Source organism: Lipophrys pholis, assembly GCF_963383615.2.
Source record: "Lipophrys pholis genome assembly, chromosome: 11".
In the NCBI taxonomy this organism is placed as follows: Eukaryota; Metazoa; Chordata; class Actinopteri; order Blenniiformes; family Blenniidae; genus Lipophrys; species Lipophrys pholis.
The window spans coordinates 21,683,036-21,937,333 of record NC_137631.1 but is presented as its reverse complement, the minus strand read 5'-3'; the positions used below and the strand labels follow the sequence as shown (position 1 = coordinate 21,937,333).

The window sequence follows — 254,298 nt, the reverse complement described above, 5'->3', positions numbered from 1 at the left end:
TTGTTTACTTTCAGGGTCTGTTTGCGGAATACATTGAGTTGCTGGTGCAGTTTGGGTACTTGAGTCTTTTCTCTTGCGTCTTCCCTCTGACGGCCGTGCTGCTGCTCCTCAACAACCTGACGGAGATCCGATCGGACGCATACAAGATCTGCAAACTCTTCCGCAAACCTTTCTGTCCTCCTGTTGCGAACATGGGCGTGTGGCAGGTCAGCGGAGGACACTCTGGGACTGAGATGCACCCGGTTCATTGTGCTCGGCCTCTTGCAGGTGAACAGTTTGAGCCATTGTGCTGTGTTTCAGATCGCCTTCGAGGTCCTTAGTTTCGTCTCTGTTGTGTCGAACTGCTGGCTGCTGCTGCTGTCGCCACAGCTCCAGAAGATGGGTGAGGAGGGCGGGCTGAGCAGCACAAACCTGCTTCTGGCAGCGGTCCTCATGGAGGTAAGAGTGAGGAAATGTTTGCCATCATGAACATGGAAAGTTCTTCCTCCAGATTACACAAAATATCAGGAGTTTATGTCAATAGATGAATGTACAAAGTGCTTTGAAAACAGTCTTCAGGCGTTATCAAGGAGATTCATGAGATGGAAAGACTGACCTTCGTATTACGCCTGCAAAAGGCTCCCCACGGCTTCTGTTCGTGGACTTTAATATGAGATATCTTTTGTGATCTGTACCTTAAATTTCAATTTTGTAAGAGATCAGAGAATCATCACCAGCACTCTTTACATTTTCACACTGATTATTGTTGCTTTTCGTGTGTTTGCAGCATGTGCTCATTTTCATCAAGATCATCATGTCGGTCCTGATCCCCGATGAACCGGACTGGATCCGGAAAAAGAGAGAGCACATCGAGTACTCGTCCATGCAGGCCCTGAGACAGCAGGTTCACCTCACTTCCACCATCTTTTTTTAATTTACATCCTGCTTCTTTCTTTGTGTGATGACTCCTCTTTCTTTTATCCAGAAGCTGCACACAGAAGAATCCTAATTTCAAGGTGTTGAGCTGCTGCTTTGTGTCACCATACAAACCTGAAAGGAGAAAAGGCTCCGTGCTGCTCAGCGCTCTGCATCTGTAAACCTTTAAAGTGTTTTTGCTGCTGCTCTCACTATTTAACTCAGCGCTTCTGCGGTGCAACCACATGCCACACCAACACTGCAAGTGCAACTTACGCAGCAGCTAACAAGTGTTGATGCTTTCAGGGAATGTATGAAGACCTTTAAAACACTGTTTGATGATCAAGGAAGACTTCCTGTAGTGTACAACCAGTATGTAGTCAGGGATGAAAATGACAGTAATTTATGTAAGTGGGAAGGCCAAAGAATAACTGTAATAATTATCATATTATCAGATGATAAGCAGAATGAGACAAAAAGAGGCATGATGTCACATTAAAGACAACTTTGTCATGTGCCGCTAATTATTACCTAAATTAGCACGTTTTCTCGCTATCCTCAGACCATGTTGTCTTGCAATACCAGTTTGCACCACAAGGTGGTGCGTTGAGTCACTCCAAGGGGTGGCAGGAGGACAAGTTAACTAAATGGTGGCTGCTGGCTTTCACACTGTAGTTTGGTTTACCTGACCAACAAGTATAACCCAAAAAGAGTCGAAACTCACTCAAGTGACTCAACAGTGCCACCCAGAGGCATTACTCAAACTTCACATTGGGCACCTTTAAAATTGTTTGTAGTACATGTAAATACATGGTGGATATAATGTAGAGGGTGATTTTAGAATAAAAATTATAATTTGCATAATGCGTTTACCAAGATCAGAATCACAATATTCAAAACAAACTTAAATAAGAAGCTTTTACATTAAAAAAAAAAAAAAAAACTACGGGGCAAATAAAGGAACAATAGGTAGACATAGGGTTATTCTTTTTATTAATACATAAACAGTTTATTTTAAAAAATATAGCAAAGTTGCAATGCTGAAAAAAAGATAATCAATAGTATGATAATTGTTGCTGAAAAAGACCGAAAGTAAAAGCTTCTGCCTGTCAACAACTGCTGAGGCTCATTGTAAAGTGACTCAACAGTGCCACCCAGTGCACAAAAAAAAAACATTAGTTGTATTTTACAGTGGCCCTTAAAAGCTGTTTGAATCAGAATTTGTCGTACATGCAAAGTTCAATGCATGGTGTATATTATTTAGGATAGGAAGCACCAACACAGGACTAATTTATTCAGTGCTTTTCCTGAGAAAAGATTCACAAAATACTTTATACAACATCCAAAACAAAATAAGAAAAGAGGCACTGAATAGACATTAAGATGAAACACAAGAAAAAAAAAAGTAGGACATGACAACCGATTGTAAATATTTAAGAAAGTCTGTTTTTTCCTTCAAAGACACCGATCAGTTCATCATTCTTAGAGTTTTGCTGCCTCCTAGGGGACAAACTGATCACTGAAGCTTCAGGAGCTTTGTGTCTGGCCAAATAAGAAAACAAAACAAAACAGGATGTACACATTTGTGATGTGGTGCCAGCTGACTTGTGTTCAGTCAGTATTGAGTAGATAAGTATTATACACACGTAAATATATATTTGTAATTTATTTCCAAGCTGTTTCGTGACGAAATCACCTTGTTGCCAAGAGAAATGCTGTATAGAAACACAGAAAGTAAGAAAGTCAGTCGATCATTTTTTTCATCTTAACAATGCTTTTATGCATTTTATGTTGTACCCGTGGAAACAGCTGATAATAAATATTTTGATTATTTATGTTTTGATTCACATCGGAAGTTTTAAAGTAATCTGAACTATTTAAGATGTGGCACACAAGAAGTGAATCAGGGCCCAAAACTCAATACAAACAAGCTTTTATCGAAAAAATAGAAAGTACAAAACAAATACAGATAACTTAACATGAACACTTAACATTTGGTATCATTCTGCACATTTAGAGGGAAATAGTTTCCAATAATATCAGATCCCCAAGAAGAAAATAATCTCTCAAAGATGAAATTCCTTACATTCTGTGTTTAGTTTTTCTTCCTCCTTTGTTGAGACTCTTTTCTCCTGATATGAACGTGTGGGAGGAACATTTTGTTGCAGATGTCAGTTTGTATTGGAAACAGTGTGAATGGGACCATGGGAATAAGGGAGGATCGGGCCCTTCTGGTGTGGAGCTGGTTTTTTACCTGCTGATAGAAGAAACCAAAGAATGTACTTTATGGTTTGAAGTTTGCCTTCTTTTTTATTATAATGTGTGAGTTTCCACCAGTTTAAACCACCACTTCTCCTTCACCTGTGATGTAGTAATTCTTACATAAGTTATTATTTTTAAAGAAGTAGTAAGTCTTTCCAGCCACCAGGAGGCGTCACACACAGCTATTACGTGCTGTCGGCTGGATGCAGGAGAGCTGAGTCAGCAAAATGGTGCCGATTGATGGGGAAGCTTCCTCCACTGACCTATGACCTCTGACTGTGTGTGTGTGTGTGTGTGTGTGTGTGTGTGTGTGTGTGTGTGTGTGTGTGGTAGTAATGAAGCTGCTTTGTCAACAATCTTTTCCTGCAGACTCATAAATAAACTCACAGACTTAAACTGGTTGCTGCTTATTCTTTCTTAAAACGGTGGTTAGTGCAAAAAAAATATTCAACTGCATTAGTTGCAATTGTGCCCATCAGCCCAAGAGGCTTGTTGTGAACCCAGACTGTGTTGTCTGGGAAATAAACACACCACACACGTGTTCAGTTTAATCCATTTTTAATAAATAAATACAGAAAAATAAGTGGATGGCTCCAGAGTGGTGGTCCTGGTTACAATGCAGGTCAGTAGACAGTGAGGACAGACAGGCTGCAGATTCACACCGGGAACAAATCATTTCATCCCTCTTTTACACAGAGTTTACGCTCCCGTGAGCTGATAAAATGTGATCAGTTTACACGTGACAGACGTTCCTCATTTGGGGTGAAGGAACAAACAGGTCACGAGACCCCGGGCTCAGCTCCGCTTTCTCCAAACGGGGACAAATATTAATTCAGAAGAGGAGGATTTAGTCGACAGGACAGGAAGCAGCATCATGTGACCGACTGCTCAACAGGGAAAACTTCACTAAAAGGCTCAAAAAGATCGGCTTTTTGGATGATTTGTAATTAAACTTGTGTTTTTTTATGTTGTTGGTTGCAAGTTCAAGGCAACGGGAATCTTTGAAGCACATAAAATAAACAAGTAAAAGCTTATTTCTTTAAAGACCTGAAGCCTCCAAAAACCTCTCGGATACGAACAGAAACTGTTCCCGGTGTCTCGTAGAACGGCGCGAGGAAGATTTAGCTCATCTTCTTGCCTCAAACAAAACTTTAGTTTTTTTTCTCTCGGCCGCAAAAGAGAAAAAGATACTGAGCGGCCTGAACACGGAGGGACTGCTAAAGTCCATCACACCAGGTCACTGCCGGCCGGTGCAATTCACCATCATCAGCCCCCCGACGGAGCGGCGACGACGCTGAGCAGCTGCAGCAGTTCACACTGTGTGCAAGTCACCAATCAATGGGATACCTCAGGGTAGTTTACAGGTGCACCAGAACAATGAGCATCCCATCAGATCCAAGACACGTGGAGGTATACGGTGATAAATAACAGCAATAGCATGCACAAAGTCACACCTCTCTGCAGAGAATATCTTTGTCAGAAAAAAAAATTATATATATATATATATATATATATATATATATATATCCAAAACTAAAAAAAAATTTAAAACAACATGGAAGACCTGCATCCCAATCAATGAGCCCATAAACAAGTGTTCATACAGTGTGTTAATACAGAACAATCTACTTATAAGACTTCAGGAGTAAGACAACAATAAATCATCTCAGTCTTCTTAGGCGTATTTACTTTATACAGCGTGGTATCAGCGCATGTCATATATAACAGTCTCAGTCTCTTTACAAGAGCGAATATATAGATTTATATGAAGAGCTTTCAAACCAGCGTGACAAGCAGGCTGATGTGCAAAAGCAAAAGGAAACAACTTCCTGTAGCAGAAGCTGCTTCGGAAACGGAGTAAAGTTATGAAGACGTGACATTGGAAACAAACGAGCAGCAAAGTTTCTCATTTCAACCAAAAGAAACAAACGTCATGACAATTTTCTGCTTTTCTTAGTCTTAGATTACACAGTCCTTCACATTCTGTGAATAAATACAGATGTTTACCCTGTTTTCATAATTGTATTTTCATATTGCAGGTCAAGACTTTAAATCATCAGAAAAATAAAAGTGTTTTTAAGGTAAGTTAGTAAAACCCTTTCAGAATACGTGACAACAACAATTTGTTGATTTCACATTGTGTTTTTCAAATTTTAAATAATTACATTAAAAAGAAGACGTGGAGGTTTTGATCACACACACAATCATTTTTTCTTTAAGAATAAAAAAAAAAACCAACACATTTTTAGAGTTTTTCTCTTGCTTTGTTCCAAAAATAACTTACAAAATGAATAATCTCTAAATCTATGACAATTTAGAATTTTCCGAATTTATACATGCACTTTATTTGTGATAAAATGAGGATATTTTGTAGACATAGATATGATTCTCTTACAACAATTTTAAATACTTTCTTGAAAAAGAGAATAGAGAAACTTGTCCCATATTATCTGACCTCTTGTTATTATTTCAACTAAAGCTGTATTTTACATCAGTAGAAAAGAAAATCACCATGAGTGATGTTTAAAAAAAAATCTATTTTTCCTAAAATACTCTACTCATTCTAAACCATTCAAATCTTTTCAATTTAATGTAACAACATTTAAAAAAAAAAAAAAATGGTAATAAAGTATATTTAAAATTATAGTTAAAAAAAATGTGGACAATTATTTTCCAGTGTTCAGAAAGAAAGAACTATTGGAAAAAAATAAACTTATGATAATTTGATATTTTCTATTATTATTGAATGAAAATGTATAAATAAAACAAGAAAAAAAGAAAAATATTTTTACAGTGGAAAACAGAAAAACTAAGCTTGTTGTAATTTCAGTCTTTTTATACCTTCTAGGAGAGTTTTACTACATCTACTTTCAGGAACTTTGAAAAACTTTCCCTTTATATTCTAACTAATTTAAAAACCTTTATTTCAAGAGTTCAACTCTAGATTTAAAAAGTTTTGGTGACACATATAACTTATATAATTTACGCAAACAAATAATTAGGAACTCGTCAAATTTGCATTTCTTTTCTGCAGTTTTCAAATGTTTAACGTATCTCTGTCGTTTATAGACTCAAATGGCAAAAAGACCCTAAAATTGATTACATTCGCAACCTCATTTCTTCTCAACTTCCTTCTTTAATTTCCTTTTTACTGTTCAAGTCACTGTATTTCAGGAGTTAAGATTTTAAAGACATGATTTTCAAGTTTTTGTTGTCATAAAAAACAAACAAAAAAAAAACTACAACTATTTTGCAAACAATTCTTCAGATTTGAGCAACTTTAACTGAGATTTCACAAACAGGAACTTTATTTATAGAAAACTGAAAATGTATGGCTTTTTGTCACAAAAAAATAATGTGTTGTGTATTAATAACTTAAGAAGTATTCAGTTTTTTTTAAAAGTAAAAAATAAAAAAAATGTCCTTTCCATGACATTTCAGGTTAATAACTGTATTTCAGGAGCGAAGCTGTCCATGGAAAAAAATACTATTATGATAAACGATTAAAAGTGTAATCTATATCAATCTTAAACTTTCATGAGCTGAGGAATCTGTAAATAAAGCAAATCAAAGATTCTGGTGGTTTGGTCACGTAAAAAAACAAACATGTTTTCTGGGTTGAAATGAAACTTTCTCAGAATGATTTTGCAAAGGAATCCTTACTTACAGCTGCAGCTTAAAGTTTATTGTGATCCAGGAGTAAATGCTGGATGGTGCCGGCGTTCAGAGCTTTTTACAGTTTTACAGTAAGTCTTCATGCTCATGGCAGGAGGCACCATCAGACAAACAGACTCCAGCTTATTGAGAAAATCTGCTGCCGTCCCTAAATCGACCTCCGGTCTCCGTCCTCACGTGGACTCGGGCAGGTCCGGTCAGTTCGAAGGAGGGAAGCGGGAGTTCTCTGTCCTCGGTCACCAGAGACGAGCCGCCTGAGGCGAGGCCTGAGGCGAGGCCGGACGCTCGGCGGGAGGAGGCGGCGCCGGTCACCACTTGTCGAGCGGTGGCGGGTCCTGCTTTGTGGCTCACAGCACGTGGCAGCAGTTGTACTGTGCCAGCGGCAGGATTTTGGGCTTGTTGTGAGCCGGGATGTTGAAGGCCAGAGCTTTCTCGCACAGAGGGAACTGAAAGAGTCTCTCACGTAGTTTGATGCTGTGCCGCTTCCCCTGCTCGGCTCTCGGGGCCGGCTCCTCCCGGACCCCCGGTGCATTGTGGGGCTGGGACCTCTCGCCGGACACCTCGTCTTTCCCGCTGTCTGTTCGCTCGTCCTGGTCAGTTTCAGTCCTTTGGTCCTCAGAGGCAGAGGAGGGAGGAGGCTCCGAGAGGACGTGAGCAGGAGGTTTGTTGGTGTTGTTGTTGGGCTCCGTCTCCTCCACTTCCTCCTCTTCCTCCTCTGTCACTTCCTGTGTGGCGGTGATCTCCATCTGCCCCTGGCAGCACGGGACCCCGATCCCGGGCAGGGAGGAGGGCAGGACCTCAGGAGGACTGAGCAGCTCGTCTCCACTACTGAGCGGCTGATCTGAAATCACACAGCCGGTGTCTCCTGTCATCTCCTCGGGTTCTTTCCAAGGAGGTAAATTGTCCTTGTCCTCCTCCTCCTCTTCCTCCTCCATCGCACCTCCAAACTTTTCCTCTCTCTCCTCTTCCCTGCACTCTTGAGTGTCACCTTCCTCCATCAAGCTTCCCTCCTCCTCCGTCATCTTTCCCAACTCTTCCCCCACCTCCTCTTCTTTCATGCACTCTTGTTTGTCAGCTCCTTCCTCCTCCTCCTCCTTCTCCTCCTCCTCCTCCTCTTCTTCCTCCTCCTCACAGATCTGCTGCAGTGCGGGGAGGTTCTTGGTTGCAGGTGGCTCTTCAGCTGGAGGTGGACGGAGGGTGATGCTCGGGCCGGGCTGCCACGGTGCAGGAGCAGCCTGCTGCGGCCTCACAGCCAGCAGATCTCCACACTCTGGTGCCCCCGAGCGGGGGGAACTGGGAGAGAGCGCCCCCGAGAGCCAGTGGGGCGGGGCCTCGGGGCTGAGGAGGGCGCTGTCCAGCCCCTGCAGCCACTCGTGAGCCTCGATCTCCTCCAGCGAGGCTCGGCGAGACGGATCCTTCTGCAGCATCCTGGAGATCAGACTGAAGAGGAAACACAACGTTGGATTGTTTTTCACAAAAAGACATGTTTCAATCTTTTATTGTTTTAAAAAATCAGCTGTTCTCTTTTAATATGGAACTTATGTTGGTACATTTTAATGTTTCTTTTTCTCCTTTTTAAATTGTGAAAGACTTTGAACTTTATTTCATGTATGAAAGGTGCAGAGACGTTTTTTTTTTTACGGTGCTGAGACTCCTTTCCTCTTCTGGCGCGCCTCAACTTTTATTTATGGACTTTATTCAAACATATTTTTAGTGTCAAATTTAATCAAGTGGCAGAATACCTCCCACTATGCTTTTTTTGTTTTGTTTTCCTTCCAATATGTTTGATAAACTTCCTCCACTGACACGTTGGTGGCTCATCTCTCCATTTAATCAATACATGCTGATCACAAGCAAATAAACTCCTACATGACACAACATCATTCTAGTGCCTAAAGCACACAAAGTCCCAGGGTGTTTTTATTGGTTAATAATCTGTACAACACAGAAACTGAAAGCACAATCTATGGACCTGAGGATGTAAATCAGGCCCGATGTGTCATGTTGTTTTAGTTTGGTGCTGATCAATAAATTAATAATCCATTTCATTTATAGTGTTCGCAGCTTCTTTGGCTGCATGTCCAGGAGGTTGTTCTGTCCTGCTCAGCGTCGTTTTCTGAGCTGATCCACCATCATGTGAGCGAGGGCCGAGTCATAAGAGGAGCGTTGGATCAGATGTTCCAGACTGAGGATCGCAGCGTAAACTCAGCTGAGACGAAAAGAGTTCAATTCTACGAACAAAGACGTTTATTCAGGGAGCAGAAAGAGGAAGAGAGGCTGTGGTGTCACATTAAATAAAGAAACGGTGTTTCTATTGGCAGGATGAAGAATTATGAGATAAGCTGTGTGTGTGTGTGTGTGTGTGTGTGTGTGTGTGTGTGTGTGTGTGTGTGTGTGTGTGTGTGTGTGTGTGTGTGTGTAAGGAACGGTTAATGGGAAGACGGAGAAAGTACAAATCTTATTTTGTTGTTTCTTTGTGTCTAACAGGACTGAAATAAGTCTCATAGGTTCATTACTCAGACTTTCGCTCATCACAGCGAAACAACTGCCGATATTTCAGATAACTTCACATTTTTATAAAGTATCTGACTGGTTCTAAAGCCTTCCAGCACCGCCAGGACGCTGAACTCCTCCACTGAAACAGACACTAATGAAATGAATTTACGGTCAGCAGCTACTTAAGAGCCATCACATCGACTCTACAGCAGAGAGACGAGCGCCTCCTTTAAATAAAACAAACAAAAAAATCTAATTAAAGACAATAAATCTAAAGTACAAAGAGAATAAAATTCCTTTGCATCTTAAAAATAACTTCCTGGTGCAGCTACGGGTCGACAGAAACCTTCACTTTGGATTTATGTGTGATTCAGCAGCAGATTCAGCAGAGAGACGTCCTGATTGGACCATGAGAGGACGTCCGTTAGGAGCAGATTTTAGTGGTTTTAATTGATTCAATTGCTGGAAATGGGTGATCTATAGCAACGATAGCAGTATAGCCTGTCTAGTTAACGATTCAGGTCAATTTAGCAATTTTGACACAGATATAAATAATTTTATTGGAATCATACAGAAATAATCTAGATATATATATTTCAAGTTTCAATGGTAGTCAACCTGTTGGGAAATGTTATTGAAATCATTGAGACGTGACTTTATAAGCCTTTAAACGACAGGATGATTTAATTATTCTGGTAGCAGGTCCCCGGGTGTGATCGTCTCCCTGTACTCACTCTCTGCAGCCGTCAGACACATGCTCGGGGACGGAGTAACGACAGTCCAGGATCATCACCAGGGTCTCACTGTCATTGGTTTCCTGGAAGGGAGGGACGCCGCACACCAGCATGTACAGGATCACCCCAAGAGACCATATATCTGGAACACACACAGACACACACACGAAAAAAACACTGTCACAAAATCATCCTTAAATAGCAAATCCTCTCAGGACCTAAAATAGCCTGCAGTCCTCCTGCTCCTCTGATCATACTCAGACTGATGTGATGGTTCAAATTAAGAGACTCAAAATCTGGTTCCATCCTGTATCTGCACACACAAAATTTCGAACAGGGTCAAGGGTGATTTTTATTGAATCTCAGTCCAGAAAATCTGTTTTCTCCTGCTTCATCTTCCAGCAGTATCAAAGGTCAGAGAGCCCTCCTGCTGGATCCCGGGTCAGGTTACATCAGGACGGTGATTCCTAAAGTGTGGCCCTTGGCCCCCTGGTGGGGCCTGAAGGTGGGCCGTGAGATGTCAATTACAATTAATTTTATAAATATTTTTTTCAATATTGCATTTTATCATTGAGTTTTTAAGTACTAAAACCAATAAGGAGATTAAAAGGCTAGAATTATACTTAATTTTCTTGAAGTTGGTTTCCTGTTGGTAGTTGTGACACCCAATGAACTTAAACTACAGCTTGTGTATGAGTGGGATAATATATACATTAGGCTTTGGTGTAATTTGAATCCTTTAGCTGACTACAGTGTAGTACCAAATGTGACAAGCTTGGTGGGAACACAGTAACGTCTTCCTCAATAAAACTTTGAGGGAAGCGTGTAGCAGATGGATGTCCTGTTTCAAAGTGTTAATGTGGAAAAGCCTGAGCCAGAGATGGCCGGGGTTAGTGCTCTTGACCCGTCTCTCTCTCTCACACACACACACACACACACACACACACACACACACACACACACACACACACACACACACACACACACACACACACACACACACACACACACACACACACACACACACACACACACACACACACACACACACACACACACACACACACACACACACACACACACACACACACACACACACACACACACACACACACACACACACACACACACACACACACACACACACACACACACACACACACACACACACACAGGTTTCCTCGTACTGACCGACAGCCCTGCTGACAGTGTGTTCTTTTACCATCCCCTCCCTTTCCTTCCCTTCTTGGACCTCCTCCCCTCCCTCCCTTGTTCTGGTGCAGTGTGAGGAGGCCCATACACACTTAGAACAGCCAGTTCACACAAACACAGACAAATGCAGGGTAGAGGGAGCTGAGGGCTCAAGGCCGTAACAAACACAGGGTTTGTTGCAGTGTTGTGCTATTCTGAGAAGGATCCTCCTCCTCTCTTTTCCATCTCTTCTTCTCTTTCTCCAAATTGCTGGAAATAGGAAACACAGCACAGAGTTCACCCAGACAGCAGAAATATCACAGATTGTGTATCTCCACCAATATAAATGCTGCCTCTGCAAATATCCCACGGGTTTCTTGTGAGTTGAAGGGTAGATCCAGTCGTCTGACCTTGCAGAGGAGCGCACGCTACCCACACCAACCGTATAGGCAGTTATAACTGAACAGTAGTTAATGATAAATTACTCTCCTTTCACATCATCTGGATCCTTTCTGTTTCACATCAAAGAAGAAACATTCACTTTTTTGTCGACTAATTAAAATTGTTTATAAAAACTAACTGACTCATGGAGAAAAAAGAAAATTCTCAGAAAACTGTTGAAATTTAACAACATTTATGGTCAAGTTAATCACATTTATGATGTTGTTTTTATGATTATTTTTAGGGCCACTAATGCAAGGCACTTTATTATCAGCTGCGGTTATTTCTGAAGAGCTATAAGAAAAATATATACCGTGTGTATATCAAGAGGCTTTTTAAGCCTTTAATCACAAGCTTAAAAAAACGACGGTGTTTTCAGAACACTAAGTCACACTTTTATGCGGCTGGTCATGCAACTTATAAGTGACTAACATATTAATAGATATACCGATACACACCATCTGGGAGCTGAATAAACTATTTTGAAACAGATCTTGCAGGATATTGACGTAACGATCAGTATTATCTTTTCAGTGAGATAAGAGTTTGAAACTAGCCCGAGTGCGGCCTGATAGCTCTGCTCGCAGCAGCTGTCATTCGGTGCAGGTTTGTATGCAGATGCGTTGTGCATTGCTCCAGTGGAGTGACTATATATGTTTTAATTTCTTGACACAGCTGATTAGCGTGTTGATGGTTAGCTTTGGGTTTCATTCGATAATAAAAAGTTTATGCACCGCTGCATGGTCACTGAACCTCAATATGAACTGGAACAGAAGGGATGATAACAGAAAAAAAATAAGAAATTAGATCCCATCAGCGGATTTCTTGCATAACGAGTGTAAAAAGATAAACGCAATGGGCAGAATTAAAGGGAAAGAACCGACCACAGATAAAAAAGCGCCTTTTCTTTGTGAGGCGCAGCAGCTGCTTGGCTGAAAGTGAATCAGATAACATGAGGACAGAGCAGCAACACATTCCTCACTTATGGCCTTTTTTTAGAAGAAATGTCAGACTCTAAAAACAGAAACAGTTCCTTGAAAAATGTTATGCAGGCTCTGATCTTGTCCCTCGACTTCTTAATGTCACTTTTTACACCTCTTCTCTGCCATTTCATACAATAAAAGTTAAATGATGTTTAATCATCGAGTCCTTAAACAGACTTATCCAAAACAAAACAGAACTGAAAATGCACATAATAGTGTGTAATCTATCAACCATATTTTAAGGTATTGATCACCAAATAACTGTAGAAGAGAGAGTAATAGAGTAAGTAAACAAAAAACCTCCAGATAGAAATAAACTACAAGTATAATCATAATATACAAAATAAAGTTGAGAATTTAAGAAACAGTATCAGGCCAGAACCACTTGTAGAAGTCGCTGGTATCAGAGAGCACTCTATGGTGCCACAATGTGACAATGACTTCCTGTATAATTCATGTTTTAATTTGCCTGTGCACCCTGCTGAAATGTTGGCAATGTATTATTTAAAGCACAAACCATGATGCTAATTTGTAAACGTGAGCACACTGCCATGCCAAACTGAGACAGCGAACGTGGAATACGTACACGCTGAATCAGAATACTTTTGAGGGCTTTGGGGACTTGGCGGGTTCAAACTGCTGAGTTTTAAATATAAATAAGATGTAATAATAATATCAATTAATAAAACTCAAGTCTTTTTATTTTTCTGTGATAGGAGTGAAATTATTATTATTTTAAACGATAAACACTTGATATTTTCCTTACTTTTTGACAAAGGCTGCCATTCTTTTATACCAGGCTGCCGTATTTGTTATTCACAGCGACAGAACAAGATCACACCTGCAGCACTGAAGACATATAAGAATTCAAAAAGCTCATTTTTAAAAGAAATGACAATAGAACAGTGCCGTTGATTCAGATCCTCCTCCATGCGGTCCCTAGTGTGATGAAACATTCAGCCAATGACCCACATCAGCCCCATGATGTTTCAGACAACAGTCCTCAGTTCTCATAATACAATGTACCCTCACGTGCACGCTCACGAGTACGCTCACGAGCACGCTGGACTCGATCTGGAGACCTGTTACGCAACTGGGAGTAGCAGCCAGTGAGTGCTGGGAATGTACTCTTCTCTGCTCACAGGGGAATATCACACATTCCCACCACACATTAGAGGCCTGCTGATAGTACAAACATCACGTCCCAATAAGCACACACACCCGCGCACGCACGCACACACACACACACACACACACACACACACACACACACACACACACACACACACACACACACACACACACACACACACACACACACACACACACACACACACACACACACACACACACACACACACACACACACACACACACACACACACACACACACACACACACACACACACACACACACACACACACACACGACTAAACATGCAAACCAGATGTAGATAGAGTGAAACTAATCTGGATTAAAACATTAAGAGACACAATAAAAGGATAACGAATGACTCTGACCCTGTTTAGAAGCTCCTTCCTTGGAAGTGCATATTTCAAGACAAAGTACGTCATAAAGGGTCGACATAACCGACTTCTTTCCAAAGGGTCCTCAAAGTTCACGCTCACTCACACACGACCCTCTTTCTTTGTTTTCTTTACCCACATTTGAAAACTAAAACCAGAGTATGATTATAAAATCCACTGCAAGCTTCATTCATGTCATCAGTCAGTGATTAATTCAGTATATCACCAATTACAGACCAATCATGAAGCCATACACCTCATGATGCTGACAAATCTCATTATTCTGATGTGATTATCCTCCAACGCTGCTGTAATGTTCCCGATAAGCCTGGAGAGCAGATGAGGATGATGTTATGTACATGTATGAAGCATGCCGGGCTGCGTTTCCCTTTAGGCAGCGTTTTAATGACTCTGTGTGGAGACTTCAACCTGACTCTGCATTACTTCTGCAAAAGTGATATAATTTAACGGATTTAGGGAGAATGTTTCTCTAAAGATGTTTTGTTTTTTTTAATTTTGCCTGCACATGCAACTTAAAAAAATACCACTCATTTAAAAGCCAGTTCCCTTTAGCAGTACTGATATCTAAAAGGATGTAATGAAAATTCAGGTCCATTGCTTCTCATTCATGGGGAATCGTGTTTAGATTTAGGTCATTCAAAGCAGATCCAGGCTCATTTTCTGACTTTCTTCTCTTGTTATATGTCTTTTCCTCTCAATGCATGTGATGTTATTGGCCACTACTCCAGAGAAACTCAAATTTTCAATCTGGTTTTATTTTGTTTCAGAAGAAAAAAAACTGGGAAATTTGACTAAAGATCACATTTAAAGGGATTTTAACATGTTTTCTTGAATATTTTTGTAATCTTCATGATGTATTTTTTTGAGAGGTGCGACTTATACTCGGGTGTGACTTATAGTCTGGAAAATACGGTAAGTACTTTCAGGAAGTTCAACTTGAATTTTATTTTGCAGTTTAAAAGTGCAGTACAATGTGTGTTGCAGAGTATTAAATGTGTTTAACTAGTAAGTATTTGCGGAACACAGGAAATCATTATTCTGCTGCCCACACCTTCCTAACATAAAGCAAATATTTCATGTTGCTGCGTTGTAGTCAAATGTTTGCACTGGCTACATAATAAAGTTTAGTGCCTCCAAACAATGCATGAAACAGTCAGCCTGCCACGGAGGAGGCGTTAAAGTGTTAAACAAACAAGCACAAACTTCAGATTGTCCACTTCCTGAGCGTAACGAGTCTCACATTATGCATCAGGACACACTGTGCCTGGACAGACTCATTTGTTCACTGTGTTGCGCAACATCCCCCCAAAATATGTTGTGTCTGTTTTGGGATTTTTTGTTGCTAAGAGAGATGCATTGTTCGGCTTGCGGTGATGGGCTGCTTCTGTGAAAGTCAGGGGGCTTTAAAAAAAAAAATTGAAGAAAAAAAGCGGTTGATATAAACAGTCCTGCGGCCTTCAGGTTGATACAAAAAACACTGACAGAGAGGTTTTGTCTGGAAAACAGTCGGAGGTTATACTGCTGATCTAAAATGGGATGTTTATAGGGGCCTTTCCATGTGGTTCAATCACCCTCAGTGGTGTTTGGTTGCAGAAGAGGAGGAGGCATAAAAAGCCATTAATCACAACAAACAGCAAATCAATGATCTGTCACGGATTTATTTTGGACTGAATGTCCTCTGCATCAAAGACACACCTCAAAAGGATGTAAAAAATTGTGCCAACTTTAGCTGGCATCAGGACTTTAATCCATGTCCCAAAAACTGATGCTTCGGCATTAAAAAAGGATGTTTCAGACTACGCGTTAGCACTGACAACCTGCTGATTTTCGGGGGACTGTGCCGATAAGCACCAGTGATCATTTTCTGTGCTTCAACAGTAATCCTGACAAATACATTTTTTTGTATAACGTGCCCAACTGTGGATAATGTGTCTCATTTGGATAAGCACATATAGATCCTGCTGTCATCTGATGCTGCAGATAACCAACTATCAATCATCATTGTGCTGATCATGATGCGTTTTTCCAGCAGCTCAATACACCATCTTGTGGTGCAAACTTGTACTGCAAGACAAACAGGCTAGCGTGAGTTAAATATTGACATATTGCACCTTTAAAATACAAAAAATTACATCAAAATTTTAAATTACCTGTATGTCATTTAAAGTATTGGATACAAAAAACAGCAATTGTTTTTAACCTAAATTAATTTTTCATCATTACAATACTTTTAAACCACCAGAAATTATCTTAAAGACCATTATAATAATTTTCCTGATAAATATTTATATTGCAAACAAATACACCCATAAACAATGCTATTCACACCTCATGTGTGAATTTCATCACGTCGCTGAAGTTGTGAGAGGCTGAAACTAATCTGTCAAATGCAGAAGTTCCTCCTGCACACAACATACACCACCCATCGAGCTTCCTTTCCACTTATCTGTGACTTTTTTTTTTTTTGATAATTTATTGCCAAACATGCAAAGCTCATTCGCACGACCTGATAAACCTTTTTATTTAGGGTTTCAATTATTTATGACAAGCCTCTTCTGTTCAGTGAACACTTCTTACCTAACAACGACAGTATAAATATTTGGAATTGAAATAACAGCATGTGAGACGGCAGAGGCGTCTTCAGATTAAGAAACAGGACATGTCATGTAGGAAGTAAAGTTAATGAGCAAGGACGCAATTTAAATAATGTAAAGAGCACAATACGATGCTTTTTGTTAAACTGCATGGGTGCAGCGATGGGAATATTTCAATTCGTAGTTTAATATGTAGTTTTAGTGAATGGTGGATAATCTGCATGCAAATTACAGAAAATAAGTTGAGTGTAAACATAGGCATTAGCACAGGTTTAAGTAGAGATTCAAGTATTAGCATAAGCAAAAGTAATTGTGAACCTAATAGATAGATGCCTATCCAAAAATGAGCTTACATCAAAACATACAATATACACTGGACATACAAAGACAAAAAGCTGTGATAATCCAATAAAAGCAATAATGTATACTATAAAAAACAAAACATGGAATATCTATAACAATAGGCAAATATATAAGTATGAGCATAGATATAAGCAGAAATCTCACCATAAGTATACATATCAGTGTCTATATTATATTTAGGTAATCCAAGTAAATAATAAATTGATATGATGTCCTGCTCTGAATAAGCATACGTAGAACCTGCAGATATAAAAGTATAAGCCTTATTATAAGCAAAAGTATATTTATAGGCATAGGCATATTTCTAAGTAGAAGAGTTGTCTGACGCTGCAGAAATTTAATAAACTCGAAGAACTTAAACTTCAGGCAAAGCTTTAATAGAATATTTGTGTATAAAAAAATGGCAAATTCCATTTATGTTGATACAAGAAAACAAGAAACAAGAAGACACAATGTGCTATGAACAGTCTCTGGCACAGTCACATTGAAAAAGCACACCCTGACACATCCAGTGCAGAAACTAGACAGAATAATCATGTTGGACTGAAATGAGCAAAGATACTTTGAACTGTACAAAAGACCCTTAAAGTCAGAATTCTGTGCACAAATGCTCACACAAAGCAACAAGCAGACATTATGTAACTCCAGGCAGTGTTTATATTTTTTTCGAAAGCCAAGAGGCCCCGCAGTCATTCCTGTCTTTTCTCCGCATCATATGATGATAATCAAACACACAAACCCACACACATCGCAAACCCTAACCAAACACACCCATTAGAGGAACCATGGTGAACTGAACGGACGTCGCCCGTTTGTATGAAACATAATTATCAACGAGACCCGTAGAGCTCTGTGTGTGTGTGTGTGTGTGTGTGTGTGTGTGTGTGTGTGTGTGTGTGTGTGTGTGTGTGCAGAGACGGGTTTATGAGTCACCTTACTAAGCTGAGATCACTAAGGGACATCTCTTCTCTTCCTCTGTGCAAGCACGGGATTACCACACACACCAACACACACAAACATATGTATGTATTTATAGAGATATGAGAGTGTGTGTGTGTGTGTGTGTGTGTGTGTGTGTGTGTGTGTGTGTGTGTGTGTGTGTGTGTGTGTGTGTGTGTGTGTGTGTGTGTGTGTGTGTGTGTGTGTGTGTGTGTGTGTGTGTGTGTGTGTGTGTGTGTGTGTGTGGTGGAAGTGTACATTTCTATCAAACCGGTGACATAATCATGATGGGTGCAAACAGAAAAGTGCACTTCGGCTTCATTGGAGCAGAAAGCAGTCTTAAAGGACGTGATGATAAATGTATTTAAATGGACGCCCTTCGTGTGGACGCTTTCAGAAACAGGAACAAGCACGAGAATAAAGGGAACTTATGTCATGCTGAAGTTATGGATGCATGTGAGCAATGTTTCTTCATCACCACCCCTCTTTTTTGCAAACCAACAAACTATTATAAATCCACAACATGGCAAAAGCATCTTCTTCTTATACTCTCCATCTCCTGGACCCTTCTTCCTCACAACAACCAGCATGCAATCATGTCTCCTGAATACATTACTAAAACCATCTTACATCCCCAACAAACTGTCCAACATGTTTCTCTAATAAAGAAACACTGTTACTCTTTAAACTACACCTTGAGTCAACGTTTCCTCTGGTTGTACTGGTCCCTGATATGGACCGTCCATGCATTCATCCATGCAGCTTCTGTAACTGTTATCATAGGACTGTTTTGTCCATGTTCGGCTCGTAAGGAGCAGAAGTCTCTCATAGCATGGTCCAAAAGAAGAGGTCACCAGTACCTGCACAAGGCTAACTATCACAGAGTTTATCAATCATTTATGGAAAAAAAAAAACATATGGCGATAATTGACTAATTAACATTTTGTATGTCAGTAGGAGGATGGACGACTTGGAGAAAACTCAGAATTGCAGGAAAACATAAAAACTTCAAAAGGCAGACTGTGAGGCAACGGCACCACTGTTCCCAAGACCAATAATAGACGACACATTTAATTCTATAGATTTCAGTGGAAGACAGTTCAGAAACATTAGAAAAATGTACTTTCAAAGTAAGATAATTTGTCCAATTCATATATAATTCCTGTTTATTATCACAATGATGACGTTTTACTTTATCAAACCCTCAAGACAGAAGCAGCAATTCATCAGTTTGCCCCATCAACAGGGCTGATGCTGGTTATGAGGATGTGTCACAAGCTGTTTGCTTATTCAGAATTTGTTTGGAAGCAAAAGAAAATTAATCCTTCAGGGTTCTCGGTCTATTTGATCAGTGCATACCAGAGTTCAAATGGTTTGTAGTGTAAAACACCAGACCAGACAAACCAAACTGTTTCATAATATCCATATACCTGAAGAATAGGCCCAGGGAGGAAATGTAAAACTCCCAAGCTCTGATTCAAAACAATAAGAAGTGAGAGGGCTTTCCACTTCAGTAATATGCTGCCTGGGCTGACACAATTACAAAGCAGTTTAAAAAGCAACAATTTAATCTTTCCTAACTAAAGCTGCACAATATTCGATAAACACGCAATATTTATTAAAGATTTTGTGCCCTTTCTCCTCTTGGACCCAATTCTAACCACATGCAGACCGGACTGTGTTTGTTTTGCTTCTTTAACCTCATGAGCATCTGCAGTTTCCAGCCAGAGCATTTCAGTTCACTTTGCTATTTCTAGTAATATTTATATCAGATTTTTGTCCCATTGCTGCCGGGTTTGAAGCAAAGTTGAAATAATTATGTGAAATAAAATCTGTGGAACACAATCATGCTTAGTATTGTTTTATCAGATTGGTCAAATGTGTGAACATCGGTGCACAATGCATGGCAGCATAATTCAGCCCAGTTCCATCAGTCTTTTGTAATTTGTAAATTGCAAATGCTGATATACCGATGCATTTGTGCAGCACTAACCCTAAATAAAATCTGAGAGAAATCAAACCGGGGTCCTGCAGCGAGGTGAGGACATCACTGTTAGAACACAGAAAGTTTTATTTGGACCAAACGAGTGACAGTCGGTTTGACCCATTTGCCACTCGTGCTTGCTTACATAAATAAAAGAAATGTAAATAACTTCAACAACAGCGAGCCCTAATTGCAGTCGGATGTATTTGTATTCAGTGCGACTGCTTCTGTATAGTGACTGGAATAAACAATACCCAGACCCTGCCAAAATCCAGCTTAGCAGATAAGACCACCGACCTCCCTGAAGCGGTCAAGCTGTGCCCCCCCTCGAGGGGGACTCATACGACCAAATCCCTCAGTTCCCCGTCTGTTTCTACCCGTCAAATCCCACAATCCATCTATATTCCTCTCCTCTACCATCACACGGGTCCTGGAAGTACAGACCAGGCTTTATTTGTACAGTTACGCATGACACTTTCTCTTTCTGCTGCATGTCGTCGTCTCACGAACCACAAGAGCTGGCAGTGCAGTGAGCGGGCACAGTGGAGAAAGCTGCAGTGGTCAGATCCACTGCAGAACGTGCCCACCGGGCTCACGTCTGGCTGGCTTGCTTAGACTGACCCAAATACACACACTAATCCTCAACGGGCAAAAACAAACTCTCTCACACACACACACACACACACACACACACACACACACACACACACACACACACACACACACACACACACACACACACACACACACACACACACACACACACACACACACACACACACACACACACACACACACACACACACACACACACACACACACACACACACACACACACACACACACACACACACACACACACACACACACACAGATCCATACATAGACACAACTGAATCGTAACATGGCAGAGAGCCGGGTCAAGGGGACAGACGTAGCCACGGCAACACGTATGAAGGGAAAGTGATGAGCACGCCGTGACATCACTGCCTCTGAGCTGAATTCAGCACGCAGCACGGCGTGTTCACCGTTTGTAAAAGCGGTGCCAAAAAAACAATCAGGGTAATTTACTTTCAAAGCCTTGTCTCATATTTTGGAACAGAACACCTTCTTCTCATCTGTTCTGCTGACTAAACAACACCATCACAAGCTGCAGCTGTTAACCGACTTTCAGGTTAGACTACATCGTCAGCTCTTCTATCTGAGGTGGGCGGGTCCACAGACAGCCCAGGTTAGTCTCAGGTGGGCGGGACCAGCAACAAGATAGCTTAATAACTCGTGAGTTACAATACCTCTTTGTTGATTTCAGTGCAAACAAACCTAAAACACGTTCCTAAAATGTTTTATTATGTATTAAGAACTCACCGGGATGACATCAGGTGAACATTTGATGAGCAATAACCTCGTCTAGTATCATGATAACAATGTGATTATGATCAATACGAGCAGCAGTTTATTTGTTTGTCCTTCTAGAAACTAATGCCCTTTGTCTTGTTCCTAATTTACAGAAAAAAGGAAGTTAAGGAAGTTATTGGAAGACAATGAGACTGAATACACTGTGCTGGAAAGCAAGATGTTAACCTGCAGAGCGAAAAGCCTCGTGCTTCACCAGCTTTTAATGCTTCAAAGGGCTTCTGATGCACATCATATGTTCAGGAACCATCTTATAGATTCAAATTCTACTTTAATTATAAATCTGATTACAGCTTAGTGACATTTTTCCTTTGGCAAACTTTAGTCGACAGGATAATTTGTATCGAGGATCATGAATAAGAAGACCTCACGTGAGACTGATTTCTGTGAGTGAAATAATTTAATTTAATCAATTCAGCAGATTTTAGCTATTTTTCTCTCTAAAAAATGCTTAAAATGACAAAAATATTGCGTGTCACCACTGGCCATGGTTGAAGATAATCCATCAGTTGGAAACACATTTTGGCTTTAAGTTTCTTTTTATTAGAAGTTGAATGTTCGTGATCTTTTCTCAGTCTAATAAATTTTTTAAACTATGTTATGTGTCAATGAGTCGTCAGTAATTCCTGATGAAAATCATTCAAATGTTTTGATTCAACACACTTTTGTAAAGCCAGTATTAAGTTTTTGATCATTTGTTTGAAATAGACTGAAAATGTGCAGAAGAATTATGATTTTGCAATTTGATGCCTCTAAAAAAATGTTTCTCATGATTGCCATGATTTAGTGTTGTTCCAACTGCAACTCTAGACTTTTCCCTGGTGTTACATAAAAGCACCCACCAAAAAACAAAACTGTCTGGTACTGCAGAGGAAAAGCAAAGTGATGTAACGTGAGTAAGTGCATCCTACCGTCCCACTGTGATGGTTGTTTTTCGATCCTATGCAGGGACCCTGACCCTCGCATTAGGAAGCAACACTTTAAACCACCCTGCAGGGAAAACATTTGTTTTTACGTTGCTCACCCACAGCCGGAGCGTCGTACTCCTCTCCCAGCAGAATCTCCGGGGCAGAATACGCCAGCGACCCACAGCTGGTGGCCAACATCGTCCCGGGCTGGAACAAGTTGCTGAACCCAAAGTCCGTCAGCTTCACCGCTCCCTGCTGCGGGAAGAACACTACATTCTCGGGCTTCAAGTCCCGGTGCACCACGTGGAGCCGGTGGCAGTACGCCACCGCGCGCACGATCTGGGTGAAGTGGCGCTTGGCGGTCCCCTCGGCCACGCCGCCCTCGTGGCGGAGGATGTAGTCGTAGAGGTCACCCCCTTCGGCCAGCTCCATGACAAGGTAGAGGGTGGTGGGCGTGTCGATGACCTCGTACAGACGGACCACGTTGGGGTGTTGCACCAGCCTCATGCACCTAAATATAATCAGAAACAAGATTAATCCAAAAAAACTTTACTCGTGAGGAGTCAACAACAATGAATGTCTTGCTGTGTAAAAAACATTCCATACCTTACTTCTTGTAACAAGTGGCTTGTCGCCATTACATCAAGTTTGGTCTTGTCAATCATCTTGACAGCCACCAGCTGCCCAGTGTTGACCTGACGGGCCAGTTTGACCACCGCATAGTGGCCCCGGCCAAGTGTCCGACCCAGGTGGTACAGTCCAGTGAGGTCAGAGCGACCCGGGCTGCTCCTGGGCTCCACGTGTCCATCCGGGGCAGAGGTGGTATCTCCAGAGGAGTCCATGTTTGAGAGAATGAGGTGGAGCGTAGAGGAGGGGGCAGAGCAGTCGACGGGAAATAGCTACGAGAAGGAAGGTGTCAAGGACCGGGGGGGGGGAAGAGGAGGGGGGGGGGGAGGTATGAGGGGCAGTCAAGGTCCTCAGTGCTGGAGAGCAGCCTGGCAGGACAAAGAGAAGACAACACGATGAAAGGGAATGGCAGCGCTGATCATTTTGGCCTTTGGCCTGAAGTTCGACGGGTTTCAGAGGTCAGCTGCTGCATCATGGCTCCAGGCAGTGGGACACAAACAGGCTGATATTACACCCCGATCGGACAAAGAAGACAGAACATGTTTGGATTCAATTTTGGGAGCAGATCATAATGAATTATGGCACGACGACAGCGGGATAGGGTGAAATATTCTTCTATCGTCTGTGCTGTTGAATAGGAGCGTTTGGCTCTATCTCAAATAACAGCATCTTGCACAAATGGCACACAGGATCAATACGGTAACACGAAACCATAATGTATGTCAGTGTGCGTGTGCACGTGGAGAGTGTGTTTGTGTGTCATTAGTTTGGTTGAGAGGGTCAGCGCTGTGGCATTAGATCTGATGATGTCACCCTCAAAGGTTCCCCCGGGGTAATAAGTTCTGCTACCATCATCATCTTCATTACCACCATCGTCATCATCACTACCACCACTACCACTACCTGTTTATTCCATGTGTTTATTCAACAATAATACACATACACACATATATGCCTTTTTCCAGCATAATTTTTTGGGGGGAGGGGAAATCATGATAGAAATAAAGAATTTAAATGTATTTTATTTAAAAAAAACAACAACAACATTTTAGAATCCTCCCACACTTTGAAAACATTTAGCCTCGATCATAGAAAGTGTTATACAGTGTCAGAGTATGTTTAAGAATATTTGGCAAGCGGTTGTACTTGTTTTATATTTGTCTCTTTACAGTCATTTGGTGACCTTTTGTGCTCTTTATTACTTTCTTTGCTTTTGGTACACCCCCAGACACATTCCCTCAGAGTTGCCTTCCACACTTCCACCCTAACAGAATTAGACACTGCGTCAGGTGTTTGGGGTTGAACCTATTTCTTCTCTTTGTGGTTGTTTCTGCAACTCCTGTGACTGCAATTGGAGGTTTTATTTTTTTCACCTTTTATGTTGTGATAGATGTTTGGTGTCTGTTCAGTTTCTCTTTCTAAATCTTTCATATCTTTTATGGCCAATGTGTGACTTCACAGGAGCAGTTCAGAACTTCAGACTGCTTCTATCAATTGTTTACACCAATTTTAACCACCATCTTGATGTGTCTTCAACCTTTTAGGTTGTTTTGTCTTTCTTATTGTTTCCTGTTTAACATCTCTGTGTCTTGTGTCTTTTCACTATTGTAGTTTTTACTCTTCACAGTACCAGAAATCTGGTAACCGTGTGTGTAGTAGTTTACCACCTCTTTGTGATCATTTTTGCAAGTGTTTCTGTGACATTTGAGCAATTTCTTTTCACTTTTTTTAAATAATGTTTTTCCTCATCTTCTGTATATTTATTGTATTTAGTAGCTCTCTGAAAATGTCCATGCATATCTATTTTATCATTGTGTGCGTCTCAGCAGAAGTTTATCATCGATATGTGGTTATGTTTGCATGGTTGCATCTTTGTTGTTGGTGTACATTTTCTTTGCGGTATTTTGCATATTTTGTGGTTGTTTTGCAGCAAGTTGCAGTTGTCATAAGGTATTTGGCGATTTTAGAGGATTTTAAAGACTGGAGTTCTTTTTGATCACTTTCGCACCTTTATTATTCTGCTAATTGTGATTTCCATGAAAAATGTTGCTCATGCACAGACCCTGTCTGCTGCTTTGATACGTGCATCATCGGAATATTTCCATCCCTTTCATAACCTGCACAGTCAACACTTCACAAATAGCATCATCATCGTCTTCATCACTTATTTAGTGCAGCATCACTATCGCAAACAAGCTCTGTCCAGCATGTTTAAACTCCCTCTCACAGCTTCAGTGGGCCAAGTGGGCAGAAGCAGGCCTCTCTGTGTTAAACATGTACTAAAATCCTCTTTCTGCAGAGTTTTGTCGGATCTAAGACGCTGCAGAGTCTCGCCTGGGGGACGGAGGCTGCTTCACTTGTGTTGCGGCCAGCTGTTCTCTCCACTTGGCCTCAACTGCAGTCCGGACTTGGCACATACGCATGTAGTCCTCCTGCTGGCTGCCGCTCGACGCCTCCGAACAGCCGCTACCAGCAGCGGTGACCGGCTGCAAGGCTCCGCGGGACCATAACAGACACACACGCGCACCGACACGGCCGCCGCGGCGCTGCTAACTTACCATTGTTGTGAACATTATCCCGGCTCAGGCGGCCGCTCGCTCGGTGTCCAGGCTTCAGACGCTGTGCTGGACGGCACCGTGTCGCTGTCTTTCGCGGAGCTCCATGTTGTCGGTTACGGGGGAGCGGAGCGGAGTGGACGGACGCACTTTCCTCCGAGCGGAGCCCTCCTCCTCCTCCTCCTCCTCCTCCTCCTCCTCCTGGAGCCGCGTGTGCGCGCGCGCGTGTGTGCCACAGCGAACCGAACGTTCAAAGTGTGCGCGCGCACACCCAAGCGCGTGAGCGTGCAGCTTCCTCGTGACGTCAGTACATTCCAAAACCAGCTCGCGAGCAGCGGCCGCGAGCCCAGCTCCTTACGCAGTGGCGGGAAAAAAAAAAAAGTGAATGAAATTATATAACTGACTCATGTGTGTTTTTAACAGCAACAATGAGCCTCAACACAGCGTGTCATGAGACTTTGAGCCGCTGGACACAAAGGCCCCTCACACTGTGCCTACTGAAATGAAGAAAACAATTAATGTATTTAAGTGAATTGTTTAAGTTTTCCAAGAAATTGAATCAAGTGAATTAGACTGGGATTCATGTTTTGGACGGAGGGTTTCTAAGGCCAATAGGTGTGTGAAGTCAGGTTGTATCACTTACCATCAAATTGTGTGTATTTGTAGCTTTTTCCTCCACTGGCTTTATGATATTTGTCTCTTAACCACAATGTCTATCTATCTATCTATCTATCTATCTATCTATCTATCTATCTATCTATCTATCTATCTATCTATCTATCTATCTATCTATCTATCTATCTATCTATCTATCTATCTATCTATCTATCTATCTATCTATCTATCCATCCATCCATCCATCCATCCATCCATCCATCCATCTAATCATCTATCTATCTATCCATCTATCATCTATCTATCCATCTATCAATCTATCTATCTATCTATCTATCTATCTATCTATCTATCTATCTATCTATCTATCTATCTATCTATCTATCTATCTATCTATCTATCTATCTATCTATCTATCTATCTATCCATCCATCCATCCATCCATCCATCCATCCATCCATCCAATCGTCTATCTATCTATCCATCTATCATCTATCATCTATCTATCCATCTATCTATCTATCTATCTATCTATCTATCTATCTATCTATCTATCTATCTATCTATCTATCTATCTATCTATCTATCTATCTATCTATCCATCCATCCATCCATCCATCCATCCATCCATCCATCCATCCATCCATCCATCCATCCATCCATCCATCCATCCATCCATCCATCCATCCATCTATCTATCTATCTATCTATCTATCTATCTATCTATCTATCTATCTATCTATCTATCTATCTATCTATCAATGGATGGATGGATGGATAGTTCTGATAGTTTTTTTTTTAGTTTTGTCTCTTTACTTCCATAGTCATTGTGCATATTTTATTTCTCATTTTGTGCATCTTAATTGTAGTTTGAGTCTTTTTCCTGTATATGTTGTTTTGTTTATTTGTTGTGCTTTTTTCAGTCATTTGATGAGTGGCTTCCATCATATTGTGAATTCTGTTGTTGTTCTGTGGCTCCATATGATATTCTGTGCATGTCTGAAGCCCTGCCGTGTCTCTTTGTAATGATATTGCTTTATTTCTTGCCACATCAGATCTCTTTGTAGTTCTATAGTGTTTCTTTGTTAATCACTTTGTAATCGTTTAGTGTCTTTTGTCTTTTTGTGATGCTTCTTTAGTTTTCTTATGGAGTTTGTTGCATTTTGTGGATTCATTACATGTTTTTATATCACTTTGTCGTTTTTTGGTGTTGTGTGTATGTTGCAGGCTTACCATACATTATAATGTGTTGCTTAGAGGTCGTTTTTAGGACTTTTTGATTCAGATTGTGTCTCTTGAAATCGCATTGTGTTTCATTCTCTTTAAGACAGTTTGTATCCATCTGCAGTCATTGTGTCCCTTTTCACAGTCATCTGATGGTTAAACAGGGCTATTTCATTTGAATCACACTCTTTCCATCCAACTCTGTTGTTGTTATTCTGAGTCTCTTCATGATCATTAGATTTCTTTCAGCAGGTTCATTTACAATCTGTTTTGACAAGTTCTCATTACCCAGGGTCCCCTTTACCTCAGATGTCCTTTCATGACTTTACAGCTTCATTAATTGTCCTTGAAATCACCCAGACTGAATCTAAGGACATTGATTTTCAAACGACATGTTTACAGTCACACTCCCTCTGTCCTTTCAATGATTTACATAAGAAGACTTTTTTTTTTAGATGGTTTGAATACTGTTTTCTGGTGTCGTGGTGTGAATTTGTCCTTGTGTGTCTGCTCAGTTTCATAAGATGTGTTGATATTTTAGGTTTCTTGTATTGTTTCAGTGTGAAGCAGCATCGATCTGCAGGATGATCTCATCTCATCTCATCTCATCCTGCTGCTCTTTGTTTCATCATTCAGCCAATAAGAGAGAGAGAGGAGGCCATCTAGTGGTTTACTCTGTCCTTCTCCTCTTTATTTATACCTCATCTCTCTATCGTTACTGTATTTCCTTTCTTTTTTCTTTCTTTCTTAATTATCCACCCTTCTTTCCCTTCCCATCACCGATCTTTTTCCTTACACCTCCCTCCCTCTTTCTTTCTTTCTTTCTTTCTTTCTTTCTTTCTTTCTTTCTTTCTTATTACATTTGGAGATATACTCGCCGCTCTCTTTCTCTCTACCTCCACCTGTCTTATCACTCCATCGTACGGTCTGTTTTTCTTTAACACCACATTATAATTCGTCTCATTCTTGTTCGTAATTGGTTTGATCCACTTCAGTGTTCCTCGTTCTTCCTGTCACTTGGTGAGATTTCTGTTGAATTTCAGTACACAAACCATGTTCAGTGCAAGAGTGATGCTGCTCTGCTTTATTATGAAAGTAAAAGTTGCATTGGTGAAATCTCCTGGTTATCCTGCGACAGAGAGAATGATCTTGTGGGGCATCATAAGGCTCGGGGACCATGTGTGGCCCTTTGGCTGTGCCTGAGCGCCCATCAAAGTTTTGATGAGAAATTATGAATGAAAAAATTGAAGTGTCCAATGTGCATGCGGCACAACTCTGCTTTATTTCAAAGATGTCTGATTTATTGAGGGTTAAAAAATGCTGCTTGAAGGTCCTTTGGTTAGCGCAGCTAACAACTGTCATGCAGCCACCGTGTGACTCATCCAAGTTTAATGAAGAATATCAACTTTGAAATAATTTATTCTGTGAACTCAAATGACATGTAGGTCATTCTAATTTTGGATCAAACTGCTTTCTATTAAGATAAAAAATATATATATAATTATTTGGCAAAACTGAAGTCAACTTGCGGTTCTGATCTCTGATCTGTAGTTCTGAAATCCTAGTTTTTAATGTGGCGCCTTGATAACATAAATGACAGAATCTTGTTGTATGTGACACAAAATGTGATTAACTTTAAATACTGTCAAAGAGGTGCTATGAATCAAACCAAAGTGCAAAATTTAGACTTTATTCATCTTTTCTTTAACATGCAGAAACTGGGTGCTTGTGAAAAACAAAACCTCAACTGGAAGGAATAAATAAGTATCATTCACAAAAATTGCAGAACAAGTAAACTCCACACAGAAAGGCCCGGCTAGTATTTCAACCACTGAGATTCTTCTTGGAAAGAGCGTTAAACACTGATTCACCATGTTGCATAGCAATTCTTTTTTTTTTTTTTTTAATTTTATAATAATTAATACATCTGTAACACTAATGTAATGCTAAAACTTAGGGCCTGTTTACGCGTAGCAAAAACTTTGTGACTGTGATCTTTAAAGACGCTCTGATATCCTGTTTAGATGCATTGATTTAAACGGAGACATATCCAGTTTAACTGCATCAATAGATATAGCTTTATTGTCATTCAATACATACACCCGTAGGTGCATACAGGAACAAAATTTATCTGCCCATGGCTCAAAAAAGACTTTTTAAAATGTGTCTAAAAAGACAAGAACAGTAAAAGTATAAAACACACAGTAGAAGGTATAAATAACACACATTGAAAGCAGTGATGAAATGCAAAATGACAATTTAGTGAATAGAATTGTAGAGTGACTACATTAAGTTCCCAAAAAAACATTCTTTTTTTTTTAAATTATGTTCTTAGTTATGTTATGATGAACATGTGCAGCGAGTTGACATGTTGATTCCCCAACATGGATCTTTGGCGCCCCCTGTCGGGGCCGGACGTCCCTGTTTAAGAATCACTGCATTAATTGAGTTTGCGTATCTTTCTTTTATTAGAACAAGTTGCTCCCGATAATAATATCAAATATTGTTCGCACACTATTGTTTCTTTTTCTTTCAATTTTTTCAATTTTTTTTTCAATTTTCGAGAAGAATCTTAACTTTCGAGGAAACAGGTTTTCTTTACAATATGGACCGTAATTTTAAGAGCAGAGTGAAAAGATATTAAATAAGATATTATTCGTGAACACGTGCTACAACTGAACACCATGCATGCAAACACACAGAACGTGTCATCGTGAAATCAGTCAGCAAAACAGAAAAACATCCGATGTGTCAGGTTGTATTGTTCGTCCGGAATGAAGGAGGGGTGAGCGGACTCGCGCCGAGCGCCGCCCCGGGGTGGGCGGTGAACTTTGTGACAAATTTCTCTGAACTGCAATAACACTTTCTCTCGCTTCTTCAGAATCGGACAGAGACCGGCCAGCCTGCAGCCCTGCGACATGATGGTGTGGTTGACGGTCGCGGTCGGATTGGCGGTGATCCTCGCGGTGTTCCTCAGGGAGCGCTACCCGTACTTCTCCCAGGACTGCGCCTACATGCTGCGGAACCTCACGCTCGCCTTCAGGCTGCTGTCATACAAGAAGTCCAAGCCGTTCTACAGCATCGTGGACCGTTTCTCGGATGCGGCGAGGAGGCATCCCTCCAAGGTCTTCATACACTTCGAAGGTCGAGCGTACTCCTACGGAGAGGTGGACCGGCAGAGCAACAGGGTGGGCCGGACCCTGCAGGCGGAGGTCGGGCTGAAGGAGGGGGACCCGGTGGCCCTCTTCCTGGCCAACGAGCCCAGCTTCGTGTGGACCTGGCTCGGTTTGGCCAAGCTGGGCTGCAGGGCGGCTCTCCTCAACTTCAACATCAGGTCCAAGTCTCTGCTGCACTGTTTCTCCTGCTGCGGGGCCAAAGTGCTCCTCACCTGTCCAGGTAACGCACGTGCTCACACGCACACGCACACGCACACACACACACACACACACACACACACACACACACACACACACACACACACACACACACACACGGGGTGTTATTGTTGAAAATGGTGATAAACAACAACAATCTACAGAATCCCCCCCCAAGAATTACAAGAGTTAATACAAAGTATGAATAAGTATATGACATTAGTATAGTTGTAACCCTGGCTTTGTTACTCCAAACACCAGTGAAAACTCTACAGGTGGTTTCCTTCTCGGACGATCTTATCTGATCGCTCAGATTAGTCCCGCACAGGGGAAGTTCTGCCAGATATAACTTGGGGAAAACGTGAAATTTAGTTCACCTTGAACATATATTGTTAAATTCTCTTGTTGTAGTGTAAAGAATAGACCATTGTCTTTGCATGCATTCTTGTTATATTGAAGGAGGGATCTCTATATGTACGTGCAACAAAAACAAGAACCAAACAAACCATTTTTCTTGACGAAACGACAGTTACAGTGGTTCACTGGTTGCTCACAAAAGCACCAAGTCCACAGTACAGAGAGGCTCTGGCAGGTGGTGTTTAACTCTCAGTGGTCCATGTGGTTGGAGATTTCATAAAGTTTTATCCAAGTCCAGAGGTTGACTTCACTCACTGGTTACGTTAATATATTCCACAGCAGCACATGGCCTGCTCCATAAACAGGGTGTAAACAGAAACTGCTTCCAGGAATTTTTCACGAGGCCTCGCACAGAAAAAATGCAGCACCCACATGGGGCGCCTCTCTGACATAGTTCAGACTCCTCAGCTGTTTCTCATCCATAGAAAACATCTCAGATCAGAGCACATCTGTTGAGTTAATGTTTCTTCTTCTGGACTATAAAACCTCGAAAAACACTTCCGATTTGTCGTGTAACACCTTAAAGAGTCTCAACCTGAGACTGAACATGCGCTTTGCTGTAAAACGTCTATCAAATGGCTTGTTGACTCATAATACTGTAGTTTTAGTCAACGCTGCAGGTCATGAATTACAAATGCCCACAGCACTGTAATCAAGCACTTTTTTGAACACTTGTATTTCATTCAAGGTTATTTCACTCATAATCAAGTGTAATTTACAGTAATTTACTACTTTTGAAAATCACAAGTGGCTTGTGTGTACCATCCACAATTTAAATTGTTGTTAAAACTTGTTTATCTGCATTTTTGTCAGAGACACATACGTTGAATATAAATGTAGATGGAGTGGAGTGCCTGTGAGTTACAAAACTTAAAAAGAAAAAAAAAAAAAAGTGTTTAAAACTGCAGTACTTTAATTGAGTACTGTTTAGGCAATTTAGTTCAAATTGTCTGCACCCTCCCCATCTTTGGTTTCAGCACTGGTCACGTTTAAAAGACACATTTACTGTCATTATTTTTTAAGTTATGTACCCAAATCTCACCTCTTCTCCAGTATGAGATCTAGATATTTTACTATTTAGTAACTAAACGTCACATTGCATTCCAGATGGACTGATCATCATTGTTGGTGTTTGTCATTTATACACTTGTGACGGCCTTCTTCATCACAGTAGAGGTCAAAAGGGAGATTTTCTATGTCAGTGCTGAGCTGCACACGTGACTTTGTCCTCTGACCTCAGATGACTAGAATAGGCGATTGCACTTTTGCGATCAATCATTAATAACTTGAACGTCTGATGAAACAGCTCAGAGTTTCAGTCGTACTGGAGCCGGTCCAAAAGATTTAGTGTGTTGTCGTGATTGAAGCAGTCGTTGTGCGTTTTCTGCCCGGAGGATGCCTTTTCTATGGTTTTTGTTTCTTTAAGCTCTAGATGAGGAGCAGTTGCGACAAGATGATATGAAAGCAAATATCATCTGACAGGTCGCCACAACTTTAACCTATCAAAGTCTGCGATGGATGTTTGTCTTTTGTTCTGTCGACTTAAAACTAAATATGTCAAGGCTGTGCAGTAAATGTACATTAACAATGACATGAGAGAGAACTTCAGGATTCCGGGGCAAATACTGTAATGGTATTCCACCACGTGTGCTCCTCGGTCAATGAAGTACCTCGTCACTGAATACTGGTTTTCTTTTAGCCCCGTCATGGCGCTCCAGTGTCCCCCACAGAGAAATACATACATTCGAGCAATGCGCTCCTCGACATGTGCTGTTGTCCCAGAGGGTCTCGTAACTTGATCTGGGGCAATGTGCAGAGTTGCGCAACAGAGCGCTCTTTACATAGTGTGGTACTGAAAGGCCTCCCTGTGTTTGCAGAGCTGCAGGATGCTGTGGAGGAGATTCTGCCCACGCTGAAGGAGCAGGGAATCAGAGTGTACGTCCTCTCGGACAGCAGCGGCGTGCCGGACATCGTCGCTCTGTCCGACAAGATCTCCAAGGCCTCCGATGAGCCACTGTCCCCGGACCTCAGGTCCAACATCCACATCAGGACCACCGCTCTGTACATCTACACATCCGGCACCACAGGTACTCCAGAAAACGTCCTCTGCTGTAGAAAATGAGCTCAGTGATGGAACTTTAAACAGGCAACACCGCCATGCGCTCATCATGGAAGCTGCTCAGCGGACAGAGGCGCTGGGTATTGGCTCACAGTAAGAAGGTTTCTGGTTAGAATCTCCTGGTCAACTACTTTGAGGTAGTCAATACATGATGTTTACTTTGCGGAGTGTAAATTTCCTGTCGGTGTGATTGCATGCGTGGTTCTTCCTGTGTTGGTCTCTGATCAAATAGCGACTTGTCTATACACTGTGTGCACAAATGATAGGCAAGTTGGTAGAGTAAGTAGAAGTCAGTGTTTGTCTTTCTGAAGAAAACATCTCATTATGAACAATTATTTGGCAAATTTCGGTGGGCAGGATTAATAGGCAATTGCATTAAATACTAATATTTTCCCATCTCACTTGTTTCGAGTCCAAATAATGAACAAAACACTGAGAATTTACAAAGAAACATTCTAACATTTCCACAAAAACAATCAAGAGATCTTTTCCACCAAAACGAACCAGCTGCTAGTTCAGAACCGGTTGTTTTAACGTAAACAACAACAACTTTACTTCTCTTTCACATGAAGCCATCAAAAGGCTCATTTTATGGCAAAAAAAAATCCAAGCTTTCATTTACAGTAGTATGTAGTTTGTTTTGTAGTTGCTGATGAACCAAACGTCTGGCTTCATTAGAAAGAAGGTGTGGGTAGAAGATGATAGTGGAGCGTCTCATGGTACAACGCAGCCTCGTGCAGACCTCAGACTGCGGTCATAACCTGATACAAGACCTGGCAGTGGTTAGTCACAATGATGTCGCCATGAAAAGTGTGAAAAAATGACAACTGAAAACTGCTTCTAAATTCTATATCCGACGCAGCCGCCAGGACAGCGCAGGACCTCTGCAGCACGACGGTTCGAGAGCCGCGGCTCCGTGATCGCAGAATAGTTTATCTCGTTCCAAGGGAGAGACTGATTACATCGTTTCCACGTGTTATTATTTTTTTCTCTATAGCCATATAACTCCGCCCCCAGCTGATGACGTATCAGACCCCGCTCTGGTCCAGCAACGATGTGGGGCCAGCTTAGACCCCGTTTAGCCCTTGATAGGCCGGCGCTTTGGCGGTGGAACAACAAAGAACTGGTGCTAAGTCTGGCCCTGGCGCCGGACCAGCACCTGGTTCTTTCAAAATGGTTCATTACTGGATTCCCTTGTTCCTAATAACTGTTCTTCTCTGATCCCTGTGACTTCATGAGACTTCTAGTGCAGTGAGCTGCAGTTCGAGCTCCAGGACTGGACCTCACTGACTGCAATGTGCAGTTTTAGTGGCAGATGCTTTAACTCAAAGTGACATTTCAGATTACGTGGTGCACAAAGTGTGTTAAAGATGTGCCTTGCTCAACAGCACGGTTCAGAGTTTAAATCTGTGACCTACTGGTGACCAAAATAAAATGTTTTTTGTTTTTTTTTGCTTTAATTTCCAGTTAAAACTTTGCAAGTTTCCAAATAAAACTTGAAACTAAAAGGTCAAACTTAATCCGGATTAATTCCTTGTCACTCTCTTTATGCCTCTGCCTGGCCACAGCTGCAAGCCGGAGGAGTTATGTCTTCGGTTTGTTTATTTGCACTTCCCGTTCTTATTAATGCTTCATGTCCTTGATGTCTCAAGGGGCTTTCTTACTAATGAGGCAGTAAAGTTCATTCTCACTCAAAGAGAAACTGATGTGAATCTGGTGGACAAAGGTCAAGGTGACAGACCTCCAACATCCTCACAAACATAGAATATTCTGCAGTTGTGAGATTCTGGTAGCAAAGATACAAATCATCCCCATTGGTTCCACTTTTGTTATTGTAAAAGCTTTTAAAAGTCGGGGTCACCAGTTCTAAAGTCGAACAGACTTTTCAGCCGCGGCATTACACAGCGTTCACGTCCCGGACGTTTTGTTGGTACACTACAGAGAGTTTGGACTCTTTTTCTCTGTTTACTTCAAACCGAAGAGGACAATTGTTATTTATTCATCTTTAAATTTGAAAGGTTTACCCAAAGCTGCCATTGTCACCCACGAGAGGGTGTGGGCCGCATCCTTCTTGCTGTATGCATGCGGCGCCACCTCAGACGACATCATCTACGTGAACCTGCCCCTCTACCACAGTGCGGGCTTCCTAATCGGAACCGTGGGAGCCATGGAGAGAGGTAACAACCTTCGTGGTTGAAGAAACGAATGCATCCACACACCAGCTCCGGGAGCGTCAGTGAGAGTGAGCTTGTGTGATTTGCTGTTTTTGCAGGTATGACTGTGGTTCTGAAGAGAAAGTTTTCAGCCTCTCAGTTTTGGGACGACTGCAGGAAGTATAATGTGACAGTGATGCAGTACATCGGTGAAACTCTGCGGTATCTCTGCAACTCACCCAAAGTACGAACAAGTTGTGACTGTACCAGGCAGACGCCGTCTCACTGCTTGATATATGTGAGAGTTAAACCTTTTTTTTTTTTTTGCTGTTGATTTTTGTAGAAAGACAACGAGAAGAACCACAAAGTGAGAATTGCCATCGGCAACGGAGTCCGAAGTGAGGTTTGGTCTGAGTTTCTGAACCGCTTCGGGGATATTAAAGTCAGAGAGTTATACGCAGCCACTGAAGGAAACATTGGATTCGTCAACTACACTTCCAAGGTCGGCGCTGTGGGACGAAGGAACGTTCTGCAGCAGGTATGAAGGAAAGCTTATCGGGTCCTCAGGAGATCAACACCTTACATCAAAGTGTGCCAGACGATTCGGGAACATGGGCCGAAGAAGTGATTGGACCGACTCTGAAAAGTCAAATAATGAAATAATCTTTCAGAGTAATGCAGGACGCTTGAATTCACAAAGACACTGGGTCGTCATCACAGGACTACCAAAGGTTCATTATTTTGACTCAAAACAAGCGAAATGGGAAAATATTAGTATTTAATGCCTCATAATTCTGCCCACCAACATAATTGATCATAATGAGATGTTTTCTTCAGAAAGACAAAACCTGACTTCTACCTACTTAAAGCTCAAACCTGATTATTTATTAGGCAGTTGTTAAGAAATAATATTTGTGAGAAACACAATTTGCCTAATAATTGTACACACAGTTGAATTGAACCACATTTGTTCGGTGTCCACACAAAATGAGAAAGATGTCCACCTGTTTCGAGAAAGTTCAGCTTACGGAGTCAAAGAATGAACCTTTAACCTGGATAAACATAGTTCCTCTTTATTAACTCGGCCTCTCTAGAGAGCCAGCCCCAAAACAAAATATGATCAGGTTGTTTGTTTGTTTGTTTCCCGTCATGTCGATGCTCTCAAACTCAGAAGTGGGAACTTTTCAAGCTCTCAGCCGCAAAATCTTCAGTTCCAAGAAATCCAGTTTAATCCCGGCGCCCCTTTCTGTAAAACGTTAATCTGGACGTTTAAGCCTGCTCATGCTCGGATCCAGAAACGACATATTAAAGCCGGTGATCCTGGATGTTGTCAACAAACGTTCTCCGTTCAGATGGTTCCTTTCCAGCGGCCATCAGAACCGTAAAGAAATGAAAGTAAAACTTTGCACCGTCAGCATCTGTACTGCAGCGTTGCATTCGCAACTTTTACATGGATGTAGACACTTTTTCTAATGGTGACTTGTGTTTCATACGTAATGCAGCGTTTTATTGTGCCCCTCTCAGTTCATCTTCCCTCACACGTTGATCAAGTTTGATGTTGAGAAGGAGGAACCCGTCAGAAACTCTGAGGGTCTGTGTATCAAAGCAGCCAAAGGTGAGGCACTAAAACCGGTTCTTCTCTCTTTTATAGATTTTTAGCCTTAAAAAAAAAAAGGAATTTCAATCGTCAAAGAATAAAATAAAGTGTGCTTTGTTTTCAGAATAGTTGGTGTGTAAACTTCAGGTTTGGGGCTTTGACGTCTTTCACCCCTTTGTTGATCAGGAGAGACGGGACTGTTAGTGGGGAGGATAACCCAGAGGACTCCGTTCATCGGGTACGCAGGCAGCAACAATCAGACGGAGAAGAAGCGCCTCCGAGACGTCTTGAAAAAAGGAGATCTGTACTTCAACACGGGCGACCTGCTGCGGTTCGATCAGGAGAACTTCGTGTACTTTCAGGACCGAGTTGGGGACACTTTCAGGTGTGGCCACTCGTTTTCCACGGGACTGTTTCTCACTCCGTCGGTTGAACCATTTCCCTCTCGACTTATTCTCACTAATCTGTCCATCTCAGGTGGAAGGGAGAAAACGTGGCCACGTCGGAGGTCGCAGATATTCTCACATTGGCCAGTTGTGTTTTTGAGGCAAACGTTTACGGCGTCAAAGTTGAAGGTAAAAATACTCTGCCCCTCTGAACTTTGAATACGGGCCGTCGACTTTTCATTTCATCTCATCTTCCTGTGCATTAAACCATCGTGAAAAGGTCACGAGGGGCGGATCGGCATGGCAGCCATCACTCTGAAAGAAGGGGAGGAGTTTGATTGTTTGGACATTTACAAGCAGGTTTCTAATTACCTCCCGGCTTACGCCAGACCCAGATTCATCAGGATTCAGGTAAAGACGAGACGTCATCTCCTGTGGATTGACCAGATTACAGACTGGGTTTTCCTCTGTGTTGATCTAAATCTTCGCCGTCAAACTGTTTTGTAGCCGACCCTGGAGATGACTGGAACGTTCAAGATGAAGAAAGTGAAGCTGGTGGAGGAAGGATTCAACCCTGCTCACATTGAGGATCAGTTATTCTTCCTGGACACCGACAAAAGGACTTACGTTCCTCTGACCGAGGAGATCTATAGAGCCATCACTTCCAGGCAGATTAAACTTTAAGTCAGACGCTCCAGGAGTCGCTGTGGGGACCAGTGTGAAGGCGAATCAGCTCAATCATGGATCTAAACTCGACTAATCTCAGGGACAGGTGCTGAAATGTCAACATATGAAAATGTTTTGTTTTATTAAATAACACAACTGCTTTGAACCTCAACCATTTCCGAATACCGACTAGATGTGAAACGCAGGTTTGTCTCACTGCTACTGAGTAGAATAATTCATCTTTTGAATAAAAACTTGTGATTAACCTTTTTTTTCATTGGGAAACTTTTATGTTTTTCCAGGATTCATTCAGGTGAACAGTGACTTTGGAGTTTGACCCTCTGAAAGCAAATTGCATCACCACCAAGGGTTTAACTGAACTTTTGCCCAGAAGAGCTTTTACAACCACGTCTGTCAGCAACAATTGCACAACCTTTTTTTTTTTCCTTTTGAAAATCCTATTTAAATGTCTTCTACCTGGAAGTGAGGCACCGGTACAATATGAAAGATCAAGCAGAAATTTAAGCTTAAAACGATTCCGATGTAAAATTTCCGGCCCAGTTTAATAGAATTGTGTAATTACTGTCCTTAAACGGGGAGATACAATTCTGCAGCTGCAGGGATTCCTGCTGATTGTGCTTAGATTGCGGTGCAGCAAAGAAAAAAGAAAAAACAAGTTCTAGGTGAGATTTGTTCCGATGTCGGTTGGAGATAAGAGGCTCTTTACCCGATACGGCCTTGTAAATAAATGCAAGCCAGTGCTGTCGTGCTCTTATCCTTAAGCCAAGGTCACGAGAAAAGAGCAGAAAGTTACGGGCAGTTTGTTGAACCACAGACTTTGAAACTTACTGACACACGTGAAAAGATGAAATGACGAAATCAAATCTGCCTTCCCATTGAACCGGCTGAAGAGTTTTCCTCTTCCTCTGCTCAACATGCAGCATTTCACCCAGAGCGGGAGCCCAGGAAGAAGTTTTTGAACAACCTTTTCCTCACCTCATTGATACTGAATTATTCATCACCAGTGATTTTTGTTTTCAAGACCCCCCCCCCGCCCAGAACATTTGATTGACCTTGTGGAGCCGATCCTGGATGACTGAGTGAAGACAGGGTTCACCGTCTCACGTCACCGGTCTATCACAGGACGGATAAAAGGGAATTAAAATTTAAGGAAACACGATGTGCAGATGTAAGCAGAACCGCAGGAGGATGTAAGCCTCGGAGACTTTCACAATCACTTTGTTGTGGCCCATGTTTTGTTATTGATCAAAACTAAATAATGATTCTTGGTGGAGATTTGATTGTTTCTGTGCTTCAGGTAAACACCCACATCAGCGAAAACATTCAAAACTTGGAATTTGCCATAACCTGGATAACGTTCGCCCTCTTCAGATGAGTTGCTGAAACATTTTTGCTCAGATACACTTTGAAGCTTTAATCAACAGTTAAAACTTACCGTTGATACAACATCACACTAAATATGTGGACAAACTAAAAAGCGGCTTGTCGTCGTGGCGAGACGTCAACCGGAGGAATACAAATATTCCTCCCGAGCAGTAATCTGTGCATCGTGGACTCTGAAGTGAAAATGAAGTATTGATACAAATGAGCTATGAACTTAGGAGTAGAGCAGTAAGTCTCGGTATTGTTGGGTAGTTGTTTTCAATCGTGCCGCTGCTGCTGTAATTACAGGCTCATGGCTGTCCCACAGTGACAGAACTTTTGAACAATGAAGGTGAAGGAGACGGGTCAAACCCCAGAGAAGAATTACTGCACAGACAATACACAAGTCCTTGAAGCGCCACGACCCGCGAGTGACTTACTGAGTCACTTTAATGACAAACTGAAAACGGGACAGCGCCGGAGTCGCCTCAGGACACTCCCCCAGGGTCCCCAGCTGGAATCCAACTTTAGACGCCAGCGACAAAGCCTGAAGTCGGTTTAAGGCAAATTCATTACAAAATGAATGCTTGAAAACGGCTTAAAAACTGATCCGTTCTTGTGATTTCTTATTTTTATTTGATCCTTGTGAAAATGACGTGTGGATTATTCAATTGAAGAGCTGGAGGTTAGCAGCTTCACCTCAATCTGCAGAATGACGGCTACTTATGAATAATCCCTGTGTGATAAACTGGACAGACTCTGCAGTCAGACTAACATCGGGCACCGATAACTATGTGACCATGAAGGTGTGCTGTGCATTAGAGAACCACTTTGAACACGTTTGCCGGTAGTTGTCGATATTTTAAAGCATCTCAGCATTTTCTCCTTGAGGAAACAGACCGGGGCTACGAGCTGCTCGATACTGAGAGTGAGACCAGGCTGAGCTGGTAGAGCAGGTCGCTCCCAGTCGGGACGTTGCAGAATGGGTGAATGTGACTAACAGGGAAGCTGAAAAGCAGGAACCCCTCCGAGTTCAGTGAAACAAGCTCTACCAGCACGTTTCCACCAACTCCTCCCTGCTCCCACTATTTGTTCATATGACTAATACAATTCCATTTAAGTTAGAGAAAATGTCAGAAACAGCTGTGAGTGTAAATCTTGTTACACATGTGGTCAGTGGAAAACTTCCGGAGCCTCACAAGAATCTTTGGCAGGCGAATGTTTGGGTGTATCGAGACATTAAAAGAAAAAAACAAAAAAAACACCCAAAAAAACATTTGGAAACTTGAAGCAACAACACAAACTCCAAAATTCAAAAGGAGCACTTACTTTATAAATGAATTTATTTAGTAATACAGTGGTATACTTAGAAATGTGTTGCAAAGGAAAAACAAAAAAACAAAATCAAACCAAAGAAAAATCGAAATAAATAAAAAACAATGTCAGCCACACGGGAAACAAAACTAGTGTTGGGTTGAAGCAGTGTTATCATATCAAAAGAAAAATAGTACTGATGTGCCATAATAAATTGTCTATTAGTACAAAAATACATTTCAGGGCACACAATACAGCATCCAGTATCACAAATAAAGGAAGGGACCACTCTTCACAGCAGCCCCCCTCAAGTACATCTTTTAAAATCATTTAAACCAAGCACTTCTCTATTTTGTAAATAAGAATAAAAAGTTTTCTGACAGTTAAAAATGCCTTAAGTAGTGTGTATATGTTGGTAGAAAAGTCGGACTTATTACTGCTTATGTCAGTTCCAAGGCTCAGGGGTATAACCAGAATACAAACATAACCAATGTAACCGCTTTCTCTTTTTTAAACAAACTTTTTCTCTTTTATACAAAATAACAAAGATGTACAAAAGTTCATTTACAGAGAACCAAGGCCATATGCTAGCAATATGTACAGCCACAATTTAAACATCTTCTAGCTTTTTGTATTTCCTCAGACTTCATATGCATAGCAGTAAAAGAAAGCATACCTTTTCATCAGCCTCAATTTATTCTCGTGTGCTAAAATCTGAGTTCTCCGTTTATGAGAAAAATGCAGAGACGACGTTTTTTCTTCCGTAGTGATTGTTAGAACTGAAGGATCCGATGTTTTTAAAGTTTCACTGAAAAGTTAATATGCAGATAAGGCATCACTGCTTGCAGTGTACGATGGGGTTTCCATGTGTTGAACTTAGTAGTAGCAGGCTTCTGGACCTGAGTCATAGCACATGCATAGATTTCTAGACAGCAGGAGTTTGTAAAATCAAGTCAGTATTATTTATCTACGGTAAAACATTTCTACAAAACATCAGTTTTCAACAGAGAGAGCCCCGCTGCAACAAACGGGCGTTTTCCTACTAATACTTCATTCTTTTTTTTTTTTTTTTTAAGTGTTCTTTAAAATGTCTACGTCTTCCTCCATGAGTCAGCCTCATCTTTTCTGGAGTCCTTCATCAGATACTTCATGAGTGAAACGCATGACCAAGGAACTCACAAACAAAAGTTTTGCATATACCAACTTTACTGTTTGTGAGTGTTTTTCTTTTTTTTTCTTCTTTTTTACAGTACGCAAAAAAATTCCATTACACTATTAAACAAGTTTTCCAAAATTCGCCCTTTTTTTTTTTTCCCCCTCCCTCCTTGCACTGCTTTGTGACCTTTTACAAAATTAGATAAAAATGTCAAAATGGGATATTTCAGTCTGTGGCACTGGTCATGCATTCCAACTCCAGTTCCTTTTGTTTAGATAATGTGTTTTAAATCTTTTATTTTTTGCAAGCCTTGAAAGCACCGAAAAAAAAAAAAGAAAGAAAAATGAAAGAAAAGAACAAGAGTACAGCCTTGAGGATGCTGGACTACTCCGACTCTCCTTTGTGTAAATGTGTTTGTGAAACAATTATTATTATTTTTTTTTTTTTAAACCTTTTTTTTGTTTTGTTTTCATTTCCTGTTTTAATTTGGGGCACAGTAAACAACGTGAGGGTGCGGAGTTCATACTTGGGAGAGTTGTGCGTCCGGCCTCGGTGGAGGGAGCACAGCGGAGGCGACCCCCTGTTCATCACATTCGGTAACAGGCCAGCTGTTGCCCTCTTCAAAAGTGGTCAATGAGCACAGACACACAGTTTGCACCCACCAGGTAGTTTGGGTCTCCGGGGAGAGATTTGTTCTGCCATGTCTTGGGATCACCTGCGGGGAGGGGGAAAAACAAATCAAGAGACGCCACGTCAGCGGCCGCAGAGCCTCGCTTTGACTTTCAAACACGGCACTCGCATGCTCAAAGTAAAAGACTTTCGGATGGTATCATAAGCGGATGCCTCAACACGTGCAGTCAACATTCAGTGAATCATTCGATCGGTCGGTTAAATGCCAACGAATAATCCAGGATATGTTTTTGTTTTTTTAAAAAGAGAAAAGGAGCTCTTTTCTTTTTTTTTTTATCTCAAAAGTCCTAAATCTTAACATATAGTACAGATTCATTAACAGCTTAACTTCTTTCCATGTTTTATAATCAATTTCAGAGCAGCCATTCATATTGAAGATCGGGGCATTGTAGGGCTCAGCGGCCATACGCAGCTCTTTGGCGAGGGGTCAAAGAGAACGTGTGAATTAAATAGAAATGAGTGTTCATGACGCATGCACTATAACTGCTTTTCTTTTTCCTTTTCAAAGTCGCAGAAATGTCTATGCTTATGAGTGCACCACTAACTTTACCCCGTTTCTTTACCCATGTGATGCTCTAAATCACCATGATCAGGCAAAACAACACAAAGAAACAGAGGAACTTGACCGATGCAGAAGAGGAAGAGAGTCGATTTTTATACTTTGCAAAACTGAAGTGAGCAAAACAAAGTACATGATAATAATTTATTCAAATGATTGACAATCAGTTTTTATCTTTAGTTGTTTTCTTGAAAGGAAGTCATGTTTGTATCAAAAACGGGATCTTGACTTAATCATAATATGACAAATTTCCCCTGAGGTTTTTTTTTTATTTGCAGGATTATCATATCGGCACTATCGTGATGTTTTTCATCCGTTTGTTCTCTTTGATAACTGTTAAGATCTGTGACTCACCTCATTTATCTGTCCCGCTGCGCACGGTTCCTATTCCAATCACTGTTTTATCTGGGACATTTGTTTTGTTCTGGCATAAGATTGAAAAAACCAACAAAAAAACTCAAAGTAATTGGAAGTGTTTGATCAGTGTCGGCGAAAGTCCAGCGATGCCTGTATTTATCAAATCCCACATTAACGTCTCGCTGACACTGCTTAATGCTCAGCTGACGATAAAGTGAGCAGAGAAATCTGAATACATTTGTCAAGTTCTGCTGCATCAGTGAAATATTATAAACATGGTAAAAAAAAAAAAAGTCTAACTTGACAAACCAATGTTTCTCCAGGAAACTGGGATACACAAAAAAAAGGGTGACATTTAAAAGAAAAGAAGTTATCCGGCCTCTGAAGCTGATACACCATGTGCAGCTAGAAAAACACAAATCTCAGAAGCTGCATTGCGGGTGAAATAGGTCTCGGCCTTTTGACGCAGATTTTGAGAGGAATGTATGAAATAGAAAAGATAATATCGGTGTTGCTGCTCCACCGTGGGTCCACTGTGAGTCTGAAAGCTGTGAATTATTCTCCTCACAGTCTTTCACAGAAAAGGCAAATCCCATCAGATGATTAGTCTGCACTGCCTACAGAGCAGTATATGAGCAGTACAGAACAAACAGTACTGGGCTTTCAGAGTCTGATGTGCGTTTCACACACATCAACAACTCATCAACTCGTTCTCAAGATACACTCTATATTCATACACACATTGTGTTGTTCTCAGCCAACTGAGGGGAAGGGAAACGCTGGACAGAGAGACACACTCGCATTCACACTTATGGACAAGTAAACTTCACTGCATGTTTGTGGACTGTGAGAGGAAACTGGAAGACACTCACACACGAGCAGGTGGGAAATTCAAACCCCACAGAAATGCCCCAAAAACCCCCATAGTCCAACCGGGGATGAGCTTGCTGTGAGGCAGTAGTGCCAATAGTTACCCCACGGTGTGGCCCTTAATCAATACTACAGCTTTACCTGAAAAAGACTTTTATTCGTGCACAGATAAACACAAAGTGGGTTATTCATAGAAGGTGTTTTATGTTTTCAGCAATTTCCCGGTTGCCAAAGTTTCTCTTCCAGATTTTAAAGAGGAAAATAAGTAGAGGGATGACTTTTTCCTACATCCCATTTCAGATGTTAGTTCTACATAAAGTCAGATAAAAGGAGTTAATGTGGATTTTGCTGTTAATTGGTGCATTGCTGAAGTTTATCATATGAGACAAGCAGTAAACTCTCACAACGGGCCGAGCTAGAAAATCTCCCCGCATCACTACCATAGGTATCAGTCAATTTTTGTCACCAACCTCAAAGTATTGATCGTATGTTGATTCGGCCTGTTTGGTACCACAGGACTTTATACAAATCAAATGATAAAATGAAAGCACCTTGGATCTCTACAGAGCACATGCATGGAGAAAAAGTGAGGGAAACGAGGGAGACAGATGAAAGCGAATGAAATGATTCCAATACACTCTCCTCTTTAATCAATAAAGCCGGCCCACAGACCCCCAAAGGACAGAGAGAGGACAGCGTACCCGACGAGGAGTCGGAGGATTTTAGAGCAAAAGACCAACCATCAGGGGTCATAGACGCACAGTGAGGTAAGCGCAGCTCCACTGGCTTCAGGAACTTCAGTCCATGAGGGCCGCACATCACCAGCGGACTGAGTAGCGTTTCTCCTGCACGGATACGTGACATTTCAAAATCCACCAATTAAACACACAGGAATTAATCAGTACAGAGGATTATCCATTACCCAATCAAGAGGAAAAGCACTGTGTGCTGCCAGAGTCTCGGCGTGAATGAGAATAAACCGTTAACTGATCTGGCAGGTTAATTAAGTAAGTGCACTCCACCAGTGATGACAGTTAATTAAAAATCATCTCCATGTCACTGCTGACACACGTGTGACGTTGTCAAGGTTGATGATAACTGTCATCACTCTTCAGTCTATAAAACAGGTCTTTACCAAACTTGTTGTATACATATAACCTGTAATTAGTCACAAATGTCTAAATATATATGCATTTACAAATATATTTTAATTCAATGTTGTTTATTTGGGCTATTTTCTTACATATTTATCGTCCCGATTAGAAAAGCTACAAGAGGCGAGCAAAGTCACTGATGGTTGGTGAGATGTCAAAAAGCACAAACTGAAAAATCTACACTTTTGTTATTTTCAATCATTTCAATTCAATGCTCCAATTTTTCGAAACACTTCTGTAGTTTTGTTATTTCACAACAAAAATTAAAAGCAGCGCAAAAACTCTTTCCTGATGTCGTCATTAAATTTTTTTTTTTTAAAAACTACTGTCTGACGTGCATCCCACGCAGCTTTTTTATCACCAATATGAAAAAATGTGTTGTTGGGAGGATGTGTGTACAGCACGGACTGACCTTTCTCCTTGTCGAGGGGGGGCAGGATGCTGTTGTCCCGGCACACCTTGAAGTAAATCTCCTGTTCCACGCTCTCGGGGATGGCACCTTGGGGGATGATGATGCTGACGCCTGTCTCAATAGAGCTCAGGACCCCTCCGTTACAGTTGAAGATGCCGCGGGCTGTGGCCACCACCGTGTGCCCTTCGTCCTCGTCGTCATCGTCCAGTGCGCTGGGGCTGAGGGACGGAGGCAGTGAACTCGGCATCATCAGTCAAATCAGAGTGGGGAGAGAGCAATGCCCCACAGAGGACACAAGCGCAAACCTCCAGTGAGAAAAAAACCTGTCTGCTGCAGGAGGGGAACGTTTATGAGCGTCTTACCTCACAGGGATGGCCTTGGGGAGGGCATTGATGTTATTGTGCTGGTATTTGGGCCTGTTGTCCATAGTGCGAGTGAAGGTGTCCAGGCCGCTGTCGTGGTCAAGGGGCTGCGGCGACAGCTGAGGTTTCCCGCTGCTGTTGCTCACCATGCTGGGTTTACTGAGGAGCTCTGTTTTCACCTGCGTGTCGTTGGGGAGAAGATTATGATTGAACTTGGGACTCTCAAACTTGCGCTCAAAGGGCCGGGCCGCGCTGGTGTAAGGCTTGGGGACATAGCGGTTATAGCTCATTGGAGCGGGAACGCCCATTGTCTTTGTGGGTGCTGGATCGGTGCCATTGACAGGGGACTTATCGGGGAGGCCCCTCGGGGGCAGGTAACCACCCGGTGTGGGTTCGTCCCTGCTGGCCGGCCTGAGAGCTGCCAGCTCAGGTTTAGGATTGGGCGAACTCAGAGGTTCAGGGATAGTGTTGGCTGGAAGCAGATGAAGAGAAGAGAGTGCAGCCAGTTACAAAACAATCTCAATTTGATGAATATTGACAAAACTGTATTAAATGTTGTGATTCCAATCTTGGATTCTGATTGGTGTGGGACCTAAAATTAGCTCTGCTATAGTCTTACATGATTACACGTGTTCTTTAACGTGCACTGTCCTTTTTATAAATCAAGAAATCTGACATTACATGCTGGGGAGAAAATCTAATGCTGTGTTTATATTTGTTTTATTATGTTTATTTGCGCTCATCAAATCTAAAAGAAAAAATTATTTCGATAAAATTTTTGTTAACTGAACAGAATGCGTGCGCACAGCTGTTTGAATTGATCAAGAAAAGAAAAGAAAGAATAAGGAGGATAATGAAAATTTTCTGGTCAGTGACAAGGTCTATTTCTGTTTCTGAAGCATTCCGGTGCAGAGTAGAATCTGAGAAACCAGCAGAACGAGTTTGGGGACTCACCATCGTTGGGGCTGAGTTTAGGCAGCGTGTTGGGAGGAACTGCAGATGGCGGGGGCCCATACTGTGAGGAGGGACTGATTTGAGGCAGAGGTTCGTATCTCTTCTCCACCGGGCTCACCTTCTCTACAGACTCAACTCTGCAGTTATTGGAAACATAAGTAAAAAAAATAAAGGCACGCTTAGCCGTTGCTGAGATCAAAAGAGCTCAGAAATCTTCTGCACCAGCCAACAGTTTGGCGCAAGGTGTGTGCTGCTTTACCTGTTGTACGGGTAAGATAGCTGAGCTGGTTTGGGCAGATCATGGAAGCGGTTAATGCCTGGACTGGGTTGGCCCATAGCTTTGCTGTCAAAGCTACGGCGATCAAAGTAGGACAACTGCTTCCTGTAGTACTCCTCATCCTCATCTGGGTCATAGTGGTTTGAACGGACCACATCATCCAGAGGTTTAGTGTGAGGCTTCTGTGGCTCTGGAGCCCTGCACAGGAAACCAGAAAAAAAAAAAACAACTGTTGAGATTGTTGCTCAAAACGTAACAACACAAGTAAATACAGATATTTAGAAACATGATATGAGAGTGTTAATCACGAAATGAAGCAATGCAGACATTCGACCGGATGAGACAAAGGTACGCATAAGCTGCATTGCAGATTTTCTCCACTAGGTGGAGCTCGAATCACAATGAAGACATTCAAAGAGTTTCTTGAGGATCAAGTGAGTTGTCCTTCAGTCACCTCCTCTGCAGCCTTGGGTTCTGTGAGGATGACTACTAACCTATAGGCAGATTTCTCCTGCTCCAAGTTGCTGAGGGAATTGGCTTTTAGCACTGGGCCAGGTGCACTCACAGGTTTAGGAACATCTGCAGGCTGAAAAACAAACACAGAGCACATCTTCAGAACATCTTTCATTTGAATTTTGTTCACATGAACAGAAAGTGTGCACGCACACATATAGTGCTGCGTCGAGCATTTGTCGGGCAAAATACGCACACACATGCAGATTTTAACAGGTCCATCAGCTATTTGAAGCAAATGGTTTATCCTCTTAGAAGCTGTGGAAGTGTTCTACTAGAAAATAATAAAGCTGGTGAAGCTTTTGTTCGCTTAATTATTTGAACGCTTGCATGTCCGCGCTTGTCCTACTTGTGATTTAATGTAAAGCTTCTCTCAACCATTTTGGGTCACCAGACATTATTATTGTTGTACATATTAGAACTGCAATCTCAATTACTTTTTCCTTCTAATAACAGTTTATTTACCACAATACAGTAGAGTATCAAACTACCTAATTGTTTAATATGGAGACTTATAAAGTGTTGAGATCAGACTAGTGGTGTCAAATACTGCAACTCTCCCAAGACAAGGACTCAACCACACTGCATTATAGCAGCAACAATTACACAGTGCTTCAACTCTAATTCTTATGGTTTGTTGGAGCAAAACTAGGAGCGGTTCCAATTGGGTTGGAATTTTCCCATTTTAAAGTATTTTTATGACTGAGAAAGTCAAAAATCTAAAAAATATCTATAACTTCGAGCTCTAGTTGATTCCATTTTGGCAGTCGCCTCACTAATGGTCTCACTGTAATTGGAAACAGCAATTTGACCAATGGACGTTACATCTGTACGTACCCTGAGCACTGACGACTCTCCCTCTTTCGCTCTGTCCATAGAAACTGACCGTTTATTCTCAAACATCTTGACTCTATTGAGCACCGACTGTGGCTTCATGGCCGGGTCCTCGTCCAGGTCTTCCCGTGGAGGTGGAGGGAGGGGTTTGGAGCCCGGAGTGAGCGCTGGTTCAACCGGGGAGGGCAGGGTCTCTAGTTTAGGTGGGGGAATAGCAGGTTCAGAGTTCATGGCAGGCTCATGCATTCCTGGCTTATAACCCCGGTTTGGAGGCCCAGGCATGTAGGTGGGCCGCAGACCAGAGTCGCCGTAATACTGCTTTGGAGGCTCTGGTGATCGAGGTGAGTTGATGGGGAAGCTGTGTGATTCTGCCTCGTATGGAGAGCGGGCATCGTAACCGGTCGGAGGTGGAGGGGGTTCATCGTAACGGATCGGTCCAGGTTTACTGTGACGTGGTCTGCCATCGTAGCCCACGGGTGGAGCTTCGTCGTAACGCGGCTGAGGGGGGCTGTAGTCCCTCCCTGGTCCTTCGTCATAGGGGGACCTGGGGTTGTAGCCCATGGGTTGCTGGTGGCCTGGCTGGAAGCCTGCGGGCTGGGAGGACGAGGTCTGCTGGTCGTAGGGGGGCCATTGTTCGCTGTAATGAGGCACTCTGTTGTCGTAGTGCAGGTGAGAATCAGTGTTGTGAGGCTTTGGTTCAGAGTAGCCGCCTCCATCATAACCGTAAGGCGGGTGGTCATATTCGCGGTATGGCTGTTTGTCCTGGTACGGTGGCTGGTGACAATAGCTCAAAGACTGCTTCAGGCCATGGTTGATTCGCACCGGGTCCTCCATATTGTACAGATCCTTCTTGTACATCTGTGAAGAAATAGCACGAAATTAACCAAATTCATCTATCACATGATCACTTGCTTATGCTATGAATAAACCAACAAGATTAAGGAAAGAAAGCAGCCAGTATTATATTCAGAATAAGACTAAATTTATTACAACAAAAGAAACGGAAACCTGGACGACCTTAACATATGTAGCATGAACCAAACATTTCTAGAAGGTTCCTCAATCAATCATGTAAACAAACATCAAGTCAAAGTGCAAGTACACAAGCAAACTTCTGTTCATTATTCAAAAACAGTCCTGAATGCCTGTTTGACACGATGCCTTTCAAGAATGATGCTAATCCAAGTCTTTAATCCAAGTGGATTTTACATGTTACTGTGTTTTTTAGTTATTGTGTTATCATGTCATTTGTACATTTCTGAAAGGCCTCATTTCAAACATATGATGTGTAGCCTGTAGACAGCAAATCTAGTTAAAGTACTTCCTATGGAAGGTTTGTTTGCCGGCATTTTCTCAGGACAAAACTACTTCATAAAAGACATAATGCAGTGTGGTGGTGTTATATTTGTACTTTCCATAGGGAGAATTGCTTGATAGATGTTACTACTAAGAGTACTGTCTGCAGGTTAGCTTTCATCATGCAACAAACATTCAGTTTGCATCTAATGCAACGTCAAACTACTGGCACTACAACCGATGACACATCTACCCACTACAATGCCACTGTAAGTGCTACTATCGTTCATCTACACAAGAGATTTAAAGCTGAAAGGAACCCAAAAACATTAGGAGCCATGCAAAGGAAGTAAGAGGCAACAGTTAGGGCTGGTTGTGGATGTCTTCACCCTGGTCAAAGACTCAGATGTACCAGTTCTTCTGGTCTCCCAGCCCACTGTGGTGCATGTGGACCAGCCAGTCACACATTTTCTCTGGGAGCCAGAGGCACACAGTGGGCTCAGTGAGTCACACAGTGTGGGCATGTCATGCAGAGAGCGAGTGGAAAGCATGTGTGAGAAGACAGGCAATTAAAAGAGCAGGCTGGGGCCCAGGCCCGGTCCGAGTTGCTGGTGAAACAACGGGTACCTTTGGTTCTGGACCAGGCGGTCCAGACGGGTGGGGTTCAAGTGGAGGTGGTGGGGGCGGATTAAGCTCAGGGGCAGGACTGGGGCTGTTAAGTGAGTCAGCCTGAGGAGCTGCGGCTGCAGCAGGCGGCTCCTCTAGGTGCACACCCTCTAGCTGTACAGGCTGCTCAGCAGCAGGGGTTGCTACCGCCGCTGGAGGCAACGAGGGTGTGGGCAGAGCAGCCTCACCTTGCTGTGAAGTATCGTTAAGAGACATTTATAACACAGCCAGCCAAGGGCACACAAAGTACAGCATACCCAACACCATGATCTTCTTCCTTACGCTTTATCAACTTTTACACCCGCCAGACAATGTGCTTCCAGAAATGTGGTTGACATAAAAGAAAACATACCAGTAGCTTCTAAAAATCTCAAGTTATTGGCTAAGGACATTTAATCTTAACACAGATTGGGACACAACATTCAAGACTAACAAACTACTCCTCTGCTTTGCACTTGCAAACATTAAGCCATACATCCATCTCTGACAGGCACGGCCTGCAATGCTCCGGGTGAACTTTACCTGCTGTGGAGCGGCCATCTTGAAGCCAGCGGGATCTATGCGACTGGCTGGGTCAGGCTGCACAGGGTGCTGGTATCCAGGGTAACCGGGCGTGTCCTGAATTACAGGGGGGTCTTCTCTCACAGGCTCTGAAGAGCGAGTGATCGCAGGCTCCGTGGGCAGACCGACCTCATCATTCAAAGTCTCATCTAACTCCTGGTCTGTGTATGCCCCACCCTCTGTGTCCGTGTCCTCATAGTCAGAAGTGTGGCGGCTGTCTGTGCTATACATGGAGTATTCACTGCCTGGCGCCGATAGGTAGGACAGACGGTCATCGTGGATATCCAAGTCGTCCTCTGTGGTGCCATCCGCCTGGGCAGAGCAGCGAAACAGTCACCAATGGTCCAGTCAGTAAAACTAACAGCACTCTGTATCGTGCAACTGAACAGAAGTAGTAAGTCTCACCTTGCCCTCTGACACCCACACCAACTGGTTCTGCTGCTGCTGAATGGTTTCCTTCAAAGCGCCATACCAACCGTCATTCATATTGTTCAAGTTGATGGTTGCTGAGAGGGAGACGTGAACAAAGTTATTAATTCATGAAGATTAAAATAAAATAAAATTTAAAAAAAAGACAATTACCATTTGAATTTGTTTTAACATGCCCTGGCCACTTACTGGTGAACAGGTGGTGATTATTCTTCCTCAGTTTAATGGCTCGCTCATAGAGCTTCCTGGCGCTCTTCCTGGACTCAGGACACAGTCTGGTCCTCATGTTCTTCACACCCTGTTTATTATCAGGATTTAGAAAAACTACAATCGGGTACCACTGAGCATAGTTCAGCCTATCCACAGCATTAGGGGTGATGTCCAGCACAGCGTGTTTGTCCTACATTAAACGGGAGAAGAAAAAGGAATGATTAAGAAAAGAATATCTACATGTATATGCGTACATATCGATGGTAGAGGAAAGCATGCTGACTCTGTCAATGATCTGCTTGATGGTGTGAAGACGAATGATTCCTGAACTACGCTGGTCTGTCCCTGCGTCTCTCGGTTCACTCTCTGGAAAAGAGAAAAGAAGAACTTTTTGAAAAAAAGAAAAGCATCTATTGAGTACAGGTGTGTTTTTAAACAATATGTGGAGAGACATACTTGCAAGCTCGAAAAGATCTGGCTCTTCTCTTGAAAGCTTTTCTCGAGCAACGTCAGCAATTGGTCCAAATATCACAACTGGTCTCAGGAAACCAGCTGCACAAAAACAAACAAACAAACAAAAAAAACAATCACATGAAATTAACAGACTGGCCAACCTGGAATGAGAATTATGCCGTTACATGAAGGAGAGCAGTTTTATCTGTTTTACCTTCTCTAAGAACAACTCGTTCATAGGCCGGGAACTTTGTTTGGACTGGTTGGGAAGAGAGGTCCTCTCTGCTTTTTCTCAGGTTCCTCTTTGAACTGCGAAGACCTCGAAACCTCCAGAAGTCGGCCCTGTCCCCTCCTGCAGTTTTAGGTAGAGTATATTGCACACTGGAGAGCTGCTCCGCTCTGTTGACAGATAACAGGAAGACAGAGACCGTTATGACTGTAGTAGAAGATATCGGATGAGTCATAAACTTGGCACAGCTCATTGCAATATTTCCTGTACTTAGGGATTGTGTTTATAGAAAAATAACACATTTAGTTCAGGCGTTGTATTGACTGCAATTGAGAGCAGAACAGGCCTGTCATCATGTTGTCACCTGTTCTTGTTTGGGATGATGCCCCTCTCCACCTCCTGATGGTTCTTGCCAATGCGGATAGCCAGCCAGGAGCCCAGCTTGCCGTTGTAGAGGGTGTCCACCACACGGAACACCTCGCCCTTGTTAAAGCTGAGCCCATATGGAGATTCCTTCTCGTACTCAAAGTGTGTCCGGATGTAAAAGGAGTCACCAACATCTGACTCCACAATCCGTCGATACACTGAATGCAACAGAATCCCAATCTCAGGATTAACAGGGCCAATATAAAACAGTACTATGTTTTTATTTACTTCACTTACCATCTTTTTTCTTCTGGGCCAGGATAGTCACCTCCTCACCCTTTGGAAGGTCGAGAAGGAATAGCACCGCCTCCTCTCGAATTATGTTTGCAAAGTCTACATTATTTACCTGGAAATACAAAAAAAGTTAATTGTATTCAAAGCTTTCAAAACCTCAAGTTTGCTGCACTTTTAAAGTTAATTATCATTTATGTTAAGGACTACCATTTATTTTTTTAAGTGTGAATCTCCATTCATTTATCTTGGTAACTGCAATTTTTCATTTTCCCACAAGAACGCAAAGCATTCGTCAATATGCTCCGTGAAAATAAAGAGGAGAGAGTGGAGGTACAAACAGTGAAATATATAACTGGGAGCATTATGGGACAAACACAGTGAAAGGAAACAGTGTTTAACTGTGTGCTCCCTTGGGGCCATTGCTAAGAGACCCATATGAACATTGAGGAATTTTGGAGCAGTCAGTGTGTAAAACTCCCAAATAAAAAAAAGAGAATCTTGAGGACACATTCACTACAAGACTCTATCAGATATCCTACATTCGAAATCTATAAAACATCTGTAAAACTTGCAGCTCTAAACTTTCAATACAATGCTTTACAATATCAGTTTTGTAAAAAGCAAACCCTGCTCAAAATCAAGTAACTCACCCTGAGAATTTGGTCGCCCTCCTCCAAGCCCTCCTTGGCAGCTGGGCTGTCCTCCAGTACGCCAGCTACGAAGATGCCCACGTCATTACCCCCAGCAAGGCGCAGACCCACGCTCTCTCCTTTCTTAAACTTAACCAACTTCATGCTTGGCCTGAGGATGAAGACAATTGATCCAGTGATTATGTTTGACAGATCACTTTCAGCGTGTGAGAAAAACACTTCACAAATAACTAAATGACACAAACTAGTATAAATAAACATTTCAAAACAGCAGTGAAATCCGGGTATAGATCTTGTGCTTTATATATCGGGTAACCTGTAGTTATATTCTGCGGTTGCATTATAAAGCACTCAATATTACCGTAGGATACTGTCATCATGGGCAGCGCTTGGCACAGGGGCATCAGAGGGACTGACCGGCAGGTCTACATCTGGTTGTCCGGGCTGAGCGTACACTGGCTTGGGCTCTAAAGAAACCCACAAACACACTTTAAAAAACAAAGAAGTTTACTTCCCAACTTAGCACTGCAGAAGAAACATTCTTTAGAGTGAATTCAAGTACATTTATCAAAAAACATAATTGTGAAGAATAACACATAGTAAAAATGCAAACTCGCGCGCACACACACACACACACACACACACACACACACACACACACACACACACACACACACACACACACACACACACACACACACACACACACACACACACACACACACACACACACACACACACACACACACACACACACACACACACACACACACACACACACACACACACACACACACACACACACACACACACACACACACACACACTGTCCTGAGTAGGGAGGTCAAACAGAAAGGCAGCAGAGTGCTGCAGGCTGGGGAGGAATGTCAGACTCAATCAACTCATATGGTTTATTTTCACTTGGCTCCAGGCAAATGTAGCCAGGCTCAGCAGGCATCTGAATCTAACTTTTTGGATGGTTTAGCTTTAAAAAGAAAAAAAGAGGCGGGGGGGGGGGGGGGGGGGGGGGGTTAAAGCAGGAATTAACTTGACAATCGTAAAACCAGTTGATTGTTTTCCGCTGCATAAGACTGGTAGGGAATACCACATTGGTTTATTCCCACAAATAATACATTTGTAAAACTGATTCACTTCTTCTGATTAAATTACAAATGAGTTTTCCTCACGCATGCACACATGCGGTCCAGCGCATAATTGTTACACCTCTGACCTGGTAGAGGGGGGAGCTGTTTGTCCTCTCTCGCAACGGCTGGCTCCTTCGGTTTGGGCAGAGGAATTTCCTCCGCCAGCTTTGCCGGGGTTGAAGACGGCTTCGAGAGCCGATCGTCATCACGACTTCTGTGACTGCAGATGCAAAGAGATGCTTTTTTGTGCAATTTTTCTCAAAACAATGAAGACACGGCATCATAAATACTGCAGTCTGCAGGTGTAGAGCCGGAAGGCAACACAACATTTTCTCCTGAGTAGACATGCACTGGCAGGGAATAAGTGAGTGAAAACAGCTTGACAGAGTCTTGGGCTGCATCACGGTCTTGAAGGTCATCACTTTGTCTTTCCACTCTTTTGTGCTCCTATTTTTGGAGCAGCTTATCTAAGGTGTCGGAGTGGATTTTGTCCTCCAGGTGGATTTCACTATGTGGCTCTGGCTCCAGACCAGCTTTGTTTGACCACCGTGCCAGTTTTAAAACATTACGGCTGTGTACACAGCAAGAGCGGCAACCCAGCAGCCATTTATAAGCCAGATAGTAGTAAACGGTGTCAAAATCTCGGTGTTTTGATATATAATGATATTTTTTGTTAGAAAGGTTGCTCCCCAGTGGTCTGGCTCCATAGCTGTCTAAAAGTCACACAGTAATTCAATGTCATAACTTTATAGTGAAAGTTTCATTTACAGATTGAGTAACAACATGACCACAAAAGATCGTGTCCAAACAAGGAAGCAGTCTCTTCCTTTTAATTCCATCCTGGAGGTGGACCTGCTCATGAGTGTAACTCAGAGAAAAGGTCACAGATCAGACCTCGGATTCAGGATGACCAAAAACTTCCCGGCCAAACTATTTCTTTATGTTAAGGGAAAGACCGACAACTCAAGTGTCTACACATGTCACTAGTAAAATAAGCAAAAAAGGAAAAAAAGGTGAACATTTTGATCAGAATAAAATTGTTTCATTAACGCCAATGGGAAATCTTATAACAGATGATCATGTTTAAAATTTGTCCTGTTAACCATCAGTACATCTGTGCAGCAAAGGCTGAATCACATGCTGACACCGATAGTTTGTGATGATCTTTTGTTTACTTCCTTGTTAGACTCATTCTGTCATTGTGTCAGGCATGTGGTTTTAGTCATCTAAAGATTCAACAGTCACAAGGATCCAGTGACACATCATCTCAAGGAGAGGCATCACTGAATAATTGATGACTTATCACTTCAGCAACAATCATCATGTAATAATTTGCTGTAACATCACAACGCTACTACATAGTCATCATTTCTCTATGAGAAAAAGTTTATCATAACAGCTAAAGCAATTTTACTACACTGTACTATATCTATTTGGGATTTACAGTCAATGCTACTGACATTTACAGAGGGGAATTCTTGCCAAACTTACAGTATTCGACAGCTGTTGAAGGGTAAAAAATAGTCAAATGAAAAAGAGAGGGGGAAAAAAGTGAAAAATATGACAATGCTGGCATATGGCATTAATGTTTAAGACATAAAAGCTCTGAACTCCAAAACAGTTTTGACCTGGCTCTCAACCCCAATTTTAACCAAGACCGACTCATTTGCAGCTTAACAGCTGAATTCTTTTTTTCCCCCCAACGGGTCAATGAGCACAGTGAAAGGGCAACAACTCCGCTACTCTATTGAGTTTAAATTAGGAATTAATGAGGTACTTTCAAACAAGGTTACAGTCAAAGAAGTGCTGAATGGTGTAATGGGCAGTATTAAGACAAACATAAAGTCGAAAGTCCTTCACAACCATAAAACACAGAAATAAAGGTTGTTTGAACAAGTGGGAGCAAAAGACAATTACAGCTATGTGCGTTTGTTTTCTAACTTATAAGCAGTTGAAAATTACATTTATTTCAAATCCCATCAGTTTTCTCAATTAATTAAATATACAGTTATTCTTTCTGAATCTCCATTGGTAATTCCTCTATTCCTGCAGCAGTAAACAAGAAAAGAGAAATATCTAAAAAAGAAAAAAAAGCTAAGAAAAGGCATCAGAATAATATGATCAAGGTACAAACCACAGCCTTCAGCAGTGAGTCCCTGGCTTGATCTTGAATGTTAATCCCCTGAATTATTTACATACAAAAATGTAATGCAACTAGGCAACAGTGTCCATAGCAATCAAGGGATCTCTAGCATGTAAGTTGAAAAAAATTATATTAAATAGAATATTTCAGTGAAAGTGATTGTTTGAACTCGTACAAACCAGAATGAATGCTCTATAGTGGATAAAGAGCGTCTGTGAACAGCAATTTTAGTCATATCAAATATTTTGAATTAGATTTTGTTCTGGACTTTAACTTGGCTATGCGAACACATGAATGTTCATTGAGCCAACACTTTCTATTGTGTCTTTTGCTGGATGTGTAGAGTCGTCGTCCCGCTAGAAGGTGAACTGCCATCCAGTCTCGAGTCTTTTGCAGACTTTAACAGGTTTTAATCCCAGATTGTGTTTGGGTCCATCCATTGTCCCTTCAACTCTGATCAACCTCCCTGTCCCTCCTGAAGAAAAGCATCTCAACAGCATGATGCTGCCACCACCATGTTTCACTGTGGGGATGGTATGTTCAGGACGATGTGCAGCGCTAGTTTTCTGCCAAACTTAGCGTTTTGTCTAAAAAGTACAATTTTGGTCTCATGTGACACACAGCAGCTTCCTCCACATGTTTGTGTCTCCACCGTGGCTTGTGTCAAACTGCAAACAGAGCTTGGTACAGCTTTGTTTCAAAAATGGCTTTCTTCTTGCCACTCTTCTGTTCTTCTGATAGTTGTCCCACCTGAGCTGTGGATCTCTGCTGCTCCTCCAGAGTTACCATGAGTCTCTCGGCTGCTTCTCTGATCATCGCTCTCCGCGCAGTGCTCCATGAGACGTTCAAAGCCTGAGACATTGTTTTTTTTTAATATAACTTAACCCTCCTTTAAACTTCCCCACAACTACATCCCTGACCTGCCTGGGGTGTTCCTTGTTCTTAATGATGCCGTTTGTTCACAAATGTTCTCCAAAGAACGTCGGAGGCCTTCACAGAGCAGCTGGATTTATATTGAGATTAGATTGGATGCAGGTCGACTTAATTTACTAATTGAGGGACTTATGAAGGCTCTGGATTTTATTTAGAGGGTCAGAGTAAAGGGGTATGAATACTCTTCTCAGCCACAGTGTTTGTATAAGTAAGACTATGAAGTGCATTAATTTCTTGATAGCCACCTAAAATACAGAAGTGTGATTAGATCTTTACCTTCCATTGCTGATTTGTGGAGGCGAATGTCTGGAGTGGTCTGAGGGTTCCGATCGTCTATCTGGGGAGCGGGAGCGGCTGCTACGATGTCTTTCATGTGATCGATTGGAATGGTCAGATCCCAGCGAATGGATATCTGAAATGTCTGATCAAACAAGAGCCACCGTTCAGCGACTGCAGTCTGAAACAGGCATCGACAAGCCCAGCTTTTAATCTGCACCAAATTCAGCTGAATCCACACTGCTCTCACCGTCTCTGTCAGAGGCGTTGGCTGAAGGAATGCTGTCATCAAGGTCAGGGATGTTCAGCAGGGTTGCCCTCTCGTCTCTTTGAACAACCATTTTTAGCTTGCCCTTTGACCTTTCTATCAGCTTCTTGGCGTCTATCAAGGAGAGGTTCTCTGTCACTGTGCCATTAATCTGAGACAATAAGAAAACAAGGATGTTAGCTTAGACATGACAAACATTTTTGTAACGTATATGAATTGAAACTCTGGAATAAAACGATGCCATGTTTCACATTTTAATCCTAGAAAACATCCAAAATTGGTTAAGAGATGCAATATCCTGAAGGCATGCAATAAAATGCAACTAAGTCTAACAATGATCTGCATTTACTGATTCATCAAAAAAGTACAAAGAGGTGAATGATTGAACTAGAGCGTGAGCTGTTAATGCTGAGGTTTACAGTGGGGGGAAAAACCCTGAAACCACATCTTTATTCAATGTTTTACCAAAAGTAGAAAACTCAGAGCAACATGAGATTTGACTTCCTGTTCTGCGACACTGGCCCAACAAAAACACGACAATAAATACAAACCACAGACCAGCTGCATGAATATAGTAAAAAAAAACAACAAACAAGTAAAAAAAAATGATTTCAATGATCTTCATAGTTCTTTATGATTCTCCCCTGCACTTACCTTCAGTACCACGTCCCCCTCCTGGATGTTGCCATCCCGGGCAGCCAGGCTCTCGGGGGAGATGTCCTTGACAAAGATGTGGCTGGCCAGGCGCAGGCCATATTCTGCTTATGAAGTGAACGACAGCAACAAAGATAATGTTAGCACACAGTTCACGTGACAACGCCACACTGACCGCACTCTGCTGACAGCTGTTCCTCCCACCGGGATTAACACAACTGATTAAAGAAGATTAATTGCTCTTTTACTAAGATTTACTTGAGTTAACTTGGATTTTGCTGCAGTTGGCAGGTTTTGTTTACTCTGGCAGTTAACCAATGCTGATTTGAATGTTTTATTCTCTTCCAAAAAAAGAATGAGGCTGCCTGGTAATAATCAAGTGAATTAAAAAGAGGAGTTTCCTCATCTTCCAGACATGCTACCGTTATTGTAACATTTTGCATCCCCGACTTTGTGAGCCTCACCTTCATTTTTGCGGGATTTGACGAGTGTGACCTTGGCAGGGCGTGGAGGCAGGTTGTGTGAGCGGCGGTCTGAGCGTGGGGAGAGACTCCTCTCCCGCGAGCCGCTGCGTTCACGTTCCCTGTCCCTTCGGCCACTGCTCCGCCCACTGCGCCTGCCCATAGCTCCGCCCACACCGCTGTAAGCACCACTGCGTCCACTCCGCGTCTCGTATATCTCTTCATCGTAGCTGTCCTCTTCTTCGTCGTGCTCTGACATAGTTTCCCTCTCCCCGAGGCGACCCATGGGGACATGCACCTTCCTCTTCCGTCTAATTGTCTGACACAGGAAAAAAAAAAAAAACTCGCCATTAGCTTGTCCATCAGTCAATTTAAGAGGAAGTGATTTCAGTTTTGTGTTAACAGCCAAACTTGACAAGACTTTTAAATTCCAAAATGTTGCCAGTATGCCCTGTAACCTCTAAGTGAAAGTACATATCACACAACATTACATAGCACTCAGTCACATTGATTTGCCATCAGCCTGGCAGGTGGCTGATATGTTTGATGAATAATTAAAAGGAAGCTATGGGAATCCAATTGTAGTGTCAAGTCGAACTATTTTAATGACACTGTCTGAAAGACACACTTAGTGGCCACGGGGGTAAGGGGGTAGGGGCGTGGGGGAGCCTGACAAAAGCATGTGTTTGTATATCTGTATTGTTCCATACTTTTTGTTTTCGTCACTTCTCCTCCAGACTACACCAGTCCTTCCTTTGATTTGGACCCAGGATCTCACCTGTGGTCCTGTTGAAACGTTCCCAGTGTGGTATGGAAAAGATCTTCATGAACTTGCTAAAGACAAGGTCTCCTTTGAATAATTCAAAACAATATTTCTTTGTTATGCAGGCATGGACCCTTGTTTACTTACTACTGTTATCTGATTGAGATTTGTTTCCAATGAGGAGATAAGCACTTATATAGGGTTATTAACATTTATTGAGTAGTTGATTGTCTTCTCCTACAGTGGGACTGGTTTCTACACGCTCCCGGGAGGTGAGTTGAGTAGAGTGAAGTCTGTGCAAGTTAACAGGCAGAAGACTATTAAAAAAATGGAGAAAGGGCATCAAAAGCCATCAGGTGTGTTACCTAGAGTCGTGTTGTCATTTTTTAGTTTTTAAATAGTGTTTTGTTTTGTTCCATGGTAGTTTTGGGCACACTCACAATAGAGTCAGGGTTAACAGTATATATGACATTCCTGTTTTAAACAGTCTGAAAGGTTTCGGGCACTTCTCTTTAAAATAGCTTTAAAAAAAAAAAAAAAGAAAAAAGGATTGCTGACACTCACAATTTTGGCAATTTTCCCACTTTTACGAAGTTGCTGGACAGCGTATGCATGCTCCACGTTGTCCATGGAGACCGCATTAACCATAACAACTCTGTCATTTTCCCTAGAAAAAAAAGACACATAATAGCTTTAATGGAGTCTTTCAACAGCAGGATGATTCTCAAAACCAGGAATAAATTCCATGCATTAATCTGACTTGGCTGCCAATAACAAATCTTACTGCAGTAGGCCTTCTGCTGGGCCTCCCTTCAGCACATCTGAAATGACAATGGAGGTCTCGCCACTCTGAAAATGAGGGTTATCCCGACCTCCTGATATGGCTATCCCGAAGCCAAACCCTGGTGCCTGCACAGTCGAACACAAAAAGAGTGTGCAGTTAGCTTTATTGTTGAAGCAAAGGTGGTACTAATGTGTATTACACATGTGAACAGAAAGAACAACACTATCAATGAACCAGGTAATTTAGAACATTACACAACCTTTAGACATCACACACTGCTGTGTGTGATTTCAGCAGACTCTAGAACTGAATAGGTATTTCTTTTTCTTTTTTTTGCAGACAGCAGGTATATACAGTAACTGCTTAGTGGATGTGCAGCCTGTGTGCAAAAATATGCTGATGCTGCATTTGGAGCTCGTTATTTAGGATCTGCAGCCCAAAAAACTTGGGAATGAATCACGGAGAGGAAGAGCTCTGTTATAACTTTGTTGTTTTGCATCGTCCACCTGCAGCCATGTACACATCCAGCAAACATTCAGACAGAAGAACTTGAAAATAGCAGAAAAGAAAAGTGCATGCATGGGGAGGGAAAAAAAGGCAAAACAGGCAGAGGAAAGAGATTTTTGGAGAGAAACAGATAACAGCTACCTACCCTGTGCAGTGTTACTGTGTGCTGTTCCCAAATGACTGTCTCCTCCATTGCTGCACTCTGAAAAGCAGAAACGCATATCGTTCACCAAAAAGCACAGAAATAGATCATCAAAGACAAAATAATGCAAGAGAAAACACAATTGTCCTTTTCTTGGACACGCAACACATGGAAAGGGTTTCCTTTCAAAATACCACATTGATTTCAGTCAGATTCATTAATTCAACACTTCATTTGTGCTACAAAACAAGTGTAAATTGTTTTACAAACTGCAAACTAATAATTATTTGAAGTCCAAACTATTAAATGTTCAGGCAATTTATCTCCACTTAGCAACTTGAATAGAACAAAAGTTTATAAAACTGTTCATAAAATAGTGTTAATGTTGTCTCAATGATGAAACTTAACCTATAATGTGTCAACTGTTGCTTACGAGCACAAATGTACATTTTCACAGCAGAAAAATAATTATGCTGACTTGGTAAAACAGTGCAAAAATTTTAGCTTGCTCCTGTTCTAAATAACAGTTCCCTTTGGGTGTTTAGTTTTTTTATTTGCCGTGCGAAGCTCAAAGACCGACAAGTGGTTTTTAAAGTGTGGGGCCGGCCTCCACTTGGGGGCACCAGAGAGCTCCAACAGGGCACAGCACCAGGGAAAAGCCATGGGTTTGGGGGATGCCTTTTCCTTTGAGTGATTGAGAATAAATAATGACAAAAATAAGTAGAGGGTGAAACTATTCTAATGATTTTATGAAAATACAAGTCACAATGCCTTAAAGGAGGTGCAGCAAGAAGTGCCAGGGTTTCATAGAAGAACACTTTAAGACACAATGAAACCAGGCCTATAATGAGCCTTTAGAATGAATTCCAACCTCAGTACCATTAATCACAGAAGGTAAGATGAAGGTCGGTCCTCCAGCTGTAGGTTAACACGGTCCCCTGCACCCTACAGAGAACTTCTTATCTCATCTTTGCTTCTGTATCATTTCACCTGCACTATCACGACACATTAGATATTTAAAGGCTGTATCTAAAATACTATCAGATCCATTCCTTTGGAGGAAAATCACTACTCACATCGGGGCACCTAAGGCAATAACTGCCATTTGTCATGTAAATTGATCCTAGTTGTTGACCTTAATGGGCGAGACTATCACACATTTCTCCTCCCGCTCTGCTTGTAATTTCTTTGACACCTGGAACACATTAAGTCTGACCACCTATGCAGAAATCGCAGATCTCGCGTTGTGGCACATTAAAGTGTGACAAAAGATGAGCGAAGGGAGGTTAATATCACTGTGAAAGCAGCTGCAGATCTTCTGCTTGGACCCTCCGCTGACATCACTGCTGCTGTGTTGGCAGCTTCAAACATAAAACATCCAGCAAGTGTCATTGCAGCTTCAAGCTGAAGACGAATATGCAGCACAACGGCATGACAACCTGCTAATGGTATGGCTATCAAGTCCAACAGAGTGAGACCAATGGATTAAATGTGCTTGAGCCAAAGGCAGAATATGGAAAAAATTAAATGTTAGCAAACATGATAGTATAAAGAAAACAATGTGCAGCTGAGTTATTGAGTACTGGTTATTGTATTTACCAAAACACCAGAGGCAGCTGGCTAGAAAACGAACTCTGCTTATTGTTTTACCGCCCGGTTTTCATTCGGCACACTGTCCTTATGTGCGTCGTGACCTGTCGGCCAAGTGCCAAACATTAGCTGGCGTCTGGGAATACAAGCAGCTGAATAAATCGCCACAAGTGGCCCCAGACTTTCTCAGCTTGGCAGCAACTGTCACAAACCCCACAAGCCGCTTATGGTGGGACTCACACGACGAGGCTGAACAAAAGTTTGAAGAAGGGAACTCCCACTGGCCTTTTACAATGAATATACTGCCCTTAAGCGGGAGGGGAAAAAAGGACATCTGAATATTAACAAGTCTGGTGGAAACAGAAGCAGTTCTCTCACTGGAAACTTTGGTCTTTGGGGGAATTTTCAAGGATGTTTGCCTCTGGGTCTGGACTCTTGATCAGCACTATGGAGGTGTAGAGGCAAAAAAGTGAAACATTTCGCTAAATTTTAAAATGTTTTGCACTCCTTTTCAGTTTATATTTGAAAGTATCTTTGACGGTATGTATACTCGATACCACTACCACAAACATATACTGTATAAATATGTTTGTTTTTTGTGCTTGAGATGCAGTATAATGCCACAAAAAGTGATTTTGTATTTTGGCAAAACATGACTGGGGAGTGCTTATTATGGTTAATCCGACTCTACAGTTTTAGATCACCACGAAATTACTCAAATAGAAAATGGGACAAAACAAGAGGAATCCAAAACTCAGTAAAACTTCAGTTCTGGAGGAAAACGCAACATAACCCATTTAGTTGGGTCCTGCAGTGCTCCTCTCTTCCTTTCTTTTTCTTTGTCTCTCTCTTGCACACCTTTCACTTTGAAGGGATGTAATTTTGCTTTCTCCTCCTGCAGCGCTTGTTGCTCTGGTAACAGAGAGGGAACAGTGTGGTGTTGTTCAAGTGGCCTGACATTTTCAGGACGTGTCTGACGGTTCTTCTCAGCTGTGGGAGGTTTAAATAAAGACACGGCTGAATTAATACTCAAACAAAAGCAGCAGGTTTTTTTTTTTTGGTACATTTCAGATGAATGCCACTTGCTTGTTGCGCCACGAGCATCTAAACAGAGGCTGCTGTAATGATCTGACATTTGTCAAAACTTAACAAGCTCTTCTTCTGTAGAAATGAAGCATACATAACAAAACTTCTCGCTTCACATTTGACTTTATCCCACAAGCCAACCACAGTCTCAATGGTCCATTCAGTGTAAATGATACTTATCTCGATGGGAAACTAAAAACAAGATGGACAAAAACAAAGTCGGTGTCCCATTGCTTCTACGATGCGCAAGGGTTCCATACTCTTCCTGTGTACAGTTTGCAGTGAAGCTGCATCCAGTGACTGATGAATTTTAGCCACGCTGTTGTGTGCGCCCTTTATGGCCACAATCAACTGGTGCCAAGAGAAGCTTCATGCTACAATCCAGAGCCAGGGCTGGCAGCCGCTCCACAGCAGAGACACAACATGTTGGTCGGGTCGCGCTTGGGGGAATTACAAGCCGGCAACTTGGGAGCCAGCACCACGACACAGATGGATTTGAACACAGACAGATAACGCACAGCTGAGAAGAGGAAAACGACCAGAAAGCGCCGATGAAAAGTGTCTGTGTCATTACATAAATGGTAAACAACAAAATCATGAATAAGCCCATTGTGATTTTGTTTTCCTGCAGAAAAAAAATGAAAGATAGCATGACTATCAAGTAATCCACAGCCAATCTTTAAAACCTTTCATTTCCACTTGTAAATCCATTAGGGAGTGAAAACTAATGATTAATGTTCACGGTAGTTTATAATTTTCCTTATCAACGTATCAAAAATGACCATTACCATTTCAAAAAAACTTTAGCCTGCTTGATTTTAGTCTGAGCAGTGATAGCTGTCAGCATGCATCATCAAACATGAAACAATACAAGTAAAAGTTATGATACCATGGTCTATACACGTATATAGACATTTGAAAAACACAACCAAAAGGAGCTACTTAATGCAATAGATAGTATAGTGAATCCATTCTTATGTCAGTTACATATACACTTGTATAAACATATAAAAAAAAAAGAGTTATAAGAAGTTAAAACAACCCAACTAAAAAGCAGTTTCTGGCAAAACGAGGCGAGGTGCAAAGATTACTTTCCTGGGCAGCTTGTTTATTTTTTTTTTTAAATATCTTTTTCTTCCGCTGGATTGTTGGGAGCACTTACACAAAAAGCACATCAAAACGTGTGGGAAAATTGCGAATAGTATTCTACGACTTTTGTTAAAGATTCAACAAACAGTTTCTGCTAAAATCGCAAGAAACTGTGACAACACTGATCAGCCGAGGCGGAGGGGATTTTGGTGAAATGCACAAAATAGAGGGGATACTCGGCAGGCACACACAAAATTTCATCAGAAATGTTCACGTTTTTCTTGCAATATGTACATCTTTATTTGTTCATGTTATATTTTAGAGCACATCACTAAAATTCGCCATGATTTATGTCTTAAGTTGTCTGGGTCTGCATATGGATCACAATCAGCAACTATTTCTATTCAAACTGATATATATTTCTATATGTATTGGTCAATATCAACTTAACTTTCGATCTCATTTGATATGCTCAAACCGAGCTATTGATATTAAACATAGTGGAAATCATTGTTGGTCAAATTTAAAGTGAGCTACTAATAGGCCAAGTGCTCATTTTTAAAATGTAAGCAAACCAACTCCTTTTCTGAAAGGCTCACCAAGTTCTAAAATGTTGTTACAATTCCAAAGAAAACTTCATAAAGGTGTGTGTGTGTGTGTGTGTGTGTGTGTGTGTGTGTGTGTGTGTGTGTGTGTGTGTGTGTGTGTGTGTGTGTGTGTGTGTGTGTGTGTGTGTGTGTGTGTGTGTGTGTGTGTGTGTGTGTGTGTGTGTATAAAATGGTGCAATGATCAACATGAATAGTCGGGCAACTCTGTGGTAAAACCTGGAGCTGGTTTTACTTTCAAAACCTATTTGGATAAAATGTAAGAATTTGACAGCAAATAAGCCTCATAAAAGCAGCTTTTGGGCTAAACTACAAATAGCAGTGTGTTAAGTCATACATGATGTAAATTATGAATTAAGTAATATAAAAGCTGAACATCAGTGCTTCCACTTGGAGGCAAACACTCTTGTATAAGTCATCACAATACTAACCTCACACAACCCAGGAAAAAGAAAGTCATTTTTTTTGCTTTACAGTAACATTCAAAATGAAGCAAGCAGGCCCCACTACTTTCTGTTCAGTAAAACAAACAAACTAAAATCCTATTTCATCCGAGAAAATAACAAGGCGACATGTTGGGCTGCTCAACGTTCTGACAAAGAGAATAGATTTTGTGCTGTAGTACGGTTTACGGATAAGGCAGTACCTTATTCAATTCAGACCGCTCCGGGACCAGAGGAGCTAAAAATAGTTCTCATTAATTCTGCCGTTGTGATGCTGCAACAGAGTGATTTAAGGGAAACTTGCAGCATGCACGCTGTGGAGCATTTAATAACCTCTTGTTATATTAAATGCCACAGATTGACTGAAACAAAACACTGCATCGCTGCAAAGAAAACACATTCACCTTCTCTCCTGTGTGTGTGTGATGCTGGACAAAATGAAGAGAGAAAAATCACTTTCACAAATCTGTCACAGTGCCAGGGAAGCAAAAATGCAGCTATTTAAATGTCAAAGCATTAAAACTGTTCATGATACTCAGGTTTCTTAGAGTGGTACTGAATTACGTATCTCACTCTAGATTTAGCTGATCCTCATCACTCAAGGAGAGCTGACAGCTGAACACGGACTTTGGGTAACGTACAGTAAGTATTGTCTACTGTAGAGTCCATATGAGACATCACAAGACTTTGTTCTTGAGTGTCCATATTTATGATCTAAACTATAATCCTCCTCCAGATGGACCCTCTCATGATCTGCAGCAATAAAACTGACTGAATCGGTCTCCTGCAGGAAATCAAACATTTGCTCAACAAAGTCTTACAAGCACTAGATCCTGGGAGGAATTACACCGACCAAGACGACCACACAAACAATGAATAAATTGCAATTCCTCCCACAACAATGTTAGAATTGCCTCGTGGCCAGAGACCAAAACCAACCACAGGATCACGGTCCAGTGTGGCTGCTGGCAGTGAAACAACAAAGAAGCAGAATAAGATGATTGATCACTTCAAAAATTGAAATCGATGTGCTGGAGAGTGCTGACAACTGCTGAAACTCCGCTGCTTCTGACGATACAGTCAAATGCTAATGAGGGCCTATGTTATGTTTTCACACCAGTCAGGGGATCCCTTGAGAGATAAGTGACACCCTGCACACACAATGTACTGCGGACTTCTAATGAAGGAGATGCAGCAATGCTCGAGAACCAGGAAGGTCAAGACATGAACCGGTAAAGTCGAGCTTTTAAAAAAGTTAATCACCAGCCTTCCCTGTCATGACAGACGTGCAAAATCAGAGCGACGTCACGTATTTTAACTTTTACTTCACATGTCTGGGTTGTCGTGACTATTCAGATGACGCGGGAATCACAGAATATCAGAAGTACTTACATCAGTTCATGCTGACCACTACAGAGGACACGGACAAAAGCTTCTCCAACCTCCAGCTAGTCCTCAGTAAATCCAGCAGGAGATTCCTGCAGACGCACATCAGCAGCCTCAGTGCATGACCGCACCAATCAGAGCTGGGAGGGACTTGCCCCCACCCTCCTCCTCCTCTTTTTTTTCTTCTTCTTTTTTTTTTTAAGCTCTCAAACAACAGAAATTACGACCACAGGTGAGAGATTTTAGGATACATCCGGCAACTACAACCTAACGCTTCTTCTGTCCCGCACGGGTCTGCGTCCGCTCTCAGCATCTTCCCTCCCTCCAACTCTCTCCGTACACGCTCACGGGATCGAAGCAAATCCCCTCCGGCTTGGCAGCGATCTGTGCGGGATCTGCAGTTCCGCTACAGCATGGGACTCCTCTGTACTAGCGAACATCCATCCGCAGTGTAAACTGCTGTATCGGACTTAACCCTCGAGCTGCCGCGTCGAACCAGAGCAGAATGAGCCACCAATCTGCTCAGCTTGGGGGACATTATCATAGCCCTTCCCCCAGGTGAGCTGCATTATATGCATTAATTATGTACATGGCGATGGTGACGTCCGCAGAAGATTAGCCGTCCATCGGTAAAGGTGCATCCCATCAGAACAACAAACTGAACTTTACAGCTAAAACCACAGCTACTATTCAATGTGATCTTTACACAAATGTCAGATAAAACTGTTGCATAAACAGGTGAAACTAAATGTCAAGCAACGTGAGAAATAAAGCGGTTATTAGTCATTTATTCCAAACTTCCTGATGCGGATTTTATGTGCACCTATAATTTAGGTAGGGTGTACAACCACTGTCACACAAGATAAGATTAAATGATTGCTTCTTATGTGCCTGTGTGTCATAAATTTCCATTTGTTTGCCATTTAAGATTTAAGAACGCATCCCAACAAGTTAATCAAGTCAACCAATCTACTTTGCAGGCTATGCTGACTGTGCAGTACTAATAATGAATACTGTAGCTACAATGTTGACCAGTACATAGCAAGCTATAAATCAAGGTCATTAGATTAAAAGACTGTACCAAAGCACAGCATTACAGTGATGATCTATTCTCTCTGGGTGGTCTATTATTATTCGGCACAGTTAACATCTGCTGATCATTCAAGTGTTCATAGTTTGTTTGCATTCATACAATCATGATGCGTTAATTGAAAAGAAAAATGTTTGTTTTATAGTTTGAGAATTTGTCATGACAAACAGAAAACTGAAAAGACTTTAAATATTTGAGTTTATGTGTAATGAATATACGTTTTTGGAAGTTTCCCTATTCCAATAAAATTATAGGAAAAGGGAATACAAGACAACTAAGATCTGAAAATGAACTATTTCCTCTGACACGCTTGAGTATTTAACTTTGAGTGTGAATCTGACAAATTATAGAAAAATTTGTTTCCGAAAATAATCTTCTAAAACCAACCATGTATCCATTTTCCTCACTGCAGTGCTATCACATTTACAAAACCATATTATGACTTTTTATCTGAAACGTGTGGTCACAGCATCTCATGCACAAGTTGAGATTTGGTGTGTGCTGATGAACACTTTCGAAATCTGTTCTGTAAGTTGAGACAATTCTAATGTTTTGAGGGCCATTTTGAATGTGGAAGAGATGTGCAGTTGAGGTAAAAAAACAAAGAAAAAAGAAAAAGGAGCAGGAGGCTGACTTACAGCCAATGTCTGGCCGGGTGGAAGACAAAGCAGGGACTTTGATAGCGACGCTAACCACCTGGCCACTGCAACGTTTGTCTATTGAGATTTCTCTGTGCATGTTTGGTGAAGCACAATTGCACATTTTTTTCCTCGCATACAATCCAGCAGATTTCAAGAGTCTGGTCGACAAGTGGTCAGTAGTGCCTATGTTTGTTGTAGTGGTTGAGTCACTTCAGGAGTTGCATGCCTCCTTTGTGTGTGGCTTACTGCACGGCTGCACAAACATGTGATTTTATCCTACAGCAACTTCTAACATCTGCACTTTGTGCCAACCGCATACACAGATAGACTGCTTGTTGACCTCAAGGAGGTGTATTCTCCCACATCACCAACAGGGAAACACAATAGTACAAGATGCTCTTTACAATGCACCATTTTTCTCAGCGAATATTAGGAAACCCAAGGAAACCAAAAGCAACATAATCTGTTGATCCAACATTTCATTGGACAACATGAAGTGAAGGTTACTTACAGAAAGCGAAGGGAGGCTCGTATTGACATTTGGCTATAAACCATCTCATCAGCCTCATGCACTTAAACCTCTTTTACTGTCCGTCACTGGCCACTTCTTCCATATCAAATATCTGACGTTTATGAGACAGTTATTAAAGACTGCTGTAAGGGCATCATTTGCATGCCTCCATCTCAGCCAGTGCTCTCTCTGAGCGTGTTCCGTATCAGTGGCAACCAGCGTCAATGCACTGTGCATTCAGACAAAGTAAACAGATGACTCAGCCGAGGACGGATTTACATGGTTTATATACAGATTTGTTTGTCAGAGTGAAAGACGAAAAGCATCACACTGAAAACATGAAACAAATGCACAAAATGCAATGACAGAAAATAAGGAAAAAAAAGAAAAGAAATTGCCTCAGAAATAATTTTTTTTATTTATTCTCTTGCGACTGAGGACTGCTGGGGTCTGCAACACAGGCCAAACATTGAATTCCTGAGTTCAATAAAACCTCAGTGATTTGAGACTCGGAATACTTCTGATTCGAGGCATCGGGGTTAGTACAAGAAAAGGTGCTGTGCAAGATGTGTTGTGCACTCATTGCCACAAGGAAACATGTAGAATCTCCATCAGTATTTAAAAGAACACCACCACAAGTGACTTCAGGAGGAATGTGTTGACAAAAAGTGAAGTAAAAAGTACAGCCAATGATGCTAGTTTATCCCACTTTGAGCTCAGCAAATGACAAATTACAGAATTGTATAAAAGGAGCTCACAAAGGCACCAATGTAAGATGTGGTCAGTTTCAAGATAGCCTCAATTAGGACATTCATTAATTTTCTTCCGCTTATCCGTTTCCGGGTCACGGGGGTGTCAGCCTGAGCACTGTCACCCAGATCACATCGCACAATTTAAGAACCTTCCTGCAGGTGGTGAGCCCACGGGAAGGTGGCACCCGGCGTGGGACACGAACCCACTACCCTGAGATTGTGAGTCTCATGCTCTACCAACTGAGCTAGCCGAGGGACCAATTAGGACATGTGTATCTAAATTTCACCGTGCAGCCAGTCAATAATGGCTTTGAGCAGAGGACACTGTTTGCAGACCAAACTATGCAGAACATTGGACAGAGAACTGATCAAGGCGGCATCCGAATGAAAAGGGACAAATCTGCATCACAACCGATAATAGAACAAACACAGCCAGTGTTGCTGCTTTATGTTGTTGTGAAGAGAGTTAAAGTTGAAGTATTCAACACAGAAAATGGTCTCATGCACACTGTTGTCGGTATAAGCACGCGCGCGCACACGCACACGCACACGCACACGCACACGCACACACACACAATATTATAGATAACATTCACCAGCACAGTGGGACAGTCACGATGGTCATGAAATCCATCAGGATAATGATCAGCTTGGACAAGCCTGACAAGACACTGAGACACCCATTGTGAAGGGGACAAGTTAAATTTACATCCTTCTCTGCAGCCTGAGAGCGGTGACAGATTCCATACATGCCCTGGTCTCTCCACTTTCTTCAGCCTCCCAGCCACCAAATTAATTATTTCCACATCAACGTAAGGAGACATGTAAAAAAACTACGTCACAAGTCGGAAGTTCTGCTGCTATTATGTCATCATTAATACTGCTTGTCACGACCGCAGACTGCAGGTGTGTGCGGCGACATTTTTCATTTCATACCGAAACAGTTTTACAACATAGAACATAGTTGCATTTGTAAATGTTACGTGAAAAGATCCTGAATATTTCAATGAGAGGTGTCCTGGATCTGAAGAATAATGCAGCAAAACTACCAATTTTCTAAAATCAGTGTCTATAACCCCACCAAAGGCTGCACCAGTGTTATTGTATAATTCATACCACCCCGACAGAAATACACAATATTTTTTCCAATCAATGTGTGCTTATGACAGCATCAAGATTTTGTAAAATTATTTACAATTGTGCCTTCTTGTGGATGAAATTACTTTCTTGTTAAGAGTCTTTTTCACGAAATGAAGAGAAACGTCACCTGCTGGGTGTATCTACCATGTTTTTACAGTTTTTGATGCGAGTCAATTGTTTAGCAACATCTAAAAAGCATTTAAAGAAAATCATTTGATTCGGGGTATCCACTGGGATAATTTTGACAGTTTCCAATTGGTTTGTCAAAACAGTTCAATCTTTCGAGGAAACAAGTATGTTCAACCACTTAAAAACCTGGTTTAGGTTGAGGCTTGAAATGCTACAAAATATAAGGACGTCAACATTTCCAGCAAATTCAGAGTGAAGGCAGGAAAAAATTAAAGCAAAACTATCTGGTTGAGGAAATCAAACTAAGTCACTGTGGACATAATGTCTTGATAATTACTAAACTAAATTAGTAATATATGATGATTATAATAACTGTTCAAATAAAATTCAATCAAGCACTCAAATCAATATTCTTTTAAATGATGAAACGTACTTACATTTTAAAACAAAAACACAACCAAGAGGAGTTAGTGCCAGTTTTTGCAACAACATTGCTGCATGGAGCGTTTCATTTCTTAATATTTAAGTGTATTATCAGTTCGCTTTAAATAGCACACTTTTATTTTCTTCAATAGGAATTCAAGTGTCTGGTTTTCAGTTTTGCATTTTAAACAAGTATTTCATGAGATTTTCTAACAGGCAAGCCAGCGGACACAAACTATTTAAAAAATGTTGAGTTGGTTTTAATATTCCCATCTGATAAAACATGCCAAGGATACCTTAGGGTTGAGACAAAATGCCAGTGTCAATGCTGCAGCAGCAGCAGCGGTTGGGTTTCACACTCCAAAATGGAAGCAGTCTGCAGGCCAATCTTATTTAATGTGCTAAACATTAAGGCTGACTGTTGACGCTGTAATTAACAACTTTCCAAATTACTGTTGGAGACAGCATGATAATTAGCTGTTATTACAGCATTAGCTTTCATAATATTGATGCCGTTATGAGCTGTGTACTTTCTGTCCAACACTGTGGTTCTGATGCAGTCTTCTGCTCTGTCAGATTAGTGTTTCGTTCTGCTTCCTGTTGTCTTGAGGGTTTTTATTTTTTTTTTACACAGTGTTGAAAATAGCATTAATTTATAACAGTGACAGGTGGAGAGACAGGCATCATTAGATACAATGACCATTTTGTATTGAGACTATTAAAGTACCTATACTTTATATTGTGGCTGTTCAATCAGCATATTTTCAACATGTCCCAGCTGAATTAGGAACATACCATCACCTTTTGAGCCTACTGTATCTGCCAACCCTGTTAGCAGGCTGGTGCTTTTTTTTTACCGACTCAGCAGTCACAAAGCGACACTGTCATTCATTTGGATGACTTTAAATACCAGTCCTGGGGAATTATCTGGCTATTTAGCTGCTTAATGCAGCACTATGTTCACCAGATGGATGATAACTGTACCTGTCAGTGATTTGGTGCTAAGCAGGTAGTTCTTGATCATTTATGGCAACTGCTTAGAGCATATTTATGCTCTAAGCAGTTGCATCCAAAAAGGATCCCTTGAGAGAAGCATGATAAATTTAAAGCATTGAATTCCCAGGACAAATGCAATACATTAAAAAAAAGTATAGTTTAAAATGATGTGTATGGTATGATGTGTATGGTAATGGTATGTTCCATAAAACATGGAAAAGCCACAAAAAGGAAAGAAAAAATCCCCAAAGGCTTAGATACTCACTGAAGGACGGTGATTCAGTGTGAGCTAAGTCTAAGTCCAGGCTCCACAGCTTGAGTCAGTGAATGGAACCAGAGCCTGAGAGTGTCCTGAACACACAGAGCAGGAAATCTGCTCCTGAACTCAATCAGCCCGTGGAAGTTATCAGTGCCCCACACAGAGCACACAAGAGGGCAGGAATGTGCTGATAAGCTGAGCCACTGACCTGCTCCCGCCTCCTCTTCATCACGGTGATTGAAATGAGGACAGCGGAGCCAAAGAAAAACAGTGGTGATAAGGGATGCTTCTGCATGTGAGAAATAAGGAGGTGCATACTGAAAATCCTGCAAGCACCCCCCCATCCTGACAATTCTACACCACGATCACACCGGGATTTATGATTGGTTTGATTTATACGGCCAGGCTTCTGTGCAAGAGGAGCATTAACCATAATGTAAACGACCGAGTTGTTCACAGAGGGACTTACTGTGCCACAGAAACATGGACTTTAATTTCCTATCTTTGGAAGAACTTGTGCAAAGCAGACTTTGCTTAGCTGTGTGACAAAGCAATAATATTTTAGTGTCCCAGCACCAATCAATCGACTAACCTGTGAGTCACGTTATCTCCAAAAATGACCCATGAAAACGTAGGCACCATAAAGTATTCAAGAAACAGATATTACCCATAAAGCCTGATCCACAATATGCAACAAATGAGGAATGTAATTAAATAGAATTTGGTCCCTATGTAAATCATTTTTCAACAAAAGCACAGCTGTATGAAAAAATAAAACACACGCTAAAAACACGAAAATAATTTAGTACATGCCAAGATAGACGTAAGCAGAGAGGATATATTATTTCAAGGTCATTATTTCAAGGCTATTTCAAGGAGCTAAACCTATTTATTCTTTACTAATGTGGTTGCACCCCAAGGCTATGATTGACACTAAAACACATCAACAGCAAACAAACATTTCCAGCTGAATTCCGACCAGAAGCTTTTCATTTTGATCCACATTATACTTACTGGTCCATTCCCTTTTTATCAACAGTATGAGCTTTTCAACCATCATTGCACTTATATTTTGTGTACTGCTAAGTAGCAGCAAAATAGTATACAAGAAGAATGTTGAATAAAAGTACTCTTAAGTTCATACTTGTCATTAATATGACTATTTAAAAAATGTGTATTTTCAAAAGGTCAGTTATCATTAGGGACCATGCTAAGGTTGCCATCCATTTCCCTTGCTGTATTGTGGAGCAGCTTTTTTAAAAGAGAAAGAGAAATACATGATATTAAATGCTAAAGTCTTAACGGTGGAGACATACATAAGGGCTTTAGTTGCAGGTTTTCGCTCATGTAAAAACACATGTGGGTCTTTTTGTTTTTTTTTGCTGCAGACATGTTGTTCAGTGTCCAGTGGTTAACGACAAAAACACAGAGCATGTACTTGTCACCCATGGGTGGAGATATTCGGTAGGATGGTGGATGCAATGCAAATTTAAATATCCTCAAAGTCTAAGCCAGGAGGTAAGCCAAACCCCATAATGTATATGTAATCTGTCAGAAATCTATTTCCTGTATGATACAAAAATACAAATTAATACACAACTCAAAGAAAGTGCAGTGCTTCATGTGGTAAAATGTCACACGAAATGATGCGTGCTGTGCCCGTTGTCATTAGCAAATGCTTGAGCTCCTAATTCCAGACTTTTTTCTATAAATACACAGCACCACAAAGCTCCAGTCAGTCAAATTTAACTTAAGCAGGCAAAATATCAGATCCGTTTGTCCTTCCAAAACCTCAGTGCCTCAGATAACTGCTTTTCCCATGACAGCTTAGGGCAGCATGATTTAAGGGGCAGCACATATGACTGCCCTTGAGCAGCTAGATATTTCCTTCTTTACAGGTGACATGTTTGCCAGACTCATTCCAAGCACAACTCTGTCAAATGACTCATTTGTGGAGCAAAAAAAGCCTGTTTAGTCATGCAAGGAAAACATTTAATGGCTTACAGGAGCATAATCTGTGATGTGCCACTCTGCCACTTCTTTTGAGGAATCTATTTTTCCAGCCCAGCAGTATTTTGTTTTCTTGTGACATTACTATCCTGACTACGAGGATGATACATTTTGGTCACAAACAGATGTATGAGAATCCAGCACTACAAATCCCGGCAATGAATCATCATGCCTCCACTGAAAGATACACCAGCTGTATACAGTACAGTAACTAAGCATCATTTCCATTATTGACTGATGTGTTGAAGAATTTATTGATTGCTAAATGAGCCATTTGTTTTTCAAAACATTGGAAACCAGTACATAATGCTAACTGATGTTTCAACCAACCGCTTACAAACAAAGGATATTTTGTTGATTTTTATAGAGAACCAAAAATAAGAGAGTATGTTTACATTCAAGGAGAAGAGGCTATTTGATCATTGTCACTAAGCAATATCACTGCAGTTCTTCAATATAGTTTCTTATGAGCTGCTTCCACATTCTAAACCTGAATAGCAAAACAAAAACAGTCAAATTAAAGACAAACTTAAGTGTATAACAAGACAAGACCACACCGGCCTCACACTACTACCATGTTACACGAATGCAACCTTTATGAAAAGGGAAGTGATGACAGAGCTTCCAACCTAGATACTTTATAATTATGTGATGAATGATTCATCCACACATGTGAACTGAGCTTGTGAGACCTTTCTTATATCCCCAAGCAGTGAGAGTTGTACAAAATAACTTCATTTATAAAGGCAGCTTTTAGAAAGTAAAGATCTCAAACAACATGACATTAACAAACAAAACCTCATGGTTTAGTGTGATACAATTTTCCAAATCAAATATAAATTGTTGGTCTGTCTGAAACCCACTTTCAAATCAGTGAAACATGTATTCTTACATTATCATTGGAGTCGCAGAATGTACATTTAGTTATCTATGGTACATGGTTTATTGGGTGTTACAAGTTGATTGGCAGGTGGACTATATATGGGGGAACTTTTTCTTGTTGGGCAGTTTGTGGTTGCTGAAGTGGGTACATGTCAGGATGTTTGGAGAGATGAGTGTGAGTGTACTGGACACACAGTTTTGAATGTTAATAAAAGAAAACAGTGTTTCATTGTAAATTAGGACTCTTGACTTTTATTTATTCAAAGACACCTGCAGGCAGAGCCTCAGTTAAGAAACCTGGTGTAGCATATCAGGGGCTTAAAGCATTGGCTTGGCCTCTACAATTATAAATGTGGAAATTAAACATTTACTTTTGGTGGATTTTTGTCACAAAAACAGATTAGTTGAATTTCGGCCTGTCAAACAGTTCCTGATTGTTGTGATTGTGATTATGACTAGGATGGTGTGTTCTGTTCACTTTTACTGTTGCCAAATTGCATGTTGGACATTCTTTCTGACCCAGCCTCAGTAGTCGGGTGTTAAGGTTCAGGAACACTAGTCACCTCTCAACTGGGATTCAAACCAGTTACAAGCACACTTGTGAGTAATCTAAAAATAGAATCCAAATCAGGTATCTCAGACAATTTCATTCAAAAATAAACAAATGTATTAAATCCTCTCTGGGTAGATGAGATGGTTTTGATTTGGTTTACATTGTGAAATGCACTGACACAAAAGGGATCAAGACTGATCAAAAGTGATAACAAAATAAAGACTGTCCTCTGTTATCAGAAGTCAACAGGTGGCTCCAGTTCACGTTAGCAGCAGCTCATCCTTTGGTATGGAAATGAACCCGGACAGGGAGAGAGAGAGAGAGATCGGTGAAGCCAACCCAAACAACCACAGAAGCACAGAAAAGCTTGGGCAAGCAGCTGACATGACCGTGTGTTGTTGAGAGACAGCTGGTCGAACCGTAAAAACACCGGAGCAGACACGCTGGTTATTCCCAGTCCAACCAAGAACCCGCTAACGAGCTAACATTAGCCAACTTCCAGTCTGCGTCCGCCGAGAGAACATCAAAACAAAGCCAGCCTTCTCTTGACCTTCGCCTCAGCTCAGAAAAACCGCTGTCATGTTTCCAGCCGCTGCCTTCACGCAACCACTCCCTGCTCGCCTCTATCAGTCTGACACTTAATAAATCTTGTGCCCCCCTTGATGCCCTCTTGGTCAAATCAAGCCCCTAGCTGGCCGACATTTTGTTCCAGCAGCTAGGCTAGCTCCCCTCAGCTAGCGTTCACCTGGACGCTGATAACAGCCCGTCAGTCCGGTGACAGCCCGGGCGCAGCACCTTCTCACACTTAAAACCACCGCCAACCGCAACCTCCGCGAAGAAACGGGCGACAGGCGTCGTAATTCGCGATGTCTGCTGGCAGATGACGTTAGCATGCTGGGCAACTAGCTCAGCACTTAGCGCAGATGCAGTCTGCTAGTAGCTCCGTTGCTTCGGCTCGCGCCGCTATCCGTTCCCCGCAGGGGGATACATCCACTCCCCCCCACCCCCACCCCTCCCCACTGCCGCTACACGGCTCCCGCATAAGAACGCGCTCGAACGGACCAATCGACACTACCCCCGTTCACCTTTTACGACCGAGCAGCGGTCCTCCTCACGACGTGCTTGTGAGAATCTTCCAGAGAAGGAGAGGTCCTCCCGGTGTGGCTCCAGAGCAGCAGCAGCCGCCGCACTGCAATGGCAGGCAGTGGATGAAGCCCGGTCCGTCTCTCTCTCTCTCTGTCTCTGTCTCTCTCTCTTCACCCCCCCACCCCCCGCGCGCTCACACTTCGGCTGCCTTCTCCACCGCGGTGACAGTGACAGGTTCGCCTGGAAGAAACCATTCCGGTGTGTCCGCGGGGGGGGGGAGAGCAGGAGAACGAGAGAGAGGCAGCGGGGATGCAGAGAGGCTGCCCACAGCCGCAGCAGCATCCAGCGCCATTCCAGCGTGAGAAAAAAAAAAAAAAAAAAAAACCGCCGTCGAGAAAATAAAAAACATCGGGCCGGCTTTCTCCGAGCCCGCTGCACGTATGAACGCCCGCTTCGTGATGGAGGAATGGATGCAGCAATAAATAAAATGTCTATAAATACTCATCTTTTAAAATAATTAAAGAAAATCCTACTCACAGTTCTGCAACACGAAGCCAAACAAACATATTGTTTGGATTTCTTTCATTAGTCTGCCATTTCAAGTGTGCAGAAATACACCAAGTTCACGAGGCTCTCTGGTGAGCTGCATCAGCCAATGGCTTTATACAAAGTCAAATATTGGTCGCATGGTCGAAGTGGCAACTATAATGGTTCTTTTTAATCATAAAATAGAAATAGGTAAACAATATGGCTGAACATCTGGTGTTAAGGAGCCAGCAACTTACATCACATCACATATTTGGCTCAGACCAAAACCAGAGCCGAAAATCACATTGGGCTGGAAATAAAGGCTGAGAGCAACATTAAGATTTATTTAAGTAACCTGTGTGGTCAATGCCAGAGTCACAGGGATGGTAAAGCAACAAAATGGCCTTTACTCTTCTGTCTCACTGCATTTGCAGTACATTAGATAAGGCCCACATACAAGCTGCAATATTGCAATTTTAAATGACTAAATGCAGGCTTACAGTGCTCATCCATATATGTTATACAAGTCTACTGCTCAGTTTCCTCTGCCAAATTAAATTATGTGTATATTCCTTATCTCACTAATAACAATATAAATAAGATATTTAATTTGTCCAAAATAACCTCATCAGAAACATATACATCACATACAGCAAACTCAGAGTTGTGACTGGTTGACTGATCTAAAAATAAAGCTAAATCTTGTCAATTGTCAAATCTCAAGATTGCATGAATATATTTGTTTTGGGCAATACATTTATTTGATATCATTTGGTTCTGCATTCAGGCCATATGCGGAAAGATTCACACAGCAACACCAGCCTCAAAATAATTAATACCACTGTTTGAACTTTGTATGGGCCACCAAAAATAACTTCTTTTTCCAAGTGATAAAGTTTTATCTCTTCCACAAGCTGTAAAGTAAGAACTACGCTGCAGGATTCCCAATGTTCTTGCACAGGAATGAATAAACATAGAACAATTTAGCTCCTTTTACTCAAATAGTTAGAGAGCTCATAAAAGACTGTTACAACGACAAAGCTGCTAACAGCAGCGTGGCCCCAACGCCACAAGGGTTGTTCAAAATTATTGTTTATTTTAAGATTATAGCTTGATTTTAGGATGTTGCCTTTCTGCAGTACTGTGTGTTTTAAATCACATTCATGAAGGAATGTAGAATACAATTGTTAAAACCTATGAGTCCTGAACCTCTCCTCTGCATTTGTCATGTACTGTATATTCCAATGTAAAAAAAGAAAAAAAAAGATAAATGACATAAAAACTTTCTCGTGTTATGCAGGCCTTAATATTGATGGTTTGTGGTTTGATTGATTACATGTCCTTTGAAACAAAGAACTAGTCAAGGACAAAGCACTTTCTTCCTTTTGCCTTTCTGCGTGTGTGCCTGTGCATAAATTGAAAAACTTCTTTAAAGTGATTGCTTTATGCAAAATACGTTTCCCTGGATTAAAAGCCCCGAGGCTTTTTCTGAATATCACATATCACATTGATGTTTTAACTGAAAAAAATGTTATTAAGAAATCTATTTCGATATCACGTTTAACAACAGCAAACATAAACTTTTTATAGGTAAAGCTGAGGTTGGATACCTAAGTAGTAATGACATGCTGCAGAAGGCCATTTAAAATGCAGAGGATAGAATTAAAATCCAGCCTACAGTCACGATGCTCAATACTCCTTCCCATGGGGCATACAGATTTAATCAATATACAGTAGAATGTAAATTGTGCACTGCACCAAACCCCACTCTTAAGACTTTATTGCATGCACTAGTTTTTGTGCAGGCTTCCCCAGAAGTACCTATTTCTCTGCAGCAGCTTCTGCGTCTGTTGTGTATTTTACCACTTTGAGATTGTGTGACCGTTCTTGTCACCACTACCTCTGGCAGTAATGAGCACAGGAGAAGATAGGGGTTGAATATAATGCTGGAGGAGCACAGAGGTCCTGCAATGTTGCTGACGTAGGGAGATTGCTGCAGATTCCATTGGAGGATCGGGGGAGAAGGGGGTGGGGGCATCTTGAATAGAAGAATGTGAGTTGGCCAAGGTCATAAGAAAATAGATAAACAGAGGCAGTAACACATCTCCTGTGGAAAAAAAGAAAATGATGAAGGGCACTCGTAAATGCCTCAAATATGTAAAGAAAGAACAGTAAATATGCATTAGTGACCTGCGCCTCTTTAGCTTTTTGGAGTATGGTAATGGTTGAACCTCTTGCAGCATGTCAGGACAGTGTATGTCACTGAGCATGAACGATGACAAGATGATGGCAACGGTCACTGGAAGTTTCCATCCTGCTTTACAATTTTTAAATGGTTCAAAGTATTCAAGCAGAAACAATATATCAATCCCCTCTGGAAATGAATAAATGTGAACTCTGGTTTACCATCCGCATCTGTGATTAGCGTGGTTTCATATGAGCTTAAGCCACTCAATCTACTTCTGCTGAAGCCCTTGAAATACCCTCTGCTATACGGCAGTTTTTGCATCACTAGCTCCAACTGCACAGAGGGAGATTCATATGCCATGCAACAGAATAATGCAGCTTCTTTCGCCCATCAGCACGTTTACAAATGGCAGGATCCAAAGCAGACTATGACTGCAGGAACAAATCACACGAGTGGAAAAGCAAATTAGAAATTCACAGCAGGTTGACTTTTAGAGAGCGCGGCCCCTGACGGTGAATGAGTCACCTCTCGGCTGTCCAGGTCAAGAAAACAGCCTCGTAAGCAAAGGTTGACGTGGCTATCTATGAGCTTTAATGACTGCAGCTATCGAGTGACATGACAGACGTTAAACATAGCACTGCAGCAGAGGAAAACAAATGCATCTGTCCAATAACAATGTCAGGCAAAATATGATATTTTGTGATACCGGCTTGCCAAGGCTGCAATATGATAGGTAAAACTTTGTGCTTCTTATCTTGTTACCCAGTTGTTGGTTTTACAAATTGGAGTACATCAGTGTAATCCTATAATGGAGTAAGCTGGCTACTGTACAGAGGCTTGTATTTTTGTGATTTCTGTGTTGTCCTCTGTCAGTATCACTGACCTCTAGCATGAGAAAGTAGCATACCGGCTTGACAGCCAACCTATTAATTCAGGTTTCATAATGCCTTATGATTAAGTAGGGCTACACAATCAGAGTAGAAGAGAAACACATGGGTTCATCGTCCAGAAAGTATGAGATATCATGTAAAGTCAGCAGTTAAACAAATACCTTTTAAAGGGTGCTTTACTGAGAACGCAGTGTGACCTCATTGAAGGAGAGCTGAGGATCAAGCTGGGACACAAAGAAGACACACTGCAGCATCTTGGTCTGTGTTCAGCCGGCAGACTGAATTAGCGGCAGAGCTTTTGATTAATCCCACTGTCCCATATAACAAGATATATTCCATATTTCATCAGAATATCACATTTAGATTCTCCATCCAAAGACAGATACTCGCTTTTGATGGTGATGATGCAGCCCGCCTGCTGTCTGGGCCTTTGTGTACTCAGCTTTTGTGTAAACAGCCTCTAAAGAAAGTAAACAATATGATTCACAGATCATTCATTACGGTATTTGTAGTTTCCTTCTTTGCTGATGATGTGCAATTGACAGTTAACACTATAAGCGTCAAACATGCGGCCCATGGGCCAAATTCACGGCATCATGAATGTCCACCCGGACCCACAGGACTGAAAATTCCCCTCTTTATTGAGGATTGTACTGTTTTAGTAAATGTAGTGGACTGGAGCAGAGAAAACTGTGAGACTGGAGCAGAGAAACTAATGATGTGGCAGTGAAAACAAACTACCTAATGAACAGTCCCCAGCACGCTCAGTGAGCAGTGAATGGCTTTTGTTGACATAAGTCTTAAAAACACTTCGGGATCTTTCAGTTGATTTTGCCAAATAAAGTACAAAGTCAGGTTATTTGTTGCATTTTTGAAAGCAGAAATCTGACTTCAGGAGACACCCTGACGTTGCATATGAAAAAGTTATTTGTTTAGATTTACACTTTTTGATAATATACTTGTCTTTGTACCAAAACAAAGAGAAACATTTAGAGTTGTGTAATTTTTGTGTTTTGGGCCTTTCAAAATCAATTTGGACAGTATGTGGTCCCTGAACTAAAAAATGATTTGGACAACCTTGGTTTACACAGTGTGATAACAACAATAATTACAGCTGACTTTGAGGAGATTTGTTTTTGTGATGCCCAGGCCAAACCTAACGGTTTAAAGTCAGAACCCAAGTCAATATAAACAATGACATGGAAAAAGAAAAACTTTACAGAGAGATGTCCACACTCATTTGATTTACACTGTACATTATTTGAAAAAATATCAAAACCACATTATAAGTGTTATTATTTTAAGTCTCACCTTAAATGTAGGTGATTCCCGACATAGTAATAGAAGTGACTTGTTGGCATTGAGCCGCAGGCAGTAAAAACATGTCCTCTGACAATGTGAACATACAAGACATGATTGAAAAATGCTCAAATCTGGATGTACTGATTCATAAATTTCAGATCTAAATTCATAACCCATGTCGAGGGAAGAAATACATTTTCCAAGATTTCCTCAAATGAACCTATAATCTCTGTCTCATTTTCCCACAAACAGCTGAGAGCTCAGACATATCAGGTGACATGAAGCGGCCTGACATCCACAGGCCTATGGATCATGTGACAACAGGATATCCCCATCCAAATCCTCTCTGGATCAAACTACAGCATCATGTCCAGTAGCAAAGAAGCAATCACCTAAGTATGTTTATCCCAGGAGGAGAGCGCAAATGCTAATAAAAGATGTACAATTCCAATCAGTTTAATGTGGATGCGTGTTATGATAAAGAGGTTTTCAGCATCATCTGGAGTTTCTCTGTGTTCCTGTGAAACTGTGAGTTAAAATATTTAGTCTTTGAGCACATGCCCAGGTCGTAGATTTCAGGGCAAATCAAGAAGGTTTCCAGAGCAGATGGTTCTTGATCATCTGCGATTTTACACAGCAATATGTTAATCCCCCCCAAAAATATTTTGAAAAAAAAAAAAAAAGTACTTTTCTCGCATGAGCAAGAGATATGTTTATGTTAGTCAAAAACAAATCATACAAAACATTACATTTTACACAGAACATTAACAATTGTCTAAATTAAAGAGGTGCAGTTTGTTATTTCCCATCATTGTTATGAATTCAAGTAAGGTAGTCTATTCATAGCTTGGTCCAGAGAGAGAAAATCTAACACAGGAAGATAGTAAAGCAATTAGAGGCCTTGGTGGTCTGGGTTCCTGCTTTCCCTTTGGATCAGGCTGAGGTGGTATTGTGGAGGGCAGTTAATATAGGGGCAAAATAGACGGGTGAGAAAAAGGGTGAAAAATCACCCTGGGGTAATTTACCGCAGTGCGGAAAGGAGCCAGACAATACAATAAATCTTCCCTCCTTTTCAATTCAACTGGAAATTAATGTTTATCACAACCACAGGTTGGCTCCTTGATAAATACTAGCAGAAAAAAAAAACACCCGATGATATTTTACGGGCTGGATAGTACAAGGTCGCCCCTTGTGTAAGACATCAAATGAGCATGAAAGATAATTGTATGCTTTTCCTTTTTGGCTTCTCCAACCTCTTGAGCATCAGCAGGCATTAAACTATCAACGCCTCCTATTCCTGTGGCTGCGCTGCCCTCTGTCTGTTCCATTAATCAGTGTCTTAGAATCTCTGCTTCAACATTTAAAAGCTCAGCATACATCTGAAATCAACATCCAAAGTGCACATCCCAGCTCTTGATCATGTCAGTCATGCAAAAAAAGCTTGTTTCTGTGTTCCTGTACATTTAGGTAGTAAAACTCTGCCCTCTGCAGGATTTCAGCAGAACATTATCTCGCTGTGGCTCTCCTGTCAAGCCTTGCAAGAGGGAGCCTATATGCAGAATTATTTATGATGGCGTGAATGTGAGCCTGAAGAGAGTGGGTCTGCGTGATTTCAGCGTTTGCTGAGTGAGGACGCTCACACGAACTGATGGCGGGAGAAACAAGAAGGAGTTGTGGTTATTCAGCCATGGCTCTGCCGTGATGGGATGCTCCTGAGTCTAAACAACATATGGTGCCTCCCTGGGCATCAGCACACATCCTACATGTCCGGCAACATGGCAGCATCTCTCTCTCTCTCTCTCTCTCTCTCTCTCTCTCTCTCTCCTACACACACATATACACACATGCATTACAGACACACTCACTATGAAGACACAAAATACACACATCGGGAATTGAATCCAGTTCATTCACCAACACAGGTATTTTAGCTGGAAAACATTTTCCACCAAAAGGAAAATGTGTTTTTGAAACTGTCCCGAACAAATAATTGCACTGACATTTTGAACCTCACAGTCATTTGATTAGTGTTGCATATTTTGACACAAGCAGTAGAATGTTATGTTGGAGAGCATGTTGCTTGATTTAAACTCATGGCATTTTGTTGCAGCCTGATTCTTCACAGTGAAATAAATTAGGCAGGAATGGCAATTAATCATTCTCTCCACTGAAGTTTAAACATGAAGTACTCCCAATAATAAAGATCTTTTACGAAGAACAAACCTTTTTTACTGGAACATCTGTTTTTTTAGTAAACTGAGGATTTTATATTTTTCTCATTTTTATGTGATTAGACAATGAATATGTGTGGTTGTCGGTCATGAGGTCAGCCAATAATGAATGTTTTATTTGCGCTTTTATTGAGCAAACAAATTATTCCTCTCTTCAAAAAAATACAAGTAGTTTAACAGATGAAGACTGCTGATAAGCATTATACATTCAGTCTTTAGAGCATCACCTAAAATATGTCCATAACTGGATATTACGTTATAATATGTACAGGCTATGAAATCTCATTTAATTTGTTTAAAAAAGAAAATGTGCCTCTTGACAAATGGTACGTGTTTGTCTGATGATAATCAATCAACAGACTACGTAATCTGCAGAGTCCACAACTGTGAGCCTCAAACCCTGTGATTGATTAAGTTGTCTTAGTACACCCATCCCAGTGCTTCACTCTTCACGCTTGACTTCCCCATCACGTCCTCCATCTTGATTCCTACAAACATTACATCATCCTGCTGGTTGCCCTTCACTTGACCCCACAGTCAAGTGCTTAAAAATCAAGGAGAGTAACGTCACTAAATTCAAACCCTCCTTGAAAAAATAAGCCCAAATTATGTTAAGCAGCTCTCGTTGTGTTTATACGCTGAGGCTGTGTTTTTAGGAGGGAAAATATTGCGTGAAGTGTTGTTGGGTACTACACTTCAGCTAATCCCCGGCTGCAGGATGGTGCTTACCATCCAGGTCTCTGTCCCTGTCATAAATCATGTGGGAAAGTCAATAGAGTTGTTGGGATTTATGTAGGTTTGAGTATTCCTTCTTGAAATGATTTGTCGTAGATGAGCAACACAAGCGGAACCATAAAAAACAATTAAGAAGCACTCGTCATTTTCTTCACATTGGCTGCTGACAACCAAGGACTCAGCTGTTTCACCCTTCATCCTTTAGGACAGAACAAGCGGATATTTGATTCAATATCTGATACACGACTGAAAACAACAACGACTTAATTAAAACTGCCAAAACACAATATGATAATTGGAAAAAATATGTGACTGAATATCAGAATTGTGTCATCATTTCTTTCCATGCTTCTCACAATTGTGCAAAAAGAAACGTGTTTAAATGTGACAATTATCCGCTGCAGAGTCAACATATTGCTACAAGATGTCTGACATGATGGCCAGAATGCACAAAGTGCAAAGGGTCTGCAATGACCCACCATATGTCCCATCAGAGGACACATGGGGGGGGGGGGGGGGGGGGGTTGCTCTTGAGTCACAGCCTCGAGAAATGTGCTCAACATCTGCCATGCCCTCCACGCAGCCTGTGGCCTGTGGGATCACACATGCAACCTTCACATGCATCACGCTTGGCCACCTCAGTTTCACATATAACCCCCCCAAATCACCTACAACAACCACCAACCACCCCCAGCATTTACTGCCTAAAGGGCAAAGGGATTTGGGGGGTGGGGGGTTGTGTGTGTGGGGGGGGGGGGGGGGGGGGGTGGCGGGTGGGGGGGGGGGGGGGGGGTTGAAGAATGTCAAATCATCAATTCCAATTTGCTCGTACGTAACAGGCGTGTCTCACTTGGAGGAACTCAGCCGATCACAGTGCCCCCCCCCCCCCCCCCCATCCTTCTCTCCTTCTTCCAATAAGACCTCCAAAGAAGCTAGTTGTGATAAATCTCTGACTACCGCCCCTTGAGCACTGCTCCCTCTGCCTCTCTTTCTTTCCACAGACCTCAGAGTGTGTGCCACTCAGGTGAAACCCTCCGCACCCACCCTTGTGCACCTCCATGCCTTCATCACATGGGAACAATCTAGCTCTAACAGGCCATGAATATGCAGATTGGTTAATTCAGCTGCAGTTGCTCTCTGTGTAAATGCATCTGCAGCACTTTCCTGAGACTGAGCAGCGAATAAATGCTTACGCTGTTTTTCTTTTGGTGGTGTTAAGGGGGAGTGCCTCTGTCCATAGCAGATTGCAGCCAAGGATGGGATTTTGAGAGTCGCGGAGCAAGCGGAACAAATAAGAGATTAAGACTTAGACCAATGCAAACCTTAGACCCAGCTGGTGACCGATCCCGCTCTGTTAAGCAGTAATTAATTTAATTGTGCTTTTCATCTTGGCTTATTTGCATCCTCCTGCTGATACAGTTTTAGCTTCTCCACAGCTCACCTGGTTATAGCCTCTGCAGCAAGCATTCCTGTAACATTTCCTGAAAGAGCTGAGAGTGCAGGAAAAACGCTGCATTAAAAACACATCTTTCGGAGGAATCGAGATACATGAAACAGCAATCGTAGTTTAGTACCTACACTGCACCAGCGTAGCTCTCTCTGTATAAAAAAAAAAAGAAGAAGACACAATTCTCCCCGCAAACATAAGCCACATAGAAACATCTTAAGATTGATCTATAGCAAACTTGTTTCAGACCATCTGCTCTGCAGGCTGAATAGTCTAGAAAACTGAAGAAACGTCAAAAAGATGTTGGATGCAAGAGATTTGCTGTCGGAAAATTATAAACAGAATAACAATTTGTGTGATAAAGGAACAGATGGACTTGTGTATCCCCCCCAAAGCAGTGAAAAATGTAAACGCTGCTGCTTTGAAACAGGGTGAAGTGTTGTTGATGAACACAGAAAAAAATAACTCCAGCTATACACAAAGGCATCGGGTGCATAAAAGACTGTAGTTAACCCCCCCCCCCCCCCCCCCCGCTCTATCTCTGTTGTGCTTTCTGCAGCCTTAGCACTAAAATCTGATTCAAGCTTTCTGTGAACAAGTGTGCAGCTTGCCAACACAAATGACAGCGGGAGTGGGCTGACCGCCAGAGTCCTCCCCTGACTATCAAGAGAGAAAAGCAATCAAAAAAAGCAATCGATATAAACAAAGTCTTAACTACTATTGATTATTTAGCTCTGCACTGATGGGCAATGATAGTTATGGACCTAAATTCATACACTCAGCTGATTAATATCTTTACTTGTCCATTGGAACAGCCAATCAGACAAGGTGATCATAATTTCTTTGCACTGGTAGGAGTGATTGTGGACAGTACAGAGGCTTGGTGGCTCAGTGACCGTGTGTGTTGTGTCTGTCGTGACAGTTTAGTGGGATGCAATGGAAGCTGCTGCTCAGCTCTGCATCCTGCAGTCTCATCACTCACTGTAAGGCGGACCGTTACTTCCATCAGCTGCATTTGAGTTTGGGCAAGTCAGCAAGTTTTCCTCTAGTGCACACACAGCCTGTACAAAAGAAATATATGGTGGAGAGGCCAGGAGCCCCTAGCCGAGCATTCATTCTCTGGTGAGATAGTGGCCTCTCGAGCTGTTTGAAGCACCCTCGCAGTGGCAGGCCCTAAAGACAAATGACCGCTTTGTGGTAAGTCACTCACTGAGGCTACATAGGAGCGGGAAAGAATATGAGAGTACAGTGACATCACGCCGCTTTTCCCATTCAGATGAAGGCTTAGGTTGCTTCTGTGTGGCTCAAAATCAAGGCCACCACTAATCTGTCAGTTACAGCCTAAAAGCCTCTGACATATCACAGCCAGGTTTACAGGAGGGAAACTGAACAATGAATTTGTAATTACTTTTAAAATGTAGGTCCTTTGTTTCATCAATCATGACTGAGACATGCCTGTGAACTCTCCCCACTGTGGTGTGTAAAGCCAAGCTCGTGATGTGTCCGTCTATCTGTCTGCTCTCCTGTCTCCCAGTAACACTAACACATTTCTGGATTATGTTGACGCTTTGTGCAGACCCAATGATCTCCAGAGGATGTATCCTGTAGTCTTACCTCTCAGGGAATCCAAATACATTTTATTTGTCACAAACACCAGGTTGACAAATTCACCTTATTGAAAGGTTTTATGGGATTTATTACAGATATCCTCTGATCCGCTGACTTTAACTTTAATGCCACCTTGAGGTTGGCATATACGATACTAAGTGAAATATCTGAATGATTATAGGACTGACTGCTGGGTAATTTGGTTGAGATGTTGCTTTCATCATAAAACAGTTTGTTCAGACTGAAGCATCTGATTGGATGAGAGGCAGTCAATAAGTGCTGATATTCATTATAAGAGGGCAGGATGCCTATGAAGGCCTGGTGATGTGTCCAGGATGTACCCGGCGTTGCCCATAGTCAGCTGGGATCGCCCACAACAGTCGATAAAGCAGGACAGAAGACGGTGGATGGGTGAACACTGGGATACTTCAATTGTGTTTCTAACGTCATTAATGGACACCAGTGATTCTGAATTGCCAGCATGAGACAAAGCGCATCAGTGCTTTCTCTTCTCTGGTTGCACAGGAAGTAGAACTGCACAAATGTACATGAGATAAAGAAACTGGCCGAAAAACATGTCTTGTGGAACAAAAATCCCTTTGTGGTTTTGTGACAGCACTATTTGTGCTGACAGAGACAAAACAAGTTAATAAAAGAAGAAATCCCATTTTCCCTAACTAACAAGTTATGTTTGTCATGGTTGAATTGTTTTCTGTTTCCTGTTTGTCTCTCCACATCCTGTCAAATTCTCTTTGTTCTGATTGTCTTCAACTTTGTCTCATTAGTTTTAATTTTTTTTAAATAAATATGTCATATATAATTCTGCCTGTTCCCATTAGTCAGCGTTTCGAGTGCAGTACTTGTATCTTACCTGCTAATCTAATAACCTCTCTTTGTAGTTAATAGAAAGTAACATGTTTAGGCACACTTGCAAAACATGGAGAGTAAACTTTGCAATTTAATATCTTAATGTTATAATGATGTCAATGTTGGCCACAGGCAGCATCATTTAATTCAGAAACTGTAACATTACTAGTATCGACTTTCTGTTGTGTGTAAGATGAGCTATAAAAACACTTGTATTAAAAAATTTATTTCTATTTCTCTGATGCATAACATCTTAGTTAATACGATTATAAAGGGCTCCAAGGCATCAAAAGCAGTATGTGTGGGAGGATTTCAAACATCGAATCCATGAAAGCCTCATGCTAATAAAAGCCCATTTGACTATTTCAAACCAATTCTTGTATCAACGATCCAACCAGGTCGTGTTTTTCTGATATCGTTTGATGAGATGGAGCGTTTGAACTGAAATCATAGCTGCGCTGTCAACACAAGGTAATTCTCCCGAGGCCGGGGCCTCCAGCAGTCTACCGTTATGTCTGGAAACAACAAGGCACAGTGTGTGTGTGTGTGTGTGTGTGTGTGTGTGTGTGTGTGTGTGTGTGTGTGTGTGTGTGTGTGTGTGTGTGTGTGTGTGTGTGTGTGTGTGTGTGCATGTGTTACAACCGTCTGTTGTGATTCAGAGTTGTCAACCTTTGCTTTCTGAAAATTAAGAAATAAAAGCTTACTAAAGCATTTTTCATGACAAATTAATGTCACTTTAAAGATTTACAGATGAACACCTTGCCACCTTCAGCATTTGAGCTATTTGGAGAAGAAGACACCAGCTTCATAAAAGTGACTGTGAACACGAGATATGAGTTTATGAATTGTGAAGTAATACTGACCCAATACACAATTGTTGTTCCTAATAATGAAAATGAATCAACAAAACATCAAAGACAAACCTGACACTTGTTCCTTTTTCACATTATGTTAACAAACAAACAAACAACTGACTGTGCTGTCAGTCGGTTTAGCTTCGTTTAGCTCAGACTCACCTTCAAGCAGGAATACAGTTTAACATGAACATGTTTGATTTTCTTTGTTAAAACTCAAACTCATAAATTGTAAAATCTCCTCATAAAACCACTGTATGTCATTTTTGAGAATCAATTTATGTCATCTATGACCACATAGTAGTTTACCTGTGTTTGCAAAGGTAATTAGCTTTAGGGCTTTTTTTTTTTTCCAATGAACTCCTGAACTGGTGAAGTACATGTCAAAATGTTTCTTCAATGAAGGGCCTGTGTTGACAAAAGTGCCTAAAAACAGCCTAAATACAAAAGCTCCTGAGCCTGCAAGTCTTGTTTTGTAAATGCCTTTGTTTGCATCACATGTCATCAGTTTCACAGACTGTGTGATTATGTCATATCACTGAGCAGAAATGTAAGATATCCGTCAAATCCCCATGTCTTCTGCAACAAAACGTTGAAAGATGGCTCCTTGTTTCATGACCTTGACAGTTTTGTTTCATGTATTTACGTTTGTTGGCTCCTTGACGTAAGGACCCGGGCACAATGAGATGCACACAGAATACAAGTATCAACGTCTGTGTACTTTCTGACACCAAATAAAGATGTGAGTACTTATTGATATCGTTACAATTCTTACAATTCCTTTTGAAATGGTTTCTTTTAATCTGATTAGTTCTTCATTTCCTTAACACAACAGCTCCGACAGTTGAACATTCACAGTGTCTTTCTCAAACATAACCACACCATCAAACATGACAGGAAATAAAACTCACATGTTAAACATTGCATTAGTTAAACATAGCATCACCACACACTTCAGTAAAATATGACCACACTAAAGATGTTGATCTTCTCAACATGTATTGTATTTACCTCAACACACAGCATTGTTGTGGAGGTTATGCATTCATATGGGTTTTATTCTTTCATGTTCAATTACCACCAGCAGCACCTGCTAAGCCAAGTATTTGTTGTTTTTTGACATTTTTCTTTACTTTTTGAGCTTCTAAGTGTAGCCAATGAGCATGCAATGTTTCATGGAGGGATAGATTCAAATATGGGCAATAATATTCTTTCAAAATATAGACAAACCGACTGTTTGTGGTCAGCCAACATCTGCACACATCAGAACTTTCTTGTGCTCCAACATGTGTGGGACATTTGTACAGTCGCATTAGCACGGCGGATCATGCTCACTGAAGAAATTTTACCAACCACCGGGAAATAGAACATGATTCATTTGAACTCAAAATAACTACAATGTAAATACAGTATGTCGCCATGTGAATCAATGTAAAAAGACATACATGGTATTAATCTGTCCATCACTTTTTTGGGCATTTGCTAGAATAGTCTTGAGTCACACCAGTGTGTGAATATGATGTAAAGCAGGATTTAACTGTGCATGTGCCCTAACCTCTGGTGGCTTCCTTAGAGTTGCTCTAAATCACCCATGATATGCGGTGTTCAGTACTCTCGCCTCACCTCAGCTAAAAGGGGTTTTGAATCTTGGCAGGGCCTTTGTCTTGTGGGGTTTGCATGTTCTCCCCATGCCTGCATGAGTTTTCTCCCACAGCACTAAAAACAAGTATTGCCATAAGTGTGTGATGTCTCTCTGTTTGCCCTGCAATGGACTGTTCAGGGTGTACCTGTGACCCCACCTCCCACCCCTTGTTAGCTTTAATCGGCTGCAGCACCCTGAACTGCATAAGGTGGATCAGAAGATGGGTGGACAATCATCAGTCAGCTATTACTTGTCAAGAGTCCCTATGAATTGCATTCACTGTCTTTATCAAGCTTTTTTTTTGTGATACACTAATCAAGGCACTGTATCTCTGATATCAGGACTGGCTTGTTGGGTATTTTTTAAATTACATTTGACTTTGGGGTGTCTGTTGTTACTTGATGCCGGTCAGTAATACACCATGTTTTCATCTCAGTCAGTTTACTTACATTGGAGTCCAAAAGGTCAATGCTGTCCAGACTCTTGCTCCTGTGAATGCGGCCCTTGATGCGGCGGAGTGATGGCTTGCCCTGATTGGTGCTTGCTGAGGAGGCTGCTGTGAGAGAGCCGGCAGTCGGGCTGGGGTGTATCCTGACGTCAGCGTGGAGAAAGCGGCAGGAGGAGAAGAAGGGGGACAAAGGAAGAACAGTACAAGATCAGAGCAAGTAAGTGCACATTCTGCCTGGCTGTAGCACAGCAGGGCAAAGTGCCACGGGCAGAACCGAGGACGATGAGGAGGAAGACTGTGGTCACGTTTCTGCTTCTATAAAGGCCACGATCCCCTGCTGGATAAAATGGCATTTAAAGAAAACTATAATTGGATATTATTTCAATCATGCCCTGTAGGGGAGCCAAATCAGGCTCAGGCTGCACTGCAGCTTCAAAGGCAGGAGGGCCTGTATGGATCTGAAGGCCAAAGCAGCCAAACTGTAGCTGGGTCAAGGGGGAGCTACACTTGGCTGACCTATCACCAATGCTCTGAGGAAATGTACCTGCACAAATGACACACTTAAATAGCTCTGCCGGACCCCTGCTGACCACATTAAGAGCCCCCTGCCCCTCGTTCCCTTTGTGTGTTCCATGTTTGCTTATTAATTGCCGTGTAATGAGCTGTGCCACAACAATAATCTATCTCATGGGAGCGGGTTGAACTGAGAGTTTAGTTTATCAAGCAATCTAAATCAGAGAAACTCACCAGCTACTTCTTACACTTATATTTATTTGACTGAATGGGCATAATAGCTTTACACTATGTTTTCAGTTATCATAAAATGCCTTTATTAGGTAAGAAATCAGTTTCAAATGCTGGTGTCTAGATCGTTTATAAGCTATTCACAAGACCGACTTTCAGGTTTCACATTTGAAATATTGGAGTTATAAATTCAGGTAATATATTAAAAACCCTTCAGGCTTTTTTCAGTGTCAACCCCCAAAGAGCTCTTTATTTCCTTGGTTTCGATGCCTTTAGATAACTATCTGCCTGTTTTACTGAAAAAATGTTTTTTTAAATAATCAGTGCCGAACAAGGGCCCAACTATGTGCCCCCCCCCCTTTTTTTTTATTTAATTATCAACTTTTAAATGATATATACATCAGAATAAATAGGTTATCAGTTATAATTTAAAACAGTAGTCATAACTCCAACATGATGATTACATTTTCAAGCTGTTATTTGGGACAGTACCTTGTGTGTTAGTTTGAATTATCTTTATTCTTTAAGACTCAATAATGTGCACACTTATGTTGCTGTGACAATCTACTGACTCATTCCCTCATTAAAGTTCTGCTGAAGCTTTGGCCGTTTGTTGGAAGTCAAATTATGGTGCACACACGCTATTTTGGTCTGTTTCATAACAATCAGTGGGCCGCACAGTCGTGTAGTGGTTGACACTCTTGCCTCATAGCCTGAAGGTCATGGGATCGATGATGGGCCCTTCTGTGTGGAGTTTGCCTGTTCTCCCTGTGCGGACTTGCATTTTCCCTGGGTACACAGAGAACACAGGTTATTTGGTGTGTGTGTGCATGTGTGCGTGTTTGCATGCATGCGTGTGTGCATGCATGCATGCATGCATGCTCACGTGCATGTACAAATGCGTTTGCCCGAGAGCGGGCTCGACAGCAAGAGGGATACATTTTTCAGTGAAGCACCTGCTCTTGGAAGAAATGGAGATATTGAAGAAATGATGAGAAGAAGCAGCAGCAGCGGCAAAAAGCTTGAGATAAATTAACTACATGCAGGTAACAAAGCGACAGCTCTTATAAAGGTAAGTTGATGATCATTTAAGGGCTGGGGGATACATCTCCAGCAGTATGGAGACAGCAAATAACCACAGCCAATGCTGCCTCAGAGAGTTGCACAAAGAGACCCAGCAGCTCTGCAACAGTTTTCACTGACAGCAAAACTAAGTCAAAGAAACATCAGTAATTAGGGTCCGAGCCCGAGCAGAGCTGAGCCAGATCCTCTTGTTATTATTTTACTTTCTTCTTCCGCTATGGCGCGAACTGCTGCATTTTTGACGCCTTAAACGTGCTGAAACCTTCTTGAAAATTAGCACGCAAGTCAGAAAGTCCGCCATTTTGCATTTCGCGTAAACGTATTGAAACAAGATGCTCTACTCAGCTTGGAACTTTTCATGTACTGTATAATCACATCTGTTGGCCGAAATACACTGTCAGTCACAGCGCCACCTGGAGGACATGCTTCCATTCGCTGACCAGCACGACGCGTTCAATACTGTTGTAAATTCTTTCATTTTAAAGTAGAAGAGCACCCCCCCCCCCAAAAAAAAACACATTTCAAAGAACAAAGCACTATCTGAAATTTGAAAGCTTCTCATGAATATACAGCGCTCACACAGCAGCTTGTTGGTGCCGTATCTCTTCTCTTAATAAGGGTTTAGCTGAAACAATATTCAATAAGGGAGACTTCTGTATGCACAGTGTGTCTCACAGGCAGTGGATATCCATTAGTTTGCTCCGTAGCAGGCCCGATAAGCTCCTGAGGTTTGGAGGCTCAGCGGGAAGAAAAAAGGGATGAACAAAGATGGGAGGAAACAGAACATCACCTTCCACTTTTTATCTGCATTTATTCAATAGTTGCCCGTGGCGGTGTGAGGCACTTACTGGTTGGAAATGTGAGGTAAACAATATGTGCAGTCAATTACAGTCAACCTCGGACTGTTCCTATAAACAACACGGCAAACATGTCTAATGAGAAACGCTGCTTGGACCGAATCACAGGCATGGTGCAGTCCTGCGCATTCGCAGCCCCATTTCTTGGATGTTGATTCTAAAATGGATTTCAGCCAAAACACTTCAAGCCACAAAGGCCCAGTGTAACATAGTGCCAGCAACTGTGCAGAGTCAGACATAATGTGCGGTGAGTTATTTCCTCTCCTCTGACAAATATGCAGGTATAATGTGTTCCACTTGAGATTTGAGACGATATGTAAAACAGTCAGATTTAGTGTTATCGTCTCCCTTTAATTTATCATGTTTATGGCAGCAGTTTAAACTCCACACGGATGAATGGCGCTTGGCATGTGGCTCCCACAAATAGCTGCCAAGGAACATTTCATGATTTTAAAACAAAGTGGTCATGAAATCACAGTTTTAGAGGAATAGTTTGATATTTTGAAGATTGTCTTTTTGCCCTCCTTTTAACTGGTTGCCATTTCAGAGCCAGTTTCACATCACAGGGCCTGCTGGAGGGCAAAGCGTAGTGTGCAGAAAGCCACTCTGATCTAGGATCAACTGAGAGTTGACAGATACGTTTCAATATTCATCCAGTCTGACAGTTGGTCAATTTAATAGTTGGAAAACCTCAGTGGCTTTTAAAAACTTAAAACTTTTTACATCTTACATGACTTAACCTCGCAGTGAGATTGTACTGTTCGATTCCTGACTTGAGGACCATTTAGTGTGGCGTTTGCATGATCATTCCTGTGTGCATGTGTGTTTTTTCTCCACGTACTCAGGTTTCTTCCCACAGTACAAAAACATGCTATTAATGTTAACTGGTGGCTCTAAATTGAATGTTGGTGTGAATGTAAGTGTGTGATTTTCTTCCTGTCTTCCCGGTAGTTAACTGGTGGCCTGTCTCCCAAAGTCAGTTGGGATTGACTCCAGCGCAGCCCAACCCCGAGTCGGAAGAAGCAGTACAGGAAAATTCAAAGATACATATCTAAATATATCTCTCATTTAAAAGTGGTATAATAGTTGATTTTGAAACGCTTGTTACTCCACTGCACCAGTCAAATGACTGATCATGATGATTGGTATGGTAAACGTCCGACACAGTGTTAAGCCTACACACAGTGACCTATGTACACTGTGGGGGGAAAATATGTCGCTATCAAAACAAAAAGGTAATCAGTTGTATTGCATTAAAAAAAAAACTTAGATTCTTTCATGGATCTCTTGCAGGCTGGTTGGAGCCATCCAAAGCACCAGATGTACGATGCCATGGTCTGCTGCATTTGGTTGTGTGTTTCTGTATTTGCTCTGTGATGGACTTGCGGCGTGTCCAGGCTGTACTCTGCTTTCATCTGTTATTGTCTGGAATCGGCTCCAGGCCCCCAACAACTCTAAATTTGAGAAAGCGCCAGTGTAGTGTACCTATAGCTTACTTGCAAACATTTAGTTGTCTGCAGTACTACCGCATTGTAGATTAATTGTGAAACAGCAGTGAAGAGATTAGCCTGGCATAAATACTGAAAGGAGAGAAACTATTAATTACCTGGATCTGTGGAGAAAAAGCCTTCAAACCTTGCTAATAAACATGTTGGGTCTTTGATTTGCACCAAAGTATAAAAATAGCAAGCTGAGTCCGCAATTGTTATTTCTTGCACTAACTTTCCTGAACATCTGCCGTCAGCAAGGAAATAGCTTCCAACTTCCTTTAGAAACACAACTTTACAATTTGCACCTCTCATTTTTACACAGATGAAATGAGATTCAAGGTCCTTTCAAGGTGCTTGTGGTTTCCCAGGTAGACTCGATAGTTCTATTTCCTGTATTCACCTCATGTTTAATCCACATTAAGCCCTTTTATTGTGAGTTCAGTGAGATAGCAGCTAAGTGTGTTTCGCAAAACATGAAATTATTCGTTGAAAGACTGCGGTGCATTGGGTTAAGTCTTGACCTTGAGTGTTTTGGCAGAAATGACATCCAATGTAAGAAATGACCAAGCCTCCAATGCATGTCCTTCCTGTGACAACCAGTGATCTGTGAAGTTAATCTGTGTAAAGGCTCAAATATATGGTAATTTCATGATTTGATCAAAATGATGAGAAAATTTAATTTTTAATGGTATTGCACCAAGAATAGCTTCTGACTAAAACTGTTTCCAGAGTATCTGTTGTAGAAAAAGACCATGTTGGATATGTTATTTGCTTCCTTGTTAGTAAAAAGGAATGTTAATGCAAATTAAATCTGGACGCCAGGAAGAATAGTTGTAACTCGTGTGGCAAATAATGGCGATCCTAAAAGAATAAAAGAAAATATCTTCTTCAATAGACACCTAAATAATACTTAATCCTTAACTTGCTGTTTGTTCATTAGGAAACGTTTTGTTTGCTTGCTCCTCATCATGAACTTGACCTAAGTGTCTGCTTGGCCCTGATTTGAGTCTGTTTGACTTTGGGGCCATTTGCAGTTACTGTACACAAAGAAGTTCTCCTCCAAAAGGTAATGAAACAAAATAAATGCCAGGAGCTCTTGTGGCCTGTTGACCATAACGGACTATAATAATGTAAGCTCACAGATAAGGTCAAGGAGAGGCTTGACGTTATTACAAAGAAAGGAGTGGGGAACGCACACACGTAAATCAGATGGAGGACTTTAGGCCGTCCCTCTGTTCTTTCTCCCTCAGTCTGCCTGGAGGAGCCATCAGGTACGATTAGTTCCAGCAATAACGGCTACTGCTTAATCAGCAGGTCAATAGGCAATGTTACGCTTCATTCCTCTCATCTTCGCCAGCGCTGATATAACATTTAACAAGGAGAGCAGTCCTGACCATTGTAGGCTCCTCACACACATAGACACACTAAATAAAACTTCACACACTGCGAGAGGAGCTTTCTTTATGCTGCAACCACACTATTTGTAACCTTCAGTTGGGCTCTTTTATAAATATGTGTGGGTAAAAACAAGATGAAGATTACATAAACATAATAGACTTGTTGTATTATCCCTACGGGCTTGCAACAGAGTGTAAAGTTCATTAAGTCAGGTTAATGCTAATCTTCGGCTGTGTGCAAGAAGGGAATGGTTTTTTAAGACTGCAGGCAAGAGGAACATCTGTTTGCAAAGACTAATCCTAATTTAGAAAGCTGCTGCTGCTATTCAGTCTTTATCAAAGCCAAGTGGAGCTGTGCCTCCTGTAGCTGAGCACCGAGCGCTGGCATGGCAACACACTCCCAGTGTGTGGATGGTGTGAAGGTTGAGGCGGAGCAGTGTGGGTAATCTGGCCACCACACGCTGTGGGATCAGCAGAACAGGAAGCTATGCTCTGACCATTTGACCACAAATGAGATAGAATTAACGCTGCAATTACAAGAAAAGCCTCTCAAAACATCCAAAACAGGATCTCGGGATGGATCGTTGAGCTATTCCATCATACAAATGCAAATGAAGCCTTTTTCTGTTCAAGCTGGAGTCACTTCCTGTCTATAAGTCTGCACACATGCATCCGCGTACAACACACACACTAGCGAGCCTGTCTTCCTGGTCCTTTTTCACTGACGGGAAGCAGATTTATCGCTTTAAGTCATCAATAACCTTCACATCACAATATCTGTCCTTAAAAACAACAGTGTAGGAAAATACATATTGGAGGCTGCATTAGGACACCATAAGTGCACCGTGTTCTTAGTGTTCGGATCCAACAAAGAGGAAGATAAAAGATCACACAACTCACACACAAAATGGTGTGACGGACTGGAAGGACAAAAATATATTTCAGACAAGGGAATGGGAGGCCGTGGGGCCTCATGCAACCCCTTCTTGCCATTCTTTGTACCCTTACCATTGAATTTACGAGAACCAATCAGGCTGTTTTAACCAGATATTAATTGTAATTACTGCATTAATTAATTAAATCTAAATCATTAAAAAAAAACCAATTAGAAGCACGTTAGTTTATTGAATCTAAAATTAGGATAAAATGAGTCAACCATAATTCAGCATAGCTTCTCTGATTATGCACACATGTTGATTAGTATAGAACCGTATCGATCTGAAAAGTCCCTCTAATCAACTCAGTATCATTTGTGGAAAAAGGTCAAACCAACAGACCGCTGCTCCTTCAACTGGTCAGGCTGAAGAGAGAGGCACATGGTACATAGTGATGTGTGGTGGGTTGCGACAAATCAAGAGTAGAGCTGATAAAATGCAAGGAATAAGATGTTTTAGTGTGTGCGTGTGTGTACACACACACACACACACAATCTGTAGACACCAATTCTATGTGTGGTTTCCTTGTTTTTGTACAATATGCACATTAAGGTAGTTTCTAAAGAGGAAAACGTCTTGCATATATTCATATGATCGATAAATGGCAGGGAACATTAAGTTTTACCACTATTTCCATCATAGTTATCACTTCTGCTATTTCAGCCATTATTTAAAAGCACAAAGCATTTTTTTCTAGTGCATGTTAACGATACTAACCACTAAAATTAAAAATCACGTGGAATACGACGATCTGGATGTCGATCACTGAAGATATTTTAAGAAATATAAAATGACTTCTTTGTATTACCTGTATTTGAAGCATATCACATTTTGATTACCGGTAAATGTTTTTGAGATTCTGATTTGTTAGTTTTTTCTTTTTTTCTGGCAATCTTATGGTTTGTTTGATTTAATTGGTGGATGAGACCAGAAAGAAATCAGCTGAATCTTAGAATCTTAGAAGCACAGAGATCAACTTTACAATCTTGTTTGTTAATGAGACTTTTTTTTTTCTTCTTAATTCCAACTGCAAATTACTCTATTAAAAATAGGAGTTTTAGGAGTAATGACTATCAATTTATTTACCAACTATATTGTGTTGGACTCAAAATCATTCTGTGTATTTTTACAGAGTCGTCTCATGTGCAGTAAAATACACTGCTGACACAATTTCAAGCACCAAGAAACAAAGGACATTTTCTCCTTGAAAGGAAGTCGTGAAACCAAACTGCACGTTCAAGAAAACCCCCATTCAGGAAATGTTTCCAGAGTGTGCATCTGGCATAGACAGTATCTGAGAACAGTTTGAGAAGTTTAAGTTTTGAAGAAAAACACCAGTGAATTTGTTTGGGAGGGCAAGAAGAGTTCAGTAACTTCATCTCATGCTGGCTGAGGTGACTGTTCTGCCTCCAATCTGTGAAAGAATATTCAATTTAACAAGGTCAGAGCTCGCGCTGAGACTTACATAACTACCCGAGCCTTTTGTATCGCCGCACTGCTGTAGATGAGACAAGAAGCTCCTTTCCAGATCTACTTAAGAATGGAGATCTGGGTACAAAAACAACTGTAAGAAAAGGAACATAAAAGGAGTCTTTAGTCTCACTGAACTCCCTTATCTTTTCCTAGGGGGGCAATTAGGCTAATAAGAGGATGACTAAGGAATATGATTAGCCGAAGAGACGGAGAGATAAAAAGCTGTGCATGTGATGAGCTTCTGACCCTTTGCTCAGGTCACAGCAGCACTGTGACTTCAGCGGCATCACTCCTCTCAGTGATTGCTGCTTCCGTGAGACTTTTACAGCATAAAGAGCCAAGAGCAGCACATTCATTGATCTGAGTTTCGGGGTTCGGTGGCGTGTGTAAATGTACTTTATTTTCCACGTATTTTGTGCACGCTTCAGTCACAGAAAAATGATTTCATTTGGCGATAAAGATTGTGGCTCGGAGTGGTCGCCTCTTGATCGGACGGTTGCAGATTTGATTCCCAATCTGCCCCTGTTCTCATGTCAAAGTGTCCTTGAGCAAGACACTGAACCCCAAACTGCTCCTTTTGCATGAAATGAGCGCCTTACATGGCAGCAACATCCATTGGTTCGGGGACAGTGGTGACCGAGAAGGTCAGAGGAGCGGACTTGGAATCGGCATTTTGGAGGTTCGAACCCCCGAACAAAACCCTTGAACCCCGCCAGCTCGCCGGAGCGCCATAATGTGGCTGCACTTCCGCATCCTAGAAATAGGACGGGTCAATGTGGGAAAAGGGATTTACCGAAGGGGATCAATAAAATATGATTAGATAGTTTGATATGATAATAGTTAAGCCTCTCACACACTGGCGCATTGCCAGTGTGTGATCCACACTGTGCGATACATTTTGAATTTGTGTAAGAAGCCATCTGAGAGCCATTGAGCCTATTGACTCCTAATTAACCATCTTCGCTTTCAAACAAGATGGTAATCCAGCCCTAATTAGAGATACTGTGTCTCACACGTTGCTGCAGCCCCGCCAGCAATCTGCTCACGGTGAAAGGAGGAAGAATGAAAGGGGGACTGCCTCCAAGTAAACAAATGAACAAGGCCGCAGGAGGACAAAGGAAGAGTGTGAGAGGTGGTCACTGCGATACACTTGCACACAGGCACGACGAGTAATGGGGACACTGAAGAGGTGGATGGACCAGACACAAACACATGCTGAGAGCAGAGTATGGATATCAGTGTTTAATAGACATGGGGATGAGAGGTGTACAGAGGCCTGGCTGCAGCACAGGAAATAAAAACAGGAGAGAAGCAGTATGTTTCATGCTTTAGATTTTATTAGTTACAACACAGAAGTGGAGGGGGGGGGGGGGGGGGGGGGTAGTCGAAGTGGGGCTGTCAAGGAGGAAAAAGGGGGGGTTGATGGTTCACCACATGGTTTAGCTTGATGATGATATTTCCAGTGACAACAGCAGTGCAGTGGAGCTAATAGTACACTCAAGCATATGAAGTTGGTGGCAAAAGAAACATGAGGCTATGACATCATCCTACGCATTCAACTTTACAAACTAATGGAGAGGAAGGACACAGCTATAGAGACACTTGTCTTCACATGCGCGCACGCACGCGCGCGCACGCACACGAACTCCCCAGCATGCGGAGTAGTTGCTTTAGCTCGTGTGCATTGACCACAGTGTGGTTGGGGATGATTGCAACATGGTGCAGACAGGCTGCAGTGGCAGACAGCAATATTATGTCATTTTTTTCCCCCTTCTTTTTTTTTTTTTTTTTTTGCTCCATCGTTACACAGGATGTATGTAAGAGAACACGGCCACCCCTCCCCTTTTCTTTCCCCCCATTTTCTTTTTCTTTTTTTTTCTTCTTTTTTTTTTGCCTCCCAACCTGCATCACATTACCATCATCATCACCATTATCCGTACCAAGATTGATACTCACCACATACGCTTCCTGGGTGGAAGACAATGTTCTTTGTTGGAGGCGGTCACCCCCAGAGCCAGCTGCATAACAGTAATGTATTTCTGGTAATTCACCATGGTACTGTCCACCGCTACTAAAAATCCAACCCAAAGAAAAGCACAGGTGATCATATATTTCTTTATTCCCTGGCATCCGCCTCCGCTGCGTCTTCCATGCTCAGCATCACAACGCCATTTCCAGCGCTGAAGGACTGACAGTGAAAACACTCCCCAAGGAGCTGAGCGAGAGGTGCCGAGCCGCTGCGACCCATGTCTGCAATCACTCTCACCGGGTTTAGCGCTCGCAGACTGATCGCCGATCCATCCGATTTGTAGATTTACAGTTTCTATTTTTTTTTTTTTTTTTTTATCCCTTGATTTTTTGTTGTTGTTTTTTTTCGCGGTCAGGATTTAGACATTATCTCCTTCCTCCTTGCCTCCTCCCTCCTTTTCCCCCGGTTGTTGGAAACACTCTCTTAAAAACGCTGCAGCGTCCAGGCGTCCGTGTGTGTGAGGTAGGGGCAGAGAGTGTGTGTAAGTGTGTGTGTGTGTGTGTACAGTGTAGTCAGAGGGGAGGAGGGAGAGGAGGAAGAGGAGGAAGAGGAGGAGGAGGAGGACCGACTCGTTTAGGTTGGAGATGCTCAGATGCAGCATCTGTTTAGAAAGAAATAAAGTTGGTGTTTAATTAGTTATCAGGGACTTTTTTTTTTCTTTCTTTTTCAAGCGTCTTACGCAATACTTCCGGAAAGCAGGAATGCCAGGGGCGTCTCTGAATATTCTCAGCACCTGGAGCCCCATGCCCTTTTCCACGCCCCCCCCCCCCCCCCCCCCCCCCAAACCCTACTGCAATACAAAAAAAATCATTGTCAAACCCAGACGACACACCGCAAAAAAAAGGTACGGTGCACAGTCCTCCAAACCGAAATAGATTTTATTCCAATCATATAGGATTACTATTGTAACAAAACACATACACGGAGACGTGAGGGATGAGTTATTGCAGGGGTGTCAAACAAGAGGCTCGTGGACCAAAACCGGCCAGCAACAGGCTCCAATCCGGCCAAACCAGCAAGAAAATTCCAAAAATTTCAAAAAAATTTCTTAAGAGTAGCTGACATAACACAACACCGAGACCTGAGCTGAGATATCGCTGATGCTGCCATGAGCTTGTAAATCCCCCATAATGTAGCAGCAACAGGAGAAGTTTTTGGGACATTTTGTCGCAGAAGGTTTTATTATATAAAATTGGCTTTATGTTGAGATTGTAGTCATTTTTGGTCGAACTGTTGGTTTTGTAAAAAAATAGACAATTTCATTACATAAAGTTTTAATTTAAAGGTTATTGTGACACTATTTTACTGGTCTGGCCAACTCAAAGTGATTGTTGTCCCTCAACTGAAATAAGTTTGACACCTCTGTGTTAATGGATGAAATAGGTTGACACATTGCCTTGGAGAAATGGGGCCAGACTGGGCATTTGAAAAATAATGTCATATTTCTGTCACATCTGAGCTCCACTCATTTTTTAGGAAAAAAATCATGTCCAGCAACACAATCCATCAGACCGAACTGAACTTTTGTACTGTAATGGGCCATCCTACTATTTATTTACAACACTGACAACTCTCTGAGAGGCGGCAGGTGTTTCGGGTCATCCTCATCATCCTCATGTCATTGGGTCATGCATGTGATGTGGTGAAAAAGTCTTGGTATGGTACTTAGAGGTGCCACGTCCCGGTCGTGCGTGTACGGGGCGTTTCCCAGATCCAACACTGACTGTAATGCAGGTGTGTAGAAAACAGCGATGTGGCCCTTTGGGGTCAGAATTTGACATCCCTCAAGAATTCAATTTTATTCCATAACACAGTTTCAATGTCTTTGAGCTATGTCTCTGTCTCTGTCTCTGTCTCTGTCTACAGGACCTCATATGTCTCTCTGCTTTGATCTCATCATGTTTTCTTTAATTGCTAGTGGCAGTGCAGTTTGCAGATCTGTTGGTTTAGTGTTAATGACGACTTACATATGAAAAACACAGGATGGTGACAGGATACAGTAGGAGTTTCCTTGTGCTTAGCAGTCCGTCACAAAGCTGACAAATACAACACAGACAGAACATGTTCATACTGAGCATCATACCTCATTACGTTTTTGTATGAAAACTGTTTTGCAAGCTGTACTTTTTTGTGGTGGTTGTTTTCTTCTGCTCTGGCCTACAACAACTTGCCTCTAGAGTGCTTTGGATGTATTTGCAAAACCTAAACAAATATTATGTTATTGTACATGCTGCTGTCCTCATGTTTGTAGTTTATTTGTTATTTTCTTGCAGCTTTTCCTTTCGAGAGTAGTGTTATGCCCAAGATCTAGATTACTGCAGTTGAGTGCTTGCATCTTGAGTATTGTATAACATTGTGTTACTGTATAATAATGTTGAATAATACGGATTGATTAGATTCACTCAAATAGACCAGAATAACATGTTTGCAATACCATTTCACATCCAACTAACTGATCCAGATGAATTTAATGAGCGAATCAATCATCAGTCAGACACTCACGGGGCTGACAGCTCTGCTAAAGTGCCACAGAAATACATCTACATGCACACTACTGAGACACCCAAAATTCAAGAGATGATTAAAATTAAGACACAATGTTAGTTTTCCAAGCTAGTCATTTTTAAACTCAAAAAGTAACATCAGTTTATGTATATATAAACATTTTTTACAGTTTTTATGACTGACTATTAATGTCCTGTAACCCCAACCCTGAATAATTATATTTTTACTCATTAAAACAGATTGATTCTCTTATTGTAGGTCTCTTTAGTGTTACAGTAGAATTGAAGCTTGGGTTTGGGATTTGCTGAAGTTGTGTTGTATTCAGAATGGTCCATTTTGTTATGGTAAAACAAATGTCTCCCTCTGGCAAAAAGACCAAACAATTCAACAAAAGAAAAATTCACCAGAATATTTACATCTATTCATCAATTTACTACTTGATCATTACATATCTGCCTTTAAATGGACACATTTGGACAACTGACACCAGAAAACTCACTTCTGCTGTTGATTACAGTGAGCGCACTCAGTTTGTTAGACTCGTGGAGGTGTGGTGCCAGTCCTCTCTGCCTCAGTGGACTGTGCCCACAACACCTGTCATCAGCAGCAAACAGAAGCTGGCGTGGGTTGTTTTTCAGTCAATAGACTGACACGATGGTGCCGTGCTAAGCTCCGCAGTAAGTCGATTAGTCTAGACTTTGAAGCCTTAAAGAAGAGCAACACTTTCCCACATTGAGTTTGAGACGTGTGTCTCTCACTCTCACTCGCAGGGACAGATGCTGTATCACAAAGTAAGATAACAGAGCGGTAATAACATGGGGTGATTTGTCTGGAGTGAGCTGGACGGGCCAAAAACCCACAGGAAATGCAGTAAATGATGGCGATGTTATCTGATTTATTAATTCTAAAATAATGAAAGTGAAACTCAACCTGAAAAATGGTGGTATCCCCCAAAATATTTCTACCACACAGCTAAACAGACAAAGCATGACACTGGCACTGTGGGTGTCAGGGGAGCAAATCCCTTTGTGGCTGACGCTGCTAAAAATGTGTACACCCATGATAGTGTAGCGCTCTGTGGATGCAAGTACCCGAACCTACACAACTGACTGTGTGAAACTCTCTTTAGCACGTACAGGATCCACATATAGATACAAAGTGAAGGAATTTCTGAAATGAAAAATGTTGATAACCTAGTTGAAATGTGACAGATCCTGTTTCTGAAGTAAATATCTATGTTTTTCTGGGTTGAGGCATTTGGGAAGTCATATAATTTAGCTCAAAGCTGAAATAACGCACTGAAAATGAACATCAGGCTTATTCTGAAATCTAAAACAGACCTTTCTGTGGTTGCCAGCGAGTTACTTCTGGGTGAGTGGAAGCATAAAAAAGCCTTCAGGGCATTAAAGAGCCAAAATTTTTATCAGTGCTCACATGTCCAAAAACTCATCCATCCACTACCTGCTGCTAAGAAGAGTCATAATTTTATCACTGTGAAGAAATAACATGTTATAGCCTGAACCAAAAAAGGAGAAATTATATAAATATGGACAATCAATACACTGGAAAAACCTGGTTTCTTTGGTCCAGTCCAGAACAACAACCAGTACACTGTGATAAACATTTAAATTCACATCCATCACTCATATTTGAAATATATTTGACTCTTAGGTAAATCTATACTCTGATTGCTTAGGACATCAAAATCAATGTGAGATGAAGTCATAAATCAGAAATATTACATGATTCATGTCACGATCAAACAGTACCTTTTTGTTTTTTGATGCTCCGGTTCCTAATAATTCCATGAAAAAAAATATTTCAATGTCCAGAGACTGCACCTGGACCATTTCAATCAGTTTTCATTTTCATTTGGATTCAAGACACTAAACTCTGATTAAAATGGGTTAAAAAACAATTGTATAATGGGTGGTTAGTGATCTGTGAGAATATCTCTGATTTGAATCCATGTTTGGCTCTCTTTCCAGATGGAGTTTGCATGTTCTCCGAGTGCGTTTTACTCCTGCAATCCCAACGACACGCACTTGATGATTATTATTAGACGAAATAGCCTGCTGGTGTAAATGTGTCTCTCTGTGTTTGCCCAGCAATGGACTGGCGGCCTGTCCAGGGTGTACCCTGCATACACAGTCAGCTGGGATCGGTTCCAGCACCCTGCAACCTCAACATTCGCATCCATTTCAATTTCATTTATACAGCGCCAAATACCACACACTCATCTCAAGCCACAAACATAAAGCAGAATATAAGACAGATTGAATTATGATGTTGCAAGATAACACAACTGTAAAGTTTGCAGTATAATATGATATTCCTCCCATATAAAGATACTCTGAATCCTGACAGGAATGTCCTGTTTGTGGCATTTTCAATGTTGTCAACAGTCAACTCATACGCCACTAATGAAATCATGAAAGCAGAGTTGTGCGCCGACAAACTGACCAGCATAGCAGTGTGTCACCTCCCATTAACTGGGACGCCACGGAGATAGCTCCCCTGATTAATCAGACACTACACATCATCATTATCAGGCATGTAAGACACAGCAGCCATTAGCAGATGAGGAAACTGCTATGTGTGTAGTGCTACACACACACACACACACACACACACACACACACACACACACACACACATGCTTCTGCCTCCTCTGCTCTCGTACATGCATACAGATCTCAGAGACAATGTGGAAGCTGGTGGTAGTGTGTCAGTGGGGAAGCACTGACACAGCAGTGGGTCAGTGGCTGTGCTGCAGTCTGAAGCCCACTGCATATCCATGCACACACACACCACTGCAGCACTTTGATTTCACATTGGCATCCCCCTACTGGATCTCCACAGTAACGGCTGAGAGCAGCCTGCCCCATCATTACCCTTCTCACATGAGAACCCACTGCTGACATCTTCCATTGTGCTCTGCGCGTGCGCATGCACACATGCTAATAACCCACTGGAGTACTTTTTTTTATTGCGAGTATATAGGACGTAGGGGGCTGCCCTTCTTTCTTGTGTCCTTAGACTTGCTTGTCCACTTTGTTCCGCACGGCGAAAATCAAAGCTGGTTTGTAGGACTCAGAGGCTGCTCCCAGAGGAGACAAACCTGGACGAGAGCCCCCAGAACCACTACCGCTGTAACACGGTGATTTATTACTTTTGCACCAAACAAAGAGGAGTTCACAGAGAAAGTCCTCTTCACATGAATGCACTGCACCAAGAAGACCAAGAGTAATGAAACGCGCACACGCACAGTCACACCTCAGCGCTGTCGCAGTGCTTTCTTTCAATGTGCCGTGAGGTGAGTCATCAGCACAGAGAAGCATAACCTCACAGCTCCAGCTAATCTCTCCTCTCCTCCTCCTCCTCCTCCTCCTCCTCCTCCTCCTCCACCTCCTCTTCAACCTGCCAGCATCTCATTTTCTCCACTTATGGATGAAGGCACAGTGACTTACATCATTGCTGCAGGCTCTCATATACATATAAGGCCGTAGATCCAAACACATGGCCAGCCTGCCCTGGTGAACCACGCACGCATCTTCTGTATAGGTGAACATTATGAAACCTACATAACAGAAGGGCCAGGACTGTTTTCTGTATGGAGCACATGTTCACGCTAAGATGTGTGCAACTGAAGAGGTTCTTAACACTCAGTCCCATGTAAACAATGTGGTAATCCTTTAACCAGGACTGAGTGAGCTTCACAACGGGTTTCTACTCTGCCTTTACAGAGATACACAAGTTCTTTGTGCCCTTTAAGAAAGAAGCCCGGAGATGTGATTAAATGCTGCATGTTCACTCTCAGTCAGCAGGATACTGACCAGGAGGCAGACACGAAAAGCCAAACTAATAAACACAGTGCCTCTTTGAACCCACACAGCTGACAATCAATCTGCTCTTCTGCTGCGGATCAAACAAAGTGTGCAGAAGGGTGTCAAACACACACACACACACACACACACACACACACACACGCACACACACACACACACACACACACACACACACACACACACGGTTTTGTGTGAAGGTGCAGTTCAAACAAACGACTCTCAGGTCGTCTCCTAACAAGCGCAGCAACAGACATGCTCCACTCTGTCATGCAGAGACACATGCAGGCGCACACTTTTTGAAACCAAGCATCCATTACTTGAGGCAGTTTCTGTCCTACTTCTCCTAAGAGTGCGTAAACAAAACATTACGCTGCTTTTATGTGGATAAACATGCTGTTAACGTTGCCCGACACTTGACTCGATCACTGTGTTTGAATCGCAGCGTGTTTGTAACGGGTCATATGCGAGTAGGATTTCAAGGATAGATTTCAAAAGACAACAGCAGCAGCGGCAAATACATTCACCCCAAGTTCCCCTTTGTGATATATGAGATACGTCACTGTCCATGGAGCATCACTGCACACAGCTACACCGAAGAGTCTTTGGCATATCTACAGGAAAACTCTGCAATAAAATGATAGGAGGACTTACATTTCCTTGTTGGCGTACTGCATCTCCTGTACAGGCTGTGTGACTATTCTGACTGTGTGTGCTGCTATGCTGTGTTATGTGTGTTGATTTGTTTCTGTCAGCCTGTCTGTGCCTGTCTGTGCCTGTGTGTGTATGTGTGTGTCAGTGCCCAGGGCCAGACCACTGGGATAGCTGTCTCCATGCTGACTTAGCTGTCACACATTAAAAAAAAGGCCTCCTTAACGGTCTGGGGAACATATCAGCTTCTCTGTCCCATCACTTGAGACATCGCATCCGAGCGACCCCGTCCACCACCCCACCGCCCCCCCTGCACCCACTCCACCTCTCACACAAACACACTACAGAACATATATACACACACACTATCAAATATATTGCGCCCCACCCCCACCCTCGCCACTGAGTGAGCTGGGCCAAGGGTACTCTCCAGAGGTACACACACACACACACACACACACACACACACACACACACACACACACACACACACACACACACACACACACACACACACACACACACACACACACACACACACACACACACACCAAGAAAGATGCCATCACTCAGTCATGACGCATTCACACTGACACAGTAACAAAATCAGCCCTGCAGAGCTTCGGTATGCAGGATCACTCACTTACATGCTAAAAGGAAGCAGCTCAGCAGATGTCATTTTATGTCCTTCTTTTCAGCTATTTCAGCTTATAGTGTTTGGCAGCGTTTTCGGCGCTCGGCGGCTCAATCATTCAAAAAGATATTCCCTCATTTGGTATAACGACATAACATAATGTAATCAACACAATGTAATGCATTTGGGCCAAACATCTACCTCAGAGGCTCTGGTTGATTTCAGATCAGATGGCTGCAGACGTCACAGCACATCATTTCATGCTCTGTCCAAAACAGCCAATGACCCCTCGTGCTGCACGGCGAGGCATCTGCTACCCTATTCCGCTGTATGTTTGAATCAGGGATCTCACAACTCCCCACACACAAATATCTGGTAAGTAAATGGTTTTCAGTTATATAACACATTTCCACCGCTTGAGAGGTCCCCAAAGCTCTTTTGAGTGTAAATGACATTCACCCATTCACACTCCAATGGAGGCGCTAGGTCCATTCAGTGGGAGCAGTTTGGGGTTCAGTGTCTCGCTCAAGGACACTTTGACATGTGGACAAAAAGGTTCTGAACCTGCAACCTCCAGACTGAGAGTACCCAATCTACCAACGGAGCCATTCGACACACAAGTATTTATGTACAGTCTCTGTCGCACTTTAAAATACATTTAGTTCTGAAAATATATGTTTCAAAAATAATAATTTTAACCTGCACTTCAGGCTGTAACTATGGTAAATGTTACAGTTTTGATTTTTCCACTAAAGTTTATTTTGTCATGATGATTTATCCCACTTACACTGACAAGTCCACTTCTAAAGTGTTTTAATGAAATATTTAATGGTTTCCCCATCCACACTTGTCTTCATAGCTGGATTTCATCTCAATATTACAAGAAAGGAAAATATTTTGGAAAAAGACATTTTCCTGAATTTCACTGATTCATCTCGGTGGGTTGAAACCAACAAAAACATCCCTGAGAGACTTGTCTGTGAGATCAGCACAAGAATAGAATACATATATATTTCTTCAGCATCTGTTTCAATCAAAGCAGGATTTTATATCGTTACTAATCTTTGCTGTGACCGTCTGTATACGGCTAATAAACATGAATATAAACACTCCTCAACATGTCATTAATCATCAAGCCAACATAAAAGCATGTTGTGGCTTTTCAAAGACCCCAGACTTTGCAAATTCAAAGATTTGATGTGAAGTCATTGGGGAGACACTGTCAGTCTTTCCCCTGATGTCAGCAACATGTAAAGAGGCTCTCACCTGGAGTCAAACACAGGGTCGGTGTACATGGGAGGTGAACACAGGGGTTGCTCTCCTGGGCTGTTGGGTGGCACAGAGAGCCCTCCTGTCCCGTTGCGTCCCCGGGCACCATCTGTGAGAGGAGATTAATAGTTTAGCCACTTTTTATGACGGTGAATATACACCCCTTCTTATTTTGTCTGGGTAAGTAAGCAGGAGGATTCACAAGTTCTCATTTGTGGAACATTAACCCCACACCAAGGGGACAATCACTCAGCTGTCAGTACGCGTCATTTTCTTTAGAGCACTCGGTTTTCTGCAAATGTGAGTCGAGCATATTGATGTGGGGTGGTACAGCAGGGACGGGACGGGGCGTTGCACACCGCCAGCATGTTGAGGCCACCAAGTTGTCAGAGGCTAGTTAGGAGCGCTGGTGGCTCAGTAATCTCCTCAGCCAGCCAGATTTAAGAAGCTATTTTTGCTGGCTCTTAGTCTGGGGCGCTGGCTTACTTGGGAAGTAGTTTCCTTTTTGTGAATTGTTTTTCTTTTGTCCCATTTCCAGTTTCTCACAGAAAATTAAATGCATCACAATATAAGTGGAAAATCTCGAACGTATAAGTGGAAAGTTGCTGTGGATCGATGAGAAGTATTTCTCTTAAATTACACCCTGTGTGTCTTTTTTTTTTGTTTTTTTTGTGGCGCACCAGGAATGTACAGCTCTTTGTAACCTTCAGTTTTCTTGTTGGTCATCAGTGTGATTGGTGGCTAAGTAATTACCAAGTAACCTACCTTCCTCATCCAACAGAAAGCAGGTTAGCAGGTGTGGGCACACTTCCTCCAAAACAGAGCAGAATGAGCAGAAAGCTGCAGGTCCCTTGGAGGACAGATGATCCAGGAAAATCTCGGTCCGTTTCTTGCTGGAGTCCTGTCCCAGTATTTCCTTGTACTCCCCCAGTGAGAAAACTTTATCGTACACCAGGTAGGGGAGCACAGTGTTGACATCCAGCTCACTCAGGATCTTTTGCCGGTGCTGTTTGAGGATCTGAGCCGCCCATCTCTTCTTCTTCCTGGTGCATGGCCTCCTGCCAGACCTCGGCTGCTGCCTCTTCTGCCTCTTCACAAACCACCTCTTGGTGCCGCTGCCAAACATTTTCAAGCTGAGGAAACACACCAAAACTTCTTCCACTGTTCTGTCAACACAGGTCCCAAAAGAGGGGAGGTGCATATTTCAAGCCAGGGAAGAGACCATGCCACATTGTTTCTTCGAGTCTCTCTTTGTTGTTGTCTGAGTCGTTTATCTGGGGCATGATGAGACAATCTGGACAGTAGCTGATTTCTAGCTGGGTACTTACCGACACTAAGAAGATTAACAGACTCTTAAGTACACCAATGCACTCTGCTCACCACTGCTCAGACGTCCACAACATATTTTACATAATTCAGCCTGTCAAACAGTGAGATTTACTAGGGTAGTCATTTAATCACCAAATTCCCCTTTAATTAAAAACATGTCCATCTGATTTTTACTTTTCTGTTACTGCTAAAAAGCTAACTTGGAAAAAAACAATATTCCAAAGACTCTGGGGTTATTGTAGGTAGTGCTGACTGGCCTACAAATTACACAGGGAGTGACAAAACAAGGATTCCTAGATTCACAACCTCTCCACATTCTGAGGTTTATCTTCCTGGTTACTGGCTTGAATGGGTCGACGGATCTGAAAACAATTCAAACATTTAATCATTGAATTGTAACATTTAGATGTCAGGGCTGCACTGAAGGGAAACACCTACATATTATAGCGGATGAGGACTAGGACATTTACAGGGGGGATCAATGCGGTGTACCGAGGATCAAGAAAGAAAGAAAAAAGCAGTAATGCAGCACAATCCACTGTGACCTTGAATGACATTTCATGAGCTGCTGCGTTTACTGCCCGTGTTTACCAGAAGAGGGAGCTATTTAAGAGTCTCACTGATACAGTAAATCATGCTGTGACAGGTTTTCATATATACCTGGACAACGAAGTTCAACCAGATTTCCCATGTTCATCACAAGAAAGCATAATAGTGCTTCATACAGTAAGAATCAATACATGACTTTTGATCACAAGTGCTGATATTCCCCATTACTGTTATTTCCTCATCCATATCCGTCTGCACGTATTGTCATTATGTCTGAATAATTAACAGGCGAGGACCTATAAAATATAGATTTTTAGGCAGCCTCTGTAATTTTCTATTAACAGAATGGCTTTGCTTCAGTGAAGCAACTCAAAGAGGAAATTCTGAATTAAAGTAAATATGGATTGATATTATAAGTAAATGGCTTAAAATTGATTACTTTACAGAAAAACACAAACGTTTTACACCAAAAAGTTAAATATCCCTTTTTGTGAATAGTGTACACAGATGACTCAGAGTCATAATTTAAGTGCAAATGCCTGTCTTTAGACGGCAAGATGAGACTCATAGTGGGGATATTCTCACTGTAAGGCAAGGGAACTGACCACTACACCACTCTGTGGCCTACTTATATGTGTGTATTATCTCCCCCTTATTATATTACAGAGAGAAATATTTTACTTTCTCTCCCTCTCAATTCATCTCTGCGGCCTTTATTGTCCTCCACAATGTAGATCTCACATTACATTCATTTCAGTAATAGTATAATACAGAAGACAAACTAATTATCTTAACCAGAGCTGGTTTTTTTTATTTCATCATATATTCTTAATATATGACAGCTGAGATGTAACAGTGCCAAATAACACAAATCTACTGGTAATGCCTGAAATACGCTGCTTCTGTTCTTTTACCAATGGAGGACTTTTATTATGTTGTACTGAAAAAAGTTGAGTGTGAAAATGGGTCTTTTACATTGCATCCTGTAATCTGCTTCATCACTGAATTTGATTTTGGTTATCAGACACATTTTGGGTTCTTGAAGACCAGTCTGCTCTTCCATTTCTGGTCTCCTCTTTTATATCAATGAGCCGATGTTTATTTGCTGGTGTTTTTCTTCAAATATTGAATTATCCTTCCAGACGACAGACACAGATTTCTCTTCCCACAAGAAGTGCAATAGATAGGTCAAGGTGAGTGGACTAAATAAAGACAGAGAAACGTGACTGAAGATTAGAACAGAGTTTGCAAGAAGACTCCCTCTGCTCCAAACGACCCCGTGTTTATTCTGTCCCATTTAATAAAAGATGCAATTGTGTTTTTTGAATACATACTTGGTTTGGTTTGTGATAAACAAACAAACAAAGGATCAACAACATACAGGGCCATTGCATCTTTGGCTCCCATATCTGTCAATGTGTGAGTCGCTGAAGCTCAATCTCTCCATGCATGAACGTCCGAACATGAAAGCACCTCGTACTCAGATTTGTCCACATTGGAGCGCGTCTGTGAGTGTGGTCGCAGAACCGGAGTCCATTTTTAGCAAACAGAGAAAGCAGTGTGACCCAGTTCAACTGCTATATTACCATGTTTAATATTTTAAAGCCATTACCTGTTTGTTTGCAGATTTAAGAAGGCGGCATTGTAAGTGCTGTATGCAGTGTGATTTGTGAGTGGGTGCGCATGGGATGTTTATTTTCCCAGCATGCCTTATTTCCAGTCATTTGTTTCTCCGGGAATGGTGATAAAAAAATAAAAAGGTATTGTGGATGTCATGAAAACAAATGAAAGTGTAAAAGAAACTCTTGTGAACAGCCATTAGTCCATAGTAACAGTTGACAACCCCAAATAAAATCTTGCAGTAAAGCTATTTTGATCAATCTCAGCTAAAAGCTCCCTGGCTGCATGTAAAAGTCCTTTATGTCTTCTGTGGAGTCCACCGCTGTGCTAAAGCTGGTAAACAACACCGAATGACAGCATTCAACCATTATCATTAGGGACAGGAAGAAGGTAGAAACTTAAGCATGTCCCAGACCTCGGCTGACTGGATCACAGCAGTCATTTAGTCAGTGAGAAGATGATTTACGTTTAATCCCTAAACTGCAGAGATAAATTGTTGTTGGCAAAATGTAACAGCAGAGACTTCCTCGCTGGTGCTGCAGAGGTACTCATGATCAAGGCATTTAACAACAGCTGCTCCAGTGAAGCTCAGAGATCAGACTGGTGGAACTGGACTGCTGCCAGCGGTGAATATGTGTCTGTGTTCGAAGAACAGGGTCATCTCAAGAAGAGACCGTTCCTCTCTAAGCTAAAACTTTGTGTGCGTCTGTCCAGTGCAGATGTTTTGGAATTGTTGAAGGATTAGCGCCCTTCAACAAAATCACACAACTATTATATTACAATTCCCCAAACTTGAATTGGATTAATAGACAATTACAATAAATTATGTATTTATTAAATGTGTGTATACACCCATCTCAGCTCAAACATATTTAACCAACCAAATAAATGTCTGCAGATAATTCTTTCATAGCAGTGAGTTAAAATCGTCCCCACATAAACACGAATCTTGTTGCATGAACAGTTCCCATGTTGAATAGTAATCCATATAATCGTGCAGAACTTTGTAATGAAATTAACATTAACCTCCAGCTGTCTGGCTTATCACTCAAGCGACAAATCAAAGTTATGAGTTTGGATTAATTTGAGTGTATTTATAGTCCCACAGCTTGCAGCACCGCAGGGAACCACAAGCAAAACTTCTTTTTTTTTTTTTTTTTACTGAACAAATCCTCACAGGCCCTTACATAATCTGATGTCCTTGACAAAGATGAAGCTTTTAAAGCCATTTATATTCATTTTACTGAAAATGTACAATTTATTTTTCACATATAGAATTCTACAAAAATCTGAATTTGATTTTATTAAAATAAATGGTACATAGTGATCTTGAAAGCATATCGTCATACATTTGGAAACTGTGACATCAAAATTCATTAACATGAGTAACAACGTCTTCCCGTCTTATTTTAGACATTCCAAGAGACAAAATGTTCAAGTGATTGGAATGAATGAAATGATTATAGAATCAATATGAATATGACCTTACTATGTAAAATTAAATCCTATTCAAGTTACTCTGATTGGTGTTTAGCAAATTTATATACTAAAAAAGGGTATTCCTGTTCATCCTTTGGACCAAAGCCAAAAGTGAGTTAGAAGTTCTCATAGTGATGTATGAAATGGGCCTGATCCCTCTTATTCATCTGCTGGCAGGCTTTCTCCACGTTCTTGGTGAGTCCAGGGGGTCCACAGCTGAACACGCCCATTTTGCTCACCTACAGGAAACAATGCAAATTTGAATGTTCATTCAAGTTGTTTCAGTTTCAGTGAGGTTTAGAAATACACGGACAAAGGTCTGACCTCAGGGTGAACCTCCTGCAGCGAGCTGAAGAACGACACAAAAGGCGGGCGGCCGAAGTGAGTGACGGATCGCAAGCCGGTAAACAAACTGCGGTTCCACACCTTCTGAAAGTGGCGCTCGCACACATACTGCAAACACAACCAAGAAAATATACACTCATATACTAGATATTAAAAGTAAGAATTTAACGTGTGGTGCCAGATTATTTATCCATCTTTAGATGCACTGTACTGATCAGTACAACACCACACAGTTCTTGCGGGTTGATTGTTTTTGTTTTCATTACTTACCCTCTCCTCCCAATGAACTCTTTTCCTCATGAGAGCAGACTGACCCTGAGTCTCCATAACGTGCTCTTTAATCCTGCTTTTAATTTATGATAAATGATGCTTTGTGATGTTCATCACCAGTTCTGGTCTTGTGTGCTTGCAGTTAATGTTATTTCTAAGCCTCAGTTTGTGACTTGGTTTGGATTTCTGTTTTTGGCATTTCCTGCTTCACTGGTATTTAATACTTTTCTGAAATTACATACTACTTTTCTGTTTTTGACTGTCATCACTTTAACACAGAGTCTGCACATCTCACCAGCATGGTTGTGCGAAGGTCAAACTTCTCAGCCACCTGGGTGATGTACGTGTGGACAGACACCAGCTCCTGTGTGTCCACTTCCTCCACCTCTCTGATGATGTCCGACATCCACTCAAACTGCCGCTGCGTTCGTGTGACCCAGATGAAATAAACCTTCAAATAACACAACTGTCAGAGACAATGCATGTAGAATCCAGATGTACTCGTTGTGGTATAATATTGACATGCACCTTTTTACACAGAATCTTGGACTTGATAGAGGACTTGAACACCAGGTCTTTCAGGATGGAAGCAAAAGGCGTGACACCAATTCCTCCTCCCACCAATACAGACACCTCAAAATCAATCCACTCCTGATGGCCTTCACCAAACGGGCCGTCCAAATAGAGCTTTTGTTAGAAGAGAATATGACCATCAGTTTCCTTAAATAGCAAATGATGCAGGGGTCAGATGCTGAGACACAGAAAACCCCCTGAAAGCTTGCCTTTGGGTAGGATCCCTGCTCGATAACATGTTCTTCTGTGTAAAGCTCTCGGAGCTGACTGGTCCAGGGCCCCACCGCTCGGATGTGCAGACTCAGGGTCTCTTCATGAGGTGCTGATGTCAGAGTGAATGGGTGGTACTCATCTGTGCCTAACTTTAGACACGCTATGCGAACCCACTGGCCTGAACGGTACACGAAGCCCTGCGGTCGTTTGAATTCCAGATGTGTCACACCTGCAGGTAGCATAGTCAAGGGAAGGTTGAGCCGGCAAGCAGGAAGCACACGTCAGTGTCACGATTCCAGTAAAGACGAGGTAACGTGAAACTAAACTGGCAAGGAATGGACCTGAAGGCAGCAGCTCAGCTCTGACCACAGGGATCTCCACCTTCTTTCTGCTCAGGCTGATGAGCTTGTCCAGCAGAAAGAGCAGCGCAGGCGGGATGAGGTAGATGTGGAAACGAGGCTCTTGAAACAGAGCATAAGTGCCGTGAATGACCGTCTGTTGGAAACAAAAAAAAAAAAAGAAGAAGAAGCTGGCATCCCACCACTTTAATACGGTCTCAGTACTGCATTTTAGAATAACACTCACCAGAATGTACACCACAATGTAGAGATAATGAGTGACCCAGAATCCTCGAAAGCTGATGTGACGGAAATAGCGTGAGGCAAAAATGTAAATGAATGCCAAGGCAAAAAGAAGTGACACACCAGTGACTCCTAAGAAAAAAACAAACAGTAAAAAAAATAATCACTGCATTAGTGGAGAAGTACTTCATGTACTGCTAGGAAACTAAAATTAGTATCATGATAAACCTGGAACAGTCTGAAAGAACCACCAGGACCACTTGAGGGGAAGTTCAGACCTAAAATGAAAATCATACGGCCAATTATGAAAAATAACTGTGCAGTGATGACAGATCGAGAAAAAAATAAATAAATTAAAAAAAAAGTCCTTACCCATTGTTGGAAAAGACTTTAGGAAACAAGCAGGACAGGATGCTGAGATCACTGATCGAGAAAATGTAGATATTGACCACATGTCCCAACGTATGAACGACTGTTGTGGGAACATGCACACGCACACAAAACAACGAGCAGCATGTGAATAAATCAAATTGATGAGAAAAACATCATCCTTACGAATTGCTATATCCACCTGAGAAGATGAGCGCAGTCATCGCCATGAAGCGATGGAAGTCAATGGCGGCATCAAAGGGGATGTATCGGTTGAGGAAGGTCTCTCGACACAGCGTGATGAGGTTGCGACACACAGTGAGAAGCATGTAGGGAAACAGGAAGGAGATGGTAGCTGCTGAGCCCCGGGACACGATGATGCCCACCACAGACGTCTCGGGAACACCAGTCGCTTCGGCCTGCAGACCAAAGTCTGAACACGGTATTTGTAATGTCGTCAGACCAAAGAAGTACGACGATGATCAGTCCAGCACGAGGAAGTGGAACAGACTTTCACTCACGGTAACATCTGTCAAGCGTCACGCCAGCCGCGATGCCGTAGACGACGGTGAAACACACAATGTGACGCCGATAATTCTCAATGAACCGTTTGAACTGCTGGATTTTCTGCTGGACTGGGTTCCTGATGTACTGCTCACGCTTCGGCTTCACATACACATTTGGAGTGTTGACATTTATCCTGGGAATATTTAGATGCGTCAGGAAATCATTTTCTGTTGTGCGGACTGTTTTTGTTTCATGTAAATTACTGCAGGGAGCATGAGACTTTGTAACCTCCCACTAAATATGGGAAATTCTTCAACAAATCATCAACCCATGCATCTGACATTTATATATACTCTGAGTGAAGGCATGATGCACCCTGATCCAGATCACACACACTCAAAATCACACCTATGAGCAATGTAGAGGCACCAGTTAACCTCAAATGCATGTTTTTGGACTGTAGGAGGAATACCTGGAGAAAGTACACATGTGTACAGTGAGAACATGAAAAACCCATTAAGGCTCTCAGCGCCAGACTCAAACTGGAAATCTTCTGACTGTGAGTGCAGCGTCTGTACAGCCAAACTCCAAGAAACTATGTTTTGTTGTGTATTTCTTTTTCATTTGGATTTGACACAACATCCCAGTGTGTATACAGAATGTCACAAATTGGGATTTAACGCTGCACCACTGAAAGACAACAGTATTTCTTTCAAGATCACACACTACTACAACAATAAAAAGCTCATCAGGCTGAACCCATCAAAGCATGCGCTCATTTTTCAATATTCTGCTCTCTTCATACAGAACTGCAAGCAAAATAAAAGCAATAATGCGAAAACTTTTTTCTTTTTTTTTTAAACATACTTTTTTCGTCTGCGTAGTTCTGGTCCCTCTATCTTGCTGCAACAGAAACATTTAAAAAAAGAGTGTGATTCATATAATATCTACAATCTGCTTAATAAGCAATGTGCAATGTCTGCAATGTGAGCGAGTTCATCCTGCCTGTCCTTTACCTGTTTGCAGGGATTATAAAGGACACCCTCTGGTCCCGGCTCAGCCGCTTCTTGCCTTGTTTCTCCATCCCTGCGCACACAGCAGGTACACACTAATGCATCTGACAAGGACAGAGAAATGAGGACATGACACTCTCTTGGAGAAAAAAACAACAACTTTTTCCAACCCTTGACATTGAGCTGAGCAAACTGGAGCTCCTTCTCATGGTCCCGCAAGAGGAAATGAAAGTCTTCCCATGAGATCCTCTCCTTGTTATCAAAGCCTGCAGCTTGAATCATGGCCTTGATCCCGTCCTCTGCCTGCCTCTTTGACAGAGCGCCGTTGGAGATTTCAATGAAGGACCTGCAATTCATCAAAAGGGTGAAGAAAACCCAACAACACACATTCAGGGACTAATTCAAAGCAAAGAGGAGCACTAATTAAACCTGAGCATCCGGACAAATTCTTCTTTAGATAAGTAACCTGTTCCTCCAATGTCGTTCATGGAGAACATGAGCTTGGATTTTTCCTCTGGAGACCCTGAACAGACACACACAACATCATCAATAAGATAAATAAGGACCAAACTGTGTTGTACTCATTCCTTGTTCATCACTCTTCACAGATTTAAAATGTGTAAACTTATTTACTCGCCATTCTCACATAAAGTCTTTGAATTCTTTTCACAGTTTGTCATCAACACAGGATTTTCCCTCCCAAAAAACTGGATGTGATCTCAAACAGAAACTTAATGTGATTGTCCAAATCATAGGTGCTGAACTTATTTTATTTGTTTAACTTACTCCAAATTTGATCAGACCAATAAATAAAATACTCACATAGTAAGAAATACCCAGAGGTCCAAAATGTTTACTTTGTTTTAGTGCAAACTAGTACTTTGTGAAAATGTTCACATTAATACACAATTTCCACCAATTACCATGTGAAGGTAAAATATATGTCATGTCATGAGACTCATTTGTCATTTCTCCAGCCTTCAGTGTATTTATTCTTTCCAACAGCCACTCTCTCAGTGTGAATCTGTATTTTGTTTTTTAGTTTTTCCAAAAAGTAATTAGGCCTCCACTGCAGCATATTGCTGCATCAGCTGTTCAGTACCAGTGTTGTTATGTTTGCTGATGTTACTAAAACAGAATGACCCACAGTGACCGCTTTAGTAATACCATTTACATTTATTGAAAATTTATTATTTAACAATTATTGTCTTTTTTTGTAATTTTAAAAACTTTGGTCATCAAGTGGGGAGGACGCTGGAGGAAAACCATCCTAGAGGATGAATGAATGAATGAACAGTTGAAATGGTCCATTCTGCAAACCTAACGCACTCATGTGTTTTCTAATGAAACCTTTGATAAATCAGCACCTATCATATAGCAACATAAATTGTATTTAAAAGTACTCTGTATGCAGTGGTCTTGTTTAAATCTAAGTAATTCAACAGAGACAATAAAATGGTCTGTGTGTCTGTGAAATAGTAGCACAGCATGAGATCAGATGAAGCAGAATATTTTAGGAGACTTAGTTTTACCTTTCATGAAGATAACTATCACATCAAGAAACTCTTGAAAGGACAGGTAACCGTTCCCGTCTTTATCTGCCAGTGTGAACATGGAGTCCATGAACAAGGAGTCGGATTTGAGACCGAGTGCGTCAGCAAACTCTGACGCCGTCAGCTCGCACTGCAGAACCTCTCTGGCTTTCTTGCGGGAAACGCCACTCATATCGCCAGCGTCACACTTCTCTATCTCCAATACCTGTGCGCCAGAGACAGTGAGGTCAGTGTCATTATGTGTTATTACTAATATCACCAACGTCAGCGGAGGATATCAGCAGGGTTGAAGTCACCGTGGAGACCAGCAATTAGTACTTCTGGTTTGAGGTCGGACCTGGTGTGACCTCGAACAAGAATTGACGATATTTTGTGGCCGAGCTGGGAGCCGTAGCACAGAACAGGATGAGGTAAACGTCCACAGGCTGACTGTACCTTAGAGAAAGCGTGCCGAATGAAAGTTTCCACAATCTGAGCCCTCTGCTCTCTGGTTAACGCCTCCTTCAGCAGTTCCTTCTCCCTCATCTCCTTCACTCTAATCTCCTGCCTGATGTCTGTCACCTCTTGGCACAGCCGCTTGACGAACTCTGTACGTTTGCTCTCATCATCAAAAAACAGCACCTGAGCGTGCAAACAGGGAGAGTCAGACAGAGATAAACAGGACGTGAGGAAGATAAAAATGATGGACATCAGCTCGATCTGCTGAATCTTACATGCATCAACAAAGCAATGATGGATGGGGTGAATATATCAGACAGGATATAAGTGTAGAAGTAAGTTCACTGTGTGAGAGAGAAATCTGGATGTGCAAAGACTGGTAATGATATTCAAATCTGATAAATCAATAAACTGCAAAATGCAACTGGACGATTTTGAAAACATCATTAGTTTCTTGGATATTTAATGTCCAAACTTATACAGATTAAAAGTCTGCACTCGGTCAAACTCACCAGGTCATACTCTTTAGATACTTTGAGCAGAAGAGCTCTGTGGTGTCGGTCGTTGGACAGAAGGACATCCAGGTAGCGCTGGCTTCCCAGACTGAGGCAGCGGTGAGCAGACCCGGCTCGATCAAAGACCTGCAGCCTCCCCTTCTCATTGACCCACACACTGACAGGGTGCAGCTGTCTTTTGGGGCCCTGCCACTCGTACGCTGGAGAGGAAGAACACCATCTTTTAAAAGCATTTAACAACCTTGCAGATGATGTTGAACCAACAGGCCAAGTGCCAATATTTGTTTTACTGGGAGCAGAAGAAAAGAAATTGTTGCGGTGAATTCACTTTTCTGTTATAACTGATAACATGTTTCCTGAAAATCCTTTCTGCAGTCAGTGACAGCTGCTGCCCATCTGCTGTTTGCCAACAAGTGACGCAGAATCGGCTATAAAAACAGACTTAGAAATGGCTTTTTATTAACACTGAGCCCAGCCAATCAAAGCATTAGAAGATATTTCCTTTTTTAACGATTCAGATTTCATACCAGTGATTCCCACAGCTGGCTCCTCTGTTCTGACGCCAGCTTTTCTTCTTCTCTGGAACTTCCTGTATCTGTATTTCCGAAGATATGCTACCATACAGGCCACGAGAAAACTCACTGTGAAAGTAAAATAATCAAATATTTCACACTTCAACTGCTGACGGGTGATGTCAGAGTTACTGACGTGCAAAAAGGAGAGAGTGTGTATGATACTGACCGACGGGAAAGAGCAGCAGAACAATGATAAATATCCCAAAGCCAGCTTGGCTCCCATCAAAGTAATTAAGTGTTGTAGCGTTAGTGCAGGGATGGAGCATTGACGCATTCAGCTGTGTGGGCTGAGGACAGGGGTCACCTGGGGACAGCGGAGAGAGCCTTTTCATCTCAAAAGAACATGTTCAGTCTAAACCCCACTTTGCATTAAACATCAGTTCTTTTTTTTCTTTTTTTTACCATTTCAATTGCTTTATATTTTACATACACCCAGAAATAAAAATTACTACAAATAAAACAAGAGTCAGTCAAGACACCTTGGAAAACAATAATGGGTTAAATAGGCAATCAAAGCAGCCTGAGATGTTCAGTCATTTATTTGTGGAGCAGTTTAAGAGCACTTGGAGAAAAAAGAGACCTCATGTCTTATAAACAATAATTAATAAATAATAAATGAGGCAGAGTTGACACAGAGGATGTGTGGTTTCTGAGATTACAGAGAGAAGGCTGTGTAAAGGCTTAGAGAAGTGTATTTTTACCATCCCTCCAAAAGAAGACATCCTCCTGTACATCGGTCGCCTCTGCATTTGTGACTGCGATCAGGACGTGATGATACGTCGTGTTGCGGACCGACTGGATCTCCTCTTCAGAAAACAAACTGGAGGATAAACGGTGTGGTGAGCTCAACAACTGAAATTATACAACTAGATGAGATTATTAGAGAAATCATAGATATTGAATCAGTTACTACAGTGTGTTATTAGTCCTAAGGATTACCCATTCTGCTTGTTCTCGAACCAGAAGCGGTCTCCGTTTCTGATCCGTTCAAACTGGTCTAAGATTATAGCTGAGAAAACTGGACCCGGACCACCACTCGATTCCAGCAATCCTCCAGGAAAGAGCTCCAGTTTCGAGATGTCTCCATCATACAGCTCTGCAACATCCCGAAGCAACTGTTGGAGAAGCACATAAGATTTAGGTTTAACTTGACCTCAGCCGAGTCAGAGTACACTCTAGACATTCTGTCATTTCATCATAAGGACAAACATAAACATTTGCACACTTTCACATTTGCATTCAATTTAGAGTGACCAGTTACCAAGCATGCATTATTTTTGTGTGCGATTGTGTTAAAAAAGCTAGACTATCCTGAAAACATCCATGTAGAAAACAGGGAGCACGTGCAAACTCTACACCAAAAGTCCTGGACCCAGAAACATCCTGCTGTGAGCCAACAGTGCAAACCACTACACCACCTTGTGGCACCACACAGGAAAGATAACAAAGCCTTCTTCAAGACAAGGATTCTCTGTGTAGACAATGTTTGCTCGCAGCTTTCACCTGTGGGTTGGTTCTGTTGAGCTCAGGACTCAAATCTTCAAACGTTGTAACTGGAGGCAGATCCAGAGCTTTTCTGATCTCAGTGTAACTTCGCAGACCAAAGTCTCGTCCTCGCTGGATGGTCAGTGCCACCAGATCTGTCCGGGTGAACCTTAGGGGTCCGTACATATAGTCTATTAAAACACCAATCAAATCACAACAAAATAGTAAATATTAGCCTATTACATATTACATATGATGAAATATACGAAAGGCGACTGGCAAAAGATGAAACACCTCTAAGGTCCTCCACGACTACATTGTCTTCTCTCTCTGCAATCTGGGAGACCATGCCCATGATGAGGTCATCCACATCCTCACTCGTCCTCAAATTAGGTTCCTACAGAAGAGAAAAATTGTGAAATTTGTTCAAATATATGTCTGCATAAGGACGGCAACACATTAGATGTGACACGTTTACAGGGAACTCATTTGTGTTAAAAGGCACAAACGTATCCAGAACTGGATAAATCTAAACAAAACAAATTCCTCTGTGATACATTTGTTATCAGTCTCCATGACGGGGTCTTAAGGAAGTAAACAGTAGAGTCAACTTCACACTGAAATTTAAAAAAAAATTTTTAAAGGATTATACAGCAAAAGTTATGAATGAACCTAATAAAATCTTATTTGAGTCTGTTTTCATGTGGTGAATCTGCCAAGAAAAATAATTGCACTAATGAAGATCTATGTAATGCAGTTATACTTAAAATACACTACATGTTATAGAATGGTCACATAATTCTGTGTGTTATCAACAAAACACCAAAAGTTTATTATAATTTACCACCTCGCGCTTCCAAAAATTGTTGCAAAGACGCATCGCTGGTGAAGTACTTCCATCAATATTATTAATCCTTCGAAAATGGCAAGTTCTGTTTCTGTAGGGATGAAAACGAAAGTGTCTCATAACACAGCTTCCTACAAACGTTCGTACAAAGAGTTAGATCCACCACACAGGTCACAATAGGAAGGCAGCAATGATGAAAGTGTATTGTTCACACTTTGAGGCTAAAGAAAAAAAGAATTACCTCATATAAACACCAGGGGGAGCCATAGTGATACCAAATCTTATAGCAGCAGCCTGAAACTCAGGAGAGATGCCCGGATCTACAAATTTCTGGTAACCTGTGTTAAGAAAAATGTGAAAAATGTATTTAAAATAACTTGAAGTGAGTGAAAACAAGAATCCAAATCTCCTTTGCTATCACCATGGCCACAGTGAGGCAACAAAAGCAATAAAGATATGAAAAGTGATTGATGTGACGAGACCATTCAACCGGCTGTGGGTGCTTATTCAGCAGCAGGGGCAGACTCAGGTTGATGCTTTGCTGACAGAGCAGATATCCACCAAGCCCCACCACCGACAGCTCACCTCACCACGGCTTGTGGTCACCGGTGCATTACCTGCTCACCTCCACTTGTACGCACACGCACTCTGGCTGCCTCTTACCTGGGTAAGGAGGAAGCCTTTTGTCTTTGAGGTATGCAGGCAGCCATTCATAAAGAGCAATATTCTGTGTGGGAACACAGCAGGGTTAAAATCAATAAGGATATTCTTCATTTTGCTTTTAAAACAAAGGATTTCAAGGATGAGACCACCAAGCCGGACTCATATTGCATCCTCCCGACTCTCATGCCACACATGCTTTGCATCTCCCCAAGTCATCATTTTTGCTGGAATGTTTGATGCTTCCTCATGGATTTCCACAAAAGCATATTTGATCATTTCAGCTTGTCTCTACTACACAATAATTGTGAAATTAAAAATTCAAAACCCTGAGACTTTTCCTTCTACCTGGAATGTGGCCACAACGATCTTCCTGGCGCTTTGAAACAGCTTCTCATCCGACCACGCCGGGTTTTCTCTGTGCAGTTTGGAGGCTACATAATTGTGGTAGCGAAACCAGATAATCCCCTCTGCTGCCGTGAACACGTTCTCATTGGCCCAGGCATTTCCCAACTCTGGACACATAAGAGGAAATACTGCCATTTCATCATGTCAATTAAACATTTTATTGCCAAATGGTAAACACAGTAAGCTGTTTATTTAGAAGATTAAAATGACTGCTGACCACTACCGGAAAGATTATTTCCATTTGTGGTCGGAGATGGCATTTTCCCCCGCTTGTTTTTTAAGAGGCGACAAGAGGGCAGTGGCAACAGAAGAGGATCCTCCCTTCTTTGACCCACATAATAACTACACACCTTTAACAACACAAGCAACAAAACACTGGTTGCATGACTCCAGGATGGCAGCTTCTCTGCTATACAGGAAGGGATTTAGTGTGGTGAGTGTGACAGGCCATTTACACAATAATTAAAGAGTCATAGCCAACGTCAGGCTGGGCCTCTCTTGACTCAGCCTGAAGGTGACCAAGGTGCGATGCTGTTTGCAAGAAATTTCATCTGTTTGTTTTGGACATTTTGGGGCTTTGAGTAGGTGGGTGTTGCAAAAGACAATTCTGGAAAGATCTGCAGTGAGAGGCCCGACCAACCTGTTTATTGTTTTTCAGATGTTTGTTCAGCTTTGTGGTTCTGGTATATGTCTGAAATTACTTAAGCTGTGACTTGGTGCTATTTAAATTCAAAAAAATGTATTGAATTAAAAAAATATGACAAAATAAACATAGCTCATTATAAGAGTAAACAGTGATTGACGCCCGCTAATGTCTCACCGTAAAGGCCTTCAGGGCCATGTTCTCCGGTGGAGGGGTCTGGAGCGCTCCACATGCGATTGTGTTCTCCTCTCTGACTTGGCATGTTCCACTCAGAACCTGAAGTCAAGAGCCCTCCAGAAAAACTTCTCAGGGAGTCAGACCAGGAAGTGGAAGGACCATATATGGAGCTGCCGTCTATCCATGACGTCACAAGGTTAACCTGACATAAAATAAGATTGTTGGTTATCCTCAGCAGCTCTTTATCTATTTCATTTACCACTTGTTCTAATTGACTTTATAGTAACGATCAAGACTGAGCACCGGCGTGCGAGGGTTACTGGGACTCTGTCCAGACTCTTTGTCCCACGGTCCTCTCTGGAAGGGCAGCAGAGCTTTTCCAGATGCAGAAGGGTCAAAGATCGGGTCACCTCTAGGGACCTTGATGTTCATGAACTCAGGAGGGCAACCAGGAGCTCTTGAGTTAAACATTTCAAAAGCAACATGATAACCTGCAAAATTTGAGCATAAGTAATTACATTAATATTTTTTAGCATTTGTTCGAATCATTATCACATTTGGATGAAACACTGGAACACAACAAGCAAGGCCTAGAGGGGAAGTGAGTTGGATCTCAGCTGTCTGATTAATAACATAATTTCTCCAAAATCTCACCTTCAAAATTCACTTAGTTCAGGCAGATTTAATTGTAATATTTGGTACAACTTACTGGAAATTTGTTAACTTTAGCAAAGAAATTTAATAAAAGGTGTAGCAACTGAATTCTATCTATCTATCTATCTATCTATCTATCTATCTATCTATCTATCTATCTATCTATCTATCTATGTGTAACATATCTAAATTTAAAACATTTATGTCAGACAAACAAGTATAATTAAACAAATATGGACTGAAACATAGGTTAAATCAGTGGTTTGGAAAATAGTGTACAAAGTACAGTAGTGTCATAAATGTGTGAATAAAATTAGATACTTGGACAAATGTCCTTAGAACAGTAATTCATTGATATTGGAGTAGTTGTAATCAGTTACCTTCACTTTTAAAGTGTGGTTGTTTGGGGGATAATATATGGCACAACTACTATACTGCAGCTAATTAGTGTATTCCTGTAACAGGGAACTCCTAGTTACTTGTAATAGTTCAATTTCCCAGTTTGGGAGCGTTTGCGTTACAAGAAACAAACAACAAGTTTGCGTCATAAAGTCTGCAGATACATGACAAATGATAAATAATATTGTCATTACCTGTGCACGCATTCAATATTCATTTTCCCCACTGGAAAATGGGAGTTTTCCCAGTTCCCAGTTCCCAGTTAACGCATCATAGGTCTCCCACCTTCACTCAACATGTAATTTCCCCTTTTTAAAGTCACACATGTGCAGGTCCTGCAGCTACATCGTGGTTTTGCTTCTGTGGAGGTTTGTTAGAGAAAGTTTGTCACGTTTACCGAAGAAGAGAGCGAGCACGGTCCGGTTGCTGGTGGAGGGCAGCCCGGGGGTCCCAGCGGTCAGCACGCGGCTCAGTGCGCGCGGGTTCGGGAGCAGAGGCTCGTGGACTGGCTGCAGGACTCCGTCCCAGTACTGCGCGGGCACGAGGCGCACGAGACGAGACCCTGCGTAAACACTGAGGTGAGCAAAGGTGCGTGTGCGTGTGCGTGTGCGTGTGCGTGTTGCAAACTCACCGACCACTCCGCGTCTGGGATGTCCCAGACTGTTGTACCAGCCGTCAAAGCGAGGAACCTCCCAGGACACTTCACACGCTGAATCTGAGCAACAAATCTGCACTTTAAATACATGTATGCCTAAAAACTTTAATTGTTTAATTTGCTAAAAAAAAAAAAAAAAAGCAAGAAAGAAAGAAAAGAAAAGAAAAGAAAAAGAAAAAAATGAAGAAAAGCTGCTGTTCACTCACGTTCACTGACAATGAGCACTGAGCCAAACACTGCACACACACTCCAAACCCACTGACGCAAATCCATTGATGCGAGAGATGCTTTTCAACTCAGTCTGCAGCCAAGAGGAGAGAACGACTTCTGAAAAGTTAAGATAAGGTGAAGGTAAGTGACATTTATATTTTTATTTTCTATACCATCATTTCGTCCCAGAAACATGTAGTTGTCAGAAATCAGTCTTAAAAAGCCGAGATGTGATGCCTTTTTAATGCATAAATAAATAGCAAGACCTTTAAAAACATGTTGCTTTTAGTCAATCAGTCTAAAACACTCAAAGATGTTCTGAAATTCCTAAATCAATTAAAATTTGATTTAAAGAAAGAGGAAATGTCTCACCTGCTGTAGTCGCTGAAGTGTGCCGAATTGCAGGAGCAGTATAGTGAAGGGTACACATGTGTCGCACAAAGTGAATGTGACCTCTCTTTCCCGGATGGGAAAGGCTATCACTCTTGGATCACACCTCTTTTCCACAGCGTCGCAATTAACACATCCTCCTCTTCGGTGACACAAGGAAGACCACTGGTATAAAAGAAGCACGCCTCAACATTCACATTTCACTCTCCTCTTCTGAACTCATCTTCTGACTCTCAGGTAAAACTAAGCTCTTATTCTTGCTTTTGTTTTTCAATTTAACCTTAAACTTTTAAGTAGAATGAAATTAGGTTGTGACGGAGCCAATTTAAGGAGATTTACTCTTGTCTGGTTGGCCTGCATGTATAGAATTGCATGCTTTTGTCCATTTTGCACATTTCTTGCTCAGGAGTAAAATCCTACACAGCCACACAACGTTGGCTGCTACTACAAAGAAAACAAATGTTATGCTTAATCTTGCCACGTTTCAAGATGGAGTAATAGGCCATCTCTTATCGGGTGTAGGTATCAGGAGCTGCTATCTCTGCATCTGGAGGAAACTGAGAACTCCGCCACTAACACTGTCTTCTCTGTTGCACCGTCTAGGTTCTGTGGTGTCCGTGAGCTCAGAAACCAAGATGACTTTCTACGATGACATTTACCCATTCTACCCTCTACAAAGGACTGCCTTCATCTTCAGTAGCCGCTTGCTCACCATTATCCTGGTCTTCCTTGTGCTCGCTGTCTGTCTTCTTCTCATTCTGCCAGGGATCCGCGGGAAGTCGGTGAGTGAGACCCATCAGTTTATCACTCACTGCAAACGTGCTGTATAGATACTCTGGACATTTTGTTTCCTCTGGGCTTAGTAGGATTGTTGTGAACGTGTGATTTGATGACATATTTAGCCGTGCTTGCCTTTTTATACCCGGTGCACTTCATGTGTTTTTGACCGGCTCCTTTCCCTTCATGTCAGCGGCTGTTCTGGATGTTCCGAATCCTCACCAGTCTGTTCATAGGTGTGGTAATAGTGGGTAAGCTCTATTTTCTAATTCCTTTTGAGGAATGAAAATTGAAGATTTTTCTTGTTCCCGCCATCATGACTTTCCTTGTGCGTCCTTTTATCTCCAGCGCTCAACTTCACTAACGACTGGGCCGAGGGCAGAGTGACCACAAACGCCACCTACAAGACTTTCAGCGACGCGGTGGTCGACGTTGACATCGGCTTGCACGTGGGGCTGTATGGCATTAATGTCACGCTCAGAGGTGAGTCACTGCTGCTGCCATTATGCCTCAATCTAACACTCAAAGTAGCTTAGAACAAGACTTAGGCATAGATCTTTGAGTATCATGTTCTCAGAAATGTTCTAAATTGTTTTTTAAAAAAAGTCCAATGTGCGTCTCAACACTTATTACATTTATCTTCTATTGTGCATTTAAGTTTGATTTTTTGCTTTATTTCTTTCTTTTTTTTTTTAGGGAATCCTGTTGTACAACTCAATGAAACTATTAACTATAATGAGATGTTCAGCTGGCAGGACACTATTGAGGAAGACTATGAGGAAGCTCTGGAGAGGGGATTACCTAACCCCATCCTGTATATCGCTGAGAAATTCACTATGCGGAGCCCGTGTGGGCTCATCTTTCAGTACAGATACTCCGGTCGATATGCTTCTGCGACTCTCTGGTTGGTACTAATTTGTCATTTTTTTCGAGCGATAAGCAGGTGCTCATGAAAACCACAGAAGTGAAAACATTTGTATCTTGCTTACAGGACAGCTTTTTGCTGCTGGATGCTCACAAACATCCTCTTCTCTATGCCAGTCATCTTGTACGCTGGATACATGATGCTGGCCACCGCCGCCTTCATCTTCTTCTCTATGGCCTCCTTCTCCACCACCATGAATGTGCCTCAGTGTGTCTTCTCAGTAGGATCGGACTCCTTTGTGACGGCATACAGCCATTCTTTCTGGCTGGCTCTGGCCACAGGTAAAGTGGTGAAGCTTGCGCCTACATTCCATCTGCGTCACAAAATAGTGCAGGAAGCCGTCAGGAGGGTCATGATTTCTTCTAACTGAGATGATTTGCAGGTCTGCTGTGTGCCATAATTGGGAGTCTTGTGGTGCTGTTGAACTTCCTGATACCAGAGAAGATGAAGGAGGCCTTTAGTGTCGGGGTAGACGGCGATGAAAATGAGAGATTTTCTTACGGAGACGGCTACGTGAATTCAGTCTTTATTGACGGAGTGATTATTTATCCTATGACATCAAAATGTTCTGCGGTGAGTTGATTGGATGCACTTTGTGTTAATACTGCATGTTGTCACAGAATACCAGCTGCCTGTAAATTGATGAGTCCTTTATTTACACAGTACATTTCCTGGTCTGTTTGCCACTTTGAAAGTACACTTACATAAACTTTAACTATTGTGACTCTTGTTTATTGAAAAGGCATGTTGTATTTTGTCATCACCACCGTCGTGTGCACATACTGCACACTGAAACTTCATGTCTCCATATTAGGACAATATTCCTTCATCTGCGGCGCACTAACAGTGATAATGGTTTTTTGTGTTTCAGGCTCATCTATGAAGACGTCCACATTTCCCTCAGGGAGCTTTCCCAATTTATACTTGAAGATGTTTCTTACTGAATGTGTTTCACTGTTTGATGTTTTATAAGTCAGTTGTACATAGTTAGATATGCAAGGTTCATGGTCGGATCCGTACAATGGATACATACAGTAATCACTATATGGTTACAAACAAAAGTACTCCACTTATATAAAGCACTCTCGGAGGTCTATAAGCACTTTACACTGATAGTCTCATACACCCATTTACAAACATTTATTGTTGGGAGCAACTTCGTGTTCAACGTTTTGCCTAAGAGCACAACCTGAGCCACAGTCACTCAAATATGGATGATAAATCTATGATGTGAATGAAATCTGTTAAATTATCATTTAGCAATTATATTCATGTTGGATAACCTCATGTCCGGATCTCTAGCATGGCTTTAAGAGTATTTTTTGGGGAATTTGCTGGAATTGGTGTAAGGTTTCTGAGATGTCTCGGTGGCTGTACAACTAAAGAGATCCAAATGTGAAAATGTGGGGAAAATAATAAAAAATTGCTCAGAAAGGTACAACCGACTGATCTGTAACCGAGCCAAATGTACTTATATTTTTATGCACCTTCTTTCTTGTAACCCTTAAATAAAATGAAGACAAACAAGTGTTCAGCTGAGAAATTGTATTTTTAGTGTTTTACCATTACATTTTTCCAGTAATGTATATTTGATACATTCTTGTACACTCCGGTAAAAGTAATGATCACCTATACTATGTGTCTTTTGAGTCGTAGGTGTGTCTTTGGCCTTCAGCGTCACCATAATACACAGAGTTTAGTGCTTTTGTACAGCATATTGTTTTCATGTTTTAATACTTACTGTCGTAGATTATCATGTCGGATTGAGAATGAATCCCTGGTCAGAATTTTGTTTTCATAATCTCATGCATATACTGTAGGAGTAATATGGCCTTTCCAACCAAATCCTTGAGTAATCCAAAGTATTTACATTAGAAGTACAAGTTGTAACTCCATACACATTATAAAAATGACTAAATAAAAAATAAATGTACTAATTTATCTCTTCATAAGAAAATAATCATGACCATAAAGCTACTTCTCTTCAACACCATAAACTCACGTACAGTACCACAGACAGAGTATTCACATTTTAAGGCCATTATGACAATGTAATTCAAGAGATAAAACCTGAAAATGAGAACTGGATGTTCTTTACAGCATCGCAACAGGAGGCCAAAAGTAAAATGATAGAAAAATAAATTCTCCTCATCCCACTGAGCCACCCGCCTCGCCATCTCCACTCAGCCAGACATGCAGAACGACAGCGGGCTGATCCATGCAGGGTCGCTAAATGTAGACAGGTGTCTCCTGTCCCGTCAGCAGTCTGAACATCACCGCCGGCATCGTCTTCATGTTGATCTGACAGAGAGGCAGAGATGAGAGGAGCGGGGCTATTACCTTGCCAACTTAAGAGCCCATTTATAGATGCAGAGTTGTTACATCACTTGAATCCTAATTTACTGCCACCAGAGTCTTTACAAAGGGGACAAACAATGTGCCACTATGGTTTAAATGATGACATATTTTTGGAGTCGTTAAAGATAACACCCCCCCGAAAAGGTAAAAAAAAAGAATAAAGGCTTGGCCTGGTGGTTCCTAACATGTGATCTGAGACCCCCGTGAGGATACGCCAGAGTTCCCAGAGTTCATTGCTTCCATTTTGAAGGTTCCTGCTTTTTCTAGTTCTTGCCAGTTTGGCTTCAGTGTGATGACCAATCAAAGATCAGATAGAGGGTCTACGGGCTTTCTTAAAAGCCATCTGGCGCTCTAAAACATTTAATTAAAAAATAATAAAGGCCGGAAACTACTCATTAAGACAATATGTAGTGTTAATGGTGGAAATCTTGGCTGCTTCCTTCCAGGGTTTCCTTGGTGGATCTTGTGATCTGCATGTTTGATTTTTCATACATTTTATAGCTTCTTATGAACATAAGATTATGAGTTTATAGAGTCAATTGTGCAAATTTTACTATCACGTTGGAAACTCTGCTACACTTAGAAGTTAAGAGTTGTTTTAATTGGACTGCTGTAGTCATCTGCTGTTTTAATCACAAAGAGGAGGAAACAGATTCTAACCTTCCCTGAAATAAAAGCCATTCAGCATGTGGTAAGCACCCTTAGATCAGAGTGCATATAGCACCCTGCTACTGGTGCACTTTATATATCTGTTGGGCAACAGTTTGCTTTTTACGATTAGTTTACGTACCTAGTGTTTGAAATTGATTGAAGTTCTGTCAGTGAAATATGTAACATGAGTGTATGTCATAGTGGAAATGCTTGAAAAATGTGTGACTTACTTTTTTAAATTTTTTTTTTATTCTGTATTCAAAACGTATAATTTTTCAAATGATATAACTAAAAACTAAATAAAATCATGTTTAATTAATCCCCTAGAGATCCCCTAGAGAATATTGTTTTCCACATTTTTCCATCCTATCCTAGGGACGTGGTGCGCAGCCACATTAGGGTGATCCAGTAGAGCTGATGGGAGCTGAAGGGTCATGCTCAGGGACCTACATTGGGTGATCTATCAGCTGTGGGAATCAAACCTGCAATCTCCCAATCCCAAGTTCACTTTACTAGATTCTAGGCCACAACTGCCCCCGAATATGATACAATAACCAAAAAGATTTTCCCATTGAAACACGATGGTGTGCACAACACAAAGCAACGCAGCCAAAAGCTGGTTACTTTAAGAAAAAGTACTGAAATACTTTATTACTAGTTATTAAATAAATATATTGCTCTTGCTATTGTTGTCAATAGAAGAATCCAAATGGGTAAATTTTCTTATGACATCAGACACCCCATGAAAACAAAATAAACAAGTTCCCTAGTGTTGATTCAATCACCATAAATGAAATCATGAATTCCTTCTTTTCTAGTGCGTTTCCTCAAACAAACACACATTCTGCTAAAGCATAGCCACCAGGATTTTATCAGGTTTTGAACTCAAATTGAAATATTAAATCAAACCATTTGTCTTTGCGTCCAACAAATGCATGTTGTGGCCCCGTATGTATCCAATAATCTCCGGCCTTGAAGCAGCCTCAAACTGATTTGGTCTGTGTAAATGGCACAGTGCTCGTGTGGTGCAGTAGTCAGGGAAAATTGCCATCTTGTGTCATGAGGAGTTCTTACCTCACCCACTGAGACAGACAGGGTTTGAACAATCTTCTCATGTGCCATGGCAACAACGCTCTGACCATTTATTTCAATGATTCTGTGTCCAACACGGACGCCGCCGCGCTCAGCAATGCCGCCGCGCATCAGACTGCAGATCTGCAGAGGCCAAACATGTGATAGCAGAGCGTACAGGAACACACTCGATCTTCAGAGAGCAGCAGCGCTCTTCAGAGGGCGCCAACAATGAGCTTCGACTTAAAGCTTGGCATCACGCTCACAAGGGCTTACTCACAATGCCATTCTGAACGCTGAAGCCGAGCTGAAACTTGAGATCGGGTCTCTTGATGAGGACGGTGGTGACAGGAGGACAGCTCACGATGCTCAGCTTCACCTTCAGCTGATTCTTTAAACCCTTCAATGACACAAAAAAAACGTATCTGCACTTCAGCGTTTTTAAGTGAGTTACAATCAATTAATCTTGTCCAAAAGGAAACAGGGACTCTGGTAAACCTCATTCTTTTGTTATGTAGATTCCACAATGTTGGATTCAAATGAAAAGTTTAACATCTGAAACTTTTCAGGAGAGACGTAAAATCTTTTTAAAACTTCAAGCATGTGCAGTTGCCTTTGAGACAAAAATATGATAGGATATGATCTGGAAGACTGAGAAGCTTCATGGACAATCGTGATCATCAACTGGCCGAGGTGCTTCATACCTTGATGATGCCCTGGCATGTGGCCAGCGGTAGTCCCACCAAGCTCGTATCATTGATGGACATAATCTGGTCCCCGACGCTGAGTTTTCCAGAGCGAGCTGCCGGACCGCTGTTCAGCATACTTGCTAAGATGACGGTGGGCAGAATGGAACCCCAGCCAGACTCCACTATCACCACACCCAGGTTCTCTCCTTTCTGCTTCTCCACATACAGCTGGAGCACACAGGGGAAAGCGTCTGGTAGAATCGAGAGTTTTTTAACTTTAACACGCATTGGTGTTCCAAACATTTCTCAAAGGAAATCCATCAGTCATCATCCACAATACGTCTGCAGGGAATTAAAAAAAAGAAAAGGGAAAAGTGTTGCACCTCTTTACAGTTGTCGGAGTTCGAGAAATGGACAAGGTCATCATGGTACATTTCCTGGGAGTTGATGATGTCACTGTATTGTTTCTGGCTCAGGTCTGTAGGGTTGATGCCGTTGGCTCGCAGGAATTCTCTGTAGGCCACACTAAAAGCCTGGCCGATGGACTGTGCAATTAACTGTGCCTATGGGAAGGGGAGTGTTTGGGGAAAACTACTCAGCAGAAAGGTTATCCCAGTTGACAACAGCAAGGAAGTGAAAAAGACCACAACAGAATAAAACTAAAGCTAAATTAAAACATAAACTAAATGAAGGATGCCGACTCAGGCAGCGAACACTTACGTCCTCAGATTCGAAGACATAGCAGATCATCCGGTATTGAGTCTTCCCTTCACCAGGAGAGTCAGGAGATTCATTAAAGTCCTCCGAAGGAGCCTGAGACATGCGCCTCCGTGCCATCAAGACCACAATGCTGCCAATGTCTGCAATATAGGATATAGTCCGCAAGGCACTGTCCATCATCGTCTCCTACAGATGGCGGAAACAGTGGAAATAATTATTAAGTCTGAAAAGAAGTTCAACAACCAGATGCAGGAGACAGGTTTCATAGAGCTACACAAATCAGCCTTAACATTATGAACACTGGTCACATATCATGACATCTTTCAGTAGATGGCAGCAAGGGAATATTTTGTTTTGATGATAGATAGAAACTGGAAACTGGACGCATCTAAGGATATCACAAGTGGGACCAAATTGCGATGGTGAGACAAATGACTCGTTTAATCTCTGAAACTGTAGCTCTTGTAGGGTGTTCCCTGGGCCGCAGTGGTCAGTATCTTTCAAAAACAATTTAAAGCCAGAAAATGGTGGCCATGGATGATTGATGCATGTGGTCGCATGGAAGCCCCGCCTCACAATTTAAAGGATCTGCTGCTAATATTTGTGTGCCAAACACCACAGCACACCTTCAGAGGTCTAGGAGGGTGCATGCATCGACAGGTCAGGGATGTTTTGTCAGCAAAAGGGAGAATCTAATGCTCATAATGTTACGGCTGAATGGTGTAAGTGTTACTCACCTGTGTGTCTGCGTTCAGCACTTTGACAGCTTTTGTTGAGATAAACAGGTCCACTTCTGTCATCATCTGAGAGTCCTCATCTTGGCTCTTGGAAGTAAAAACCTTTATCAGACACTTCAGTGATTTTGTGTCACTTATTCTCACAATCCAACTTTCAAGCTTCTCAATCAAAACGTTCCTGTGGGACAAGGTGAGTAAAACCTGATGCAACAGCGCCACTCTGTGGTTCATACTGACACTGCACAGACAAACTTTCACAAATGGGTCACCTGGCATTAATACTTCACATCCCATAGTACGAGGTACCCAGAGCAGAACTCTCCCCCAGAGCTGTGCAGGTAGTGGAGCAACACGCCAGATCTCCTTTGCTGTTCAAGTTTCATTTAAGCTTGTTCCAACATTTTGAGACAGGCTGTATGAAACATTTATAAACCAAACAAACAGACGTTAACAGCTCCAGATTTACCTTTATGCGGCTGACGGCTTCATGTGCCTGGGACATGCGGACAGACTTGGAAGGATTTTTATCAGACAACACCTGAGTGCATCCTAGGTAGTTTGCAGCAAAGATAATCCCATCAATGAGGTCCTCCGGCTCACAGGGGCCTGGGACTGCACAGCACAACAAAACACTGCTGTAAAACCGTAATCTGCTCACAGATTACAGATTGTGCTAAAAGATTTGCAAAAATGATAAAAGTCAAAGGATAGTTACCATCCTCAAAACTAGGGAAAGAAGCAGCTTCCTGTGTTTTCTGTAAAACATCCTCAGTTAGACAAACACTTTACAAAGGGGTTATAAGGGGCCGTACTAAGTCTCATTGTAGATATGTTGGTGTCATGGTCTAAATTAACATTTTAGCATGCATACATTAAAAAAGATCAAATACAATCTCTGATTAAAATCTTTAAATCTGGTGATGAAACTAATCTTGACCTGAGCGGGGTCACTCTCTTCTGCAGGGACGGGCTCCGGAAATTGAGGCCTCCTTGGCTGCTCTGGTGTGTCCTCAGGCATCATGGCTGTGCTCGGCTTTTCAACCTGCTGCTGCTGCTGCTGCTGCTGCTGCTGCTGCTGCTGCTGCTGCTGCTGCTACACACACAAGCACGTCCAGTCGTTCTAGTTTTCAGGTGCAAATGACTCAAGAAGGACAGATGTTATTATTTCATTGAATAACTGGTATTAATTTGGAACAAATGACAGAAGCTATAAGGCGCATATCATCTGAGAAAGATCTGCTTTGTATTCCGTTACCTGCTGGGGTTTCTCTGGCTGTTTCTGTCTCTCCTCGGGAGAGTCCCTCTGTTGTTCTGGAGTGTGATGAGCAGCCAGGGATTGTTTGATAACCCTGGGTTCAGTCTCTGGGCTCCTAGCAGTGGAGGGACTGGGTCTGGGAACCGGAGGTACCTCTCGGACCGGCGGGGCCTTTTGGGTGTCAGTGGGTGACTGAGGGTGGGAATGACGAGGTGGAGGAAGAGGATGCTGCTTCATAGCACCAGACCGAGCTTTGGTCCGCACGGCAGCCTTTTTGCAGTCCTTGGACAAAGCTTTTGGACGTGGCTCAGCGGTGTTGGACATACATCCTTTGACACCAGAGACAACATGCTCGATGTCCTCTCCAGTTCCTCTCCTTCCTCGTCCTTTACCTGGTCTCTCTTTATCTTTTGGGCCTATGTGAGAAGACTCACACTTCTTAATGGCTCCTGGGGCATTATGGTTTTTTGTGACTCGAGGGTCTTCTTCTCTCTCCCTATCATCACCTCCCTTTCTAATTCTTTCATTCTCATTTGAGAGATAAAGGCTCGTCTGCCTTTCAACACTATTCTCTGCCTCCTCTAAATCCTCTATAAATTTGGCCCCATCCAGCACCTCTTCTATCTCATCACCATCATTAAAGAAGAACCTGTCTTCCTGGCACATTTTCACTGCACCTTCTGCTTCATCCCCAGCAATCGGGGCAATCGGGGCAATCGGGGCGCAGTGCGACCTGAATCGATGGCCCATCTTATGCTGCTTAGTGTCTGATTGTGAACTCTCACATGTTTCCGTGCTAAGTCGAGGTCTGGGTGCAATCTGGTCAGCAGCGCTGGTGTTCTCATTAATATCATCACCAGCTGCGTGCTTTAAATAGCCTCCATCCTCAGGACGGTACTGTTTGTAATACCTCATGTCAACGATGCCCTCTCTGTTCAAATGCAGCACCTCATCATAGTCCTGCTCGACATCAGAGCCCACATTGTCGTACTCGGAGCAGGTGTCCTCCATGTCCTCAGGACTTGGGTCACAACTCATGTAATAGTGCTTCGAAAAAACCGCAGGAGTCAGCCGGTCATTGTTTGCATCCTTGAAGGTACAAGATGGTTTCTCAGTGGCCTCAGTCGCCGACTCTCTCCTGTCTTCTTGGCTCTGCTTCGAAGGTCCTGGACCTGGGCGCGATGGAGGGCTGTGAGCTAATATTTTGGAAATGGTTCCAGGTCTCTTCCCATGAGCCATAACTGGCCCCTTCAGACCTTTACCCTAAACCCTGTGAAGATCAATGGAAAACCACATTTACATTTTTGAGACACTTGAATTATAAGTATTGCAATTGTTCACATTATATTTTTCAAGCACATACATGTGTGTTTAACATCAATCACTCTTATCTTCATTAGAAGCAATGAGCAAATTGTATTTTGTAAACGATAGCAAGGAAACGGATGCATGTTTCTGCACACATGCAGTCTTCAGACCAAAGAACAACACTGATTGACTTCATCTTCATCCTCAGCAGATCTTCGTCAGGTCCAACATGCTTTCACCTCTTGAACAATATACATCTGTTTTTACTGCAGGTGCGAGGTTCTCCAGTCAGCTGCAAGATGTACTGATATGTGGAGTGGTTGTAAGTGACATTTTGTTTGTAAGCATTTCAAATACTGCAAGGGCGCAAGTTACATGTATAACCACACCATGGTCACAGATATAAGCAAAAATGGCTAATACAAAAGTAAAGATATACCCTCAAGTTGGTAAACATTTGTCATTTTTATTGACATTAACATGCAAATGTGGGCGTGGATTGTTCACCAGCTGCTAAACAGCACTGAAATTGTTTCTACATTTATCTCTTTGTGAGAATGTTTTCATGTTTTCTCTGCGAATGCGTTGGTTTTCTCTTCTCTGCTTTCCTCCAACAGTCTAAAAACATGCATTTGAGGTTAACTGGTCACTTCAAATTGCTCAGGTGTGAGTGTGAGATTGTCAACTACCCTGCACTGGAAAAAATGGTATAATAGATGTACGGATTGTTCAATAGATTCAAACAATGTTTGACGAAATAAAGATCCACGTATGATGAAAATGTAGTCATAGTTTGCGCGTGATGTTCTCAAAGAACAGAATTAGTATTTAAAATTCCAATTAAAATGTGTTCCTCACTCATAAGCAAAGAAATAATGTTGAATCTATTTCAGCCACAGAACAGGTTTTTCTCTGTCGTCATCGCTTCACAGCTACCGCATGATTAACCAACAACACCTTCTCAGAGCATGTTGGAGCACCAGATTTAAACAGCATATGTCAAAGATTCTTTATTTGCACTTAGAACTAAAAAGACAAATCTGGAAAGAGTTCACATAGAGTGCTCCACTGACTAGTTCCGTGTCACACTTTAAACTCACAATAACAATCTCTGAGAACAAAAGACACGTATTAAGGCCATTATACTGTAAGTCATTCTATTAATTCCACTCATCTTAACACCCACATGCACCAACTGAAGCCTGTTGTCTACAAGGCCTGCTGATGTGAATTGTTATCTTTCATCTTGCTTGGCTGTGTCAGCTCTAATTTTGTCTTGATGTCACACAGAAGAGGGAAAGCTGCAGCCTAAACTTAGGCAGGCCAGTAGCATGTGATGTTTTTCTTTTTCTCCTGTTATTTTGTTATCTTAAACAACAGCATTACAAATTCATCCCTGAAAAATGGAGACAGTCTGGGTAATGCAGTTGTCACACTCATGAGCCATGGCATGCATCCACTGGGAGGTTTGAAGGCACAACACAGCGTCTGATGACACAATAAATTGAGAATATATATGATGAAAATAGACTGCCTGAATTGAAATGCAAATGTGTTGATACTCTTTTATGAAGTGTCATTTCTTGTGGGAGCTAAACAACAAATAGAACCGTAGAACAAGACAGTAGTCTTAAAGCACATAGAGCTTAACTTACAAAATGTATCAAGTTTTTTTTAATTTTCCTTTCTATTGTTAGTCTGTAACATCACATGAGCTATAAAGCACATGTTGATGGACTACTGTGTCCAGGGTTTTTGGGTTGTTTTTTTTTTGCAGTATGATGTAAAACAGCCTAGATGGAATTGATCTAGAAATAAGGGCTGCATTACCTGTTTAATCCTGGGTATATTGGTGCCAGCACACACTAAGCAGTGGTGTGCAACACGCCCAGTTCTCAACATGTCACCATCAACACCGTCACTCTCATCTAAACAGGAGGCATTTTAGCTTCAGGCTGACAACACCACGATCACTGTTTGTTTTGGGCTCGGACTTTAGGATTACGCTGCACACAGACAAACATAATCAAAACCAGTCTAAATGGTGCTGATCGGATGATAATGCCGCTCGGATTATTGCACCGTCAGGACAGAAATGTGTAATCCCAGCTCACAGGACCGAAATCATGACCTCTCCATGGTGCTGATTAAAACAATTAGGGTCATCACAGTGTATGATGCTCGGCAGTTGTCTGGTATTTGCCCTGCCCTTGGTGTGCTTGCAGAGGTATTTAATAAGCCCATTATGCCGAACTTTTGCCGCAGCTGCAGGGGTGGTTGTTGTGGTCTCCTCACATTGCATCTGCCTACATGTCGATAAGATAATCCGATCTAAGGATGCTTTTTCCCCCTCCAGCGCAGTGAAGGAGCTCACTTATGCTTTAACCACCTTAAAACATAACGTTATTCTTTTTTTCCCCCCACACACCGCTGCAAATTCTCATCGACCTTGATTTGGAGCATGGAGACTGCACCACGCTGACATCCAGCTAATGGGCTGCTGATGTGCCACATCCAGATTGTTTTCTGGCTCCGATCGCAATGGGCCTACATGCAACCCGATAACACGCCGTCTTCTCCCTCCTTGCGAGCCACTTACCGACATCGGTCCCCGTGAAAAGCCCGTGTACGGCTGGTCGGATCAGATTGTTCTCCACGACCGGGATGATTTTTGAATAAAAGCCGCACAGCTGCCCGGGAACCTGTGTAACACATACGCCTCCCATCATGTGCGCACTGGTCTGTCCAACATAAAAACCCAAACACTGAGAGACACATACACGTAAATCACGTCAAATGTCATATTTATGTCTCTAATGATGCAGTTTTTAGGACCATGAGGCTCACATTTTTGTCACACTCTGCATTTCATTAAATGTCCTGCCTTCTACACTATAAAGAAATATAGAAACAGAATACCTAAATTTGTTGGTTTAATAGAGCATTATGGTTTGTATAAAACAGCTTTGACTTAAAACTGTTGAGAGTCGTCAAAATGTTTTATAAAAAAGGTTAGAACAACTTTTGACACTGTGAAACTCCTTTTAAGTATTATTATTTCCATTTAGAGATTGTTTCTGCTCTGCAAGGTTGTTGATGTCTATTACATTTAGTTGAATGTCTTTATTGTCATTGCTTTAAAACAATGAAACACAGTTTACTAGCTCTAGTTTTCCACAATATGCACATTTAACAAATAAGCACATTTAGGACAACATTGTCATACAAATCTACACACACACACGCCCAGTTGTATATAAATAAATATATATATATATATATATATATATATATATATATTCAAAAGTTACAAATCATTTTCTTTTACCCCAACATGTACAATTTTCCCTTCCTGTTATGATTGCATAAATTACTGAAAATGGCAAGTGTTCAAAGTATTTGATGTCATATCTAGCAATATCAACTTTTCATCAGATTCTGTGGGCCCCAACTTTGGAAGTCTCTTGACAAATCGTATAAATGTCTTCAAGCCTAATTGTTTAGTTATCTAGTCTCCTAATAGTATCCCACTGATTCTGAAATGTATGGTTTAGATGACTGTTTTTATTAACTTCATTGTTAGTTTTGTCTTCTTCTTGTCCTGTTCCTGGATTCTTTCTTTTGTTTTTTTTAATTCTCATCACGAGAATTATATATTGATGGGGAGGATTTTTTTTTTCACATAAGCTCTCCTGCACAGTTAGGTTTTATATATTACAGCTAATTGTGTATTTTTATATTGTTATTTGCTGCAATAATAGATTTTCTAACTACACACACACACACACACACACACACACACACACACACACACACACACACACACACACACACACACACACACACACACACACAATTGATCTAATAGAACATCGATGTGTCTGGGATCGATTTGGAGAACTCGAACTCGACATGTCGTTGCTCCACTAGTCAGGCCTGACAAGCGGGATCGTTGCTGTGTGTCTGGGTCCGTGCTTGCTGTCCACTCTGATGTGATTTCAGTCTTTCTCATAGTGTTATGAGGCACAGCTCCTAGGGAGTAAAAGCTTCAGAAGTGGGACTACTGAAGTATTGAAGTACTACTCTTTTTCTTCCCGACGCTTCGTTTCTCCGCCTGTTTTTCTCCCGCAGAGCATGCGGCAAAGCGAAGCTCCGGTCCTGCTACATCTCCTGAAATATGACCGACAGACAAAACAAAGACAAACCGAAGAAAAGATTATCGTTGTCCAAGAGTAAGAAAGGTGATGTTAAGCCGATCACGTCGTTTTTCCTCAGCCAGCCTCCCCCTCGGCTGGCCTGCCCCCTGTGCGGCGACTTCGTCCCAAGGTTCAAGATCAATGAGCACATTGATCTGCAGTGTCAGAAGTTTGAGCGAGGAAACATCTCTGCAGCCTCAGCAGGTAATAATGATGTGTCAAGCAGCCAGCTGTCACCCACAAGGAGTCCCCCTAAGTCCCCAGAGCTGGATGGAAAAGTGCAAGAAGAGGTCAGGGAGACCAAGACCAGTCCTTACTTTAAGAAGAAGAGCTTCCAGCGTCCGGATATACGCAGCAAGACCGTGGTCAGAACGGTTGATCTGGGAAGCCTTTCCTCCAAACTATCAAGACACGGTCAGAAAAAGAATCGGGCGGATGATAAAAGTGCAGCAACTTTTCCAGATGAGGAGACGAACCTATCAGGGACACTCGACAGCTCGCAGAAAGAAAATATGTCGATCCAGCCCTCAAAAGGCAAAAACGAAAATGTTCTGGTCAGTGCCTGCAGTGAAGACACTCCAACGTCGGTGGACGAGCCTTCAAGTTCAGGAAAAATACATGAGAGCAAAGTCAAAGCATCAAAATCAGACTTTCCTCCTAAACTGAACTCTGCTTCCTCCAAGCTTACGAAGAGAAAGAAGGAGACGTCTTCCACCGTTCTGTCTGCTTTCCCCAAGAAAGCAAAGTATGATGAGAACACTGAGGAACCAGAGGTTTTATCCTGCGACACCACAACTGACATAGACGAGTGTAATTCTGACCGACCTTCATCATCTACTTATGAGCCCCCTTTGAGCTCCGAGAAATTGCAAAAGAAAGATGCTGCGGCGATTAATAATGATCCAGAATTTGGTGGCGAGACCCCCACCAGTGACCAGAGCGCCCCCTCTCCATGGCTTCCCTACTACCTCCGTAACTTTCGGACCGTACTGCAGGCTGTGCTGGAGAACGAGGACGACCGGGAATTGTTCAACCAGGATGATATGGCATTCATAAAAGCGTTTGAGAAGTTGTCAGGTATTCTGTTTTATCACTCAGTAATTACCTTGACGCCAGTGAAGATGAGGCCTAATTGTTCGATGTGTTTCCTCTTTCAAAGTCATGGGGCAGAAGCTGTATGCCAGACTCTTCCAGAGGAAACTGAAATGGCTTCAAGTAAATAAGCTGGATTATGTGGAGATATGCAGTGATCTGGGACCTACGGCACAGGAGCTGGTTCAGGGCGGTTTTCTACAGACAGGTAAATCATCCCCAACTGTTTCTAACTGTTTTGAATTGACTTAACCTTTTTTTTTTTTTTTTTTTTTTTTAATAAAGATTCATTTTGTGTCAAAACTGTACACTATTCCAAACAAGTGTAATTTCTGTTGTTCTCTGTTCCGGCCCTCCTATTTTGTATTTGCACCTGACAGAGGCCGACCTGGAGGACCTCGGGGAGGCTCTGGATCTCCTGCCGGCTCCTGAACTTAAAGCTCTGGCTAAAACTTTCCATCTGGGAAACTCTGGGAGTCAAAAACAACAGCTGGTAGACGGGCTCCTCCGTCTCAGCAGGCAAAAGTCTCTCTTCTCTTGTGCTGCTGCTCAAAACAACATCGGACCCGTGATCCTGAAACGGTCAGAAAATCACTCACGTGTGTTTCCTTCATTCGTGCAGCGTACTCCAATTGTACTAATGATCTCAATGGCCTTTTCTTTAAAGGGCAAAGCAGCTGGCAGGTTCCTGTGTGCGTCTTTGTCGCGGTCCTCGGGCTGTCTTCTCGCGAGTCCTTCTGCTCTTCTCTCTGACGGACACCATGGACGAGGAGGAGACGGCCGCCGGAGGACAGAGTCAGCTCTACACCATCCTGTTGGTGAACTCGGGTCGTCTGGCCTTCCCAGACTACGCGGTGCAGCGTGGGGCCAAATTGTTCCAGGACAGAGAGGACCTTATCAGGTTTGGACTATGGAAAATATTATTAATGAGCTTTTTTGTGTTTTTATTCAAACATGCAGGGAACAATACCCGTGACCTTATTTTCATGGCATCAGGTATGAAGCTGCAATGCGAGCCCTGCAAGAGGTGACCTTAGCAATGCAAGGAGGTCAGTGGGAGGCGGCCCTGGAGCTTTACACTGCTGCCAAAAGGGACTGGCAGGAGCTGAGAACAAACCACGCCATTAGGTGATCTACCAATTTATGTTGGTTTCAGCCTCTCTATCTTTAAAAAGAAGATTTGATATACCTGATTTGTGATTTCATGTGTGCATTATATTTTCTTATATAGTCACCAGGAGGCGCTGCCTGTGTTCCTGCGCAGCTTCACTACCGGATGGGCTTACACTCGCATTTCATCTCGAGGGGTGGAGATTCTGCAGAGGTTACGTCGCTATGAGGTCTCAGAACTGACTTATCCACTGTTTCCGAACATTTTCAAGTTTTCATGAAGTTTGAGCATCACAAGTAGAGTTGTCACGGAGCAAGGTTTGTGTTGCAGGACGCAGTAGAGGAGCTGCGGTCTTTGCTGTTGCAGTCTGTTTACTGTATGGACAGTCGTGGGCGATGGTGGGACAGACTCGCGTTAAACCTTCACCAGCATCTCAAAAAACCAGAGCAAGTGAGTACCAGGATCTGTGTTTCTATTCGCCTCAAAAATGTTGTTATAACTTATTTCTATTCTCCACATTTGTCTCTGAACTGTCTGTTCATTACTTTTCACTCTGTGGTTCTTCTATTCCTTGTAGGCAATACAAGCAATCCGAGACGGACTGTTGGACCCCCTGGTCCGCACGGGACATAAACTTTCTCTCCATCAGCGAGCAGTTAGGATGAAGGAGTCTCCCAGCTGCAAGAAGTACCGCCTGCAACTCCGAGAGCTGCCTGCTCTTCAAGTCCAAGATGTCAAACATGTGACTTTTTTCCCGCTATGATTTCAATAAAATGTTGGACTTGTATGTTTGTGTCTATAAAACTAGACGTTTATGCTTTTGACTTCAGGTTACCATTCGAGGACAACTGTTTCCTCATGAAGGGGGCACGGGGAAATCCAGATTTCTGTTGCCATCACATGAAGAGGGAGAAGAGTGTGACCGCACCACTGTGATTTGCTCTGTGGAGGAGCTGTGTTTGGTGCATTACCGACAGCAAGGTTTCGACCAAGGTGACTTTCTCCGCTTCTCCCAGTAAATTATCTCAATATCCACCAATCACAAAATCAATAATGTTTTTGTTTGTTGCTGGGGTTTTATTTTTTTTATCAAACAGGGATCCATGGAGAGGGCTCAACATTCTCCACACTATTTGCTCTTCTGCTGTGGGACATCATTTTTATGGAGGGGATCCCAGATGTCTTCCGAAACCCATACCAGGTATCATGTCAGCTTGATGGAAGATTTGCTGTAATTTTGCAAAACTCTCTGAGATTAAGGTTTGTTTCTGCTCACAGACATGTCCACTGGATCTTCACACCGACCGCTTCTATGAGAACAGAAAGGAAGCCATTGTGTCTCGTGTGCGTTTACTCAGTGAGGCGTCTGGGGAAACGCTGAACAGCATGTTGGAAGAAGTTTGGAATTCCCAGGAGGGTAAAGTCTGTTCACTGGTCAACTGGGAGCGTTTTTCATCCCTCCAACAGGCACAGGTGTCTACTGTCACAAAGACGATATTGATATTCAGTGTTAACGTCATTGTCAAAATATGTGGCGCAGTTGTGGCACCAGCATGGCAACTAACCATCACATATGTACTTTGGTGTTTGCAGTCTCTGGTTGCTTGCCTTGGTGGAGAATTCTTAGGTGGAGTAATATCACGGATGGCTAAAGATTACAGACACTGTCGTGGAGGCTTGCCTGATCTTGTGGTGTGGAACACTTCAGACAACAGCTACAAGGTGCAATCATCTGCTCGCAAACCGTCCTGGCTCTTCAAAATGTTTGGATTTAGTCTGTTTTGTCTGACACATTCAGTTGTAGTGACATTTTGGAAAGTCTTTAGTTTTACGGATCTACATTCTTCTAACTTCAGGGTTTTAGACCAGAAAATGGGCACTTGTGGTCCTGCATAGATTTAATGTCTCCCTGCTTCAAGACGTCTTATTTTTATTAATGTGTCGTTGAAAAGTTTAGAAAAAGCCTGAGAAGAGCAACTTCTTACAAACAGATGTGTGGAATCAGAGACACGTTGAAACCTTACAAGACGTGGTCCCAAGTGCCCTCCTCTAGATAACTCCCGGAATGTCACGTTTAGGATTGTATCCAGTGTTTTTTTTGTGAATGTCTTTGTATCTGGAATATTTTAAGTGTGAAGCATTTCATGTGATTACAGCTGGTGGAGGTGAAGGGGCCTCGTGATCGCCTGTCCCAGAAACAGCAAATCTGGCTGGACGAGCTGCAGAAACTGGGCGCTGATGTGGAGGTGTGCCACGTGACGGACACTGGAGCCAGAGCAACTCGTCTGGAATGAACAGAATTGGACAAAATGATCATATGTTTCTGATCATTTGCCCGAGCTTGATCAAAATATTAATTTCAGCAGAGAGAGACTCTAGTTTCTCGAAACCAATATTCCTCCTCTTAATAAGCTGACATATCTCCCACATAATCTAAAACCCCGTTGCGTTCTGGTATAGGGAACATACTGTGCCGTGTGACTAGTGAAAGTCACTGCCTTCAACAAATAAAGGTGCATCTGGAGATTACCATCATCACAGAGACGTGTCAGGATCAGAAATAGCTTTCATGCAGATAATCACAGTTGATGCATGACAGGAAATGAATCCAACCACCACACACATTTGATGGTGTTTCCTTTTCTTTGGCAACACTGTATCTGAGGGATCTTGCGTTGCCAAGCAACCACAACTCTGATGTGGTTGGCTGCTTATAAATTGTGTGACACCTCTGTGAGGTTGTTATGCAATTAATGACTGTGATCATATACCGTACCTATAATTATACAGTTTTGCTGAAATATTCCACAGTGTGTGTGTGTGCTTGTGTGTGTGACTGAACGTTCAATTTAAAATTTCTCAACATGTAAGATAATTATTTCATTTTGACCATCAAATTTGGCAAAAGTAGAACAAAAATGTCTTAAGTGGTTTTTAGAGTTTTTGTATTACAGTACAGATTTCAATAAAAGTGATTTGTAAATGGAAGAGAAGTGATGGTGTTGAAATATTAGTGCCGATAGGTGTTTAGCGCGTGTCGCCTCATGGCGAGAATGTCTCAGGTTCCATGAGCTTTATTGTGTTGACTTAGTAGAGCTCACTCATGTCACCTCTCAAAGACAAGCACTCCAAGTAGAGTGGATACTCATGCAGAATGTAGAGTGGTGTCATGTTATTACTGATAACATGACGTGTACGTGTACTGACTGATGCTGAACGGAAACAGAAGCTTATCAAGGTCATGCAATGTACGGCTTTTTGTGTAAATTCTGAAGCACACCGTACTACTATTGGGTTATGTTTATCAGAATGAATTTTATGTAGCCAAGAATCAACAATTTGCAACATTCTTATAATGGTTTGAGTCCATATGACAAGATAGATTACAAGTACTTCAATAGGCCAACACACAGAAATTCACACTTCCACGAAGTTTCATAGTCACCGGTTAATACAAAACATGTGTTATAACTGGGAGAAAACTGGAATACACTCAGGAAAAATGTACACACCTATACGGGAAGCAGGCAAATCTACACAGAAAGCTTAAAGTCACTTTTTACAATATCGAGCCTTGTGCTTCAAATGCAACTTTTATTCTTGGTCATGTTTTCAAGGCAAGGCAAATTTAGTTTTACAGCACTATTAAGACAAGGCAATTTACCATGCTTTACAAGAAAATACAGGAAATATGTTAAAACAAAGAGATTAAGAAAGGCATGAAAAGGAGAATAAATAAAGTAAAAACTTTATAAGGACAAAGGTAAAATAATAAAAAATGAATAAGTCAAATGTATTATTTAATGGAAATAATGTTTTATGGCAGATTTAAAAGAAGTGCGTGTGTCAGGAGGTTTGTTCCACACAAGGAGCGTTAAGCCGCTTCACCTTGTTTTCTTCTGGCTCTAGTAAACTTCAGGATGACCTCAGGGGTCTTCGTGTTTTCATATTCTTTAACTAAACCTGAGATGTATTTTGGAGCAAGACCATTCAAAGTTTTATAGATCAGAATAAGAGGGTGTACTGGAGTGCATCAGGGAGAAGAAGTGATGTCTAAGGTGGGATGGGTCATTTCAGAACCGGCTGGTCTTCTTTTGCAGTTGGTCAGTGCAGATATGTTAAAAGCATGAGGCTGCTGCCACGTGATTGGCTGAATGGTGTAAGAACAGGTGAGTGAAATAGTATTAAAACCCTGCAGCTGACTGAACTGAAGTTTATTACTGACTTCTGTCCTGTTCTCTGGCGTGTCTCTGACGGGATCGACATGCCTCCATAGGTTTCCACCGGAGCCCAGCGCAGCGCTGTAATATATGCAGGCCGGGTCCATCATGGACGCGTCTGGGGGGGGGGGGGGGGGGGGGGGGGGGAATGCCAGGCGGCCGTGCGTCTGACGTCACGACGCAGGGGAGAGGAGGCGATGAGAGGAAGCTGCAATAAACACACAGGGCGTCTGCGCCTATCTAAGTAGGACAATAAAGTGAAAACGGCATCAATGCTCTAACAATGGATCTGTCACACCTGCTTCTCCTTAAAGTTTTCCTCTTCGCCTCCTTGCTGAACCCCACCCAAGGTGAGTGAGGCGTTTTGAGGGGAAACCCTCGGAGTTTGTGTTGAATCGGCGGAGCGGCGGCGGCTGGAGGAGCAGAAAGCCTGGTAGCCGCTAGCTAGCAGGAGGGATCAGCAGGGCCTGCTTGTTGTGAAGAGGACTGCACCCTTTTTGTCGGGTTACTTCAGACCGAGAAACGAACCCGGGCAGGAAAGCGGACGCGGATTGTCGCGCTGGGCTGAAATACGCCGACGTCGCTGCGTTATCCCCGCGTGTTGTCACCGTTTCATTGTCGCGGTTTGGCTCGGTTTTGTTGTTATCGTGCGAACAGCGCCGACAGCCATTGTTATGAGAAGATGGAGATGCCGACCGGGTAAACGGACCGTTAGCTCGCTGCTTAGCCGACACTTCCAGCCTCGAACGTCCGGTCGTGTGCGGGGGAAATAACGGAGATGAGTCGGTGGCATTTACAGTAGCCTGCGTGGAATCCCAAATGCTATACTGGGCAGATCTGCAGGCGTAATTTCGCTGGGTTGTTTTTTTTTTGTTTCTCTCCCTCACTGTCACTGATCAGCACTGTTTCCTCAAGATAAGATCCGATTTATCTAACACAAGTCTGGCTTGTTTATTGTGAAAACATCGCTTAAATCCCGCTATCATAGGGTGGGAATCCAAGTTGTTGTTTGCACATTGCAGTACTGACCTGTAATACACCTGTGAACCGATGCTTGGCTTTGACAACGAAACCAATCCGATTAAATCACCTATGTAAATAAATATACCCCAGTAAGTTCATATTTATATTTTACTTTTCTATTGAAATCATGCCAGCTTGTCAAAAGTGGCCATCACAACTTTTCCACAAATGGTTTAATTTGCGTGCTTCACCTGTATTTTTTTGTTTATCTCTTTCACAAAAATAGAATGACCACAAGTCATATCTTGTCTCACTTCTTTTTTTCTTTTCTTTTTTTTTTTACTGTGTGGTGAATATAAGATATTTCCGATGTACAGTCATGGCCTTCACTTCTCATAGTCACCTCAATGAAAAATTTAATGTCACAACCTAAATAATTTACGATGCACATGAACAGAGAAGTGGGTGAAGCCGGGGTTTACTTATCTGGCTTTGTTACACCGAATCCTGTAATTTCTGGCTCAGTACTCAGATATTACCTGTAACACAGCTCTAATTACATGTTTTACAAGAAAATGCTCTCTTTTGGTTTAAGGAAACGTGTGATGTTACAGTAGAGCCAATGTGCTCAGTGCACGTAGACAATCAAAGGAAATAAAGGTGGAGGTTGATGGTTTGAAGAGAGATAATATGTGGTCCAGAGATGGAGTTTGACAGATATGAAATGGGTAGAGATGCCGAAGAAATCTTTTTCCCTTCAAGCCCACCACCCACTCCTCTGGTGGTGCAGTAATTACACTGTGGTGGTGGGGGTTGTTGTGGTGCACGGCTCTAAAACTGGCACTTACTTGGCTTAAATAGATTTAATCGAATATTACAAACGCAGAACTCTGCTGACGGTTTCCATCCTCTTGCCAGTCAAATGTCTGCCAGATCGACAACTTTTTAGCACCTAGTTAAGTTTAACAAGAAAGAAGCCTCCGCTTTCATTACTAACTGTTGTTGTTTTTTTACACCTTGAAACTCAGGAAAAGTAGATGTTTTGGGGTTTTGGTTAACACAGCTGATGTAACGGACTCATTGTGATACCAAGGATGGAACTTTTCCCCATCATCTGACACTATCAATTGATCTTTTTTTTCTAATTAATAAGCTAATATCAATAATACGATTTGGTAAGCCAAATTACACACGACGCAGCCTAAAGCACACGGTTACTGTGTCTGTTTATCACTTATCAATTTTATTAGTACACCAATATTTCTTATCTTTGTGTCTGTCTATTTCTGGATGTGTCTAATTATTTACATTTGTGTGTGTTTTTTTTTTTTTTTTTTTAGTGTGTTTAACTTCATTAGTTTAAATGTTGCTTTCCGGGGGATTCTTTCCCATATATATCTTTTTTTTTCATTTTCATCTTTGAGAAAAAAAAGGACTATTGTTGGGTTGAAACTGTTAATTATTTAGTTAAGAGACACATTTTTATGACAGAATTTTTTGTGATTGTAATAGAGAGATGAATAGATCAGAACTATTAAACGGGCTTTTGCGCAAAAAACGTAAGTGTAACAACAGTTGCAGAACATATATGAAAACTAACTAACTTGGAAATCCAAAGCATCTAACTAGCAGCAGAGTTTTCATGTCTATGGATCTAACCAGCTGTTAATTACTATAACATGTGATAAATATAAGGGAATCTGGCAACTATACAATACTATCTGACTTAAGACTGAATGTGTGGCATGAGAGTTTTATCTGGATGGATGTTTAATTTCTTTTTCAAGTTCTATCCGTATGTTTGTCAATTTTCATTCTTTTCTGTTGTTTTGATTGTTGGAAGAAGAGCAGAGAATTTAAATCTACTTTCGGATCAATAAAGTCCAAAGCAAGGATGTTTTTGAAGGGCTTACAGTGATTGTGTTACACACGCACGCACACACACACACACACACCCTCAATCAAATGACAGAAATATTGGCTGCTCACACCTAATGTGACACCTTGGCATTGTCATTTAACAAGTGTTCCTCTGTTCTTGTCACGCAGGGCATTATCGGAATCCCCTGAACAAGTACATCCGTCACTATGAGGGCCTCTCGTACAGCACGGAGGTGGTGCACAGCAACCATCAGAGGGCCAAGAGGGCCCTTTCTCATGAAGACAATTTCCTTCATTTAGATTTTCATGCCCATGGAAGGTTTGTGCTCTTATTTTATTTGAACTGATATCAAGTGAAAGTCAAAATGTTTCCATGTGTCCTCATGCACATACCAGACTGTTTGGTGGTAATTGATGAGAAAAGGTGTTTGGTTTCATCATGTTAGAGCCACAGTGAAGAAGGATTAATCATTGGTTTCTCTCCAGTGGGTTTTCCAGCTGATTCATTGATGACATTTGAGCAATTGATTGTTTGAGCTGTTTTTCGGTGCACTGTAGATTGGTTTCTTTTCTTTTCCTTATGTCATTGTGTGCTGGGGCTTATTTCCTGGACAAAATGGTCTTTTCTAAGCCACAGTTTTGAGCGCGACGCCATTTCTTTGAGCTCTTTGGTTATATTTTCAATACTAGACAATCAATGCAAAATCAGTTAAATAATTGACACACTGGTGTGGGAGTTGTTTTGATTTCCTGCCACAATCTTATTGCAAGTGAAACGGAAAAGCGTGAATCTCTGTATATTGGTGAGTTCTGTGAGGGATCAGGTGTTTCAGTCCACATGCTACCTGAACTGACTGAGAACGTCCTCTGAGCACCGAAGATGGATGGGAACATGGAGTCCTTGTCAAGGCTCTTCAGCCAGTATTTTGAAGAGGTGGTGTTGTTTGATGGAAAGTGTCTCCGCTCTCAGTGACAAAGTCACGACCATCTGGCTGAGATCTTGGCAAAAGGCTGTTTATCGTCCTACTTGTCACGGGGCCCGCTGTTCCTAAACAGGGAAGAGAGTGATAAGAGCTCTGCAAGCAAACCCACGAGTGGAAGACGTCTTGTTCTCTGAAAAGCAGAAATGTGCCTGCTTCATTTCCTTATGAAGTCGGGACTGGGGTTGCCACTTCACTTCCTGGTCCACACGCCATCGAGCTTTTCTTCTTCTGATATCAGCAAAATGTCTCGGGTTTGTCAAGAGGTTTTTATGCACTGAAAACGTGAATAGTTTTCATTTACCATCAACATTAGTATTTTAAAGTGACCAGGCTTCCTTTTAAAACTGCGTGGGTTCTCTTTGGTTACTCTTCCACGCAGTAATTCAAGGTGTTGCAGACCTTTTGTTTACCCATCTTGGGGATCGATCCAGATTTCTCGTGGATTTAATCAGACTCATTTGCTTTCATCTCTTCATGCAGTCTCTGACTGACTCCATGATGCTGAGATCCGGGCTCGGTTGAGGCGAGGCCATCTGTTGCAGGACTTCGTCTTCAGTTTTTAGATAGTCTTTCATGACTGGTTGTATTTTTAAAGCTCATTGTCATCCAGCAGAATGGATTTGGCATCAATCAGACGCCTCTCTGATGGGTTTGCACGCTACATTTTCCTGAAACAGTTGATGTTTCACTGCTTGCTGGTGCTGGGTCTTAGCATGTTTTCAGATTGATTTTTTTTTAAAAAAAAAATTTTTTTTTTTTTTGACGTCTTGTGTTTTTTTCTGAAGGGATTATGTCTCAGAAAACAGCAGTGATTCAAAAAGCATTGACCGCTTGGATTGGGTTTTCCATCAAATCATCGTGCTTTTTTTTACAGACTTGAGTTTTCTAATAGTTAATCTTTCTGCCGTGCACAGAAATGAGAGAGAAGTAACTTACGCACAATAAAAGTATACAATAAGGACATTGTGTAGGTGTTAAATGAAACCCTAGGTGAACTGGAACATCTTTGTTTCCCTGCAGTTTGTTTGATGAACAAGAAACAGCATTGTTTCAGGCTGTCCTGATTCTCTGTTCACTCTCTTACAAAATAGCAGTAGTTCTTCCCTTTGCTACAGAAAACAGCTGAGAGGTTTTCTCTCTGCCGGTGCTCCTGCTTCATTCCCTTTCCCTTAATCATTTGCATTTTCCCTTCACTGCAGATGCAGGATGAATATTACTTACTTCCAAAAGTCTTGAATCTATAGACACCCACTTAAAATCCTGTGTCTGACAAGTTGCTGTGTGTGACTTTCCTTTCAGGCATTTTAATTTACGAATGAAGAGGGACACCACCTTGTTCACCCCAGATTTGAAGGTGGATGTTTCAGGAGAAGAGATTCCTTTTGATACCTCGCATATCTACACTGGAGAAATCTATGGTAACCCTTTATTTTAATTCTGCTCCTCCTAATGTGTGACTGCAGTGCTGCAGTCCAGGAGATTTCACGGGAAGCTTCTTTTTTCTTTTTTTTTTTGTGGGGTATGTGTGACTGCTCTAACAGACATATATGTGTGTAATTTGAATTTCCAGGTGAGAAGGGTACCCTGACTCACGGCTCCATCGTAGATGGTAGATTTGAAGGCTTCATTCAGAGCTACCATGGCAATTACTATGTGGAGCCTACCGAGAGATACCTGGAGGGCAAAAACGTGCCCTTCCACTCTGTCATCTACCACGAAGACGACATACGTGAGTCTCAAGCAACTTCAGCCTGATGGGTTTTGTTTGTTGTTTCTTTTCCTTGTAATCATCATGTATGAGTAATTGGATACACGCCTATGCAAATGCATGACTGGGAAAGTGTAAGGTGAGGGATGCTGAGCTGTTGGAGGCAGCCTGGTGTGATTCCCCCTCAGGAGCAGAGACACCCGGGGTGCTCATTAGCTGAGTAACCCAATCTTGCTCTTGGGCTGCCGGCTCATTTATGCAGTCTTTACAATGTTGGTACTATTAGTGAGCACAGAGTACACTTCGCTACTCCCAACACCCACAATTTCAAATCATCTGTGTACACATAGCATGAGGCTGAGGGGCAAATTAAACTGAATTGTGAGAGGAATCGCTAATGAGAGCGACGGAAAGGTAGCGGCTCACAGCAAAGCTAGGCTCAAGTGGCGTGTAAGTACATCCATTAGCTGATCATGAATAGTGCCACAAATAGAGTGACTCAGGGGGTTAAGTAGCTAACATTGTCTCCCATAATCCTAACAGTGTTGTGTCTGCCTCTCTCGCTCAGACTACCCGCACAAGTACGGCCCAGAGGGAGGCTGCGCCGACAGCTCCGTGTTTGAAAGGATGAAGAAGTATCAGGCTTCGGCTATGGAGGAGCCATCCAAGGTGAACTTCCCCTCACACCACCACAAACCTTAATCGGGATTAGCAAAGAGATCTAACTAATATCTTCAAATTTCTCCTTCTCAGTGAGGGTCAGACATTCCTGTGGGGTTCTCTGTATGATTTTTTTTGTCTGAAATTCCAAACCTAGAACGTCCAATAAATGGCAGCACATGACTAATTTAACCCTTTTATTCCATTCCTGTCGCTACTGACAGGATCTGGCATGAGTAATTCTGCCAGACGTTACTCCGAGACCAGTTGATATATCTAGAAACATAAAAAAAACCAGACCAGAAAGCTAAGACATGAAGCTGTGGGGACATATATACACACTCGTCATTACAGTACCCCACAGGACTTCTGCAGTACAATCAGATTACACATGAGATTTACCAGCAGGCCATACCATCAAAGATACACAGTATCCAGACTTTCCAGAACCGAATGTTGCAACTATCATGTTTTCAAACTGTATAATACTAAGAAAATAAAAAACAAATAATGTTTTTCTGGACAAATTCTTTAGTCGGGCTTCATACATTGTTTGTGTCTTTTCAATTTTTTACCCCAAAAGTAAATTTTTTAGTATTTTTGTTCTTTAAGAAAAAACTGTTTCTTTCTGGCACCAGTATATTTTGCTGGTGCGACATGCAGTGCTTTGCTAAAGTTTGAGGCTAGTGTGGAGGAGGAAGCTGCACGGGTTCTTTCCAAAAGGTTAATGGTTTATTTCTATCGCTTTATGCAAATCGCAGAGTGAATTAGCGAGAGAGAAATCAGTGTTTGGTGTGACCACCCTCTATCTCTTCTTTGCAGCACACAGTTTTTGAAGCAACTTGCATAGAGGTTATTTTAAAACATCTCGGGGAACTGAGCACAAATCTTCTGTGGATACAATCTGTTTCAGATCCTCTGGTTCAGATCCAGGCTTGATTATGTTGAGATCAGGGCTCTATGAGTGCCACATCATCATTTTTCGGACTGCTAGTTTCTTAACATATAGGAAATAGTTCTTAATAAACACTTGGGGTTTGTTTTTGGGTCCAATCAGAAAATGTGTGCACTACATTGATAGGGAGCATTGTATTACTGTATAAGCCTTAAACTTAGCAGAAAAACATTTGTTTAAGCAAAAATCTAACTCGGATTATCTTGATTCCATACATGATGTCAGCATTTAGCAGTTGTTTGGCTGAAATGAAGAAAAAAATAACCAAAACATTCCTGTATGATATTGAAAGTGTTAGTAGGTGTATCCCTCTGCAGAAATTCAATTCACAAACATACTGCTGCTAAAAACATTATTTATTTACTGGTCATTTCACTGGAAATGGTGGATGTGGTATATGTTTTATTTAACCGTCCATTGCCTGCTCTGCTCCACCAGGAGCTCCACACGGAGGCGGGCTTTAATGAGCCGGTGCTGCTGAGGAGGAAGAGGATGGCCCAGGTGGAGAAAAACACCTGTCAGCTTTTCATCCAGACGGACCACCTCTTCTACAAGTACTACAAGACGAGAGAGGCCGTCATCGCTCAGGTACACAATGGCGACTCGCTTGACACACGCTGTGCTAATGCTAAAATGTGCTGAAGAAAAGATTTTTTTATTTTTTTTAAACCCAAAGAAACGGTTAAGTGCAGTGTACACCGGCTAAAGACTGTTGGAGTCAAAACAGCGTTTATACAGTGGAAGCTGAGAGTCATAACACCTTCAGCAGAACAGTTTGAAATGGAAATCTCTGCAAATGCACACTCACTATAGAATTTCTATGAAAATATCATTTCCATGGAAGCGTGATATTTTTGGCACTCCCAATTTGGCTTTAAACAACAACATCAATGCCCTCCTGTCTGATCACTGCACTCCCCCGCGGTGGGATCAGCTCGGCCTGTGATGAACAGCAGTATTTATGGACCCGGCGCATATAGACGCTAGAAAGAGACGTCAGAAATAACCGCTTTGAATTTCCTTACTTATTGTTGTTCAGAGTTATTATAGCAGAGAGAATGAATATGTATTTTGTGATTGTTCTTCTGGGCCAGTGGTTCTGTGTAGCTGAAGGCGGTAATGTGAAGCAGTAGTGGCGAGAGTGAGCGCAGTCGTTCCTCATCATTTAACGTCAATATGCACCTATACTCAGGTTCAAGTCATAAAACGACTGCGTGGTTGTGCAACGACTACCTGTTTTTTCTTGTTTATATCGGTACTTGATTCAAATGTTTTGTTATTGTTATAAGCTCTTTTCATAAACTGGGTGTTTGAGTTATTCTCCAAAACCCAAACTGAGGCTTTATCCTATGTCTTACTTATTTAGATCTCAAGTCACGTCAAGGCTATCGATGCCATCTATCAGGGCACGGACTTCATGGGCATTCGCAACATCAGCTTCATGGTTAAGAGGATTCGGGTGAGTCATTGCTCATTATCCTGCTCGTAACTTTCTACATTTTAGAAATGCTTCCTTCCTTACTTTCCTCATCCTCATCCTCATCTTCATCCTCCTGCTCAGATCAACACCACCAATGATGAGAGGGACCGGTCCAACCCATTCCGCTTTGCCAACATCGGAGTGGAGAAGTTCCTGGAGCTGAACTCGGAGCAGAACCATGACGACTATTGCCTGGCCTACGTTTTCACAGACCGAGACTTTGATGATGGCGTGCTGGGCTTGGCCTGGGTGGGAGCCCCCTCAGGTACTCAAAGTTTCAAACTCTTTTCTGACTATATAGGCCACAACCTCAAACATTATTGTATTCAGACGTCATTATTCTCGAGGAATGACATTCAGCTTAAAAGTTCAATAAGATTTTGCATGTACAGATGTTTTGGTGTACGTTGGTGGAATTAGAAATGCTTTACACAAGTGATCTGATAAAACCAGGAGGGACAAGTGGACTATATAGGAATAAAGAAAATACATTTTTAACATGTAATGAGTGAATATAAAAATTTGAACAACAACAAAAAGAGAAATTTGGTCTGATAAAACTGAATATAAGAGAAAATATATATATTTTTTTTAATAAAGTTTTGCTGGGAGTAGTAACACAATAAAATAGCCTATACATTATGTCACAATTAGAAGAAACAAATTTATATACCTTTTTACAATAAAAGCCAAACTAAAGAGAGAAATGTTGTTGTTGTTTTTTTTTTATCATGCTGTTGTGTATGCCTTCTGCCAGCAATACCTAATAAGTTTTGAATTCAGCGTTGATAAATAGTCTTTTTCAGTTGGGCGTTAGGCCATCAATACACTGTTTGAGTAATTGTCATGAAATGAGTCATATTCACACTCGTTAATGAGCCAAATCCTTCAAGGGTCGTAGCCGTTCTTTGAAAGAAAACTCTTTCCAACTTGTGCTTTTGGTTCGCAGGGAGCTCTGGAGGCATCTGTGAAAAAAGCAAGCTGTACTCAGACGGAAAAAAGAAGTCTCTCAACACTGGTATAATCACTGTACAGAACTATGCCTCCCACGTACCTCCGAAAGTCTCCCATATCACTTTCGCACATGAAGTGGGACACAACTTTGGCTCCCCGGTGAGTGTCTTAGATGTTCCACATTTACGCTTGGTGAGAAGGAATTTATTAGACCCCGCGTGCTTTATCTTTTCCTCTTTTAACCCCTGATGTTTTGGTGGGTTTTTTTCTGTTTCTTTCTTGCTGCCAGCATGACTCTGGATCTGAATGCACCCCAGGAGAATCCAAAAGCCAAGACAAGAAGGAGAAGGGCAATTATATCATGTATGCAAGAGCCACATCGGGAGACAAGCTCAACAACAACAAGTTCTCCATCTGTAGCGTTCGCAACATCAGCCAAGTGCTGGAGAAGAAAAGGAGCAACTGTTTTGTTGGTGGGTTTTATTGTTTTTGTTGTGGATGGATCATTTTCATCCCAGGCTTAAGTTTGAAACATCTGCGTCAGCGTTTCCTGTGATATCAGGAGTGAAAATTTAAAAAATACTAAAGTCAGTGAACAGCTAGGAAGAGCTTTGAAAGCAGTTTTGACTTTACTTTGGCATTATAATACCTGATTATGTTTGACAGCTTGTAAATTCTTATTTTCAACATTGTTTTATTCCAATGCAAATCTGACACTTGACAAAACTTTTCAGTCAGTAGCTTTAGAGAAGCTATTCTTTTCTTCGACATATGTCTCACCATTAGAATCAGTTCTGTGCACAATGTTCTGTAATTCATCAGAAACCAGCATAGGTTTCCAAAATACATCCCACTGCCTGATATTTCTGCTTGTTCACAACAAACTTGACTGTTTTTGCATTAGGTTTTCAGTGAAATACTTTTCATAACAAATATTGGATTTCTTGTTGTTGAAGAACTAGAAAACTAAAGAAAAGTAGGACTAAAACTTCCAGTTTATTGGAACTAGACTCTTAAAGGTCTTATTTTTCAAGATCCAAAGTGCATGTCTTAATCTCATGGCTCATGTATTTAGACAAGTTTAATTCCCCTCTTGGTGCTGGATAATTTAAGGTCAAAGTACTGCAGATTGCCTCTTTCTTAGCTAGAAGTGTGTTTTTTATTCTCGTGTGAAGTTTATTTTATATTCCCTAAGAGGTAGAAGAGTTTTGATTAAGTTCTATTTCCCATCAAATTGTATCCATCATATCAGGATAGATAATGTAATGAATGTTGCACCATATGATTAACTTCAGACTATTGCAGTACAATCACTTTCTGTTGCTAAAGACAGCTGTGCTTCCCTCTTGCTCTGCATGTGGCACAATAGAGCCCCTAACTTTATTTTCCCATGAAACAGAATCTGGCCAGCCAATCTGTGGTAACGGCCTGGTGGAGCCTGGAGAGGAGTGTGACTGTGGCTACAGCGATCAATGCAGGGACCAGTGCTGCTACGACGCCAACCAGCCCGATAACAAGAAGTGCAAATTAAAGCCCAACAAAGTCTGCAGGTAGATGAAAATGTTGTTCTTCTGCTTGTGTCTCTTGTGGCGTTTGGAGGTTCCAGAATGTGGATTGGTGGAAGTCCTCGCCTCAACTCTTTCCTTTCTCCCTCTAGTCCCAGCCAGGGTCCGTGCTGCACCCCCGAGTGCTCCTACAAGGGGCGAAACGAGAAGTGCCGAGAGGAGTCGGAGTGCGCTCACCAGGGCATGTGTAACGGCGTCAGCCCGCAGTGCCCCACATCCGAACCCAAGGCCAACTTCACCGCCTGCCACGGAGAAACCCAAGTCTGCCTCAACGGGGTGAGTGTGTGAAGACGTCCACACCTGGTGGTCATAGCGGCTTCGTGTCCCCCCCCGGTCGGTGTCTGATCCGTCCCGTGCTCACGCCTCCTCCCCTGCAGGGCTGCTCCGGCTCCATCTGCGAGAAGTACGGGCTTGAGGCGTGTACCTGTGCCAGCCAAGACGGCAAGGATGAGACTGAGCTGTGCCACGTGTGCTGCATGGAGAAAAGTGAGTCATTCACCTCCCCTTTTTCAATTGAGTTTATTATTAACAGCGTGCACTGGAGACTCTGGCCTTTTTTTTATTGGAACTGTGTTGACTATTTGCCACGCTTTGTGTCTGCAGTGAATCCCAACACGTGCAGCAGCACCGGTTCAGAGCGCCTGGCTCGATTCTTCAATAAGAAAGTGACCACGCTGCCCGCCGGCTCACCTTGCAATGATTTTAAGGGCTACTGCGACGTGTTCATGAAGTGCAGACTCGTGGATGCAGACGGACCGCTCGCCAGGCTAAAGAAGGCCATCTTCAACCCAGAGCTCTATGAAAACATTGCGGAGTGGATCGTGGTACGTGTCGACTCCTTCAATGTGTTCAGCAAGTTTTTAATCTACTAGTTTTTGTCCAGACTGTTTGTTGACTTGTGCTTAATTTTCCGTCCAGGCACATTGGTGGGCAGTGCTATTGATGGGTATTGCCCTCATCATGCTCATGGCGGGTTTTATTAAGATTTGTAGCGTGCACACACCGAGCAGTAACCCCAAACTGCCCCCACCCAAACCCCTTCCAGGTGAGTCCAGGAACATTTAACTGGAAGTGACATCCTCATACAGAATGAAATGCATCAATGCACCTAATTGGCACATCGTTCCCTTTGAAACACAAACTCACTCACCAGTGTGTGTAATTAGGAACAATGTCCTTCAATGCAGGAGTTGTTGTTGTTTTTTTACATCTCATATGAAATTTATGGCTCCAGATGCTTTAAAAGAAATGTGGTACAGAGATTACCAAACTCAGGAATCATTATTTTTTTAATTATGATTTGACTGATTATGCTGCATGAAAATATTTGACCCACAACTGCATGAAAGCAGTAAATAGATTGCTGAAGAGTGTCTATAAAGAAGTAGGTACTTTATATGTTGGTGCTCTATTAGTTTTCCTACTTACTGCCCATGTAGGACAATACCTGATATCACATGACAGAAGGTCAGATATGGAGTTTCTCAGGGTTCACAAGTGGAGCGCTTTTGTCACAATATCAAACCTTGAAGGATCAAATCAACAAAACCAAAAAAGTTAGAACGAACATTCCTACCGTTGCCGCTCCAAGCCCCGTGCTCAGGTAACCCGTCTTTCCTCTTCCAGGTACTCTGAAGCGACGACGAGCACAGCAGCACGCCAACTCCCAGGTGCAGCACCAGTCCCAGCACCAGCACGGCCACGCCGGCCATGCCGGCCAGCGGCAAGCCCAGAGGCAGCCTCAGCGACAGGCGCAGCCCCAGAGGCACCACCGCCAGCCCAGAGAGAACTATCAGATGGGCCAGATGAGACGCTGAGCCCCTGCACCCACACCCCTCCCCCCCAATGCCTTGGCTCCTCCTTGTGCCTACAGTGGGAAACAAAAGCGTCACTCCATCCAAAGAAAAGCCTGACATGGTTGTTAGTCATCATCATATCCACCATCGACAGACAAAACAGACACGTGAACAAGAGAAAACACTAATCTAGCAACTCGATTGGCTCTTTGTGGAGTGGACTCGACCATCAGCCATTTCCAATGCAGTGCGATCAAGCATCTTTTTCCATCTTACTTTTTTTTTCTTCTTTCTTTCTTTCTTTCTTTCTTTCTTTTTTAAGGAGTGCCAAGGAGTTAAGGAACCATGTGTAGCTTTAGTACATTCTGTGATGTGTTTTTTTGTTTTATTGCAATGTCTTCTTGAGTGAAAAGCCCGTGGCTGCTGGTGAATTGTTCCGTGCTATTTTTTTTTTTTCTTTTCTCTTCTCTTTTTTTTCGCCATCCTAGCCAGGAATGAGAGACACTCGGTGGGGATTTGCGGCACTTTTGTGATTTACACATGTCAAACGGCAAAAGACACAGGCTCCGGTCTCTCATGCAGACAGTTCTCTGCATGTACCTGTAAATACTTAGTGTATCATAAGTGAAAACAAACTATTTCTTCTACTGTAAATGTGTAATTCTTCACTTTTTTTCCTTTTGATCTTTTCTTTTTTTTTTTTATTATTCTTTTTTTTTGGTTAGTGCTCTCAGGATTCTTAACACATAAATGAAGGAATGATGGTTGTGACGAGCTCCTTTGGACGATGCTGATGAGGATTCGACGCCATCGGGTTCTTCTGGCGGTCCAATCAGGTGGATCTCTCTCACTTTCGATAGATTGCTTGACTTTTGATTTTGAACTACAAGGTCGCCATATCCCACTTCTTAGGCCTTCTCGGTTCAAGCTCCCTTTTTCCATCTTTTTTTTTTTTTTTCCTTCGTCAATTTGCTTTGCTGTGTATCAACCTAGATGAGGTATTGTTGCAGGAACAGAAAAAGGGAGGATCACCTAGTTTGGTACAACATTTTCTGTCTTTTACTGATTTTCCTTTTTGATAATGAAGAATGAATAACCACTAACTGAAGCTGATGATGAGTCTACCTGTTAAGCTATGAAGACAAGGGAAAGTGTGGGCTGCGGTGGTTAAGTGTAGAAGTGAGAGTGTATCATGTTACAGAGTTAGTTTACATGAGTGTGGAAATACATTTTTAAAAATGACTAAAAAAAAGAAAATGTAAGATTAAATCATTCTATTATTCTTCAGATAGCAAAACTAAGAACTTTTCAATGTGGGCATGCAGACACATTTATTAAATGTGACTATTAATTGACCAAGGTCTGTAATATTTGTATGTCACTCAACACTTCTTTTACTTTGACAGCTATTAATGTTTGTCTTGAAGCGGCCGGAGAGAGCAGTATAACGCGGCAGTATAGTCACATTGGTCACTAACACGTTCCTCTGTGTGTGTTCACCACTTCCACAGGAGACAAGCAGCTGTTTGATTGGTTTTTGTTTCAACCATTTCAATAAACCAGCAGTTCTCTTCCTGGTCAGATCTCATCATGGACTTGAATCCCCTTAAGAGCTCATGAGCACAGGCCTCAGTCTGAGTTTACATCAGCGTGCCATAACACCCCCCAAATGCTGATCGTTGCGCGAGTTTTCATGAAACGCAGGAAGCACCTGGAGGGTTTCTGAAGCCACTTTAAATGAATGGAAGGAAGGAGATTGTGATTGTTTTGTTTGTGTTTGTTTTTCGTCTGTGGGATTGTTTGACCTCAGGTGTTCCTCCTTTGGCTACAAGAAACAAACAAAACAAAAAGGGCATTTTTTTTTTTAAAACACCACAACACTAACGGAGAGGTAATATGACCACGGCATATTGTGCAAAACCCTGTGAGTTATTTGCTGTGCAAACGTTTTTTTCACTACTTTTGCATGAGGGTGAAAAGTGTTGCACCAACATCGAGGCACAATCGGCGTCATTACGTGTTGTGCAAAGAGGTTTTTATCTGTGCTCTCACTTTATGTTCTCCTCGCATTGTTACTTTTAAATGCATGCAGTAATAATCACAGCTTGTATCTTAAACAACACTGTCCTGATGGTCGTAATAATCACATGTGCTCTGGAGGGGACGGGGAAGAAGAAGGAAAAGAAAAAAAATCACGCGTCACACTTTATTTCACACGGCGGATGAATCGGGCGGGTCGGCAGTCGATAGAACTTCTCATGTCTGTACAAAACGGAGCTCTTTTTAAAATTCATCTCCCGGGCCTGCGTCACACCCGCCAGGCTCGGAGAGTCTTACCTGTAAACTTGTACAGTACTTCGGAAAAAAAAACAAAAAAAAAAACAATTTGCATTTCATTTGAAAATGGAGAAATTACATTTTGATACATCTGTTTGATTTTTTTGTATTCTAATTCCAGAGTAAGTTGTTCAAAGATGTTCATATGTGACAAACTTTCCTCTCTTCTAAGTTATTTATGTTCTTATATGTGCTAGTTGAACTGGAGTTTGCTTCTGATACTTATTTTTTATTTTAATTTTTTTCCCACCAACATCAATGATTAAAAACAACTCGGTGTGATGGAGTCAATGTTACATTCTCATTTTTGTCTTTGTTCCCCTGTGGCATGGTTTGGGTAGACGAGCAGAAGAATAATGCCTGTAAATTTACTTTCTTTTTAATTTCGTAGTCAATGTAAAGTTTTTAGATAAACGTGCACTGAAAATGTCCAAATTGAGTTGAAATGTCGTAGGTGATGTAGGCCGAAAGAACACAAGATTAAAAAGTAATACTACTGTCTGATTTTAATGTTCACTGTGTTTTATACAGTATCGGAAATTTTTGTTCACTTTGAACATTTTTACTAAAAAAAAAAAAGGAAAAAAAAGATTTCAAATTGTATTGTGCAAAGAGATGTAATTTTTGGAGTACTTGAACTGCATTAATTAAAAGACTCGTTCAAAATAAAATAGCCCCCTGTTTACTGTCTGTAATGTGTGCGCTCTTTGGCTTTTTATGCTTACGTGGGTCACGTTTAGTGGCGTGCACACAGACGTTTAAATTCCCCCCCCCCGATTTGATTTAGGAGTCGAACAGAAAACCTGGCATTACCAACTGTTGTGGTGACGTTTGGAAAGATGTGAACACCAACGGGATGAGTCCTGCAATATACACCATCGCGGTGCATGATGGGAGATGTGGTGTTGTGCGGCTGCCTGTGCTACAGAGATTTCGAGGGCAATGCTTGTATGACTATTCACTGTGGTTTTCAAAGTGTGTGTGTGGGGGGGGGGCATAAGGGGTTAACAACAGGAACAATCGATTAATGGAGATTAAAAAAAACAGTTATGACAGACATATTAAGATTTACTTGAAACCTTTAAGACTTTACTGATTTGATGGGTTCTGACATGTCTCATAATGTGTGTGTGTGTGTGTGTTGGGGGGGGGGGGGGGGGGGGGTATATGCTCACACTTTGAAAACCTCTGTGTATATTGATCACTCAAACTCGAGCTTGTCGAACATGTTTTAGTTTGAGGAAACGTGTGTTTACTTCCATCTGTCAAACATTAATTTATTGATGCGAACGCTCTCAAGTGTCCACATGGTGTTTCTCCTGAGCTGCTGCTTTGGTGTTTTGAGGTAATTCATCAACCCTTGAGTGAATTTTGCTGTGATTGGATTGTGTTGATGTGCCTTCGTGTTGGCTGGACTGCAACAGAGAGGCAATTTCTGTGGAAATGAACTCCTTTCACACGGTTACGTCTTTATATTTGTTTAGAATGAAAAGCTCTCCTTTTAAATCAAGCTCAAACACAGTTCAGGTACATATGCATTTTAGTTTTTTTTTCATGATTTACATGCTGATCACTCGGGATTAGCCTGATTTCTGTGTTTTTGTTTGTTTTTGTTTCAATGTGAAGAGAAAAACTATGTGAAAGTAGGACTGTGGCCTGAGTAAATGAACTTCATCTGTATGATTAAGCAACTAAAATGATTGAAAGTTAATGTGCATAAAAAACGTTTGAGGCAGTTATACTTTTTGATGAGTTTTAAATACTGGGATGAGCTCTCTGTTCGACGTCTGAGACTCCAGCATTGTTCATTACTTTTTCTTGAAGTTGGTTGTAATGTTTGCTACAATAAATCATTAAGACTGTGTTGTGTATACCCTTTCTCTTTTTTTTTAATTTCTTTGCTTTCCTTGTCATTTTCTTCAACACTATGATTAAGGCAAAGTGTCAGAAAGTGTCCAGAACGAGCCTCAGATTTTTCTTGAAGCTGCTACTGATCCTCCAAACTCTACATTGTGACGACTTTCGAAAAGTCTCAGATTAAGTATAATATATTCAGCTAAACAAAAATGAGATGAAGAAATAAGAAAATGTCACGTCTTTGCTTGCGATCTGCTGGATTTCTCCTGCCCATCCTGGATTTGTTCCAAACTTTACACAAGAAATTTCAATCCAAGCCTTCCAGCTGGTGTCCTCTTCAGTTTTGAAGATATGGAGGTTTTTGTTTTTTTCTAAATGGGCCAAGTGATCCTCGGAAATAACAAGCACGAATTGTTCAAAAGTAATAACTTCTGGGATTATGTCATTTTTAAAGAACACTCATTTCCAACAGCTCAAGACCCCAATTCTAAAGGCTCCAAACATTCAAAGCTGAAGATAATACCAGTTGACACTCTTTACACTGTTAAATACTTGTGACTCTCCTAACATGTAGCTGCTTGTAACTGCTTTAAATCCAAACCTCCATTATGCCATGGGTATGTTGCAAGATAATCACAACTCATTTTGAGTTTTATGAAACTCGATTATTTCCACATGTAACCGTTTCAGATGATGATGGGTGTCAAGCGGTCTATTAACTGTCCCGCACTTGGTAGAACTAGAGACCCACTCAGAAAACGTTTGGCAGGAATTTACTCAAACTCCAGGATTCTTTGCAGAGTTTCTTTTATTTTGTTGTAGCAGGTCATAATATTATAATAATAATGCATTTTATCTATAAGGCACTTTTCATTTAAACCCTTGATACAGAGAAAAAATACAATAGAATCAAAGGTAGCAATGCCTTCAGCTTTTATTTAGTCTTTAGGTAATAAACTGGTGGGGTCTTCTCAGGCGAGCCAGTCAGTTTGTTGTGCTAAAGTCCTCCAACCATTGTCATGTCCTCATAGGAGGGTTATGGTGCTGCAGGTGGGTTTTTCCTCTCCTCTGCTGTGTCATTCAGGTGGGTATGTCAGGTGGTGTTGTGCAGAGAGGGGAGAGCCGGCTGAGTGTTTATCTGAATTGGGCACAGCTGCGGTTACCAGGTGGAGGTGGTTTCTGGATTAGAAGCTCAACTATTTAACTGTGCTCCTCACGCCACTCGTCGTGGGACTGTAAATCCACCTCACCCATGGCTCTCCGGACCTGTCCGTCCAGCTCTGCTCTGCTCTGCTCCGCTCCATCCAGCTCTGGTTTGCCCAGCTCTGCTCCGTCCAACTCCGCTCTGCTCCATCCAGCTCTGCTCCATCCCAACCTGTGAGTCCCCGCTCTCCAACTCGACCCCTCTTAAAGGATCACCTGGAAGAAAGACTCAATACTTGTTATTATTTCAGTTAAAATAAAATCCTTGAACGTTCACTTTGTTTCCTGGCTGCTTCCTGGCTTGAGCCTCCGACCACGCCCCCGTAACAATACCGTCCCTTCCAAGATGAGCTCAGCGGATCACCAGCCAGGATCGGATGTGGACCAGTCAGTCCAGCAGGTCCTTTCGAGCCAGGATACCAGACTGGGTCAGCACGACGCCCTACTACAGAGCCTCGTAGTTAACAATCAGGCCATTTTGGAACAGGTGTCACGGTTGATGTCCCAGTTGGCCAGCCTGCCCGCCCAACTGAACCAGACGGCCCAGGCTCCTGACCCCGCTGCCTCGGTCACAAACCAGGGTCCACCACCAGGAGGCCATCTCGGAGAACTCTCTGCTCCGACTCCAGAGAAGTACGCGAGTGACCTGGGATCATTCCAGGCCTTCCTAACCCAGGTCGGTCTGGTGTTTGAACTACAGCCCCAGTCCCACTCCTCCAATCAAATTCATACCTTATTAGACTCCTGTCCAGAGCCGCCAGAGCATGGGGAATGGCATTGTGGGAGAGCCAGGCTCCTGAGTGTCACTCATACCAGACGTTCAGCGATCAGATGAGGAGAATGTTTGACCATCCAGTACGGGGAAGGGAGGCCAGCAACTAAACTCACCCTCCTTTGCCAGGATACCCGCAGTGTGGCAGAGTTCGCCATTGAGTTCCGGACCCTGGCAGCTGGGAGCGGTTGGATTGACTGTTTGCTCCAGTCTGCGTTCTATCGTGGGCTGCAAGATCATCTCCAGTATGAGAAGGCCACCCAAGACCGAACTGCGAACCTCGACCAGCTCATTAATCTCAGCATCCAGATCGACAACCGTCTCCGTGAGCGCCTGCAGGAGCGATCTCTTCGTCTGGTTCCCTCTGCTTTCCCCAGACAGTCTTGGACAGATTCCTCAGTCCTTGCCCCTGAGCCTGAAGCTATGCAGATTGGACACGCCCAGCTCACCCTGCAGGAGAGGCAACTTCGTCTAGCCAAAGACGTGTGCCTCTACTGTGGAAAACCTGGACACTACATTGCCCACTGCCCTACGCGCCCGGGGAGAAGGACGGGCTCCCCAGAAGCAAGGGGGTTACTGGTGAGCCGAATCCTCTCTGATGCCCCCTTGCGACTCCAATTATCTGGAACTCTCTGTTTTCAGACCCAAACCCTTCCTGTTTCTGCTTTGGTGGATTCTGGAGCAGAGGAGAACTTCATGGACTACCAATTAGCCCAGCAACTGGACATACCATCTGTTCCGTTGGCATCCAAGTTAGAAGCCCGGTCTCTCAGCAGTCTCCATCTGGCTCGTGTCAGCCATGAGACTGTCCCTGTCACTCTGGTCCTTGCAGGTAACCACCAGGAAACCCTTTCCTTTCACCTCATTAAGCACTCGCGCCCCCCGCTAGTTCTGGGATATACCCTTGGCTATGCAATCACAATCCTTGGATCGACTGGGTGAAGTAGGAAGTTAGTGCCTGGAGCCCATACTGCTTGAATCACTGTCTGCGATCAGCTCTAACTCTGTCTACTACCCCCAAGCCTGCACTTCCTGAAATTATGGATCTTTCCGTGGGTGGCGAGATCAATGTATTGTTGTTTGAAGTTATTGCCCGTCCGACAATGCCACCTGGGGAATTGCACCCCAGGAAATACTACTTTATTGTTTTTGTCATAAACAAGGTCACACAGGTTCAATAATACCACGGGGCGAGACGGTTACCATTTAAACAAAGTTTATTTCCAAAAGAATTATTAAAAATAACCACATCCTAAATCAGGGTCACACATCGGACACAGACTAAGACCAAATGGGCGATGAGAAGGGGATTTGGTCAGGGCTGGGGCTGACCATGCTTCAGGGCAACCAAAGAGACAGGGGTCATCAACTGAAATCACCCGTGACACTGCAAAGAAAATATCACTCACTCACACACAAAATCAAAGTAAAAGGGAGGGAATTGTGAAGACTGCACCACCACCAGGGAGGAAACTTCCACATTCAGCCCACAGCACCTGAAGACAAGGTAATACACGTTAATAAAACACGGCCAGTATATAAAAACTGGTGTCGACGAAACAGAATTTAAGGGCATTGAAATAAGAAAAGAAATAATTGAGGACATTAACAAAACCTATTATGATGAAATTAAGAAAATGCATACACACAAAAAAAACCTATTAAATCCTAAATAACACAATTCTTGGTTAAAGAAAACCCAGTAGCGATCCCACAGACACTAGCACGGCCTTTGAATAAGTGTCACTGTAGAGTGGGCCCAAGCAGCACTCTCCTGTGCCGGGCCCAGACACAATCCAGGCCAGGTACTGGAAACGCAAAAAGAAAGTTAAACAAAAGAACCAATAACAGAATTGAATCAATGGAAATAATCAAACAGAAATCAAAATAATTGAACCAATGAATAAACAAAAATAATTAAATGGTCCACAATATCCAGTAGCTCCGAAGAACTAAAACAGCAGCGTATCTCCAGGAGAGACGTCAGTGGCAGGTTTAACACCACACTGGCCCGCTGAAGAACACAAACAGGAAGTTAAGTCAAATAAAATAAACTAATCCATAGGGCTGTAACAAAACTAAATACATACCATGCGCAGTGGTCCCTCAGCCACCGGAGGATGTAAACCTCAGCATGTAGCTCAAACACACATACCCAGAGCAGCGCTCAGGTTTATCAGCAGGAAGCTGAGCTGCAGCAACAGGCAGACCGCGTGCAGAAAGTGCACCAGAGCAGGCAGCAATAACACACCTCGGGACTTTATGAATTATGAACTATAAACTGAACTAGTTCATTTTAAAATTTGTGAACTGAACTTTGAACTAGTTCATGTAGAAACTGAACTTTCCCACCACTGCTTATTATTTCAGTTAAAATAAAATCCTTGGTTCAATCACTCACAGTGTTTCCTGGCTGCTTCCTGCACTTGAGCCTCCGACCACCCCCCCATAACAACCATGCAGTTCCTGGTACTGCTGTTGATGTCCTGTCTGATCCTCCTTGCTGCTGTGAGCATGTCAAACAGCACCTGCTGAGCCACGCATGTATGCAGCAGAGGAGGGAGCGAGCTCACCAACAGCATGTCCATCGTTTGGCACAACAACCCAGACCTGGAGGCTGCAGGTCTGCTGGTCAGTGTCGTCATCAACTGGAGGCACAGGCCTTGCTGAGGTCTTTAAAGTTTCCATACTTGTTGAACTTCTTGGACCTCGGCTTGATCTGATCTTACTGGTCTGCTGAGATCATTTCCTCCGTCTGAGACTTCTCCTCTCCGCTTGCTCTGTCAGAGGGCAGGATCTCAGTGACATGTGCCCTACCTGTTCTTTAGCAGCATGTCTCATGGCAGTCTTCGGGGTTTCTGGACAGTCCATTTTCAGGGCCAATGGGCTCTTCTTCAAGCTTTTCTTTTCGAATGAATAAGTCTTTTTCCCAACAAGTTCTTGTAGCATTTTGCTGGCTTGAGTTACTACGAAGTCACCATGATCATTTAGAGTTGGTTGGCGACCAGGATTGTTGATACTTACGACCACCATCTTATTGATGAAGCTGGACACGATGATGGACGTCTGGCTGTAGACTTCGTCTAAGTCCAGCACGTCGGCAAACATCTGAGGAATCATGTTTCTCATGGTGACTGAAACCTGCTCCTCTGTGACGGTACCACCCTCCTCTTTTGAATTCAGGATTAGTTCACAGATCGTTGAGATAACTTCTCTTATGAGTCTCAAGAGCTTGTTTCTCGTAGCCTTAGCAGGTTTGCCGTATAAGATCTTGTTCCACTCGTTGTCGGTGAGTTCATCCAGGCAATGTTTTGTTATCGTCAATAACTTACGTTTAATGAGTGCCCGGATCATCATCATCGTCTTTGATAAGCAAGACCCGTTGTTCATGTTGACTGTCACTGACAGACTGTTCAACACAAGTTTTTTTTTTTATCAAATAAATTGTTGGATGAATTCAGAGACGCTTGTTTGGCAAAGTTTTTGTGATAATAATGGAATTGTGAAAATCTGATCTGTATGTGTAGACTCTGTCTGGTTATGTCACTATGACATCAGTGGCTTTAATCTTCATTCTGTGATGTTATAGCAGGATCAAAGCAAACTGACTCTTCCAAGTGTTGCTAAGAAGCAGCAGAAATTTAATGCTTGTTTGTTCATATTAAAAAAATAGTTCATGTCTTAAATACATTCAGTCGTGTGTGTTAAACTCCCCCCAATGTAGTTAAATATGATAGTCTGTTTTATTGTTTTCTATTTTTTTTTTTTTTTTCACACTCCTCAAACGAAAGATTCCTCAACCATAAATTGTGATCCAAATATTACTGTGTGCACGCGTGCATTGGTACATGCAGCCAAATCTTGCAAACTGAATTCAGACAGACCTCCAAGCCAACCTGGATTTGAAGCAGATATATTTTCTCCATGAGACAACAGTTCCTCCTGCGACGTCTACATTCATCATATTTCATAGAGGCAGCCTGCAGCATATTGGGTTAGGGTTAACCCTAACACTTTGGTGAAGCTTGTGCTGAACAAGCTACGATTAACAACCTATGAGTTACAGTACACTGTTAGCTGTAAAGAGTCTGATAGATAAAGTAATAGTGAAAATAATAGCTGCGCAGCTTCACGCTGCTACCAGGTGAAACAGGAAGTGATGCGATGACCAGGCGAAACAGGAAGTGTGTCGACTACCAGGTGAAACACCACCTGAGTCTCTTCCGCAGCAGGACCTTGCATCTGCAGCAGCAGCGTCCCTTGAAACACACACAGCCTGCAGTCAACAACACTCAAGTCTTGAAATGGCTTACTGATCATTTTCACAATCAATATCCAGTCCCAATGTTCCTGCATTTAGCACATCACTCAAACCATCATGCCGACTGTATATTCACAGTAATCCGTTTCCTAGCTTTACTCTTCCACATGTATGAATTTCACCGGGGATTAATAAAGTATTTGTGATTCTGAAAGAAATAAGCGAGTCGCAATATAAACAGACTGAAGACAAACACGATTAAAACATTTCTGGATGAAGATAATTTCATGTTAAATTAAAATTCGGCTGAAGGTTTAACAGTCTCATTTGAAGAGATCAGATTTGACGTTGCTATTTCAACCAGCAGCACTTTGTCAGCAGAAAGTTGTCAAAAAAGAGTTTTCCACTTCAAATAGGCTCATTTACTCCGAGCATCTTCGGCACAGTTCAAGAGAACCTTGAAGAGCAGTGAGATCAGCGGATGTGGGATTTATTAAGCACTCAAACATCGTTTCTATAATCACAAACAATGAAGTTCTGGGATATAAAACTGCTTTCATTCTGTGTGAATCAAGGAACACTGACGGAACATTAATAAATAGGTTTATGACATGGAGAATTGTGATAATTTAAGAGGAGGTCAAAATTAACAAAGAACAAAAACACTGGACCCCTAGCCCAAATAAGCGGAACTGTGCTTCAGTGTGTGGATTTGAAACATGGGCTGAGTGATAAATTGAAAAAAATCACAAATATAAACCAGTTAACAAAAGCAAGATTAGAAAAGACATCTGTGGAAAGTATGGCAGTATGAGTTTTAAATGAAAGGGAACATCTGTATTTATAGGCGTTTTTCTTAAATGTGCTTTTAATATGTGAATAATACTCATTGTTGACTGCAAAAGTGAAAATAAAAGGTCTAATTGTTCATTTCAAACACTTTGTTTGGTCTAGTTGGTCGGTGTATTTATCTATTTTCCACTGAATGTCTGTTTGAGGACAGAAATCATGACTAAATGACTAAACGAATGAAGCGTGCTGATTGCAGTGGAGGAGCGTTCACAGCAGAGGGAGCAAAGTGTTCAGGCCAGAGGTTTTGAAGCAGCTGCTGGGTAAACGTCACCACAACAAAGCCACAAACAGCTTTCCACATGTTTTGTGCTCTGTGAAACAGTCACTGACAACTTTGACATCAGAATTTTACTCCAAATTCCAGATTTAAGAACATCTACTTGATTTAATTTGATGGGGGAGCATGCTGTTAGAGTAACTCAGACAGGTGCATGTGTATGTTGTGGTAAAACTCTCCACAGATTTGTTACACACATCATTTCTATTGATGGAATGAGTATTTTGGTGATCTAACAGCCATAGGAAGCTATATGTCTGATCCTGGTAGCATGCGTATTTGTGGTTGCAGTGAAACGTGGCCTGCAATTGATTTTCAATAGAGATCCTGAGCTGCAGTCGCTGGATGTGAACAAGTCACCAGAGTTTAGGTCCGTTTTAATGCAGGCAGTGAGTTGTATATCAATAAATATGTATTGATGTCGTTGTTGTTGTTACTCTGGTGTGTTTTATCACGGTCTTCCTACACAGCAGTTGTGTATGTGGAGTCTTGTCTCTTTGCAAGGAGCTGAAGTCACGGCCCATCAGCCAGCAGCACCTCTGGTCTCTCCGTGCTCGGACAAGGCATGATTGTAAATGCAGCACTGGGTCCACATCGAGCTGGATAGCAGCGAACTTGCGCTTCCCATTCAAACTACTACAATAGGCACACAATGAAAGCACAGAAGTAACTCCCAGTTTGATTGTTTCCCTTCAGTTATACGTTGACTCAGTCAGATCTTGTTAGAAATTAAGTGATTACTGTTGATACGATGAAACCATTTGAAAAGGAATCCGCTCTTCCAACCACATGCAAAAGTCTCAGATAAAAATCTGTCGGTTCAGATGAAGGTTGGAGCTGCTTTGAAAAACAACATTCTTCATATTGAACTTATTTCGAGGCCCCACGTGACTCCAGAGAGAGAGAATAAGAGATGCATTTTTACAGCCACAGTTCTCGTAAGTCTGAGCAGCATTTGTCGGTGTCTTCAAAGTGGAGCTGAATCAGCACAATAACAACCTCCTGCATCATTCAGGGCCTCGAATCGCTGAGAGACAAGAAGCAGGAATCACATGCACCTGCACATGTATCATTATTGAACCAGCAGTCAGTCCATACACGACTGATTTTCCTCTCTCTTCTGTGTACGCAGTCGTACATGAATACATGACAAGCTGGCATGAACAACAATGTGATCTCTGTGTTGGCCCTCAGGCTGGCGTGAGAAACTAAAGCCAACCAGTGTTGGGAATAATAACAACATGTTCTATGTTACTGTGATGCTGCTGGCATGAGACTGATTACTATGATCAAGTTGGAATGAGTTTTTTTTCTTTTTTTTTTCTTTCAGGCAACTGAAGCCGCTGTCTCCCTGGATCAGCTGTTCAGCTTCATCATTAGTTGACATTAAACACCCGCCATACCATTCCTTGTTGCAGGGACTTGTAGTTGAAAATCTCCAACTTTAATTATGACTTTTTATTATGACTAACTGAAATAATTGAGCGAAATAACATGGGCGTGCCACATTGGACCTGCAATTGATTCAGCTGAACTTAATGAGTGAACCAACTCGCACAGCAGTGGCGCAACATGTCACAGCAGCACAGTGAATAATCCCACTATCTGCAGATTATTAAAACATCTTAATTACATAATGCACATAGATATTTTTTGTCTGAGTAGTAAAGTAAGAATTGCAATCAAGTATGCATTTTCTCACAATTGCACAACAATCCTTCCACACACCATCACTACTTTATGCAGTTCAGGGCTGTGCGACTGCGATCTGATGATTCAGGAAGCCAATGAAACCCAATCATTTCATTCGGTTTTAAAATACTTATTTACATTTAGAATATATACTTATGTTCTACTACATTTTACATTGTTATCATGCCAAACACACACACATATCAGACGTCTTAACTCGTCCAACAATCTTCCTAAATACAACAGTTACTAATGGATAAATGCCAGAAAACTTTTTTCTTTCAGCCGTTACTGCTTGAGTTGCATCTTTGAGATGTGTGGACGTATTAAGTATAACAGGTTTTCGTAAATAAGCCCATCATGTAATATCGTAAGTTAAAAAAAAGCACTGATTATAGTGACAGTAGTGAAATGAAGTGAAATATCCCATAAGAAACTGACATTTGTAGAAACTTTAATGTGAGAACAAGAAATAAATAATAAACAAAAGGGAGAATTCAGTGTGTTGCAAATCGTCATATTAAACCAAACAAAAAACAGTGACTTAATGTACACAAGAGGTCATCCCAACTGATAAGGAAAGAAAGCCAAACTTTAAAGGAAACGACAAACTGCATGCAAAGACTTTTTCCTATATATACAACAGAGTATGTACAAGACATTTTAGTACAGCACATAACATGACACGCTCAGGAGCGAGATTTTCATGTGTTTACGAAAACATAAAAAATAGAAAATGGATGAATGGATCACTGTTTCACAAGGATGAAGCAACTTTATGCTTGTTTACTTATACAAACAGTACAAAGCAAAACATTTGTAGTGGTGTTTAGCTTCTGGTAAAAAAAGAAAGAATGTGGATCTGTGAAGTTTTCAGTGGTGTCAGCACTGCAAAGTGTGTCTCTGCACAGTATGAAGTCAATCAAAGTAACTAAAGCCGATTTGTCTACAACAGAGAGCACACTGACACAGGAAGTCTGTGCTCTTCATCCGACTGACAGTAAAAAAAACCAAAAAAAACATTTATGGATGTGAACGTATTTTTAACTCATGGTAATCATCTCGTATTTGTCTTTCAGACTGCTGTCATCATCATCCTCGTCCTCCTCGTCGTCCTCCCCCTCTTCCCCGTCTTCCTGGTGGGGCTTGTCCTGCTCGTCGCGGGGATGGTGGAGCTCGATGAGCAGGTAGTAGATGACGGCCGCGATCACGCCGCCCACCATGGGCCCTGCCACCGGGATCCACCACCAGTAGTCTGCAGTGCTGCGAACAACAGCAGAGAAAAAAGACTTTGAAACAAACAAGTGCCACAGTCTGTCGCTGGCAGTCATCACTGGATCATTCACAAGCATCGACTGCAACTGTGGAGCGCATGTGATATTATACAACAACACATGCCATCAGCTCGGGTTGACAACTCAATGAACAATGACGTGAAGAGAGAAGTGTCCATCTGACACCAATGATAACAATGATGGGTGGCACGGTAGGGCAGTGGTTAGTGCTTTCACCCCACAGCAAGAATACATGGGTTCAAATACCAGTCGACTCTTTCTGTGTGGAGTTTGCATGTTCTCCCTGAGTGAGGGTGGTTTTATCCCCCACACAATCCAATATCCATGCACACTGGTTATCTGGCAGTGGTTTACAGTCAGGGGCAACCAAAAATGATTTTTCTTTTTTTTATATGATTTAAAAAGTGATTCTGAAATCTGTGTCTGGAATCAATTAGGCTACTTGTTCAGAATGCAACTTTATCCAGACAACGACTGGTTATATGTTATGGGGGTCAAATCTCCTATGTCCTCTAAACGCATCACAGCTCCTTTCCTCTGCTGGGGCCCCAGTAATTCCACTACTAACCTCTGATGGAAGCTGGACGCTGCTATTGGGTTAAAATGTTGAGTGACAGTACCATCAGCCAATCAAATTTTGATGAGTTATTGACGGAACGCCCCAGGGCAAGTGGAGTTTCTGGTGCTGGTATTGGTGTCGTCATTGAAACGAGCTTCACTGATTGGCCCCATGGGCAGGTGCGTGATGACGCACAGCTCTCCTGGGGGTGATGGCGGCTAATTTAACAGCAAGATCGGATGATACGATAGCGGACCTGCTTCGGGGCCTTTTTCAAGGCGCCCGTTTGCAGAAGAAATGGAAATTGTGAGTAGAGGAAGACCAAAGGCTTTGTGCAGCATTTTACAGAGGGAAACTACCAACACTAACACTGGGTGGCAGCTAGCTGGAGCACAACGAGCTGTTCTGCTGGCCATGTTGACTCTTCAGTTCAGCTCCGGAACATGGAATAGCAGTGCTTTTAGAGCCTCATAGAGCGATCCATCACAGAGCGTTTGCTCTGTGATGGACTGGAAGATGGGTGGATAGGAAAGAAGAAGTACAGGTTCATAAAAACCACAAAAAAAAAAAATCCTAAAGTCACACTCACATGAACTCCATTTCTAAATTGCATCAGTTTCCCAATATACATATATATATATATATATATAATTTTTCTATTCCACCCTCGTTTTCTCATTTAGAGGGTTCCAAGCGATCTTGTGCATTTACAAGTAAGACCCTGGTTTTTGTGTTACCTGAAGACCTCCATTCCCCACCCTGCCACGGCAGTGAAGAGTCGGGGCCCCAGGTCTCTGGCAGGGTTTAGAGGGTAGCCACAGTTCAGCCCCATGGACACGCCGATGGCCATGATGATCAGGCCGATGGCCAGCGGCTCCACGCCTTTAGGAGCACCGATGTTCCCGCCATCGATGATGGCAAGAATACACAGAACCAGCATACCGGTCCCCACCACCTGTGGGGCCAGAGCGTCAACACAAAACATTGAAGAAGGGAAAAAAAAAAACATGACAAGAAAACAATTTTTCTAATTCTGGTCTTTTTTTTAAAGTTTTGTTTCTTTATTTCATTAACTTTGTTTTAATGCCTGCATATAAAAAGTGGGCTTCAAATCCACTAACCACTAGCATCAGTTTGCACTTTATTCATGTCTGCATGCACAATATTTGATTATCATTGAAACAACAATGTTTTTTTAAGAAGTTTCAGGAGTTTTTAAAATCCAGATATTCTGGCGTCTGCTTAAAGAAACACAGAAAACTGTCACATATTGTTGCGATAGTGCAGTTTTTGATTTACAAGACTAAAAAAAATGAAAAAGCTTGAAATGTGCTTGGAAAGTTTCCCTTTTATCAATTAAATCATGGGAGGGGAAAGTTTTTTTGGGGTGTGACCGGGACTCAGATGATAGCGCAGGTTGTCCTCCAATCTAGTTATCAGCGGTTTTATTCCCAGCCCCCCCTGTCGAAGTGTCTTTCAGCAAAATACAAAACCCCAAGTTTCTCCCAATGGTGTCTGAGTACTTTGCAGGGCAGCCGCCTCTAATGCTAAAAGCTGTGATTTCTACTTTATATCTGATAATGTGTACATTTATATAAGCGTATCTTTGCGATTGCACTCTTGATAACATTTGAAATTCACAGCACGTCTGCTGTCACTGAGCTAAACTGGATACTTGTAGTGTACAAGTAATGTCATCTAAAGAACAGAAATGTTCTGATTATTATTTAACGCTTTGTAAAGGAGCATATTTTTTAGGCTTCTGCTCAAGAATTATAGAATTAAAAAAGGTAGATCTTCGAACCACCACAATCATGTTTATAATAAAAAGTACATTGACGAAATTCCACTGCAGCAATTTGTTTGTTTTTCGAGGGTTAAACAAGGATCTTCAGCTTAATGTGACCTGCCAGTCATTCAACTTATCTCTACACCTCACCTGACTTGGTGATAAGCACTTCTAAGCTCGCACACATGTTATTTTTGGACCGCTGCAACAACTTTGTGAAAACGGTGTTAAGTAGTTGTGACCTTCCCAGTTAATGCCAGGAAATAGGTCATTAGACCCGACTCAGCGAAAAAAAAAAAAAAAAAAGGGGGTGGTGTTCTCAGACAAAAGAGGACAATCAATTTTGCATTAGCCACATTTGTCAGACTTTGCAGTGTTTGCTGCTTGAAACGGGGAGCACACAGTGCAGGGGAGGTCAGCAGGCCACAGGCTCACCTGATCAATGAAGCCGCCGAGCATCGACAGGTGTCTCGCAGGATACGAAGCAAAAATATGACCTGTTGCATTTATTCCCGTCACTGACAGAATCCCACTGGTGAAGTCCATGAAAGCATCTGACAAGACGACAGGAAGATAACTTCAACAAGACTCATGCTGGTCAAAACATAGCTGATTGCTACACACACACACACACACACACACACTCACACACACGCTTATAAAACTCGTTTTTCACCATTAATCCACTAGTTTGCACCACAGTTTCTGTGTCCTTAAATTTACTTTAAATTTAGATATATAATAAATTCATGGAGTGAGAACTAATTGAAAGATAGAATTTTAACTTATGCACCGTGAGTGTAACAGTTAAATACAACTGTAGGCAATAAATAGAGAGAATAACCAGGTCTTTTAAAGTGAAAGACTCTTTGATCTACATGTGGAATGTCTTGGTAGTCCTAGGTTTTAAAAAGCCAGTCCGTTTGGAGGTCTAATCATGTGAAACACAGGAAGTTCAGCTTTCAGCTAATAACTGCTGTTTGGCACGACTTTTCTTCACGGGTGACTTTCTCTCTCTGTGTTGAGTCTCTCATCCGTAGGAGTCGAAACAAGTAAGAAGCCAATTTTGAAAGAGCAGATACTTGTGTTCAAATGGAGAGAGCAACAATAGCAATATATACTCAAACGAAGTACAGCAAGGACTGAAAAATCTACAGAGGTACTCTAACAAAATATACGCAGTTAGACACTTCCCACTTCTGCGTCATTTCAAATACAGCACATATTTTGGGAGGATTCACCGTAGTATAATCCAAAGACGGCAGCAGCTCCTGTGAAAGCTCCAAGAAACTGAGCGATGACATAGAAGGGAAACTTCCAGATCTTCAGTTTTCCCAGAATCACCATGGCCAGGGACACAGCAGGGTTCACATGGCCCCCTGGGACAGAGGACAAAGCACAGTGTGAGAGGGGGGAGGAGGGCAGTGGGTGCGGGCGGCTGGCATTATATCCTCTTCATCATTAGTGAGGCCGTCACATCTACGAGAGGCAGCAGAAGGGGAGCAGGCCTCGGGGCAATCAGGGCTGTATAATGTATGTTCACGAGCAGAGATGCAGAATAATAGTCACTTATTAGAAATTCACACCCAGGGAATAAATACACACAAGGGGCGGCATAATCAGTTCCTATTTTTAATTAAGCTGTGATCACACCCTGGGAGTTTTTAATTTATTTTCCAAATATATATGTATTATAAGTCTTGTCTTCATGAAAAGCTTTAGCTGCTGTAATATGGCTGCTCACATGGAGCGTCCTTTCCTGTTTGGTCTGAGTGTGGACGCTGTCATAGACGAGTGAACGTAGCTCCTGATCGATGTGCTTCACAGGACATTTAGTGCCCGGGGTTATGTACGACCCTGGAGAGGCAGCGCACGAGTGCTCGCAAATCAATGGTCAGTACACGTTCATGGAATCTGGACAGAGAGCTGGCACGTTCCTGCTGACACCGGAGGCGGCATATGGCAGGAGGGGAAGCCATAAAGTTATATTATTACAAGCCTCCTGAGTAACAATGTTTTCACAACAACACACACGAGAGTCTGTGTTTTATACGCTCTGGCAAACACTCTTGAATATAAATTATTTTAAATGCATCAAAGAGCGTCTGGTGCTAAATAGTAGATCCTGCGGCAGCAGAGGTGCCAAATTATCAAACAACAAACTGTTAATCATCATATTATTAAAACTTTTGCAGCTGATTTGACAGGCACCTGATATCCAGTAGAGTAGGACACTGATCTTAGTGCATCCTTTGGCTATCATTCATAAAATTGTATTGCATACTGTGTATTCAATTCAATCATCGAGTTGGATATGATTTGTTCTCCCAATGGAGGAAAAGTTGTACGTCTGTGGATATAGTCAATTAACACTTGCTAAGATGTGTTTGATTGATATTTTCATGGTTCAGACATTAAAGACTGTATTTAAATATGGGATTACATGGTAATTATACTCTCAAATATCTTGAAAATAGGTGCACAACTGCCCAACAGCACAAATATATAATCATTTCTAGTTTATAAATTTACTGAATAACCTTTTTAAGATTATATGTGGCGAAGTATTGTTTTATTTACAAAAAAGCACACAAAATATGATTCACTTCTTGGGTGTTTCCTTAAAAATACAAGCTCAGATTTTTTTAAAGAAAAATACATGAATGAGGTGCAGGGAATATGAGATCCTTTGCTGAAGCCACAGGGGAAAGCACAGTGGTGTTTCTGCTTTGAAAGATATTATTTGAAAATAACATGATTAGCACATGTAGTCTCCTTTTAATTCTAGTGTTGCTTTCTATTTATCGTAGTCGGTTTAGAAAAGAACATGAAGAGGTGCACAAATGACCAAATATAAAGGTCGTAGCGTAGACATTTTACCTGAAACGCCACCCGCCACATACGCTGCCATCATCAGGCCCACGGAGAAGCCGATGTGGACGGTGAGCGGCTCGCCCAGGGTGTTTCTACTGAGGACGGTCTGAGCAACGGAGCCGCAGCCAAACAGCTGAGAAACAGATGAAGAAAACAACAAGTGTCTCCACTGCATCTCAGACAGAATCACAAAAGGTGTTACACAACATTTCACAACACCAAGTGAACTGAGCACAACAACATCTGAAACCTGAAGAACATTGAGAGTAAAAAAAAAAAAAATCAAATAGATTCTCACCACCAAGACAAACGTTCCCAGGAATTCTGCCAAGAATTCCTTGAATATTCCATGTTTCAGAGCACAGTGTTGCCTCATGCTTCTCTTGTGTTGTACTTCCATGTATCACTGTGCCAGCAGATGTAAAAACTGATGGAAATTCGGCCGGGTGAACCCCTGAAGCTGATCCGAGGCAAAATCTCCACCTCTGCACCGCCGCAGCCATTCAGCACAGGCCATTGATCCGCTAGTACAACTCTCACTCTGCTCCTCAGCCTCATCAACACCAACTTTCACAGCTTTCAGAGGTCAAACCGGTTCACGGCTGCTGTTTTTTGCTGCGGAGTTCACATGTTCTCCTTATGTGTGGGTTTTTTTCCCCAGTTTTCTCTTGCTGCCCAAAAACAAATTGGATTTTAAATTGCATGTGAATGTGTGTGTTTGTCTTTGTGTGATCAGCTCCAACCCGAGTTGGAGGAAGCTGTATAAAAGTACAAGTAAAAGAGGGTATGATTATTTAATTACATTTATTTATTAATTCAACACTTGTATTTTACACCCGTTTTTTTTTTATTTTGCACACCAATCGGAATAACTTAGGAAACCAAAGGTAATCACTGTGAATACATGAGTGTGGGTCATATTGCGCCATCGACAGATCATGTAGTTTTACGTATTGCCACAAGAGGTCAGCCTTGGCAAAGTGCCACTTTATTCAAAGTATAAGTCACACCTGAGTTACTGAGTGAATTATGGTGTTAAAATTTCATAGTGAGTCCACATTTTTTTTAAAAAATCCATAAATATTCTTTCAGTTTGAAAAAAAAAAAAAAAAAGTCAAGAGTGTGGTTTGTCAATCAGAGCCAAAGTCGTCCACGTCGTTCACATCGTTCTCCACAACCTTAATGAGAGGAGGTGATTTCTTCCTGCGCCTGTCAAAGCAAAAAAATACACATTGCCGGAGTTTCAGAGTGAAGCGGTGAAATGACAGTAGCAGAGTCGCTGAGGGATGCAGGCTGAAGCAGAGAGCCCGTGGTCACCTCATTTCGTTTCGAAGTGCACTCAGTTGGCCGTGAAGCTGCTCGTTGGCCTCGATCTGCTCGTCCACGTCTCTCTGCAACTTCTTCTTGGCATGTTCCAGACGCTCGATCTCCTCCTCCGCCTCATCCATCTGCCTCTTTGCTGTCTTCAGCCTCTGAGTCAGCTGCAGATTTCACAAAGGTGAGCTAGTGAATCATGACTCAGGCTCTCTGGTGAACGTTCGTCGTCTTTTTTTTAATGTCTCCTACCTGGTCTGTCTGGCTCCGGAGGTTGGCATGTTCCTCATCTGACTGCATCTTCATCTCCTTCACTTTGCGCTCCAGCTTGCGGTTCACTTGCTGCAGGCTGTTGTTGTCCCTACGAGCACAAAGCACCAGGAGATCACGTCGCTGCTACAGCTTCCTGTAACTAAACACCCTTCGCAGTGTGTTTGTATGAGAGATGCTCTCAGTCTTACAACCAGGGAGAAAGTGATATGAGTGGCTTCACCGCATGACAGCAATAAGTGCCTGATGGAGTCATAATTCACAGTCTAGCGCAAGTGAAAGTATAAACTGTGTAGGGCAGACTCTGTATATACTTAAACGTTTCGCTCAGACGTGAACCAACTCACTTCTCTTCTCCTTGCAGCCTCTCCTCCAGTTCCTGGATGCGACTGTTGAGTTTGGAGACCAGCGAGTCCTGGTTTGTCTTCTGGGATCCCTCCAGATGAGTCACTCTGCTCCTAAGATCTTTATTCTGGAGGAAAAAAAGAGACAAATGAGAAATTACCAGCCTCTTTTCATGTTTTACGCTTGATGCATGAACAAACTGTTGCTCATTAAATGAGCTTCTGAGGTGAGCGATGAGGACAAATATCTGACCGATGAGACACGAGTTAGGCTGAGGAGAAGACAACCGAAATTTTTTAAAAGTCTAAAGTGAAAGTAACGTTGAAGATAAACATGTATAGTTTTGTCCCAGGGTGTTTTGTGTGTCTGAAGATTTGGTTATTTGGAATGTCAGTCTGTTTTGTCCTGACTCAGCAAGTTTTCTGTGGATTGTATATCAACAATAATAATAACAACAACAAATTAATAGCGACTGTCTTGTACTGTTAATCCTAATCTCCTTATGGTTCGAGCCCTCGTCTAGCAGGGGTCAAGAAAACTGAGCAATACGTTGCATTCACAACATTTCTGAGCAAGGAAAGATGCAAACCAAACATTTTGGTGATTAACCATCAGTGCGAAGTGAGCTGTTTTTTAACCAATCAAATTCGGTTGGTACAATTCAAAGTGCTTCACAAAAAGGAAGGACAAAGAAACATGAAAAAACAGAGCAGCTCGAAGTAAGTTTAATTTACGCTCATCAAAACGTAACTGAAATTATATTTAAAGGGACTCCGTTAAGTATTAAACTGTCAAGGTCAGGACAGGGTCAGTAGTGTTCAGTGATGTCTTGTGTCCACAGTAAACACAATGAGTTTGCTCATAGAAACAGTCTCGTTTATCAAGCGTGAAAATTTGATGCACTCCCTATGTCAATATATGCCATGGAACGTGAGGACGAGCCACATCGCCGATGTGCAATTAAGATATTTAGCAAGAAACTCATGGAAACTTGCACAGTAGATTTGGAAACTTTTTATGCCCTTCCTACAGCAAATAGGATTTGAACCCGGGTCCCTCACGCTGACACATGATGCAGAGGTAGTTTCAGGTAAATGTAAACAAAGAGAAATTTACTTATGAATAAAGTACAATTAATTTGTAAAAACATGTCCCTAGAATTTTTTTTACAGTTGATTTCTAAAATAAGACCACTTTAATCCATATCAGAGCTCTGTGATGCTTTTTAACAATGAGAAAGTTGACTGTTACCTGTCTCTCCAGACTGGTCTTGTCACACTCCAGGTCCTGTCTGACCGCTCTCTCCTGCATCAGCTCGCTCCTCATCTGATCCATCTGTCACACACATAACCAAGCAGGAACAAGGTTTTCAGCAGAGCGTCTCGTGTATCTAACAGTTTGGGAAAGGTTCGGACTGGTGACAGCGGAGGACAACGCATCACTGAGAGAAAACATGGCTGTACATTATTAAAAAGGGCAGGGCCGGGTGACAAACACATTGAATGAAAAGCTTAAGAGCTCAACTCTTAAGGCCAGAGGAAATGTCTGTCTGGTCTGAGTGGCCATCATCAGCTCTAAAGGCTCTCCTCGCTAATAACGTCCAGAGGCCCTGGAAAGGGAGTGTAAATAGCTGCTCACAATCGTTAGCTGTTTCTTGTCTTTGCACTGCAACCAAAACAGCATTTTGTGTCAATTAGTCCACACTGCTTTGCTCCCATGAATGGTGGCCCACTTTACCAGCGCACTGAAGATGTGACACACCGGAAATTTAAGAAGTTCATATCGAGTCAGAGGGGTTCAGTCATAAAAACGTCTGTGCTGAGAGACAATAATAGCAAAAAAACTCAATTTGAAGCTCGGTTAGGAATGTCAATCAGCAGCTTTCAGTGTCTAAACGGGGGGGAAATTCAAGCACTCAGGCCTACATCTGTTTATGATAAAACACAATTTCTTTTGACAATGCTTCTAGCACTGATGGATTGTTACTCTGTTGAGAAACACATGAACACAATGTGAGAGTCTAGCCCAAGAGAAAGCATGAGAAGCAATGAGGGAGGGAACCTGCCTGCTCTTTGGTTTTATCTAAGCGCTCCATCAGACGGTCGGCACTGCTGCGCTCATCGTTAAGATCTTCTTCGAGCTGACTAATCCGCCCCTGAGACGAGAGGAAGACAAAAGAAATGTGTCAAACCAAACAGAGTTCATTTATAGGGAATCCCACTGTAATGTCAACCAGGACCGAGGACAGGATGAAGTTTTCTCCTGAGAATGTGAGCAGGAAAACAGACTGTTACAGAAAGTTGATGTTGAGTAACAACACACCAGGAAGCAGTCATACACAAATAATCACTGAAAAAACAAGATTTTAATTTCATTGTCCACTGTTGTCAGACTGCGAGTGTGTGACCGAAGGAAACTGGAGTGGGGGTGAGGCGCGTTTTCTGAAAACACCCAGACAGGTCTGATAACTTTTTACGGTAAACACAAGCTTCCTCAGCTGATACGCAGTGTCAACAGCGAACATGCAAGTGTCACCATGTAATGTTTTGTCATCAGTAAGACAAACAGTGCTGAGCTATGAGGTGTTGTTTCCAGTTCTCTCACAGTCCACAGGTGAGAGTGTGATCACAGGCGTCTGAACAGATAAACACTGGAGAACGTGATTAAAGGGTGAATGTGGGATTTAATATGTGTGACGACAGCGAACAATAAGCGTTGCATGAAGGTCTCACAATGTCATCACTGAGCAGATTTAATCTTTTAAACTTCCGATGGAAGATCTTGATAATTCTTTTGTATATAATGTGTTCTCACAACCCCATAAGACAAGTTTAAAATAATAAAGTTTTTTTTTTTTTTTTAGATAAACTACAGTGAGCCGCTACACACGGATGTAACAGGTATGACATTTGGACTAACACACTTTCATATAGTCTTCTTATTAACAAGATGTCTTCCTTAATCTTAATGTGCTGGATGTGATCTACCGTGTCGTTTTCAGACATGATCTCACTTTCATGAGCTTCCATTAGATTATACCACCGTAGCTTTTTAAAAGCCCAATAACAACGTGCAATTGAACATATTCCAATCCCATAATAACATAGCCACTACGATAAGAGACAGTTCTCAAGCAAAACATTTGATTCAAAAGTAAAAACACAAGTTGAGAATACTAGAAGTTAATGAACTAATCCCAATAAAGGGTGTCAATAAGTCACCGTGAATGATATCAAACCTCTTCTACTGATAAAGATGTGGTTAAATAGTCTTCATGTCCTGACGTAATTTTATTAATTCAAACCTTTGGCAATATGTTTCACAACATTAACTGCATGTGATCTTCCATTTATTCATGGAAAATCCCTGCTTGACGTGGCCCCTTAAATACTTTTGGAATTTATTAGATGTGTTGTGTCCAGCCCTGAATGTTCACCTCCATGAGCTTGACGTGCCGCTCTCGGTCCTCCACCGAGGCGGCGTTCCTCTCCTGCAGCTGCTCCACCCTTTGCTCCAGCTGCCGGCCCCTCTGCTGGGCCTCCTGCTGCTCCCTGCGACACCGCTGCAGATCCTCCTGCAGAGGAAGCAGCTGGACGCAGAACAGAGCACAGAATAAACACAACCACCAATCGAAAGCCAAACGCACACTAAGTCTTCTTCAGGAGAGGTTGATTACTCAACATTCATTATTAAAACACGGAATGCAAAACATCTGAAAGCCCCTCTGAGTCTGTTTTATACACAGAAGTGTTCAAAACACGAAACTTTGACTTGAACTAAACAATTTTTATAAATCTGGAACAAGGCAAACTCATTTCCATCTAAACCGTTGCCTTTTTAAAATGTTTTATTAGTGACTAAGTCATCTGAACTTCCATACCGATGGATCAGAGGGACAATGAGCACCACACCTCTTCCTGAAGTTTTTTGGCTGCCTGTCTGGATTTCTCCAGCTCAGCTCCCTTTTCCTGCAGCTGTCTCCGCAGCTCGGCCAACTCCCTCTGACTCCTCTCTTTGGCCTCATCAACCTGGTTCTGAAGCACATCTGTAGACGCCTCACACTCCTCCATGATGCTGTTCATCTGCCCGAAACAAAGGTTTCAGATAAGAGGGCACATCTCGAACGTAGGGATGAGAGAAGCAACGCATGCACAGGAATTATGAGCTGTTTCTGCTGATGTCATGCCGTTTCGAGGTTAACAGAACAATCTTTAAGTCCACATTTGGCCTGAAGAAATGCTGGATTTTTACACAGGACTGAAAAAAGAAAATTCATCTCACCTTCCTCTGCAGCTGCTCCACCGCCCTGTCCTGCAGCCTCCGCTCATCCTCCAGGTCAGTTTTTGCCTTCCACAGCTCCTCGATTTGCTTCCTCTCATCCTTGAGCTTCTCTTTCAGCTCTCTGTGCTCATGGTTCAGTTTCGTCAGCTTACTCTGTCAGAGGTAGAAAAGAGACAGGAGGTGTGTTTTGGCGTTCAGCTATTTATTTATTTTTTTAAAACATTCTTGCTTATTACCTGCACGTCCTCCAAACGAGTGAGCAGCAACTGATTGGACTGACACATCTCCTCCTCATTCCTCCTCACGTCACTCAGCATCTCCTCGACCTGCTGCTTTTCCCTCTGAGGAGGCAGAAGAGAAAACTGAACATTCAGTTCTGGGAAAGAAAACATTTGAGGAAAGATCGACAAAATGTTACAAAGTTCTGGAAAAATAAGGGTTCATTTGTTTTAATCACAAAACACAAAGCAAAGTGAAATCAGTACTTCGTGTTACCACCCGCAGCACCTAAAACACTGTCAGTCCTTCTGAAAGGAGAAGAAAACTTTCAGAACAAAGTACTGGCTCAGATTCTTCTGTCTCCATTATTTTGGGATCAGGACTGCTGTACCAGTCAAGGGTTGAAGAATAGTAAGAGAGAAAACGATAGGAGAGAGGCAGAAAACAGAAAACCTATAGCAGCTTATCTAAACAATTATACCTATAGGCTTTATCAAATATCCTAAAAGTAGAGACTGCTGAAGTGAAACTAGAACTTGTTGCCACATTAGAAGAGCCTGTTAACTTAAAGTTTTACATCTCACTGTACTTATATTTGGAAACTACCGGAATCTCCACTGCTCTGGGAATGGAGTGTTCTGGTGGGTTAACAGGAAATACATGCAGAAGCCTTAAGAGCTTTAGAGGTTAGTGGAAGTCAGTGTGAGTGTGTTCAATGGAAACTGTCACCCCCAAGACATGTATCACTGAGAGTACTTTTAATATCCACAATCTGACATTCTTCCCTTAGCAGAGATCTGGCAGAGTGGTGAGAATCAGGATTATCCAAGAAGGACACTTTGTTCTTGAAGTGCTGCTTACTGGAGGCCTCTACACTTTACACAGTCTCATTGAGTTTTAAACTACCCTAATAGATGTGGCTTCCAGGCTCATCATTCTGGAACATTTTGTAAAGGTTATTTTAATATACAGTATCTAGACCTTCCTGTCCTCTCTGAATGCTTGTGCTCTCGCCCATGTGTTCTCCCTTCGTACCTCCCTGGATGTTGAACTAATAGTTCCTGATTCATGTTTCCATCTTTCTCCACCACTTTCAGTTTTCTGTTGATTCTAAACTCCTCTATTGGAAGGTGGATGCCTTGAGTTGAGCTGTAATTGGTGCTAAACAGATCAAACTGAATCGGGTGTCCGACAGTACAGAGGCGTATCAAAAAATAAAAAAGGTGAAAAGGGGTTCACACGTGTTCTCGTGTTGTACCTCATCCCTCCACCCCTCCTACACCTCCTTCCCACCTCCAGCTGCTTCGTTCTCTGCTCCATCAGCCGCTCAGTTGTCTTGCAGTCCTGGATGGCCTGACTCAGCTGATCCACCTTGTTGTTGAGCTCTTGTACTTTTCCCCTCTGTTGATCTCTGTCTTGGCTCAGCTCCTTCAGCTGCACCTTCGCTGCTCCGCTCTTCTCCTCTGCCTCCACCTTCGCCTGACCCAGCTGGGCATTACTCTGAGAAACAGAATGAAAATGTCAAAGATCAACTCAGTAATAATCCTCTTTATAGATTTTTGAAATCAAAACACATTTACTTTTCTCCGGTTACCTCTTTGGCCTGATCCAAATCCCTGAGTAGTTTCTCGAGCTCTTCTTCAAACTCATCCTTCAGAGCAGCCAAGTATTTATCGTGAGTCTCCACCTCCTCTTTCAGGGCCCCCTTCAGGGCACCGAGCTCCCGCTCCCTGTGGCGCAGCACTTCCTCCTGCTCCTCCTTCACCTGGAGCACCTCCTGGAAGTCCAGGCGGAGATGTGCCAGATCCTGACAGACATGCATCACATAAAGTGAAAAGAAGAAAAACCTTCCAGCTGTGGATGATTTCCAACATGTGTTTTGCTCTGCTAGTGTAATTTACCTGCAGGAGGACTTCTTTCTGTGTATTTACCACCTCTGCCTTCTGGGCTCGGTCCAACTCATCATGCATCTCGGAAAGCTGATGCTGAAGATCTTTCATCTCCACCTTTGATCTTTCTTTCTCGGCCTGCATCTGAGTCAGCCTGACAAAATAAAATAAAAATAAAAAAATATGCAGGAAAAACACATTTCAGCCCCCCCGCCCCAAAGAGCTGTACTGATAGAGGCAGATAAATCATGGAACTCTACATAGTTAGACAAAATAGGAATTCATGTGTTTCCAGTCAAATGACCTTTATCCAATCACGCGTCACAGTTCACTTGAATGACCAAAAGGTTTGAGCAGAGGTGCAGTGAAAGAAAGTGGAACACAGTATTGAGTTAAAGTTCACAGGTAATCTGTTTAGTTCTGCATTTTGAATCTCTCTCTCTCTCTCTCTCTCTCTCTCTCTCTCTCTCTCTCTCTCTCTCTCTCTCTCTCTCTCTCTCTCTCTCTCTCTCTCTCTCTCTCTCTCTGTCTCTGTCTCTGTCTCTGTCTCTGTCTCTCTCTCTCTCTCGAAGGAAAACATGTGACTTTATCTGAGAGACTTTGTTCTGAGACACTAGATAGACACAATATCTGGAGAAAAATCATTTTTTTCCTGAGAATCTTATGAGACGATTTCACTGTTAATTTAGAATGAAGAACACATTTAAACATCTACATCTACATCTTATTTGTTACTGTAATGTGATGTCTCGAAGCAGAGAGACAACCAACAACACCTCATTTCAGGATTTATGCGAAGCTATCCAATGCTTCCACTTCATATATAAACTTGTACATACAACAGATAAAATGTGACCCAAGCGTAAGAAAACTGCAGCCATAAAGACCATCTGCACCAAACCAGTTCATCTGTCCATAAAGCTGAACAAAGATGAAAAACGGTACATTCATCCACATTGAGCCCAGTTGTTCCGCTCAATGTTTCACATCTGCTTTCTTTTTAATTGCATTTGCTTTCAACTGTCAACGTTCTTTACACTTTAACAAATCAAACTGTCAATTTCTGTTGAAAAATAACCGACAACTAATTTGCTATGTTAATTAATTTGGTTCACATTTTTAATTTGGCTTTATATCAATGTTTTATGTAATGGTAGTGAGTTGTTGTTTTGTAATGGTGGCGCCAGTTGTCCTGGCTGCTAATCCCAATATTACAAATGAAATACCTTGGATGTCATTTCTCCACATGTGCTCTTAAACCATAAAAAATAACCTAAAACAACTTCAGAAATGATGTGAAGATGGTGGAGGAAATCTGTTCTTACTGTAGCTTTCAACAGATAATGATGAAATTGCAAATGGTTAAACCAAATAAATGCAGCATCTATTAACTGACTGAAGCAGGTGTAATTTCAGTCCCTCCCTTTCAGTTGATTATATGTGACCATCTTCACTAAATGGTTTTAAATGTGCGTCCTCACTGCTGTCTTGTTGACTGAAGTTCTGCTTCAGTTTCAGCCAGTTTGTCCCTGAGTTTGCTGAGCTCCTCCTGACTTTTGGTCAGCTCCTCCTGGAGTTTCTTCTTCTCTGTCCTTGCCTTCTCACAAGCTTTGGCGAGAGTCATTTCGTTCTGTACAAGAAACACAACAACAAGAGAAGGAAACACAATGAGTCACAGGAGCAGGAAACACGTAGCTCCAGGAGGAAATTTGCAGGATGAGACTGAAGTCCACCTTCATCTCAGTTTCCAGTTTTTGCTTTAATTCAGATACTTCTTTCTCCAGTGTGGCCTGGTTCTGTTGCAGGACCTTCACCTCCTGTTAAACACACGCACACAAAGAAAAGCAACACGGTGTAATCAGACGTTTTAGGCAAAGACTGAATCACTGCTCAACACTGACAAAACATCTGGTTGCAGCTCTCACTTTCTCCTCCTCCTCCACATGGTCGGCAGTCTTCCACTTGAGCTTCTCGATCCGTCTCAGCAGCAGGTTGACTTTTCTTTGGGTGGTGGAGTCATCGTCAGTCGTCCTGCGGAGCCACAAAAATATTTCTTGAACACACGCAACAGCAGCTAAAAACTGTAGAGAGTGGAAATGAAATCTGATCAGTTAAGAGGCGTGAGGCGGTGAAGCGTCTCTGAACGGCGTGAGACTGTTTAGTTTTGGTTCACTGAGAGGAAAATGTGTAGCTTTTATTTTATTTTTTTTATTTGTTCTGTCTGGGTGTGCAGCGGTTTCGCAGATAACGGTGGTACCACTGCACATTTTTCAAAAGGGCAGGAGACAGGCACTGGTAGATCTTATTTTATCTGTGAAAACAAGTCCGTGCTCTGCATTCCTGACAACCGCGTGTTTGAGCACACACAGCTGGAGCAGCAAGCCTGTGCTACCCCCGACTACGCTACATGATCACAACTCCAAGGGTAAAGAGATAACGGTATAAAAAAATATGGAGTTTTAAGAAAATTTGTTTAAAAAAAAAAAAAAACACAAATGCAAAATATGAAAGTTGTTGTTGCTACTCTAAGTAGCTCTTTATGTCTCGATTCTCAAAGCCTCTCGTCTCTCGTAGTTTATGACAGACAAGTTTCCCAAAAGTCTCTTTAACGGTCCCAAAACACAGCACCAGATATGTGTAATTGAACACCAGCCTCACTGACTTGCCAACTGCAGGTGAGTGTCTGTGACAGGTTGGTGTCAGCTTGTTCAAATAAGACTCAACATAACGTCATTATTTCCTACGTTACTATGTCACATATGAAGCAATGACTCTTAAGATTATCTATGATAATCTACAGAATTCCAGATTTGTAGATCGGCGATCTATAAATCACAGGAAACCAGCATCACTCTCACTAATAAGACAAATGCAGCCTAGAGGAACATTTCTTACCAGAATACATTTACAACGCACTAATTAAAAGCTTGAATCTTGTTTGTTTGACTTGAAAATGTTATGTTATATTACCAGAAGACTAATCCACAAGAACGTAGCCTGACGTTACTTCATGTTTGTTTGTTTGTGTATGCATAAAACAAACCTGTAATTTGTGAGCTTCAAAGGTGAGGATTGTCTCTTGACTTCTTACAACCACAAATTGGACGGAAAGTTGATGGACTGATATGATTACAAAGCTAATCTTTCTGTAGGTTCATTGAACTTTTAGCATTTGGAGACCAAGACCATTTTCTCTGTTGTAAACTGGGATGTTTAGGGGAAGGCACTCACCCGTCTTTCAGGTACGTAAACAGTATTTGTTGTGTTGCTTGTTCCGGTGGATCCGCTGAAAGCTCTTGCTGTCCTTTCAGAAGATCAGGAGTGACCTGATTAGGGAACATATGACAAATAAATACGACCTTTTCAATGAATGCTTTGCCTTGAAACTAAACTCCTTACCAGAACGTCTCTGTCATCAGACTCATCAGTTTGGTCCATACATAACACAGAGATGGAAGGTTTCTCTGCTAAGAAAGGTTGTTTGGATGCAATCTGAGACGCTGCCTCTCTGCCATGATGGTCTTTATACAGTGCGCTCGGCTTATTTTCCTCCCTCCTGTTTGCCAAAGTGTTATCACTGAGGAGTCGAGCTCTTGCTGACCCGGGAGGGTAAATCCCACTGGGGGTTTCGCCCCTGATGCCCCTCAGAGATGAGGCTCTGCTTGATGTGGATGAGGATGAGGAGGAGTCTGAGATTCGACCACTGTCCACACTGCGTGACCGGTGGCATGCCTGGGAGTCCAGTCTGTGCCTCGGGCCCCTTCCCTTCCTCTGGCTGTTGTTGAACTGGCTGATTAGCCTTCCCACAGACACGATGGAGTCCGTGTCCACTATGCTTGGAGGCTTTGCAGGGATTTGTAGACCTGAGGGAGGAACCTTGCTTTGGGTCACCTCATGAGGATCTTCTCCTGCGCTCTCGGCAGGCAGGGGGATGCGGGCTTTTGTCACATTAGTGGTGTGGTTTGGCCAAGTGTGTTGCTGTCCAGGTCGAGAAGCTGAAGCTGTTTGTGAAGGGATGACGAGGTTCAGGTCATTACTTTCAGGGTCATAAGGTCTCAGGATCTCTGGGTGCTTCTGATAATGAAACATGGAGGAGTTTACCATCCTCTGTGTTTCCAGTGAGGAGCATCTTTCATCTACTGACCTCCTCACCATACCCGGGTTGTACCCCGCCTGGTGAGTGATGACAGAAATGTCCCTGTGGCTCTCTTGGCCAGTACTGTTCAGAACCACGTAGGGTTGACCTTTAATCCCTTGAACCTGAACCCTCACTCCAAAGAAGTTGTCCTGGCTGCCTCTGGGACTCGGCTGCATCATGTAGCCCCGCTGTGGCCTGACGTCCGGAGAGCCGCTTGTCCCGTGTGAGTCCATCCTGACTCTGCTGGATTTGGAGATGAACTAATGAAAACACAGACAGGTTTGTTAGAAATGACACTGAAGGAGCCAAGGCCTGCATGGGAGAGTGACATGAGAACCGACGCTTCAGCTCGGCTCAAGCTGAATGAGCTGTTTACAAAACACCGGAGCAGGGTCGAAGCCTCAGCAGCACGCAGCTGCACCCACTCGGCCGACGTAAAGCCAGAATAAATGAAGACAGACGAGAGCCTGATATTGCTGCGCAATGAAAACAGCTCCTTCTGTGTGCTAATGACAGCGTGCTATTGTGCAGCCGGAGCTGAGCCAACTGCATGACGACTTCAACTGGCCAAAGTCACCGAGGTGTCGTCACCCTCCTCTTGGTATAACTTTGGAAGTAAACGTCTGGCAACAAATGCATTACTGTCAGGCTGAAGCACACAAGTACAAGAGGTGCTGTTGTTAACGCCAATATGGTTTCATCTGAAGAGCCTTATCCTGCGCAAATCATGATAACTCTACAGAGCCCAGCAGATTTATAAGAATATAATATTTAAAATAATTGGTGGCATCTTTTAAATTTGGTTCTCTTGACATGTTTTAATGCTTAATGGAACCATGTTTAATACTAAATATGCTTCAAGTTGCCAGGTTGGACATAATCAATCAGCGTTTTCAAAATGCCAGAGCTTGAACCCCCCCCCCCCCCCCACCCCATGTCTCATGTCACACATCCTCTGTCTGAACCTCCTGATCTTTTTAACATCATAAGATATATTTGTTAATGATGGCTGTTAGAAACCATTTGATAAACAAAAGGATAAGTCATCTCATAACCGGTTTTAATTTAAAACATCTGATAAGTCTGAAACTGCCATAACTGTGACCGTTGAGGGTTTTTTTTAATTTTTATTGGAACTTTTTTTTTTTTACTTTTCAACTGTGTTTTTATTACATTTACCTTCAATTCAGTTCTAAAGATGTATATTTTGATCAAATGATTGAGAGTTTTAACATGCCTTCATTTATTTCCTTCATTTGTCTTTCTTCTTTATTTTTTTCTGCCATCATCACAGGTTTGACTTGGACTGCGAGGAAACAAATAACACCAGGGCTATGGTATTTAAATAGTCAACACAGTAAACCAAAAGGTCACTGCAAAACTTAAGTTCTGCGCCAAGTTTTAAAGAAAAAAAAAATGTAATTACCAAGACGTTTAGGTTGTGGAAACCCCACCGCTCACCAAAACCGTTTATAACAAACTTAATAGAAGTCATTATTACCCCTGTAGTAGGAGTCCAATCATCATACCATCCAAGCAGAGATAGTTCAAAAGAGTTAGGACCATGAAGGAAGAGCATTTTCAACTACTTTATGTTTCTCTTGGAAGATTAAAACTTCTGAGTGTGTCGTTATCAAACAAGTTACAAACTGAAGTTTGTAACTTTGTCAAAGTTGTGCCGAATGGCAGCATTTCTTCAAACCAACGTTTGGACTGCGTTTTCTTCCCACTTTCATTTCAAACATCTGAACTCTGCAGTTTGTTCGTCTGCGCCAAATCTGTTGTCCAGAGAAAGACTTTGGAGATGTAAAGTCCGTGTCCGCGTTAGGATCAATCAGGTGAACGTTGATTAAAACGAAGCTCAGAGAGGAACGGCTGAGAAACTTACCGGCCGTGCGTCCGGGCTGCGCCGTGCGTCGTAGCGGTGCGGCGTCCGGTCACAGTGTCCTGCCTCCTCCGCCTGGACGCGCTCACACTCAGGGGCGTTTACCGCCCGCTCTCTCACACACACACACACACACACACACACACACACACACACACACACACACACACACACACACACTGGGAAAATCACTTATATTTATGCCTTTTCATTCAATATCATAGCTCAAGTGTTATATCGTGTAAAAGATCTCTTCCAACAACAATGTCAGTCGTTTTTGTTTGTTTTGTTTTTGGAAAACTTTCCAGCTAAACGTCAAATCAAATCAAACCAATCACAAGTCATAATCCTGGATTGTATGTGTGAAATTGTGGATATAAATGTAATCAAATTGTATTTATGTAGCACTTTAGTGTAGCACAAAGTGCTTTACACGTTACCCAATAAAAGTAGAATACAATGTCACTTCTATGATTTCATATTATTTACCCATACAAATACTTTTGGGAAAATTATGATTTAATATTATTACAAATGTACAAAATATGTCAAATTAGTATGATCTTTTTCTTTATTTTTGTATAGGCATAGGTACTTGAGATATGGTGAGTTATGAGCAGAATTGTCTTTTGAAAAAGGGTTGAATTAACTATTTTGTGTGGCTGTGGTTGGCACAAAATATACAATTCCCGTACCAATATAAGTCTGGATCAGTTTCAGCACCGATGGACCCTGAGGTGGATGGATGCTACTTGACAAACCTGAGCCATAATCTTAACCATAGCCTGACTCTAAAATATGTCTTCACCTAAAAATGTGCAAGACATTTTTTTTTGTCGTGATCATGTTTAGGTCCCCACCACTGAAAAACAAGGCCAGGCACACACTGACGTGTGTTATGATGTTAAGCAGGTTTACATTATATTTCTAATGTGTTTGTGGTTGGACACCTGAATAATAGGGCAGGGTCTCAGTTTACTCCTGTCCAAATTAAAATTGCAGTTGATTGTGTAAATATATTCAAAATTAAAACCACTTTTACAAACTTAAGTAAAACCAAATGTCAGCATTAAAAAGTAAATGGTCGCTAAGCTTGTTTATTCGCATAACTTTGATTCATCCATTCATTTTGTAAATGTACCTCTAAGCATTTGTGAGTGTATCTGAACACGTTGGCTGTTATATAATGACACTACAATATCATTGGTACTGCAGACATACATTTCTACTCTATGAGACACTGAGAGTCAGACGTTTTGGAAAAAGAGACATTTATTGCTACAGTACTGTTGTGACACATGCCTGTAGGCTACTTCAAACTGTACACATACTGTACATGTAATAATAGCAGTATTTCAGGTTAATTTTAGGTAATTATTATTTGTTCAGAAGTGTGAAGCAAACAAGACATCCTTTATTCTGTAACACCGTCTTGCTCAGAGCATGAAATGAGTCTAGGTTTAGAAGACTGCACAAAAGAAGTCCTGTGTAAAATCGAGAAAAGCAAAAAAAGACATTAATATATTCACAATATTTGTATAAAAGATAAGTTACATAACTTAGAAAACAAAAGGTATATTCAATACTCAAACATTCAAAGAGCTCTTTTGACTACATCCCAAAAGGAAAAATTATAGTTTGTTGAACCAGAGTTTCAAGAAGTGTGATCCTGTTGAGTGCAAGAACACACATTTAAAACAAATATATACTAATACAAGATGAAGTCCACACATTAATGAACATTCTGGGAGATCTGTTCATTCACAGAATGTTCAAACCCCTGAAATATTCACGCACTCGCACCCGCAGACATACAGACGCACATAGTACAGGACAAGCAAAATCTGTTTTTTGAACACACAACTGTGGGAATGTCAGTCCTCTGAGCTTGGTAGAGGACAGGGGAAATAGTAGCTTGCAGTAGAAGTCAGTGGGAAACACATCTGGCCGGGCCATAATCAAACTGTAGAGTCCGAGTTTCATCCATTCATTTATAATCAAATGGAAAGATCAATAAATATACAAAATATGTACAAAACATCTGCAGCTTACAATGCATTCGTCTCTTACAAGGTAAAGTTCAGGCACAAAGTTAAAAGTCCGTTTGAGAAGTGAGGAGATGATTGTTCAACTGCATCACATTTTCTGCTCAGAGCGCACGGCCTCTCGGATCCAATTGAGAAATAAACGCTGGATGTTCCGGGGATATTCTCCATGTAACATCTGGACATCAAAGACAAAGAGCATAAGAAACCGTTAAACATCACAATTGTGTCATTTCAAAAGAACATCACCAGTTTAATATTCGTAAAAATACAAAGTTCATCTTTCTTGCGTTTACAGAAAATCATTTTGCATCTGTTTGAATTGTGATGAGCGTTAATCAAAGATATTAAATACTCATACAGTTTCAGGACAAAGTTGATAGAGTAGTCATCGGGTGCTCAGAGGTGGCCCATGGGGTTGGCTGCGTCCGTCATGCCGGGATGAAAAGCCAGATGCATGGACTGTGGATCTGTCATGGCGGCGGACGCCTTCTCCTCCTCTCTCCTCCGCAGACACGCTGCCTTCGGGTTCAGGTTCCTCTCTGCAGGATTCAAACAACACAGAGATACAGTGACGATAAGGATGTAAAGGAGTAGGATTAAAAACATTTATACCTCTTCCTTAACCCCTTTTCAAACATCTAACACACATCTTGTAAAATTGGAGTGTGTGAGTTGTTCACTCTGTCGTCTATGATCAATCTTGTTTTCACTGAACTAAAAAACAAAAACTCAATGTAAACAATAGAAACAGGCAGGAAGACGACATTTGTAACCAGTTAGTGGAGAGCAGCGCTCAAAGGAATCTAAAATTTTGTCTTGACTATAGAGTGTCTAATGTGAACAACAATTAAATGTTTGTAAGAACTATTTCTTCATTGTATTTATGAAGATTTTAGGTGATGTGTGTATTCTAATTTCACATGCAACCAGCATGAATTTTTGAGATTCCGACCTCAGACGGTATCACTTAGCCTACTAGCTGACGTGTGGACAGCATACAGATACAATAAATAGAAATAGAAACAAGGGTGTGGGTTGTTCAGCCTTGACTTGACAAAAATCCACTGAAGATTGAAACATAGAATTATTTTTCTGTGGCTTGAATTCACATGATGAGCAAATCTTATCTCGCCTGTCGTGCGTTCAACAAGTATTTGTGTTGCCTCAGCTAAAACGGAACTGAAGCAGGAAAGAAAAGACGAGATATTTAAAGCGTGTAACCCGCGTGATTACTTGACGTGTGAGACAGAAGAGGCCACGTCATGTTTCTCCGAGGAGGATGTGCTTCCTCACTACATAACCCCGGCCGCCTCACGGACGCACTGACCTCTGACTTGCTGTTCCAGGCTGAGGATCACGGCCACGGCCTGATGGAGCACCAGCAGTTTGGTCTGTGGTTTCTCACTCTTCAGGTGCAGCTGACACATGTGGCCCAGCTCCTTGAAGGCCTCGTTGATGTCTCGCACACGCAGGCGCTCCCGGGCGTTGTTCGCCATCCTCCTCTCGCGCTCACGCTCGGCCTTCTGCTCCGGGCTGAGATCCTCATCCTCGTGGATACTAACAGCATCAAAGAGAAGAAAACCCGCGTGAATGTTTGCACACACAGACGCCACGTCACACCTGAGACCTTTGAGCCTGCAGACTGGTGCTTTTCAAACTGACATGTAACCCTGCCTGGATGGAAATGAAGTGAACAGCATTCTGTGGATTTCTCTGCCCTCTGCTGGCCTCCGAGCCGACATCACATTACTCCGTCTGTCCACATCTTTCTTTTCTATAATTCATAGATACTAATGATTTTCCTGAGGCTGAATACAGATGCATCTAAAAAAAAAAATCTAAATATTATAAAAAAAGTTAGTTGTTTTTGAAGTTATTCCTACAATCATAACACAAGAATGAATATTGATTGTTAAAAGTTTGGCCTCCAAAGCAAACAAAAGTAGGAAAAACACCTGAAATATTTCAATTAGATTGTAATAAATCTAAAATATCCTAAAGGTTGACGTGAAAAATCTACTTTTCCATTGTATCCATTGGATAAGCAGAAACCCTGCGCGTGTACCTCTCAGAAGCATATTGTGGATATTGTATGTTTAATGACAACTACAAATAAAAAAAAATTAAAAAAAACACAATGATGGAAAAAAATTATTCTAAAAGCAGATTCAGAAATCAGTGTTTAAAGAGTTCTGAGGTCTGTATGGTTCAGCTGGTGGAACAGACGAGACACGGTTTAGCCACTTTCATTTGTAGCACAAGCAGAGAAATAGTTTCACCAGCAAACAAAGGCAACAGATTAGAATGATCATAAAATGTGTGTAAACTGCTGGGTTTGGAACGATGGCACTACTTTTTAAAAAAAAATTTAAATCCTCAGAAAAAAAGCTGATAACACTTCAATTGAGCCTCTTTGTAAATATATAAATTCACTAATCAGAAGACCATAAGTGGTTTTTTTTGCCATTTAACAGCCAATATCTAATGTGTGTGTTGTATTTTAACAATCTCCTCCCCCCCCCTCGTATATCTTTTTTAATTCATTTTTTTTAATGCAGGAAAAGTGATGCTGGAGGTCATCCGCAAATGTCAGTCCTCATATCAGTCAACCAGATTACAGATCTAAAGTAAATAGAAAACATGCACTCAGACATCAGAGCTGATGTCATGGAGAGGTTTGGCCTGAAGTGACCTTCAGAGACACACAGAGATTTGCACTCTAAGCTGTTAAATATTCATTCTAAAGATTCTGATCCGACTTGAGTTTTGAGGTGTTTGTTTCAAACATGCACTGCTTTGTCTTTGATTATTTTCCTCTACGCTGTACCTCCTGGCAGCTGTTCTTATCCTCTTTTTTTTTTTTTTTCTTCTCTTACGTGAATTGATTGCAACTTAAAGCAACATGAAGAAGAAATACGAGGCTGAGCTAAATAGGCTGGTCTCGGCCCAGCTGTCGGTCACCACAGGGGGTCTGACAATATTTTAAATTAGTGAAACCAGACAGCAAGAAGGCTCTTTTTCCTGCTTCTGAGTGAAACACTTCAAACATACAAAAAAATAAATAAATAAATGAAATATATGCTCATGAAACTCAACAAAAGAGAATAATTTCATTTGGGTTTTTTGCTTGTTGTTGGAGACTGTTAATCACACATTTCTCTCGTTCTTAGTCTCACGACACATTACAAGTAACACAAGCCAACGCTAGTAAATTTGATCTGAATACATGTGGGTATTAACAGCCCTAGTTTATTTAATCCTCAAAATGTATTTAACTTTTGTAGTTTCATGCCCTTAATTTATCGTTGTTTACTTTTATGTAGCTAATCAATTTCTGTATTACACCTCTTTCCTTCTTTAATCGGTGTTTACAACTGTCTAAAATTCATTTTGGTGTTTTTGTAGAGCATTTATTTAAAATTAATCTTTTGCAGTATACTTAAAAGTGGGAGAATCTTTGAGCCTGTATAAGGAATTTACTCATCATGCAGGAGGCGCCGGCCATTCGAGTTTCTGCAAGCATCTACCGTTACAGAGAAACTAGGAGTATCTACCTGTTTCTTGCACTGTTTTCTTCTGGTGTTTTGAGTTCACTCTCTTCATCTGATCGCTGGCTGTCTGAGCTGTGACCATGATTGGTGTGGATCATTTCTTCTCTTTCTCCACTTTCCATCTTCAGCTCCAGGTCCTCCTGAGCGCCCACACCTCCTGTGAGTGACCACACAATGGATGTTTAACAACAGCGGACTACTTTTAGGTTAAATGTTTGTTGAAAGTGTGAGAGGTGAACAAATGAGACCGATAACTTGCCTCTGCCTCCTCCTTGCACCGGCTGAAGCGTGGCCCTCTGTCTGGCTGGATACGGGTGGCCATTTTGTGTGCGGCTCTGGAACACCGGGTGGTTGTTGTTCAAATTGACAGTCTCAACCTTTATGACAAACACAGAATCCGATCAGATAAGGAGAATACTGATGTGCCCATAAATTCATGCTCGGGCATTTCACAGATGGGAATCCGTTAAATGTCGACTTTGAACAACTGAGTGGCTCCATAAATCTTCCCGAGACAGTCAGTCACATACAGTACACACATCCTCCATCCAGACAGTGACACAAACATCTGTCCTCTCATCCACTTTTGAGTAGAGCTCTCACTCTACAGAATGTATTTAATCTCAGACAATCTTAATCCTTCTCTTAAAACTACTGTATACTCCCTGAACACACCCCTCATTCTCTTCAGGAATGATTCACTTCAGACTGACACATCATTTGGGGGAAAAAAATAAAAGTGAGAGACTTTTAATACCCCCCCGCCCCGCCCCCCCCACCCACCCAAAGGATTAGGATAAAAAACCCTTTTCCACTGCATACATTTTCACTCCAGCTGGGCTGAAATCCCCTGGTCTGTTGGAAAGGAAACGCGTTGGAATGGGAGTACATGACCCGGCCGCCCCCCATCATACCCGCAGTGGAATTAAGAGTCCGCACATAGTGTACGCTTAGCACACGAGGCCGACACATCGCGGTGCTCGGCCACCATTGTGCTCAGTTTACGATTTCAAGGACAACATGAGGGAAACATGCAGACAGCATGCGGAAAATTCCTGAAACTGAATACCAGGAGACACACACACACACACACACACACACACACACACACACACACACACACACACACACACACACACACACACACAAGGACTTTCCATGCACACCCTTCCATGTCCCTTAAACACGTCAAAGAAATGGTTGTTAACCATGGTTGGAGTGTGACAGTTGAGTGGTAGAGTGCTGCCGGTGGAGCCGCCATGGTTCTGGTGGTTCTGGTGGTTCTGGTGGTTCTGGTTCAGCAGACCATGGATGTCATTGGGCAGACCGGCCGTGGGGCCCACTGCGTGGTTCCTCAGGACGTGAATTACATCGTCCAGGCGGTCCAGACGGTCTTCGACCTGAGACTGAACACAGCAGGAGACAATTGTGAGGCACTCATTTCAGACTAAGTTAAGGTGAATACTGATTAATAATTCAGTCTTTCTTTTCCACACAATAACGACAATTTATGTTTCACTTCTTAAATCACAGAGGTCTTAGAGAACAGGTTGGTTTTAGGGGAAAATGTTTATCCTCTTTATTTTAGAGCCACTCTAATGTTTGCATAGTAGACATGAATCTATAAATCATCTTAGCAGAGACTGGGAATGTGACAAAACTGCTGCTATGATTCTTTTTCATTAAAAAAATATCCAAATAGCCAAACAAGACAAATTGATCAGATTGTCACTTATTTGCTAGTCGGTTGGTGATTTGGTTAGAAACATTTTTATTCGAAAATTTTTTACTTAAGAGAGCTTCTCATATTTTGCAGTATTATTACGTTTGATGCAATCCTTGTATGTATATTAGAAACATAAATGTAATATGGCAGGATCTTCATTAGAGGTGATGTCAGGTTATGTCATTACCATTGATATGAGTGAAGATTCATAATGTGGTGACACTGGAGATTGAACTGAACTGCGGGGCCACATATTGGTGCCTGAAAGGAAAGAAACAACCACAATACAATAAGCAGGGGTTAAAATGGGTTCATTTTATTTCACCTGTGCAATGAGGAAAGCTGTGGGCCGCACTCCAGCTTACCTGTAGGTTCGGCTGAATTCGGCATTGGAGACGGAGACCTCACCGGCGTGGAAGAGCTGGAGGGGAAGCTGCTGCTGGTGTGATCGGGGGAATAAATCTAATAGCAGACAGAGAGAGAGAGAGAGAGAGAGAGAGAGAAGGAGGGGGGAGCAGGAGGATCAGAGCATGGATCATTTTAAAAGCACCCCTTGTCATTTCTGTGCAGGATTTTACAGCTGCTGCCACAACCTTTGGAGCAGGCTCATAACCTGAACTAAACTCGTCAATTCTGGTGATTTTACAGTTCGGGAGCCAATAAAAAAGTCCTGCAGCACGAGAGTAGCCCTGCTTTAATATTCACTGACCTGCTGTTGAGGAAGTTTCGCATTACACCACTGGGGCTCTCAGGTCTTGGTTTTACGCTCTGACCTGACCGTTTGAACATAATAGGAAGGAGATGAGCTGGTCTAATAGGATTGAGGTGGTGCATACTTACTGAAGCTAGAGCTTTGCCCAGGGTGTCACCTGTCTGCGACCCTCCTGACATATTCCTCTGACTCCCAGCGACTGAAAAGAAGTAGCTTACATGAGATATAGCAACGAGTAGCAATAAAATTCTAACTTCTTATCTTCCTTTCCTCACCTGTAGAGTTGTCTGTGTTGGTGATTGATGGCGTGCGAGGCGCTGCAGTGTTGCGATGAAATGTGGACATGGGTGGGAGACCTCTGTTCATATCAGCAGCCATCACTGAATGTGGTGAGTAGTCCTGAATAAGAGTGCAAACACATCGTTAAAACACTCTCGGGGGATGGGGGGGGGGTTTGCTGTGAACGTCCAGCATCCTGCAGGTGAGTCTCACCAGGTGACCGTGTGTTGTCTGCAGGCTGCTGTAGCTCCCCGCCTGTGTTTGGTGGGTTGTAGCTGCTCCCAGTGCACCTTCATAGCCCTGCTGGTTCAGCCCATTTACAGCACTCCAGATGTCAGGTGAATTGCTCATCCCCTCTAAAAAGAGTAACGATTTGTTATCGCCTGCACTGGAACAGCATCTCAAATAGCCACGGAGCTCAATAGCAGGCTCCACTGAAGACAATGAAAATGACTGAATTAAAGGTTATCACCTGAAATAGCTTCACCATTATTGTACATAAGGTGACGCTTATTAGAAGTAAAAAACAAAAAACAAAAAGGTCCCTAGTTTAGGTTTTTCACTCCAGTGTGTAAACAGAAATCTAAATGTGAGCTTTACACTACTTAACACTTCTCACAGACACGTTCACAAAGTGCTATACAATGAAGAAACTAAAAAGACAGTGGGATTAGTGAACCATATAGAGAACAAATTGCATGGTTACAGGGCGTGCAATTATTCCAAGATCATAGAAAAAAAATTAAAGATAGAAATAAATCCAAAAGATAATGTCACTGAAGGTGGACTGAAGAACCACAGTGGGTGCACGATTAATGAGAGGATTTTCTGTAGATGTTTTTAAAGGAGACCACAAAAGTCATGGAGCATATAGGCCATGACGAGAAATGCATGATCCCTGTTGGCTACTTGCAAAGATCTCGGACCCTCCAACTACAGTATGACTGAAATTATTCAGAAAGATAAAAAGGCCAAGAATCTTTAGAGCTCTAAACGCATCACAATCAATAAAAGTTAGTAAAGGATGAATCCCGCTAGTGTCTACCAGCTGAAAGAGAGTATGAGCCAGATCAGTTCGGTCTCATGTAAAATGTTTACATTTTCTTCAAACATATATATTTGACCTGTGGATTTGTTTGAATTTTTCCAACAGCGGCTATGCTTTCTAAATGTACACGCACATATCCCCTTGCTCATCATTGGGTGGTTTATTGTAATGTTGAATACACATAATTGTATGAGCTCACCGAAGAATGTGCTTGCGAACACATTGTTGGGGCCCTTGGTTGATGGATGCAAAGATGAATTCTGGTTGACGTTGTCATTGCTGGGAGACTGCCCATAAACCTGAAAAGATTATTGAGGGAATAAGAAAACAAATCTTTAGATATATTTTTATGTAAATAACAATGCACGGTCTATGTGTCTATATCAGCCAAATAGATCTGACCGGGACAAACATTTGAATACAGTCAGAGCGAGCTGAAGCAACAGTATTATGAAAACAAAGCAGAGAGCTGATGCACACTTAGAGCTATTGCGATAATCCATAAGCTGCAGATCCATGCACCTCCTCATCCGGATTTAGGAACCATTCACCATGAGAAATCCCTGCCCTAATCATGATCAGGTTCGGCTGGCTTCAGAAGACTCACATACAATTCCCTCCCAAATAAAATTGAATTTCAAGCCTTCTCATGTTTTATCCTCAGAAAGAAACCAAACAGAAAACTGAATTCCCCCTAATAATCCCCCTGCAATGGAAGGCAACACATTACCAATCTCAAGCAAATCTAAGAATTAAACTCAACATACCTTCATCTTATGCTTTTTATTAGTATTATTGTAAAATATGGTGATGCACATATGTAGAAAACACACCAACACATGCTCTCTTTCTCTCTCTCTCTTTCTCTCCTTCTCTCTCTCTTTCTCTCTCTCTCTCTCTCGCTCTCTCTCTCTCTCAAACACACCAAGAGGTCTGGGCTGCACCTGCACCTCTCTCCACTGCTTTGATGTGCCCCAGGAAATGAAAATAAACCTCCCTGCGCAGCATCAATGGGGTGTCAGTTACCCGGACGACAAGTTCTGTAAAGCAGGCTATTAAAGACTCTCTTGAGTATGCTTGTGCACACACGCGCGCGCACACACACACACACACACACACACACACACACACACACACACACACACACACACACACACACACACACACACACACACACACACACACACACACAACCCCAGCCGTGACCCTGGTTGGCATGAGTCCCATGGTGATTGTGGGCTAGGCCAAACAGAGGAGCCCCTGTCGACACTGGGCCCGTCTGAGCCGCCATGGGCAGCATATGGCAGAGGATAAAGCCAATTGTCCTCCTTACCATCAGCATAGCAGGCGACCCGTTAATAATGGTCACACCCCCGCCCCAGCACGCCCTCTCTGGCCCCCACTGGAGAGGGGCCGTCACCATGGAATCCTCTTTTAACATAGCATTGATTTAGGAGCCATCAATCATGGGATCACAAATGATGAGGGACGTTTTTGAAATTGGCAAGTGAGAAGAGTATGAAACTCAAATATTAGATTTTGGCTTGATTTGGAAACTCGTGAAAAAATCTGCAATTGTAATAAACAGTCATAAAGTTGTACAAACAGGGCAGCCATATCATGTTTTGTTTTTTTTCTTCTTTCTTTATAAATGTACACAGCATTGTGACGCTTAGATGAGTGAAATATCAACTTGCTATTCAAGACCTATGCTGTGCTCCACCATGGCCAACTCCAGCCACATGCAACCAATTTTCTGCCTCTGTGATCCACGATGTCTGGATATGGTTAGTCTCACAGAGATCAAAGCTGCCTTTGATAATGGCTGCAGTGGTGGAGGGACTGCTCCAACATAGCAGGGTTAAATCAAATAGAAATAGCAGCAATCTGCTTCATGTCAAGATGTTTTCTGCTGCTAGGCTTGACTACATGGTACTCAGCAAACAGGAAGCCTGAGTCTCACTGGCTGCATTTTAACAGGACTTTTTCTTTCTTCTTTTTTTCATCCTAAACCCAGAAGCCAGTGAGATGAAACATAACTGAATAAAGCTATTAGATGCTTGTTTAATTTGTGTGGATTTTATTAGACAGAAATTTAATTATCATGTGGATTGAAATCCTCTTGAAAAACACATAGATATGCATTCAGTTGACCAGTAGCAATTCAACCTTATAATGTGTACATGATTATTCTTTCTTTAATGCTACAGATCTACAATTGTAAAAGTTCAGTGAACTTCATAGTGTGTTCACAGCTCATCACTGTGCTCACAGCTTCAATCATTGCCCCCCCACTGTTTCTCACTCGAACACACGACAAAAGACAAACATCACATAAATTTGAATTCTTGTCAGATGTGCAGGTTGGAAACATCAAACTCATGTTCGAGTGCCTGTCTTAATAACTGCAACTTTTATACAAGTTGCAAATTCAAATAGATGTCTCAGTGAGTTTAATTTGGAAAATGCACATCCATCAGAGACACATTGTTCAACCTCATGAATGCAAACAAACAAACAAACACAAACAAACAAACAAACACACAAAACAAACAAACAAAAGCATCAACGAGAAGGCAGTTTTCAAAGTGGAGCAGCAGCATCTCCACACACCCTGACAGGGTCATGTAAAGATTAAGAAAATCAAGCAGAGAGACACAATAAAAGAGTGTACTTACTGGTTTCATGTTGTAGCAGTACATCAATGAGTTGTTGCCTGTGCCAGAGGCAGGATGAGCACAGTACATAACTCTATTTGCTTCAGTGCAAGACTCCAGGCTCGCAGTATAGTCCACACACAGCTCCTCTGTCCGTCTCTCTACTCATGTGGATATAGTCCACATGCACTCCTTCCCCTAACCTACCCCTGCTGGTCATGCAGCTACCCGCAGACAACTTATGCAAATTAGGGCTGGACCATTTCAGGCAGCAGAGAGGGGTGGTGCTATTGATGCTGTTACAGGGGCAGGGCTGGACTGGTGACTGGACATCACTTATATGAGCTTCATTGTTTTATGGGGAGAACAATTCAGCAAAGATAAATTCACGTTTCACAGTGCTTTTCACAGTTTTGTGTCTTGAATAATGTGATTGTGCAACATGCCATCATGAAAACAGTTCAGAGTTGTAATGATGAGGGAATTCCCCTCCTAAGTATGAACAAATGCCTCCTGAACCACATCAGAGGAACCCAAGACAGTCTTCTGTGTGGTGATACTTGTTTTCTGGTTCATTTTACCCTGTTCTGGTGTCGTCTCGTGTTTGTGACAGATCAAATGCAAGCAGGTCCAGACATCCCTCCTCAGGACCAACTAGAAGTGGTGATGCCACCGAGATAATCTTCTAGTAGACAGGTAGGGTTTCCAGTAAACAGAGGATACCACACCCTTGTCTGACCTACATTTACAAATAGACCCAAATCTTAATTTGTAAGCACGTGTGGCGTAGAAGGCTCATCCAGAGGCTGGGTTAAAGGTTATTTATACCCTAGTCTGTCTGGGTGATCTGTTGACACCAACATTAAACTGTCAGACTTCCTGTCGCAGGTCAATTCCACTGTCTGCTGTCCTACAGCCAAGTGCAAGTCAACAACTCAATCAAATCAGTTCACGGTGTTCATCTGTCGGAACAGCAAACTTGTATAGATTTCCTTTTGCGTTTCTGCACGTGATAATATCACATTTGTCAACGTGAGATAGAGAGACGGAGGAATGTTTTCATGTAGACTGGAATCTATCATTTGCACCATCCTCTGCGCATTGCATGAAAGCCAGCCATGACAGAGAAGAAAAAAGCAGCACAATTGGCAGAGTGTACAGAGTCGCAGCGTGGCTCGCTGTCCTGGCAATGCATTTTGTCCTATGGAGACCTCGCAGAAATCCAATCAAATAATTCCCACTGAGACGGCAGCACAGTCTTTATCATTAGCACACTGTCCTACCAAATAATAAATCTACCAACTTTACATTAAAGTCGACCATTGCTGTCAAACCACTGAACCGACAATGGAACATCTATCAGTAACATCTTGACCACTGTCAGAGGACAAATGCATGTCTTGTTGTGCATTTATGAAATAGATGTTATCTATTTGTACAAAGTATTTTTGGGCACATTTTCCTATTTGCATGAAGATAAAACTACTCATCAGCATTGCTTTTTCAGGACTATATTTAGAAACCTGCAGTGTGCAGTAGAAACTCTAAATCTAATCACGGAGCAGAGGGAGACAAACTCACTACTGACTGCTTGCTTCCTTGTTTCCAGCCAAAGGTGAGCCGTGCTGTCCGCTCGGCTTCCTTAAAGTCAAAGTTTAATCCTCGCTATTCACGCTAGTGCTATCTGGGTTAGGGGGTCAGTCACAGAACAATCACTTGTGGACTTTGCAGACAGGTCATACAGAGAAAATCCTCTCAATGCAGATGTAACAAAAAGCTAAAGACTTTTTCTTTTTTTTTTAAAGAAACAAATAATCCAAATACATGGATGATTGCTGAATGACATTTTCCTCTGACGGAGATCAGTCCCAGTCCTTCTATCTAACACACTGAGCATGCACAGCAGACACACATACATCTTGGGTAAATGATCCAAGAGCAAATATATACGGTCCTCCAGCCCTGAACTTTGCATCAATCTTAGTTAATTGCAGTCTTGTCAGAAGTGCGATTATTCAAACAGGTAATGCAAATGTTAATGAGTTCAAATTTGCATATCTTTCTTTTCCCATGGTTGAAATGTCATTGGTTATGACGCGCTACAATGAAGAATGTCACCGCTGATGGCCCCCTGATACGGCGATGGCCATTAAGAGGCCAAAAAAGAGCATCTGAAGGAGAAGGGGGGGGGCAAACAAATGGGGAGCTGTGATCACAACAAAAATGAAGAAATTTATATGCAAACAAATAAAACACATGTTCACATCATCATTGCATTAGTCACAGCAAGTGAATGCAGATTTGCTGTGTGTGCGGTTGTTGTGAGGAGCAGAGAAGTTTATTACATCCTGTGATGCGAGCAGAAAAAAGAAAGAAGCAAGTTCCTTCTTTTCAAATGGATGTCCTTTTATTGTGAGACATGCTGTTGTGCATACTCCGCCTGCAACACACTTTTCAAGTGTTGTTGGCGTACTGCTCGTCGTCATGCGCCTGATTTGACATGGCTTAAATAACTATCTTCCTGCCAGTGATTGGCATTCACACAAGAAGGGGTGAGTGGGACTGGGGAGCAGATGGTGACATTCCACATGACCAAACTGATCAATCAGCATGCTGGGACGCAGGTGCAGCACAGGCGGGCAGCACCACACCATCTATTTCACCATCTACGGGGCACAAACACATGGGCACCAATCGTGGCACCCTGAGGGTCCGCATGCTCCTCTGTCCTGCTGTGCCAAGGTTGATGACATCAGAGTTTCCCATCCGCTCTTCCACAGGATGCCAAACAAAAAAAAAAAAAAAAAAAAAAAAAAGGTGGGAGGGGAATAAAACCTGAACAAAATCTGCAATAGCAGCCTGGCCTGAGAAAGGTTGTGTAAATGACGTCAAGATCAGGGACTCCCATGTTTTAATCACATTTGAAAGTGGATAAACTGACCGAACTTATAGTGGACGTCAATTCAGACACATTGGGATGGTTTGGTGGTTATGGTTGCAGTTCTTAAAAATGGAAGAAGACGTGGGGAACTTTGATCACCACAAGCGCCATAAAAATGTCATCCTCCTGAACTGAAGGCCACATTAAGACTTTATCAATCTATATTGAGGAAATCTAAGAATTCTGACTAATAATTAATGGAAAAACAACAAGCTGCCAATATCTCTCTGGATTATGCTTATTAAATCATTATGTATACATTTAGTGTTTTGGCCTTTGTGGCTACTATTAATAATGCAATAAATACTTTTAAAATAAGGTTCAAATGTCTTCAAATTGTCTGTCCTCCTTTCATCACCTGCAAAACCAACATCTTATTAATGGAGAATCTCCAGAAATTGGCTCATGGTCTGCAAACAGAAGGGACGGGGGCTCATGCGCCTCACCAGTTGCACAAGTTGGAGCTGAGGTAACATAAAGTACCTGCTTATTACAGGCAGAAGTTAGAGAGAATGTTGTTTTACAATAAGAGAATAATGTTGCAACACCGTCAATAATTGATAAGTGGTCAAAAGAATTGTTTGTTTGGCTGTCAAAACTATTTAATAATAACATTGTTTATGATGTAAAGAATTCAAAACTGTTTGAAAAATCTTTAGAAACTGCTTTTTTAATCAAGTTAAATCATTTCCACGAAGAAGTCAAACCATCAGAAGCCAACAGCTGGAATCATCAACAGCATTTAGCATCTTTTTCATGAAGAATTACACAATTAAGAGATGCAAATTCATTTTCTAATGAGCTGCTCATTGGGTAATCATTTCAGCTCAGGTTACTTTTCCATCCATTTACATTTCTATTTCTGGGTTATATATGGTCTGTGAGCTAGAAGAAAAAATGTGTTTCAATCCTGCCTGGATGTAACATTTCAAAGTGTAAAAGTTAGAAATGCACAATAACTGTATTTTCTTTCAATAAAAGTAACTTATTTGTGTGGACATTTTCAGAATATACTCAAACTCCTTTCCTCTAAAATGAACGGACATTTTTTTTATGATGATATTATAACTGCACAAGCTCTAAAAATATCTGGTTTGACCAGAGGAGACGCCAGTCAGAACAAACAGGCTCTTCATAAGAGTACAGAGGTGAACAAGTTGGCGTTTGATAGCTGCTGGCGTGACTCTGTTCTGAGGATCTACTCTTTCCTCGGGATAAGACCTGAACACCGCAAGCTGATCTCATAGTCTGGCCTGAGTGCTGGAAGAAGTGGGGGTTGTAAGAGGATTGGGGAATACTGGCCGAGGCGGCACGTGAGAGCCAGACTCACCGACCTCTGCGCCAAAATGACCTCGCTGTCCCACATTCACCAGCAAGCACCTATCAGGAGGCGGCGGCTGGAGTTAGGTCACTGCTTGATCCTGAAGAAACGTCAAGAGTGTCATGATTTGCATTTATACTGCTGAGCTGCAGTGTTTTCTTTAATAGAATTATCTGATATGAAACATTGTTGGGTTTTGTTGTTTATCCATAATCAAAATTTCTTTGTAGTTTTTTCTGAATATGTCGCCCAAAAAATTTAAACGAGCTGGTATTCTAATCTTTTCATTTGTACTGTTATAGCTAATACTTTGTTTTAAGAGGAGAATATTCTTGCTTTATATCTATAGTTGTTTCCCATTGTGTCATTGTTATGGACGTTCTGGTTTGTCTGAGAATTGAGCTTTTGAAAGAAGATAAAATATTTGCTACTGACATTGAAACAGGGTTATGAGGTATGGGCTTTGAGTATATTCTGAGAAAAGTACTTTTACTTGATTACTTTCAAGCACCAGTTCTTTCCTGGGTGGGTAAGGCTGGGCCTTTAACGTGTGGGACCCTGGGTGGAGCCCTGGTTGTGACGGGATGAGCTGCTACCATGGAGTATAGGTGACCACAAAAATGGCAGCCGGTCTGAGAGGAGTATTGTTCAAGTCTGAACATTTGAAGGAATGAGCAAGGGCAAAGACTACAGTCAAGAGACCTTCCAGCCCAAATCAGAAGTGACAGGAGATTGACAGTAAAATAAATCAGTCAGGAATAGCCAGCAACCAAAGGTCAGAAATAGAGCGAGAAAACAATGACGAGCAAGGAAACAGCATTTTCTTGAGATTCAGACAAAGTGCCACCACGACACACCTCCGGTGCTGTTAACAAGTCAGTAATGACAGCTTCTGATGGACGCTTGCGATTTGTTATGAAAAGATGAAGGAAAGGCCAGGAATAGGCGAAACAATGGAGATCTGATCAGAATGGATTTGCACTATTCCTGTCTCAGATCTTTTAATATTAACCTTTTTTTTTTAAGCTCTTTAAGGTACTCTGCTCCCACAGTCCAAAAACATGCATGTGAGGTCAATTGGTGACTCTAAATTGTCCCTAGTTGTGAGTGTGAGTGTGTGTCTGTCTTTTCTGCAAAAACTTTCTTTATCCGTGTACTTTGAAATATTAGTATTTGTATGAAACCTCTATTTGATGTGTGACCAGAGAGAAATCACCACTATTGTTAGTGTTGTGCTGATGACCTCAAGTTGGTTATTAACAGTATCATTGATGACAGAAGCATGTTACTGTGAAGCGTCTCAGTGCTTATGTGCTGCATCGGTCATAAGATGATCAGATATTTCTGTCAGGACTAACTGTTGTATAAAATCAGATCAATGTGGGAATATCAATAGATAACATATGTCATTTGTACGTATAAGTAAGTACCACTCCGCCTGCAGAGGCCAGTCTTTCACCCTGAAACAGAAAAACAACTTCTCAAAGCTCTATAGTGGATCAGGAAGGGGACTCTTGCCACAAAGACATTATCCTCACTACCAGCGTGTCGGTTCGCACTGTGGTGAAGCGGTCAGGACTCTAACCTACAAATGAAAGCATCGTGGTTTTGAGTCTTTCTGTGTGGAGCTTTCATGTTCACCCTGTGTGCACGCAGGTTTGCTCCAGGTAATTCATTTCAATTGATACTTGGTTCACATGTTCGTATTAAAAACACAGTCCCACCTTTACCTGTGAAATCAGCACTTTCTGGAAAATCACCAGAGGCCCATATCTGGTCAAGAAGCATTTATTTTACATTACTGTCTGCCATTTATTTGGAATGATGCAGATACAAATACTGAACGTCTTATCCCTTTCTCCTTTTTGTGTCTCTGCTTCTTCTTCTTGTCATCTGTCCATTGATCCATCTTTCAATCGTTCATCCATTTTAGCAGTTTGAGTCCAGTTGTGGTCTTTTTGAGTGGAAATGTGAAATAAATCGGATGGATGGATGGATGGATGGATGGATGGATGGATGGATGGATGGATGGATGGATGGATGGATGGATGGATGGAAACAGTTAGACGCATGTCTCTTTTCCAACTTTTTAGTTGCTGCCAATCAACTGACCGATCTCATTAGTTTACATATTTACAAATTGTATTTGTCTCTTTGCTTTGATATGATTTTATAATTTCCCATAACGTTTCACTGCATGAAAAAAACAAACAAACAAAAAAAACCTGTCACACTCCATCCGGACAGACGTAAAACAAAAATACAAGCATATCTAGGACATTACTTCAACTCCTGAAAGCAAAGACTGAACAAAGACAGAAAGCACAAACAAGATTCCTGTTATTTCCTGCTGTTCCTGCTATTCTTATCCAGGCGGTATGAAGGCAGCCAAGTCGCTGTGCACTTGTACGTACATGCCTTCCCTGTGCGTGTCTGTTGCAGTCTTGCATTATGCTTCATGAGCCTGAGAGCCGTGGAGCAGTGGAGTAACGTTACACTTTTCCATCAACAGATGGCAGCATAAAATAAGTCACAATGAAATAATTTATTGCGGGCTTGTTTTTCTTGACCTGGTGACTTTATTCTTTTGAATTATCTTACGTATATTTCAAGGAAGGTGACACATGGGCCATCGCTGATAACTGACTTGTTATAAAGAGGTTATTATCATTAAATCACCAGGGGTGTGAGAAATGATGTGACATTTATAGACGCCAATGTGACATAAGTGATGTATTATATTACATTATATTTTAATCTGGTCATAATAGTCTAAATTCACATCACACATTCTGGTTATTTTTCTTCTGACCACAAGTGTGTCTCAGATTTCAGCCGAAGGAGAAAATAGTACGCTCTTTGATGAGCAAAGACAATCTTGGAGGAGTGTTTTTGTGAAGCCTCCTTACATGTTTTAGCTTCTGCATTAATCTGATGGAAACATTTCGCTGAAAAGAAGAATCAATAGGTGCATTGGCGACAGCGCTGTACATGCTGGAGTGATACCATTCTAGCTGTTTACCCGTCATTGTCACTATCTGATCCAGCAGCTTCCTGCAGCATCGCCCCTGCAGGCTGACAGCGGTACTGCAACAAGTAGGCCCCATCAAGCCACACATATTGAAACACAGCAACACCGGCCAGGGCTTTCACAATAAAGTAATAGAACGCAATATAATGGCGTTTTCGTCCAGAGGTTCCACAACAAGGAGGGCAAAATAGGCAATTGTCGGCAAGGAGGACCCCAGTGAGGGCTGGACAGTTATTCACTACAAGGACTTACAAAGTATGCATGGATTCAGTCAATCCACCTTCTGTACTTTATCCAGCTCAGGGTCATGGGTCACTGGAGACAACTATGGATCAAGGCAGGATATAATCATATTCACAGGCAGATCAGGGCTGTCGATCAACCTCCGTAGACATGCAGTCACTGTGGAAGAAACTGGATTACCCGGAGAAACCTACAAACTCCACACAGAAAGGCCCTTATTTATGTATTTATTTATTCATTCTTTCACAACTGTATTACATTTATCATTTTAAGAATATTGGTATTTTTGTTTCTTGCGAAGTAAAGAAGAGAAGTATATGGGTAAACAAATACATATTTGGACTACAACCAGTAAGGTTGAACATAGAGACCCAGGGGGCCCCAGGGGGCCCCAGGGGGCCCGAGAGCATCTAGAAACACATAGTTATTGCATATAGTGATCTATAGTTAACCTTAACTACTTGGAGCAATGCTCGGAAAGCTGTTGGGGTCAAAAGTCTTGTGCGAGGTCTGGGCCTCTGTTTCTATAATTGTAATGAGCCGGTGGTATTATTCATACTAATTTAGATTTCAAAATGCATATAATATAGCACTACATGAATCTCAGAGAGCAAGTGTAAAAAAAAATGTCTTCCACTGAAGGAACACTGAGCACAGTGGGCCCCAAACATGGACAGACACCCACACACACACACACACATATATGTGTGTGTATATATATAATATATATATATATATATGTGTGTGTGTGGGGGGGGGGGGGGGGGGGGGGGTTACACTAAAGCTTATTTGACATTTTAATTGTTGATCATTGCACTTAGAATAAAATAAAATTTGTTAAAATGTGTATTTAGGTGAATAAATAATATCTATGCTGGTTCCCCACACTTTTCAGGTTTAAAGCATTTTAAAGTTATTTCTCTACTGTAACATATTGTGTGAATGCATGTGTTTTGAATGCATGTGGTATTTCTCCAAGTCTTTCTCTCGTCTGCCCTGTCGGTGCCCGTGCGGGCGTTTTATTTGCGCGGCGTTGCGCTCCGTGTTTCGGCTGTACGCGCGCGCCTTGACGCAGTCAGCTCGTCTGTAGCTGCTGCTGCTGCTGCTGCTGCTGCAGGCGTGCTATTTGCGGCAGCGGAGAAACCCCTGCGAAATGCCTTTTGTATGCCCCGCCGTCTTTCTGTTGGGTTCTGTTCTGCGTTCCGCCGGGGGTCCGATCGCCGTGTTCGTAGCCATGCTGTGCGGTGGATTCAGCGGGCTGTCCTAGCTGACTGAGCCGCTCCAGCAGCGGTGGGTCCGGTGCAGTGCACAGCCGGGGATGAGGCCTAGTTGTTAAAGCTCCCCCACCACCCCTCCATCGTGATGGCTGATGATCAACAACAACCTGGTCAGAAGCCTGCCTCGGGATTAGGCTCTCTTCCAGCGCTGGTGCCAGGACTCCAGGGGCCCGAGGCGAACGCGTTACAGTTCAAAATAAAGAATTCAATTTGGTAAGGATGGGAGCGACGGACACGCCACACTGTCCTTCTCGCTAGCTGTAGCCTCGTAATTAGCGTCTGTGACTGTGGAGCTGCGGGGAGGGAGGCGGTGTGTTGCTGCACAAAAGCGGAGGAAAAGAACAGGCGAGTGTCGCCGAGCGGATGTTTGACCGAGACACGAGCCGCGGAGAGCCGAGGCGAGCCACGCTGTTGTCCGCCTCCCGCTTGTGCGCGAGCAACACGGAGCCGTGAGGCTACCTGCTGCAGGAGCTGTGATCATTAGCTGGGAGCCACAGGAGGCCATGTTCTAATAGATGGTGCTGATGCTCTGTGTGACAGGTGTCAAAGCTCAGTCCCCTCCAATGCCTCCCGAGCAGCTCTGCATCAGGATCGTCACACCAGCTCTCCTTAAAAACAACAAAACAACAAAAAAAAAACCCATCCCCAGGACGGGTCACATCCCGTGCATGGGGTTTTAATAATTATGCAGCTTCGTCGCGTGTCAGGACAGTCAGATTGTGCATGCTTCACTCGTGTCATTTAGATTAAGATTCATTTCTACAGCCAGCCAGGGATTTGCATGTAATTTCAAAGATGAAATATGTCGGATTCTTTGGTTTTCAGCCTCTGCTGCACCTGCTAGTCATACTTCTCCATTACACCTTTCATCAGAACACTTTGGAAATGGAAATATGTTCAGTCACGTTTGGACATTTAAAGATGTACAATGTGAAGCATTAAAGTGCACGATCATTGTTTCTCAGTTGGCTTCTGTTGAAAGATTAACAACATGATTAATAGGACTTGGTCACGTCCCTTGAGGACATTTCTTCACCGAATTGACTCATGGGAGACCTGGTGGCAGCCTGTCCACTGTGGGGATCGAACCTGGGATTTCTCAATCCGAAGGAAAATGCATGGAATTTTGTACTAATTTACAAATGGCTAATGATCTTCACTTATATCTCAAACTGAGCACTTTACATCATTAATCACATTCACACACCACTGGAGGCTGCTGTCAATCCATTGGGAGCAATTTGGGGTTCAGCGATTTGCTCAAGGACACTTCGGCGTGTGGATATGGGAATCAAACCTGCAACCTTCCGGGTGGGAGATGACCGCTCTACCAACTGAGCCGCGCCGCGCCGCCCCGACTAGAAGCTAGAATGATACCAAAGTTTTACACCATGTAATGACTGACCTGTTGTCGTTTTTGTTTTTAATAGTTTGAACCTTAATCAAACAGTGAGTGAGGAGTTCCAGTCAACCTGGATCCACCAAAACTCAGCAACTACAAGAGTTTGGTTCAAGGAGGCTTATTGAGGAGCAGCAGAGGCAGCGTCATGATCTAGATCAGTTGAGAAGAGATAAAAAATAATAGCCAAATTAAAAAAAAAAAAATGCTTCATGAGGTGCATATTTTTATTAACTTTTTTTTTTGTTTGTTTTTGCAAAGAGCGGTCTGCTCTCACTTCACTCTGGAATGACTGGGGTCTGATTTGTTGAAGCATTTGGGTGTTTCTTGGACAAGAAGTAGAATTAAAATCCACAGGTCATCTCAGGGGGAGACCCACTGAGGGTCTATCAGGAAGAAAGATAGATGTTGGGGGGAACAAAAACCTTTCTGGAGTCTCAGGTTGGACAGAGAGATTTACAGCTGATGAAGAGCTTTACAAAAGCATGCACATGTAAACGTTTTATATTTTGGATTTGTGATTTTTTTTTCTTTTTAATAATCACAGTGTCGTCTGTAAATCTACTCCTGTAACCCAGTAAAGTGCAGTCGTTACATCGGTCTGTTTACATACCTTCAAAAGTACTATATGGTTACTACTTAACTATAAAAAGAAGTTAAATCAATGGTTAGATTTTATACCATGTTACGACGTGATTATAATTCTTGTTTTAATTTATATCTTTAAAATTGAATCCACAGGGCCCTGATGAACGTCTTAATAGAATCATATGTAACGAGTATGGCTTATTGTCATATGTATATATGTTACATAGGAAGTCGAAATATATGCTGAACTATGAGGGATGCGGCAATTTTAGTCTCTGTTTTATTCATATTTCTGTTTTGTTTTTTTGTCTTTGCAGCAAATCTGTACAATCAAAAGTGGACAGCATATTGGTGAGTATCCTCTTTCACTGCATAAAACATTCAAACTTTTTCTGTAAGTTGCAACCTTCTTTTCCACATCCTGTTTATCAACAAAGTCAAAAATGAAACACGTGAGCCCGACGCTGTGTTGACCTGCTGCTGTAGTCAGTTGGTATTTCTGGATTTTTTGCAGAAGTTTAGGGAGGAAATGTCATAACGTGCTTGAAAATAACTTGTTTAGCCGCCCTGTGAGCCAGACTATATATATATATATTAGGCATTTCTGTGACCTGCGTTACCCACTTCTGTCAGGTTTCATTAAAAAAATAGGTCAAGTAGGTCTGCTGTGATATTGCTGACAAACAAATAAATGACAGCAGAAGAACGTCACTTCCTCATGATTTATGCTTCATGCTGGCAGCCTCAGGAAGTGGGTTACAGTTCCCTCTCTATACAACTGACTCAACTAAATTCTAGCAGTTGCTTTACCTCGCACATATAACGTTCATTTAACCGGGCAATTCTTTGCTATATGGGAGGTTGTTGATTTTTTTTTCCAGACGCCATAAAAGTGTAAATACGTCTGTGCATATTTAGTAACAAAATCACAATTTGAGGTTTTTATCCCCATCTGATGTTAAACGAATGTACTGGAGTAAATTCTTGTGTAATCGCTGAATAATACAACAGTCATATCATCGAATCGCCACTTCTTTTTTTTTTTTTTTTTTTTTTTTTTTTATCTCTGGGCTTGTTATCTATTTATGCGCATTTTGTCTTTGGATTTATCTGAAGTGTCTCACACTCTCACCGCTGTATTCAGCGGCACAGCGATGTCAGCCACATCAAAGCGCCGCGATAGAGCTTTGTCTATTTTTTGTCATCAATAAAACACACACGGCTGGAGGCTGCATTTTAATTTCAGGCAGTCTGTCTGGTGTTTGGCAGCTTTAAAGTCTCTTTCTGTCCCGATAACGTGTCCACTGTTTGGCACTTCTAACGCTATCGCCCCGACATTGTCTCACACGGCACATCAAAAAGGGGCAAATCTGGTTTATATGTAAATGTCTATTCAGTGGGATTGATATCAGCGTCCTCCTGCTATTTAACAACATTATGGATAGATGTTCACTGCACATTAACAGACAAAACATTTAAAATTGTATTGCTACTACAGTATATTCAGTTATGCGTGATGCAGATTTTGACTGTTTGAAGCGCAGAAGTTTACTATTGAAAACGAATCTTATCCTAATATATAAATAACTATAAAGCAATTGGTCACACACGCATTATTTTCTCCCTTTAGCCCCACATCTATCCCCTACGTTTGCCTCTAAAGGCCGCTTCTATGCCCTAATAATTGTCTTACGACAAAAGAAAACCTGCGCTAAAATCCTGACAATGTCAGAAATGAGATGTGATCTTGACAGCTGCAGCTGCTGCTGCTCAACTAACTAACCAATAGAAATGCAGTATGGATAAATGGCGTACTGACCGTCGCAGCTACAAAATGCATAAAAAATTCTGTGGTATGTTCATAAAAACTCTTTGGGGATTTCTCTTCAACCAGGTGACAGGGCTCCGTTCAGGTTTTACTGGTTTCTTATTTGTGAATGGGCGACGTAGGGCTGGGCAAAAAAATCCATTTAATTGATTTATTGAATTTGTAGCTAAAAAAAAAAGACTTTTATTTTGCAAATTTTTCGCATTCCGTTCTACCACTCCTTGTGGGTTTCCGTAGTTGCTGTTGCACTTTTGCTTAAACCTGGTTAAAGCTTGAATTTGTTGAATGACTGAGCCTCATTTACTCATTTACAGACAGTCACAGCAATAAAGTTGCACTTTTGACAAAATATCTGATGTCTGCAGTCATTTTTAAGCACATTGAGAGAAAATATCCAAGAAATCGAATAAAAACGTGAATTTTTCTTAAAAAAAATCTTGTTTGTTTGTTTGTTTGTATTTAGGCCAAAGCGCCCAGCCCTAGCGTGACGCATGCTTCTAATGTTTTATTCTTCCACATTCACGTTGACTCACTCAGCGATAGACTGCGATTAAGCCTGAGTTTCCATCGAGCAATCTGCACCCAGCAAACTTCATGTTGTGCCCCAAAAATGATCAAATTCCTGTCGTGCAGTGTGGCGAGCTGTGAATTTATACGATTGTTAAAATCTGTAGCCGGCTTACGAAAGGCTGCACAATTAATATTTGGATCGGTACGAGTGATGACGGTTGCAATCCAAAAATTTAAGGGAACAAAACGCAGGATTAACAGTGACGGTAAGTAACAATAATGACAATATGAGTCCATGACTTGGGAAAATAGCGCAAAGGAAGTTGCAGCCACGGCGTTAGAAGAAGACGGGGGAATCGCTCTGTAGTGTGTAGTAAACAGTGTTTTCATTCACTGCTTGTTGGCTGACAGCTCTCACCGTATTCATGTAAGTATCTGTTCCCATGGCAACAAAGAGGCACATAGAAAACGACGAGGTAAGACGTATCCAGTCGAGTCAACCCGCTGAAAAGCCGCCAAGGTGGGATCAGTTGTGAGACGGCCGCATCGCAACCGTCACTCCTGTGTCGCGCTTTCAAGCTGCTGCCAAACACAGAAACGCACACTCAAAAGATTCTTCTCGTCCGAGTGTAAAGCCGTGTGGTCACAACTGTTCTGGTGATTTTCTTGTTTGGTGGGAAAACATAAAAATACCAAAATAGTTCTTAATGAAAAGTGAAGTGTTTAGTCACGTATTTCTAGATTCAAATGATTTAAAAACATTTTTATTGTGATTTATTTGTTAAAAATGCAGTGGGGAAAGAATCTTGTCCTATGCAGCGTTCTAATACTCCAAAATACTAAAAGCTAAAATCATAATGAAAAAGGTTACGGGAAAATGACATTTCTTTGCACCAGTATCTTGCCACCTGACTGCCTATTAAATTTAAATAATTGTAACTATTTTCTCTCTTTGCTTTGCTTGTTTCTATTCCAGCAAGATGTTGAGAAGTTTACAGACATCGAAAAACTCTACCTCTACCTTAAGTTGCCTTCTGGTCCCAGCAGTGGCAATGATAAAAGGTACGACACAGACACGCTTCTTCACTCAAGGTTTCAACTTTGCTCTTTGGGCGCCGCCTTCTTCTTTTTTTTTATTTTTTTTTTTGTGTCTCACTCAAACGCTCACATGCTTTGCTTTGGCTCTCGTTAACTTGTCGGCTCTGTTTCATTGCTTGTCAAAAATCCGCGTCACCTTCCACGGGTGACGACACAGACTCAGGTCAGGCCGGCAGCCCCTCCGGTTCAATTGAATTTAAGACGATTCAGTTTTGCTTTGTGGAGTTTTTAAATGAGGGTTGTCGGACGCTGTTGGGGTTTCCCTGAAACAAAACCTCTCAGCCATTTGTGTGATCGATTCTCTTTATGAAGCAAACCACTGAAATATGTAGACTTTTGCTATACCTAGCTGTCTGTGTTTCATTTGTTTCCCCATATCTATTCATCACCCCAATCCCCAAATTCTGCCCATTTGGACTGAGAATGAGAGGGGGTCCTCCACTCCTGGATTATGGTATTAAAGTTTCTGTATTAACAAGAAAATGATGCGCAACAGTTGGGGCCACTGATTCACCAGATTTATTCTTTTTCTTATGCGCCTATTTCAGTGATCAGAGTTCCATGTCGTCAAGCCGTACTCAACAGATGTATGCATTCAACTGGATACGCAATCACCTAGAAGAGCACCCAGAGACGTCCCTCCCAAAGCAAGAGGTGTATGATGAATACAAGTGAGTGTGTGTGTGGCGCCTGGCAACGCCACGGAGGGGCGGGAGACGCGCCGCCCGTTGATAAACGCTGTGATGTAATGTGGACCCTCTTCTCTCACAGGAGCTATTGTGACAATCTCGGCTACAATCCACTGAGTGCTGCAGACTTTGGAAAGATCATGAAGAATGTCTTTCCTAACATGAAGGCTCGCCGACTGGGCATGAGAGGCAAATCCAAATATCCTTCCACTCTGCGCAAAGGGTTTTGTTCCAGACACGGGGCTTACTGGGGTGGTTTGGATTGAGCTCTTTTATTGAGTGTCAAGCAGATCCCACGTCAGGGTAGTCACGATATAAACTGCCTGTGTGTGTTTTAAATAATATAAATACTCTATCGTCAAATCAGAGCCCAGGCCTTTATTTACTTCAGTCACTGAATTTGACTCTATATGGGACTTTTCTTACTCACACATTTAAAAAAAAAATTTTTTTCAAAATATTAAACCCACTATCTGTCATTTAAAATCAAATATTTTAAATGACAAAAAACTGCAGAGAGATATTAAAATTCATGTTGGTTACTTTACCCTGTATATAAGTTTCTGTTTGATTGATCTTGATAGTAAAACTAGACAAGACTGGACAAGAACATGAAACCCCACCCAGGAAAACATTTAATAGTAACTATCAATATTATTTATCTTTAAAACACCTTCAGCAATACTTGACTTATTTCACAAGTTGCTAATGAAATTCCATTTTCTCACTTGGACGATTGTGGTGCCGAGACGCTTTGGTACGATACATTCAGCTTGGATCTTGTGACTCGTTATGGCCTCGTATTGACGGGTTTTGTTTCACTCAACACAACAAAGTGGATTTTCAGGAACGATGATATTACGACGAAGAGAAATAAGATATCAATCGCACCACCGTGAGAAGTGAGGCTCACTAAACTGGTGTATAGTTTTAATGTGGCTCAGTAAAAGGGGGGATTGTCATAGAAATTCATAAAAGGTTGTTCCAGGAAAAATATTTTTTTTTATCAAAAACACTACATGTGTAATACAATTTGTGTTTCTAATTAGATGACGTTCCTCCTCATTTTCTTTCTTTTTGTTTTTGCTCGTAGTCTGAACTTGTAGGCTCATATTTGTCACGCCAGGTGACATCAATGTCCTGTAATTTCCGCTACTTTTTTTTTTTTTACACGCGTTGAACCCTGACGCGTAAACAATGACGCGGCCACTTCATGGATTTTTATGGGTTAATGAGCTTCCCTCAGGTGCATCACGTAACTCTGACCTTTCTTTTTCTTGTCTTTTTTTTTTTTTTGGTTGGGTGCACTCAATAGTCGGTAAATGACGGTATATTTGAGACCGCGAAGCTCTACTATAGTGCTTCTCAGTTTAATGAAGGCTGTATCGCTAAGAAGACAAAGAGGCAGGTCCTCTAACCAGAGTGAGCCCATCAGTCTGTGGTTGAGGCCAAATAAGGAGGAAAAAAACATGAGTTACTGACAAATGTCTGTTACAGCAGAAGCGGAGCAAAATCTACTTGTAAAAAAACAAACCGTTAACCCAAGAGGCTGAGGTGGAGGTGGAGGCAGAACTCTTCCCATGCAAGTCATTTAGCTACACTAAGAGCTCCATGCTGAACACGGTGGTTTATTGTCTTAAAAAAACACTTTAAATCTGCATTATTTTATGGTTTTTCATAAGCAGAGAGAAACAGAAGCCGAGAGAAACATTAGCTCAGGTCTTTAGAGATTGCTTTGGAGTGGGCATGTTTGTTGCAGATTTTCTGAGCTGATAAAAGACCTGAAGCAAAGACAAGCACAGAATAGATTAGAAAGACAACATGACTTAGCCTGAGCCAACATAATGTCAGCTTCAGCAATGCCGTAGCCATAATTATTATGTTTTGGAAACCTTAACCCCTCTGCACGTACTGTTATAGCGGATTGAGGAAGAAAGCTTTCGTTCACATGCCATCGTTACCCAACCTGGATCTGCAGAAATCTGGCGATGGGGTGAGTTACAAGTTACACAGTGAAGACTCGAGTCACAAAGACTGTCAAAGGCGCCCGGCACTCATCTGCTTGCTGCTGTGCTCTGATAGTGCGAGCTGATGGAGTCGTCAGGCCAGTCTCCGAGCGCTGAGGACGAAATGAGGTCTGCTGCGTGTGGACTGGTGTGCGAGTGGGCTCAAAAGGTCCTGAGTCGTCAGTTTGACAATGTGGAGGACCTGGCTCGCTTCCTGCTCAATAGCCACTACATCGGTACTAAGTCCATGGCTGCTCTCACTGTTATGACCGGAACGCCCACAGGTAAAGCCCCACTCTGAGCTATGATGTGTTGTTCTGTGTGTGTGGAAGCTCACCGAGTTTAATAGCTCCTTTCTTAATGTATATGTTTAGTTGCAAAACATAGATCCAATTTGCTGTTAAATTGCGCCGCTAAGATATTGGTGGTTTGTGCCCCGTTTGGATGATGAGCCTCCGTGGTTTAGCATGCATGTGAATTATGAATGAATTGCAAAGTTTAATCACATAGTTGCATGAAATACAGCTTCACTGCTACTTTTACTTTGCAAATGAGTGACGAATCGGTACAGAATTGTTGTAAAATGATGCTGGCAAAGCCTTATGAAATACAATGAAGCCAGGACAGGACCGGGTCCAAATATTTATCTAGGATTTCTATTCATGAGGCTTTACAAATTACAGTTTTGTGACCCATTATTTACATTTTCACATATTTACCTCATAATATTTATTACCTTAGTCCTTGGACATTCAACACATGTTGCAGGTTTGCCAATGGAAGAACGTATAAGAGAGTTTTCTGTACATCTGAGGCCTTAATAAACTGAACTAATATCACATGGAGAGGCGAGAGCGTGTGTCAAAAATTCAAAATAAATACTGCAAATAAACTCACAGGTTCTGCTGCTCACCATCACTCTTGCCTCAGAGTTACAGGTGATCAAAATGAACTGAAGAAAAAAAGGAAGTTGCAGCTTTCATATAACAGTAATGGTCCATATTTTCAAAATAGCGATTGCATTGCAGATTGTATTGCAGACCACTTTCAGATGTTCATAGAAAGAGAAGCTTAACAGATAATACAAAAAAAAATCTGTATTAATGATCGTTTTTAAAGCCTCTTAACCCTGAAAATGATTGCGAGACTTAATGTGCTCCACAAAGCAAAGAGACAATACTTCCCATCACCTGAGACAACAAGAAGTTGTTATTACATTTGCAATGAGAAAAGAAATATCTTGTTCCCTCTGCAGATATTTTAAATTAGAAAATGTTTCAAAGAGTATTATGTTTTGGCTTAAAGTAAATATGGTTGTGTTTAAACACTAGATCTGATGAGATTTATTTATATACTCTGTTTCTGCAGTGCTATGTATTGATTGCCAAGTTATGCACACTTGTATTGTCAAAGCACGCCACACTGTTAGTCACATTCACCTGTTCATCCACACACTCACATGAATGGTGACTGCCGTTATGCAAGGTGCTTGACTACCTTTAGAAGCAGTTTGGGGTCTGTCGTCTTGCCTCAGGACACTTGAACACGCCAACCTTGGTGTTAGAAGACAATCCACTGTACAAAATGAGCCACGGGTGCTACAAACTTCAGCCATAATTGTTTTTAATTAAAAAATATATGTATATATGTTTTCCCCCTTCAGGAATGAAAACGCCAACTCCAGCCTCAGCATTTGTGCCCACAGCTGAGGCAAACTCATTCCAGCCCCAGGTGAAGACCCTGCCCTCGCCCTCTGTTGATGCAAAGCAGCAACTGCAACGCAAGATCCAGAAGAAGCAGCAGGAACAGAAGCTCCACTCCCCCCTGCCCAATGAGACCCAGATGAAGCGAACAGAGGCCAGCACCCCTGGGCCCACTATCCCCTGTGGCAGCCCTGCTCTGCTCTCCCCTCAGCCCACCATTGGCATTGTAGTAGCAGCTGTTCCCAGCCCAGTCACGGTGGGAAGCAGACTTTTTACCACTAGTCATGTTCAGGTACATTGTAATAGCTGTTCCTAAATCTACCTTTATGTTTTCATCATAGGTACAGAGAAGCAGACAGCTGATGACCTCGCCGAGTCCCGTAGGGACAACAGAAGGGAAAGTGTTGCCTGTGAACTTCCAAGTGGTCACTCAGTCTCTTAAACAGTCCCCCAAAACGCCCCAGAACATCTCAGCTAGTCCTGTAGGTGACCGGCTGGCACGGCACGGTACACGGTACGCCCAAATCCTGCCCAAGCCCTCTGCCACTAGTGCCATCACGCTGCGCTCACCTCCAACCCTGCTCATCACCAACAGCCCTATAAAAACTGTGATGCCTACGCCTCATGTCAGCTCAGTCAACGTGGTGAAGATGACAGCCATCGCTCTGGCTCCGAGCAGCACCAGTAACAGCAGCAGCACAACTGTGCGACCAGCTTCGGCTGGCGTGACAACCATAGCTGCCTCGGACGATTCCATGCAGTCACACAGTGTGAGTTTAGTTGCCGCTCCGTCTCCTGCAATCCGACCCTGTATCCAAGTGTCAACCCCAACCTCATCCGCCGACATCAAAGTGGTGTCTGAAGCTGGAAATGACTCGTCGGGCACAGAGAAACCTGCTGGAGCCAAAGAGGAGAGAGTTTCTAAGTTCAGGGCTGCCAGTGAGCCAAGCTTCCTGGTAAAATGCTCACCATTACCTGACAAGGGGTTAAGGATAAAAAATGACCCCACATCCCCTCACCCTTCTCTAGCTGGGATCCAGGACAGCAATAACAGTAACTGCCATGACAGTACTTTGTACTTGACTGTTGATAATCAGAGCTCCAACGGCAGCATGTCATCGAATGGCTCCTCTGCTCTTACCCCAACGTCGAAGGATCCCTGCATAGATGCCAAGAGCCCCAGGAAACGCACTGGTGGGGAGTCTCATGTGATTCCTGTAAAAAGGGTTTTTATCTCCCAGCAGCCACTGGCTGTAATTGACAATCCCAAACCTGGCGTCAGTGCTGCAGTGAAAAGGATCCCCCGACCAGGAACGCCTGCCAGACCAGAGAGTGCCCCTTGCAAAGTGACTGTGAAACACACTATTGGGCCCCCGCAGATCCTCGCACTCTCTGACGCACCCATCACACACACTGAGGGCACCCAGACTGTTGTCAAACCCCAAGACATGGTGGTGATACACGAAGACCATTCTTCCAGCCCTGACACCAGCACAGGAGCAGCTGGAAACACCGCCACCGATCAGGCGTTGCTGCAGCAGATCACTGGAGACCCCCGTGCCATACCAGCCAACTCAGGACCACACGAAGCCTCTGTGATGAGTGACTTAAAGAGCACAATATGGGAGGAGGGACAACTTGACGAGCTCCGGAAGCAGGCGTTTGTCCAGCAGATACCAGCAGAACACAAACAAGCCCCTACTGATCAACTTACCATAACCATAGGTCAAAGCTCTGAGACCTCGGGCCAGCTCACCCTCACACAGGAGATGGTTGACTTTGCAGGTTCTCAGCCAAACATGGACTATTTTCCCTTCAATGATGATGACATGACCCAGGACAGCATCGTAGAGGAACTTGTGCAAATGGAGGAGCAAATGAAGCTGAAGGGTCTGTTTGGCAATTGTGTGGACGTGTCCCTTCAAGGTCAGTCAGCCAACAGTCAAGGCTCCATCCTGAATGCTCACCAGGCCAGTACTACCTTCTACCACTCTGCTCACAGCAGCACCACTCCTGTCCAAACTCCCACTCCAACACCAACGCCAACTCCGACACCCACCCCCACCTCTGAAATGACTCTTACCCATAGCCTGACAAGGGAGAGTCCCTGCTCCCGCATGGCGCCCATCACCCCTGTGGATGGAGCCATGGGTCGCCACACCCCCATCAGCACACCGCTCTCCAACTGCAGCAGCAGCGTCCCTCCCAGTCCAGTGGAGTGCAGGAACCCTTTTGCTTTCACTCCCATTAATTCAAGCATCACAGGCTATCATGATGCGAGTATTGTCTCCAGCAGCCCTGTGAAGCCCATGCAAAGGCCCATGGCGACGCACCCTGACAAGGCCAAACTGGAGTGGATCAACAACCGCTACAACAGCAACTCTACAGGCCCTTTATCTAACCATAGCATTGGCATTCTGCCGAGCTACCAAGACCTGGTAGATGATCAATTTCGAAAACCACATGCATTTGCCATTCCTGGCCAGTCATTTCAGCCTCAGTCAAGGCCAGACGGAGCTCACTTTGGCCGTGTCACCCCCATTTCCCCAGTACAGCACCAGCCGCCGCAACAACAGCAGCAGCAGCAACAACAACAGCAGCAGCAGCAACTGGCGACAGGTGTAACGACTCCTACCAAACAGGAGAGCTTTGCAGTGCCTGCACCTTTAGACAGCAAGGCCTCCACCTCAAACGCATCCAGTACTTTCCGCTGTCGTAGTGTTAGCCCCGCAGTGCGCCAAAGGAACTTCAGCGGCAACACTGGCCCTCAGACCACCACCACGAGCACCACCACCACAACTCGAGCCGTGGTTTCACCCTTTAATTCCCCCATCACCTCCGAGGTGCTGAACATCCTCTCCAACAGCCAGTCGGTCACCTCTGTCCACAGCATGGTGCAGCGCAGCCAGTCTGTCCCCCTGAACATCATGATGCAGAGTGAGATGTTGCCGGTGCAGGGTCCGAGTAACACAGCCAAAATCACCAACGTGCTCCTCAGCAAGATGGAAGCTGATGGCGACGATTCAGTCCGTGGTCTTGGCATAAACAACCTTCCCTCTAACTACACGGCCCGTATGAACCTCACGCAGATCCTGGAGACCACTCCAGGCTTTGCTGGGGGCACTGCTCACCCGACTCAGCTGCCTGTGAGCTCTAGCCCTGCTGCCTTTGAGCTCCAGCAGCATGGCTACCTCGCCACTGGCAGTGAAGAACAAGGGAGTTTCTCTGCTGGGGACAGCCAAGCACAAGCAGGCCCTGGCAAGCAAGACCAGCAGCTGCAGGAGACTCCTGTGCAGACACAACCACAGCTCCTCCTCCAGAGCCCACAGCAGCAGGAGGTGGAGGATGAACAGCAACAGCTGGATTTCAACAACACTGTCAAGGACTTGTTGGGGGATGACGCCCTCAACCCGAGCTCCCAGTTGGTGGGTCAGGTAGCTTCAGAGCTGAACGCCGTGGCGTCCGACTTCTCAAATGACATCAGATTAACCTCAGATCTATCCAGTAGCATCACTGACCTTAACACATTGGACACCAACCTGCTGTTTGACCCAAATCAGCAGCAGGAACAATATGAAGACTCAACACTGGAAGAGCTGAAGAACGACCCGCTTTTTCAGCAGATATGCAGTGATACTGTGAACTCTGGTTTTGACTGGCTAGAAAGCAAAGACCAGCCGACTACAGTGGAGATGCTGGGCTGATACTAACTTTTATTCTGTAAGACTTCTGTTCTCTGTTGTTTGGTTTGGTGCATATGTAGTATATCCGTTTTTAAACGAGTTTGTTGAGATTTGTCTGGACTTTGCCACTTGTTTTGTTAAAAGTGCCAGGCTTACCAGAAAAATCTCTCCTACTGATGTTTAACGACTTCCCTCCCGTTTCATTTGTCACCCACAGTTTCAGTACCGAACCACTTTTCTCCCTCAACTGAAATTAGAAAGTTCAGCATTTCAAGTGGAAAGTAGCCGTGTGCACTGACACAGCAGGGTCGTGTGCTACGAGAGAAAAGACGAGCGCGAATTACAATAATGCAATATTTGTGTTTAGGGTTTAGGAACAACTAAGGAAAGTGATATGGGTAGGAAATTTGGCACAAAAGACGTCACCAAAAACGTACACCGTTGTATACTAAGTTAAAAGTTCAACCAAATGGAGAGGATATTGGTATCGTAGTATATGCACATATTAGTTGTAGGACATTTGCCTGCCATATCTGAATATTAAAAAGGGCAGCATCTTGAGCTGCCAGGTGCTGAACTTATGACATAATCTTTATACTTTATCATATACCAAATCAGTGGAAAACTGATTCACATCTGAGCATTGTCCAAGAATGAAACTTTCTTAAAGCCTATAGTTCTTGTACTGTTTAATATCTTATAAAGGGAGTAGATAAATCGGTAGGGAGAAGATGGGGGTGTGTTCTGGCCACTTTGTGGACTATTCAAGGAAAGGAATCAACAACTGGCTGCCTTATTCCTAAAGTCCAAGGCCTTGCACCATCTTCAGAGAGACTGTACATAATTTAATGTTAAGATATCTTTGAAACCATCCAGAGCTTCATATCAAGGCAGCTGTTACACTGACATTTTCAGTAATATTTCTTATTCCGTTTTAGTTTTTGCAGTGTTATGATGTAGATGCGTATTGTATAGGCTAATGACTACACTGTGTGTGCCCTCATCGTTGATGGATTTTAAATAATTTCATCATTTCATCATTTCATTTCATGTTAAACCATGGCAGACACACTCTCAGTCTTGGGGTTCTTCTTATTTCATTTTTTTGTTTGTTTGTTAGTTTTTTTTTGTTAGTTTTTTTCATTTTTTGGGCATGCTATACTCCCAGATTGTATGAGAGTATCACTGGTATGGGGAAGGCTTAGTTACAACGGAGCTGACATGTATGTTGTGATGTCATCTTGAGATCAAGCAGCAATTAAGTGATGTTTGTTGAGATCCAGCCTTATTTCCATACCAAAGACGATCTGTTTGAGAAATCATAAGAGATTATTACAAGTAGAAACACTCCTAGTAAACATTAACAACGGGAAGCAGGCAGCCTCAGAGATATTAAAAAAAAAAAACCATTTAAAAAAAAGTTCTATTGCATTTGGGGAAAATGGATTAAGTTGCATAAATCCTATGTATAGTATGTAAATTTGTGAAATGGTCACTGTCCTATGTTTTATAGGTAACCTTGGACCTGAAAGCATGTTGAAACCATCACTGCTAGCCAGGTAGGCTATGTGATACAGTAGGATGCTTGCTTAAGTTTTTGGCTATTGTCAATGTTGTACAAGTCATGTTTAAGCTCCATCTGTAAATAGGATAGATGCATAGAGATTTGATGTATCAAGACACTATATTATGGCCATTATTCTAGCTAAGTATGTGCCATTGAAAAGAAAAAAAAAGCTTAACAGATTCATAGTCGGCAAGATACTGTATGTTGTGTGTTACATTTCTGGCTCAATGTGTCGTAAAAGTAATGCTGTCTGGTCTCGCTTGCTGAGTTTATTTTGTTTTTTTTATTTTTTATTTTCTATTCAAAGATAATAGGTCTCTGCAGTTGCAGAAGTGATGTGTGCTTTGAGCAGGATCAATAGCATGGTATATTGATAAAAAAAAAAAGTTGTGATACTGTTAGCTGGTTTGCGAACATCTCTGTGACAGACATTGTGCTCAAAGTCTTTCAGCAGACACTGGAAAAAAGAAATTACTCATGTCTCAACAAACTTTGGAGGTTCATGTTATTGCACTAAATTTTTATGACACATGGCTTTGCCACATCTTTATGGACAAATGTAATGATGGATGCCCGCAAAAAAAAAAAAAAAAAAGACAAAAAATATTTTTTATGGCAAGATGAGTAAGGAAATAAAACAAATTGTCAGAAAATGACTAATTGTCTTGTAGCAAAATGTGCATTAATCTCAGTGAGATACACATTTCTTACTCATTCTCATACATGAGAATATAAAGCATTGAAGCATTGAGGGGAAAAAGTAAAAAAAAAAAACAACAAAAAAAACTCTTTTGAAACCTACGTGCTCAATATGTTGATAAAATGATTGTACGCACGCATGTGTGATGACTTCTGTTGTACTTTGTATTTTTGGTAACCACTGTCTTCTGTGATTTGGGCAGGTTCTGTTAACCAGACTGGCAGTGCTAGTTTCATGCGTTACATTACTTTCATTGTGTGCTGTTTACTAAGTTAATGTTGTTTTGTACGTTTTGTTGATTACTTTTTTTCCAGACAATTTTACATATTCTTATTTTGAAATATGCATTTGTGAAGACATTTTAACATTTTCTCTTCATTTTTACTTTAACAATATGGCACTGATATTTGAATTTGAATGAAGGAAATGCACCTCTTTATGAGTACAGAAGCTCCATCAAGCAGTGACTCTGATTCTTTACCTTTGACTGACCCAGACCTAACTCTGTTCGACTATCTTGTCCATTTCTACCGGTAGAAAAGAAAAGAAAAGAAAGAAAAAAAAAACCTCCTCTGTGGTGTTGTCTGGTGTTCTGCTTAATGTACAGTAGCTTGTTAATATTGCAAACCCGTTGTTTCTTTTTTCAATGGAAAGTACTCACTGGTGAGATTTTTAAAGTGGTTTTAAAAGCCAATAAACTTTTTTAAAGAATGTCTTTGTGTCTCTTAAGTGATGATGATTTTGTATTTTATTGCAGTAAATAAAAAGTGCTTCACGGCCTGAGAAAACCTAACTTGGCAGGACTTTGTACTTATTGTATCTCAAGTATTTCTTTGATTACAAAAGAAAAACAGATTTCTGTATTAGCTGTTTTTGTGAGCTTTGTTAAAATGCAATCACAACACAGCTTGAACTACAGTTGCTTGCAAAAGAATTCATGCCGATAAAATACATTTACATTTGTGGTCACAATATGATTGTGTAAAAAAATGTAAGGGGTATGAATACTGCTGCTAGGCACTGTACCTGGCAATGAGAATGTTTTTAAAAACATTCAGCATGTGTCAAGTACAAACATTGCAAAACAAAAACAAAGCTTGGACCCTAGTTTATGACAGTTTATTGATTTTTGTGTTTGACACGTATAGATATTGATGCATATTTGCTTTTGCCCCCCAAAAAAACCCTTGCACAATTCAAATAATTTTCGCAATTAGGTTTATGCAAATTCTATGTCCATCTTTCCATCACCCACTTGGGGTTAGAGGTCATCAGCTCTTCAAATGACCTCTGAGGTCAGGGGGGGTTGGGGGGGGGGGGGGGGGGGTGGCCTCTCCTGGAGACAAGCTGCAGCCAATCACAGTGCAGATCACTGGTTTTCTGCTCCGCTTTCCCAGGGCCTCGTGATATTCATAACATGTTAATGACCTTAACCCTATTGATTGTGGCCGAACGGGCTGACCTTTAGCCGTGTGGAGCCCAGTGGTTCCCTCAACCTCCACAACAAAGCATTAGGCGACATGAGTTGACAGATTTTATGAGGAATACGTGATTATGTTCTCTGTTTATTTACATGAAGAAGAATTTGATATGACACGGGTAAAACCAGCTAACAAGACAGACAACACATTCCTTATATATGTTATCTGCTGTTATAGACCTCTTTGTGTCATTTTCACAGCTGAAACCCACAGAGGATTATGAATCTGAAAACATTTTTGGGGAAATCCTGTAACTGAACATTGTTTACAGAGAGTAACATGCTTTCAAGAAGCATTCATTGTGACGAAATGTCACTGTTTACTTATAAAAAGAAGATAATTGACATACCCAGTTGCAAAGATTTATTTTTTCAGAGGTTTAAAAACTTTAACAATAATAAAATCTGAATTACGGAGTAAAGACGTAGCAGATGTTATTAACCTGACAGCTGTTTTTGAGCTTTTGAATTATAACGTTGAGGTTTAAGATGATTAAATCCGTAGTTAGCTCCAATCAATACATAATTAAACTCTGCCCCCCTTATTTGATTGGATATTGAAGCGAGGAGGTGCACATTTGTGGCAGGAATCCCTTAAAATCATTGCACCAGCAACTGAAGATATAACTGAGTATAAGAATATAAAATGTTTTGCGAAGCAGTCCCTGCTACAAATGTGATGACTTTATTCACCTGTACCAATGAATGGGTGTTTTTCGCTGATCCAGCATGGCTGATCTCACAGCTGGAGCCCATTGTGGTGCTATTGAATGAGGGCTGGGAGACGGGAGGGTCATTGTCAAAAGGCACGGTCGCCAGATCAATACCTGAATTCATTAAGCAGCTGACTTGCAGCCATCAATATCTCTTCATAATTACCAGGTTCTGTGGTCGGAGCAGATGCTGTCGAGTGTGACCTTATTATCTATTGGTCACTAATAAATCCCAGAATTCATCTTACTTTGTTGTTTAAAACATCACACAAACAAAATCTCACTAAAGTGTGGTGTAACATGTGAAATCAGAAGTTGGTCAGTTAGGTGGTCAGAGGGAGTTAATGGCGCTGATGAGAGGGTTCGTAGTCTTAGAATGTGAATCAAAAATGTTAAAGAATCGGCAACCTAAAGGAAAGCTGGAGTTTCATAATATTACAACACATTCCCTTAACACTCAGTCAGTTCAAGCTATATAAACAACATAGGTCAAAAAAACATATGAAGCAACTGTCAGGCATCGTCATATGGAGTCACTATCTGGACTGCCAAACTATGTCAAGAAAAATCTGAAAAGAAATGAAAGCAAAACAGACCAGTAAACATTTGAGCCCCTTTCAGCAGTTTTTACCTGAACAGGTAGTCCTACACACTGTTATATACAATATTGGCAGAGAAAGTCAAGCACTTAGGAGGATATATCACTTGTACCAGTTCTGCAGCAGCAGTTGTACTGATATGCATGTTGTGCATCATGAGGGGAATTCAGACTGTAATCTTTGAGCACAGCAAAGCTGGTGAGTGGGACGATCACAAACATTGTGACAACCTCAATATCAATGAAAGGAGTTGCAGCCCTATTACATGCATCATGTACAGTCATTTTAATTTTAATCAGAATTTCTCATTGACCTCATGTGGGTCAGTCAGGGCTGCATGTGTGCCATACCATGCTAAGATAATAATAATTATAATAATAATAATAATAACTATAATCAAAGTTATCAAGCTCAAAGTCACATTTGACTTTATTGGACAAGTGACTATATTTGGTAACTTTCACATTTATTTCTGTATCTGTAAATCTAACAATACTAAGGTCAATAAAATAGTGATATACATTGACATACGTACGATAAACTTTTGCAGCATTTCTCAAATTGTCGAGAATTATGAAATATAATGACACATATGCGTCATACTTACAAAAAACATACAATAACATAAACACCTTTGCTTTTTGCCACTCATACCGTATTTGTTGTGTACATAAAGCGAGTACAAACATATGCCCAATATATCCCAAAAGTCCTGTTTAGACCATATCTTATCATATTTGTAGGATATCAGCACTCATTAATGAATCAGATGCACACAACATTTATGCATCTGATTCACGTTACATCTGATGATGTAATCATCTCACGTTAGCTGTGATAAATAAAGTGAAAGTAAGAAAAAGTGCTTAAGTCCTGGTCAGAGCCCCTCCTGGTTGTCCCTGCGGACCCCCAGAGTCCTCAGAACCCCCCACACTGCGCCTGCGCGAGGAGGCGGGGCCGCGGCCCCCCGGACACCCCAGATCGGAGTTTGGAGCTCGGCTCCAGGCAGAAGCGACACCCGGGACCAGCGGAAGGCACGCTGGAGAGCGGCGGTGTGCGGAGGGGGGGAGAAAATGACAGTATACTGGATAAATGGCGAATTTTAAGATGAAAAGAGTCCAGCGCTGGCTGTTTTTGGTTTTGTTTCTTCCTTTATCGGGTGAGTGTCTCATTATTGTTGTTAATATTGATGCAGTCTTTATCAATGAGCGCACGACTTGTACGTTAATTGTATTCATAGTGTCGCTCCTTATTTAAAAGACAACTTGATTGTTGTGACTCACGTTTTTTTAACAGGATGCAAAAAGAGAGATTGCTTAATAACGCTGTTATATATTAGTTTATCAGTAGTTTATTGGGTCATTTATTTTGCTGAGCTTTATTTTAATGTTAGATATTTACGACAGGCAGTGGACGTCACATGAATATACAGAACATCTTTATGAAAGAAATAAAACATCAGTTTTTCTGTCTTTTTGTGTTATGTTGTTGGTTCTTTTAAAAATGTATTTGCATTCTTGCAATATCTGTGAATTTATTCTATGATTATTGTTAATATGATTTGAATAGATGTTGTGCAGCTCACGCAATGCTCATTATTGAATTTCTGCTTCTTTCCTCTTTAGGTGTTTTATGTTTCAGCGAGTTGTCCTTCATCACAGAGCCCACTGATGTGACTGTGCTACCAAAGGACCCAGCTGTACTGGACTGTCAAGCTCATGGGCAGCCTCCAGTCACCATCAAGTGGCTGAAGAATGGAGTAAAGCTGGCAGAAAGTGAACACATGCAATTTCTGCCCAATGGCTCCTTGTACATACCAAAGACAAAGCATACCAAGGAGGATTCAGATGAAGGGTTCTACCAGTGCCTTTCCCAGAACAAATATGGAGCTATCCTAAGCCAAAGATCACGTCTGACTATCGCTAGTAAGTATGGGGCAGAGAGTGTAAAAGTAGTGTATTTTTGATTTTCATGTTGGGTTAAACTTGCAGGCGATGTTCTCTTTGTGGTGTTGTCAACATGCCAGCATCCGAATGGCAAGTTCATGGATTGTAAACCTGGAGATGGGAAGCAGATGTATCCCTTCCCACCCTTGTGTTTTTTTTTTCTTTCTTTACAGGGGGAAAACCTCTCAAGCTTGAGCTCCCATGTCATTGCATGTTGCCCATGCTTGAGTTTAAAGCTGTCAGTCCTGTTATAGGACCATTTTAAGAGACAGTTAAAGATAGATGGAGAGTCAATCTAAAAGCTCATAAATACTCTATGAATTAGCTGTCAGAGGTCTAAATATGCCAAGTCTGATGGTTTCTCTTTTTGGGAAAAGTACCACCTGCACATTGTTTTTGGAACTCTGGAAAAACATTGGCAAAGGATACAAATTTGATTCTCTCTCTTTAAATGATGGTGGGATTGCATTGTCACTGCAGACTATTGCTCTGTGTAATTGCTGAATGGTCTGCTACACAGAGGAATCTCTGAAAGGCCATTTGCCTTTTAGCCTTTGTTGGGAGTGCCCCTGACTGCCCCGAAAGAAAAGGCTAGATTTCAGGGCATTTGTTTGTCCACATATCAGTGGACAGGACAGCTGTGTCTATTCAGTGGGACTGGTCTACCATGGACACTTTTCACAGGTCTTAGAAAGGATATCCCATGACTGGTGTCATGGAAACTTGTGTGGCCTTCTCCAATATACTGATTTTGACTCTGGTACAAATCTTTTGCACAAAGCTTTTCTCAAAATCATTATTGCAAAACTATACAATTTCCAGACCGCTCAAGAGTTAGAAATACAGGGATACAAGATGTAGTGACAGACATTTCTAATAGATATATGTACACACACGGTTCTGCTCATGTTGCAGATCTTCTTAATGCTTTTGATAGAAAAAAAAACAAAAAAACAACAACAACCTGAAAGTTAACCACATAAAACTCTTCAAAAGTCAAGTTTGATCTGGTATCTAGTCTTTTGTCAGTGAAAGGGTTAAAGGTTTTTGGTCAGCTGGAGGCATGGAGTGGAGGATGGGACTCCTCTGTGGTTCCCTTCTGTCCAGAGGTCCTGGGGGTCAGGGGTCAGCAGTGGAAAGGCTTTGTGATGTCACAGCCCTGCTTTGGCTGGGCTGCCCTGCTGTTCTTTCTTTCACACCACAATCCCTTTCACTGCGTTGGCCCCTCTGCTGCCCTGTCAAGCAGAGCGCTTTTGTTAAAGAAAGGCCAGTTTGTCATGTGAATGAACAGGCCTGATACAAATAGTAAATAGTGCGCTCAAAACATGTTTTCATCTTGGATGTATGCTGTCTAGTCTTTGCACTGAATCACCCGTTTCCACACCTCCACGGTTTTTACACAGTCAGAAAATAGATTTCATATCTTTCTTACTAACTTCAAAAAATATGTAGGAGCATTTAGAAAAATATTATTCAACTGTGCCTTATTTATATTGTAACGTTTCATATAAGGATAAAAAAACAACAAAAAAAACCCAGGAATCACCAGGTACTGGTTTGTGGACTGATGGTTTAACTGGGTTCGATCTGCCTAAAATTTAATGGGGGTGTGGGGGGGGGGGGGGTGATGTGAACTTTGACCTCTTAGAAGAAACCCTTATGCTGATTCACCCAGACACTGATTTTTGTTCTCAATGGCAGAAGTGACCACATTAACAGGAGGCCACACCCACCGTCTACATCCTTCAACCCTTATATTCAGAAACATGAGGTTTAAAAGTTCTGCCCAGGCTGTGGTGTATTTTAAACATGCTTACCTGTCAACCAGTCCATCTCCAGTCAGAACAATGTATGGCCAGATGAGACAAATAGTTTTTATCAAATTAACTTTATCCTTAAACATCCAACATATTATTCACATGAATAATCCACAAACCCATCCATTAGTCATTCTGGGATGTCGTTTAGGCTGCACCTTGATTCACTTCACAACATTGGTATATGATGTTGTTGTTGTTGTAATAATCATGAAATCCAATGTTGAATCTGAGAGGCACTCTTTTATATCACTCTCCCGGAGCTCAGCATTTAAATGTGGAGTTGCAGTTGAAGAACAGGGTATTGATTTCCTTTAACATGATATTGACTTACTTCCTGTGAGTGAGGGGGGTGGGGGAGAGTTATCACCTTAATGAATGAGGGTCATTGGTTATATCTTATAGTGCGTGTTTCTGTTTAAGCAGATTGAGGGTAGTGATTATTGAAAGCTTTTCTGAATGAGCACAAAGCATGACTCAGCAAACTGTGCACAAGTGTATATTCCTACTTAATGGATGTAAACATGTTCCAAAATAACCTTTTCTTCTCCATAGAAACCCTCAGAACATATGCATGAAACTAAAATTGCTTTATTTTGCCTGTCAGTCAGGAAATAGTTTTACATAATTGTACCCTTGTTTGGTCAGCATTGTGTGTTACTAATTTCAACTTTCAGTTCTTTATAAGCAAAGTGTATTGATTAGTTTTTATCTATGATAATGCATCATTCAGTGTCATTCTCCAATTGATCCATTGATTGGGCCAGCTGGCCGGAATAGAACCTGATTGCTCATCTGCACAAAAGCATGATCAGGGCGTCTTACAGGGATCAATTCCTTTCATATAATCAGTTAACGTCCATCAAAGTCATAGCGTTGAATGCATAATGTATAATGTTCTCCCAAAATTTAAAGGAAGTGTTTTTGCGACAAAAAGAAGCAAAGAAGAGAAACTATTATTACTTGGTTATACACTACATTTTAGTCAAAATTATTTACAATTGATGATAATACATGTCCTTTTTTAACAGGTATCTCAGAGTTTGTGTTGCATCCTGTGCCTGTGGTGGTGACCGAGAGCTCTGTGGCACGATTCTCTTGTGGAGTCACCTCCAACCCTCCTGCCACCATCACCTGGGAGCTCAACCAAAGCACACTACCTCTCCAGACAGAAAGGTGCCTGCACACACTGACTTATTTCAGACACATTAATCCTAAAGTAATCCACTTGTGTTTGTACCTTAGTGGTATTAATCTGTTGGTGTCCAGAAATGCCTTGCAACTTGACACTAATGTTATATTTATGTGTGTCCTCAGAATAACAGTTTTGCCCAATGGAGTTCTTCAGATCTACAATGTACAACTGGAAGATGCTGGACAGTATCGATGTGTGGCAACTAACATTGGTACCCGGTTAAAGAGTAGAGTGGCCACACTGACAGTTAATCAAGGTACAGTTATTGCATCAGCTTGGGGTTTTTGACTGAGCATCAATCTCATCATATACCATGTCAAACACTGAACTAATTCGTTTTTTTTTTTTATGTTTTTGTTTTCTCATCAAGATGCTGGCCCTAAACCGCGTCAAAGGCCCAGAATTATTGCGGGACCCCAAAATGTTACTGTTTCCCAACGTCAAACTGTGGTGCTGGAGTGTGTGGCCACAGGTAATCCTTGGCCTATCATCTCCTGGAGCCGTGCTGACAGTAAACCCATTGATGTCTATAATGCCAAAGTACTGGGCAATGGGAATCTGGTTATTAGCGATGTCAACTCCAAGCACAGTGGAGTCTACCTCTGCAGGGCCACTACCCCAGGAACCCGCAACCACACTACTGCTGCAGCCAACCTCACAGTTCTAGGTACGGTGAACACTTTGATCAATTTACCGCTGTGCTCTTCAGACGACACAGTGTGATACAGACTGGTTACAGGCTCTATTTTCATGATGATTCTCTTCCACTTTGTTATCAGTGCCACCAAATATTGTTGAGAGGCCCGAGAGCCAGACCCGTCCAAGAGCAGGCACTGCCAGGTTCATGTGCCAAGCAGAGGGAGTCCCTCCGCCACGCATCAGCTGGCTAAAGAACGGTGAAGCAGTTCACTTAAATGGAAGGATCAAGATGTACAACAGGTATTATGTAACAGTAGTGACGGCAACACTAACTAAACTGAAACTATTTGATGTTATTCCTCTCGGCTCTTTGCTGATTCCTGTTGTTTTTTTGAAATTGTTTCACAGTAAACTGGTCATTACGCAGATCATCCCGGAGGATGATGCCATCTATCAATGTGTGGCAGAGAACGAGCAAGGTTCTGTGCTGTCCTTGGCACGCCTTATTGTTGTCATGTCTGAGGATAGACCCAGTGCACCAAGAAACATCCATGCTGAAACCATCTCAAGCTCTGCTATCTTACTGGCCTGGGAAAGACCACTCTACAATGCCGACAAAGTCATCGCCTACTCTATCCATTACATGAAGGCTGAAGGTGAGATTCACAAGACTATTACATCAGTTGATTTATCAAATGAGCTTTAAAAAAAAAAAAATTTCAACTCTGAACTGCGAGTGGACTAAGATGCGAAGAGACACAAGCTGATGGTCAACCATAACAAGCTACGTCACTCTCTCAGATGTGATCAACTTTCCTTGGTGAAGGCCATCTGCTGTTTCTGCAGAGAGCAGAGGTCAAGGAGGACTTTGCTTAGATAACAACAGGCTTAGTCAGCCCATTGTCCACTCCCCAGCTCATTCCACTTGCAGTTAAAGGAACAGGCCTCCATTTCAAAAGTCTTGCTGTTTTACAGACATGTAATGTCAGGATATAGTTCACTTTAACTACTAAAAACACAGCAAAGCAACTCTATTAAGCAAACTCATATTATATTGAAGTGGTCTGAAAGGACTGATTTGTTGGTGCATTACACTTACACAAACAATGGATGGGGAAAAAAATCAGTGATATGCAGAACCTGGAAACATTCCTATAAACCACTGACAATAAATAAGATGTCTTGTTGATCTGTTTGATCCTAATGTGTTTCCTCACCTTTCTGATTTCTTGAACATCAGGTCTAAACAATGAAGAATACCAAGTTGTCATTGGCAACGACACAACCAGTTATATCATTGATGACCTTGAGCCAGCTCGGAACTACAGCTTTTACATCGTGGCTTATATGCCAATGGGAGCCAGTCGTATGTCAGACCAAGTCAGTCAACATACCCTGGAGGATGGTAAGCATACAGCCATGAGACTGCCAGCATTCCTTGCAATAAATCACTCAGGTAGTTAAGCCAACAGGCACACAAGTGATGTGTGCACAGAGCACATTCTGAGTGAAGAGGAGCTTGATATTACTCTTGTTGGAACACATATATTATATATTTGACACTTGATTGTTGGGAATATGTGATTATAAAGTGTCATTTTAGTTTTTACTGGAATGTTAATCTGAAAAAGCCCAGATCCACGTGGATGTGATGTATGCTGGATTTCTGATTTTTGTGTTTTTCCTGCAGTGCCTCTTCGTACCCCAGAATTAAGTCTGACCAGTCACAGCTCAACAGACATCCAGGTGAGCTGGCAGCCACTGCCAGCCAAACTGAGCCGTGGGCGGGTGTCTGCGTACAGACTTTCTTACCGTACAGCTGTGGACAGCAATGTTATATCTCTGGAGCTACCACAGAACAGCACCGAATATCTTCTGGAGGGCCTGCAGCCTGATACCATCTACCTGCTCCGCATGGCTGCAGCTACACGTGTCGGCTGGTGTGAACCATCAGCGTGGACATCACACCGAACACATAAGATCTCCAGCAATAAAGGTAAATCTGCTGATACACAATCAGGCTGCTGTCATTTCGAGCTGGCCTGTTTGTTCAATTTCACAAATAATCCACAAGTTACATAATGCCTTCACGCTCAAGTGCAGATATAGAAATATAATAGAAAAATAGAGATATGGCAGATACATATCTATTTTGCTGCCCTTTCAATATGAGGAGGATCACTATAGTTCACATGGAGTTGCTGGCATATGATTAGAGTTTGCTCTTGTAGCATTGTCCCACAGTCTTTGTGTTGGTTACCCAGAAACCTTTGCCCTCTGCTGTCAGTGATGTTAGAGTGGCCTCAGTCACGGGTCATAAAGAGAGGGCCTCAGGCATCTATGTGGGGGAAAGAATAGCCTATTTTCATGGCCTGGTCTGCAGTGGGAGGTTGTTTATCCACTAAAGCTGAATTGGCTGTTTGAAAAGTTTGGTTATACATTTTGTACAGTCGTAGAACACAACAATGCAAAGTTGTACTGTGGACAATACACCCTTATTGAATTGAAATCTCGTTGTAAATTGGTAATGGAAATGATAAAGAAAATGGTATATGTGAATCTTATACACCTAAAAATAATGTTTTGTACATTCACAATCTTGTTTATGTTGTCAGGTCTTTTTTTTTTGGGGCCTCAATAATATTCTAAATATGCAAATGAATTGATCATGCGCTCTCTGTTCAACTCAGTGCCTTCAGCCCCTATTCTTCAACTTGAACCACGTAACTGCACATCCATTGTGGCACGCTGGCAAACCTCCGCAGACTCTGTGGCTGTTCAGGGTTTCCGTCTGTGTTACCATGAAGAAGGCCAGCCCGAGCAGCCCACCATACAGCTGCAGGCTCAGACCTTTTCCTACACCATCAGTGGCCTTGGTGAGTAATTGGAAGGCTCTATTTCTATATTTGACTATTTTAGCGAGTTTCTATTGTCCAGATTCAAGCTCTGATCCACACACAACAGAAAACGATTACCCCTCAAACTGGACTTGTTTGCGTCACCTAATTTAATTCAGTGGGCAGTTGGATGCTGCATCTGCATCTCCACCCTTTGTCCTAATCAATATGAGCTGACCTTCTCGTCTAACCAGCAGTCCCCTCCAGTCTGGCCGTGGTATTGTGTGAGATCAGGCTCCCAGGGTTAGAGGTCAGAGTCCAGATGTCCCTCCCACCACCGTTTCCCATCCCGAGACTTGCATAATTATACCGTGCTATTGTGTTATGTCCACGGCCAGACCCGCCCTGTGAGACCCCAAACACTTCCCCCCATTAAGCTGGACACCAAAGCACAGAAAAAATCCGAAGGGATGGGACAGGGCTGGACAGAGTCGCTGACCTCTGGCCATGAGACAGCAGTCTTGGATTAGCACCCTGCCCCCAATGGTCATCTGTGCTGTTTATGTAGATAAGCAACAGCCATCTATATTAAAGTATTAAAAATGCATTGTGAAACAAGGTATAGTAATCTAACTAGTTAACAATATTATTTTGGAATCGACTACAGTTTGGTTTGGTTCTGTTGTACCACATAAGCGTGTTTGCTTTGATTTCTTTTAAAAGTAATAATCAGTAACCAGTAATAATGAAAAAAATAAAATAAGTCTGTTCTGTTTATGATCAGACAAATTGCAGGTTTCATCAGAAAAAATATTGCCTAATGCTCTCAACAGCATCAAGCTCAGTTTTGAGGTGATGTTTTGCAGGCTTTGCTCCAAGTTTAAGGCTATAATTCAAGGGCAGTAGGAACAACGTGAAAGAGGAAACAAAAGGGGCCCACCTCTTCTCCCACAGTCCTGCACCCAGATTCTTTCTGTTCTATCTTGGCCTGACCCGTGACCTCAGTCAAACCCCCACTGAGTCCCATGGGGCTGGGATCCCAGCAGCTGAACACTGCCCCTGGGCCCAGCCCCCATAGCAGGCCTGGACACACTGCCTTCACTGGTCAATAGCCAAAGGCTGACCTTTCACACTGGAGGCATAAAACAAATCTTAACACTCCCTAAAAACACCCTCATTTAGGGCCTCGGGCAGTGGTAGTTTTCAAAGTTAAAACATGGAATTTGCATGTTTACATTTAATATACATGTTTCCAGCCTGAGAGCAAAAGAACTGTATCTATTTATGATTCTCTCTGTTTTTCTTGATTCAGCCTTGCATGTTTTGTGTATTGCCTAATTATTTTACAACATGCATCTTTGTCGTTAAATCCAAAATTGCATTTTTTTTGTATTGAATTTTAAAATAAACTCTAATCTTAACTCTGTAGTTGTAACTGCTTATACACTTTAAAAAACAGAGTCAGTACTATTCTGTCAACAATTCCATGAAGCGTATTGATCATGTCACCATATTTTACTCGGACCAGGAGCTGGTTGATCTTTCTCATGCTCCTTACACAAGACAACACATGATGAATGAGAGGTTAGGGTGACTCAGGAGGCCACGCATTGTCCGTCCATGGGGGATGGCCAGTTATGACCTGCAAACGTCCCCCTCCTGCAGCTAATTACTCACGTCTGCCTTTTTCTAAATAGGTCCTCGTCTATTCGTCGACACCCCCCCCACACACACACACACACACACACACACACACACAGCTTCACTATTATTCCACATTTCATTTGCCAAAAGCCGCCCTGTTCAATGCATCAAATGTCAGTTTTGGAAACTTGAGTTCTTTTCAGCAAAATCGCAATAAATGACTTCATGTTGTTTATTTCTATTCCAGATCCAAGAAGAAAATATCATGTCAAAATTCTTGCAGTCAGTAAAGTGGGAGACGGTTATCAGACGGACCAAACAGTTAGCACACCGGGATGTGTGTGTAAGTACATTGGTCTAATTTGTTGTTGTTGTTTTTTTAAATCAGCTTAGTTTTATGTACATGTATGTTGGATTTAGAATTAACTTGATGAAATTGTGATTTTTGTTTGTTTGGATCAATTAGCGGCCAGAGACCAAATGGCAGCAGCTCCTCCACCTCCACATCAAGTGACAGTCCTGGCCAGTAATTCGTCATCGGTGTCTCTGCGGTGGAGTCGTCCTTCTTTCAGTCCTGGAAAAACTGTTAGCTTTACAGTCCGCTGTACCCCTGTGGGCACGCATAATGCCTCTGCTATACGCTACCTGCAAACGTAAGGAACATGGCAACAAGATATTAACTCTGAATAAAGTATAGAAAAAAGTATTCTATACTGACAAAAGATCCTTAAAGTTTTTTTGTTTTTTTTACTCAAACATAGCCTGGATTATTGCCTAACAACCGTATGTAATGTAAGAATATTGTTTTTCAGGACCAAGCAGAGTGTGACGGTTCAGAAGTTGGCTCCAAACACACGCTATGAGTTTGTGGTGCGTCTTCATGTGGACCAGATGTCGAGTCCTTGGAGTTCAGTCGTTCACTATCAGACTCTACCAGCAGGTAGTGAACCGATTAAATACTGTAGCTTTGTGTTATCATGAATTTGGAGCTCTTCGTGCTTCTTTCCTCTTTTCCAAGAGTTCAACTTCAACGTGCAGTATCTTTCAGTTCTTAAATATAACGAGGTATAACCATCTCTGATTAGACAGTTGTACAGCAGAAATCATGGGGGCCATCTTAATGACTAATCTATAGAAACAAACCTCTAATTCTTTACTTTCCAGTATTTCTTTTTTAATATTTCTAGATATAAGAAATAGTCTATGAGTCGTGGTTCTGAGAAGTAACATGCCTGATCCTCCCAGGGTTAACTTTCATTCAGACTGACATTAGATCAGTTTAATGTGTGTGTTTAATGTGTACATGGTTTCTCTGCTTTTAGCACCCAGTCAACCACCTGCAGGCTTGAGAGTCACTCTGATTGAGGATGACACTGCTCTGGTGTCCTGGAGGGAGCCCACAGAGCCCAATGCAGTGGTCACACACTACACCATCCTGTACGCTTCACAAAGAGATTGGACGGCTGGACATTGGCAAAAAATACAGAGGGAGGGTAAGTTGCACATCTTCATCCTCAATTGGTGTTGTTGGAAGTAAGATGAAAATATCTATTGTTTTCTGTCAATGATTTTTACATTTTGTTGAATGAAATGTTTCAGTGAATCAGTGACAGTACTCCATTCTTTCCTCCTCAGCTTCAGTCCTAATGAGCCGTTAATAAGGCTTCATTTCTGCAATGTTAATGATTTGGTATCAGGATCTTCTAGATCATGTGATGTCGCTGCTTTTTTTCATAGGAACTCATACGATGGCTCTACTGGAGAAGCTGGAGCCGGGAAATGTCTACCTGGTGAAGATCGCCGCCTGCAACAGGGTGGGCCAGGGGCCGTTCTCTGCCATTGTGGAGCTGGCGCTGAGACGTGGAAACACCCACCGCAGCAAGAACCCCAGACACTCTGACAGCTACACAGATACCACAGGTCAGCAAGCTGAAACACTGGAGTATAGTATAGTATAGTATAGTATAGTATAGTATAGTATAGTATAGTATAGTATACCATCTGCACTTTTCGCCTTATATTTTGCTCGTAGGAATTGTCAGGCTTGAGGTTTTGAAGACATTTCTACATGTAATGGAATCCCAGTTTGATTTCCCGTCTCCAGCTTGTATTGTACATTTCCATTTTACCATGAGAGGAAAAACTTTGTTGAACATAACTAAAAAGCCTCCTGTCCACTGAAATTATGATTATAATAGTCATTATTAGAAAATCCACATGGGGAGACTTTAAGACTTTTCTGTGGCAGGACGGAAACCACAAGGAGGAGATTTTACCTCAAGTTGTGTTCATTCTCAGGTTCAAATCCAAGCTTAGACAAGTTTTCTTCTGTTTTCCAGTTAATGTCTTCTACGTGCCTAAATTATTCCAACAGTAAAACTAATGCGCATTTGATTGTTTTCAATCGGTACTATCTACATTTATTTATCTAATAATTCTGTCTGAAAACTGTTTTGTTTCTTTTCCCCAGTGCACTCTGATGGTCTCTACCACATAGATCAGAGGTCTATGACAGGGATCATTGTTGGTGTGAGCATCGCATTGGCCTGTATTGTCATGTGTGCCTTGATCCTGATCAGTAAGGGCCGACCAAGGTACTGAACATGAAAGTCTTTAAGAATGAAAACAGTTCATGGGAATATTTTACAACAATAAGTTTCTCATAATGTTTATTTTTCATTCATGGCTAATAGAAAATCCTCCAGTCCTAAAGTGATCGCTGTGGGAGTCTCTGAAGGTCCACATGCTGGCTTGTCGCTGCCCAGTGAACATCACATAGAGAACGTTGAGGCGCTTGTGCCAATGATAAGCGATCACTTCTTAGACGCTAAGGTGAGACACGCGTGAGCGATTAGACGACCTTCTGAACAACACTGGTCTCACTGTCACAGGATTTCTGTTCTGCTAACGATGAAACGTCTCTCACGCCCTTCTCATGTCCTCGTCATCAGGCTGGACCAAGTTTAGTTCTTAATGGTGCCGGTCCAGTTGGTCAAAGCAAGAGGTGGCTCCTTTTCAAGAGAGAGGTCAGAAATCCAGCTGACTGCGACGTGAGTGTTGTGACATTTCTGCTCTTCCAGATGTGTCTTCGAACCCTCTTTCCTTTATATCATCATTATCTTGTCTTCCTCCTCAGGTTGAAACGAGAGCCAGCTTGTACGAGACTGGTAAAACTGTTCTGAGGTATGAGGAGCGTCCAGGCTCTGCACCCCTGCCTCCGTCGTCCCGGGAGATCATCTACGGACCCCTTCACTCGGAGAGCTCTCACACCAGTGAGGGCAGCCAGGAGACGGGAGACTCTGGACACTACTCCAACGAAGAAAGCAACGAAGAGATGAGCAACCCGTCGACACACCGAAGCTCCAGACCCGAGTCCTTTGGATCTGACCACGTTACCTCTGTCCCGGAGCTCAAGCCGTCTTTTCAGGTAGTACATGAGGCAAAGCCGAGCCCCGCCTTCCATCACTCCGCCCCCGAAGCCTCCCGGCACTGTAGCACCTCTGAGGGCTCGCCTCCTGCCCCGCACGCCTCCCCAGCAGCCAGCTCCTGACGCCGCCCGGCCCGTGCCTGCTCACCAGCGGCCGGAGCTACGCCACTTCTACCTCGTTTGCTTTCTGTGTGAGGCCCCTCGGGAGTTGTCCGAGAGGATCAGGAAGCTCGCTGCTGCGATGGAAGGAAATGGCGCCACAGCTTCGGACTTACCTCAGGATTTTGTATGAATGTTTGTTGGAACATTTTTTTTAATTTTGTTTGTTTGTTTTCCAGTTTTTTTTAACAGCTTTCTACCTGTTCGTCTGCGTTTGGCGTTGTCTGTCCTGAACCAAAGCTCACCCACGATGAATGTTAAAATTGAATGTCATAAATGTACTGTGATACATTTTCATTATATTTAATTACTTTCCACTGGAGCGGAGGGTGTAGTCGAGCCTTGTTTGATGACCTACCTCAGTGTTCTGTTTCTTATTGACTTGACTACCTCCTTTTCACCTGGTTTGTGTGCAGTATTACCTCAGACTCAGGGGACAAAGTGAAAACGCTTCATTGCCATGTGTCATTGCCTCTGTTCAGGCATTTATTTTCTAGTTTCTCTTCTCACAGTTGAAAGAGCTTTTGTTTCCCATTGTTTTCTCTTGGAATGGTGAATGATGTGAAGATGACAAGTGCATTAGATTGTGTCAAACTATTTAGAGCTTTATCAAACAAACCGTATTGTTTGACATTTTTCCGTGCACTACACCCAAAGCTTTAACTTGGCCTTAAAATGAAAAGGGCTTTACATTCTCTAAAAGATGACATCCAAAGACAGGAGAAATTGTACCCAAAGAGTTTTTGAAATGATGATAAATATTCTAAAGCAACCAAAAGTCTAGTGGATGTAAATGAAAGATGCGTTTGCCAAAATATTCTTCTTGCCAATGATGTAAATTTCCCTTTCGAACTGGTGGATTTCGTAGTGTAAATTTAATTGATGCTTTATTCTGGTGAAAGCTTTAACACAAGTGTCCTCGGCTTGTGTTCCATTTGCCTTCTCGACCATTGCTAAACGCAGCGGTGATGCCGATGCTATTATCCAAAGAGTTGTCTGCTTCCTCAGATGGGTAAGGCTTTTTTCATTCAGTTGATCCTTGTGATGACGTATTGACACAAGACCAAAGACCCAGTGTCTCTTTCCAGTGACAGAGGATGGTATTTATTCTTTCTCTGAGAATCGTCTGTCACCTTTCACGAACAAAGCAGTATGTGGAGGGATTCTCTTTGTCTCTCTCCTCTGTATTTTCTGTCCAGGTGCGACAATGAAGGATACTGACTATCATAATGAAAACCCAATGTGTGAAGAGCAACATAATCATTTTTATACCTTTTGTAATACAAATTATCCTAACCAAAGAAGCTTGAAGTCTCTGTTATTTAGTGATTTTCTTTGGTTTTCATTTACATTCTGAACATTTTTGCATTATATGTGATATGATTTCCACTGGGTTTGAATACTAGAAAAAGCATTTTTACATAGTTTTTATTTTAAGCTTGAGATGTCAAAAACTGCTCCACTGTCTTTTTACGACCATTTAGAATATCCCTTCTAGCATATTGTTGGGAACCAAAAAGGTTTTCCAAATTTGAACGTGGCAGATTCCACAATATGGCAAGTTTTGTAATTCAAGTTTTTTCTGTGTCATGTAATAATTTAGAAGATTAATCTGAAAGCCACAAGTAATTTTGCTGATTTGACTCAGGTTTTATATGTAGATTTAGAGTGTAGATTTTACTGTTCTTATTTAAGTTATGGTTTTCTGATATTTCTGCTTTTGAATACCAAAATACTTTAATCCAAAGTGAGCAACAAAGCAAATTATTTTAAGTGGTGGGTTGTTGCAACTGATTTTTTTGATACTCTCAAGATGTTCGAAAATACTAGGTAATAAAATCTTTCTTGCAAAAATGCATTTTGTGTTGAACTTTGTTTCTTTGGGTAATTCAAGATGTGTTTGTGTAAATAACTTTTCTGTCAGTTTAAGGCAAGATGTTTATTAGATGTTTGAGAACAGCATGAAGCCTTTGATAAGAGCTTTTATTCAATTAGTTATATCATTAGTAGAATTGTGATCAATATATTTTATGAGCAGGGCATTTAACAGTCTGGCAGCATCCGGGTAGT

General features: G+C 42.0%; 14 protein-coding genes across 18 annotated transcripts in view; 7 read left to right on the top strand and 7 right to left on the bottom strand.

Annotated features, from left to right (window-relative positions):
* The window catches only part of ano10b (anoctamin 10b), an 8,648-nt gene extending 6,251 nt beyond the window's left edge, over positions 1 to 2,397 (top strand). The window contains exons 13-16 of the mRNA XM_080475456.1: positions 15 to 206; positions 301 to 438; positions 767 to 883; positions 965 to 2,397. Of these exons, the coding sequence (XP_080331582.1) occupies positions 15 to 206; positions 301 to 438; positions 767 to 883; positions 965 to 988 (471 nt within the window). The 3' untranslated portion in view covers positions 989 to 2,397. The remainder of the gene's footprint in view (positions 1 to 14; positions 207 to 300; positions 439 to 766; positions 884 to 964) is intronic.
* A 3,909-nt stretch (positions 2,398 to 6,306) lies between these two features.
* On the bottom strand, positions 6,307 to 25,787 carry snrkb (SNF related kinase b). Its single transcript, XM_080474647.1, has 5 exons — positions 25,611 to 25,787; positions 23,032 to 23,420; positions 22,542 to 22,936; positions 10,062 to 10,203; positions 6,307 to 8,271 (listed from the first exon to the last, which is right to left on the bottom strand). The coding sequence occupies exons 2-5, from the start codon at positions 23,265 to 23,267 to the stop codon at positions 7,179 to 7,181; spliced, it is 1,866 nt and encodes a 621-aa protein (XP_080330773.1). The 5' UTR covers positions 23,268 to 23,420; positions 25,611 to 25,787; the 3' UTR covers positions 6,307 to 7,178.
* Positions 25,788 to 30,180: 4,393 nt separating this feature from the next.
* On the top strand, positions 30,181 to 38,429 carry slc27a2 (solute carrier family 27 member 2). Its single transcript, XM_080475999.1, has 10 exons — positions 30,181 to 30,842; positions 33,115 to 33,324; positions 35,375 to 35,533; positions 35,629 to 35,753; positions 35,853 to 36,047; positions 37,034 to 37,124; positions 37,293 to 37,491; positions 37,584 to 37,681; positions 37,773 to 37,903; positions 38,000 to 38,429. The coding sequence occupies exons 1-10, from the start codon at positions 30,365 to 30,367 to the stop codon at positions 38,174 to 38,176; spliced, it is 1,863 nt and encodes a 620-aa protein (XP_080332125.1). The 5' UTR covers positions 30,181 to 30,364; the 3' UTR covers positions 38,177 to 38,429.
* Positions 38,430 to 42,101: 3,672 nt separating this feature from the next.
* On the bottom strand, positions 42,102 to 113,823 carry tjp1b (tight junction protein 1b). Its single transcript, XM_080474937.1, has 30 exons — positions 113,312 to 113,823; positions 112,544 to 112,655; positions 93,636 to 93,777; positions 62,227 to 62,283; positions 61,575 to 61,699; positions 61,355 to 61,457; positions 60,031 to 60,346; positions 59,567 to 59,673; positions 58,895 to 59,063; positions 58,645 to 58,789; positions 55,379 to 55,512; positions 54,509 to 54,614; positions 54,148 to 54,298; positions 53,501 to 53,609; positions 53,202 to 53,421; positions 52,823 to 53,007; positions 52,612 to 52,707; positions 52,439 to 52,521; positions 52,135 to 52,345; positions 51,922 to 52,022; positions 51,478 to 51,828; positions 50,917 to 51,147; positions 48,997 to 49,851; positions 48,141 to 48,232; positions 47,629 to 47,844; positions 47,370 to 47,506; positions 46,416 to 46,887; positions 46,054 to 46,271; positions 45,189 to 45,332; positions 42,102 to 42,726 (listed from the first exon to the last, which is right to left on the bottom strand). Exons 1-30 carry the CDS (start codon positions 113,745 to 113,747, stop codon positions 42,632 to 42,634), a joined length of 5,919 nt encoding a protein of 1,972 aa, XP_080331063.1. The 5' UTR covers positions 113,748 to 113,823; the 3' UTR covers positions 42,102 to 42,631.
* Positions 113,824 to 117,639: 3,816 nt separating this feature from the next.
* Positions 117,640 to 130,676, bottom strand: duox (dual oxidase; the record flags this gene model as incomplete). The annotated part of the gene is made up of 32 exons (XM_080475758.1): positions 117,640 to 117,762; positions 117,848 to 117,976; positions 118,434 to 118,589; positions 118,667 to 118,825; positions 118,921 to 119,153; positions 119,266 to 119,419; positions 119,510 to 119,637; positions 119,734 to 119,783; positions 119,878 to 119,977; positions 120,077 to 120,307; positions 120,396 to 120,574; positions 121,249 to 121,284; positions 121,398 to 121,467; positions 121,565 to 121,740; positions 121,824 to 121,917; positions 122,927 to 123,152; positions 123,383 to 123,568; positions 123,898 to 124,100; positions 124,428 to 124,541; positions 124,642 to 124,779; positions 125,177 to 125,295; positions 125,415 to 125,590; positions 125,979 to 126,151; positions 126,255 to 126,357; positions 126,808 to 126,898; positions 127,049 to 127,145; positions 127,471 to 127,534; positions 127,816 to 127,982; positions 128,696 to 128,897; positions 128,999 to 129,186; positions 130,146 to 130,463; positions 130,610 to 130,676. The coding sequence occupies 32 exons, from the start codon at positions 130,674 to 130,676 to the stop codon at positions 117,640 to 117,642; spliced, it is 4,650 nt and encodes a 1,549-aa protein (XP_080331884.1).
* A 962-nt stretch (positions 130,677 to 131,638) lies between these two features.
* On the top strand, positions 131,639 to 134,242 carry duox2 (dual oxidase 2; the record flags this gene model as incomplete). The annotated part of the gene is made up of 7 exons (XM_080474403.1): positions 131,639 to 131,785; positions 131,974 to 132,031; positions 132,129 to 132,263; positions 132,477 to 132,684; positions 132,772 to 132,986; positions 133,088 to 133,278; positions 133,577 to 134,242. The coding sequence occupies 7 exons, from the start codon at positions 131,639 to 131,641 to the stop codon at positions 133,586 to 133,588; spliced, it is 966 nt and encodes a 321-aa protein (XP_080330529.1). The 3' UTR covers positions 133,589 to 134,242.
* Positions 133,343 to 144,261, bottom strand: LOC308116296 (amyloid-beta A4 precursor protein-binding family A member 2-like). Of its 3 annotated transcripts, none has more exons than XM_080474402.1 (12): positions 144,094 to 144,261; positions 140,187 to 141,456; positions 139,869 to 140,009; positions 139,647 to 139,686; positions 139,398 to 139,543; positions 138,932 to 139,018; positions 138,195 to 138,380; positions 137,858 to 138,037; positions 137,490 to 137,702; positions 137,066 to 137,185; positions 136,789 to 136,929; positions 133,343 to 135,006 (listed from the first exon to the last, which is right to left on the bottom strand). In XM_080474402.1, exons 2-12 carry the CDS (start codon positions 141,423 to 141,425, stop codon positions 134,935 to 134,937), a joined length of 2,565 nt encoding a protein of 854 aa, XP_080330528.1. In that variant the 5' UTR covers positions 141,426 to 141,456; positions 144,094 to 144,261; the 3' UTR covers positions 133,343 to 134,934. The 3 variants fall into 3 exon arrangements, with proteins under 3 accessions (XP_080330528.1, XP_080330526.1, XP_080330527.1); XM_080474400.1 differs by having other exon boundaries at positions 139,869 to 140,024; positions 144,094 to 144,200; XM_080474401.1 differs by having other exon boundaries at positions 139,869 to 140,012; positions 144,094 to 144,151.
* Positions 144,262 to 145,430: 1,169 nt separating this feature from the next.
* Positions 145,431 to 150,884, top strand: fan1 (FANCD2 and FANCI associated nuclease 1). Its single transcript, XM_080476045.1, has 13 exons — positions 145,431 to 146,767; positions 146,850 to 146,990; positions 147,163 to 147,364; positions 147,450 to 147,683; positions 147,779 to 147,910; positions 148,014 to 148,122; positions 148,224 to 148,343; positions 148,471 to 148,635; positions 148,724 to 148,886; positions 148,991 to 149,094; positions 149,172 to 149,366; positions 149,487 to 149,615; positions 150,050 to 150,884. The coding sequence occupies exons 1-13, from the start codon at positions 145,672 to 145,674 to the stop codon at positions 150,185 to 150,187; spliced, it is 2,928 nt and encodes a 975-aa protein (XP_080332171.1). The 5' UTR covers positions 145,431 to 145,671; the 3' UTR covers positions 150,188 to 150,884.
* Positions 150,885 to 152,293: 1,409 nt separating this feature from the next.
* Positions 152,294 to 167,419, top strand: LOC308117002 (disintegrin and metalloproteinase domain-containing protein 10-like). The gene is made up of 16 exons (XM_080475583.1): positions 152,294 to 152,463; positions 155,126 to 155,276; positions 157,240 to 157,358; positions 157,511 to 157,669; positions 158,217 to 158,317; positions 159,702 to 159,851; positions 160,630 to 160,722; positions 160,825 to 161,008; positions 161,693 to 161,856; positions 161,987 to 162,170; positions 163,097 to 163,247; positions 163,355 to 163,538; positions 163,640 to 163,748; positions 163,866 to 164,086; positions 164,181 to 164,307; positions 164,889 to 167,419. The coding sequence occupies exons 1-16, from the start codon at positions 152,397 to 152,399 to the stop codon at positions 165,077 to 165,079; spliced, it is 2,355 nt and encodes a 784-aa protein (XP_080331709.1). The 5' UTR covers positions 152,294 to 152,396; the 3' UTR covers positions 165,080 to 167,419.
* Positions 167,420 to 178,741: 11,322 nt separating this feature from the next.
* On the bottom strand, positions 178,742 to 185,369 carry aqp9a (aquaporin 9a; the record flags this gene model as incomplete). 2 transcript variants are annotated; one of them, XM_080474455.1, is made up of 6 exons in its annotated part: positions 178,742 to 179,572; positions 180,901 to 181,118; positions 182,388 to 182,506; positions 183,194 to 183,331; positions 184,833 to 184,959; positions 185,125 to 185,369. In XM_080474455.1, 6 exons carry the CDS (start codon positions 185,224 to 185,226, stop codon positions 179,353 to 179,355), a joined length of 924 nt encoding a protein of 307 aa, XP_080330581.1. In that variant the 3' UTR covers positions 178,742 to 179,352. The 2 variants fall into 2 exon arrangements, with proteins under 2 accessions (XP_080330581.1, XP_080330580.1); XM_080474454.1 differs by having other exon boundaries at positions 178,748 to 179,572; positions 184,833 to 185,226.
* A 237-nt stretch (positions 185,370 to 185,606) lies between these two features.
* Positions 185,607 to 199,248, bottom strand: LOC308117036 (cingulin-like protein 1). The gene is made up of 19 exons (XM_080475637.1): positions 199,171 to 199,248; positions 196,544 to 197,542; positions 196,376 to 196,470; positions 195,070 to 195,175; positions 194,878 to 194,961; positions 194,626 to 194,774; positions 193,157 to 193,298; positions 192,850 to 193,062; positions 192,549 to 192,755; positions 191,273 to 191,377; positions 191,037 to 191,189; positions 190,667 to 190,837; positions 190,192 to 190,344; positions 188,821 to 188,910; positions 188,007 to 188,090; positions 186,758 to 186,882; positions 186,393 to 186,501; positions 186,144 to 186,307; positions 185,607 to 186,035 (listed from the first exon to the last, which is right to left on the bottom strand). Exons 2-19 carry the CDS (start codon positions 197,513 to 197,515, stop codon positions 185,957 to 185,959), a joined length of 3,201 nt encoding a protein of 1,066 aa, XP_080331763.1. The 5' UTR covers positions 197,516 to 197,542; positions 199,171 to 199,248; the 3' UTR covers positions 185,607 to 185,956.
* Positions 199,249 to 200,248: 1,000 nt separating this feature from the next.
* LOC308116346 (transcription factor 12-like) lies at positions 200,249 to 211,850 on the bottom strand. Of its 2 annotated transcripts, none has more exons than XM_080474491.1 (13): positions 211,210 to 211,850; positions 208,731 to 208,830; positions 207,697 to 207,839; positions 207,480 to 207,603; positions 207,333 to 207,403; positions 206,858 to 206,954; positions 206,680 to 206,753; positions 205,975 to 206,172; positions 205,026 to 205,143; positions 204,770 to 204,923; positions 202,543 to 202,772; positions 201,574 to 201,754; positions 200,249 to 201,390 (listed from the first exon to the last, which is right to left on the bottom strand). In XM_080474491.1, exons 1-12 carry the CDS (start codon positions 211,276 to 211,278, stop codon positions 201,612 to 201,614), a joined length of 1,521 nt encoding a protein of 506 aa, XP_080330617.1. In that variant the 5' UTR covers positions 211,279 to 211,850; the 3' UTR covers positions 200,249 to 201,390; positions 201,574 to 201,611. The 2 variants fall into 2 exon arrangements, with proteins under 2 accessions (XP_080330617.1, XP_080330616.1); XM_080474490.1 differs by having other exon boundaries at positions 200,425 to 201,390; positions 205,026 to 205,101; positions 211,210 to 211,388.
* An 8,091-nt stretch (positions 211,851 to 219,941) lies between these two features.
* rfx7b (regulatory factor X7b) lies at positions 219,942 to 236,557 on the top strand. Its single transcript, XM_080474480.1, has 10 exons — positions 219,942 to 220,214; positions 222,306 to 222,339; positions 225,303 to 225,388; positions 225,774 to 225,878; positions 225,973 to 226,095; positions 226,196 to 226,312; positions 228,022 to 228,106; positions 228,196 to 228,403; positions 229,783 to 230,078; positions 230,164 to 236,557. The coding sequence occupies exons 1-10, from the start codon at positions 220,087 to 220,089 to the stop codon at positions 233,524 to 233,526; spliced, it is 4,545 nt and encodes a 1,514-aa protein (XP_080330606.1). The 5' UTR covers positions 219,942 to 220,086; the 3' UTR covers positions 233,527 to 236,557.
* A 3,099-nt stretch (positions 236,558 to 239,656) lies between these two features.
* LOC308116645 (protogenin B-like) lies at positions 239,657 to 252,192 on the top strand (the record flags this gene model as incomplete). The annotated part of the gene is made up of 19 exons (XM_080474931.1): positions 239,657 to 239,723; positions 240,190 to 240,489; positions 243,359 to 243,503; positions 243,645 to 243,778; positions 243,893 to 244,189; positions 244,302 to 244,461; positions 244,570 to 244,817; positions 245,402 to 245,566; positions 245,852 to 246,157; positions 246,852 to 247,037; positions 248,890 to 248,985; positions 249,109 to 249,295; positions 249,455 to 249,582; positions 249,965 to 250,135; positions 250,380 to 250,562; positions 251,113 to 251,236; positions 251,336 to 251,474; positions 251,594 to 251,692; positions 251,779 to 252,192. 19 exons carry the CDS (start codon positions 239,657 to 239,659, stop codon positions 252,190 to 252,192), a joined length of 3,549 nt encoding a protein of 1,182 aa, XP_080331057.1.
* Positions 252,193 to 254,298: the final 2,106 nt, after the last annotated feature.

Excerpts from the sequence above, each read along its gene's own strand:
- LOC308116296 (XM_080474400.1), bottom strand. The coding sequence starts at position 141,425 with ATGGCTCATGGGAAGAGACCTGGAACCATTTCCAAAATATTAGCTCAC. Across the intron at positions 139,687-139,868 it reads AAGAGAGTGACCCCGCTCAG|AAAACACAGGAAGCTGCTTC; the intron begins GTCAAGATTAGT and ends GATGTTTTACAG. Across the intron at positions 138,381-138,931 it reads TGCTGAACGCAGACACACAG|GAGACGATGATGGACAGTGC; the intron begins GTGAGTAACACT and ends CGCCATCTGTAG.
- LOC308116346 (XM_080474491.1), bottom strand. The coding sequence starts at position 211,278 with ATGTACTGTGCTCATCCTGCCTCTGGCACAGGCAACAACTCATTGATG. Across the intron at positions 206,754-206,857 it reads GAATTCAGCCGAACCTACAG|GCACCAATATGTGGCCCCGC; the intron begins GTAAGCTGGAGT and ends CTTTCCTTTCAG. Across the intron at positions 205,144-205,974 it reads ACTGTCACACTCCAACCATG|GTTGAGACTGTCAATTTGAA; the intron begins GTTAACAACCAT and ends TTTGTCATAAAG.
- rfx7b (XM_080474480.1), top strand. The coding sequence starts at position 220,087 with ATGGCTGATGATCAACAACAACCTGGTCAGAAGCCTGCCTCGGGATTA. Across the intron at positions 222,340-225,302 it reads CAAAAGTGGACAGCATATTG|CAAGATGTTGAGAAGTTTAC; the intron begins GTGAGTATCCTC and ends TTTCTATTCCAG. Across the intron at positions 225,389-225,773 it reads AGCAGTGGCAATGATAAAAG|CTGTCTGTGTTTCATTTGTT; the intron begins GTACGACACAGA and ends TGCTATACCTAG.
- LOC308117002 (XM_080475583.1), top strand. The coding sequence starts at position 152,397 with ATGGATCTGTCACACCTGCTTCTCCTTAAAGTTTTCCTCTTCGCCTCC. Across the intron at positions 160,723-160,824 it reads TCATGGTTAAGAGGATTCGG|ATCAACACCACCAATGATGA; the intron begins GTGAGTCATTGC and ends CCTCCTGCTCAG. Across the intron at positions 163,248-163,354 it reads AAGCCCAACAAAGTCTGCAG|TCCCAGCCAGGGTCCGTGCT; the intron begins GTAGATGAAAAT and ends TTCTCCCTCTAG.
- tjp1b (XM_080474937.1), bottom strand. The coding sequence starts at position 113,747 with ATGCACCTCCCCTCTTTTGGGACCTGTGTTGACAGAACAGTGGAAGAA. Across the intron at positions 51,148-51,477 it reads AGATGGCCGCTCCACAGCAG|CAAGGTGAGGCTGCTCTGCC; the intron begins GTAAAGTTCACC and ends GATACTTCACAG. Across the intron at positions 46,888-47,369 it reads TAAACTCAGCCCCAACGATG|CCAACACTATCCCTGAACCT; the intron begins GTGAGTCCCCAA and ends ATCTGCTTCCAG.
- LOC308117036 (XM_080475637.1), bottom strand. The coding sequence starts at position 197,515 with ATGGACTCACACGGGACAAGCGGCTCTCCGGACGTCAGGCCACAGCGG. Across the intron at positions 186,883-188,006 it reads AGACCAGTCTGGAGAGACAG|AATAAAGATCTTAGGAGCAG; the intron begins GTAACAGTCAAC and ends TTTTTCCTCCAG. Across the intron at positions 186,308-186,392 it reads TCCGGAGCCAGACAGACCAG|CTGACTCAGAGGCTGAAGAC; the intron begins GTAGGAGACATT and ends TGAAATCTGCAG.
- fan1 (XM_080476045.1), top strand. The coding sequence starts at position 145,672 with ATGACCGACAGACAAAACAAAGACAAACCGAAGAAAAGATTATCGTTG. Across the intron at positions 147,365-147,449 it reads GGACCCGTGATCCTGAAACG|GGCAAAGCAGCTGGCAGGTT; the intron begins GTCAGAAAATCA and ends TTTTCTTTAAAG. Across the intron at positions 147,911-148,013 it reads AGAACAAACCACGCCATTAG|TCACCAGGAGGCGCTGCCTG; the intron begins GTGATCTACCAA and ends TTTCTTATATAG.
- snrkb (XM_080474647.1), bottom strand. The coding sequence starts at position 23,267 with ATGGACTCCTCTGGAGATACCACCTCTGCCCCGGATGGACACGTGGAG. Across the intron at positions 22,937-23,031 it reads CACTTGTTACAAGAAGTAAG|GTGCATGAGGCTGGTGCAAC; the intron begins GTATGGAATGTT and ends GATTATATTTAG. Across the intron at positions 10,204-22,541 it reads GTACGACGCTCCGGCTGTGG|ATATATGGTCTCTTGGGGTG; the intron begins GTGAGCAACGTA and ends TGTGTGTTCCAG.
- slc27a2 (XM_080475999.1), top strand. The coding sequence starts at position 30,365 with ATGATGGTGTGGTTGACGGTCGCGGTCGGATTGGCGGTGATCCTCGCG. Across the intron at positions 35,534-35,628 it reads CGTGGGAGCCATGGAGAGAG|GTATGACTGTGGTTCTGAAG; the intron begins GTAACAACCTTC and ends CTGTTTTTGCAG. Across the intron at positions 37,904-37,999 it reads CCAGATTCATCAGGATTCAG|CCGACCCTGGAGATGACTGG; the intron begins GTAAAGACGAGA and ends ACTGTTTTGTAG.